This window comes from Schistocerca nitens, chromosome 10 (genome assembly GCF_023898315.1).
Source record: "Schistocerca nitens isolate TAMUIC-IGC-003100 chromosome 10, iqSchNite1.1, whole genome shotgun sequence".
Taxonomy (NCBI): Eukaryota; Metazoa; Arthropoda; class Insecta; order Orthoptera; family Acrididae; genus Schistocerca; species Schistocerca nitens.
The window spans coordinates 148,834,997-149,123,354 of NC_064623.1; the positions used below are offsets into that span (position 1 = coordinate 148,834,997).

Below are 288,358 nucleotides of genomic sequence, written 5' to 3' on the forward strand. Positions count from 1 at the left end.
AGTTCATGTTTCGCTTGTGCGTGTTCTGCATTCCAAGAGGAACTCTCGTTAGAGTGGTCGTCCAGTTAGCACAGTGACACAAGAGCGCAGCTTTAAGGAAAAGGTACCATCGCTCGATAATGCTATTACTCGCCGTATGGTAGCTTTTGGTCTTATGACTCACATATCTGCAGAACTTTGCGAAGTGGGCAAACAAGTCACTCAAATTGTTGCTCACAGCCGGTAGTAACGAGCAGTGGGCAACCAAACCTAGATTACCTCTTCGATACGAAAGTTGAGGCTAATGTTTCTGCGCAAATATTTTCTACTGGTGCTGGTTTCATCCAGCAAGTTTCTTTGGTTATTCAGCAAAGGTAATGGCCTGACAATGTCAATGTGGAGGAGCGCAAAACGTAAAGCTGTGCTGGAGCATTCACCGACTGCCACGTGCACTTCGCTACCTTGCCATCGCAAACATGTACGTGTGCAGTCATGGCAGTCTTTCTCTATCCAAGACCAGACAAATGTAGTGTTGGCAGAAGAGCCAACACTGTGTTTCTAGAGGAGGCCGAAATGCACGCTTTTAATTACACGCAGACTGGCGTGAGGTCTGGAACAGGACAATATCTTGAGAATTGCAAATAAAGTACGTAGATGATGTAATACTTAACTTTAATCCATAATCGGTGTACATCGCTCTTGTACAGATATAATCTCCATTTCACTAGACACTGGTAATGGCGCCTTGCTAGGTTGTAGCCAATGACTTAGCTGAAGGCTATGCTAACTATCGTCTCGGCAAATGAGAGCGTATTGGTCAGTGTAGCTTCGCTAGCAAAGTCTGCTGTACAACTGGGGCGAGTGCCAGGACGTCTCTCTAGACCTGCCGTGTGGTGGCGCTCGGTCTGCTATCACTAACAGTGGCGACACGCGGGTCCGACGTATACTAACGGACCGCGGCCGATTTAAAGGCTACCACCTAGCAAGTGTGGTGTCTGGCGGTGACACCACAACAAAATACTTCAACTCCAGGCGAAATGCAGTACAGACCCCAGGATGATACAAGTTGTGTAGGCTGTCCAAGGCTTGTGAAGGAAATTCAGGTAGCAGGAAAGGATAAGTTCTTCTCTGAGAGACATCTCAATAGAGTTTGAAATCTTCACCAGGGAAACTGACGAGCTCCAACTGTAACACGGGCGTAGCATTGTTTAGGAAACTCTGGAACTCCTGGGCATCTTCTTGTGCCTGCATGAGTTCTGTGAAATCGATATGAATTGACACACTGTTGACGCATGAGAGGTTATCAGCAGTCAGAATCAGTTCCAGCAATATGCTTCATGTCACTGCTAAATTAAGCTAAAAATTCTAGGTAGTTATACCGACAGGGTGAGCTGTTGTTGCTGTTCCTCCTGAAGGCATAATTTGGTGCTTTACGATCCGTGTAGATGGTGAATTCCCTTGGTTCTATCTGTGGCCGAAAGTACATGACTGATTCGTACATGGCAAGACGTTTGCAATCATAGGCTCTGCACTTCTGATGTGATAGTGGCACTTTGTGAGAACAGTAAGCAAGCTGCTGCCATGAGCCATCTCACGATTGTGATAACATCGCACCGTAGCTGTCTGACCTGTGTCCACCGCTAATTCTAAGGGTGCATCTTAACTTGGGGCGTAAGAGAAATAAATCATTCGTAATATTCTCTTTTATGGCGTTGATAGCTCAACACACTGCATTAGTCTACTGAACTGAAGCATTCGCTGTAACCTTTGGGCCAGCAAGCCCTGCAGTTAAAGGTTCCTGTAGCCCTGCTGAATACGGTTGATTGTGGCAATAGAAAAATAACATTCCTAGGAACCAGCGTAATTCTGTTACACTGTTTGGCACTAGTATCTTCAGGCTATTTACAATTTGTACAGAAACCAGATGGTAGTTATAAGAGTCGAGGGGCATGAAAGGGAAGCAGTGGTTGGGAAAGGAGTGAGACAGGGTTGTAGCCTCTCCCCGATGTTATTCAATCTGTATATTGAGCAAGCAGTAAAGGAAACAAAAGAAAAATTCGGAGTAGGTATTAAAATTCATGGAGAAGAAGCAAAAACTTTGAGGTTCGCCGATGACATTGTAATTCTGTCAGAGACAGCAAAGGACTTGGAAGAGCAGTTGAACGGAATGGACAGTGTCTTGAAAGGAGGATATAAGATGAACATCAACAAAAGCAAAACGAGGATAATGGAATGTAGTGTAATTAAATTGGGTGATGCTGAGGGGATTAGATTAGGAAATGAGACACTTAAAGTAGTAAAGGAGTTTTGCTATTTAGGGAGTAAAATAACTGATGATGGTCGAAGTAGAGAGGATATAACATGTAGACTGGCAATGGCAAGGAAATCGTTTCTGAAGAAGAGAAATTTGTTAACATCGAATATAGATTTAAGTGTCAGCAAGTCGTTTCTGAAAGTATTTGTATGGAGTGTAGCCATGTATGGAAGTGAAACATGGACGATAACCAGTTTGGACAAGAAGAGAATAGAAGCTTTCGAAATGTGGTGCTACAGAAGAATGCTGAAGATAAGGTGGGTAGATCACATAACTAATGAGGAGGTATTGAATAGGATTGGGGAGAAGAGAAGTTTGTGGCACAACTTGACTAGAAGAAGGGATCGGTTGGTAGGACATGTTTTGAGGCATCAAGGGATAACAAATTTAGCATTGGAGGGCAGTGTGGAGGGTAAAAATCGTAGAGGGAGACCAAGAGATCAATACACTAAGCAGATTCAGAAGGTTGTAGGTTGCAGTAGGTACTGGGAGATGAAGAAGCTTGCACAGGATAGAGTAGCATGGAGAGCTGCATCAAACCAGTCTCAGGACTGAAGACCACAACAACAACAACATCTTCAGAGTGGTTTCAACCTTTTCTGATAATGTTTGGGAGCCTATAGAAGATATCTGATGGCCAAGGAAATTAATCTCGAATTGCCTCAGCACACATTTAGCTGTGTTGAAGACCACACCATACTCCTCTAAACGTTTTAACACTTCAGTAAGACACTGTTGGTGTGGCTCCTCAATGGCCGAAAATATAAGAATACCATAGAGGTAAGCAAAACAAAATCACAGGCCTTGCAGGATTGAATCAGTAAATCATTGCCATTTTGTAAGCCAAAAGGCGTGTAATTACTCTCAGATAACCCAAATGGAACGATAATCGGTGTTTTGGGTTTGTCTTCCTCTGCTACGCGATTTGGGTATAGGCTTTGGCACAATTATAGTCCGTGAGACGAGTGATCGGTACTGACAGTTCCGGCGGGCAGACGGCGCTGTTGCCGAACGTGGCTCACAGCACGCGGCGCCCTGTCTGCTACACGCATTCTCTAGCAGCAGAAATAAAAGCGAGACAAAATACAAGTCGTATTGGTACGCGTGAATTTATTTAAAGTTGATGCTCGAAATATATTAACTCGAAAACTGATAAGAGCTATTTAGTACAAGTATCTAAGATGCTGAAACATAATAAAGTTATTTGTTAAACTTCACAACTGAAATGAAAACTATTTTCGCAAGTTGTTGAACATTAGCAGTTTTGGTTTCCATTGTTAAGTATTAGCATTATTAATTTGTTCTACTACAAGCTACAGAATAATTGGTCAGTGTATTAAGAGTTATAATCTGAAGAAAGTACTCACAATATGATGATCTGGTTGTAGATCGATAGCAAACTCCCTCCTTAAATTCCTGAATACGTTGTAGTTACTGTAATGGAAAAACACCACTCACATCACTGTCAGAATCTGATTTGACATTGTCTTCCTCAGCACTACTCGAACTATCACTGCTCTCTCCCAGATGTATAATTAAATTTTCGATGCATTCTTACACAACCCCTTCGGTTTTGGCCGCCTCTCTGATGGCACTTGCAGTGCTGTTTGCAATTTTAGCCCACGTCTCGCTTGTCACTTGAATTTTTTATTGTTTGCAGCAATGTAATTTTTTATCTGCGCCCACACTCCTTCAATTGCATTGAAGTGACAGTGGTATGGAGGAAGCCGAACGATTTCATGCCCGTGCCTTTTAGCAATCTCGTCAATTACGTATGTTGGAAATTGGGGTTTCTTTTGTGCCACAATTTCGAGCAGTTCCGCCTTCCTTAAATCTTCTCTGAAATCTACTTTTCGCCGTTTCAACCACTGAATGATATCGTCTTTTTTTGTTGCCAAGGTTGGTGCCTTATCGTGAACAACGGAATGATAAGGCGCATTGTCCATAACAATCACTGATGGACTTGTCAGATTCGTCATAAGCGATGTCTCGAAGCATTCTTGAAATACTACTGTTCATTTCTTCATGGTAATCTCCCGTCTTTTTTGACCGAAACATTTTCAAGCAGTTTGGCACAAAACCTTTCGATGTTCCTGCATGTAAGACTATAATACGCCCTCCTTTGCCAACAGGCACTGCCATTGTCCCCTCGGGTGTTTCATCATTCCAGCCTCTACGTAAAGAATGGCTGGCATTGACCCAAGTTTCATCTAACCACATTATACTTTCGAATTCCACACCCATGATCCTGCGCAGAAATCTGCACCGCCATGCAACTACATATGTCCTTTCCATTAATATTTTGCGTCCGTTAAACAGTGAATAGCTGAAGCCTATGTCTTTCAACACTGTACGCAATGAAAATTTGCTCCCTTTAAAAATATTGTCTTTCTGAAGCGACACCTGTAATTTAGATAGAGTGGGATGTTCCCTTCTCTTATAATAGCTGTATATATGACGACGAATAGCGTCTTTCTGAAAATCGTCCAAAGCTGTCACCTGTTTATTTCTCGGTCGCTTCTTTCCTGGTGTGTGCAGCTTTGTTGTGCCACTCTCGTCACAATCTACACTATACTGTTCTTTCCCTATCTTTACAACAGTGTTCTTACTTATTTTCAATGCTGCTGCAGTTCTCTTCACAACCTGAACAACAGGAATTAAGGGCCCACCTTTGTCCTTTTCTTTCTCAAAGTAATCCCTCACAGAGCACACGAATTCACGGGCCTGGGTGTGTAGCACACTTTTCTTCCTCCGTTTCACTTCTTGTGTTGGGCTGGTACTACCCGCCGCACTAGACATTGTTTACAACGAAACATAAACAAAGAAACACTAAAAACAACAAAAACGAAATAAACTGCGAATTCAACTTCAGACAAACGACGAACGACCGCACCGCCTGCACACGAGACACTGGTAAGTTTCATAAGCGCGCGCGACCGGGTTTCAGAGCGGCAACGTGGCCCTTGCTACCCGCTCAAAGTCAGGCCGTCATTGGCTGCCTGCCTGCGATCGCTAGGCAACGGAAAGACGCTACCGAGCTGTCAATACCAAAGACTCGTCTCCCAGACTATAAGTACACTGAATATATTTCCACCATGCAAGGCGTAATTATAGCCAAGTTCATGTCTAGCGCAGTTCCGGCGTTTAGCGCGCTAAAATCTCTACATGGACGCTACGCTCGACAATTCTTAGGTGTAAGGGAAACGGTCATGGGCCACTTGCCGGTCGGGTAATGCCTTCTTCGAGCATGGTGTTGGAATTCTGCTTTAGCAATAGTCAAGTGATCGGGTGCTGAACACCTAGGTCTGTGTGATACTGGTAGGCCATCAATAATTTTTGTATGCTGCACCGCATTGTGTAGCACTGTCGAGATAGAGAAGAGCCTAATTACACTCACTTGGTGCTGTGCACTGCTGTCCAGTCAGGCCGGTAACACTGGCAACGAGCTGAGCATTCGCCACCTCTGGCAGTAGGTGGTAATACGCATGTAAATCAGCACCTATTATTACTTCCAACACGTCGGCTACCATTAAGTCCCATCGAAGAGGCAACACAGTCCCAAATCCAATCCTTTTCGCTAGATTCCTTAAAACAGAACCAGTATCCACCAAATATTTTTAGCCTGAATTCTTGTCGCTGACAAACAGGCACTGCGATGCTGACAAGAAATCGGCTGCGCATACGACCGGCTACCGCTGCCATTTGTGAAGGAACACGGCGCAGTACAGCTTCGAGACTACTGATCTGTGTACTCAATGACTCAACCTTTGTCGCTAGAAAGTCGTTATCGACGTTGAAAGGTGGCTACACTGAGCCACAGCGCCAGAGATCGCGCTAGAGAGTATTGTTCCGCCGCCTCCACTGGCAGTGATTATTGAGATGTCGTAGTGGGCAGTGCCTGTCGAGGACTCGTAGTAGTCAGAGTGTGTTGAGATGTGCTAGTGGGCAGTGTTTGTCGAGATGTTGTTCCATGTTTTATGCAGTTGTTTGATGGGCTAGACAGCAGATGGTTCGAATGGAAATACTGTAATGATCAGAGTGCTTTTCGTCAATATATATGAAGGTAAAATATTCCGTGTTTTTTTTTCATTATTTCAGTGTCTTAAATAATGCGTCATTACAGGTTCAGTCAACAAAGCATCTGGCTTGTGTTCTTGGATTAGAGTGTAATTCTGGTTCTCTTGAGTAATTATGGTATTTTTATTTTCTTTAATTAATTCAGTATAAATGGTATTTAAAATTTCTTGTCTTGTTGAAGAAAAACCGTGCCAGATGCGTACGTTGAATCACACTTCCACACACAGAACAGTTATACTTGTGCTTGGGTTTCGTAGGTTTTATAGTTGCTGGGGACTTAATTAATTAATTGTGTTAACGGAATTTTCATTTCATTCTTTGTTGTTGTTCTATGCAGTCAGATTGCGTACAAAACTAGTCAGGGCCAACCGTTTACGAGACTACGTAATCGGACAAACAGCTACTAAAACAAAAAATTAAAATTATTTGCATTTTATTTTAATTAAGCCCCCATGCACGTGGCGACCGCTGCTTCGGATCGTCCCTTGGAAATCTTCTGATTGTAAAAATAGTAGACAGTAGTATTGTTGTAGTAATTTGTAGTTTAGTAATTGTAGTCTATTTTGCATGTGTAGATTTGGTAATTGTCATTCTTCTAAGGTATTTTTTCTCAGAATTTGATTTGTTGTCTTGTATACGCGTTTGACAATTTAGTGCAATTATTTCAATTGTTCGTTAATCGTGTTTGAGGGAAACATTTTGTGTGAATGGTATTGTTGGAGATAAAGTGTCATTGTGTGTAATTTTCATATAGTGACGAGTTTTGTATGTTTTGTAAATGATTACGCGGTCGATGAAAAAGGCAAAAATGATGGACAGTGAGAATGACGAAATTGTTGACATGGCGAACTCGCCAACACAGGACAACAGTATGATGAATAATGGAGTTGAAAACAATGTAATAAGTCGGGAAAATAGTCCGGAACCATTTCAAAATTTTTCTCGATCAGAAAATTTACAGAATACGAGATTAACGATAGAAGATTCTGAAATATTATCGAACACAGATAGCTTTACAGCTATGACAAAAGAAGTTGGTTTCGCGGGAAATGTTAGGGGCGAAAAGAATTTCGAACTGGCTATTATGGAGCAGTTGATGAGTGCTATATTAAATTTGGGAGCACGAATGGAAACACGGTTAGACTCACAAGGATCTGAATTAAAAACACAAATGCGAACAATGGAAACACGGTTAGACTCACAAATAGGAACAATTAAAACCGAGATGGGAACTTTGGGATCTGAATTAAAAACTGATATGGAAACAATGGAAACACGGTTTGGATCTGAATTAAAAACAGAGATGGGAATTTTGGAAACACGGTTAGATTCACGAATAGGGACATGTTTCAAAAATATGTAAGATGAATTAAAGAAAGAAATCAGAGAAGAAGTACAACCGATTTTGAATGCTCACAATAATAGATTAATTGCAGTAGAGATTAGGCAAAAGGAACAGGATAGAGAACAGGAAGAAAGAGATCGCGTGATAGTACAAAAATTTTCAGAGTTAAATTTACAACGTGCGCATGATAAGGAAGAAATATTTGAGAGAATCGAGGAATCCGTACCAAATGACAGATTAAATAACCTAACACAACAATATGAACAGTTAACTACCAAGTGTGTCAATACTGAAACCCGAGTCGCGACACTTACGGAAGACGTAAATAAACAGAAAGAAAAAATAGGTGACATCGGAAAGAGTTGAGGAGATTTCAGACTAATTGACAAATCTTAGTTTACATGGGGACAGAGATTCGGATGATACAGCTCCATTACCATTTGCAGAAACTGAAGAGTACCAGAACATAAATAAGCATGTTGAAAATCAGGGAAAATTTAATGAACGCGTGAAAAGGGAAGTTGAGGCATTACGGAAGCAAGTCAAACAAATTGAAGGCGAAATCGTAGGAAACGACAGCAAAAGAAATTTAGAATCACAGATACCAGGGGGGTTTGAAGAAAATAATTTGTTTCATTTACGGGATGCAACAAGAGAGCGCCAGGCGCGCGAACTTGACAATAATCAACATTGGGACTGGGACAGACGCGGTAGGTCTTTGTCGCCACGAGGCGAAAACTTTGACTATAAACACTTTTTGACTGTTCGTAAATTTAAGATCTTCCGCAATTCTAAGAATGACATACATCCATGTGCATGGTTAGATCAATTTATGTATGCACTCCCACCAAATTGGCCACTAAGTCACAAACTGGAATTTATGTGTGGATATTTAGAAAACGAACCGGCGACGCGGATGCGCGCACTCATTAGAGATTGTAATAATCTGAATGATTTTTATCATGTATTTCTATCGGCATATTGGTCCGAAAACACACAAGACAGAGTCAAACATAGTCTGATTATGCAGCGTAATTTTAAACAGTCTGAGTTCCGCACGCCGGCAGAATACTTTGAAGACATGATTCGAAAGAATCAGTTCCTGTCCAACCCTTATAGCCCGACTGAATTAATTCGCATTTGTTTAACTAAGCTGCCACAATCCATAAGACAAATTGCTTTAGCTGGTAGATGTAAAGACGACATTGAGACTTTTAAGACTTTGTTACAAGAACTTGAGTATGACAACGACGACGGGACTTCTTGTAACTTTTTCAGTAACAGTAATTACGATAGATTTTCAGAGAAAAGGGATAGTGATCGGAACGGGCGTTATATGGGTAATTTTGAGAATGACAGACGTAACAGACCGGACAATAGATACCAGCCTTATGACAATAACAGACGTTCTAACAGAAATTACACAGACAATTATAATAACGGTAATTCGTACCGGAATGATCAATCATACGGAAACAGTAATCGGTATCATCAAGACAGAAATTATCCATACAGTAATAGAAATTCTTACTACAGAAATAACCAGGGTAGTAGGTCTAACAGTAATTTCAGAAGTGACAGTCGAAATTATACAAGAAGTAGTTACGCAGACAGGAAAACAGAAATTTTAATAACAGACACAACCAAGAATTTGCATCTAACAGACAGGAAGGGCCTAATTGGCATCCTCCGCGTGACAGAAATTCAGAGAGACAAGTGGAAATAGTAGAAATTGATCCGCGAAATGACGGGAATAATCAAAGACGTGACGCAAACAATCGACCATGACTTGCAGCTTCGGCTTCTGGCAGCAATATAGACGGTTCAGAAAGTAATGACACTACAACTTTACACTACGTACGCCTGGAAGATATGAGAGACATTTTGCTAGGCGAAAAGGAAAATAATGTAGACGCATTTTTACATCCTGTTATTGAAGTATGTGTGGGTAAGAATAAGTTCACTGCAGTTTTAGATTCTGGGAGCCCATTGAACGTCATTAGTGAATCAGTTTTTCGTATATGTGAAAGAACTATTGCCTGTCCTGTGTTACCTATTTCTAAAACTACAATTCGCGGAGCGATTTCTAGAAAAAGCGTGGAAGTTAAACAACAGACCAACCTAAATTTCATTTGTCAAGGATACGAATTGTCTGCTAATTTTTTTATTGTTCCATTACTCAGTACACAGATTATATTAGGTATGGAGTTTCTTAACACACATAAGGCAATTTTGAACTTTAAGGAAGGAAGTGTGAATTTGACTGTTGCCGGAATGCCGAAATGTTTGAAATTTTTCGAGTGTTTAGCAAGATCTGAATCAGATACAAAATGTTTAAGGTTTCTTACTTCTGATGTTCTCGTTGAGCATTATGACGACAGTGTGTTTATTCATGACAATGACAATAGATACAGAGACGCGATGGAGGATATAATTAGTAGCGAAGAATTAATTAATGAAAAGGTTAAGAAAGCTGAAGTGCCAGATGACGTTGCAAGAGAAGAGCTGCACCACATTTTGACTTCACATGCTACAGTGTTTAGTCATCACACAGGAACTATACAAGGCTTACAATATTTATTTAAGGTAAAAGAACACACACCATTTCGAGGAAAAACGTACGCTATTCCTTTGGCTTACAGAGACAAGGTTAAGAATGAACTTCAATACATGTTAGATCAGGGCATTATTGAGCCAGCAGTCAGTCCCTATACCAGCCCATTACATGTCGTTCTTAAAAAGGATGGATCAATTCGTTTGGTTCTGGATTCCAGACAGATAAATAATATTATTATTCCTGAAACTGACCGTCCACAAAATTTAGATGAACTTCTTCAACATTTCCATGGAATTAAAGTTTTATCCACAATTGATATGCGCGCAAGTTTTTGGCAAATAGAACTCCACCCTGATTGTAGAAAATATACTGCGTTTTTAGCCTTTGGTAACTGTTACCAGTTTCGGAAATTACCGTTTGGACTTACTGTATCTTCTGCAGCATTTATTCGCAGTTTAAATGAAATTTTACCTGTTTATCTTCGCGACAATATTACTTCTTATGTTGACGACATTCTTATTGCTAAACGTTCTTGGAGTGAGCACAACAAAATTTTGGATTCATTATTACGTATTTTTGCAAGAACTTGGAAAAATCTGAATTTGGTCGTTCACAGGTGAAATTTCTCAGTCACAATATTTCTACAGAAGGTATTCTTCCTGATCCAGAAAAGCTAGACGCAATTCGTAATTATGCTGTTCCTACTACAAAACGTGATGTTCGTAGTTTCCTTGGTGTCTGTAATTTTCTTAGACGCTTTGTTAGATTGGACAATTTGGCCACACCTCGTTTATGTGAACTATCTGGAAAGAATTCTAATTGGTGTTGGGATGAGGAAGCTCAGTCAGAATTTGAACAACTTCGTGATGCTTTAGTTGCTGCTCCACTTCTTTCGCATCCGGATTTATCTAAAGACTTTTGTTTGGCGATGGACTCATCATACAAAGGCCTAGGTGCACATTTATTTCAAGAGATAGAAGAAAACGGCGTTGTAGTACAGAAGACTATTGCATTTGGAAGTCGTGTTCACTCTAAATCCGAAAAGAATTATTCGATTACGGAACTTGAAGCTTTGGCTGTTGTTTCGGCTTTCACAAAATTTCGCACATTTTTGTTCGGTAGACATACTAAGGTTTACACTGATCATCGAGCTTTGGAATTTCTTATGTCGACAAAATTAACTCATGGCAGATTGTCACGATGGGCGTTGTACCTACAGGAATTTGATTTTAGTATTGTTTACATACAGGGATCTTCAAATATTGTTGCTGATGCTTTATCACGTGCACCTATGGGTTTGAAACAAAGTGCTGAAGAGGACTGCAAGGAAAACCATTATTGTTTGATGTACATTCAAGATGTTGCGTTTGAGAATTTTATTTCGTCTTCGCTCCAGGACATCGCTAAGGAGCAAAACAAGGATCCAATCTGGAAGGACATTAAGGAGAAGTGGAGGAGAAAGGAAAGCGTAGCGATTAGACAGCATTATTTAGTTCGCAATGACATTCTTTTCAAACGAAAATCGGTCGACAACTCTGTTTGGTTAGTTTGTATTCCTGATGAGTGGGTCAATAAATTGATTTGGTACACACATTTTAGTTATGCGCACTTTGGTCCCAGAAAATGCTTTCATAAATTACGAGAAAATTGCTACTTCAGTAATATGGAAAAACGTATTCGATCTGTTCGTGCCAAATGCAAATTATGTCAACAGGCTAAGCCGCCAACTGTTTCTCACAGAGCACCGTTGTTTCCTATCATTCCAGCGAAATTAAAGGACATGGCTGCAGTCGATTTCTTCGGTCCAGTGGTTCGTTCTACTAATGGTTTTGCGTACATTTTCGTAGCAGTGGAATTGACATCAAAATATGTGTGTTTTACACCTTTACGCAAAGCAACAGCTCGTTCAGTATCTAATGCTTTCATCAAACATTTTCTTAAAGAAGTTGGTAATGTTGATAAGGTTATATCAGATAATGGATCACAGTTTCGCTCTAAAATTTGGCTTCGTACTCTACGGCGTCGTAAGATTAAACCAATTTTCATTTCACTTTTTCACCCTCAATCTAACGCTTCAGAGAGATGGATGAAGGAAATCAATAAATTGTGCCGTCTTTATTGTCATCAGAATCACAGAACTTGGGATCAGTATCTTCATATTTTTCAAAACATTCTGAATGAACTTCCAAATGACTTCTATTGATATTAAAAAATAAAGTACCAACAAATCGCATTTCTGAAATCGATCCTTTTCCGCCTTCACGGAAACTGCGGCATTCTGAAGTTGTCAACCTGGCTCTACGAAATATTGCGTCTGCGGCTGCAAGAAGAGAGAAATCAGCTAAACGTCCTGGTCGTTTAAAAATCTTGTCAGTTGGTCAGAAGGTGTTAATTAAGTCTCATCGTTTGTCTCATAAAGGGAAAGGCTTATGTCGCAATTTTTTTCTGCTTTATAACGGTCCATATAGAATTCGCAAAATTATTCATGATAACACTGTTGAAGTAGAAACTCTTAAATCTCGGCGCTCTAAGGGAATACATCACATATCTAACGTTAAAATTTTTGTGGAATGACATACTTTTGAGACATCAACAGTTGTACGTAAACACACGGAGAATGCAAGGGTACCGCGCCGTGTTCTGGCGGCGGCGCGTACTCAAAGCAACAGTGAAGTCTGCGCGCCGCACAAGGCTGTCGTTGACCGCAAACAATCACCTTCTACGTCATGCGCCTACAGCTGATCGAGCGCTCAGTGCGAATGCACTGACAGACGTAAACAAATACACAGTCTAATTTCTCGGATTAAATTCAGTATAAAGCTATGGTGACTTTATAAATTATGTTATTAACGTTCAGTATTTTTCAGGATACGGTTGTATAAAATATTTAAGACCCTCAGGTAAATTCTGTGCGTGTCCGACGTTAAGACGACTTGCTATGGAGAAAATTTCAGGAAGAATGTAATTTAAAAAAGTAATAAACTAAAAAAAAGGTAACTGGTAATTGAGTTTATTTTTCAGGTAACATAATTTCACCTAGGTACGTACTTTAGACGTAATTTGCTGCTCGCGATTACGTGATTCAGACTTTGTGCTAAATTTCATGTTCCATGAATTTACTTGTGAAGCGACGTGCTTGTGTACATTTACTGATTTTGACAATTATTGATTAATGAACAGTGTTGTTACTTATGCATATTATGCATCGCTTGGCTGCTATGCCTTTTCACTGATGTCATATTTTTTAATTATGTGCCTGCTGTGCTTATTTATTTAAATTGTAATTGTCAACTGATTAATTGTGCTGACTGTGGTTATGTATGTAAGTTATACTTTGTGATTTATCTGCTTGCGCCTTCGTGTTTACTTATTAAGATTACGTATGAACATTTATTTGCTTATGCTGATATGATGATAATGACCTGTTTATTATGTAAGATACATATTTGCTGCTTTGCGTATGGATTGCATATTAACACATTTCCTTTTGTCGTTATAAGTACTCTTTAATTTGGTGTATAGAAATGCTGATATACTGTGTGCGAACATGGAGTTTAGGCCACACTATGGTGTTAATTATAGATTGTTTGCTTGGCAGAGCCTCGTTATAGGGATTGTGCTGCATCCACTTGTTGACATTCTGTTCTCTACTGGTATATTGTCGCGCTATTGCATGTTTTGCTTACGCTCAGTGCCTTATATTTTTAAGATAAGAAAATGAACTGCTATAATTCTACGAACGACATTGGTACAAGAAACTGCATAGAAGTCACATGAGCTGGAGGTTTTATGGAAGCTGTATAAATTTATGCTAATAGGAAGGAAGCTAACGACATGACATACCAACACTAGGTTAGACCATTAACAGTTATTACACTGCACTCTTCGTGAGCAGTTGAAATAGGAAGTGACACTTGACACAAGAAATACTCCACATGTTTGCTTCTGTTTGCCATAATTATTGAAGTGGTGTACACACTGTGAAATATTATGATCATTAACACTCCGTAATCGTACTTAATTACTGAAAGTTCTTCGAACTAAAGGCTGTTAGAGGTCATGTATGCATTTCTTTTATTTAAGGATGGACAAGGAACCAAAATGTATCTTATAATTTATAATGAGTAGAAAATTTGGGTCAGATGGATTACATAGAGGTTGTGTGTGGACACTGTGTCTTCGGATTGTATGGGATGCTGAATTGAAGTTTGCACTAGAATTTTATCTGTACTTGTTCGAGGAGACTGACTAGAGGAAAGAGTTGTTATGGAAGTGAAATGATATTGGTGCTGAGGTTTATATGTATCGACGTATTGAAGAGGTATTATAGAGGTATTGAGATTATGTGAAGTTGATGATTATTGGAGTTTTCGTGGACAAGAGGTAAGGTAAATGATATTGATGATAAGGTTTATATGTATCGACGTATTGAAGAGGTATTATTGAAGTATTGAGATTATGTGATGCTGATGATTATTGGAGTTTTGGTGGATAAGAGGTAAAGTAAGTGAGGAGCATATTTTTTTTGGTTGGTCTATATGGAACAAGGAGGATGAAAATGGCAGACTAGAACACTCAAGTAGAAGGAAGATTGTCTACACACACACTTTGTTAAATCACTAAGCAGTATAAACTTTTTTTTGGAGAGAGGAAGCATTTGCATATCTTGGCTCACTGACAGTTGTTCAGCAACCGTACATTTTGATCTGGCTTGGCAAACATTGGTCTAGACATGATGACTATGACGTTGACTAACTATTATTGACTGTTATACATTGCTGCCAATACTACTTGATACACATGATGAACATAAAATTTTGACAGAATTGCATTTACACAGTTAACACTATTCAATTACACAGTAGCACTAATGTGGATGAAAGATGAGTGAGTGTGTTTTGTGTGTTTTCCTTTCCCTATCCCAAATTGGTACCAACCTATCTCCTAAATATTATTTTACTTGTTTGTTGTGGCTTGCACTGACATCCATAAACATTATAGGTTTACTGTTATTTGTGTATTGTAATAGTTAATATGACAATTACCTGATATCATTTGTGTGTTTATTATGTATGTTTAGTGTAAGAGCATTGATAATAATTTTGTTAATTGTGTGTGAACTCAAACTATTGTTCATGACTGAACTGTCTCATTAGTGATAGTGAATATTATGGACTGTTACTTGCACTTTTTCTACATGATTGGTGCCACTTGAAAATGTTTAATTTCTGCTAATGAACTCTGATGAACTGACTGATTAGTGATAGGGAATATTATGGACTGTGATTTGCACTTTTTCTACATGATTGGTGCCACTAGGACATATTTAATTTCTGCTGATGAACAGTGTGATTAGTGAAAGTGAATATTATGGACTGCGGTCAGCACCTGCTCAACATTACTGGGTGCCACTGATGGACTGCTTCAACTGAAATGATGTCACTTGTTGGTGTCTGCACCTGCTCAACATTGCTGGGTGCCACTGATGGAACTGCTTCTACTGGCATAATGTCACTTGTTGCTGTCTGCACCTGCTCAACATTGATGGGTGCCACTGATGGACTGTTTCTACTCAAAAGATGTCACCTGTTGATGTCTGCACCTGTTCAACATTGCTGGTGCCACTAATGGAAGTGCTTTTACTGAAATGGTGTTACTTGTTGGTGTCTGCACCTATTCAGCATTACTGGGTGCCACTGATGGACTGTTTCTACTGAAAAAATGTCACTTGTTGGTTTTTGCACCTGTTGACCATTGCTGGGTGCTACTGCTGGAACTGTCAACTACTTGTTTCTTGGGCTATGGAAAGCGTTTATGTGAATATTTGTATAAACTGATTTTTTGTGTATTACTGTTTGTGAAAAGTTATGAGACTCTTACCTGCACATATTCGTCATTGCTGACGCTATTGATTGAACTGTTTAACCACATAATACTTGTGTAAACTGTTATGTAAAGTCACATGTATGAAAGAATTTGTATTGCTTACTGTATTTTATATATTAGGTTATTGAAAGGTCAGTGCAAAGCCAAAATTTTATCTAGTTATATGATATTTACGCATCAATATTATCTTTTATTTTTGTCTGTATTTTTTTGACGAATTTGGTGGTATTTTCACCACCAATGCTGGCAAAAATACCATCAAATTCTAGCCCATGGAGGAAGGGCATATGAAAGGTGGCTACACTGAGCCACAGCGCCAGAGATCGCGCTAGAGAGTATTGTTCCGCCGCCTCCACTGGCAGTGATTATTGAGATGTCGTAGTGGGCAGTGCCTGTCGAGGACTCGTAGTAGTCAGAGTGTGTTGAGATGTGCTAGTGGGCAGTGTTTGTCAAGATGTTGTTCCATGTTTTATGCAGTTGTTTGATGGGCTAGACAGCAGATGGTTCGAATGGAAATACTGTAATGATCAGAGTGCTTTTCGTCAATATATATGAAGGTAAAATATTCCGTGTTTTTTTCATTATTTCAGTGTCTTAAATAATGCGTCATTACAGGTTCAGTCAACAAAGCATCTGGCTTGTGTTCTTGGATTAGAGTGTAATTCTGGTTCTCTTGAGTAATTATGGTATTTTTATTTTCTTTAATTAATTCAGTATAAATGGTATTTAAAATTTCTTGTCTTGTTGAAGAAAAACCGTGCCAGATGCGTACGTTGAATCACACTTCCACACACAGAACAGTTATACTTGTGCTTGGGTTTCGTAGGTTTTATAGTTGCTGGGGACTTAATTAATTAATTGTGTTAACGGAATTTTCATTTCATTCTTTGTTGTTGTTCTATGCAGTCAGATTGCGCACAAAACTAGTCAGGGCCAACCGTTTACGAGACTACGTAATCGGACAAACAGCTACTAAAACAAAAAATTAAAATTATTTTCATCCATAATAATTAAGCCCCCATGCAACGTGCACAGCTACTGCTGTCGTTGTTGCACTGCTGCACAGCTGTGCTACTGCGCTATAATAAATGGAGCAGGAGCGATGGCTTCTTCAAATCTATGCGCAATCTTTTCAAAGTCATCCAATGGCATCTCTCTTTTTGGATATTACTATGGCCTTGACTTGCGGTCCAGGCGGTTGCTCCAAATGGCGTGCAGCAAATTATCTGTAACAGTACCGGTATCCACCTCGCTCCTCAACGGCCAAAGTTTCTGTGACGGCTTGCAATCTCCAATATCCTCCTGCTTCAGGACTTGAAGAATTCTGTCCTCCTGCAACACTTTGAATTAATTCTGTCTTGAAGTCGTCGTAAGAATTTGCCGCCCATGTCGCAATTATGACGTTCTGTACTTCCTAGGCGCAGTGGTGATGTAAGTGATCCGCTATTAGAGTAAATTTTGTTAAATAGGCCGTGATAAAGCATAGTAAAACCTCACTTCAACTTATGCGAACCACAGTACAAGGTTATGCGGCCAGAATGGAGGTAAGCGCACGGCTAATCTTGATATAGCTGGCTCATGTGTCACCTTGTGATTTCTTGTCTAATTATGGTTGCGACATGGTTCGTGTCGGCTTACATATCACTTCAGTGTCACCACATGTCGGCTGCAGCTAGAACAGCGTGTATTTATTAAGCAGAGTGATAGTGCCTGAAGTATCACGATCGTGCTCCGTGAGAAGTAAGAACTTTATTTAACATAATAGACACATTCAACGCATAATAACTCCGAGTAATGAACCGTTCCTGATTGAATTATCTCGTAAGAGTGGCCATTATTTCAAGTCAATCTGCCGGACATACCCCAGAACAGGCGCGAGATCAAAGCTGTTCTGGCAGTCCCTGTCACCATGGAGCAGCTTTGCCGCAAGAACAAGGTGGTGCAATGCTTCAGGTGTCAGGGACTGGATCACATAACAGCCCATTGCCAGATGCCCATGCGCTGCAGAAAATGCACCGAACCTCACGGCAGCAGGACATGCACAATAAAACACATGGACCTGCAGATAAGGTGTGTGCTGTGTTGGAAGAACCACGTGGCAGGGTACCAAGGCTGTGAGGTCCACAAAAAACACACACAGAAGGCAAAGGGTGTGAAGGCCATTCCCTCCTCCCCCTGCCACACATATGAAAACAAGACACCACCACCCTGTCAAACCACAGAGAGAGAGAAAACAGGACAACACGTACAGACAAAACTTGGGTAAAACCAAGGCCTGACACACCAAGGGCAACATATGCGGAAGTGGTCTTCCAAGCAAAGAGCCACAGAAACGTCGAGAAACAGACGCAAGCCCAGTCACCACAACACCAGACCCACATGCAAGAACAACACCGGGAAAACACAACAATGACCAGGTCCACCAACACAGTGGAAACCCTATGGAACATCTCACTCAGTCCACCCCTTTAGATCAGTTGTTAGGCATTGTGGTCCAGACCATGAACCTCGTCATGGAAATGATGAAGGAATTCAGGGAGGCCCAGAAGCAGAACACTCAGATCCTCGTTGCCCTTCAGGCAGCAGTCCAGTAGTCGCTCCCCTCTGTGACTTCCTCAGTAGTTTCAAAACCCCATCATGGATAGAGGACCAAATATCAAAGGCCTGACAATGTGCATCTTTAACATAGACAGCATTGTTAATCAAGAGATCGAGTTCAGAAAACTCATGAAGGAGTTCTCCATCGACATATGCATGATGGGGGAAACCCACCTAAAACCGGGAATAAAAGCGACAGTTCCCAACTACGGTAGCTACCGTAAAAACAGGCCAATCCAAGGTGGAGGAGTGGCGATATACATCAAAAGAGGGATCCCCCACCAGCAGGTGTTCTTACCAGCTACCAATAAAATCGAAGCAGTGGCAGTGGACGTAACCACTGCCACCAGACCCCTAACAATTGTAGCCATCTACCGACCCCCACAAGACGAGATAGGTGAGACAAATCTGCTCTAGAGAAAATTGAAGGCAAACTCATAATAGGCGGTGGCTCAAATGCCAAACACCCCAATTGGAACTCGAGAGTAACCTCCAGAGTAGGCGCCAAACTGCAACAACTAGGGCGCAACCACCACTTCGTAACATGGGGTCTGGTTGAGCCCACACATTTTCCAAAAAATGGAGGTAGGCCAGATGTGTTAGACGTCGCCCTCACTAGGAGGATCTCGGGGTTTGTGGCCACAAGGACAATCAACAGAATGTCCTCTGACCACAATCCAGTGATTCTAGAGGTCGACGTGGGAGAATGGGTAGCACTCCCACAATACCAGACGTCTTACAAACGTACAAACTGGGAGCGATACCGAGAAACTGTCACCTCTGATATCGTTCACACTCCACCACCTACTGGCAAAACAGTAGAACAAGTGCTACAAGACCTAACAGGTACCATCTTGCAGGCAGTGGAAGATGCCACTCCCCCACAAAGGGACGGCCCACCCCCACAAGTACAACTCCCGAACATTTTCTAGCTCAAATCCGACACAAGAACAGAGTGGCAAAAGAGTGGAAGATCACCAGAAATCAGGCCACCAGGAGGCTGCTGAATCGTTTACAGAGAGAGCTGAAGGCAGCGCTCAATGAGCACAGAAACCAGCAATGGCAAAACCGCCTCACAGCCCTCAATGTAGACGATCTCACTCTATGGCAAGCAACCAAGCAATTCACCAAAAGATGCATTAGGACGCCGCCACTGCACGGCGAGCAGGATCAGGCCTGCAGCCATGCTGAAAAGGCCAACGCCCTCGGCGACACCTTTGAGAAGCAGTTTCAAGCAGCAGAACCCCAGGGTAATGAACACGAAGAGGTAGTCCATCATCAGCTGGCTGTCTTCCTCAATACTAAGGACGACCCAGAGGACGAACCCCCACTTTTCGCCCCCGAAGACGTGGCAAAAGTCATTAGGTCCCTCTCTTCAAAAAAGGTGCCAGGACACTACAGTGTCACCAACCAGCTAGTTAAAAACCTCCCGCTCTCGGCTATCGAACACCTCGCGAACGTTTTCAACGAGATTACTTGTATCCGTGAGTTCTCAGCATACTGGAAACAAACAGAAGTGGCCGCGATACACAAATCAGGGAAAGACCCTTTATTCCTGGAGCACTACAGGCCAATTAGCCTCTTGCCAACTCTCAACAACGACTATGAGCGCCTCCTGCTTGTTCCCATACGAGACCACATCACCAATCAGCGACTTCTGCCGGATTTCCAATTCAAATTCCGACAGAAGCACTCTGCCTCACAACAGATCATGAGACTGGTGGGCGCAGCCACAGAGGGTTTCAACCACAGAGGCTACTGCAGGATAGCGCTACTTGATGTAGCCAAAGCCCTCGACTCAGTATGGCATTAAGGGCTATTATACAAGTTATACAAACAGGGGTTCCCTGGGATAATAGTCAGGTTAATCCAAAGCTATCTCACGAATAGAACTTACTCTGTGAAGGTAGAAACAGCCACCTCCACCAAAAGGCGTATTCGTGCTGGGGTGCCACAGTGATCGGTCCTGGGGCCCGTTTTGTACAGTCTGTACTGTACGCCCCCTCCCCCTGGTGCACACCGCACAGTATCCTCATGACACAGCCTTTTACACTCGTAATGCGAATCTGGACCTGGTCATTCATAGGCTATAAAGGGTTTTAGATAACACAGAAACCTGGGCCCATCACTGCCGCATCACCATCAATCCTGAAAAGACACAGGCTATGCTGATCACCCGGAGACTCGGGAGACTTGGGCCCCCCTTAACGCCCCTTCCCCTTCCCCTGCACCTACATGGATCCCGACTCTACTGGCATAGATCCGCCAAGTATCTCGGCGTAACCTTGGACTCGAGACCAACATGGAAACCCCACATAGACGAGGTCCACAGGAAGTCTGTGCCAGAATGTCCATCCTATACCCAATCCTCAACACAACCAGCTCCCTTCCCTGCTCTGTAGGAGTAAATGTCTGTCATGCCCTTATACAGCCAGTAATGGAGGATGCGAGCCCTGTCTGGGGATACGCGGCGATGCAGGATCTGGACAAACTCCAGAGGCTGGAGAACCGTGCCCTCAGGAGGGCACTGCATCTACCCATGGGATCCCCACCGACGATCTGCACGCTGCTGTCGAGATACCCCTCCTGGAAGAAAGATTCCAAGATCTGGCAAGGACTTTCTACGAGAGCTCTTCCAGATCTGGAAATAACCTCATCCACTCCTTAGGTCGGTATGACATGTCCCGTGATAAGCACAAACGCCCTATGACGATCTTTGATGACTAAGTCGAAGAGAAAAATCCTAAAATCTCCAAGTCCTAATACCAATCCTTAATCCTTAAAATACCCAACATCTCGCCAACCTCAGGCAAGTACAAGAAACCACCAGAGCACCACCACAATACACAGACAGCCAAACATTCAAAGATAATCACACACACACACACATTGTGGAGTAAAAGCCAACAGGCTACAAACTCCTCCATATACTTCCCCAAGGAGGGGAAAGTAAAAGGTGTGTGTGTGTTGTAGAGAGAGAGAGAGAGAGAGAGTTGGGGAATAAAGGGTCGCCGCGACAGCAGTCTGACGTGTTTAACTTCAATATTCCTCGCTTGTATACTGCACAATAGCTCTGCAGTTATGTTCTGTTCACTATAATCTAACTCTCAAAAATCGGTTCTTTATTCTAGATCATCTTTCAGTTCCGAGGCTCAACTATAAGGATTTGCAAGGCCTAATGAAGTTTTGCCGTTCTGTTATTATGAAGGTCATCAGTCACCCACCCCACAGCTATAAATATGCGATGTATATACTATCGCTGTGTTATCACAATCATTAATTGGTATTGTCGTGGTTATTATGGAATTATTGAGTCTGTGTCGTTTCACTTACCTGTTTCTTTCCCCTCACAGAATAACGTTTGACTGCATGTTGCCAAATTACTTCATTCTGGAGATACAGTGGATGTCAATAACGCTGTTTCCAAATTCATTGTAACCAAGATGATTAATTTTGTGAAATAAAAATTATTGGATATACTTGTATATTGATGTAATCAGAGATCAACACAAAAATCGCTTTTTCTCGAGGTTCATAAAAAGACTTACATTGCTTTTTTCCCCTGACCCTCCAATGCAAATGCTGCTAAGCTCTCCCACCAATACGAAAAAAACAAATATCCTCAAGTGGAGTTCCTGTTTTGTATTCAGAACCAGATCAACTGTTTAGTTACAGTATGACAGTCCCTCATTCTCAAAACTGCAAATTGTAATCAATTTTACTCTTCTGTTTTAGAAATTTTTCTTTTGTTGATACAGCTTGGTTTTTCAACATTAACTAATACAAAGCAGCTTACAGTTGTTATCTCACCTCCAAAACAATATCACACATTTCAACAATAAACTTTTCATGTTCTCTACTTTGTATAAAACCGTGTTTGTACAGAAGCGCCAATCACTATATTTCATTTAACAGAGCGTTTATAAAGCTGTCAAGCTATCAATGATGATACACATTTTCGGAATATGCAGCTCATGCTTACAATGTCTATATAATCATTTCTAATCGCAGAGTAGTGAAATTTCTTTCTGAAGTGAATTCGCGCTGCAGTAATATCTTTGGTGAAGCTGCCCGTTGTTGGTGTTAGAAGTGTGTAGTCTTGTCAGCTGAGTGTATTTGTGTATTCGCCTTCATGTCGAGTGATGTTATTGTGGATTGATTGATTGGTTCAGAGCCTGACTCCAGTAAAGGATAAACTGCTATGGATTTGTAATTATTGTGCTTGGAATGGTATTTTTGTTTAGAAACATTGGTCTCCGATATGTGAATTATGTTTGAACAACTTGGAAGGTACCGTAGTATATATTACGTCGGCTATATGTATATGTATAAGGCATATTTTTTTTTTTTTTTTTTTTTTTTTCGGATCCTCTTTTGACTGTCAGAATTTTTACGTAAGAAAACTTCAGATTCTAAATTAAGTGAAATTCATACTTCGCTTGGAATATTGTGACATTGACAGTGTAATACATTTTTAGAACATAAGAAACTTCAAAATACTTGTAACTAATAATCAAAGTGACTTTTTGTGTATAATAGCAACTGTTATCACCCACTGAGTAATATAGTATGGAAAATCACTGTCATTTTATTTTATTTTTTTTATTTTTATTGATTTGTTCACTTGAGGATCTAGTATTTCATGTAACAGTTTATTTATAATTCCCGGCGTTTCGTGAATAAGTTAGTTTGACACAGTTTCCTGCTGTCTTCAGCCCTTTACATATACTTTCCATAAGTGATTAATATTTCGGATTTTGTATTTGTAATTTGGTAATGTTAAGGATGAATTCCCGGGTACCGTAAATTTGCCACACTGCAAGTAATAGTAGCCTAGCCTTGTGTTAGAATGATGTGAACACTTGGACTGTTGTGACGATTTAGGTTTGCGCTGAACTCCAGTCTGTAAAACAATATTTTAAGGTAATGTAAAAATAATGAGAGAGAAAATTACTCAGAATAATATGAGTAACCCCAAATGGACACTGAGAAATTGTGTGTTTGTAACTATAGGAATGCTGTTTCCTGTATCAAGTTACTGCCTGTTATACTGTCAACTAGTTTTCAAGTTTGCCATATTCCTATGGATCACCACTCATTGTGAACACATTTACTGTTAAGTGTTAACCATAGTATGTCTCACACGTAGTATTAGGTTACGAAAGTGACAAAAGGTGTGATATTGTTTTGGAGGTGAGATAACAACTGTAACGTGCCTTGAATTAGTTAATGTTGAAAAACCAAGCTGTATCAACGAAAGAAAAATTTCTAAAATAGAAGAGTAAAATTTTGATTACAATTTGCAGTTTTGAGAATGAGGGAATGTCATACTGTAACTTTGAAAAGATCAGGATTGGGGAATTCAGACAAACCATGTTGGACACAGAATCTCCATTAAACTAGACACACGTCTACGGATGAAAAGCATTATCTAAAATCTGAGGCAAATCTATGTTGAAAGTGTTACAAATCATAATTCCAAACCACTGAAGAAGAAGAAAAAGAGTCACGAACCACATTTTTTGTGTATTTGCTCTGTTATAAACAAACTTCAAGTAGTATCCGAGAAAAACTAAGTTGTAAAATGCAATTAAATATTATTAGACTTATTGCAAGGTTGACCTTGGCATGAAAAGCTGCAAATGTGTGAAGAGATCAGTTGACAGTTTTTCCACGATACAAAAGAAACACTAAATGGAAATCCTCATTCCAAAATCAAGGCTGCTTGTGTTTAGCTGAACTCCCCTTTCAAATTCAACCTATGATTGTAGTTATTGTGATCCTCAGTTGGAGGACTGGTTTGATGCAGCTCTCCATACTAGTTTGTTCTGTACAAGTCTTCCTCTCTGAATAACTACTGCTACCTTCATCCTTTTGAACTTAATTACGGTATTCATCTCTTGGTCTCCCTCTATAATTCCCCTCCCCCCACCCCCTCTCTTCCCTGTGCTTATCTCCAGTACTGACTTGGTCTCTCTCGATGTTTCAGAATATGTCTTACCAACCAATCCCTCCTTTTATTCAGGTTGTGAAACAAATATCTTTTCTCTCCCATTCTATTCAGTACCTCCTCATCAGTTATATGATCTACCCTTTGATCTTCAGTGTTTGAAAACCTTCTATGAACAGTTTATCATTCATGTTTCACATCCATACAAGGCTACACTCCAAACAAATCCCTTCACAAAAGGCTTCCCAAAATTTATATTTGACATTAACAAATTTCTCTTTTTCAAAAATACTTTTCTTGCTGTTGCCAGTCTGCATTTTATATCCTTTGTTCTGCCACCATCTTTTATATTGTTGCCCAAAATTGCAGATCAGTCCTATTTTGTCTATCATTTCTTGATCTTATTACCCCAGCTTTACTCGTTTTAATTTGACAACATTCTTTAGCCTTTGTTTTGCTTGCATAGGTATTCATATTATAACTTCTTTTCAATACATTCTTCATTCTGTTCAGGTGCTAGCCCAAGTCTCTTGCTGCCTCTGATGGTGAATTTTCATTCCAAATCTCTCCTTTATTTTCTTCATGTGTAGTATATCTTGAATAAAAGGACATTTTGATTGACATACTGAAATTTACCTTCTTGTCACTTATGTTGACCAGTGAAGGCAAATTCCAGAGTAATTTCCTTGAAAATGTCACAAATTTCATTTGCCAGCTGGAGCTAGGCTTCATCTACAGTTGTGAGTTTGTCCATGGAATTTCAGTTCGTACCTTTCCAGATTGCCTTGCCATTGTTGGAATATGTGCCATAGGAGGCATCATGTTGAAAAGTATGTGAAAGTTTTCACAAGCTTTGAGACTAGCATTTGTGAAAATGGGTCATTTATGTTTTAAAGATTAGAAACTTGAACATACCTGTAATCAGTGAATTTGAGCATTTCTTTCAGTAGTTAAAAAACATACTAAGTAATGTGCTTATTTCTGTAGTTATGGATATAGTAGACTTAAGTAATTTGCTTAAAAATCTTACTAAGTGTACAGTAGTACGGATAATTTATGCTCCTGACATTGATGGGTCAGTATTTCTTATAAATATGTATAATGTAAAAAGCACTAACAAATGTTTCATTGAAGAGACTGCCTAAAATTTAAGATTCTTGTACTAACTTTATGCAAAGTATATATAAAAAAAGTCAAGCCAAGCCTGTGGCACTCAGCCTGTGGACTGGCATTTGGCCAGAGAGTGTGCATAACATAGCATTTTGTATGTCACGGCACATGAGGAGGGGGGCAGAGGGGGGGTGAGTCCATCACTCCAGCTACCTCTTACCTTCCCTGGGAAAGAGTGGCAGTATTCATTTTGATAGCAGTCAAGGTGGACCATGGACCACCCTGGAAGGTCTAGAATTCATTCTCTCACCTGCTGAGCATTGAACCTGGTATCTCCATTGCCAGTATCAAGTACGGTACTCTATTTGCCAGACCACGGCCACCCATGTTATAGATACCATGAGAAAATATGAAAAATTTGTGGATAAAGATCATGGCAGGATTGCTAAAATCTGCATAATTCCACCGTGCTGTGTAGAGTGGGACAGCAACTCATTTTTAGATTGTTAGGCAAAAAGAGATGCCTAGATTTGCAACTAAAATGGATGTTTATTTAGTCAGTGACCGGTTTCTGGCTATGCCCATTCTTAAAGCAACCTATGTACGAAAGTCAAAATTACAATTTATCCAAACACATTGTTTAATGACTGCAAAGCATAAATGGATAGCATATCACAACCAATACATACCAATGTTTGTCAGGTAAAATGTCTATCACAATAGCAGTAAACAGAGTCCCTACAGATGCATATCATCCTAACTAATGTTTGTTAACAAATTACACTAGTCAAGTCAGAAGCTACTAGAAAACCTAGGGAAGATGGTGTCCTCTTCTAGCCATGGTCAAGTTGGAAGCTACTAGGAAACCTAGGGGAGATGGTGCCCTCTTTAGGCCATGATTCTTTTATTTCGGGAAAGGTTGTTTCCATAGCAATGCATAGTCTTCAAAAACAAGCAATTCACAATCGTGAAGAACAAGCAGCATACAAAACTATTACATAACATATGTGCCACATACATATATTTTGTATGTGTGCTTATGTACATCCACAAAATACGGTGTAATACTAAGCCCTAACTTACAGATCCACAGAGGGTAAGGCCTGCATGCCATAAGGCATGAAAATGTCAATATGTCATCAGGGAATTGTAATGCAGCGTTGCTATATTGTAGTCTACATAGTATTGCCATTCCGTAGCACAGTTGTGGCAAACTTGCCAAACATGAGCATAGATCGCAAACAAATGTTTAAACAAAGTTTAAAAAAAAACATGCCATTAAAAGACATGCACAAGCATAGTTATTTTTTACACTTTTGAATTAAAAATGGACCAGTCTGTATCATGCATAGAGAGAGATACAACAATAAGATTACCTGCATAATTAATTACATAAAATAAACAGTAATTATACAAACACTAGCATCCGAGTAGCCAATACAATTCCCAGGGTGTGATGAAAGGGTTTGAATGTGGCGGGCGAAACTCAGAAACGGAGGGGGAGGAAGGAGATGGGAAAAGGTGGCAAGGGGGAGTCTAAGTTGAGGATTCTAGCAAAGTAAGCTGCAATGTTTATTTCCAAATGAATAAACCACTGATAAATATACCATATAAAATATAAGCTATGCATTACCATAAATATTTTCCACATAAAAATATTTTTGGAAAAACTGTATGATGTGTCGGCAGCTGGGCCAACACCTTGTAGATCGAAGTGGCTGAAAGTGCACGCTAAACTAACGCAGACGGGCGTGAAGTACTGGAACATGAGACTTATTAATGAATAAGAAGAAAAGTACGGAGCTGGAATAATATACTTAACTTTATTCTCTTGTTGGAATACATCTCTTGAATAGTAGTAAGCTATAAGCACTGATACAAATGGCGCCTTGCTAGGTAGTAGCTATGGAATAAGCTGAAGGCTATTCTATCAGTCTCTCGGCAAATGAGAGGAAGACTTGGTAGGTCTGGTCGCAAGCTATGTCGTCCGTACAACTGGGGCGAGGTCTAGTCCGTGTCTTGTGACCTGCCATGTGGTGGCGCTAGGATTGCGATTACACAGTGGCGACACGCGGGTCCGACATGTACTACAGGACCGCGGCCGATTTAAGTTACCACCTAGCAAGTGTGGTGTCTAGCGGTGACACCACACTGTATACGTACCATGAAGTAAAACGATAAAACATAATGACTGGGAGTTACCTCTTTCAGGCACAAGTTGCTCTCAAGGCATATAGGACAAACATTCCAAACAGTATTGTGAATGCCCACAATGTTGAGTGAGTAAGCACACAAATGTTTCTGGAAGGCATAGTCTTACCAAAAGTAGACTTAGTAAGAGGCACCCACATTACACCGTTAGTGATTAAAAGTAAGTAATAAAATTATTGTTGTTGTTGTTGTGGTGGTCTTCAGTCCTGAGACTGGTTTGATGAAGCTCTCAATGCTACCCTATCCTGTGCAAGCTTCTTCATCTCCCAGTACTTACTGCAACCTACATCCAACTGAATCTGCTTAGTGTAATCATCTCTTGGTCTCCCTCTACGATTTTTACCCTCCACACTGCCCTCCAATGCTAAATTTGTTATCCCTTGATGCCTCAGAACATGTCCTACCAACCGGTCCCTTCTTCTTGTCAAGTTGTGCCACAAACTCCTCTTCTCCCCAATTCTATTCAATACCTCCTCATTAGTTATGTGATCTACCCATCTAATCTTCAGCATTCTTCTGTAGCACCACATTTCAAAAGCTTCTATTTTCTTCTTGTCCAAACTATTTATCGTCCATGTTTCACTTCCATTCATGGCTACACTCCATACAAATACTTTCAAAAACGACTTCCTGACACTTAAATCTATACTCGATGTTAACAAATTTCTCTTCTTCAGAAACGCTTTCCTTGTCATTGCCAGTCTACATTTTATATCCTCTCTACTTCGAACATCATCAGTTATTTTGCTCCCCAAATAGCAAAACTCCTTTACTGCTTTAAGTGTCTTATTTCCTAATCTAATTCCCTCAGCATCACCCGACTTAATTCCACTACATTCGATTGTCCTCGTTTTGCTTTTGTTGATGTTCCTCTTATATCTTCATTTCAAGACACTGTCCATTCCGTTCAACTGCTTTTCCAAGTCCTTTGCTGTCTCTGACAGAATTACAATGTCATCGGCAAACCTCAATGTTTTTATTTCTCCTCCATAGATTTTAATACCTACTCCAAATTTTTCTATTGTTTCCTTTACTGCTTGCTCAATATACAGATTGAATAACATCGGGGAGAGGCTACAACCCTGTCTCACTCCCTTCCCAACCACTGCTTCCCTTTCATGCCCCTCGACTCTTATAACTGCCGTCTGGTTTCTGTACAAATTGTAAATAGCCTTTCGCTCCCTGAATTTTACCCCTGCCACCTTTAGAATTTGAAAGACAGTATTCCAGCCAACATTGTCAAAAGCTTTTTCTAAGTCTACAAATTCTAGAAATGTGGGTTTGCCTTTCCTTGATCTTTCTTCTAAGATAAGTTGTAGAGTCAGTATTGCCTCACGTGTTCCAATATTTCTACGGAATCCAAACTGATCTTCCCCGAGGTCGGCTTCTACCAGTTTTTCCATTCGTCTGTAAAGAATCCGCGTTAGTATTTTACAGTTGTGACCTATTAAACTGATAGTTCGGTAATTTTCACACCTCTCAACACCTACTTTCTTTGGGATTGAAATTATTATATTCTTCTTGAAGTCTGAGGGTATTTCACCTGTCTCATATATCTTGCACAGAAGATGGTAGATTTTTGTCAGGACTGGCTTTCCCAAGGCTGTCAGTAGTTCTAATGGAATGTTGTCTACTCCCGGGGCCTTGTTTCAACTTAGGTCTTTCAGTGCTCTGTCAAACTCTTCACGCAGTATCATATCTCCCATTTCATCTTCATCTACATTCTCTTCCATTTCCATAATATTGTCCTCAAATACATCGCCCTTGTATAGACCCTCTATATACTCCTTCCACCTTTCTGCTTTCCCTTCTTTGCTTAGAACTGGGTTTCCATCCGAGCTCTTGATATTCATACAAGTGGTTCTCTTTTCTCCAAAGGGCTCTTTAATTTTCCTGTAGGCAGTATCTATCTTACCCCTAATTAGATAAGCCTCTATATCTTTACATTTGTCCTCTAGCCATCCCTGCTTAGCCATTTTGCACTTCCTGTCGATCTCATTTTTGAGACGTTTGTATTCCCTTCTGCCTGCTTCATTTACTGCATTTTTATATTTACTCCTTTCATATATTAAATTCAATATTTCTTCTGTTACCCAAGGATTTCTACCAGCCCTCGCCTTTTTACATACTTGATTCTCTGCTGCCTTCACTACTTCATCTCTCAGAGCTACCCATTCTTCTTCTACTGTATTTCTTTCCCCCATTCCTGTCAATTGTTCCCTTGTGCTCTCCCTGAAACTCTGTACAACCTCTGGTTTAATCAGTTTCTCCAGATCCCATCTCCTTAAATTTCCACCTTTTTGCAGTTTCTTCAGTTTTAATCTACAGTTCATAACCAATAGATTTTGGTCAGAGTCCACACCTGCCCCTGGAAATGTCTTACAATTTAAAACCTGGTTTCTAAATCTCTGTCTTACCATCATATAATCTATCTGATACCTTCTAGTATCTCCAGGATTCTTTCACGTATACAACCTTCTTTTATGATTCTTGAACCGAGTGTTAGCTATGATTAAGTTATGCTCTGTGCAAAATTCTACCAGACGACTTCCTTTTTCAGTTCATACCCCGAATCCATATTCACCTACTATGTTTCCATCTCTCCCTTTTCCTACTGTCGAATTCCAGTCACCAATGACTATTACATTTTCGTCTCCCTTCACTACCTGAATAATTTCTTTTATCTCATCATACATTTCATCAATTTCTTCAACATCTGCAGAGCTAGTTGGCATATAAACTTGTACTACTGTAGTAGGCCTGGGCTTCGTCTCTATCTTGGCCACAATAATGCGTTCACAATGCTGTTTGTAGTAGCTTACCCGCACTCCTATTTTTTTATTCATTATTAAACCTACTCCTGCATTACCCCTATTTGATTTTGTATTTATAACCCTGTATTCACCTGACCAGAAGTTTTGTTCCTCCTGCCACCGAACTTCACTAATTCCCACTATATCTAACTTTAACCTATCCATTTCCCTTTTTAAATTTTCTAAATTATAAATAAGGAAAGACATAGGGAGCAGATGGAGGGAGGCTAAAGTGCTAAAGACATCTAGGATGAAGATCATAGGTAAGTAAGGTGCAGTTAGTATTTAGACTATACAGGATATGTTGTTGTTGTTGTTGTTGTCTTCAGTCCTGAGACTGGTTTGATGAAGCTCTCCATGCTGCTCTATCCTGTGCAAGCTTCTTCATCTCCCAGTACTTACTGCAACCTACATCCTTCTGAATCTGCTTATTGTATTCATCTCTTTGTCTCCCTCTACGATTTTTACCCTCCACGCTGCCCTCCAGTACTAAATTGGTGATCCCTTGATGCCTCAGAACATGTCCTACCAACCGGTCCCTTCTTCTTGTCAAGTTGTGCCACAAACTCCTCTTCTCCCCAGTTCTGTTCAATACCTCCTCATTAGTTATGTGATCTATCCATCTAATCTTCAGCATTCTTCTGTAGCACCACATTTCGAAAGCTTCTATTCTCTTCTTGTCCAAACTATTTATCGTCCATGTTTCACTTCCATACATGGCTACACTCCATACAAATACTTTCAGAAACGACTTCCTGACACTTAAATCTATACTCAATGTTAACGAATTTCTCTTCTTCAGCAACGCTTTTCTTGCCATTGCCGGTCTACATTTTATATCCTCTCTACTTCGACCATCATCAGTTATTTTGCTGCCCAAATAGCAAAACTCCTTTACTACTTTAAGTGTCTCATTTCCTAATCTAATTTCCTCAGCATCACCCGACTTAATTCCACTACATTCCATTATTCTCGTTTTGCTTTTGTTGATGTTCATCTCATATCCTCCTTTCAAGACACTGTCCATTCCGTTCAACTGCTCTTCCAAGTCCTTTGCTGTCTCTGACAGAATTACAATGTCATTGGCGAACCTCAACATTTTTATTTCTTCTCCATGGACTTTAATACCTACTCCGAATTTTTCTATTGTTTCCTTTACTGCTTGCTCAATATACAGATTGAATAACGTCGGGGACAGGCTACAACCCTGTCTCGCTCCCTTCCCAACCACTGCTTCCCTTTCATGTCCCTCGACTCTTATAACTGCCATCTGGTTTCTGTATATATACAGGATATAAATGATCATAAATTACAATTCGAATACAATTGAATAAAATAGCCCACTGTAGCAACTGGTATACAACCTAATGTGGGAGGAAGGGCATTGTTGCATGGTGATGGGAAGGAGGCAGGCGTAGTCGGCGGGGAGTGAGGGCAGAGAGAAAGGATAAGAGAGATCCTAAAGAAAGGACGGGAGGGGAGAATGAGAAACAGGAAGGCTGGGGAAATTGGGTTGCAGTTGGGGGGAAGGGGGGTTCATAATGAGAAGCAAAAGTTTTGGGAAAGATGACATATTGAAAGTGGGAACACAGGGGGAATAGGGAGCCCATGGTGAGAGGGGGGTGGGAGACAGTCTAAATAATTGCAGAAAAATGGATTACAGCACTTTCATGAAGAGAGCAAAGAATCTGTTAAACTGAAAATCTATTTGTTCATTTAGAATTTTATCAGGTTCTTTTCTTTTGTTCTTAAAATTTCCAATTGTCACTGACAACCATCTGCATCCCCCTTGTTGCATAATGCTTGACTTCTAAAGTACTATCTGTATTATCGATGGAATGGGGCCCCTTTAGGAGATGTTAATTGAATGTGGCGTTATTGTTCGGGTTAAAATTCTCTTTATAACAGATGATAAAATTTCTACCTGTTTGGCCTGTGTAGTAGGTGATACACTCCCAAGGAACCAAATTCAAAATGAACTTGTAGACGTTTTGTTTAACAGATCCTTTGCTCTCTTTAGGAATGTGCTATAATCCATATTTCTGCAATTATACAGGGTGTACTTAAAGTCTGGAAACACTTTCAATTATTTACTGCACAATAACCAAACATTGTACAGGTATTATACATATGTAATTTTGAAGAGAAACCCTGAAAGCTTGTTTTCGTGTATACCGCCACAGCGTAGTTTGGTAATTTGCTGATAGTCAGTACTAGTTGCAAACATGCTGAGATCAGGTGCGGAGCGAGCTGTTTCACGAAATGGCCTTCCCGATCACCATCTCTCACTCCGTGTGCCTTTTTTCTGTGGGGACACATTAAAGATCTGGTGTATGTATTGCCTCTACCACGTGATGTAGCAGAGCTCCGAGAGAGAATATGGGAAACGACTGCCACAGTTGATGATGCCATGCTGGGAGGGGTATGGCAATAATTCGATTACTGTATTGACATATGCCGGGTCACTCGTGGTTTGCATATCGAATGTTTGTAAAAAAAGAAAGAAAAAAAACTCCCGGAGTTTCTCTTCAAATGCAATATGTGTGACATCTGTACGGTGTTTAGTTCTTGTGCAATAAATAATTGAAAGTGTTCCCAGACTTTATGTACACCCTGAATAGAATGTTTGTCTCACGTACATTCCCCCGAACCACCACCTGCTGCCAATCACCCTTTGCACCCAATTTCCCTTTCTACAACTTTTCCTTCTTGTAACCCCCCCCCCCCCCCCTCCCACACCCTGCCAGTTCCTCAGGCTTCCTACTTGTCCTTTGCTCACCTTTCCTTCCTCCCCATCTTAACTCCACATCTGCACTACAGCCCACTTCCTTAGAGCCCTTTGTTACCTTTGAAAACCTTCTGTGCATGTTGATTGTTGAATCAATTTTCAGTAAGAAGTCATCTTCTCTAAAATGAATTGGTTTTAGAAGTGTTTGAGGTGATGTAGTTTTCCAAGTGTCATTATGTTTTTAGCCTTGAGAATGGCTTATGCACGTTAGATTGTGTAGCAGTTGCTACTGTGTGCTATTTTATTCAGTTTGATGTATTCAGATTGTAATTTATGCTCATTTATATCCTGTTTAGTTTTGAATACTTATTGTACCCTAATAGGCTATATCTTCATCTTAGAAATCTTTTGCACTTTAGCCTCCCCTTTCTGCTCCCTATGTCTTTCCTTATTTATAATTTTGTTATTTACTTTAATCACTTAATTATACCTTCTTGAAAAGATTTGTGTTCTTACTCACACAGTGTTGCGGGTATTTACAATATAGCTTGAAATGTTTGTCCTGTATACAGTGAGAGCAGCCTATGCTTGGCAGTGTTAAATTCCAGCCACTATGTTCAGTCATTTTATTTTATGGTACACCGTTTTTCTAAAAATAATTTTATGTATAGGGTTAAACTTTCAAACTGTTGTAGAAATAACACCACTGGTCAGAATGATGCCAAATTGCAACAGAATATAACCGGAGATGGGGGAAAATGTATGACAGAAGAAAAATAAATAGTTACAAAATGCAGCTATAGATGGTGCTGGAAGCATCATAATTTAATAGTGGTTGACTAAAAAGACAAATGAATCGTACAACAACGTCTAAGGTGTACGTCTGACATTAAACAGATTGTATTACTCAGTGTGCATGGGTGTGTAGATGTGATACTGTTAGCTATGCAAGCCCATCTACCATGGCTAGGTCATCTCACATCAAATGGGAAAAAATCGGTTTTTGACTATCCTGAGGTAAAAAATCACATAAAAAGCATCACTCATGTTGGTTTTTAATTGTCCTTAGGCCAAAAATGGCATAAAAAGCTCAATCAAATTGGGAGTATTAAATTCCATGTGACTGGTGCAAAACATGTTCAATATGATGTCCACTGTTCACTGCAAAAAGTTGAAATCGAGAAACAGCATGTTCCACAGCTGATCGAAGTGTTTCTAGGGTCACATTCAGAATGTGTTGCACAATGTGTGCCTTCAATGCAGCTAAGTTTGCAATCGGAACACTGACCACAACATATTTCAAATAGCCCCACAGCCAGAAGTCAAAAGGATTAAGACAGGTGATCGGCACGGCCAGGCTATAGGGAAATGGTGGCTGATAATTCTAGCATTTCCGAAATGGCGCTACAGCAGCTGCTTAACTGGAGTTGCTATGTGCGGAGGTGTTCCATCTTGCATCAAAATTATCCCATCTATACATCCACACTGTTAGAGAGCTGGAATGATGTGGTTGTGCGAAATACACTCGTAGAGCTTAGCAGTGTCGGTACAGGTAACAGGACCAGAAGCACCTGTCTCTTCGAAAAACTATGGCCCAATGATAAATGATGCCGTAAACCTGCACCACACAGTGGCCTTTTCAGGATGAAGTGGTACTGGTTGACTTGCGTGTGGATTTTCTGTTGCCCATATTTGACAGTTCTGTGTATTGACATATCCTGTCAGATGGAAGTGGGCTTTGTCTGTCCACAAAATCTTCCACAGCCAAACATTGTCCACTTCCATGCAAGCAAGGAATCCTAAAGCAAAGGTCTCTCTTGCTGGCAGCTCAGCAGGAAGCAGCTTGTGCACATCGCTAATTTTGAATGGATAGCAAAGAAGGATGTTTCATAGGATTTTATGTACTGTGCTCACGGGTATGTCCAATGTTTAGGCAGTTCTCGGTGCACTACACATTTACACACTACCACTCGTCTCCTCCTGCATTGCTGTGGTGATTGCTTCCACTGACATCAAATCAATTCATTTCCTCCCTCTACCAGGTTACACACCAAAGGAACCCGTCTTTTCGAATTTCCGAATCATTTTCTCTAGACCCATGGCAGTCATCATACGAATGCCTTTTTTCAAACCCATCAGTGTCCAGAACTTCTGCAGAGTTATGTGTGCACAGTCATCATTCTTGTAATCCAGCTTTACACATACAGCATGATCATGCATTGAGACAGTTTCGGCAAACGTAGCAAATGCAAAAGGAGGAAAAGCCATGTACTCAGTGTGTTTATACCAACTTAAATGGGTCGTGCGCATGACAGGTGTTTTCATTTACATATTCTGACATATACAGCACCATCTATTGATCAATTTTCACTTTTTTTTTTTTTTTCTCTTGCCTTATGTTTTCCCCCTTCTCCGATAATATTCTGTTGCAATTTGACCTCATTCTGACCAGTGGTGTTATTTCTAAAAAGTTTAACTTTAATTATAATCACCCCATATAATTGTGTAAAATGTTTATTGTAACACATAGCTTACATTTTAGGCTCATCAGTAATTTGCACATTTGTAAATAAGCGTTACACCTTACTTCGGTAGAATATTCAATTTAGACTCCCTCTTGCCACCTTTTCCGGCTTTCCTGCCAACCCCCCCTCCCTCCCTCGGGCACATACCCTCTCCCCTCCACTCCCGAGCTTTTCTTGCCCTATTCTAACCCTTTCAGCTCATCCACTTCCTTTCCACCGCCTGCTTTCCTTTCCACCGCCTGCTTTCTTTTCCACCGCCTGCTTTCCTTTAAGTCCCCTTCCTCCTTCCTATCATGCTTCCTATCATGGGAATTGTATTGACTGCTCAGATGTTACTGTTTTAGATCATTACTTTTTATTTCATGTAATTACTTCTGCATGTGATCTTACTGTTGTATCTCTCTTTATGCATGACATATACAGGTACATTTTTAATCTAAAAGTGTAAAAAAATAACTAGGTTTGTAGATATCTTTTAATGGCATGTTTTTTTAAAATTTGTTTAAACATTTGTTTGCGGTTTGCGCTCATGTTTGGCATCTTTGCCACAACTGTGCTATGGAATGGCAGCGCTATGTAGGCTACAATGTAGCAATGCAGCGTTGTAATTCAATGAAGACATATTGACATTTTCATGCCTTATGCCTTGTAGATCTTACCCTCTTTGGATCTGTAAGTTAGGGCTTAGTATTACATCATATTTTGTGTGTGTAGATAAGCATGTTTACAAAGTGTATGTATGTACCACACACGTTATGTAATCTGTTTCATACACTGCTTGTTTTTTAAGACTGTGAATTGCTATGGAAACAATATTTCCCAAAATAAAATAATCACAGCCCAAAGAGCCCTCCCCCCCCCCCCCCCCCCCCTTAGGTTTCCTAGTAGCTTCCAATTTGACCAGTATAATTCATTAACAAATGTTACTTTGGACCATACGCATACGTATGCATTTCGTTTACTGCTATTTTGTCAGACATTTTGTAGGGCAAACATTGGTATGTGGTGTTGTGTTGTGCTGTCCATTTATGCTCTGCACTCATATTTAAAGCAAACATGTGTTTGGATAAATTGTAATTTTTACTTTTATACATAGGTTGGTTTGAGAATGGGCTTAGCCCAAAACTGGTCAGCTACTAAACAAACACCCATATTAGTTGCAACTCTGTCTCTTTTTTGCACCACAGTCACTAAAATTCCTTTATTGATTGATAGTTACACCTCATTGCGGAGGCCTTTTCAGATTAAAAATATAGAAAATAGCATATAAGAGGAGAACAATTGTGAAATTCATTTGATATTTAAACTTACATAATTTGATACATACCAGTAAAAATTATTACTTAATTCTGTGTCTGTCTGCCACCAGACATTACACATTGTCGTAATGTGTTGAGCTGAATCACTCTTGTTGTCATGTACACGCTGAAAAATGCATAGGTTGTGACAAAAATAAAGACGTGTCAAAGCATATTTGGATAAGTGGTATGTTTTTATTTTTGATCACGATCTAGAAAATTTTTCAATGTGTGCATGACAACAAGAACTATTCAGCTCAACAGATGGTGGTGGTGGTGGTGGTGGTGGTGGTGGTGGTGGTGAGTAATGCCTGGTGGCTGATACACACAGAATTAAGTAATAATTTTTATTGATATGTTTCATGTAATGGAAGTTTGAATATTAAATGTATTTTGCTATTGCTCATCTCTTATATGATATTCCATGTATTTGGGATCTGTCACTGAGCTGAAACTAGTACGGTAATCAATAAAGGAATTTTAGCAAACTTGACCTAAGTTTTTTTATCCACAAATTTTGACACCACAGATCACACTATTTGACAGTGGCAGATGACATAAAGTTATGTAAATAGTTTGTTACAAAATATAAAATGCAGCGGGTAAAATTCAAGAATTGTGGAACATGAAGAATTATTAAAGAACTGCATGAGTACTTCACTGAGAACTATTTAAGCAAATCATTTGAATTAAATCCACTGAACTGAAATGGATGGAGACAATAGCAATAACATCAGTGAAGATACAGTGAATGAAGTGGTGTCAGTGAAATCTATTCAGAACTACTGAACATACAATGTAGTGAAAATGTGAGTAATGAAATTTTTTCCAGAGTTCCTGCTTCTCATGAATCGTTAATTGCTGCTTGCTCCGGAAGTAGTGGAGAGATCCAGAGTGAAAATTTGTAAGACAGCAGTTTGTATGCTGCAACTGCGGTTGATGTATTTTAAGTATGTTGTGTTTTGTACTTATTGGTGACGCAGTTTTTTGTCTCCCAGGAATGTAAGGAGGTAATTGTCACAGAAATAGTGTAGTTAGTAGTATTGTTCTGAAATGTAAATAGCGGTACCAAGTGTTTATTTAATCTAGGCTAAAGTGTACTTAACAGTTGTTGTGTTGTGTGGTGATATTGGCAATTCACTGGCAGTGGTAGCAGGCAACCAGGTTATAGTGTACAGTAGTCAATGAGTAAGTCTGTATCTAATGACTGCTTTTGGCAGAAAATATGAATCAGTTAAGTTTGTTTTCAATATGGAGAGTGCCAAAATAACTTTTACTGGATTTTTAGGTTGGTTACTGGTTTTTGTATTTAGCTACTGAATGGAATAAAACTATGTGCTGACAGACTGACCAGTAGTAAGGACGAGCCATTTTTGGGTTGGAAAGTGGAAATTTGCTTGTCAGTTTGTGAAGCCAACGAATCTCAACATGAAAATAAGATTGCTGTAATATATGGATGTGTAGGGTAGCCCAAGATATATGTTCATCATTGCAGTAACTCCATATATGTTGTATTTTCAGTTTTGCAATGATGTGATTAAATTCTGATGTAATTGATCAAAATACTACCTAATTTTATTACGAACCATAGAGAATTATTATAAATGCACATTGTAATTTCATATTGACAACTGACTCACAATTTGTTGTATTCAGTTCCCACAACACATCACATCACACAAGTTGTTACTATCATTAGCATGGAAGACAACAGCCGTTGACACCATAAGCACTCTTTTACCCTTAATGTATCTACTGATGAACAATTTTTTAGTTTGTCCGGCTAGTACTGCTTTGATTTCTTGATATAGGAATTTCTGTTTATTACTGCAATCTTGATGTGAAAACTCTATTGCTGTAAAGAATTTGTTACTTCTTTGTAGTTTCCTGCAAGTCTTTTCTGTCTCCACCCTATTATTTCACTTGTTGCACTTGAGCTAATACTATAAAAAATTAGTAATAATATATGTAAATACGTAAGTGATCAAGAATATTACTTCCTGGAGCAGAATACAGTACTAATAATTGAAAAACTACCAATATGAGTTATTAATTAAACTATCATAAATATATTCTGGGAAATTGAAAGTAAGCTGCATGGTAGATTTTCAGACAGTATACACTTATTCTTTAGCTTTATGCTAAGTTATTGGTCATTAATATGGGCATGCTGTTAACAGCTAACATTTTATTGATTATATACTGCAGGTCTTAAACTGCCAATATGAGCCGGTATAGAGTCCAATATGGAACCTTAATACCGCAAGGGAATAAGAGGGGTATCTGTTCACGTGGCAGGATGTTCCGGTCTCGGTCCCCGGAGCAGCTGAAGACCAAGAAGACTGGGTCATGGTATCCATGTTCATCGAATTCCAAAGGCCTCGCAGCAGGTGATGTGGAAGTAAGTGTGACTGCTTTCAAATCATTCCTGGACATTACTGAGACTTCAGCACTGTTCCATATTTCTGTCTCTAGCAGATTGTTTACACATGCCCAAAACCTACCTACACATCTCTCCCTCCCCCCCCCCACCCCTTCCTCCCTCCCCCCCGCCCCTTCCTCCCTCCCCCTCTGTCTCCCTGCCCCTCTTCCTCTTCCTCTCTCTCTCTCTCTCTCTCTCTCTCTCTCTCTCTCTCTGTGTGTGTGTGTGTGTGTGTGTGTGTGTGTGTGTGTGTGTGTGTGTGTGTGTGTCCGTCCATGCATTTATATATGACAATAAGTAACAGTGACAGATATTATTTCAAAAACAAATGTGTGCAGTCCTTCGATAAAAAATTCTCCAAATTGGCCCTCACATCTATAATATTTTCAAACCTTCAACATACCGACTGTCTAAGTAAGGGCACATATTGCTGCATTGTCAATGACAAAAATATTGATGGTCCCAAAATATTCTCAGTAATTTTCAAGACATACTGTGCTTTTGAGGTTGAATATGATTTGACAATATTCACATTTCAGATGGTAACAGAGCTTCATGAACCAGGCACATTGTATTAGTGTGCACTGTTGGTTTTCATTTTGTCTTTATTCCTTGTTCTAGATGTAGGTGGTTCACTGCTCTACTTCTTAAAATGAGCGAAGAGATGATGCTTGAATTCATAGTGTGTCACTCAGAAACAAAGTCTTTGTGCAGTTAAGTCTTCAAAGGAATACATAGATAATTAAAAAAAAAAATGAAATTTCTGCTTATGTGGAATTAAAAGACATGCACACAAGACAATTTTATGTGCCTATGTGGGAGTAGCCATTATATTTATGATTGTAGGGTGGTCACTGAAGGATTCATTGTGTCATTTCTTTATTTATTTGAAAACATAATATTGTCTTGTTTAATTACATGGCAGTGTGGAGAAGTACTTACACTTCAAAAAGTACATCATATGCAATGATTAGTAAGATGTCTGTGAAATGCATGTCAGTTTCACCAGATAACTGAAGAATGTTTTAACGTAATTACGTGAATATATTTTCCCTGGGCATAAATGTTTGCTGCATTTTCCATAGCAATTTTCCTAATTGTGTTTGCTAATGTTACAGCACTAAACTTCGAGTATTTGATTGACTTACATGTTTGCTAGAAATCTCGAAATTGGCTCCTAATCTCTAGTCAAATGTGATTGCATCTCTCAGTATATTTTGCTTCATTGTTTAACATCTTATCAACAGTAATAATTCATCGCACAACGCACCACTCATCCGAAAATAGTTTATGAAATATTTTTATTTATTTATTCATACAGGGATTAACTCCCATTGATGGGATCATGTGCAATGAAAATATACACTGAGGGGGTAAAAGTCATAGTATAATGATATGCATATATGCAGATGGTGGTAGTATCGCATACACAAGGCATAAAAGGGAAGTGCATTGGCGGAGCTGTCATTTGTACTCAGTGATTCATGTAAAGAAGTTTCCGACATGATTACGGCCACACGGTGGGAATTAACAGACTTTGAACAAGGAATGGCAGTCGGAGCTAGACGCATGGGACACCCCATTTCAGAAATTGTTTGGGAATTCAATAGTCTGCAGTCCACAGTGTCAAGAGTGTGCCGAGAATACCAGATTTCAGGCGTTACCTCTCATCACTTACCACAGACATTTCAGTGGCCGACTGCTTTCACTTAACAAGCGAGAGCAGTGGCATTTGCGTAGAGTTGTCAGTGCTAACAGACCAGCAACATTGCATGAAGTAACTGCAGGAATCAATTTGGAATGTATGACAAACGTATCCACAAGGACAGTGCAGCAAAATGTGGCAGCAGATGACCGATACCACAGCACAGTGTTGCCTGCAGTGCGTGTCCTGGGCTGGTGACCATATCGGTTGGACCCTAGGTGGCTGGGAAATTGTGGCTTGGTCAGGTGAGTCTTGATTTCAGTTGGTAAGAGCTGATGGTAGGGTTTGAGTGTGGCGCAGAGCCCATGAAGTCAAGGACCCAAGTTGTTAACAATGCACGTTGCAAGCTGGTAGTGACTTCGTAATGGTGTGTGCCATATTTACTTATAATGGATCCAACTGAATTGATCACTGACTGGCAATGGTTGTATTGGGCTAATTGGAGACTATTTGCAGCCATTCGTGGACTTCGTGTTACCAAACCATACAGAATTTCTATAGGCGACAATGTACCATGACACTGTGCCACAATTGTTCGTGATTGGTTTGAAGAACATTCTGGGTAGTTCGAGCGAATGATTTGGCCACCAATTGAACATTTGTGGGAAATAATCAAGAGGTCAGCTTGCGTACAAAATCCTGCACCGGCAACACTTTCGCAATTATGGACAGCTATAGAGGCAGCAAGGGTCTATATTTCTGCTGGTGACTTCCTATGACTTGATGAGTCTGTGCCACATCGAATTTGTGCACTATAACGGGTATAAGATGATCTGGTACAATATTATGAGATATCCCATGTATACCTGGAAGAATCCTGGAGATACTAAAAGGTATCAGATAATTATATAATGGTAAGACAGAGATTTAGGAACCAGGTTTTAAATTGTAAGACATTTCCAGGGGCAGATGTGGATTCTGACCACAATCTATTGGTTATGAACTGCAGATTGAAACTGAAGGAACTGCAAAAAGGTGGGAATTTAAGGAGATGGGACCTGGATAAACTGAAAGAACCAGAGGTTGTAGAGAGTTTCAGGGAGAGCATAAGGGAACAATTGACAGGAATGGGGGAAAGCAATACAGTAGCAGAAGAATGGGTAGCTCTGAGGGATGAAGTAGTGAAGGCAGCAGAGGATCAAGTAGGTAAAAAGACGAGGGATAATAGAAATCCTTGGGTAACAGAAGAAATATTGAATTTAATTGATGAAAGGAGAAAATATAAAAATGCAGTAAATGAAGCAGGCAAAAAGGAATACAAACGTCTCAAAAATGAGATTGACAGGAAGTGCAAAATGGCTAAGCAGGGATGGCTAGAGGACAAATGTAAGGATGTAGAGGCTTGTCTCACCAGGGGTAAGATAGATACTGCCTACAGGAAAATTAAAGAGACCTTTGGAGAGAAGAGAACCACTTGTATGAATATCAAGAGCTCAGATAGCAACCCAGTTCTAAGCAAAGAAGGGAAAGAAGAAAGGTGGAAGGAGTATATAGAGGGTTTATACAAGGGCGATGTACTTGAGGACAATATTATGGAAATGGAAGAGGATGTAGATGAAGATGAAATGGGAGATAAGATACTGCGTGAAGAGTTTGACAGAGCACTGAAAGACCTGAGTCGAAACAAGGCCCCGGGAGTAGACAACATTCCATTAGAACTACTGATGGCCTTGGGAGAGCCAGTCATGACAAAACTCTACCATCTGGTGAGCAAGATGTATGAGACAGGCGAAATACCCACAGACTTCAAGAAGAATATAATAATTCCAATCCCAAAGAAAGCAGGTGTTGACAGATGTGAAAATAACCGAACTATCAGTTTAATAAGTCACAGCTGCAAAATACTAACGCGAAATCTTTACAGACGAATGGAAAAACCAGTAGAAGCGGACCTTGGGGAAGATCAGTTTGGCTTCCGTAGAAATGTTGGAACACGTGAGGCAATACTGACCTTACGACTTATCTTAGAAAAAAGATAAAGGAAAGGCAAACCTACATTTGTAGCATTTGTAGACTTAGAGAAAGCTTTTGACAACGTTAACTGGAATACTCTCTTTCAAATTCTGAAGGTGGCAGTGGTAAAATACAGGGAGCGAAAGACTATTTACAATTTGTACAGAAACCAGATGGCAGTTATAAGAGTCGAGGGGCATGAAAGGGAAGCAGTGGTTGGGAAAGGAGTGAGACAGGGTTGTAGCCTCTCCCCGATGTTATTCAATCTGTATATTGAGCAAGCAGTAAAGGAAACAAAAGAAAAATTCGGAGTAGGTATTAAAATCCATGGAGAAGAAGTAAAAACGTTGAGGTTCGCCGATGACATTGTAATTCTGTCAGAGACAGCAAAGGACTTGGAAAAGCAGTTGAACGGAATGGACAGTGTCTTGAAAGGAGGATATAAGATGAACATCAACAAAAGCAAAACGAGGATAATGGAATGTAGTCAAATTAAATCGGGTGATGCTGAGGGGATTAGATTAGGAAATGAGACGCTTAAATTAGTAAAGGAGTTTTGCCATTTAGGGAGTAAAATAACTGATGATGGTCGAAGTAGAGAGGATATAAAATGTAGACTGGCAATGGCAAGAAAATCGTTTCTGAAGAAGAGAAATTTGTTAACATCGAGTATAGATTTAAATGTCAGGAAGTCGTTTCTGAAAGTATTTGTATGGAGTGTAGCCATGTATGGAAGTGAAACATGGACGATAACCAGTTTGGACAAGAAGAGAATAGAAGCTTTTGAAATGTGGTGCTACAGAAGAATGCTGAAGATAAGGTGGGTAGATCACGTAACTAATGAGAAGGTATTGAATAGGATTGGGGAGAAGAGAAGTTTGTGGCACAACTTGACTAGAAGAAGGGATCGGTTGGTAGGACATGTTTTGAGGCATCAAGGGATCACAAATTTAGCATTGGAGGGCAGCGTGGAGGGTAAAAATCGTAGAGGGAGACCAAGGGATGAATACATTAAGCAGATTCAGAAGGATGTAGGTTGCAGTATGTACTGGGAGATGAAGAAGCTTGCACAGGATAGAGTAGCATGGAGAGCTGCATCAAACCAGTCTCAGGACTGAAGACCACAACAACAACAACATCCCATGACTTTTGTCAATTTACTGTACACACAAATAGTATATATCAGCATGTTTTTATGAGGATAGAACAAGTGATCAGCTAAGACCTTGCTGAAGGAACCATTTTGCCTGAAATATATAGGAGAACCACTGAAAATTTCAATCACTGTGGCCAGACAGACCAAACTCTGTCCTCATAATATGGGGTCATTGTCTGAAGAACTGCACTGTCTCATTCACTTGGTTCCTATTTTACAATGTTCTCCTAATTGTCCTCAGTTTGCACCAGATAACTTATAATATGAAACCAAGTTTTCACTGCAAATACTGTTGATGTCTGCTGTTGACACCTGTACCATGAACGTACTGCTATGCCACTTGCACTTACCCTAGTCAGTTCAAAAAACTGACTTCAGGCTGACAGACATGCAACTGTCTCCCATGCATGTCTCTATGTCTTTTCTTCAGTCTGAAAAATTGAGTCAGCATACCCCCCCCCCCCTCCCATGATTAGTGATGTGGTAAGCTCAGGAGAATGACTAGATATTACTATCATGCACTATAGATCTTGGAACATGATTTTCTTGTAAAAGCATTACATTGTGCTTTTGTATTGTGGTGACCATTACTGACCATTACTGCAAGTCCTCTAAGTAATTTGTAATTGTGTAATATGCATAAGTTGTGCAGTGTGTTTTTAGCTGCATTTTTAAACAGTTGTATTTTTCCATCTCCTTGGGCAATTTGTTATACAACTTTACTCCCTGATAGAAAATTCTATTTTTGAGTTGTTTACTTGTTTTTACATTGTAAATGTAAGCACAACTGGCTCATAATCCATGGTTATGTAAAGTACTGTAACTGAAATACTTGTGTTTCTCCCAACCTTTTGGGTCACTGGTTCTGATTTCAGTCACTAAATTAACATGTGACAAGTTGTTCCTTTTTTCTCAAACAGTGGAAACTCCAGGTAGGAATTTGAGCAAGCAAGTGCCCACACACACACACACACACACACACACACACACACACACACACACACACACACGTCCTCCAACTCCAGCATCTCGGACTGGAATGCAACTGGGAATGTAACTATCACATGAGAGGAAAGCTGCAATATGGAGGGGAAGGGGAAGGGATAGTAGTGTACTAGTGGGGAGAGAGACAAACACTGTCCAGTGGGGTGTGCAGGTACTACACTGCCAACAGGTGTAGCATCAGGAGGTTGTGGGGCTGGGAGGAGGGGAAAAAAGGAGAATAGCGGAGAAAGTCATTTGGCTGCGACGGCAGAGGGCTGCAAACAAAAAAGGTGGGGGATAATAATGGGGAGGAGATAACAGGACAGAGGGGGTGGAAACTGTTGGGTGGAGATTGTGGGAACAATGTGTTACCATAGGCTGAGGCTGGGATAATTATGGAAACGGAGAACATGTTGTAAGGCTAATTTACGTCTGTGCAGTTCAGAAAAGCAGCTGGTGGAGGGAAGGATCCAGGTGGCTCGGGTAGTGAAGCAGCAATTGACATCAAGTGTGTGATGTTCAGCTACATGTTGTGCCACAGGTTGTTTTATTGGTTTAAATAGCGTGTGGTTGCTGATTTTTGTCTGTTCATTTATTATATGTTTCTTCTCAATTGCGTGTGGTTGCTGATTTTTGTCTGTGTTCTCTATTATTGCTTTTTGAATTAGTAAGTTTTCTTGTTGGTGTAGGAGATGTTTCTGGTTGCTGAGTCTGACTGCTTTCATGACCTTTTCTATTGCGGTAGGGTGGTGGTTTTCTTGACGGAGGTGTCCTGCAAATTATGAATGGCTGGTGCCATATTTCCACGCTCTTTTTGTGTTGCTTATACCTTATCTTGAAAGTTCTGCTTGTGTGTCCTAGATATAGAGCAACACAGCTGTTACACTGGAGTTGGTAAATGTCAGATTTTTGGTAGATATCCATTTGTCTTCCCATTTTAGACATTTCTGTAAAGAGTTGTTGCTTTGGTATGATATTTTTATTTCTTGTTTCTTGAGGCTGTTCCCAGTTCTGTGTGTCAGTTTATTTCTGTATGCGAGTGTGTACCAGCTTGTCTGGTAAGTTTCTGTGTTGTTCTCTCATTCTGTAGTGGTGGCGATTTTGTGTGTGTGTGTGTGTGTGTGTGTGTGTGTGTGTGTGTGTGTGTGTGTGCGTGTGTGCGCGTGTGCGCGCGCGCATGTGTACATGTAGCAAGTGATGTCCATCTCTGGTTTTGTGCATTTGTTTCCTTTTTTTGTATTTTTCTTTTCTCAGTTTTGTTGGTATGTGCAATTCCTTATTATAGTTGTGTTTGTCAAGTGGTACTGTGTTTAATCTTTGCGTCATATATCTGAGGGCAGATTCTTTTTGGGCCTATGGGTGGTTAGATGATTTATGTAAGATTGTGTCTGTTGTGTTGTTTTTCCTGTAAATGCTAAATGAGTGTTGATTAATTTTCTTTGTGATGAATACATCTACTCTCTCTCTCATATATATATATATATATATATCTAAAAACAAAGATGATGTGACTTACCAAATGAAAGTGCTGGCAGGTCGACAGACACACAAAATTCAAGCTTTCGCAACAAACTGTTGCCTCATCAGGAAAGAGGGGAAGGAGAGGGAAAGACGAAAGGATGTGGGTTTTAAGGGAGAGGATAAGGAGTCATTCCAATCCCGGGAGCGGAAAGACTTACCTTAGCGGGAAAAAAGGACGGGTATACACTCGCACACACACACATATCCATCCACACATATACAGACACAAGCAGACATATTTAAAGACAAAAAGTTTGGGCAGAGATGTCAGTCGAGGCAGAAGTGCAGAGGCAAAGATGTTGTTGAATGACAGGTGAGGTATGAGTGGCGGCAACTTGAAATTAGCGGAGATTGAGGCCTGGTGGATAACGGGAAGAGAGGATATATTGAAGAGCAAGTTCCCATCTCCGGAGTTCGGATAGGTTGGTGTTAGTGGGAAGTATCCAGATAACCCGGACGGTGTAACACTGTGCCAAGATGTGCTGGCTGTGCACCAAGGCATGTTTAGCCACAGGGTGATCCTCATTACCAACAAACACTGTCTGCCTGTGTCCATTCATGCGAATGGACAGTTTGTTGCTGGTCATTCCCACATAGAATGCGTCACAGTGTAGGCAGGTCAGTTGGTAGATCACGTGGGTGCTTTCACACGTGGCTCTGCCTTTGATCGTGTACACCTTCCGGGTTACAGGACTGGAGTAGGTGGTGGTGGGAGGGTGCATGGGACAGGTTTTACACCGGGGGCGGTTACAAGGGTAGGAGCCAGAGGGTAGGGAAGGTGGTTTGGGGATTTCATAGAGATGAACTAAGAGGTTACGAAGGTTAGGTGGACGGCGGAAAGACACTATTGGTGGAGTGGGGAGGATTTCATGAAGGATGGATCTCATTTCAGGGCAGGATTTGAGGAAGTCGTATCCCTGCTGGAGAGCCACATTCAGAATCTGATCCAGTCCCGGAAAGTATCCTGTCACGAGTGGGGCACTTTTGTGGTTCTTCTGTGGGAGGTTCTGGGTTTGAGAGGATGAGGAAGTGGCTCTGGTTATTTGCTTCTGTACCAGGTCGGGAGGGTAGTTGCGGGATGCGAAAGCTGTTGTCAGGTTGTTGGTGTAATGCTTCAGGGATTCCGGACTGGAGCAGATTCGTTTGCCACGAAGACCTAGGCTGTAGGGAAGGGACCGTTTGATGTGGAATCGGTGGCAGCTGTCATAGTGGAGGTACTGTTGCTTGTTGGTGGGTTTGATGTGGACGGACGTGTGAAGCTGGCCATTGGACAGGTGGAGGTCAACATCAAGGAAAGTGGCATGGGATTTGGAGTAGGACCAGGTGAATCTGATGGAACCAAAGGAGTTGAGGTTGGAGAGGAAATTCTGGAGTTCTTCTTCACCGTGAGTCCAGATCATGAAGATGTCATCAATAAATCTGTACCAAACTTTGGGTTGGCAGGCCTGGGTAACCAAGAAGGCTTCCTCTAAGCGACCCATGAATAGGTTGGCGTACAAAGGGGCCATCCTGGTACCCATGGCTGTTCCCTTTAATTGTTGGTATGTCTGGTCTTCAAAAGTGAAGAAGTTGTGGGTCAGGATGAAGCTGGCTAAGGTAATGAGGAAAGAGGTTTTAGGTAGGGTGGCAGGTGATCAGCGTGAAAGGAAGTGCTCCATCGCAGCGAGGCCCTGGACGTGCGGGATATTTGTGTATAAGGAAGTGACATCAATGGTTACAAGGATGGTTTCTGGGGGTAACGGATTGGGTAAGGATTCCAGGCGTTCGAGAAAGTGGTTGGTGTCTTTGATGAAGGATGGGAGACTGCATGTAATGGGTTGAAGGTGTTGATCTACGTAGGCAGAGATACGTTCTGTGGGGGCTTGGTAACCAGCTACAATGGGGCGGCCGGGATGATTAGGTTTGTGAATTTTAGGAAGAAGGTAGAAGGTAGGGGTGCGGGGTGTCGGTGGGGTCAGGAGGTTGATGGAGTCAGGTGAAAGGTTTTGTAGGGGGCCTAAGGTTCTGAGGATTCCTTGAAGCTCCGCCTGGACATCAGGAATGGGATTACCTTGGCAAACTTTGTATGTGGTGTTGTCTGAAAGCTGACGCAGTCCCTCAGCCACATACTCCCGACGATCAAGTACCACGGTCGTGGAACCCTTGTCCGCCGGAAGAATGACGATGGACCGGTCAGCCTTCAGATCACGGATAGCCTGGGCTTCAGCAGTGGTGATGCTGGGAGTAGGATTAAGGTTTTTTAAGAAGGATTGAGAGGCAAGGCTGGAAGTCAGAAATTCCTGGAAGGTTTGGAGAGGGTGATTTTGAGGAAGAGGAGGTGGGCATGTTACACTTTCCACCTTCTAATACCATGTCACCCTCACAACACCCCCACAACGACCCCATTAAGTTTTATTTACATTCCCTCCGCAAACATGCCTTCACCGTAGCCAGATTACGCTCGCATATTTTATTTTCTCAGGCTTGTCTGACATTTGGCATAACCCCCAAAGGCCTCACACTTAAAGTTCCCATCTCTGGCTGCAACCCTTCTTTCCACCAGTCCCTATACCAGTTCCAAACTGAACAATCCATTGCCCTCACCCACCTAACCCTTCACCTACACATCAACTCAGCAAATGAACACACCCGTCAACTCCTATCCTTAATAAAAGACCTCAATCTTTCCTCTCCCACATCCACACCGGCTATTCAGAGCATCCTCCTACAGGCCAACCGCAAATTAGAACAGCATGCCACCCTTCACCTCAAAAAACTATCCAATCTCCTGGTTTCGCACCTCCGGAAAGGCAACTCACTCACCCTTCACAACGTTTCCAGCAAACCTCAACCACCTCTCATTGCACACAAACCCAGTCTCTCCCATCTACTCAATCTCCCACTTCCAGCTCCACTCCCTCCAAAACCTCAAAATTCCAATCGACACAATTTGGTACCACAACACCCTAATTCAGTAGTTAACCTTTCCTCCAAACCTCTCTCCCAATCCGAAACCTCTGTCCTATCCAAAGGCCTCACCTTCAGCCCCACTCCCAGATTCAACCAAACAGCCCTCGTCAAAGATTTACTGTCCTACACTCGTACTCTCTGCTGGAAGTATCACTTTGCCACGAAGAAAAATGATCCTAATCCTACCCCTAATGATCCAACTCCCCAAGACACAATCCAAATTGAACCCTGCCTGGAACAGTTCCGTCCTCCGTCACAGCGGGACCCACCTCCTCTTCCTCAAAATCACCCTCTCCAAACCTTCCAGGAATTTCTGACTTCCAGCCTTGCCTCTCAATCCTTCTTAAAAAGACCTTAATCCTACTCCCAGCATCACCACTGCTGAAGCCCAGGCTATCCGTGATCTGAAGGCTGACCGGTCCATCGTCATTCTTCCGGCGGACAAGGGTTCCACGACCGTGGTACTTGCTCGTCGGGAGTATGTGGCTGAGGGACTGCGTCAGCTTTCAGACAACACCACATACAAAGTTTGCCAAGGTAATCCCATTCCTGATGTCCAGGCGGAGCTTCAAGGAATCCTCAGAAATCATCCTGGCCGCCCCATTGTAGCTGGTTACCAAGCCCTCACAGAACGTATCTCTGCCTACGTAGATCAACACCTTCAACCCATTACATGCAGTCTCCCATCCTTCATCAAAGACACCAACCACTTTCTCGAACGCCTGGAATCCTTACCCAATCCGTTACCCCCAGAAACCATCCTTGTAACCATTGATGTCACTTCCTTATACACAAATATCCCGCACGTCCAGGGCCTCGCTGCGATGGAGCACTTCCTTTCACGCTGATCACCTGCCACCCTACCTAAAACCTCTTTCCTCATTACCTTAGCCAGCTTCATCCTGACCCACAACTTCTTCACTTTTGAAGACCAGACATACCAACAATTAAAGGGAACAGCCATGGGTACCAGGATGGCCCCTTTGTACGCCAACCTATTCATGGGTCGCTTAGAGGAAGCCTTCTTGGTTACCCAGGCCTGCCAACCCAAAGTTTGGTACAGATTTATTGATGACATCTTCATGATCTGGACTCACGGTGAAGAAGAACTCCAGAATTTCCTCTCCAACCTCAACTCCTTTGGTTCCATCAGATTCACCTGGTCCTACTCCAAATCCCATGCCACTTTCCTTGATGTTGACCTCCACCTGTCCAATGGCCAGCTTCACACGTCCGTCCACATCAAACCCACCAACAAGCAACAGTACCTCCACTATGACAGCTGCCACCGATTCCACATCAAACGGTCCCTTCCCTACAGCCTAGGTCTTCGTGGCAAACGAATCTGCTCCAGTCCGGAATCCCTGAAGCATTACACCAACAACCTGACAACAGCTTTCGCATCCCGCAACTACCCTCCCGACCTGGTACAGAAGCAAATAACCAGAGCCACTTCCTCATCCTCTCAAACCCAGAACCTCCCACAGAAGAACCACAAAAGTGCCCCACTCGTGACAGGATACTTTCCGGGACTGGATCAGATTCTGAATGTGGCTCTCCAGCAGGGATACGACTTCCTCAAATCCTGCCCTGAAATGAGATCCATCCTTCATGAAATCCTCCCCACTCCACCAATAGTGTCTTTCCGCCGTCCACCTAACCTTCGTAACCTCTTAGTTCATCTCTATGAAATCCCCAAACCACCTTCCCTACCCTCTGGCTCCTACCCTTGTAACCGCCCCCGGTGTAAAACCTGTCCCATGCACCCTCCCACCACCACCTACTCCAGTCCTGTAACCCGGAAGGTGTACACGATCAAAGGCAGAGCCACGTGTGAAAGCACCCACGTGATCTACCAACTGACCTGCCTACACTGTGACGCATTCTATGTGGGAATGACCAGCAACAAACTGTCCATTCGCATGAATGGACACAGGCAGACAGTGTTTGTTGGTAATGAGGATCACCCTGTGGCTAAACATGCCTTGGTGCACAGCCAGCACATCTTGGCACAGTGTTACACCGTCCGGGTTATCTGGATACTTCCCACTAACACCAACCTATCCGAACTCCGGAGATGGGAACTTGCTCTTCAATATATCCTCTCTTCCCGTTATCCACCAGGCCTCAATCTCCGCTAATTTCAAGTTGCCGCCACTCATACCTCACCTGTCATTCAACAACATCTTTGCCTCTGCACTTCTGCCTCGACTGACATCTCTGCCCAAACTTTTTGTCTTTAAATATGTCTGCTTGTGTCTGTATATGTGTGGATGGATATGTGTGTGTGTGCGAGTGTATACCCGTCCTTTTTTCCCGCTAAGGTAAGTCTTTCCGCTCCCGGGATTGGAATGACTCCTTATCCTCTCCCTTAAAACCCACATCCTTTCGTCTTTCCCTCTCCTTCCCCTCTTTCCTGATGAGGCGTGTGTGTGCGAGTGTATACCTGTCCTTTTCCCCCCTAAGGTAAGTCTTTCCGCTCCCGGGATTGGAATGACTCCTTACCCTCTCCCTTAAAACCCACATCCTTTCGTCTTTCCCTCTCCTTCCCTCTTTCCTGATGAGGCAACAGTTTGTTGCGAAAGCTTGAATTTTGTGTGTATATTTGTGTTTGTTTGTGTGTCTATCGACCTGCCAGCGCTTTTGTTTGGTAAGTCTCATCATCTTTCTTTTTAGATATATTTTTTCCACGTGGAATGTTTCCCTCTGTTATATATATCCCTCTCTCCCTCTCCCCCCCCCCCCAAATCTCCCCTGATCCCTCCTTCCCTCCCGCCCTTAAGCACCAGACTAACAGATCGATAGCAGGCTCCTCGAGCACTATCAAAACAAACAAAACACAAACACATCCCACAATAACAAAACAAAATGTGCAAACTGATGATAGGACAATGCACAGAAGTGTAAATGTGTGAACTGGAGTGAAAGTGTGTTTTGCAAAAGCAAATATTATCAGTCTTCTTTTTTATGAGCTAGCCACACTGTAGCAATAAATTCTGAGTGCCACGCAGCCCTTTTTCAAACATTTCTGAATTGTAAAGTAAATTACCGTTGTCACCTGTCGTTCCAGCAAGATGGGGTAACAACCCATACTGTGGGTCTTCATATGGCAGTCCTGAATGGAATGTTTCCAGGAATAGCCATTTCTCACGTAGTGCACATCAACTGGCTTGCTCATTCGGTCAACCTGATTATTTTTTGTGGTGTTATCTTAAACGAAGAAAGTTTATGAGCAACTGTCAACCAGTATCGATAAACTGAAAGGTTGAATTCATGAGTGCATTTGGGAGGTCCCAAATAAAATGTAGTAGTGCATTATGTTATCTCTTCCAGACAGAGTACATGAACGTGTTACTCAGAATGATGGATATTTATCATATGTTATTCTCAGGATAAAGTGATACTAATTCTCCATAAAAAAGAGAATGTATCTTTACCAAAAAATGTTTACACTTTCCCCTGATTGTTGTTTTATTTTCAAAACCATCAGATATTTTGGCACCCCCTCCCCAGCAGTCAACCAGCTCTGCGTACGTGTGCACACACACACACACACACAAAAGTTTTGCGTCACCCCAGTTCCCACAACCCCCGAAGATAGATGTTGACTATGGATACTCTATCACACACACAGTCCCTTTGACTGTTCAGAGATGTCAATAAACCCACGCAAAGATGTAAACAACCATGCATGAGCAGCGCCTATTATAAAGAGGTCTCAGACAGCCGATCGGTTCCAGTCATTCCACTGGGAAGGAGGTACACAGCTTGTGTTGTCTGTTGTTCAACCGTGCCTAGACAGTCAATACCGCAGTTCAATCGCGTGTGCATTGTTACTTTGTGCCAGGAAGGGCTCTCAACAAGGGAAGTGTCCAGGCATCTCGGAGTGATCTATGCTGAATCGCCGTTGAGGAGTGGGACAATCTGGACCAACAGTTCCTTGATGGATATCATGCCACGATGAATACAGGCATGCATCAATGCAAAGGACGTGCTACTGGGTGTTAGAGGTACCAGTGTGTACAGCAGTCTGGACCACCACCTCTGAAGGTCTCGCTGTATGGTGGTACAACATGTAATGTGTGGTTTTCGTGAGTAATACAAAGGGCTGAAATGATGTTTATGTTGATCTCTATTCCAATTTTCTGTACAGGTTGCAGAACTCTCTGAACCGAAATGATGCAAAACTTTTTTTGATGTGTGTATATCGTGTGGCACCACGGCCTGGTGCAAGTTGAGCAATTGGACACCACTTTGGTGAATTGTGTGTCCTTAAAACCAACGGTGTTCATTTTTCCCCAGACAGTCATCAATCCAAGTACTAGCCAAGCCCATAAACAAACACCAGTGTGCTCATTCAGCACTAAAGACTCATCAGACATGTTATAAATAGCTGCTCTCATCCAAATTCAAATGATTAAATTTTGTTAATAATAATTAGAAACTGGTGATCAGATTGATCCATTATAAGCTGTTTGTGGAATCCTGCGACTGTGTAAACAGGGGGTCAATTTATAAATAACTTTTCAGGTACCAGACACAATTTTGTGATATCTATATTTTACACGACCTGTTTTGGGAAATGATTCCCCTGTTTTATATATGTTTCTTCTCTGTGCACTATGCCATTTTTACATAATGTCTTCTTTTTATGTAATGTTTTATGATATATGAGGTTCTGCTTTGTTCTGTTGACTTTGCTGCAATATATAAACAAAGATGCAATTTTTAGTTGCTTATCGATCTTTATATGCAGTTAGTGGTGAAATTTGGGAGAACTTGTACCCACAGTTTTCTTATTTGTGGTAGTAAAAATTTGTAGACTGCCAAAGAACATTGTAAATTTAATAAAAGTTCATCCAATTACACGTTTTTTTCCATTATATCAATTGTAATATAAACAGTAAAGAAAATGACTGTGTTGAAAACAAAAAAAAAAAAAAAAAAACTGACAAACGGGACTTGATCCAGCGATTAGGGGGCTTGAAAGCTAACCACTCGGCTGCCCCCGCTTCATGGTAAAAATGACCACGCACAGGTATATATTTGATGACCGAAATTATCTTACGATTTTCTCAATGACGCTTGAGAAGTACACGCTACTGCTTACACATTTTGTTGTCCTCATGGAGTACTACAAGTGTACGAAGTTTACAGTAAATCCGCGTTCCAAACATCGTGACCTCCCCTTGTTAGATGCGCTTGACAGAGATAATGTTATAGGCCTTCCATGAAGTAAGACATATCTTTGTATAGAGGATATTTTATCTTAACAATCAACATTTGATTGTATCCATTACTTATTTCTGTGTGTTACTGTTGAAGCATCTGAAGAAACTCTGCGATTTACTTTCAAGTTTTTCATTTAATATTTTATCTTCGTATTTTCTGTAATGTGAATATATCTCCAGTTCTTCCAACATAAACAAGCATAAACAAGAGAATAATACCAAAATAAAACTTCAGTTGCAAAGAAAATGCATCATTTACAACAACAAAACACATTGCACACATCAGCATCTGCCGACAGCAAAAGACTATGCAATACTTCATAACAACAAACTGCTCTTGATGCGTCTTTCTCGTGGACCTCGTTTTGATGATGAGCGTGGTGTCACAACGTTTACATTTCGAACAGCTGGTGGAAAGATATTATGAATGGTGGTTTGAGAAGCGTGACTTTAAAAGTAAATTTCCTTTTAAGTGAGATGAATTATGTTATGTACGAGAATGTGCAGTGAATTTCTTAAATCACGGAGTGTTAGACTTTCATTCAAAATTTAACACTGCGGACCAGGCCCCAAAAAAAATTTTGAGCCCAAAAGACCAGCCGTTTATGCAGTTAATTAAAATTTTACTGTCACATTTGTGTCTCATATCTTAAAGGGTAAGACATATTAAAAAGACAAAGTTTAAAGATTAGATTGTCATATTTCTTTTAATTCTTTCGTACTGATAAATATTATAAATGAAAGCTTAGCTTTTCTTGTAGATATATTTATGCACATTAATTCAAGCCATTTACTTTTCTCATTTATGTGTTTGCACTGCTTACCAATGATGTTGATATTTGCTGACTGCATCACATGTCCTATCGCTCTGAATATCTGCTGTCATTGTCTGGCGAGATAGCTTGACATGAGCTGCAATTGGTTGACAAAAGCGCGTCACAATCTAAATCTCAGTGCTTCGGAAGCTGTCATGCTGTATTTGGTGGAATTTGTGTTTATACTTTCGTAATACGAAAATATGCACTGTAAATCTTATCGCGCGTCAAAGATCTTTACAAAACATGTTGTTTCTTGTTGGGTTTCGTTTCCTAAAGTGCCATTAATTTCAATGCCGATATATAAAAGCTTCACTATTCAAAGGTTTGATAAGCTTCACAGTGTCGAGGGAAAGCATATTGTCACTTGAAACGGGGAAAAATGTACTTTCATGCAGGAAAAAGTGAATTTTCACCAGGGAAAAAGCATATTTTTAACTAAGAAATCCTGGAATTTTTTTCCCCCCTTGTCCGCATATACTGTATACAGTGACCATTATAGTTATCTTTTTTAAACCATGAGTAAACCTTGAACCATCCTCTATTAAACTTGGCTTTAAATCTCAGCTTTCACTTCTTTTTCAGGACTGGCAATTCCCTATGTTACTGTCTGACAATGAGACCACTTGTAAAAATGATTCGTTAAGTGTAAAATGTACATTAACAACAACATGTGCTGGTTTACCAACTTTGCTTTCTTTGCGCTAAAGGCTGTATTTTTATTTCAGTTACATTTACAAGAATGCATCTTAATTTAAACTCTAGTATAATGAACAGACTATGTTATGTTATATTCATTTCTGATGTAATCAGGATTTTTACATATCCTGGTACAGTTAAATGGGTTGTCTTGTTATCATGAGGAAAATCAGAACAATTCTGCCTAAATCCAGATTGCTGGCAATTCTGCTCTTGTGTGTGACATTTTTAGTGATACGGTATGTTAGACAGGTCACAGAAAATTCCAGCAGCTGACATTTCTCGCCAGAATTTTTCTAGTCTGTGATTGTTGGTTTAATAAATAGTATTTTCTGGAGAAAGACCCCCGTAGGGCTTAAACTTTGTTGTAGTAGGTTATTCTTTTCTGAGATACACATATCTTCTCAAGCACTACAAAGGAAGTATTGAAACATGTTAGTGATTTTTTTTTTTTTTAAATTCTATTATTTGGAAATAATTTCATTAATGTGCAGTGCACAGTTCTCCATACTTTCATCATGGTTACCATTAATTGTTTCATGTTAGGTGTAGCGGCAAAACTATGTCTAACAATGTGACTGTGGGGGTTTGTTCTTATGACACAATGCTTCACATTCCACCTCCAGGTTTTCGTAAGAATTATGACGTTTTCCTTCTTCTTTGAGTCACTATTCTTCTGGCTGATTTGATGTGCTCCACAACTATTTCCTCTTGTCATGAAATGTGACAGCATTCATCTAATAGCAATTTGAATGCTAAATAGTAATAGTAGAGATAAGATTACTTTTCTCGTGTCAATCTTCTGACACATTTCCTTTTCTTTGTCAGTCTCATTGCTGAGTAGAACTTACTCCTAATGCCCTTAACCTTAATTATTACTTGAAGAATCCCAATATTTATCTTCCTCTACATTACTTGCCCCCCCCCCCCCCCCAAAAAAAAAAAAAAAAAAAAAAAAACAGCTTCCTGTATTATCGAGGAAGTTATTTCTTGTTGTCACTGTTGTCTTAACTAATGCCTTAGTGTCCTGTCCCTTCTTCTAACATATCTCTCCCACATATTTCCTTCTTGACTTATTCTGTGGAAAGTTGCCTCATTTTTTATCTTCCTACCAGATATCTACATCCAAAAATAGAGTGAGGGGAAAAGACTGCCTATACACTTCTGTGCAAGTCTTAATATCTCGTATCTCATCTTTGTGATCCTTACAAAAAATGTATATTGCCAGCAGTAGAATTGCAGTGCAGTCAGTGTCAAATGCTGGCTCTCAAAAATTTTCTCAATAGTTTTATGTGAAAAGAATGTGGTCTTCCCTCCAGAGGTCCCACAAGTTCATGAAGCATCTCAGTAATACTTGTTTGTGTGCTGATCAAACCTACCACTAAACAAATCTGGCAGCCCACTTCTGAATTTCTTCGATGCCTTCCTTTTCATCCGACCTGGTGGGGATCCCAAACATTCGAGTAGTACTCAATAATAGGTCCCACTTAATAGTGTAAAATACCAGGGCATTTATAATTGATATTTTTAATAATATATAATCACTGACTCAGTCACTCACTACTTTCCTCTTGTTCTTAGTCATAAAGGCAAGTGTAAACATTTATTAATCTTTAATATCAGAATTGTCTTCCCATTCCTTTATTTTAATTGGTAAATTATACATTGTAGCAGTAAAAAGTTTGAAAAGTACTTTTTTTTATAAATGCCCTGCTTTGGGCAAATTCCCAGGCAAATTTCCATTTATAAATGTCCTGCACATTGGGCATTCATCTGGTCCACATCGTTATTCCCATTACTGTTCTATAAGTACTCTCCTTTACAGATGTGAACCATACTTTCCTAAAATTCTCCCAATGAAACAAAATTGACCTACAACAACCCTTGTGTTCATTCCATTTCATATCCATCTGCAACATTACACATAGATATTCAATAAACCTGGCTGTGCCAAGCAGTACATACTGTAGCTGTATTTGAATATTAAGGGATTGTTTTTGCTGTTCTTCTTCACCAACTTACATTTTTCTACATTTAGAGCAAGCTGCCATTTATCAGACCAGCTATTTATTTTGTTTACCGAAGAGACCACGCCTATTCTTCATCACCAATTTCATCCAATTTTATGGTATATGCAAGGCTTCGCTGTAAATGAAAGTGACAGAAATGGGAGATCCAGACTGCAAAATGTTAAGGAAAAAAAATCATTTTTTTGGTGCACATCAGGCAAGGTATGAGCCACTTAAGCTACCATGGTTGCCAGGTAGCAGTTTGCATAACAGTGAAAGTACAGAATAGCAATCTGAAGATCATGGGATTGAGTCCATATTTGGACTTTTTTTTTTAATTTTAGATTTTTGCATATTTTCGCTGCAATACACTGAAATAATGCTCAGTGCATTGTATTTCTTATTTTCATAAGAAACATGAAAAGGTAAGGGAAAGGAAAAATTGGGCTAGCAAATAAATTTCCAAGAAAGGATTGTCATTTCATCATGCATGAGGATTCTACAAAAAAGATGTCCTGGAAAGACTATGAGGCATACATGACAAGTTCACATATAAAATTAGATCCTTTTATTATTCTATAGTTGATGATTTATGCATTCTGGGGCTGTACTCTTTGTAAAATGGGAAGCAGTCATCATCTCAGCATCTTCCACATGGTATGAATGACGCATTTCTGCAATTGCTTGGTTGTTTTAAAGTTTCTGTAGAAAACAAATTTGGTATACATTCCTCAAAGTTCCCTCTGATGGCGCAAATTATGTGTAACACTCTTCAGAGGTTAAAATGAAAGTAATGGAACGTAAAGTCATGTACGCTTTAATTATACTCCTGTCTTGGAAAGTTATTTGCAGTCACTGTGAGCACTGTAAATAAAATCCCTTCTTGGGATTTGCTGTCTCAAATTTTACTTTTTGTGTGTTTATGAAAATATTAATAAATAAAATAATTGAGCATTTTGGTTTATTTTCAGTGTAAGTAACATAAAAATTGAAATTAAAAAAAATTGACAACGCAGGGACCTGATCCCACGACCCTCAAATTACCATTCTGCTCCTCCAACTGCTGCCTGGAATCTGTGATAACATAAATGGCTGTTGTGTCGCCCGACCGATGCCAAAAATGCTATTTTTTCCCTAAATGCTTCACCATCTGGAGCTCCCATCACTTTAATTTTTGTCCAGTCCTTGCATATACCAGTAATTTGGATGAAATCTATCAGTAAGATCGTTGTTTACTATCATTTCTCTCTTGAAAACCAGTCTTACTATTAAAAACTTGTCTGGTTAAGTAAAAATCACTATTACATCAAAATGGGCAATAAAATATGGGTAGATGAAAAAATCTACTCACCATGCGGCAGCAGGAGAAAGTACAAAATTTATGGTATTAAACAAGTGTTCGGAGCCAGTGGCTCCTTCTCCTGTCAGAACGGTTGAAGGAAAAGGAAGAAGCATGAAGGGAAAGAACTGATGAGGTTTAGGAAATGGCGAAAGTTATAGAAAAATCATCCAGAAGAATGCTAACTTTTTATGAAACAGCCTACTTTTGTTTCATTTCTGCATACGTGACATCTTTGAACTTGTATGCCATTGTAATATGATACAAACTCTGTCCCTATAAATGTTGTGTCCTACTTGTGTTCCCAGAAAGTAATTTTGTGTTGTTAGTATTTGTGCACTTTTCTCATATTTTAGGTGGATAACTCTAACACTGTGCTGGAGAAGTTGTCGACACTGTACGCAGAGCACCTCATGAGCGATGTGACTCTCGTGGTGTCGGGAGTTGAGTATCCAGCTCACAGGCTCATACTGTGTGCATCCAGTGAAGTTTTCCAGGTACGTAGTTATTGCTGAAGGTCTAGCAACTGACAATTAACGGTCAATTTTTAAACATGTCACCAAACGAAAAACTGCATCAGAGTTAAAGGTGCTCTATGACAATTTTTCAGTTAATATACTAACTTGGTACTTCTTGCAATGGCTAATGGAGGTGGAGATAACTGCATCTACTCTCAACAAACCACTGCGAAATACGTGGCAAAAGCTAATTCCCGCTGTATCAGTTATTAGGGCTTCTTCCAGTTCCATTCATTATGGAGCACGGGAAGAATGATTTAAACTCCTGCATGCTGTAATTTGTCTGATCTTGTGTTTGTGATCGATAAGGGAATGATGCGTAGGGTTCATAGTACAGGGTGTTTCAAAAAGAACATATGTATTTTGAATGCAAATACTAGTGTGGCTTGATAAGTATGGTACAGTTCCAAGAAATAATGGAACATTTTTAGTGTGCCTCAATGTTTGGTAAGCCTGATTATTCCAAGGATCGTATCAAGGATTTCAATTATGTACAGTGCATTGTTGACAGCTGTCTGAATTTGCTATTGTGTTAACTGCAGTTGAAAACGTAGAAAACAGTGTTTTGTGGTGTTGTTAAACATTTTCATTTGAATCATAGGACTGCAACACAAATCAAAGCAGAATTGGATGAAGATCATAATTACTCTGCTTCATCATTGAAGACAGTTTACTTTCGGACTAATGAACTCAAACATGGGTGGACTTAAACTGTAGGCATCTTATGTGAGTGAGAATTGGCTGTGAAGAAGCTGTGTGTGAGGTGGGTCTCACGATTGCTCACAATTGGCCAAAAGCGTATCTGGTACATTTCATAATCACAATCAGCAAGACTTCTTGTGTTAATTTGTGACTGTTGATGAAACCTGGATCTATCATTATACACCAGAGTCAAAATGGCAGATAAAACAAATGGACAAAGGCTGGTGAAAGTGCACCGAAGAAGGCAAAGACCATTTTGTCAGCTGGTAATGTGAAGGGCACAGTTTTTTTGCAATTCCCAAGGAATAATCTTGATAGATTATTTGGACAAAGACAGAACCGTGATTGATCATTGTTAGATTGTTTGAAACTTGATTTGGCTGAGAAAGACCAATGTATGCACACAAAAACATTCTCTTTCCGCCTCACACATCAGTGATAACTATGGCAAAAGTGCACAAATTGGGCTTTGAATTGGTTCCTCATTCACCCTGTTCACCAAACTGGGACCCAATTTACTTCGTGTTCCCTAACTAGAAACTTTGGTTTACTGGGAAGAAATTTTCATCAAATGACCAAATGATAGTTGCAGTCAATGAGTATTTCACAGAACCTATTTTTCTGGTGGAATGAAAAAGCTGGAGAATTGGTGAACCAGGTGTATGTCTTGCAGAGGAGACTGTCGAAAAGTAGGGTGAGTTTTTTATGAAACATACGCTTTTCCTTGCTATTTTATATGAGTTATCAATCTGCCTTTGTATTTATTAAACTGTAAGATGTACAAGTATGAAACTTGGAACACATATTTACGAATCTCCCAAATTTAGGTTACAGATGTTCAGTATGTCCCCCACTAATATCACCACCTTGATTCTTGAACTCCTCCCATACTTGGGTTAGCACATCCATTGCCACTGACATTATATCAGTACAGATCTGGTTCTTCAACTCTTCTAGGATCAGTGGTAGTGTTGGCGCATAAACATTGCGCTTAATGAAACTCCACAGGAAGAAGTCATAGAGCACCAACAAATCTGATAACTGTTGAGGCTAGCCGAGAAGTGCTAAGTCACTGAGTGTTTGGTGACCAATCCAGCAGCTCAGTAGTGTTTCATTCACATGCCCTGTCTTGTTGAAAAACGAAGTTGTGCTCATTCAGCCCCAGAAACAACCAGTTTTGTAACACAGCAAGATACTGCTGACCATTAACCGTGTTTCTGTCAAAGAAGAATGAGCTTGAGATATTGCACAAAATGCATTGACTTTGGATGAAACTTGTACACGTTGAATGCCTGGATGTGGGTTTCTGTAGACTCGAAATTTGAACATTGTGTTTGTTTAATTTCCCACCAAGGTTCACAGTCACTTCATCACTGAACATGATGCGGTGTGAGAAAGTGTTATAATTGTCAGTAGCACTCAAGCTTGTCAGAAAATGCCACACATTTGTGTTTGTCGTTATGACCTAGAGCTTGTAACAGCTGTCACTTGGGAGGCTTCATAACCAACCGACATCTCAAAACGCACAAAGTTGTTGTTTTAGCCAGTTGTATCTCCCAGGTGGCACAAGAATTTGATTTTGTAGGACTACAGTGGAAAGTGGTTTGAATTAATGCAACATTTTTGTCATTAACACTAGGGCAGCCCAGACTCTTTCCTTTATGTACATATCTAGTGTCTAAAAACGGTCAATACCATCTGCAAATGTCCCATCCATTCGGAGGGTCAGTTTGGTTCTTCACCATGAAACTGCTTTGCGCTGTACTCTTGGAATTACTTCAAACTTGAGAAAGCACAACGATTTCTGATGAGGAGTAGCCGTTTTGGAACCTTTGACAGTAAACAACAGAAGACAACCGACATGTAGTGGCAATGAATAGAAACTTCACAGCATATTTGTTTCTCCAATAACTGAACCGTGGCACAACGATCGATAGTCTTTGACAATATAATAACTGTGTAATACATGTATTCTTTTTTAAAGGCTCTGTGTATTCCAAAAGTCCTCATTTAATTCTATTTCTTGGAACTTTGTAAGTAGACTTTCATGGGATAGTTTGCTTCTATCTTCAAGTGTCAAAAAGTTGAGTTTTTCCAGCTTCAGTGTGATGTTCTCCCATGGTTCAAGCAAATATATGATCATTCATGCTGTTCTTCTTTGTGTACTTTCAATACTCCCTGTTAGTCCTATTTGATACAGATCCCTTACATTTTAGCAGTATTTTAGGATGGCTCGCACCATTGTTTTTATAAACAATCTCCTTTGTAGTCTACTATTTGGCTTGTATGCTGCAACAGCTGTAGTTCTGACCCTTTTCTAATTGAAATTCATGTAGATGTGGTTAGCCACTAATGTATATAAAACTATGTTCCATCTGTTTTTGCTACAAACTGATGTGCAATGGCTTGTATATGATTTTAATTATTTTAATAAAGTTTTTGTTTACTTGAAATTCTCTTTTAGTGAATATTCACATTCAAACTTGACTCGTGGTCTGTTTGGAATTGATTCATTTTGAAATTGCATTCACACCTGATTACAAAATGGTAGTCTGTGGAAATGAATTCAATCTGAAAAGCAATTGGACTTCTTTTGTAAAATCCCACAGGTTCTGTTGTTTCTGTTGTTTTTTACTGGCATCCATCAAAATTAATTTACGTGACAAATCCACTGCAGCATGTCAAATGTAATTTCTTCGACTGTGATTAAAATTGGAGCCTGTCGGTGCACACTAGTCGCATGGGGAATGCTCAGATAATGGCCAGAGTGGGGAGAATATAGATTGTAGACTGCCAATAACAAGTAAAGCATTTCTTAAAAAGAGAAATTTATTAACATCAAAGATAAAATGTTGGGAAATATTTTCTGAAGGTATTTGTCTGAAGTGTAGCTTTATATGGAAGCGAAATGTGAGCGAAAAGCAGTTTAGACAAGAAGACACCAGAAAATTTTGACATATGGTGCCACAGAAGAATGCTGGAAATTACTTGGGTAGATCAAGCAAGTTTGTAGCATTTTTGTTTTGCCTGTTGGTATTCTGTTATGGGTTTTTATTTGTACCAGTCTCTGTTTGAGTTTATGTGTTGTCATTTGGAGATAGTGAGTGGAGCTGTGGATACTAGAAAATGAAATGCTAAGTGGAGAAAATTTAAAAAGGGAAATGGATAGGTTAAAGTTAGATATAGTGGGAATTAGTGAAGTTCGGTGGCAGGAGGAACAAGACTTTTGGTCAGGTGATTACAGGGTTATAAATACAAAATCAAACAGGGGTAATGCAGGAGTAGGTTTAATAATGAATAAAAAAATAGGAGTGCGGGTTAGCTACTACAAACAGCATAGTGAATGCATTATTGTGGCCAAGGTAGACACGAAGCCCACGCCTACTACAGTAGTACAAGTTTATATGCCAACTAGCTCTGCAGATGATGAAGAAATTGATGAAATGTATGACGAGATAAAAGAAATTATTCAGGTAGTGAAGGGAGACGAAAATTTAATAGTCATGGGTGACTGGAATTCGTCAGTAGGAAAAGGGAGAGAAGGAAACATAGTAAGTGAATATGGATTGGGGGGAAGAAATGAAAGAGGAAGCCGCCTTGTAGAATTTTGCACAGAGCATAACTTAATCACTGCTAACACTTGGTTCAAGAATCATGAAAGAAGGTTGTATACCTGGAAGAATCCTGGAGATACTAAAAGGTATCAGATAGATTATATACTTGTAAGACAGAGATTTAGGAACCAGGTTTTAAATTGTAAGACATTTCCAGGGGCAGATGTGGATTCTGACCACAATCTATTGTTTATGAACTGTAGATTGAAACTGAAGAAACTGCAAAAAGGTGGGAATTTAAGGAGATGGGACCTGGATAAACTGAAAGAACCAGAAGTTGTAGAGAGTTTCAGCGAGAGCATAAGGGAACAATTGACAGGAATGGGGGAAAGAAATACAGTAGAAGAAGAATGGGTAGCTCTGAGGGATGAAGTAGTGAAGGTAGCAGACGATCAAGTAGGTAAAAAGACGAGTGCTAATAGAAATCCTTGGGTAACAGAAGAAATATTGAGTTTAATTGATGAAAGGAGAAAATATAAAAATGCAGTAAATGAAGCAGGCAAAAAGGAATACAAACGTCTCAAAAATGAGATCGACAGGAAGTGCAACATGGCTAAGCGGGGATAGCTAGAGGACAAATGTAAGGATGTAGAGGCCTGTCTCACTAGGGGTAAGATAGATACTGCCTACAGGAAAATTAAAGAGACCTTTGGAGAGAAGAGAAGCACTTGTATGAATATCAAGAGCTCAGATGGCAACCCAGTTCTAAGCAAAGAAGGGAAGGCAGAAAGGTGGAAGGAGTATATAGAGGGTTTATACAAGGGCGATGTACTTGAGGACAATATTATGGAAATGGAAGAGGATGTAGATGAAGATGAAATGGGAGATAAGATACTGCGTGAAGAGTTTGACAGAGCACTGAAAGACCTGAGTCGAAACAAGGCCCCGGGAGTAGACAACATTCCATTAGAACTACCGATGGCCTTGGGAGAGCCAGTCATGACAAAACTCTACCATCTGGTGAGCAAGGTGTATGAGACAGGCGAAATACCCACACTCTTCAAGAAGAATATAATAATTCCAATCCCAAAGAAATCAGGTGTTGACAGATGTGAAAATTACCGAACTATCAGTTTAATAAGTCACAGCTGCAAAATACTAACGCGAATTCTTTACAGATGAATGGAAAAACTAGTAGAAGCCAACCTCGGGGAAGATCAGTTTGGATTCCGTAGAAATATTGGAACACGTGAGGCAATACTGACCCTACGACTTATCGTAGAAACTACATTAAGGAAAGGCAAACCTACGTTTCTAGCATTTGTAGACTTAGAGAAAGCTTTTGACAATGTTAACTGGAATACTCTCTTTCAAATTCTGTAGGTGGCAGTGGTAAAATACAGGGAGCGAAAGACTATTTACAATTTGTACAGAAACCAGATGGCAGTTATGAGTCGAGGGGCATGAAAGGGAAGCAGTGGTTGGGAAAGGAGTGAGACAGGGTTGTAGCGTGTCCCCGATGTTATTCAATCTGTATATTGAGCAAGCAGTAAAGGAAACAAAAGAAAAATTCGGAGTAGGTATTAAAATTCATGGAGAAGAAGTAAAAACGTTGAGGTTCGCCGATGACATTGTAATTCTGTCAGAGGCAGCAAAGGACTTGGAAGAGCAGTTGAATTGAATGGACAGTGTCTTGAAAGGAGGATATAAGATGAACATCAACAAAAGCAAAACAAGGATAATGGAATGTAGTCAAATTAAATCGGGTGATGCTGAGGGAATTAGATTAGGAAATGAGACACTTAAAGTAGTAAAGGAATTTTGCTATTTAGGGAGTAAAATAACTGATGATGGTCGAAGTAGAGAGGATATAAAATGTAGACTGGCAATGGCAAGGAAATTGTTTCTGAAGAAGAGAAATTTGTTAACGTCGAGTATAGATTTTAGTGTCAGGAAGTCGTTTCTGAAAATATTTGTATGGAGTGTAGCCATGTATGGAAGTGAAACATGGACGATAACTAGTTTGGACAAGAAGAGAATAGAAGCTTTCGAAATGTGGTGCTACAGAAGAATGCTGAAGATAAGGTGGGTAGATCACGTAACTAATGAGGAGGTATTGAATAGGATTGGGGAGAAGAGAAGTTTGTGGCACAACTTGACTAGAAGAAGGGATCGGTTGGTAGGACATGTTCTGAGGCATCAAGGGATCACAAATTTAGCATTGGAGGGCAGCGTGGAGGGTAAAAATCGTAGAGGGAGAGCAAGAGATGAATACACTAAGCAGATTCAGAAGGATATAGGTTGCAGTATGTACTGGGAGATGAAGAAGCTTGCACATGATAGAGTAGCATGGAGAGCTTTATCAAACCAGTCTCAGGACTGAAGACCACCACACACACACACACACACACACACACACACACACACACACACACACACACACAAAAGCGGAGAAATCAGAACATCTATATCCACCTGTTTGAGTCCAGTAGAGGGGTGACAGCAGCAGACGCAGCCAGAAACATTTGTCATGTATGACAATAATGCCATCGGACAGAACACAGCAAGCAAATGGTATTCTTGTTTTAAGATGGATTGTTTTGACATTAGCAGCTCTCCACATTCAGGAAGGCTTTTGGGGTTTGATGAAGATTGTTTAAACTGATTAATCCACAGTGATAGTCATTGTACCCAAGAACTGACAGATGTGATGAACTGTGATTATTCCACCATTGTGCGACGTTTGCATTCGTTGGGAAAGGTACAAAAAATGGGTGTATGTACTGTGTGTTCTAAGCCAAAATGACAGAAATCAGCAGATTGCTCGTGAACAACACTGGCTATTTCTGTCCTTTATTGTTACTTTTGATGAGAAATGATGTCTTTATGCTAACATAAGGAAAAGAAAGGACTGATGAGCCAAAATAAAGCAGCAACTCCCCATACAAAGATCTGCATGCATATACAAAAGATAATGTTATGCATCTGGTGGAACAGCAACAAATTGTCTTCCCAAGGTGTAACTGTCACTGCTGAAATTTATTAACAACTGAGATGTCTTGCAGAAGCTGTCCAAGAACAGCGAACAGCAAGACTGCGTGAGGCGATGCTACTCTGAGGTGATGCTACTCTACGATAATGCCCGCCCGCACTCTGCTAGGCTGACAAAGACTGTTACCGTATTTACTCGAATTTAAGCCGCACTCGAATCTAAGCCGCACCTGAAAAATGAGACTCTAAATTCAAGGGGAGAGAAAAGTTTTAGGCCGCACTTCCAAATCGAAACAAAGTTGGTCCATTGTAATATGAGACACAATTTAGGTTGAATGAATGACGATACAGCTGTAGTAGTTTGGTTCGAGTCGTAAGCTTAGCAGTTAAGCTTTACCAGGTAGCCGTTGTTATGCGTAAGGCGCTCAGTCCGTATTTATACGGGTAGCCTTCCTTTTTCACGTGCTTTGTCTGGTTTGAATTGATTGCTTATTTTTCTTTGATCTGACAAGTGCAGTACTCTTTGTTATATGTGTTTCCGTCACTCAGAGCTGAAAACGCATTACTGTACTGTGTCATGCATTGTTTGTCGCATTCTGAAAATGAGGGTTTACGGCCTGTCGCCGCTCACGGCATGGCTTGCTTTTGTGCACGCTATCGCCGCTTACAATTAAAAAAAACAAAGAGAGGAATCGTCTCATTAGCGAAACAATGGCAAGAGACTGCTATTCGTTGCTACGTACACTGCTGCTTTCTTTGATAATGATCAACAAAAACCAAATAATAGACTGCGTATGATAGAAGATGTTCTGAACGAGAATTTAGCGAAATTTTTTTCCGTTTGAAAATCTTTGCAGACGCCTCTTTAGTACATTACATTATGCATGGAAATTAGTCATCTTAGATTTAAAAATCTAATCAATTGCCGTGCTTCATTTCTGACTGTGTCACTATTAGGCATAAGAATAATACAAATATAAACATGACATGGTATGTATATTCTTCCGCGTCTGCTGTTTTCTCACTCTAGTTTCGTAGTTTATTAGGCGGACAGGATTTAAATGAGATAGCAGCAAACACGAAAGAATACATGGCAAAATGTTTATATTCGTATTATTCTTATGGTGAAGAGAATACTGCATGTGATTCACAATTCATAAAAGTTCTTATTAGCAACCATTTCTTCTCACATTTAGGAAAAAATTCAGAAAGCAGAGCTGGCCATATTGACAAATATCCCAAACAGTCTTGCCAGTCGGATTTTCGTAGTACATTGAAATGCTGCTACGTTCAAAGAGGAACAATACGGAATTTGTATTTACTTCGTTGGATAATGTATGAAAATGCAGTGGTCGAAACTCGGGGCGGAGAAAAAAAAGCTCGTCTTCCACCCTTTTTTTTATTTATTTACTGACGTAGAGGTTTTGGTGCTAGTATTTGTCTTTGTGCCTGCGTAGCGCTACATATATTCGACGACAGAAGTTAGTTGTTGCGGCACCTACCAACATTTTTCAGAACTTCAGCTTACTTTGCACTCGATTCTAAGCCGCAGGTGGTTTTTTGGATTACAAAAACCGGAAAAAAAGTGCGGCTTAGATTCGAGTAAATACGGTATACAGGGGTGGGTTGGGAAGTCATTGTGCACCCACCTTATTGACCTGATCTTGTGCCCTAATATTTTCACCTTTTCCGCTCTCTGTCAAATAACCTTTAAGGAACTTTTCCGGATGAAAATGCATGCCAAACATGGCTTGACGTGTTCTCCACACAAAACCACTGAGTTCTACAGTTGCAGAATTGAAGAATTACCCCAGCATTGGTGGACTGTTGTAAATAGTGAAGGAGAATATGGTACTGATGACTGAAATATCTGTTATGTTTGTTAAACTTATGGGAAAATTTATGTATGTTTGCAGGTAGGGATGTTCAGCCACCAAATAATTGTTAAAATTTTTGGTGAACCTACAGCTGTTCTTTATTTTGCACAATTCGCTTCACTACTAGTTTTGGTCAAATGACCACAATCAAACATAAGCTGGCATAAACGGCTGGAAAGAATACCTTTTAAGAGTAGTGTGCTCTTTTGAGCCACTCATAGTAGTAAAAAAAATTACAATAATAGTTGTGTGCAATAGTTTTCGTGAAGAAGCAAAGTCTTCATCAACAGCTGGTGACACGTCATTTGACCAAAACTAGTAGTGAAGCGAATTGTGCAAAATAAAGGACAGCTGAAGGTTCACCATGAATTTGAATAACTAAGGAAAAATGTTATGAACTTGTGCACCAGCCCAATAACTTTTGAAGTACTTAACCGAATTGGGGGGGAATAAATGTTTGGCACAAATTGACTAAAAAAAGGTCGTTTATAGGACACATCCTGAGGCATCCAGGAATTGTCAATCTGGTAACGGAAGGAAGTGTGGAAGGTAGAAATTGTAGAGGGAGGAAAACAATAAATTAGAGTAAGAAGATTCAAGTGCAAGTTGGTTGCAGTAGCTGTGCAGGGATGAAGAGGCTCTCACTAGATAGAATAGCATGGAAAGCTGCATCGAAGCAGTCATCGGACAGAAGACCACAACACCATCACCACCGACAACAACAACAACAACAACAACAACAATAATAACAGAGTCTGGCCACTGAGTTCATCATCAGCAGCAGCAGCATATTACCTTGTTGTCTTTAGTTAGTATTTAATTTACACTGTCTTTAATGATATTTGTGTATTAATGGCTCCCATTTGTTTTGCTTGATAAGGAGCGCATTCTTTCCACCCTCTTGTAATATCAACCGTGATGTTTGTGTCATTTACAGAGTAACTAACTTTTGGTTTGTAATACCTTGTGCCCAGGTGATGCTGATGAAACGGGAGTGGAGTGAGTCGAAGGAGCGTCGTGTCCGCTTGCAGGAGAGTCCGGCCTGTGCAGCAGTGTTCGCTAGCTTCATGCGTTACTTCTATACTGGCCAGATACGCATCAACCACAGTGTGGTTATGCCTATCCTCGCACTGGCTGACAAGTACAATGTCAAGGTACAGTTTCTTACATTTTCTGAATATTCATTTCTGCACAGTTGTAATAATTTTCGTTTGCGCTACGTGTGAACTAGAGATTGTGACCAGTGCTGTATTGTTAATTCCCTTTTGCACGAGGTACTTTTTCGTTTCAAACGACTGCTTGCAGCAAGTTAGTGTACTGCAGTGCCCCAAGCCTGTACAGAGACTGGGTTGTCAAGAGTTCCCGTTTGTCGAATTTCCTTGTATAGGTGCTAAAATCATGTGTCTACGCAGAGGTTGTAGTGGTACCCCCTTGTCAGTCTCCAACTGCGATTAATTAACTGCTCTTGGCTCATTGATTTCTTCAACTTACTGTGTCTGTATGACTAGTCGAAATAATTGAAGAAAATATGGTCTCCTTTATAAGTCGTCAGTGTTCTGACTGGTTTGACGCATCCCATTCTGAATTCCTGTCTTGTGCCGGCCTCTTCATCCCATAGTACCATTTGCAACCTACGCCCACAGTTATTTGCTCCATTTATCCCAATCTCTCTCTTCCTTTACAGTTTTTACCCTCTACAGCTCCCTCTAGTACCATAGAGATTATTTCCAGATGTCATAATAGGTGTCCTATCATACAGTCCCTTCTTCTTTCAGTATTTTCCATATATTACTTTCCTTGCGAATTCTGCGGAGAAACTCCTCATTCCTTACCTTCTCAGTCCACCTAAATTTCAACATTCTTCTGTAGCACCACATCTGAAATGCTTCAGTTCTCTTTTGTTCCACTTTTCTCACAGTCACTGTTTCACTACCGAACAATGCTCTGCTCCAGATGTACATTCTCAGAAATTTCTTCCTGAAATTAAGGTCTGTGATTAACTACACATCCAAAAAATAGCATTAGAAATTCAATATAAATAATATAATACGGCCAAGACTGTGTAACATGGTCCCTGACAGCTCACAGCACTTGCCAGTTTTCAACTGAGGATGCTAATGGCTGCAGGCGAAAACAGTAGCCGACAGTAGCCGTCTACGGATTATTACGATTCTTTCACTATAGCTTACCCCTACTTTTTTCAGAATTTCAAACTAAATGCACCGTACAGTCACCAGATTAATATTACTCAACGGATCCTAGTAAACTTGTCTTGGTCAGGAATGCCCTTTTTGCCTGTGCTAGTTTGCTTTTTGTGTCCCCCTTGTTCCATCCAGCATTTGTTATTTTGTTGCCTAGATTCCGTGACTTCATCGACTTTGTGATCATGCCCTGATGTTAAGTTTCTCACTGTTCTCAGTTCTGCTGCTTGTCATTACTTTCGCCTTTCTTTGATTTAATTCCAATCCATATTCCCTACCCATTGGACTGTTCATTCCATTCAGCAGATGATTGCAATGAGATCATTGATAACCTTTCACCCTGGATTTTAATCCCCCACTTGAATCTTTCTTTTTTTGTGTCATGGCTTTTTCAGTGTATAGATTAAACAGTAGTGACAAAATACTATATCCCTGTTTTACCCCCTTTTTAATCCGAGCACTCTGCTCTTGGTCTCAAACTCTTATTCTTCCCTCTTGTGTCTTGTACATATTATTACAATTCTTTCACTATAGCTTACCCCTACTTTTTTCAGAATTTCAAATTACTTGCACCATACAGTCACCAGATTAATATTACTCAACAGATCCTTTGAAAGATTAACCGTGCACCTCAATCGAAGTAAAAATGCTCTGGCTCGATGAGCGTTGGTTTGGCCTTCTGTGCAGGCTCTAACAGCAATTTTGTGACTGGATCGATTCCGTAGATGGTATAGCAACACATGATCTGTCATTTGGGTTGATCATGCAAAAGAACCAATGGACACAGGAATCGTGGTAAAAACTGCATATATTTTTAATACCTTTCAGTGCACAAGTCAGTGTTCCGCTGAATGGTGGAAAATGAGAGGAACTATTGAATTATATATATTATACAGGGGCTTAAGTCAACTGTCACTCATTTAAGGGACAATGACTGTATATGGCTATCTTTATTGACATTGTTATGGTTTATGAGGCAAATGTGATTCCTGTAGTTGAGTTAATACCTGAGGTGCAGTGAGCTGGCCACAACAGCTCCGCAGGCCTATCTCAGCCAGTAACATAATGAGATTTCGTAAAAGTGTTTTTGGCAATGCCTCAGTCGTGTTACAGCTCTGTAGACGGCTACTGTTTTCTCCTGCAGCCATTAGCATCCTCAGTTGAAAACTGGCAAGTGCTGTGAGCTGTCAGGGACCATATTACACAGTCTTGGCCACATTATATTATTATATTATTAATATTGAATTTCTAATGCTATTTTTTGGATGTGTAGTTAATCATTAAAAGCTGGGAACTATTGACTTAAAAAATATATGTAAAAGATAACTGAACTTACACACACCTTCTTAACAAAATTAACATTATTTTGATTGCATACATTTGAATATTTATATTTCACAATGCTAATGCATAACTGTCCAAAGATAGTCAGTGTTTGACAGTCCATTCATTCATCTCAGCTCTTGTTCTTTATAGGCCACTTCAGAATTTTTTCATAGAAAGAGAGATGTTCGGCAGCAGATGACGTTGGAGTTTTCCGAGGCCATGATTTTATTGGACCTAACTGGAATCTTTCCAGATGGGTCAGCTCGTTTTTCAGTCAGTGGATCATGTTGGATGCCCAGAACAAAAAAGTGTAATCAGACCACTGATCATTGTATAAGATGTTAACCAACACTTTCTTGTGTTATCGAAAACAAAGTATCACCACCTTCCCTTATCTTTCAATACCTCGAATTTAATCAGCAATTCTTATCTTTTAGCAGTACGCCTGCCACCGTGACTTGAAGTCGGTTATCTCATTAGCAGCAACCTCTCTAGCAAGAAATTGACCTTGTTTAGAACTTGTAAGAATGACTTCTGTGACACTAACGCGCAGTAAACAACCTGTCCTATTTACTTAGTTTCCTTTTTATAATGCCGAAATATCTATTACAGGGTAAAAAAATGTGTCCTCTCACTGGAAAGTAACACAGAATTTTGTTGTATCTCCCACAATCAGCTAGGTATAATGGAATTCTGCTTAGAGTATGATTCTTATTCTGAGCTGATCTGTTGTCTGGGATGGAAGGCCTCTCAGTGTAGCTGTCCACAATTGCAAAAATGCTGCTGATGCAGGATTTTGGGCATGAACTAACCTCTCGATTATGTCCTATAAATTTTCAATGGGATTCATGTTGAACCATCCAGGTGGCCAAATCGTACCCTCGAATTGCCCCTAATGTTCTTCAAACTAGTTGCAAATAATTATGGCATGGTGATATGGCGCATTGTCTTCCATAAAAATTCCATTGTACTTCGGTAATGTGAAGTCCATGAATGGCCGCAGATGGTCTTGAAGTAGCTAAATATAACCATTTTGAGACAATGATCAGTCCATATGGACCAGTGGACCCAGTCCATTCTATGTAAACACAGCCCATATCATTATGGAACCACCACAGTGCCTTCATGACAACTTGGGTCCGTGGCTTCGTGAGGTCTGGGCCATACTCGAACCCTGTCATCAGCTCTTACCAACTAAAATCGTGACACATCTGACTAGGCCACAGTTTTCCAGGCTTCTAGGGTCCAACCAGTTCAGTCACGAGTCTAGGAGAGGCACTACAGGCGATGTCGTGCTGTTAACAAAGGCACTCGCATCGGTCATCTGCTGCCATAGCCTATTAAGAACAGATTGTGCCACACTGTACCAGCGCCTACTTTTGTTGTATTTCCCACATTCATTTCTACAGTTATTTCATGCAGTGTGTTGTCTGTTAGCACTGACATCTGTACACAAATGCTGCTGCCCTAGGTTGTTAAAAGAAGGCAGTCAGTGGCTGCATTACCCATGGTGAAAGGTAATGCCTGAAACTCGGTTTTCTCGGCATATTCTTGACATTGTGGATCCCAGAATATAGAATTCCCTAATGATTTCCGAAATGGGATGTCCCATGTGTCTAGCTCCAACTACCATTCCGCTTCGGAGGTCTGTTTATTCCCATTGCGTGGCCATAATTATGCCAGAAACTTTTTCCCATGCATCAACTGAGTACAATGACAGCTTCTCCAACGCACTGCAGTTTTATATCTCGCATATGCAATATTACTGCCATCCGTATGTGTGCATATCACTATCCCATGAGTTAAGTCACGTCAGTGAATACTGTGCTTGGATCTGTCTTTATTTTGTCCATGCAAACCAAACTCAAAATCTCCAAATTATGGAAAATTTAAAAAATAAATGATTCAACCGTGACAGGGTTTTGCTATACGATGAGAATTTACCTGCATAATGTGACAGTTTTCTGCATTGACTGTGGCCTCAGAAGTGCACAAAACTGGCATTATGAGCAGAGACTGGTCCTACAGAGACAGCTGCACAACGCATCAGCTCTCCAATGCCGTCTGTCTAGAAGTGAGACCTTGTTTAACTGTTGGTCTTTCTGTGGCAAGTGGCCGTAAGAGATCCTCCTCAACTGACTCCTCCCATGTTGTCAACCCAGTTAGTGTTGTAGACATACTCCCTCACAGGAATGATAGAAGCATCTGTCCTTATTAATTTTTCCAGTAAGATCAATTTTGCACAAGGTCTGATCCTGGCAGTATCTCATCTTTGGAGATTTGGGGATAAAGCACTGGTCACACTTCCTTTCGCAGAAGGTGGCAGTTACACAAAATCCTGCCCCCCTCCCCCTGCCTCCTCTGAAACAGGACATAGAGCTGTGTGTACCATGCTGTTCCTCTACTGTCTCTCTCACTTTCATCTGCGAGTGTTTTGAAAAGTGTATCTATAAATGCATATCATTGGCTCAGTAGCCCATATTGTGTTGTGTGGTGATGAATCAAATTATTCTTTTCACTATAAGGTGTCTGCTGTGCAGTTTGACACCATTATTTGTGCCCAAAGACAATTCACATCGGATGCCAACAGAACATTGTGGAATGAAAAAAATAGTCACACTTAATAGGTGAAACATTGCTTGTATAGCCCAAAAACATTGCTTACGTAGCCTAGAATTGGTGAGAGAGATTACGAGGCACTGTCTGTGATAGGGAAAGGTCAGAATTTAGTAGTAGGATTTATTAATGATGAAAGCAAAATTCTTAACAGATGTTCTTGACAAAAGTTGTATAGTATATTTTCACACAACTGAGAACCAAATATGGAAATTGTCATCCAAACATTTAAAACACATCATTCGTTTGCTCAAGAATAGATATACATACAAACTCATCAGACATTTAGAAGGCTGTACATTGCACCTTTTTCTTTATTCTTTATATCATTGATTTCTATCTAAATACCAAATAGAATCAAAGAACTTTAGTAGACTGTTGAAACAACTATCATTAATAAAACTTTATGTATTTACGTTCTTATTTATGCACAGTGTAAGCTTTTTCCTTTGTACAGGTATTGTAAAACCTGTAGGAAAACTCTGATATGGAAAATATCAAGTCCTGATACAGTCTTTGCAATTTATCACAAAAACAAAGCATAAGTGTCAAGAGAGAATTTTTTGAGGTACAGTACAACCCCACTTTACATTTCAGGAATTAACATTTTCCTGTTGTTTACAACCTATTTTAATGCCCTGTGTCAAATTTCCTATGTTCATAACATTAATTTGCACCCATTTTTGCATTAATATACCTGTAATTTTCCCACAATTTATACTTTATGAAACAATGTTCACGGAGAAGGAACTGATGTAATTGAAAGAAAATTACGCTGACTTCAAAGTAGTATTTATAAATGTTCAAGTGAATAAAGAAATCACGATCTGTCACAACAGTTTTCAAACTGTCTATAGTGCATGTGTCGCTTTGTGATCATCATAATACCTTCGCAAGTTTTTTTGTTTAGTCACTAATACTGCTAGTTGACACTGCTGCTCTCCTTTGTGCTGCTTAAATGTTTATGATTTAAATAATGAAGCACTTGCACCAGTTGTGTATTTTTCCATGTTTAGCACAATGCATTTCAAGAATATATTCTCCTCCCCCCCCCCCCCCCCCCCCCCCCCGAACCATGGACCTTGCCATTGGTGGGGAGGCTTGTGTGCCTCAACAATACAGGTAGCCGTACCGTAGGTGCAACCACAACAGAGGGGTATCTGTTGAGAGGCCAGACAAACGTGTGGTTCCTGAAGAGGGGCAGCAGCCTTTTCAGTAGTTGCAGGGGCAACAGTCTGGATGATTGACTGATCTGGCCCTGTGACACTAACCAAAATGGCCTTGCTGTTGTGGTACTGCGAACGGCTGAAAGCAAGGGGAAACTAGAGCCGTAATTTTTCCTGAGGGCATGCAGCTTTACTGTATGATTAAATGATGATAGCGTCCTCTTGGGTAAACTATTCCGGAGGTAAAATAGTCCCCCATTCGGATCTCCGGGCGGGGACTACTCAAGAGGACCTCATTATCAGGAGAAAGAAAACTGGCGTTTTACAGATCGGAGCGTGGAATGTCAGATCCCTTAATTGGACAGGTAGGTTAGAAAATTTAAAAAGGGAAATGGATAGGTTAAAGTTAGATATAGTGGGAATTAGTGAAGTTCGGTGGCAGGAGGAACAAAACTTTTGGTCAGGTGAATACAGGGTTATAAATACAAAATCAAACAGGGGTAATGCAGGAGTAGGTTTAATAATGAATAAAAAAATGAGTGCGGGTAAGCTAATACAAACAGCATAGTGAATGCGTTATTGTGGCCAAGGTAGACACGAAGCCCACGCCTACTACAGTAGTACAAGTTTATATGCCAACTAGCTCTGCAGATGATATAGAAATTGATGAAATATATGATGAGATAAAAGAAATTATTCAGGTAGTGCGAGGAGACAAAAATTTAATAGTCATGGGTGACTGGAATTCGACAGTAGGAAAAGGAAGAGAAGGAAACATAGTAGGTGAATATGGATTGGGGCTGAGAAATGAAAGAGAAAGCCGCCTAGTAGAATTTTGCACAGAGCATAACTTAATCATAGCTAACACTTGGTTCAAGAATCATGAAAGAAGGTTGTATACATGGAAGAACCCTGGAGATACTAGAAGGTTTCAGATAGATTATATACTGGTAAGACAGAGATTTAGGAACCAGATTTTAAATTGTAAGACATTTCCAGGGGCAGATGTGGACTCTGACCACAATCTATTGGTTATGAATTGTAGATTAAAACTGAAGAAACTGCAAAAAGGTGGGAATTTAAGGAGATGGGACCTGGATAAACTGAAAGAACCAGAAGTTGTAGAGAGTTTCAGGGAGAGCATAAGGGAACAATTGACAGGAATGGTGGAAAGAAATACAGTAGAAGAAGAATGGGTAGCTTTGAGGAATGAAATAGTGAAGGCAGCAGAGGATCAAGTAGGTAAAAAGGCGAGGGCTAGTAGGAATCCTTGGGTAACAGAAGAAATACTGAATTTAATTGATGAAAGGAGAAAATACAAAAATGCAGTAAGTGTAGCCGGCAAAAAGGAATACAAACGTCTCAAAAATGAGATCAACAGGAAGTGCAAAATGGCTAAGCAGGGATGGCTAGAGGACAAATGTAAGGATGTAGAGGCTTTTCTCATGAGGGGCAAGATAGATACTGCCTGCAGGAAAATTAGAGAGCCCTTTGGAGAAAAGAGAACCACTTGTATGAATATCAAGAGCTCAGATGGAAACCCAGTTCTAAGCAAAGAAGGGAAGGCAGAAAGGTGGAAGGAGTATATAGAGGGTTTATACAAGGGCGATGTTCTTGAGGACAATATTATGGAAATGGAAGAGGAGGTAGATGAAGATGAAATGGGAGATATGATACTGTGTGAAGAGTTTGACAGAGCACTGGAAGACCTAAGTCGAAAGAAGGACTTGGGAGAGCCAGTCCTGACAAAACTCTACCATCTGGTGAGCAAGATGTATGAGACAGGTGAAATTCCCTCAGACTTCAAGAAGAATGTAATAATCCCAATCCCAAAGAAAGCAGGTGTTGATAGATGTGAAAATTACCGAACTATCAGTTTAATAAGTCACAGCTGCAAAATACTAACGCGAATTCTATACAGATGAATGGAAAAACTGGTAGGAGCCGACCTCGGGGAAGATCAGTTTGGATTCCATAGAAATATTGGAACACGTGAGACAATACTGACCCTACGACTTAGCTTAGAAGCTAGATTAAGGAAAGGCAAACCTACGTTTCTAGCATTTGTAGACTTAGAGAAAGCTTTTGACAATGTTGACATTCTGAATGTGGCAGGGGTAAAATACAGGGAGCGAAAGGCTATTTACAATTTGTACAGAAACCAGATGGCAGTTACTAGAGTTGAGGGGCATGAAAGGGAAGTAGTGGTTGGGAAGGGAGTGAGACAGGATTGTAGCCTGTCCCCGATGATATTCAATCTGTATATTGAGCAAGCAGTAAAGGAAACAAAAGAAAAGTTCGGAGTAGGTTTTGAAATCCAAGAAGAAGAAATAAAAACTTTGAGGTTCGGCGATGACATTATAATTCTGTCAGAGACAGCAAAGGACTTGGAAGAGCAGTTGAACGGAATGGACAGTGTCTTGAAAGGAGGATATAAGATGAACATCAACAAAATGAAAACGAAGATAATGGAATGTATTGGAATTAAGTCGGGTGATGCTGAGGTAATTAGATTAGGAAATGAGACACTTAAAGTAATTAAGGAGTTTTGCTATTTGGGGAGCAAAATAACTGATGATGGTCGAAGTAGAGAGGATATAAAATGTAGACTGGCAATGGCAAGGAAAGCGTTTCTGAAGAAGAGAAATTTGTTAACATTGAGTATTGATTTAAGTTTCAGGAAGCCGTTTCTGAAAGTATTTGTATGGAGTGTAGCCTTGTATGGAAGTGAAACATGGACGATAAATAGTTTAGACAAGAAGAGAATAGAAGCTTTTGAAATGTGGTGCTACAGAAGAATGCTGAAGATTAGATGGGTAGATCACATTAACTAATGAGGAGGTATTGAATAGAATTGGGGAGAAGAGGAGTTTGTGGCACAACTTGACTTGAAGAAGGGATCGGTTGGTAGGACTTGTTCTGAGGCATCAAGGGATCACCAGTTTAGTACTGGAGGGCAGCATGGAGGGTAAAAATTCGTAGAGGGAGACCAAGAGATGAATACACTAAGCAGATTCAGAATGATGTAGGCTGCAGAAGGTACTTGGAGGTGAAGAAGCTTGCACAGGATAGAGTAGCATGGAGAGCTGCATCAAACCAGTCTCAGGACTGAAGACCACAACAACAACAACAACAACAACATTCTCATTGTCAAGTGCAGGTGTTTACATAAGTACGTCTTGTGGTAATTAAGAAATAAACAGCGTATGTGTAATGGTTTGCCCCTGTGCAGTTTTCTGCATAATGGAGGTGGCACAGTACCTTATAACTACAAAACGATGACAACAGTGCAAGAGGCACAAAACAAAAAACATTTGAACATCACTCAAAATGCTTACGTAAATATTTGTGCCTGAGAATGAGATCACATTCTCGAAACACATTATGCTAAGCACGAAAAATTGCATCACTGATGCAGTTACACAAGCATTATCTAAGTAATTAATGAAAAAGTTGCAGCCTTTGTAAAAATGTCGATTATGATGAATGAAATGAAATCAAACATTTCTGCTTTCCAGTTCTAGTTAAATCAGCACCAAAATACAGTGCAAAATCCGGGTAATGTATATTATCTAATAAACAAGTCCCAGGCGAATGTTTTAATGCCTATTACTTACAAAGATCATTCGTAAAATAAGAAAATGCAAGGGGAGTCATATACACTACGTTTATTGCTTAAAAAGTAATTTCTTACATTTTACATTTCATTTTCCCGCATCTTGCATCCCCCCTTTTTTTAAGTCCCTTGAAAAGTGTAGAAGCAGAGTTTCAGTAGGTTGTAAAAGGTTAACATAAAAGAGTGACACATCAATTACTTCAGGGTGCGCACCACAGCCTCACTAAATTTGAAAGGGGATGTTATTCCACATGGCTGTATTTTAAATTACATCATTCCATCCTGCTGTTTTGGACAAAGCCTATTCTCAAGTGCATCTGTTGTAACAGATTTAGCTGCATTGTTCCCATCTTATCAGAGAATCACTTGCCATGTATCTTTGTGCGTAGTGTGGTCATCAGTGTACATCATCTTTTAATGCCTGGCTGTAAATCACACTTACATCATTTGCTTGATAAGTGTGATTTATAGTCTTGTATTACAAGGTTATGAACATTGACAACCATAGCATGCACAAATATGGATGGTGCTCAGTTTTTTGATGAGATGAGGACAATATATCCTCATCTGTCACCATAGAAGTACTTGACAATGGGCCGTGCTCGAAACTAGCAGTGCAGAATAAAGTAATTGAAAATGTAGCCTGATGTAATAATGACCTCCTTCAGAACTGACACATTTAAAAAAAAAAAAAGTTGAAATTGAAGTTTTAAGTGAAGTGTTCTCACAGACACCAAAATTCAGATGTCCTGTGTATAAAGGATAATAATGTATAACTCTAGGTCAGCACTTACGTGATAAAAGATCTCAAAAAATTGCCACTGATGATGTTTTATGGAGAAGGTGAAATGAAACACACATGGCATAAGAAGAAAAACCCTTTTAATTAGGTTCATTCATGGAACACATCTCCAAGAAACTGATGGTGATGGATTGAGAAGAAACCATAGTACGTAATCCATTTAAAATGAATGAGCATCATGGTGATGATTGGCTAACTTCCAATGTTATATGAAGGACACCCCCTCCCCCCAAATCAGTGTTTCTGTCGGTACTCTGCAATTTCAGCAAACTCAGTATTTCAGAGCTCTACACTTGTTACCGTTAGATGATCATTAACAAGATTTGGATAGCATCAGGTATGTTGCTGAAGATCGTACCACTGTTTGAGAGGTATGATAAGCCTTGTATGACTCTTTCTGTGGAACACATTACTACAGAGCTTGGGAAATAACTTGGGAATTGGGATATGTACACATGGATGTGTTTGGTACATTCCCCCTCTCTGGGTCTTGTCATACACAGCATAGTTCTCATCTAAATGCTTCTGGTAAGAAGTAGCCTGCAAGGCTATTTGGCAGAAGCTTTCATTCATCTGAAAGACAGACCTTCAGAATAAATATAATTACAGTTGAAACAGCTATTAGCAAAATTAAATACAGTAAAACCCCCGTTGTACACTTTCCAGTGGACTGACCCAAAAAGTGTATAATGCACAAAAGTATAAAGTACAGGAAGCAAAAGTCTTTCGTAAAATCACATTAAAAGATATTCGTGTTTTAATGTGGAACTTATTATTGATAATCATAAAATTATGGTGAATAAAACTTTTAACAAAATTTTGGTTAAAACACTAAAGTTTGCGGTATTTGTAAACAGAGAAGAGAGCAATAGGCATGAAATCTACAGTTTGTTACTGAAACGGTGCTGATGTGGATCAGAAACGTCCTAAGTGAGGAAGAGGGTGGAAATTGTCATGTTATGGAGCATCTTGATGGGGAATGTTTGTGTGACATCAGGTTGTACCTGCCTATATGGTTTAGTGGATTTCACACAGAAGTAATGATGATTCATGAAAGCCCATTGTAGAGACATCCTCAGGGGCTCAGCATTCATTTGCTGAGTCCGGACTTGGCAACCCTGGGGTTGCTGAGCTGGGGACTGGTAAGTGCTGCCAGTCTTCTGTTACCGTAAGCTCTGGGCTTGATCCAACAACCACTGTTTGGCGCGGCAGTGGAATGTTGTGTGTTGCAGGGAATGGGGATATTGGCTTGACTGCCCAGATCATGAGGATGGTAAAAACCTCTATTAAAAAAATTTCAATCTCAAGGTGTTGAGATGGAACAGTCATTAGTGGGCAACCTCTGGGGAACCGCCGCACATCAGTTGTAGAAGGGTTACTTAGGCACACACTATCTGAGTGGACCCTTGTTTCCCTAGCTGCTCATGGGACCGAAATGGAACCCTCGAAATCTTCTTCTTCTCATGCCAGTGGGAAGGGTGTACGGCCTGGGATTATTCACACCCAATCCTCTAAACGAATGAGGAAGGCTAGCCCTCCTGGTAACCTGCATCAGTTGAATTATAGTAACAGGGCTGAAGGAGTCATACATCAAAATGTGTTTTTGGTCATTAAGAGGAAACAAGGGACATTTGAAAATGTGTTCTCCTTTTAATCCATAAAGACTCGGAAGGACTTGCTGGAAGCCTGAAGTAAATTAAGCAGCTGTGTTCCCTACTGGTCGAGACTAACAGGGCAAAGCAGGTATAACTACTTACAAAGACCAAAAAATTGGATGAATATGATGTAACTGTTGAACTGCATAACTCCATTAACTCTAGCAAGGGTGTGGTCACAGGCCATGCCATTATGGGTATCAACATATCCAGACTTAAACAGGAATTGGTATTACAGGGGATAGTGGACATAGAGCAAAGGATGCATAGGAATAATGGAGAAGTTGAGAAGACCACCACCTTCATTGTGACCTTTAATTCTCCAATGTTACGTGACCACATCATGGCAGGTGTCTTAGTGTTAGGCCTTATGTACCTAACCCTATGGGGTGCTACAAATGCCAGCATTTTGGTCACACCATGTTGAGTAGCAGGGAAATGTAGAAAGGCGGCCCATGAAGCTGGGATTGACTGTCCGTCTCCAGCAGTCTGCGTTAACTGCTCTGGGAGCCACCCACCCTGGAGCTGAGACTGCCTTGTTTTTGCAGAGGAACAAAAAATTCAGGAACTATAAATTACCAGGTGGATCCCCTATGCTGAAGCCAAAAAGGAATATGAGGCAACAAAACCTCCTGTCCCCCCATTTCTTATACTGCCATGGTGCAGAAACTGTTCCTAAGGTTGACACCTCAATGCAGACATCATCCGGTGTACAACCATTCACCACCAGCATCTATACTTGCATGTGTACATGCCAAGGCAAAATGATTAAGGATAAAGCAGTCCAAGCAACCATCACAGGAAAGACCAGCAACAGTTATGTAGTAAGTGTCAAGAAGGCACAAAACAAGCAGAGTGCCTCAAGTGCCCTCTTTCCCCCTCATCCTGGAAGGGACAGGGTGCAGGGAAAGGTTCATGGCATTTGGGTCAAAAGCTGTCCTGACTGCCATCGGACATCATTCTTTCACGGCTGACTGATGGAGAGCACATCACGGAGTTAGATGCCTTGGATCCAGGCAGCCCCTCCACTCCCCCTCACTCTAAAAGTGCTTCACCTGTGCAGTGCAAAGATAGGGGTAAATTAAAACCACATCGATGAAATGGCTCCCGTCCTACAGTGGACCTTGCAGGTGTTCAGGATGCATATGGAGGAACTCCCTCTCTTATCACAGAGTAGACCACTGTGTCTGTGTTTCCAGGAGACTCATTTCCATCAATCGTACATCCCTGAGCTGTGAGGCTATGTAGTCCACAGAAAGGATGACTTGAGTGGAGAGAGAGCTAGAGGGGCATAGGCATTTTCGTCAGTACTGACTACCACTCCTCACCTTCCTTACTTACGATGACTTTACAAGCAGTTGCTGTATCAGTGCACGTTGACAATATGTTCCTTTTCTTGCCCCCACATGATGCACTTGATGAAGAGGCCGTAATTGACCTTATTACACAGATCCCCCACCCCTTCATCCTCTGTGGTGATTTTAATGCACACAATGTGCTTTGGGGTTCTGCAACTACCTGTCGCATGGGTAGAGCAGTTGAGAGGCTACTCGTGTGATCACGCACATACTTGGTAAATGCGGGACAGAGCACTCACCCCTGCACAGCGACTGGGTCGTTATCTGCCATTTATCTCTCGCTTTGCTCTTCAGCTCTTGTTCACACTGCTCAGAGGGAAGTGATCAATGACTTACTTGAAAGTGGTCACTTCCCGATCTGGATTCACCTGCCAGATGGGGTGGAACTCGAAAAGAAACTGCTGTAATGAGTGCTCGGTAGAGCTGACTGGACACTTTATAGCCAGTTGGCACAGTTTGAACATTGTGCGAATGTCAAGGCATGGGTGGATCGTACTACCAAAATGATCCACCACGCTGCTGCAGCATCCATTCCACAGTCCACGGGTCAACAGAAGAGGCAAACTGTCCCTTGGTGGGGTGCCGAATGCCACTCTGCAATCAGGACCAGCCATGTGACTGCGTTGGTTCAAGAGTCTTCCAAGGTTCAAGTGTTGTCCAACTGCAGAGAATCTTGCAGCCTTTCGGGTGGCAAGGGCAAAGTGTCGTCGAATTATTTGAGAGAGCAAGAAGAGGTCGTGGCAACAGTTCCTGAACACCATTAATTGTTCCACCAAAAGTTCCATTGTGTGGTAGACTATCAGGAGAATTTCTATGAGAGGAGGCAAGTGCTCCAAACCAATCCAAGAGACATTGCCCAAACTATGCCGGTCTATTTTGCCTCAGTTACTGCAACAGCCAGTCAGGGTCCAGGTTTCCAGTGCCATAGAGCAGTTGCTGAGAGGTGTAGTTTGGACTTCCGGTCCACCTCTGATGAAGATTACAACTGTCTATTTCCCATGTGGGAGCTGGATTCTGCAGTGTCTGTGGCTCATGACACATCCCCTGGTCACGGCAGGATCCATTACAGTATGCTGCGGCACGTCATAAGGTGAAACAAATATATCCTCCACGCAGTTTTTAATATCATTTGGGTGTCAGGTCACTTTCCCGGCTCGTGGCGTGAGGCAATAGCAGTTCGTCTTTTAAAACCTGGGAAAGACCATACATGCCCCAGTAGTTACCGTAGTGTTGACCCCACTAGCTGCATTGGGAAGACCTTGGAGCAGATGGTCAACTGCTGCCTTTTCTGGAGCTTAGGATCCAGGCAACTCCTTAGTCGCTTTCAGTGTGGGTTCAGGAGGTATCGCTCCACCTTTGATAATCTTCCCCCCCTGGAGATGGCTATATAACAGGCTCTCCTATGCTGGCATAACCTTCTAGGTATATTTTTTAACATCGTGAAGCCATACAATACTACTCGGACACATCTTATCCTGGAGCAGCTTCGCGAATGGGGTTTTCGTGGTTGTCTTCCCATTTTTATTGAGTCCTTCCTCTTGCCACGATATTTTAGATACCGAGTTGGTAACATCCTGTCTGATCTCTTTGAGAAGAACACTGTCCCACAAGGTAGCGTTTTAAGTGTGACTGTCTTTATCATAGCTATTAATAGCATTACGTCCATAGTGTAAAGTCCTGTCAAGTGTTCTTTGTTCGTGGATGACTTCTCCATGTTTTGCTCTTCTTCAACCCTCACGACGACATCATGTCAGTTGCAACTAACTCTTCGACATTTGGATGAATGGGTACTGAAGAGTGGTTTTAAGTTTTCCACCGAGAAGTCTGTGTGTGTTCTTTTTAGCCATTCTGGGCCTCATATTTGACTCTTAAGGTTATGCAGTTACCACATCTTATGCGTCTGATGAAACAATCACTTAACGCTTTAAGTATTTTAAAATGTCTTATCTACAGTACATGGGGAGCAGCCAGGACTTGTCTGCTCCAGTCTGACAGGGCATTTGTGCAATCTTAGCTCGATTATGGGTGCACAGTGTATGGGTCTGCAAGACCCTCTTATTTAAAGATGTTGTACGTGGTGTACCATGAAGGGATATGGTTGGCCACTGTGACAAGTTCCATACCAAGTCTCTGTGCAGAGGCGGGTGCACTGCCACTTCACGTCAGGCAACAGCTACGTATGGTGCGCCAGGGGTATATAACTGTCCACACTCCCGCATACCATTGCTCAGCCTCCATTGGAAAGGCATTTTTGTAACCGGCAATAGGCAATGTGGCCCTATGGGATTCGTGCACAGGATTACCTTGGCAACAGGCAATGCATATTGGATTGGTGCACAGGATTGCCTTCTGTAGATGGGTGTGGTTGGTCTTCATGTTTTACATCGCTGTGGGAGCAGATTTTCACCTTGGCTTCTCTGGAGTCCCAGACTTATTGTAGACTTGATGAATTTTAAGAAAGATTGTACATCAGATTTTACATTTCAGTCTGTTTTTTAACGTTTTAAATATGCATCACAGTTTCGCAGTAGTGTACACTGATGACTACAAACAAGGGCATTCTGTTGGCTGCTCTGTCCTGTTCTCTGACCATTTCATCAGGATTCGCCTTCCTGAGAAGGATGCCATTTTCTCAGCGGAGCTCCACACAATCCTGAAGCACTGGAGCAGATGCGTCGTATTTGGGACAAATGGTTTCTCATTTGCTCTGATTCCCTTACTGCCTTACAATCATTAGAGAACCTGTACCCAGCTGAGGAGTTGGTCCGGCTGATATGTGACCAACTGGACTTGCTCCAACGGCAGGATAGGCAGGTGTCTTGTGGAATGAGAATGGCTGGCGATGTCGGCCAATAAGCTGCGATTGGTGAAATCAACAACCCGCCCGTGGCGTTCCTCCTGCCAGTTGCTCAGGCAGGATGAAGTGACCATGACATGTCTTAGAATTGGGCACTGCCCTGTCACACATAGCTTTTTACTATGGCGAGAGGATCCCCCGTTTCGTGATGCTTGTGGTGTGCACATCTCTATCCGCCATATTTTAACGGAGTGAATTTTAGATCGTGATGCAAGGGTAGAAGCCAGTATTGGTGAGGATCTGCCCTTTATTTTAGCTGATGAGACAAGTGTGACTAAGGTTTTAAAGTTTTGTGATGTGTCTGGGCTCTGGCCTAAACTTTTAGGCTGAAGGTTTTAGTGTGTTGCAGAGTGGCTGGCCCTTTTTTTTTCCTTCAGCCAGCCATGTCCATATGCTATTTTGTTTTAGCTCCTTATACCACTTTCTTTCTGTGTCAGTGTTTTACTACTGACACAATACAGAGCTATTACAAATGATTGAAGCGATTTCATAAATTTACTGTAGCTCCATTCATTGACATATGGTCACGACACACTACAGATACGTAGAAAAACTCATAAAGTTTTATTCGGCTGAAGCCGCACTTCAGGTTTCTGCCACCAGAGCGCTCGAGAGCGCAGTGAGACAAAATGGCGACAGGAGCCGAGAAAGCGTATGTCGTGATTGAAATGCACTCACATCAGTCAGTCATAACAGTGCAACGACACTTCAGGACGAAGTTCAACAAAGATCCACCAACTGCTAACTCCATTCGGCGATGGTATGCGCAATTTAAAGCTTCCGGATGCCTCTGTAAGGGGAAATCAAGGGGGCGGCCTGCAGTGAGCGAAGAAACGGTTGAATGCGTGCGGGCAAGTTTCACGCGTAGCCCGCGGAAGTCGACGAATAAAGCAAGCAGGGAGCTAAACGTACCACAGCCGATGGTTTGGAAAATCTTACGGAAAAGGCTAAAGCAGCAGCCTTACCGTTTACAATTGCTACAAGCCCTGACACCCGATGACAAAGTGAAACGCTTTGAATTTTCGGCGTGGTTGCAACAGCTCATGGAAGAGGATGCGTTCAGTGCGAAACTTGTTTTCAGTGATGAAGCAACATTTTTTCTTAATGGTGAAGTGAACAAACACAATGTGCGAATCTGGGCGGTAGAGAATCCTCAAGCATTCGTGCAGCAAATTCGCAATTCACCAAAAGTTAACGTGTTTCGTGCAATCTCACGGTTTAAAGTTTACGGCCTCTTTTTCTTCTGCGAAAAAAACGTTACAGGACACGTGTATCTGGACATGCTGGAAAATTGGCTCATGCCACTACTGGAGACCGACTGCGCCGACTTCATCTTTCAACAGGATGGTGCTCCACCGCACTTCCATCATGATGTTCGGCATTTCTTAAACAGGAGATTGGAAAACCGATGGATCGGTCGTGGTGTAGATCACGATCAGCAATTCATGTCGTGGCCTCCACGCTCTCCCGACTTAACCCCATGCGATTTCTTTCTGTGGGGTTATGTGAAAGATTCAGTGTTTAAACCTCCTCTACCAAGAAACATGCCAGAACTGCGAGCTCGCATCAACGATGCTTTCGAACTCATTGATGGGGACGTGCTGCGCCGAGTGTGGGGGGAACTTGATTATCGGCTTGATGTCTGCCGAATCACTAAAGGGGCACATATCGAACATTTGTGAATGCCTAAAAAAACTTTTTGAGTTTTTGTATGTGTGTGCAAAGCATTGTGAAAATATCTCAAATAATAAAGTTATTGTAGAGCTGTGAAATCGCTTCAATCATTTGTAATAACCCTGTACTTTGTTCCGTGGTCCTGTGCGGGTATGCACATAGTTTTCCAACTTCTGTTACTTGTGTCGTACGTACTGTTTTATCTTCCTGTTTTGTGTATTTTATTGACACTCGTCTCAATCTGTTTTTGTACAGGCGCTAAAGACCTTACTGTCATGTGCCCACACAAATGTGTCCATGTCCATTATAGAGATGACCGTCTTCAAAAGCAGTGTTTATTTGTATAAATGAGAATGAAATTATCTTCGTACATCCATAGTTGAAATGGAGGACAGTGGGGTGTCAGCTGGTACAAATTTATTTTAAAAATGAAGAAATTCCTCCAGCTGTATTTGAGGTGTCGATTTTATTTTGGCAACTAGTTTCAACATTCTAACATCATCATCTTCAAGCCCATACACTTGTTGACGTCAGCTGCATGCAGTTGATGTCAACAGGTGTATGGACCTGAAGATGACGTTGTTACAATGTTGAAACTAGTTGCCAAAATAAAATCAACACCTTAAACACAGCCAGAGGAATTTCTTCATTTTTAATATAGTAATGAAATTAAGTTAAAGCTGTTGTAATACAACACAGTGCGCTGTAGGAAGGTTGCTATTAGGGTTACTGTTATCAGATCATGATTATCATTAAGTCAGGGACTCGACATACTTCCCGAGCCTTCCAAACACTGTGAGCCTATAATACAAGCAGCCATGACCCAACATATTGACAATGATAATGTCAAAGAAAACCTAAAATGTAGGAAATGTCGTAACACAGTACTGTTAATGACGGGAAAGCATTCCGTTGAAAGAATAGGACTTATGTTGGGACCGACAAAAATGACCGTAAAAAGTGGGAAAATGTAAAATGCGGGAACGTAAAAATGAGGTTTTACTGTATAAAAACGTGAACAAAGCCAAGGACATTAAAGAAAAAGTATTTTGTGCCCTCCATCGAAATAAAAGATGACTCAAAAATAAAAGGGATGAATTTCTCAAATCCGTACAGGAAAAAAAATTTTGGGAGATTTCTTGTGCAAATCAGAACACCACATGGAAATCAGTGAAATTGAACAGATGCTGTGTACATGCTGTGTACATGCTGATTTCCTACTTGTGTACACTGAATAAGAAGGTGGTTGTGGATTTAACAAATATGTTGAACAGCTTTATGGATGTTGTGCCACAATATTGTATCAGGAAACACACAGACTTGTAGTACTGGCAATTTATAGGCTTCTAACAGGAAGCTACATAAAACAACTAGAAACAGTTTTAGTAATGTATGTAGACTTTGCTGGAGGATCATAGTTTTTTGAGGCTTTAATGTTGATTTTCTGTCAGGTAGTAATGACTGAGGGCATGTGGAGTTGTTGATGTTCAACATGGATCATTTTCCACAGTTAAATACTTTCTTACAAGGATTAAAACACATATTGCAACAGCTATTGATAAATTGTTTTCAATCCCAACAACTTGCTGTGATTTAGCTGTAAAACCATGATGGCTAGAAGTTAATAATGAATTATACTTGCTACTTAGGTACAAATCGCAAAGGGCAAGGGTTATATTGCAGAGTCTTAAATGATGACTTGATCAAAGTGTTTACTCAGAAATTGCATTATGGATGCTGGGAGAAATTTATTGAACAGGCAGTGTTAATGGAAAATTAAAACCCTCTTAAACAAAAAAGGTCAAAACTGAACGGAAGCAAGGATGAGGTGTGGATAACTCCTGAGATTAAAGCATCTTGTACTGAGGTGAGAGAGCTCTGCCTAATACAGAGGACAAGCAGTAATCAAGATTTGAAACAAAATTACCACCAGCATTGTAAAATGCTCCAGTCTGTCATTACAGAAAGCAAAACTCTTGTACTGTGCTCAAAATATAAAACACTCCAAGAGTAGGCAAAAACTGTTTGGACCATTATTAAAACAAGAAATAAGCAAAAATAGTGACCCAAATGAAATTTGAGGTCTCAGAAAATAGCTCTGGGAGAAATGGTGACAGTTTCAAATTGTTGGCCACCAAATTCCGAAAGTATTTTCTGGCAGTGGCAGCAAGCATTACGTCCACCTATAAAGACAGACAGTGCATGCACCATCAGTGGACGTTAGGTTCAAAAATACAGCCCCTCAGGAGACTATAGAATTTCTCATGTCACTGAAAGGTACTAATTGTGCTGGCTCTGAAGATTTTTTTTTCTTTTTTTTCTGGCAGTATATTAAAATTAAGTGGTGGCTTGATAGGTTTATCATAAGCTATCTTCGTAATCAACCAGTAACCATGTTAAAGTGCCTGCTTGCAGGACAGGGAGGTGCGCTGGCCCCCAGCAACACTAGCTAGTGTACCAGCCAAACCAGATGTGGTTTTTACAGTTCTCACATCCCTCTAGATGAATACTGGGCTGGTAGCCATGTCCTGTCTCAGGTACACACTCCAAAAACATTTAAAAAACTTTCCCTCATTTGTACATGTAAAACACTAGGCAAAGATACATAGAGAACACTGATTCCGTCCTGGCGTGTGAATAGAAGACTGGACGACATTACCCATCTAGTCTCCTCAAACCTATAATCAGCAGCAGCAATGACCCTTGGCATATTTCATGGCAGACTTAAATATTCTGTAGTAGTGCCCATCTACAAAACCAGAGATAAGCAAACCACATCTAATTACAGAACTATTTCACTCCTTCCAGTCTTCTCAGAAGTATTTGAGAAAGTGGACTGCAATAGAATATTGGTTAATTTAATTGAGCACAAATTGTTGATGGCCTCCAAGTTTGGCTTTTTTAAATTATTCTATGTAGAGAAATCAATGCAAGACCAGGCAAACAAAGTGATAGCAGAGCTAAATGAGAAAGAGTTATCCTGTTGATATATTTTGTGACTTTGCTGTAGCCTTTCATCATGTGGAGTATAAAATTATACTTGAATGAGTAAAGTATTGTGGCATTATAGCATCCTTCTTGTATGGATTGAGTTTATACCTTCACAACAGAAAGAAGAGTGCCTCACCTCATTAACAGACACTGGCACAGGCATGAAATTAACCCCAGAATGTGGGGACAGTAGTATTTATTCATACAGGGTTCATCTTACAGTGATATTGGATTTATATTTTCTGCATGGCAAAAAGACTGTTGACTGTTATATATTTGAGCTTTCAGCGATAGCCTCCTTCAGAATGGAGACCCCCAGCACAGAATGGAGACCCCCAGCACGTGTGCACCACACACACACACACACACACACACACACACACTTGCAAAAGCAAGCACACTTCATGCACATCCACTCCGGCCAGAATGCAGCCGTGCATTGAACAGAGGCAGCAATCTGGAGAGGGGTGGGTAAGGGGGAGGGATAGCAGGGTATGTGTGGGGGAGAAGAATCAGTGCTACCTGGTGGAGTGTGCAGGGACTAGATAGTGGCAGGACAAGGCACCCAGGCACAGTGTGAGGAGGTTGAGGGAAAGAGGAGGGGAGGGGTGGTAAGCAGAAAAAGAGAAAAAGCAGAGGTGGGGAAAAGACAGGTGGATGCGTTGAATTGACAGAGTGCAGCACATAATGAGAGTGAGGTGAAATTGGGAAGAGGTGATCAGAAAGGGGGAAGCTGTTACTGAAGGTGTGGGGGGAGAGTAGGTTAGCATAGATTGAGGCCAGGATGATTTTGTGAGAATGTGTTATTAGGATAACTTTTATCTGCACAGTTTCTGGATCCCCACTCATCACTATTTACACCACTTCCAGTACACCGACATACTTCGTGTCTATGGTCTTGCCGCTATTGAGCACTACCTCTCCCAATGTCTTTCAGACTCTAAAACCCCTACATCATTCCTCATCTACCTTAGATGGCACCCTTGTATGTCAACATGTTGATGGGCCATGTAGAGGAAACCTTCCTTGCCTCCCAAAACCCCAAATTGCTGTTTCTTGTACAGGTTCATTGATGATATCTTTATGATCTGGACTCAGGGCCAAGACACTATCCTCATTCCTTCGCTACCTGGCCCCCCTCCACCGCATGTGTTACCTTCCTGGATGTTGACCACCTACTCTCTAATGGCCCCATCCACACCTCAGCCCACATTAAACCCACCAACCACCAACAGTACCTGCATCCATCCCTTCTACACCAAAAAAACCCTCTCATACAGCCTGGCCACCTGAAGATGGCATGTATGCAATGACAATAACTCCCTTGCCCATTACGGTGAATCTCTCACTGAGGCCTTCACAGACAGGCACTATCCCCCAGAAGGAACACATTCTTCGTTGCGCAATACCACCCCGGACTGGAATGACTCTACTACTTCCTTCATCAGGACTTCATCCATCGTCATACCCTGCAATGAGGGACGTCCTACTCAACATTCTTCCCATCCCTTCGTAAGTGCTGTTCCATCACCCACCCAGTCTCCACAACGTCCTAGTCTAGTCATGTACCACACTCAATCCGAACTGCTTCCCACAGGGATAATATCTCTGTGTCTGTGGAAAACCCAGGAGCAAGACCTGCCCAATCCATTCCCACAGCAAGTCCTGTTACAGGCGCACCTGCCCCATCAGGAGCTGTGCCACCTGTGAAAGCAGTCATGTCACATACCAGCTGTGCTGTAATCACTGCACAGTGTTTTATATTGTTATGACTACCAGACAACTGTCCACTAAAACTAATGGCCAACTGCCAAAGTGGATCATAACAGCTGAACATAACAACTTGATTTCAGTGGCTGCTTCACAACCCGGGCCATCTGGATCCTCCCCTCCACCACCAGCTTTTTTGGACTGTGCAAATGCGTGTTATCCTTACAACAAACAATGGAAAATCCATGATGGAATAATGACAATATTATGAAAAGGAAAGATTGCTACTCTCCATGTGGGGAGTGGAAAAGGAGGGAAGTAAAAAGATTGTGGGTGCGTTAGTGGAATAGAAGGCTGTTTAGTGCCGGAGTGGGAACAAGTACGGGGATAGGTGGGTGAAGGACGATGACTAATGAAGGCTGGGGCCAGAAGGGTTACGGGATCGAAGGATGTATTACAGCGAGAGTTCCCACTTGTGCACCTAAGAAAAGCTGGTGTTCGTAGAAAGGATTCAGATGGCACAGGCTGTGAAGCAGCCATTAAAATGAAAAATATGGTTTTGGGCAGCCTGCTCAGCAACTGGATGGTCCAGTTGTTTCTTGGTCACAGTTTTTTCAGTGGCCATTCGTGTGAACAAACAGTCGGTTGTTGTGCCTATTTAGGCTTCAGCACAGTTGTTGCAGTTTAGCTTGTGGATCGCTTTACTGGTTTCAGTGGTAGCCTTGCCTTTGATGGGATAGGTGATGCTTGTGACCGGACTGGAGTAGATATGTTGGGAGGATGTATTGGACAGATCTTGCAGCTTAAGTCTATCCCTGTAATAGATCTAGATGTGAGACCTGTACCATACTTCCTCCCATCACCACCTACTCCTGTCCGGTCACAAACATCACCTATCCCATCAAAGGCAGGGCTTCCTGTGAAACCAGTCAGATGATCTACAAACTAAGCTGCAACCAGTGTGCTGCATTTGCATTCTACATGGGCATAACAACCGACAAGCTGTCTGTCCGCATGAATGGGCACTGACAAACTGTGCCCAAGAAAGAGCTGGACCACTCAGTTGCTGAGCACACTGCCAAATACAACATTCTTCATTTTAATGACTGCTTCACACCGTGTGCCATCTGGATCATTGCTACCAATACCAGCTTTTCTGAATTGCACAGTTGGGGAACTCTCACTGCAATATATTGTACATTGCCGTAGCCCTCCTGGCCCCATCCTTGGTTAGTCACCCACCTATCCCCTTCCCTGTTCCATTCCTGCGATATGCAGCTTCCTATACAACCAACGCACCTACAATCTTCTTTTATTTTTCTCTTTTTCCACCCCTTCTTCCCTCCCACCTGCCCCCTGTCTAACCTCCTGGCTTCACCTAGCTGCCAGGCTGCCATATGCTCTCCCCACCTCATCCCTGTATGCTCCCACAAACAGCATTTTACCGTCCTCAGCTTCTACCCTGCTATCCCTCCCCCCTCCCAGGGTCCAGCTTACCCTTGCCACCCAGACTGCTTCTCCTGTCGTGCTGCTGCTTGCAGTCTGATTTCAACAGCCAGAGACAGTGGCTATGTGTGTATGACCTGCGTTTGCACGAATTTGTGGTCAAATTCACAAGAAGGCCTTCTGGCCAAAGACTAACTTGATTAGTAATCTGTTTGTTGTACCTGTTTGCAGGTCAGCATATCCACTACACAGTGAGTAGCAGCTTTTCATAGTATTGTCATTATTCCATCCTGGATTTTCCATTGTTTGTTGTAAGGATAACACACATTGGTGCATTTCAGGAAAGCTGGTGGTAGAGGGGAGGATCCAGATGGCCCGGGCTGTGAAGCACCCATTGAAATCAAGCATGTTATGCACAGCTGCATGTTGTGCTACAGAGTGGTGATTGATTATTTATCCTAGTGGACAGCTGGTTGGTAGGCATAACCGTATGAAAAACTGTGCAGTAATTGCAGCACTGCTGGTATATGTCATGGCTGCTTTCACATGTGGCCCAGCTTCTGACGGGATAGGTATGTCTGTGACAGGACTGGAATAGGAAATACTGTGTGTGGGTGGATTGGGAAGGTCTTGTGCCTGGGTTTTCCGTAGAGATATTATCCATGTGGCAAGCGGTTCATGTTGGGAGTGGCATATAGTTGGACTAGGATGTTGTGGGGGTTGGATGGGTGATGGAGCAGCACTTCAGAAGGGATGGGAAGCATCTTGAGTATGATGTCTCTCATTTGAGAGCATGATATTGTTCCAGTCTGGAGTGATGTTGGGCAACGAAAGAGGTGCTCCTTTGTAGCTGGTGCTTGGGGATGATGTGAGGATTGGAGGCTGTGAAGATGTAACAAGGAAATTCTGTTTGCTAAATAGATCTGGAAGATAATGCCTGTCTGTGAAGGTGTTTGTGAGACATTCAATGTAATGGGCAAGAGAGTTCTTGTCATTGCAGGTACATCATCTCCAGATGACCAGATTTTTTGGGAGGAATTTTTTGGTGTAGAAGGGATGACAGCTAGCTATGAAAATTCAGCCACTGTTGGTGGATTTAGTTTGGACACAGGTGTGGATGGAGTCATCAGAGAGGTGGCGGTCAACTTCCAGGGAGGGGGCACACTGGCTGGAGGAGGACCGAGTGAAGCGGATGGGAGGGAACATGTTGAGGTTGTGAAGGAATGAGGAAGGTGAACTGACAACTGTAAGCAGCAGATGTGCATTCAACCAGTCAGTTGTGAGCGGGCAGTGTTATGTAGTGGACATGTGGCCATAGGTATGTCAATATTGTTGTGTCGCAGCATCTCTGAATCATGTGTTAAAGACATGCTACAGAATGTTTTGATAAAGAGAAAAGTGTATGTAAAGTCTGACCATCATCAAAGGAGGACTTTTCTGACAGCTTCACGTGGTTACATGAACATTGGTGCACATTGTACTCAGGTGGGGGGAGACTATGTATAACATCTGAAGCTTAAAACCGCTATCTTAACTTTTTTGTCAGTGTTACTAGGGCAGCAAAAATTATGAGTCATAATCTATAATTTAAAAAAAAAATTATGACTGCCAACCACTTAGGCTATGGGTGATTGTTATGCAGTGTACAACATGTATAACAGTGCATAGAGGTTGCTAGCTTTTGAGCACCACTCTATTTCTAGTTTAGGTATAGTATCTCCCACATCCAAGCATACAGACAATTACAAATAGTCTTCACGGGTTTGCTGCCGGATGACATTGTCTAAATTTCACAATATTTCCTCGGAGCAACTGTCGAGACATCTTCAGGTGGTTCAACCTTGCCAGTGGCTAGGTGCGACTGACAGTATCCGCACGTCGATGCCCTGTATATAGAAGACGCTTGCAAAGAATGCGAAGACATGGAAATTGCTGATGCACTATGATTTGCAGATGGCATCATACGAAAATGCCCTGTGCCAAAAATCCTGGCGCAAATTCCACAATGTCTCTTCAGGGCAACTGTCCAGCATCTTCAAGTGGTTCAATGTGTCGCACCTAGCCACCAGCAATGTTGAACCACCTGAAGACAGATGCTCCAAGAAAATATTGTGGAATTTGCACATCATCATCCGACGGCAATCATGTGAAGACTATTTATAACAAATTTGCCAGGAAAGCTTGAAAAGTCACACACGGCAATTGGTCCACGAGTGTCACAACAACCCCAGCCAGATATCAGCTAGCTATAGCTTGGTGGTTGCCTTTCCTCGTGTTTGTTAGTTGCTTCCAAGTTGTAAAGTGAATGCTCTCCCCCTCCTCCCACCTCCTCCCACCTCCTCCCACCTGCTCCCACCTCCTCCCACCTCCTCCCACCTCACCTCACTTCACCTCTCACCTCTCTCTCACCTCATACCTCTCACCTCTCTCTCACCTCACACCTCTTCGTTGTGATTACATTATTGAGATGGTATTGTTTATAAGTAACTGTGTATGCCTGTTTCAGGATCTGGTTGGACTGTGCACCAGTTATATGTGCACTCACACAGCACTTGCCGCAACAAACAATCATCTTGTATCTTGGTTGCAGTATGCCCTGAATGTGGGTCACTATCGAGTTGCACAGGTACATTTGCTTTTTAGTCCATAATTATATTTGATTCTATCTTTTCTTCTGTTAATGTTTAGTCTGCATCTCTTCTAAGGGCAGCCTACGTTTCAAACTAGTTAATTACATCGGAAGGTGAATTCACTCGGGAAAACTGTGAAGTAGCAGGGAGTGAGAATGACTTGCCAGTACTTCCTTCCAGGAGACTAATTTCCAGTTCCCAATACCATCATCAGCCACATTAAAAGTAGAATACAAAACTATTTCCATCTCTGGATATTGTTATTTCCTTCTCGATGGCGAAAAGAGGGATGGTTTCAAGAAGGAGGGGCAGGTCACTCACGAGAGGTTTTTAAAACACTTGTACAGTGGCGTAAAGTAGGTTAGGGTCCCAGGTATCACACTCTTTTCCTATTGACCTTGGTGGGCCATCATTTGTGAGTAATGACAGAAGATTAGTTCTCATAGTCCACTAGATAGCAGAGTTTTTCAAAATGGTGTCACAGACGAGTATAAAATACTGAACCGATATGCTTAATGTTGTGGATTTGATTTCAGTTGGGGATAGTCTTCCCCGAAATGAGTGTGATAATTATTTAATTCAGTTGATTGTTTTTATCTACTTTTTTATATCCAGTTCCTTTAATCATTATATTAACTATTAATTGGATCTCATTTTTACTTCCTTTTACTCTTTTTTTCATTTGGAATTTTTGTCTATGTGATCTTAAGTTTGGTTTTTTATATACCATAGTAGTTTCAGCTTTGTTACTAGTGCACATCTGCACCAGTCAGGGTATCAGCTAATACAGTTGTTGACACACATTTGAGTGTGTAACCATTGTGGCATAAGTGGTATCAAAATTGCACAATGAAGACAACCTTTCAGTGGGCAGGGACTGTTAACAGTCTCCAGGCCAGTCACGAAAAGGATAGCACTTGAAATCCATGCAGCGTATTTCTAAGTGGAAATGACACTGCCTTATTTGGAACCAGGTAGGAAGATCTGGAAGAATTACTGAACACTGCTATTGAAGAGAGCTGTGTCTTGAGTCTATGTTTAAACATCAGTAAGGCAAAATTTGTGGTTGTCAGCAGAAACAAATATGAAATTGGGGTACTCTGTATTGATAGGTCTTAAGAGTTCCAGAATATATGGATTTTGGCTGTCAAATCAATGATAGTGGCTTATCTCTCAAGAAATTCACTGCAGAGTTGAATAGGCCTGCTCTTTCCAGAAAATTAAGAACATTCTGATTAGCTGTGAAATAAATATTAAAGTTCGCACTAGACTACTGTGTTGCTACATGGTCGGTATACTAATTGTGGAGTGGAGTCATGAACACTTTCTGCAGTGTAGGGTAAGAAACTGGAGGCAGTTGAAATGTGAGTGTAACAAAGGATACTGCGACAGATAGTCACAAATATAGCAATATTGCAGGGGATGAACAATTATTTAAAAATTCTCAATACAATTGAAAAAAGAAACATCAGATTTTTTGGTCATGTAATGCGCAAACAACAAATACAACCTATTGAAACAAATAACTGCCCCCTGCGGGTTTGGGGGCAAGAATAGGCCCGCAGTATTCCTGCCTGTCGTAAGAGGCGACTAAAAGGAGTCTCAAACATTTCGGCCTTATGTGATGGTCCCCTCTCGGGTTTGACCTCCATCTTTCTCAATTATTCCGAAGAGCGAGCCAATTGGGGAAGGGCGCCTTACATGGTGCACTGTATCCGTCGTGCGTTTAGACCTTTAGCCGGCTTTTTCGTCGTTGCACTGGTGTCCCGCTCGTTTTCCATCTCTTGGGCGAGGATACGTCCCTGGGTGCGATTCCCACGCTGCAATCTGCAGTGTTTCTTTTACCTGCGACGACGACCTTGGACAGTTTTGCACCTAAGATCCAGCACGGTAGCCAGCCCGTTGTGGTGGGGCCGCCATGTACCCTCTTGGTTGTAGCCCCCTGACAACACAGGGATCGCTCTACTGATGCCTGCGCCATTTAACTCCCCACGTATGCCAAGGAGTAGATGCCCATCTCCTTGGGGCATCAGGACTCCCGGCAATGGCTGTCCTGCCAGGTGGCTATTGCTGCGGCTGGGTGGCGCCCGTGGGGAGGGCCCTTGGTCGGAGTAGGTGGCATCAGGGCGGATGACACGCAATGAAGCGTGGTACATCATCTCTCGCTGGTGGGCCTCCACCAGCAGCCTCTAAGCAATCGAGGTCTAACCTCAACGGGAAGAAATTTGATCAGAGATCGTTTCCCTCCCTAGCTACTCCATGGGAGGAACGTCTTGCTAAGGAAGGCAGTGGAGAATATTCACCCCGGTACCTCGTGTGTACGCAGGTTGATGGAGAATCGTTTATGTCAACCAAGCCCCAGTTTTTTGTGGAGCATTTAGAGGACAAGTTCAGGGAGGTGGAGGGCTTGTCCAAACTGCGCTCTGGGTCGGTTCTCATCAAAACAGCATCCTCTGCCCAGTCACGGAGGTTGCTCAATTGTGACAAGTTGGGGGATGTTTCAGTTAGCATCACACCGCATAAGAGTCTCAACATGGTCCAGGGTATTATATTCCACAGGGATCTTCTTCTGCAGTCCGACGATGAATTACGCGCCAACCTCGAACGACGAGGTGTTCACTTCGTCCGGTGCGTCCATCGGGGTCCGAGGGATAATCAGGTAGCCACCGGTGCCTTCATCTTGGCCTTTGACGGTGATGTATTACCCGAAAAGGTTAAGGTGATGGTTTACCGTTGTGATGTGAAGCCATATATCCCTCCTCCGATGCGGTGTTTTAAATGCTGGAAGTTCGGGCACATGTCATCTCGCTGTACTTCCAGCATCACGTGTCGGGATTGTGGACGTCCTTCGCATCCTGATACTCCATGTGCCCCGCCTCCTATCTGTGTTAACTGCGGAGAACACCATTCCCCCTGCTCGCCGGACTGTAGGATCTTCCAGAAAGAAAGGAAGATAATGGAATATAAGACTCTGGACCGCCTGACCTACACGGAGGCAAGGCGGAAATATGAGCGGCTACATCCCGTGCCCATGACATCCACCTATGCCGCTGCTGCAACAGCGGTCCGATCCTCTCCCGTGTTGTCACATACTGTTGCCTCTCAGCTATGTCACAATGAACCGGCCCCCTTGGTTGTGGGGAGCACTTCCCCCTCTGTTGCTCCATCTACTCCAGGAGCAACACCACCCCAACCATTGGGGACATTCGTCCCCCCTTCCCAGCCGGAGAAGCGTGGGGCTTCTTCGGCTGCTCTAGCCAGGAAGGGGTCCCTTGGGGCCCTCCCTTCCCAGGCTTTGCCCAGTGTCAAAGCGGACACCCTCAAAGTTTTGAAACAACAACCGGTCGCTGGTCATAGGGCTTCACGGTCGTCGTCCGTCCCTGAGACTGACCCAGTGGGGCCCTCCCAGCCAGACCCTCCAAAGGCACAGCGTGTGAAGCAGTTGAAGAAAAAGGCTCCCAAGCATCCTGACATTGCGGTGGTACCTGTCCCACCGCAACCTTCAAACTTTGCATCTGAGGACGAGGTGGAGATCCTGGCGTCCGCTAAGGACCTCGATCTCGCCAGTCCCTCCGACGCCATGGAAAGCACTGGCACAGGTGCTCACTTGGAGGCAGCAGGTGACCCAGCGGCGTAATCTGCCTTCCCCGTCCCGTCACGCCTTTCCCAGCCATGGCCAATACCATCCTCCAGTGGAACTGCAGCGGTTTCTTCCACCATCTAGCTGAGCTCCGCCAACTTATCGCCTTCACCCTTTCTTCTGCATTGCTCTCCAGGAAACTTGGTTTCCAGCAATGCGAACCCCCGCCCTCCGTGGCTATCGGGGTTATTATAAGAACCGAGCAGCTTATGAAAGGGTGTCTGGTGGCGTCTGCATATATGTCCTTCACACTCTGCACAGCGAGTCTGTCCCTCTCCAGACGCCTTTAGAGGCTGTCGCTGTACGCGTGTGGACGCCACAGGCTGTTACCATCTGCAGTCTTTACATTCCACCGGATGGTGTTGTCTCGCAGCATGTCCTGGCTGCACTGGTCGCCCAATTGCCGCCACCTTTCTTGCTATTGGGCGACTTCAACGCCCATAACCCTCTGTGGGGTGGGTCAGTGGCAACAGGTCGAGGCGCCATCGTTGAGCATTTATTGTCGCAGCTCGATCTCTCGCTGTTAAATGATGGTGCCTTCACACACTTCAGTGTGGCTCATGGCACCTACTCCGCCATTGACCTTTCAGTCTGTAGCCATAGCCTCTTACCGTCTGTCCAATGGAGTGTGCATGACGACCTGTGTGGTAGTGACCACTTTCCGCTCTTTTTGTCACTACCACAGCGTCACTCTTCTGGGCACCCTAGCAGATGGGCTATGAATAAGGCTGACTGGGACTTGATCTCCTCCACTGCCGCTTTTGAGCCTCTCTCTACTGATGACATTGATGCGGTGGTTCAATCGGTCACCACCGGCATTGTTACTGCCGCCGAATCTGCCATTCCCCGTTCGTCTGGGTCCCCTCGGCGGAAGGCTGTGCCTTGGTGGTCGCCTGAGATCGCTGAAGCGATTAAAGATCGCCGGCAGGCGCTCCAGCGTCACAAGCGACATCCCTCCATAGACCACTTTATCGCCTTCAAACGGCTGCGTGCGCGGGCCCGCCTCCTTATCCGCCAAGGCAAGAAGGAGTGCTGGGAGCGGTATGTGTCCACCATTGGCCTCCATGTCACTCCATCGCAGGTCTGGGCCAAGATTCGACGCGTCTACGGCTATCGGACTCTTGCCAGGGTCCCTGCGCTCTCACTGAATGGAGCAGTTTGTACTGACTCCGACGTCATTGCAAATCGCTTAGCAGAGCATTTTGCTATTAGTTCCGCCTCTGCGAATTACCCCCAGGCCTTCCGCTCCATTAAAGAGCAGATGGAACGTCGGAGCCTTTCGTTTCGCACCAACCACCCAGAATCTTACAATGCTCCATTTAGTGAGTGGGAATTTCGCAGTGGCCTAGCTGCTTGCCCTGATACCGCTCCTGGGCCAGATGGCATCCACTGTCAGATGCTGAAACACCTTTCAGTGGACTGCCAGCGGCGCCTTCTCGCTCTTTACAACCGTCTTTGGGTCGAGGGGGAGTTTCCGTCGCAATGGCGGGAAGGCATTGTCATCCCCGTTTTGAAACCTGGAAAGACCCCTCTGGAGGTGGACAGCTACCGTCCCATTAGCCTCACCAACGTTCTTTGCAAGTTGCTTGAACGGATGGTAAGCCGGCACTTGAATTGGGTACTGGAGTCTCTGGGCCTTCTGGCTCCGCCTCAGGGTGGGTTCCGTAAAGGCCGCTCCGCCACCGACGATCTGGTGAGCCTGGAGTCGGCCATCCGTACTGCCTTTGCCCGCCGTCAGCACCTGGTCGCTGTCTTTTTCGACATGCGGAAAGCGTACGATACGACATGGCGTCATCACATCCTTTCTACACTTCATGGATGGGGTCTTCGTGGTCCTCTGCCGACTTTTATCCGCAATTTTCTGTCGTGTCGTACCTTCCGCGTGCAAGTCGCGGCCTCGTATAGTTCCTCCCACGTCCAGGAGAACGGTGTGCCACAGGGTTCTGTTTTAAGTGTCTGTCTGTTTTTAATAGCCATTAACGGGCTTGCTGCGGCCGTGGGAAATTCTGTCTCCACTTCCCTGTATGCTGACGACTTCTGCCTTTACTACAGCTCTACTGGCATTGCAGCTGTTGAACGTCAGCTACAGGGCGCTATCCGTAAGGCGCAGTCTTGGGCTGTAGCGCATGGGTTCCAGTTTTCGGCAGCCAAGACCTGCGTTATGCATTTCTGCCGGCGACGTACTGTCCACCCGGAGCCGCAGCTTTCTCTTAACGGCGAACTTCTTTCGGTGGTGGAATCACACAGGTTTTTGGGGGTGGTTTTCGATGCCCGGTTGACTTGGCTGCCTCATATCCGGCAGCTCAAACAGGCGTGTTGGCGGCATCTCAATGCACTGCGATGTTTGAGCCACACCCGCTGGGGCGCCGACCGCTCTACCCTGTTACGGCTCTACCAGGCGTTAATCCAGTCCCGTCTGGATTATGGGTGCCTGGCATATGGCTCAGCATCCCCGTCTGCGTTGCGGGTGCCGGACTCAATTCTCCACAGCGGGATACGCCTTGCCACTGGTGCTTTCCGCACCAGCCCTGTGGACAGCTTACTAGTGGAGGCAGGTGTCCCTCCACTGCAGTTCCGACGCCAACAATTACTGGCTGCTTATGCTGCCCATGTTTTTAGCTTGCCCGGGCATCCAAATTACCGTGTGCTGTTCCCGCAGTCGGTCGTCCATCTGCCAGAGCGTCGGCCCCGGTCGGGTTGTCCGATCGCCATGCGCGTTAAGGAGCTTCTCTCCAGGCTTGGATTTTTCCCTGTTCCACCTCCTTTCCGGGCCACTTTGCGTACACCCCCATGGTGTGTTCCTCGCCCTTACCTTCGGCTCGACTTGGCACAGGGCCCGAAGGACTCAGTCCCTCCAGAGGCCTTCCGCCGCCGCTTTTCTTCCATCCTGGCCACGTATCAGGGCTCTGGAATTGTTTACACTGACGGTTCGATGGTTGCTGGTCGTGTCGGTTATGCGCTCACTCTAGGGGAACAGTCCGAACAACGTTCCTTGGCGGCCGGCTGCAGCGTTTACACTGCTGAGCTGGTCGCCATCTTTCGAGCCCTAGAGTATATCCGCTCCTGCTCAGGTGAGTTCTTTGTTATCTGTAGCGACTCCCTGAGCAGTTTACGAGCTCTCGACCAGTGTTTCCCTCGTTCCCGTCTAGTGATGGCTATCCAGGAGTCCCTGTCTACTCTTGACCGTTGTGGCCGCTCTGTGGTCTTTGTTTGGACCACAGGCCATGTTGGGATCCCCGGGAATGAGAATGTTGACCGCCTGGCGAAAGAGGCCACCAGTCAACCACCTCTGGAGATTGGCCTCCCGGCGACTGATTTGTGGGCACTATTACGCCGCAAAATTTTCGCTTTATGGGACGCTGAATGGCGCAACCTGCCCGTACCGAACAAACTCCGTTGTATCAAGGCGTCGACGACTGTGTGGCGGTCGTCCATTCGGGTCTCCCGCCAGGAGTCTGTTGTCCTCTGCCGGCTGCGCATTGGGCACACTCGGCTGACACACGGCCACTTATTGCGCCGTGAGGACCCACCTCTGTGTCGCTGCGGCTCCGTTTTATCTGTGGTGCACATTTTATTGGAGTGTCCGCTTTTAGCTGTGCTCAGGCAGACGTTCGCACTGCCTGACACGCTCCCTGCCCTTTTACTAGATGACTCTGCCATGGTGGACTTAGTTTTGCGTTTTATTCGGGCAGGGGGTTTTTATAGTTTAATCTGAGTGTTTTTTTTTTTTTTTTTTAGCATTGATTCTGGCTTTTAGCCTCTGATTTTAAACTGAGTTTTTAATGTGTTCTTGGTGCTTGGCTTTTCCTCTTTTTTTCTCTATGGTCGGCCAACCACCGTCACACTCTGTGTGTTTTACTTTGTTTTGTCTGATCTCTGTCGGAGTCTTTCTCGTCCTGTGTCGTCTGACGTCTTTCCTGCTGTTTGTTTTTTTTATTCTCTTTGGGCGGTTTTAATTTTTTTTGGAAAAAGGGACCGATGACCATCGCAGTCTGGTCCCTTTAATCCCACAAACCAACCAAACAAATAACTTCGAGGAAATATTCGTGGCAGACATGGTCTGGAACATAGAAGTTATCCTGTCTAAAGAACTTAAGCCAGTGGTTTGGATTGAGCACATAATCACTGTCGATTGTGCTGCCGATCGCCAATGTCTTGGAGGACGAGGTACTTAAAGAGGAAGACAGTAATATTTAAAAATTTGAAAATAATGATCTATTGGTAAAAAAAGACGAAATAACGTATTTTATTGGCTGTGCAGTGGTGTCAAAAACTTAATAGTTGGACATTATATTGAAGATAATCAGTATACTGTCATTTAAAACATACGTTTTTTTTGCAATGTGAACATAATGAAAATAATAAAGATGAAGATTTTATAAATAAAATCCGAGCATGGTAAGTAATACTATTAACAGTTACAATAACAAGAAAAAAGTAAAAAATGATGAAAATGGAGAAATGAAATTGATGTATGAACATAAAAGTAATTAAAACCACATGGGCAGAGATTCTGGATGAAAAAAGAATAAAAGGAAGAAAAAGACGAGAGCAAATAAAAATCTAATACAGTGATGAAAATGGTGCAGCCAAGGTTTATAAATGGAAATAATGATGTTTAAAACAATTAATTGAATGAAAAGAGCCAAAACAGCCATTTCAGTAAGTACGTAAAAAAAAAAAATTAAAAAGAAAGTGGATGGCAGCCCATATCCTTCAGCATATCATCAAATAACTTAATCCTTACATAAAAATCTTGAATGCTTGGAGCTCCGCAGCTCTCACATATTTATTGAAAGACATCTTCTATAGAACATGAGCTTCAATTACCCACTTCTATAGCAGTGCATGCTTATCAGTTAATACGACAGGATCTGAAATAGGTCCTATAACGTAGTACACAGTTTTTCATGAATGTTACTGCTGTCAAGTTTTTGGCATTGACAGGTCTTGATACTGTTTGACATAACTGTTGTATAAAATAAACATAAAATTTGACAGCAATAACACCATGACAAACTGAATAGTATGTTATAAGATGTATTTCAGATCTTGTTGTGTTAACTGACAAGCATGTAATAGCTATAGAGGTGTATAATTGCAGCTCATGGTGTATGGAAGCTGTCTTTTAATATTAGTCCTTCGGCTACTGTGCCACTTCAAGTATTGGCATTAATTTCAGAGCGGTAGTGGGTCACGAGAAATTTGGTCTTGTCGATTACTCACAAACTAGGCCCCATGGGTCCATAACCTACACTATCATATAGGTAGTTTCAAAAAGTTGAAAAAGTCAGTCTCATCCCTGGAGCCCTCTCCTTCTTAGTGGATGAGGGAAGTTGGGGACTTAGATGGAGGGGCAGACAGAGACAGCTGAGAGTGCGTGAGATCAGACACAGGAAAGGTCCAAAGATGATGGGGCAAAGTGGGGAGAAAGATGGATTGAAGGGAAAAGAAAAGCATTTTTTCATGTTTTAATGTCTCTGTTGGCAGTACTGGATTTGCGCCATGAAGTAAGTATAGGCGAGCTATTTAATTCCTAATATGGGGTGATAATTTTGTGAGGGAATTCTGAGAGAAATTAAATTCACACTTCATAACTATTGAAACACACAGTTCGTCAACAGAAAGTAATATTACAATTTGCACTTGAAATTGCCTTGGAAACAATTGGCAAGGGAGTCACAAAATGAAAGGTGAAAAAGGTATTTAATTATTGTAATCCATTTTGTTAACTCTGACAATCTCATTAACCTCAGGAATCTTCATAATTGTCGTGTGTTCTCGGACTCCATCACGTTGCATTATTTTGAGCACGATCTAATGTAATATGTGCATCAGAATGTGTCACGTAATTCTGATTCGATTTTCGTGCAAAAAGAAAGATGGATTTTGTAATTCTGTAGAAAAAATGGATCCGTATTTGGACACATGTTTTTTGTAGGTCAGCATTAAATATTCAAGCTTCACTTCTTTTTTACTAATTTCATTGTAAAGCAGCACTTGCTAATTTTCTAGGGGCATCATATCGAGTTAGCAGTGCCCGTAGTGTGAAGAATGTACAGTTCTAAACGTAATGTTACCTTTGCTATCAAATTCTGTTTATACAAAACTCCAGAAATGATTAAACATCAAATCTCCAACATCGCTGGGGCTGGAAAGAGATCCTCCAAGAACAGGACCAACAATGGCTGAAGAGAATTGTTCAACATGACAGAAGTACAGCCCTTCCGGAAATTGCATTGCTGCAGATTTCAATGCTGAGCCATCAAGAAGTGTCAGCATGCGAACCATTCAATGAAACATCATCGAGATGAGCTTTCAGAGCTAAAGGCTCACTCATGTACCCTTGATGAATGCCCAACACACAGCTTTATGCCTCGCCTGGGCCCATCAACACCGACATTGGACAGTTGATGACTGGAAACATGTTGCCTGGTCGGACGAGTCATGTTTCAAATTGTATCGAGCGGATGGACATGTACTGGTATGGAGACAACCTCCTGAATCCATGGACCCTGCATGGCAGCAGTGGACTGTTCAAGCTAATGGAGGCTCTGTAATGGTGTGGGGCGTGAGCAGTATGAGTGGTATGGGACCAGAATACACTTCTGAGTTTAAACACTTCCGCTGGCCACCAAACTCCTCAGAAATGAACGTTATTGAGCATATCTGGGATACCTTACAACGTGCATTTCAGAAGAGAGATGCCCACCCCCTCATACTGTTAAGGATTTATGGATAGCCCTGCAGGATTCATGGTGTCAGTTCCCTCCATCACTACTTCAGACATTAGTCGAGTCCATGCCACATTGTGTTGCAACACTTCTGCACGCTCACAGGGCCCCTACAAGATATTAGGCAGGTGTACCAGTTTTTTTGGCTCTTCGGTGTATTTTCCCCTAGTTAAAGTGTTATTCTTCACATCAATGAATATCTTACACTATGCATTTTCTAAACGTACCTCTGTTCTTCCTCAGGGTTCAAGCTGTCTGCATGCCAAATTTCACTGTAATTGGTTCAGCAGATTAGTCATGAAAATGTAATAGGTAGTTACTTTCACATTAGTATGGATAAAACTTTCAACCACCAGTAGATCAGTACATAGTGATAAGTCTTCCCTGGTTCTGTTCTCGCTAATAGCACTTTTTGTAACTTGAGTTCTACATATATTGTCAAGCAAAATGTGAATTAACAAATAAGACACCTGGTATCAAAACCAGCCCCGTCACAAAATTTACAAATATGAGTTATCATTTTAGGGAAGAAATATATCATAAGAACATGCTTCAAAATTGGCCATGTCTTCGTGTTAAAGGGTGGTGAATTCTTGGTCATGCAGATGAGTGGATGGAAGGAACTGAATTCATAACTGTCCAGGTTAAAGGATGGGCAACAATCGTCAGGTCATAGCATTTGTGTTTCAGATCTTATGTCATTAGATTACTAGTAGGCAAAATAAGCCCTTACAGTGTATATTGTTTGAAGTCATATTTCATATGTACATTGGCAACACCAATATTCTGCACTAATTTCAATATTGCAGGCTTCTTACCATAACTGGTGCAAAAGTTATCCTATTTCCTGTGTACTTGTATGTTTTCATTATTGTGTAGTGTAACATGAAATGCCTGATATCATAATCTAAATGAGAGAAAATTGAAGACTTAAAACAACAACAGTGTCTATCATAACAATGATTCGATTAACATACTAGATTATTTGCAGATCATTTTTTTTTATTTTTATTTTTTATTTTTTTTTTAAAGATCTGAGTGAACAACAAACTTTTAGTGAGAGAAGTCCTAATTTTTCTCCTCAGTTTTCTTATGTTCTTCTTGATATGTTATCCAGTTTCTGTTGAAATGCCTTTTTTATTGCTATAAAGAAAAGTAATTGCAATGTCTCGATATTTTCATTTAATTGCTTTTTTTAGAAGATTTTGGAATTTAAAAAGTGTACAGTCTTATTAACAAAAATTATATAAAATTGCACCAAAAACAGCAAAATCAAAACTTAAATTAACAAAGAAATTGGTTGATTATGAAGCAGATTTCACAAAACAATGGAGTGTAAATATTAAGTCATTAAGGATGTAGCTACGAAAGAAAAATGTTTGTGATCATAGTTGTTTTGTCTGTAGAGGTTTTTCATACTATACGAGGTCTGTTCAAAAAATTCTGGAACTTTGTCCACAAAATTTTTCAGCACTTACCTTTTATTTATTGTGCATGTTCTCCTCCGAAATACTCTCCTTCACAATACATACACCGCTCCCAACACCATTACCACTTCCGAATGCAGTCTTGGTATGCCCCTTGCTGGATCACGGAAAGCACTGTCTGCGATTGTTCTTTTATCTCATCTCTTGTTGCTAATCTTCATCCTTTTAAAGGGGTTGTCAACTTTGGAAATTAAAGTAAGTCCTCAGGTGCCAGGTCTGGAAAGTAAGGAGGATGAGGCAGCACAGTGATTTCATTTTTTATGCAATAGTCGCGCATCAACAGGTTTGAAAATGTAGGTGCATTATTGTGATGCAAGAGCCATGAATTGTTTCGCTCACATTTCAAGCTGTTTCTTTCTCAGGATTTCACTACGTGATCCAACTGAAATTTTACATTCTTCTGCAATCTCTTTAACAGTCAGACTTTGATTGGCATGCACCATTTCATCTACATTCCTGACATGAGCGTCGTTGGTATATGTTGAACAGTGTGTTGAATGAGTGTCACGTTTAATGCCCATCCTACCATTTTAAACTGTGTGAACATTCGTAACACCTAGTAGGCTTAAGCACTTATCACCTTAGGTTTCCTGCATCATTTAATGTGTCTCTGTAAAAATTTTCTTGGGAGTAATGCAAAATTTAATGCAGATGTGTTGCACCTCTAACTCGAAATTCACAAACTGTGCGAGACAACATCATACTCAATACAGCACTAAACAGTAACTAACAGACGAAAAACAGTGAAACTTCCAACAGTTACACATTAAACACAGATGTGTGCACGGATGTCACACAACATTGGTGCAAAATTGTGAATGTTACAGAATTTTTTTAACAGACCTTGCATACCTTAAATAGTGAATCATAATTTTTTTTAATAAAAATGTCATTTTATTTTCAGTTATTAATCACAAAAAATTGCAAGTATTCATGATAAATTCAACTTTGGCAGAAAAAATAAATTAGAAAATAAAGATGTTCACATTTTGTTTGCAAAGAGGCCAATGCGAAAAGGCAAGATATTGAAAATTAAAATATTTCACAACATGCTCTTATTTTCAGTGCAGAAAAGTAATCATCCCTCCCTGCCCAAAATTCAAAAAGTGATATATTCCAAAATTGTATTTTGATTTGACTAATTGTTGAGTATGTTGGGGCAAGGGGTGGAGGAAAATTATGATTGAAAATTGGGTTGCAAATACTGAATGATTGAGAAATACTGTATTAGATGATATCAGCCATAATCAAGTATTTTTACTTACCATGGCTTCTCATGCCCAAACCCAACCCTATTATCCCTTTCATAATGATTGAACCCTGACTTTGATCTCACATTCTTATCATATTGCTTATGAACAATATGATATACCTTGCCGGAACCGTGGAAATGTCTACTTTTATCTAGTGTATGATATTACATCTAAGTTGAAAGGTGGGCGACATACGTGGTAATTTTGAAGAGAAACTGTGCTTTTTCTAGCAACTTCAAGAATTCATAAGAATCAGACCAAAATTAGGAGAAAAATTTCCTTTGCACAGTTTAAATACACAACCTTGTTCTATTTACAGGCTGGTTTTTGTTGTTTCTGATTACTCATTTCATTGTTATAATGTCAAATGCAAGATGCTGTGATTGAGCTTACTGTTGGAGCCGTTGCGATGGTACTCCTCGTGTTTGTTAGTTAAGAGTTTTTAAAGCAATTTTGTTAGTAGCTGTGATATGTGCGAGTCTGTGGTGGAATGTAGTTGTCACACCACCATTGCAATGCACAATAAGCGCCTGTTCATCAGCAAAGAATGGTAACTTTGTTGTCGCATTTTAATACAGCATACAGCATCAGTTTTTGTTGTGAGTGGAGCGAAATAATATGGGAAATGGCAAATAAATGTTTGATGTATAAGCAGCTCTCAATAAATGAGCATTTGTATAGCACTTTTCAACAGTAAATGGAAAAATCGATTATCTCAAATAAATTTTGCAGTTAAGAATGATGACTGAAATAAAACCTACCTTAATAGCTTTTGCTGTTGGCTGAGGTATCGCTGCTCCTATTTCAGTTGTCTGCTTGGATCAACAGTGGTTCTATTGCTATCTCAATACTGTGGGCTCTATGTGCGTAACTGTTGTCAAATTTGTATACATGACTCACTGAATTCCTCCAGAGACTTTGGGGAACACCTTCCAGAGCACAGCAACACAACTGTGAAGTATCATTTATTTTAAAATTCTTGTTCTCCTTTGTTATCTTGTTCTTAACAAATGCCCACATAAGTTCAGTGGTGTTCAAATTACAATGCACTACAGGCAGCCGCACAAGTTTAATTTCATCATCCACTGATCGCAGTATACTTTACGAAAGGTATTCGTGCACCCTGAATTTCGGTCGCACTTATTCCACTAGGCCAGCTTCAGTAAATTCCTCATATGATGGAGGTTGGAAGCTCTGCATTATTGCTTTCCAGCCACTCAATAATATAATTGTTTCTCCACTTTGTAGATGGATTTCATGATGTTGGATTCATCGTGTTACATGGAGCCTGATCTAAAACAGTTGCAGATCTGTTTCGTAATTTTTAGAGAACTCTCCTAAACCACTCTTTGTAGTGTCTGGCGTTCATTTCAGAATGATGATCTGTACCTCCTTTTTGCACAGTAAAACATAAACCAGCATTTTCCACGAACGCATTTTCATTCCCAGTGTGGCAGAATCAGACAATGTTTGAATTCCTCCTTTCCAGCCATTCCACTCTTTAACAATTCCTCTGTGATTACCTTATACATTTTCTGATGCATAAGGTACTTTTTGTTCTTGCACACCAACAAACCTTGAATGATTTGCATCATGCCAGAGCTCATCAGTGTAATAAATAATCCATCCAGTGTTGCGCAAATGTTTTATTTCCCCGCAAGCACTCATCTATTTTTCCTGCTACTTGGTTGTTTTCCATCAGCATAGGTTTTTTGTTGAACTTTTTGTGTCTGAAGTCCAATTTTCGAATAGCACGCCAAAGGATTGTTTCACTCAATCTGGAAAATCTTCCATGTCAGTCTCTTAACTTTTCCAGTACAGCTGCCACTGTTGGAAACTGCTTTTCCACATAGAATTCGAGGATTTTTCTTCTACGACTCCCTTGTAAACTCATCCAATACAGACTTCTGTCACCTGCCAGAACTCGTTTTGTTATACAAGACAAGAAGTTTGTCTGTATTCTCTCAGAATTCGCTTCACTGTACTTTCACTAATACCGAGACGTTCAGAAATTCTCTTCACTCGCTGTGATACAGAACTGCTCGCGTTCTTATTATAGACTTCTTACAAATTCGTAAATGATGCATGGTTTCACAGAAAAAATAAATAAATTAAAGATGCGATATTAGTAATCTTCTTAAATTTATAAGCATAAAAACATAACAGCTGTGTAAGGCAACAACAGAGCTTGCATTTACACATTTTGTCCTGTTAATATGTATCACCATTAGGCAAATTGCAACAATCTATGCCTCTCTTTGCTAGGACAAAACAACAATTGGAAAGCAACAGCACATCATCTGGAAGTTGAGTAGTGTGTGGTCGTATCTTTAAACTGTACAAAGAAAATTTTCTCCTAATTGCAGTCAGACTTCTATAACTCCTCAAATTTGACACTCACCAAGAAATAATAGAAAAAAGCACATTTTCTGTTAAATATTAAACATATGCCACCATCTTTTCAACTAAAATGTAATAGTCATACACCAAATAAAAGTATACATTTCCATTTTCCAGCAAGGTATAACACATCGATGTTCGTCATGCTCTGTGACCAGAACATGAGCTTGTGCATGAATGGATAATAGGGGTGGTATGCAGGGGTATATTGCCCACACAGTATTTTTATACAAATAATATATATAATAGTCATGTATATGGAAAATTTGGTTGAAATTGCTCCAGACATTCCTGAGGTATGCTTCTATGCCAGCCCCAACACCTTATAAGGCAAGCAGTTCTTACTCACAGTGTTCTTCTTTCCAGATAGTAGATAAGTGTACAAAGCTCAGTCGAAATTGATCCAATAGTTTAGGAGGAGCTATAGACCATACATTCATTTTTATAATATGCACTGTTCAAAAGAATTAGGGGAACACATGTATCAGCATCCAGTTTGTTAAATCTTTTCATACAGGCAACCGCCGGCCGGAGTGGCCAAGCAGTTCTAGGCGCTACAGTCTGGAACCACGCGACCGCTACAGTTGCAGGTTCGAATCCTTCCTGGGGCATGGATGTGTGTGATGTCCTTAGGTTAGTTAGGTTTAAGTAGTTCTAAGTTCTAGGGGACTGATGACCTTAGAAGTTAAGTCCCATAGTGCTCAGAGCCATACAGGCAATACCTCTGGTCATATTACATGGCTTTAGATCTTCACTTTAAATGTAGGCAAAAATTAAAATCGTTCACCATCTGTTGGCTGTGTTATGCGGTTACTGTGTTGTTACAGTGTCAGGTGACTTCTCAGAAGGAAGTGAATGCCTGTGTCCTAGTGTTTTCTTGTGAGGTACACAGGTGTAAGTTTTTACTTGTGGATGTTGTGTTTGACCAAGCTCATACATTGTAACATCTTAATGTAGTGCAAGTTGCAAGGCGGTCTGTTTGATCCAAAAAGGATGGACTTTTGGTTGTGTTGCTGCAGATGCCATTGCCTCTCCATGGGTCATCCATGGGTTGTGCCCACATTACAGAGAGACAGGTCAGTACACAAGGCAAGTTGGACAAGGTCGCCGACACATGACAATCCCACACGAAGACCGATATCTGGCCATCTCTGCTTTGTGGCATCGTCTGGTTATTGCCAGAGTGCTGCAAGATGATCTCAGAATGGCCACTGGAGCCACTGTTTCCAATCAGACTTTAATGAACAAGTTACGAGAAAGACTCCAGATATCGTGTTTGAGGAACCTGCTTGACATATCATCTTGCAGCTCTACTTCAGTTCTGCCATTCCAGTGTCAACTGGCAACTGCATCACTGACAAAACATGTTATTCACACAAGAGTCCAGATATCCTCTGATGGAAGGCAGTGGCCGTGTTTGTGTGCGGAGAACCACAGTAAGCCGTACCTGCCAAATGTTATTCAGGAAAGCAAAGATTTCCAGTGTTTTGTGATGTGGTGTGGAAGCATCAGTGATGACAGCCCTACAGATCTTGCCATTGTCCATGGTCACCCTATCACAGGCAGTACATCAAACAGGTCCTGTTGGACCGTGTGGTGGCTGCTGTCCCTGAATTCCTTTTAATGCCAGAGCCTGCGTGCCGAGCTTTGGCAGAGATGTCCTGCGAAGCGTGGACATTGAAGTAACGGAATGACCAACGGTGGGTCCGGACCTAAACCCCATCGTGCACATATGAAACATGCTTGACAGACATATTTGTGGAAGTCCTGCTCCAGCACACTGTCCATGAGCTCTCATGGGCTCTCATTGAAGAATGGGAATGGATACCACCAGGTGACCTTCATAGACACATACGGAACATGCTGTATAGATATCAGACAGTGATAAATGCTCACGGAGGGCATCCACATTATGGAAGCTCTGAGAGTCCAGTGAAAAACATGTAGGATGATGGGATGGAGGATTGCTTCCACTTTGTTTTTGAAACCTGTTGAACTGGACGTTTCAGTTCTTTCCATGTAAACAATCGAGGATGTGATCGTGTTCCATTGTGTCCCAGTATTTTCTGGTGAGGTAAGGTACACAGGTGGCAGTTGTCATTTGTGGACATTGTATTCAAGCACACGCAACGCGACATCTTAATGCAGTGCAAGTTGTGAGGCTGGCCTGTTTAATCCACAAAGGATGAAAATATAGAGGTATAATTTGGTAACATACCTTAATTATTGCTCAGTGGGATATAGCAGACAGCCAAAGCCATGTTCCCCTATTTCTTTAGAGTAGTGTATATGGACTATGATTCAGTACTCGTTCTTGAGCATGAGAATGATGGTGCGGAAATTTTCTACAGTTATGTCGTCATTCTACATTATGTCTGAGAACCACTGAAACAAGATTTTTTAATGATTCTCAAATTAGCATATGCTTTTCTTCTTTTTACAGATTTGTCAGAATTTTGTAAAGTGGAACATCGAACTTGTTGTTCGGTACTCTGACTTCGGCTCTTTTGAACCAGAAATCCTACAGCTTCTGCTGCAACAGAATGACATAGTAGCGCATGATGAAATGGCAGTATACAAGTAAGACTTTAAATTGATACAGTACCATGCTAAGTAGCTTAATGAATGGGAGTAGAAGTAGTGGAACTAGGCAGCCAGCAAGGCACAGATGTTGGGACTGTGGACAGAAATATTTTTATACATACCATGAATCAGAAGCTAGATTGCCCCCCCCCCCCCTCTCTCTCTCTCTCTCTCTCTCACACACACACACACACACACACACGCACACACACACACACGCACGCACGCACACGCTATGCAAGTTTCCAGGTCCAAGAGATCTACGTCCTTGAGGCCATTCTGTATGTACGTCGTTCATTTTCTTCTCTTCAGGGGATTGAAGCATTTGTCCAATCCAAGATTCATAGCCACAATTTTAAATATAGCACCTGGCTTTCCCTGTAAATCATAGACTTTTGTGCTCATTAGTTTTCCCTATTCTGTTGTGTGTTATCATGAATCCTGCCAAATGTCTTTCTCAAAATTTTCCTTTCAGAGATTTTTTGTTTCAGTTTTTCTGATTGTGGTAAATTCCAAGTCTCATGAACATATATTAGAAAAAGTGTGATAAGAGTTTTATGTTCGTGGATTTTTTAATTTCTTAAGATAAGTGTACATTTTATTGTACTCAGAAATGCATGATTCCACTTATTTTATTTTTCCCCATTATTTATTTGTTCTTTGATATTTTTGTATGTTGTTAAATTGTTTTCAGGGTAAGTAAACTGATCTTCTTATTTGCGGTACTAGGCTAGTTTTCTGTCACTCAATTGAGCATTTAGTTTTTCCACTCCCGCTCCAAGTAAGATATTGCATAATATTGTGTATTAATTCCTTGTTCATTTTCTCCTAACATTATTATATCATCCGCATATGCCAGTATGCTAAATCCTTGTGTTTATTATTTAATGCAAATGTCTTTTTTAATACAAAATGTTCTGGGAGTGTTGTGTTCTACATGTTATAAAGTAACTGTACCCGTGTTCCTCTGTTATTGAAGTCTCGTTTTCAGACACAGGCCAGCTGGTTTCTAATTATGCAAATGCAAATGCAACACACACAGACACACACACACACACACACACACACACACACACTCACTCACTCACTCACTCACTCACTCACTCAGAGTCTCTGGCAGCTGAAGCTAGGGGCTAGATAGATAAGGACAATGACTAACAAATATTGAGGCCAGGAGGGTTATGGGAATGTAGGACATATTGCAAGGAGAGTTCTCACATGTGCAGTTCAGAAAAGCTGGTGTTGGTGAGAAGGATCAAGAGGGCACAGTTTGTGAAGCAGTCATTAAAATGAAGAATGTCGTGTTAGGTGGCATGCTCACCAACGGAGTGGTCCAGCTGTTTCTTGGCCACAGTTTGTCAGTGGCTATTCATGTGGACAGACAGCCTGTTGGTTGTCATGCCTACGTAAAATGCAGCACAGTGGTTTGCAGCTTAGCTTATAGATCACTGGTTTCACACGTAGCCCTGTCTTCGATGGGATAGGTGATTTTTGTGACTGGAATATAGTAAGTGATGGTGGGAGGATGTATGGGACAGGTCTTGCATCTAGGTCTGTTATAGGAATATGAGCCATGATGCAAGGGGTTGGTAGTAGAAGTTAGGTAGGTACGGACAAGGATATTTATTACAGAGATAGACCTTGATGTAAGACATGTCCTATACATCCTCCCACCACCACCTACTCCAGTTTGGTCAAAAACATAATCTATCCCATCAAAAACAGGGCTACCTGTGAAACCAGTCATGTGATCTACAAGCTAAGCTGCAACCACTGTGCTGCATTCTACGTGAGCATGACAACCAAATGGCTGTCTCTCCGTGTCAATGGCCATCAACAAACTGTGGCCAAAAAACAGGTGAACCACCCTGTTGCTGAGTATGTCGCCCCTCACGACGTTCTTCATTTCAATGACAGCTTCACAACCTGTGGCTTCTCCTTCCCATCAACACCAGCTTTCCTGAATTGCACAGGTGGGAACTCTCCCTGCAATATATCCTGTGTTCCCCTAGCCTCAACCCATCGTAGTCATTGTCCTTACCCATCCAGCCCTTTCCCTGTTCCATTTCCAACACTACACAGCCCTCTATTCCACGAGCGCACCTTCAGACTTTTTACTTCTCTCCTTTTCCGCTAGCCCTCCTGCCCACCCTCTGTCTAAACTCCCAGCTATACCTAACTGCCCTACTGTCCCTCCACCTCATCTCTGTATACTCCAATAAGCAGCACTCTACTGCCCCCACCCCTGTCCTTCTATCCTTCCCCCTCCCTACACCAGCCTCCTCTTTAGGCCCATCACCTCGTTGACTCTCTCATCATGCACTGCTGCTCGCAGTCTGGCTGCACTGCCAGAGACCATGGTTATTTGGGGGGGGGGGGGGTTCTGTATGGTGTCTGCTTTTGATGAAGGCCTTGTTGGACGAAAGCTCATTTTCCAACATTCTTTTTGCTGTGCGCATCTGTGACTCAGTATCTTCACTGTATGGTGAGTAGCAACTATCCTTTCCATAAAACCACATTAATGTTTTATATTGTTGTTGTTTTGTTCCACTAAATAAGAGTGTAAGTGTGTAACATGCCTGTAGAGGAAAACAATAGAGGGTCATTTCAAAAAAGTTTAGCTCTTGATGTGAAGTACTTATGATCTTGCACTCATTCAAGTGAGGATCATCAAAACATGCACAAAATTTCTAATTTTTTGTCATTTTTGACAAACTATTACTTGGTTGTTAAGAATTTGTCTCCTTGTGACACTTTCTGCATTGATCCACTGCTAAGTGTAGCAGCCAGCTGAGAGATTGGAGGATTCTACGTTTAATAAGCTGATTGATATGATAACTCAAAGTTGAGAAATAATTTTCCATGTCAAATATTTTCCAAAGTTTGGCCATTAATTTTTCCTAACAAAAATCTTTATGAAGACCTCCCTTTGTAAGCATGTAAACTATTTTATGAGTAGCAAAATGACAAAGTCGTATACATTGCAGTTACTTCGTTTGGGAAATATCTCAAGATAAAGGAGATTCAGAAAAATTTTGCACCAGATTTTTATCTCCTTTGAAGTCCTTTCAAAAGAGAGGTCTTTAAATTTTAATGTTTAATGTCAAAATATTTCAGGCAGTTCTAAATTCAACTCATTGTATGGGTGAAAAATAAAATTGTGTTGCTCCATGGTGGGTTTATTCCTTTTGTCCTTGAACAGTTTGTTTTAAAATACGGTGATCTAATTGAATTGTCTGAATATTTTGGCATACTAGGCAATAAAAAATAATAATCAATGCTTTCTTTGAAAATTCAATGAGGAAAACATTTGTAAAATCATGTGTGTCATGTTTTATTTCATGTGAATTGTCTTCTGATTTACAACAACATACTTGATGTGATGAGAAACAGTAATGAATAAAACTTGTTATTATTTTACTTTTATCTGGTAGAAATGCTAGCAAAATGTCGTGAAGTTTGCACCTCATATTTTATGGTTGAAAAATGGAGTAATAACTTTTGAAACACGAAGAATTAGTGCAGACTATTTCACTTTTTGTGTAAAAAAACAGTCTTTTTCCACTCGCACAGCATAGGTTGTGGGTGCATTTTATGCACTTTTAGTTCTTCTATTGCAGTGCCTATATTGACGTGTTCATGGTGGCAACATATAAGCCACTTTGGACCAATGATCATATCCATTTTATCACTTGTCCAGACCTGATTTTGTATGCAGTTTGTATATTTTGTCCCTTTTTGAGGTGGCTAGCTCATTTTCTAACAGTGCCTCATGCTCTTCTGTTGTCTTTGTGTGGATGAGACAAAAGAGCTACTGACAGACATCCAAAATTTAGGAAGATCCATAATGCTCTATTTCACAACCTGCTTTTCACAGCATAGAAACCAGCAGTTGACAAACGAAATTCCTACATACTTCAGTAAACACTGGCGAAGCACCTTTCAAATCATATCCCTCTAACAGAGAATGAATCTGATCTTCTATTATACCTGCAATAACACAACTAATGTGCATCCAAGGTCTCCAATAAAAAAATGTACAAAAAGCTGCGATAGAGCAAATGTACCGCTTTGTCCGTTACAGTCTAAAGTTATGTAGGAAACACCTAATTTCCACTATCATGCTAGTACAAATTTAAAGCCAAACTGCTATGTGTCAACATGAGATTACTAATAATTGTCAGCAATACAACATTTGAAAGAGTATATAACCACAGTATTACACACCAAATCACTGAAATGTCACAGTTCAACATAATTTCAAGCTACTAGAGCTGGCAGTGGAAACACAGTTACGTTTGGCATGTGATATGTTGGTACTGAATGGCAGCTTAAATGAGAGAAGTGGGTAGTGTAGAAAATGCACAATTGTTGCAGGTCAGTTAGAAGCAAAACATTTGAAAGAGTATATAACCACAGTATTACACACCAAATCACTGAAATGTCACAGTTCAACATAATTTCAAGCTACTAGAGCTGGCAGTGGAAACACAGTTACGTTTGGCATGTGATATGTTGGTACTGAATGGCAGCTTAAATGAGAGAAGTGGGTAGTGTAGAAAATGCACAATTGTTGCAGGTCAGTTAGAAGCAATGGGAGAGACTCAGTCCAGTAGGGGGGCGGGGGGATCAAACCCACACAGTCATGTGTGTTTGAGTGGAAAGGGTTAGCCACGATGAAGTTTTGAAATGTGTCAACCCCATCTCCGAGGGTCCATGTCTGGTTGCCTGTCAAGTCCGGCTTAGGGTGGGTACCTCTCCCAGTCCTGCAGTGGGTGCTGAGGAACCCAGGCCTCTGCATGTATCTTATTGGTTCCACAGCCTGTCTGACTATACTGCAAAAACAAAACACTTATTTTACAACAGATCAAACTGGTTCTCCTCATTTTGGGCAACAGCAGCTGGAAAACTATGTGGATGATCCATCTAGGTAGTAGCAGATGCAGGAAGAGTTGCCAAAAGATTTACGCCTTGGAACAAAGGAGCTTCACAAGAAAAACATTAGCCAGTGTCTCTGGTTTTGCAGCCACTAATGTGTCATGTTCTGTGGAGATGTATTGCTTCAGTGTCTCGTTAATGCATTTCGTGGCAAATATATTTTCTAAGACTGTTGCATTGAGGAAAAGTGTTAATGAAATGAAATGAAACTTACATTTCTTTTAATGTTCTGATGAAACAAAGAACTTCAGGGAGCTAAGAACAAAACATGATATAAATTAAGGTTGTGGACCTGAAACTGTAGTGCATATTTTTGGCAAAATTCACATTGAATTTGTTTTTGTTTGTAAATGATTAGACATGCAAATTTAAAAGGTTGTTGCACTACGTGCCTGGAGACAGTCATAGAGCTTAGAAATGGATTATTATAAAAGATTATTGGGTGCTTTCTGACTGGAGTGTTTGCTTTTGCAAAAACCTCAGCAGTTTTTCCCAAAATGATCTTTACTTGCTTGCCCCTTTTTTTTTTTTAACAAATCATTGTTTCTGTAGAGAAGCAGCAGGATTTTCCTGCTTGTGAACAGAGTGCTTCTCTGATTTAAGGTAATTTGTGAGATTATTTTCCTTTTCCCACCCAAGTTGATGATTACAGAATCACAAAATATTGATTTGGACCTGTTGTTGCCAATTGATAGCCGTCTGATAAGTATGTGACAGTGATACAGATAGAACCAACATTGCTGGTGTGCAAGAAGAACTGAAACTAACTATGTTCACACATTAGAGGAAATTCTTTTGCATGGTCGAAATACATTGATAGGTTTTGTTTTCCAGTCGCAATAGTGTAGAGTGTGAATACCGTGAATTAGATGTCGAGCACAAGTGTAAAAACCCCAGAGGGGTGGTGAGTGGTGCCATGAAACAAGCCCTGCCCCGATCTCAGAGAGCAGCAAGCCTACACCTATGTCCTGTGTTTCTCTGGAAGCAGATCTGACACTCAATTGCAGGGATCGCCGATCCCTCCTGCTGTGTGAGGGTCATAATCTAACTTTGTGATGGACCAGGATTAGTCTCTTCACTAAATTCGAAAATAGGAAAACAATAAGCAACACTGGCAGTGTCGTAAATGAGGTAGTTCAGGACCAAACTTTACCAGTATTTGACACAACTACAATTCAAAAGATTGGCTGTCCTAAACGGCCACACAAATGCGTTTGCATTTTACCAACTTCTGAACTTTAGCTAGCTAACAAACATATGTGTTTCTTTGCCTTAAGATCCTGTTTCCCATGGCTGAGGCCTAAGTTGCATCACCCAATGTGTTTATTGTGGGGACCATTGAGCCACCCACAATTGATGTGGCACCAGAGCATCAAGCGGACCAATACGTTATAGCGTTTGTCCACTTCTTATTTTGCAAACATGTTCTTCCACACACTATCTTTCCAAATTGGGCTTCACCAGATGATTGGATGTATGTTCAACATTTGTATACAGAATATAAAGCTATTTCAAACTGGCGTCGGTGGTGGTGGTGGTGGTGGTGGTGGTGGTGGTCTGTCCGAAGACTGATTCAAAGCCGGTCTCCATGCTACTCTATCCTGAACAAGCCTCTTCACCAAATAACTTCTGCAATACACATCCTTCAGAATCTGCTCACTGTATTCATCTCTTTGTTTCCGCTCTACATTTCTACCCAGCACACATCCCTCCAGTACTAAATTGATGATCCCTTGATATCTCAGAATGTGTCCTATCAACTGATCCCATCTCCTAGTCAGGTTGTGCCGCAGGTTTCTTTTCTCCCCAATTCTATTCAGTACGACCTCTTTAGTTATGTGATCTACCTGTCTAATCTTCAGTATTATTTTGTAGCACCACCTTTCTAAAGCCTCTATTGTCCTCTTTTCTAAACTGTTTATCATCCATGTTTCACTTCATTACATGGCTACATTCCATACATATTCTTTCAGGAAGAACTTCCTAACACTTAAATCTATATTCGACATTCACAAATCTCTCTTCATCAGAAACCCTTTTCCTGCCCTAGCCAGTCTAGATTTTATGTCCCCACCATTTCAACTATCTTCAGTTATTTTACTGCCCAAATAGCAAAACTCATCTAGTACTTTTAGTATCTCATTTTGTGATCAAATTCCCTCAGCATCACCTTATTTAATGTGCCTACATTCCACTATCGTTGTTTCGCCTTTATTTATGTTCGTTGTATATCCTCCTTTCAAGTCACTGTCCGTTCTGTTCAACGGTTCTTCCAAGTCCTTTGCTGTCTCTGACAGAATTATGTATCATCAGCAAACCTCAAAGCCTTTATTTATCCTCTCTGAATTTTAATTCCTACTCCAAATTTTTTATTTGATTTCCTTTAATGCTTGCTGAATGTACAGATTGAATAATGTTGGGGTTAGGCTATGACCCTTACTCAGTCCCTTCTCAACCTTTGCCTCCTTTTTATGTCCATCGACTCTGAATAACTGCTGTCTGATTTCTGTACAAGTTTTAAATAACCTTTCGCTTCCTGTAATTTACTCTGATACCTCTGGTATTTCAAAGAGAGTATTCCAGTCAAGATTGTCAAAAGATTGCTCTAAGTGTACAAATGCTATAAACATATGTTTCCCTTTGCATGTTCCTAAATTTCTCCAGAGTCCAAACTGGTCTTTGCCGAGGTTGGCTTCTACCAGTTTTCTCATTCTTCTGTAAAGTATTTGTGTTAGTATTTTGCAACCAAGACTTGTTGAACTGATAGTTCAGTAATATTCACACTAGTCAGTACCTGCTTTCTTTGGAATTGGAATTATTACATTCTTCTTGAAGTCTGAAGATATTTCACCACTCTCATGCGCTGTGCAGCCCCAGGTGGAATAGTTTTGTCATGGCTGGTTCTCCCAGGGCTGTTAGTAGTTCTGACAGAATGTTGTCTGACCCCAGGACTCTTGTTTTGACTTAGGTCTATCATACTATCTGTAATAAGATAGTTCATGTGGGTACAGTTAGCTTAGCTGTGAACTAACATATATGAGGTAATTTCACATTTTTGCATTTTGAGGCACAATTCACATCTATATTTGTATTTATTGCAGTTGCGAATTTTTCAGGTTCATAGTTATAATCGATGCAACCATACAGTGAGCTTCGTTTTCAGATGATGTTTGAATCGAATCAGCTTGTTTTTCTTCACAATTTTATTCACACATTAAACATAAAAACCTCTCGAGGTTAATGGATACTCTTTTTCTTGCTCTTTCCATATCATTTGCGAGGTTTGCTTTGATGGTTACAGTGCCTTGTTTGTCTCAGGTGTGGCTATTGCCCTGGTTGCATCAGTCGTTCCTTCTGTTGGCCTCTCGGGTGATTTCTATCATCAGGGTAGCGATCTTGAGTTGTATCCTCGGCGTGGACTTCTGGTTCATGTGTGTTTCTAGCTGGCGCGCTGGTTGGTCCACAGTTTGTGGAGGGGATGCAATCCCAGTTTGTCAAGTTAATACACTGCTTTTGTGGGTGTAACAATTAGTAGAGTCCCCCCCTCCACCCGCTGCAGAAGCTGTAAAAATATTGAGAGTATCCGCTCCACTGAATATGCTGCAACTTCCTGAGCTCATCGTAGCGTAGCTAATGTTGGGTATGTCAAGAGATATTTTAAGTAATCAGGTTGACACGAAGTTTCGATTTTAGAATTACAGGTTTGTTGCTTCAACTGGTACATGCAGAAAAACTGTTACAAAACTGGCTCTCTCATGGCTTATTTGCCACAGCTTAGATATCGGTTCAATAATTAGAGGTAACATCATCCGACATTGCAGACTGAAAATTTGAAGATTACAATCTAAATCATGTTGGCATTCACAAACAGGATATTAAAAAATAATTTGTTGTTTTTATTTTGGAATGATAAGTATTATTTTGTTCTTCATTTCATAGGAAAACATTACAAAGACATTCACACAATCAATTTGTTTTACAAATGACCCTTATCGTGAAAGTTATTGGCAGGAAATATTCCTAACACATATAAGTTCTTTATATAAATGCAGATGAGAAGGTAGTTCATCCTTGTGTAACATATTCTAGAATTACAAAATGAGAATTGTTTATGATTTATATTTAAGTGTTGATTAGTAGCAGTCGAATCAGAACAGAGGTATTTTTGCACACGATAAAACTGAAATGAAGTAGTGACAAAATATGAAGCAGTATAATAAATTTAGTTTTAAAATGACCAGGTAAATGAAACAAGAATATTACAAAAACTGTATAGTTTGTAAATGTGGTAGCTTGGACTACACAATCTTGTTGTTGCATAGCTGAGGCAGTCCTCTCAGAAGTGCTTTGGCTGTCATCTTCATCTTCTGCAGCATTTTCTCCAGTGCTGGCCTGATGTGCTCGTCCAGTGAAGGTGAGAGAGCCTTATAGTTGGACCAGTTGTTCAGTCAGAGTTCTTGAAGGATGTCATTGTCGATACAGGTAATGCTGACTTCACCTTTCGCTGTGCCCTCTAGCAGCCCCCCACCCCACCCCCCACCCCCTCCTTGTATAAGATTTAGAATGGGAGAATCGGCTTGTCCGGAAGTGAGCTGCTCTCCCTGAGATCTCGTGGTCAGCAGTCATCTGCAGTTCTTCTTCTGCGTGACAGGAGGTGTCGATTGTGTCAGCAAAGTATTCCCTAGTGGCACTGCCCTGTTCGGCTTAAAAGTTTGCATGCTCAGTTGACTCTCCAGGCAGCCTCCCAAAGTGACAGTCTGCCTGTCGGACTCTTTTCTGCTTCCCGAAGTGTCTGCCCCTAACCACTCCGCGCGTAAGCAAAACTACAGTTTTGCAGTTGCTGTTAAGACAGCAACACGACAATTTGCTATATTCGAGTCTTCACTGGACAGTTGTTCTCAACTTAGCAGTAGCACACTTGGTGATATCAGTCTGCTCATTAAGGCTGCCTGAGCGGAACTGTGCCAGGGTTGCCACAAGTTCTGGAAATGAGGGAATATCAAACATGTCAGGGAAATAAGGGAAAAACATTGGAAAAAATCTTGTTTTCATCTCAGTAGATGAAATGGGTTTGTTTACTGAGATGTCGTGCTTTGTCACTGGCTGGGTGCAGCTGAGTACGTGTGTCACTTCCCTACTCCCTCATTCTTACTGCTTTCCCCTTCTTACCACTCCCCTTAGCTTGCAGTCAATGTTGCCACCACTTCCTGCCACTTTTTTTTTTCATCAGTCTACTGACTGGTTTGATGCGGCCTGCCACGAATTCCTTTCCCGTGCTAACCTCTTCATCTCAGAGTAACACTTGCAACCTACGTCCTCAATTATTTGCTTGACGTATTCCAATCTCTGTCTTCCTCTACAGTTTTTGCCCTCTACAGCTCCCTCTAGTACCATGGAAGTCATTCCCTCATGTCTTAGCAGATTTCCTATCATCCTGTCCCTTCTCCTTATCAGTGTTTTCCACATATTCCTTTCCTCTCCAATTCTGCATAGAACCTCCTCATTCCTTACCGTATCAGTCCACCTAATTTTCAACATTCGTCTATAGCACCACATCTCAAATGCTTCGATTCTCTTCAGTTCCGGTTTTCCCACAGTCCATGTTTCACTACCATACAATGCTGTACTCCAGACGTACATCCTCAGAAATTTCTTCCTCAAGTTAAGGCCGGTATTTGATATTAGTAGACTTCTCTTGGCCAGAAATGCCTTTTTTGCCATAGCGAGTCTGCTTTTGATGTCCTCCTTGCTCCGTCCGTCATTGGTTATTTTACTGCCTAAGTAGCAGAATTCCTTAACTTCATTGACTTCATGACCATCAATCCTGATGTTAAGTTTCTCGCTGTTCTCATTTCTACTACTTCTCATTACCTTCGTTTTTCTCCGATTTACTCTCAAACCATACTGTGTACTCATTAGACTGTTCATTCCGTTCCGCAGATCATTTAATTCTTCTTCACTTTCACTCAGGATAGCAATGTCATCAGCGAATCGTATCATTGATATCCTTTCACCTTGTATTTTAATTCCACTCCTAAACCTTTCTTTTATTTCCATCATTGCTTCTTCAATGTACAGATTGAAGAGTAGGGGCGAAAGGCTACAGCCTTGTCTTACACCCTTCTTAATACGAGCACTTCGTTCTTGATCGTCCACTCTTATTATTCCCTCTTGGTTGTTGTACATATTGTATATGACCCGTCTCTCCCTATAGCTTACCTCTACTTTTTTCAGAATCTCGAACAGCTCGCACCATTTAATATTGTCGAACGCTTTTTCCAGGTCGACAAATCCTATGAAAGTGTCTTGATTTTTCTTTAGCCTTGCTTCCATTATTAGCCGTAACGTCAGAATTGCCTCTCTCGTCCCTTTCTTTACTTTTCCTAAAGCCAAACTGATCGTCACCTAGCGCAGTCTCAATTTTCTTTTCCATTCTTCTGTATATTATTCTTGTAAGCAGCTCTGATGCATGAGCTGTTAAGCTGATTGTGCGATAATTCTCGCACTTGTCAGCTCTTGCCGTCTTCGGAAATGTGTGGATGATGCTTTTCTGAAAGTCAGATGGTATGTCACCAGACTCATATATTCTACACACCAACCCCTTCTGCCTTATTTGACCATAAGTCCTCCAAAGCTCTTTTAAATTCTGATTCTATTACTAGATCCCCTATCTCTTCTAAATCGACTCCTGTTTCTCCTTCTATCACATCAGACAAATCTTCACCCTCATAGAGGCTTTCAATGTATTCTTTCCACCTATCTGCTCTCTCCTCTGCATTTAACAGTGGAATTCCCGTTGCACTCTTAATGTTAGCACCGTTGCTTTTAATGTCACCAAAGGTTTCTTTTACTTTCCTGTATGCTGAGTCTGTCCTTCTGGCAATCATATCTTTTTCGATGTCTTCACATTTTTCCTGCAGCCATTTCGTCTTAGCTTCCCTGCACTTCCTATTTATTTCATTCCTCAGCGACTTGTATTTCTGTATTCCTGATTTTCCCGGAACATGTTTGTACTTCCTCCTTTCATCAATCAACTGAAGTATTTCTTCTGTTACCCATGGTTTCCTTGCAGCTACCTTCTTTGTACCTATGTTTTGCTTCCCAACTTCTGTGATGGCCCTTTTTAGAGATGTCCATTCCTCTTCAACTGTACTGCCTACTGCGCTATTCCTTATTGCTGTATCTATAGCGTTAGAGAACTTCAAATGTATCTCGGCATTCCTTAGTACTTCCGTATCCCATTTCTTTGCGTATTGATTCTTCCTGACTAATGTCTTGAACTTTAGCCTACTCTTCATCACTACTATATTGTGATCTGAGTCTATATCTGCTCCTGGGTACACCTTACAATCCAGTATCTGATTTCGGCATCTCTGTCTGACCATGATGTAATCTAATTGAAATCTTCCCGTATCTCGTGGCCTTTTCCAAGTATACCTCATCCTCTTGTGATTCTTGAACAGGGTATTCACTATTACTAGCTGAAACTTGTTGCAAAACTCAATTAGTCTTTCTCCTCTTTCATTCGTTGTCCCAAGCCCATATTCTCCTGTAACCTTTTCTTCTACTCCTTCCCCTACAACTGCATTCCAGTCGTCCATGACTATTAGATTTTCGTCTCCCTTTACATACTGCATTACCCTTTCAATATCCTCATACACTTTCTCTATCTGTTCATCTTCAGCTTGCGACGTCGGCATGTATACCTGAACTATCGTTGTCGGTGTTGGTCTGCTGTCGATTCTGATTAGAACAACCCGGTCACTGAACTGTTCACAGTAACACACCCTCTGCCCTACCTTCCTATTCATAACGAATCGTACACCTGTTATACCATTTTCTGCTGCTGTTGATATTACCCGATACTCATCTGACCAGAAATCCTTGTCTTCCTTCCACTTCACTTCACTGACCCCTACTATATCTAGATTGAGCCTTTGCATTTCCCTTTTCAGATTTTTCTGGTTTCCCTACCACGTTCAAGCTTCTGACATTCCACGCCCCGACTCGTAGAACGTTATCCTTTCGTTGATTATTCAATCTTTTTCTCATGGTAACCTCCCCCTTGGCAGTCCCCTCCCGGAGATCCGAATGGGGGACTATTCCGGAATTTTTTGCCAATGGAGAAATCATCATGACACTTCTTCAATTACAGGCCACATGTCCTGTGGATACACGTTACGTGTCTGTAATGCAGTGGTTTCCATTGCCTTCTGCATTCTCATGTCGTTGATCATTGCTGATTCTTCCGCCTTTAGGGGCAATTTCCCACCCCTAGGACAAGAGAGTGCCCTGAACCTCAATCCACTCTTCCACCCTCTTTGACAAGGCCGTTGGCAGAATGAGGCTGACTTCTTATGCCGGAAGTCTTCGGCCGCCAATGCAGATTATTTATCAAAATTTAGGCAGTGGCGGGGATCGAACCTGGGACCGAAGACGTTTTGATTATGAATCAAAGATGCTACCCCATAGACCACGGGGTCTAGGCCACTAGCCTAGCAGAAACCAACAAGAGTCAGGGAGGCAGGAGGAGCAGTTTGTTTGATTCTGATTCTCAGAGATTGTTGACGCAGGGGTCAGAGATGGCTGTCATGTACGCATGAGTTGTGAATGTGTGTGTGACCTTGTTTTCTGACAAAGGCTATGGCTGATAATTTAGTTGTGAGAGTGTCATCGTCTTTTCTACGTGCCCGTCTGGTGCTCAGCGATCATCTTTACGGTGAGTTGCTACATATCCTTGTTAGTATTGATTCTCAGAGTATTTGTGCAAGTTATCTGTTGCAGGGATTGATCAACTCAGTCCCATTTCATCAACATGGTGTGTGTGACACGTAAATAACTCTCCACATGAGTGAACTTGCATGATAGGCCAAAACCGCAGGCTATTTCTGTGTGTATCTCTAACAGATCGGGCCTGCCGATCTGAAGCCCATTATTTCCCACTAATGTGCAAGCCCTGCCCATCAGATCTAGTCTCACCAATCTGCCTCCAGTCCAGGTTTGTCTGTGTGTGGCGTGATGCAGTGGATTTTCATGGTTAATCCGAGGAGCCAGGACTGCGTTGCTCCTCAGCTGGCCAGAGGCTATGGGTGATGGATTTTAGGAATTGCGACTATATCACTGCAAGTACATTGTACAGTGCTGCATTTTATAGACATTTTATTTACTGTAGTACATTTTGGCACTTGGGAAATAATTTATATATTAAAAAGTATGGACTATAAGAAGAAGAATAATAATAAGAAGAAGAAAACTGTGGCAGTCACTGTGTACTCATATATTTCGCAAGAGAAAAATCACGCAATACCTGTAAAATAATAGAAATAACACATTGACTAATAGCAGACAATAATGAACGTAGTAGAACCAACATTTTATTTTTGGTCACCTACAGAGTTGGTTTACACAACTCTTTCCTGCCTTCTACACTGCGGCTGCAAGGAAATACATACTTTTGTCACAAATGTGTTTCATTTTCTTGAAATAAAATACCACGAGTGGTCTTAATGAAACACATATACCATTTGTCTTGCTTTCTTCATCTAAAAACAGTTCATTACAAAAGATGTTCATGTTAGTCCTTAAGATTTTTGCTCACACTGGGAAGAAATCAACCATGGGGCCTCAGCCTTTGCAGCATCTTTTCCCTTCCATGCTGCATGTCTATCATCTTGATATTCTTTTTCCCCTCCCTTGAAGAACATGTCTGGCGTGTTTTTGGGTGTGTTCCGCACTGTCTGTAGTTGACATAAGGACAGCCTCACCACTGTTTTATGTTCCTTTTTCCTTTCTTCGTTCACCTTCTCCTATCCTTCCTCCGCTTCGGTGTTTGAGGCTACTCTTTTTTCTTCTTCCTCCCTTGTGCATACCTGAAGGGCAGCCCACGCATCTGATGCGTAACAGGTGACTTTGTAATGTGTAATTCCCAGCCCCGGTTCAACCGGTAAGGTTCACATGTACCCCCTGGTACAGGACAGGTCCATAAAGGAATGGTTTCCAGAGCTGCTACCTTCCCAAACTGTTGACTGGCCCCTCTGTCAGGTTTTCGGGAGGCATGACCTCAAGTGTGAACAACCAACTAAGGCGGGTGCACCTTGTTGTGAAGGGGGCCCCCAGTTGGAAGGAGCATGCCATCGGAGACACTGGCAATCGTGGGATATTTTCTCACAATGAGCCAATCATCTTCACAATCCACGTCTACGAGACATAAATGGAATGATGCTAACGATACAAAGACCCTTCCCGCTGCACCACAGTTCCTCATGGTTTCGCATACTGGAGATGGTCAGTCCTTCGCAATGGTAAATCCATTTATTCTTCAGAAAGATGTTGATGCAATTGCTGGCCCTGTGAAATCCTGTTCTCGTTTATGAAATGACACTTCGTTTTTGGAGACTGCTTCTGATTTTCAAGCACAATTGCTTTCTACTTCGCTTCTCCACAGCTATCCTGTTTGTGTTGAGGTCCATAGAACTCTGAATTCTTCCCACGGTGTTATTTACACTAGGCTGCTCAGCAGTCTGACCGAGGCCAAAATGCAAATATACCTCTCTAATCAGGGTGTCATTGCCGTCCATCAAGTGATGAAAAAGGTAGATGCCTCTTTTTCTCACCTTTGATAGAGTGGTGCTTCTGTCCAAGATCAAAGAAGGCTACGAGGTTCTCACAGTCAGACTGTACATTCCGAAATCAATATGCTGCTACCGTTGTCATCGTTTCAATCACACTCGAATGTCTTGTCAACATCTGGCTAGATGTGTAACCTGTGGTAGGGATGCACACTAAGGCAATTGTCCGTCTCCTCGTCCCTGCTGTATCAACTGCAATGGCGACCATGCCACCTCCTCTCGAGACTGTCCCATATATTTGCAAACCACGCGTTTTACTGTGTGGCACTTATAGTACTGTTCTTGCTGTATCTTGCCCCAAGAAGTACGTGGCCACACAGACATGCGACCTCAGATTCAGCTCTGAGGTTGTGAAATCTCTCACTGTAATGTAACATCGGCGAAGTCACTAGCTAGACAACTGGCAGGCTGGAAAGGACAGAAGGAATACTCATGTGAGGACTTCCTACATCCCTCCAGCCAACCAGCACCTGAGTCTTCCTCTGCTAACCTGAAAGGCTCGAAGGTATCCAACAAAGGCAAACGATCTTCTCCTTCAACAACTCAAAGATCCTCTTCGATGGTGTCAGCACGTGATACCTTCGCCCGGACGGTCTCCTTGTCACCAGTGCACACCACCAACTGTATTTCTGCATTGTACTCTGCAGACCGACAGCAGAAGAAAGCTGACATTTCTGTGAACCTTGTGGAGTGAGATCCTCCTGCCTCTGTGCCCTGTAGGGGCAAGTCTTCACAGGCAGCCACTGAGGTGACACCCCTTCATTTTTTTCTCGTCATGACTCTCCTCCAGTGGAGTGTTCACGGCCTTCGATCCAACAAAGAGGATTTGCAGATGATTTTAGAATCACAGTGTCCACTTGTACTCTGCTTTCAGGAAACAAAATTGCATCCGCACAACCACTTTGAGCTTTTGCATTTCTACCTGGTCCGTTTCGATCTTCTGCCTGAGGTCAGCATCCAACTCGTCGGGGTGTCTTGTTACTCGTATGGTATGAAGTTCATAGTCAACCTGTCTCTCTGACTACCTGTCTTTGAGCTGTTGCAGTTCACTTTTTCCTTCCTCGCTTGACCTTTTTACTTTGCACCATTTACATCCCTCTGTCATTCGATGTAACCAGCGCCAGCTTCCTTCAGCTTATTGGGCAGCTACCTCATCCATTTCTTGTGCTCAGTGACTTTAATGCACACCATCCCATTTGAGGTTCTTCCAGAACCTGTCCAAGAGGTACCCTTTTGGCTGACCTTCTGAATAAACTTAACCTTTTCTGTCTTAACACAGGAGCAGCCCCATTCCTTTCAAACTCCTTGCACACCTATTCCCATTTGGACCTGTCCTTCTGCACTCTCCATCTTGCCCATCATCTTGAGTGATCCATTCTTTCTGACACCTACTCGAGAAACCATTTCTCTGTGCTATCCGTTTGCTGACTCCTACCCCACCGCTTTGCACACCCAAATGGCAGCTTACTAAGGCCGACGGGAGACTCAACTCCTCCCTGGCGACCTTCGATGAACACAATTTCCCCAGTTGTGATGACCATGTGGAATATCTTACAAACATTACCCGTACCGCTGCAGAATGTTCTTTTCCTCGCACTTCCTCTTTACCACGCCTTGTCCCGGTCTCTTGGTGTACTGAGGCGTGCCGCAATGCAATTGACACATGGAGATGTGCTCTCCATGTTTTTAACCGTCATTCTATGATGGCAAACTGCATACATTATAAACAGATGCATACAGAGTGTTGTCGTGTTCTTCAGGATAGCAAAAAACCTAGCTGGATTTCATTCACTAGTTCTTTTAATAGTTCCAGTTCTTTTAACAGTTCCACCCTCTCTTCCATCGTGTTGGCCAACATACAATGGGTCTCTGGGACCAAGATCCATTCCACAATTGCCGGCCTGACAGTAGCAGACGATGTCATCATGAACCCTATTGCTATCTCCAACACCTCGGGCTGACATTCTGTGGAAATTTCGAACTCCCCCTACTGTCACCCTGCCTTCCTCCATTGGAAACGAGCTTAGGAGGCTCGGGCGATACCCTCCTCTTCTCAGAATTGAGTGTGTTACAATGCCACCTTTACTGTGAGGGAGCTAGATAATGCTCTCACTTCATCCTGATCCTCCACCCCAGGACCGGACACTGTTCACATTCAGATGTTGCAGCACCTTTCTCTTTTTGGCAGACATTTCTGCTTAATATGCACAACCGCATCTGGACGGAGGGCAAGTTTCCCAGATGTTGTGGTAAAGCCACTGTCATATCCGTACCTAAGCACGGTAAGGACATACACCTTCCTTCTAATTACCACCCAATCTCTTTCACCAACTGTGTTTGCAGGGTGATGGAACATATGAATCATGCCCGGCTGGTGTGGTAGCTCAAGTCTCGCCGCTTACTAGTGTCACTCTCCCACCTGGCATCACCAGCTCCCTTTTTGTTGAGGATTTTGCCATTTATTGCAGTTCTTCACAGACCTGCCTCATTGAGTGGTGTCTTCAGTGATGTCGCGATCGTCTTTACTCGTGGACAATCGTTTTTCTGCTGACAAAACTGTTTGTATGAATCCCTGGCAGCGCAGTTGGTTCCTACCACCATCTTTACATCTTGGGGGCTCCTGCCCAAGAGGAAACTCCCTGGTCCTCCCACATGTCTTACCTGGCAGCCCGCTATACACTGTCGCTCAGTGTCCTACTTGTCCTTAATGGTACTTCCTGGGGTGCAGATCGAACCACCCTCCTCCATTTGTACCGGTCCCTAGTCCGTTCGAAACTAGACTATGGGTGCTTTGTTTATGCTTCTGCACGTCTGTCCCTCTTATGCCGTCTCAAACTATCCACCACCATGGCATCCGTTTCGCCACTGGCACCTTACACTAGCCCGTATGGGTGTCTGTATGCAAGGTTGCCAAACTACTGCTGTCCTACTGCTCAGTTTCTCCTCAGGAAATATGCATTCCGTTTGTCTGCCATTCGTAGCCACCCATCCTGTGCTTCCTTCTTTGATGACTCCTGTGATCACCAGTATGGGGTTTATCCATCTTCTCGTCACCTCGTGGAGTTCACTTTCGTCTCTTGCTCCAGCAGATTAACTCCATGCTCCCTGCAACCTTCCCGGTGGATGTGAACTCTTCACCACCTTGGCTTCGTGCGACAGCCTGTGTTCACTTGGCCTTCATTCGCTTCCTAATGGCACTACACGAGCCTTGCTCTATCACCTTCAGTTTCACAAACTTCACATGGAATTTCACTATCTTACCTTTGTGTACAGTGGTGGCTCTCAGACTGATTGTGGTGTTGGGTGTTCCTTCATTGCCGGCCGCTGGTGGCAGAGCGGTTCTAGGCGCTTCAGTCTGGAACCGCACGACCGCTATGGTTGCAGGTTCGAATCCAGCCTCGGGCATGGATGTGTGTGATGTCCTTACGTTAGTTAAGTTTAAGTAGTTCTAAGTTCTAGGGGACTGATGACCTGAAATGTTAAGTCCCATAGTGCTCAGAGCCATTTTGTTCCTTTGTTGTTGGTGCAGATGTTTTTCAGTATCGGCTTCCAGCACACTGCTCAGTATTTACAGCAGAGCTGTTCGCCCTGTATCAGGCCACGGAGTACATCCGGTGACACAGGCTTTTCAATTGTGTCATCTGCTCAGACTATCTCAGCGCTCTTCAAAGCCTCTGTGCACTGTACACCGTCCATCCCTTAGTGCAACGAGTCCAGGAAAGCTTTCACTTGCTCGCTCTTGATGGAGCCGCTGTGATGTTTATGTGGGTTTCTGGTCACGTCGGTCTGACAGGAAACGAGGGTGCTGCCAAGGCTGCTGTCCTTGTACCTCAGCCCACTATTTATTACATTCCCTCTGATGATCTCTATGTTGTCATCTGTCAGGAGGTGGTGTCACTATGGCATTGCCGCTGGTTCTCCATTCCAGGGAATAAGTTCCGGGTTATTAAGTCTGTCCCAGCAGCTTGGAAGACCACCTCTCAACCTTCCTGCTGCAAGGAAGTCATTTTAACTATGGTGCGTATTGGGCACTGCCTTGTTAGCCATCACCATTTGTTAAATGGCGCTCCCACACCACTTTATGCACATTGCACCAAGTTTTAACTGTCCACCATTTCCCGACGTAATGCCGCCATTTTTTTCTTTTACCGCTTGAGTTATTGGCATTTTACCTGTTATATCTCATATGCCAGTGGCCATGTAATTGTTAGTGCTTGACTTCATTTCTCTATTGCTTATTTTGTAGATCTTTCTCCACATCCCTGTTTCTAGCTGTCTTCTCTTCCATCATCGGGGATTGAGGCATATTCATTTTTAACTTCTGTCTTTGTCTTCATGTTTCACAGTTTTGACATGGGCGTTTATGACCCAAGTTGTTTCTGCACCCTAGAACAAAACAAAACGGAAGAGAAATACGGAAGTCCTTACAGTCTTTTGTCAACTTATGTCTTTATTTACCCTTGAGATCTCAAAATTTGTTGGGGAAAAATGCTACAACTTGTGTGAAAATCAGGGAAATGTCAGGGAATTTCATTTGAGGAAACTTGGGGCAACCCTGTGTGTGCAACTTTATTATCGTAATCTGTTTATGATAGTATTTGAACTTTTATGTAGAGGTAATTTTAGTATGCATGCCATTATTTGTAAAAGACTTTGATTTGTCTTTAGTGGCACTACTACCAATATTTTCTTTACAATAATAGATTTTGATTACATCATATTATTGGTCTTATTTTCAGATGAAAATACGCTTTTCCATACAACATGATGATTAAATTTTGTTCCAAAAATTGTCTATTATTAGGGCACAATGGCACCTGTGCTGTTCAGTGATACACGAAATGCAAAGCCTTTTCACTAAATACATAAGAAGAAAATTACCAAAAATGTTTTATATGTATTACAAATGGCCAGCTAATAGTATGTGGAAGAGATCTGACTTAATGGGTGGCGAGCACCAACCAGTAGTAAGTGAAACTAAAGTAGTAAGTTACTAAGAGGGAAGGAAATTGGCAGCTTTCAGTCTATAGTAGTGAATTAAAGGGGTACCTTTTTCATTTACTTCTGAAGTAAATTTATTTACTCCATTCCTGGTGGAGAGCACCATTGAAGAGTATGCTACAATTTTAGTAACTTAAGGAGAAAATAAGGCCAAAATTTACTCTTAGGTAGAAGTAGGAGTAAAGTAAGAGAGTGAGGTGTGATCTTTGAGTCCTGTGTTTGAACTGTCAAATTCTATGGATTACCTGGACTACAAACAAAGAATGTATGGAGATGGAGGAAGAAGTGAACGTCCCAAGAATAAGGGTTGTAATGGAGCGAAGGGACCCATTTGTGACGTATAGCGACAGTGATTTCAAAGAGCGGTTTTGAGTTTCATAAGGAATCTTTTGAATTGTTTGGTTGGTATGCTGGAGGCATTACTGCAGCATAATTTTGACTCAAGAAACAAGCTTTGTCTCCTAGGCTGCAACTTCTTTGTGGACTGCGAATCTTTCGCTCAGGTACTTATCAAATCATGGCAGGTTATCTCATTAATATCCATGTAATATCTCATTAATATCCATCTTACTACTGCTGGAAGAGCTTTTAACAGTGTGATAAACAGTTTAATTGCATTGAAACCACTGTGTGTGTCCATGCCACTGAGCCAAAAATGTCTATCAAAGAACAAAAGGGAATTCTATCGAACTGGTGAATTCCCAAATCTCATAGTGGTCATAGATGTGTACGTATACCCATACTTTGTGCTTCTGGGGCACAAGCAGAAATATACAGAAATTGCAAGAATTTCTTTTATCATCGGTGATGCCAATATGAAGCTTTTGAATGTGGTAAGCCGTTGACTGGGTTCCACGCATGATGAACGCATTTGGGACAATAGTTGAGTTGCTGCAGAATTTGAAAATGCACAATATGATGGGTTGCTTATTGGAGATGGTGGATATGCTCTCTCCAAACATCGTATGATGCCTCTGTTCTGAGCCCACACAGGTGCCGAATGGTGCTACAGTAGAGGATATATTGCTACCAGATGTGTAATAGAGCAAGCATTCGGTGTTTGGAAGAAATGTTTCCAAATTCTCACTAAAACAATGCAGTTTAAACCAAACAAGTGTGGGAATGCTATTGTGGCTGCTGCAGTTCTACAAAGCTTTGGAATATAGTTAGAAATGAGTTTCACCCTGATGCTGTGGAGATGACTCACCTCGAACAAAATGCGTTTCAGCCAGAAGCAGATGCTGCAGGCCAAGCTGTCAGAATGTCTATTATACTTAATTACTTCAATTAAAATTGTATCTAGTTTGCTAGTAAAATTAGAAGTTAATGTAAAGATGTTCCTTTCTTAAATGAATAAATAAGCCACCGCATTGTCACTATTGCAGTGAAAAGTGACTCATTTTATTTATATGTAATTTTATAGTTACATTCTTTTTTTCTTTCTTACTTTTTTGTTAGGGGATTAACATTCTCATTTTATTTCTTAATTTTGTATACAAAGTCATACAATGTTTCCATTATTCCTAAATAAAGACTTCTTTTATAATATTGCAAATTCAGATAAATATTAGAATATGGTATTAACAAAAATTAGTACCAATGCTGAAACGATAAACACAAACATGATTCCATACAATAAAATATAAACCATTTGAAAAAATATCATGGAAAGAAAAGATGTTTTATACATATAAATATTTTCTTATTCATTCACAAAAACCCAAATTTCTCGAGCACATTGGCTGAAGAACTGGAACCTGAAGTTTGCTCCGTTACGTTCTTGAACTTATTCATAATTTCCATTTTAAGGTTTTGTTCTTCTTCCATGATTTCTCTTTGTCTTTCTATTAATAACATTTTTGCATTGTATTCCTCTCGTTTTAAAAGCATTTTTAAGGAATGAAGCTTGTCTGCTTTTTTTTAACGACACTCTGTTCTTCACTACAACCGCATGTTCTCTGTCTCTTTTGCGAGATGCATCTTCTGATAAGCTCTGACCAGAGAATGCAGGCCAAGGTTCATGACTGTGGGATAAAGTTCCACCTACAGCAGTTTCATTGGTACCTTCAGAGCAGTTATCATCATTGAAATTGCTTGAAAGTCTCACATTATCTCCAGGTGTGTCATTGTCATTAACTCCAGCTATCCTCTCGAAAACGTGTGGGATCATATCAACAACCATTTGGCTTAGATCATCGATCTTCATCTCACCTACTCCACTGCCAGTTTGAAATTGTTCTTGATTACATGTAGCTTTCATTTTCTTTGTTTTTACTTTCAAGTCTTTCCAAATTACTTTAAGCTGTTCTTGTGATCTTTGTGTAAGAGCTTCTGCATTGTATTCGAGTATTTTTTCCCAAGCATCCTTTTTTTCCTTTTTAGCATTTTGACATCTTCCTTTTTAGATTCAATTGTAGTTATGTACTTTTTCATTATTTCAGCAAACCACTCTCTTTCATTTCCTGGTATGTTTTTTGAATGTTCCTTGGCTACCTCCATGTCGATGCTAACTCGTAACTCAAACTGGCGCTTAAATTAATACGTGTCACCAACCAACAATGGACATTGGTAGCTGTAGATAGTGGGGTTAACAATAGATTCATCCAGTAATATAATGTTTCTTTTTCATAATACACAGATCTTACCATCAATTAGTACAGTAGCATTTAGATTTTCCAATTTTAATAATTCAGTTTAATAATCCTTTCTAGCTTCTAAAATTGTAGCAATCAATATTTTCAAAGCAGGAACATAATGCATGTACCAGCAGTGTGCAGAAGTGGCTTACTTCTTTAGTAAAAAGATGTTAATACTTTAGTTACAACTAAAGAAGCAAATAGAAATTGAGCTCTCCAACAGTTTCTAAAAGTGTGTATTACTCCAGAAGTAATTTACTGAAGCAGTCCAGACCAAAGAAGTAAAGAGTTACTACAGAAGTAATTTATACTACTTTGGTGCTCGCCACCCAAAGGATCAAGTTCCACACTAAAATGGGATGGTGGATTGTGTTCTTCATCAAAATGAGTGTGATGCAATGTCCACTTTCATTACTACATTAAATCCTAATCTTGCTTTCTTCCTGAAGTGGAGGGAAAGCCCCTCTGCTTTCCAGATTTACAATTATTTTCAGGTTTTTCGTTTCCTTTTTTAGTGAAGTGGTAATATGAGAATGTGTTGCAGCTGTGTCGTTCGCTGGCTGGATCTACAGGAGCAACGCCTTGCCGGCGAAGAGTCAAAGAATGCGCATATGGAGCAGCTGGTGGTGGCCACAATGTCACACGTGCGCTTTCCTATGATGTCGCCTCGTCAGTTGGCAGAGCTCCTGCTGTCCCCCCTTACCAAGAAGCACAAGGAGTTCTTCATGGAGAGGATGGCAATTGGAATGGCTTTCCATTCAGGTTACTATTGTCATGGTCATGACTGTTACTACACTAATGGATGAAAGATCACAACCCTGAGCCACTATTCACACATGTATTTATGTACTAGCTGAGCATGTGTAGCCTGGGTATGTATTTGTTCCAATCTTCTATTAGTCCATGTCTTCCTCCCCCCCCCCCCTTTTCCATCACCTCCTCTATTACCCCACTGTCCATTTCTTCCCCCCCCCCTCTCCCCTCCTCCGTCTCTTCCTCTATTTCTTTCATTGTCCTGCCTCTGTTCCTCTCCTCTTCTTTCCTTTCTCTGTTGTCTGTTCTCCTTCACTGTCTTTCCATATGCTCCTTCACCCTCTTTCCATCTCTTGCCCGCTCTCTCTGTCTTTTCTCTTTTGTATCTCTGTCTATTTCTTGCCCCCACTTCTCTGTCCACCTTCTCCTCTTCCCTTTCTCTGCCCATTTCCTGCTTCCTCTCTCTGTCCATCTCCTCATCCCCCCTCGGTCTGTACATCAGCTTCTCCCCCTTCTCTGTCCACATTATCACCATCTCTCCAATAGCAAGTTGTTATTTCTTTTCCCCACAGTATATATTTTCAGTTAGTAAGAATGTGTGTACCAAGATTGGCAGAAATTGATAAATCGATCCAGGCATTTAGGAGGAACTTTTTACATGCGGTTTTGCCCGTATGCGCACTTTTCACCTATGTTTAACGTATTTCACATGTATCATTTATTGAATTTAACACTGGAGTTTTGTTGTTTTGCAGTTCAGTGTTTTCTTGCAGTTCAGTGTTTGAGACACCATATTTCCTGAACTGTGTGTCATACAGATGTTTTTGCAAATGCATTCAGTGGTATATGTTAATACTGTCTGCAAAATGTGTTGCAAATAACATTAGTAGTGAAAAAGTAATAAATTAAAACATCATGCCAAATATGGCAATTTTACTGCATGAACAGCAAAAACGTAGTAAGTGATAAACATATTCTTTCCATCATTTTGTGGGAGGTGTTGGCGAGAAAGTCTCATAAAAGTTTTGAAATTATGTGAAAAGTTTCTTCCAAGTCTCTAAGTGCTTTCATTCTCCAATATTGGATGACTGAAGTATTGGTGTTCGTGCATTGTCACCTTTATCATCCACACCCCTTTGATTGGGGGGGGGGGGGGGTTCTTTCCCTCACAGTGCTTCTTTCTAGACAGAAAGTGGTGTGTGCACCAAGGTTGGTAGAAACTGATCTGTGGTTTAGGAGGAAGTGTGGAACGTAACATATATACAGAGTGACAATTATTGAACTATACGGAAAAAAAAGTAAATTAGTTACAAACTGCAGTGTGTGCACACACTTGATTCAACATGTAAACATCACTACAGATATTCGGATTTAGGTTATGACTTGTTCGATATGCCTGCCATCATTACCAATGATGTGGCGCAGATGAATAGCGAAATTCTGCATGACCTGTTGAAGTGTCAGTACATTGATCCTGTCTATGACCTCCTGAATGGTTGTTTTCAGCTCAGCGATGGTTTTGGGGTTATTGCTGTACACCTTGTCTTTAATATAGCCCCATGAAAAGAGTGGCATGTGTTCAGATCTGGAGAATGTGGCTACCAATCAAGGACCATGCAGTGACGTCTGTATACATGAGTGCCAGAATGCAGTCCCCAAAGTGCTCCTCCAGGACATCATACATTCTCCTGCTTCAATGGGACAAGCTCCATCTTGCAAGAGCCACATCTTGTTGAAATAAGGGTCATTGCTGATAATGAGGATGAAATAATCTTCCAAATCCTTCATGTACAGTTAGTCACTGTGCCATCAAGGAATATTGCACCGATTATTCTGTGACTGGACATTCCACACCGCACAGTCACCGGTTGAGGGTTTAGAAACTTCTCGATCGCGAAATGCCGATTCTCAGTCCCTCAAATGCGACAATTTTTCTTATTGACTAACCTATCCAAATGAAAGTGGACTTTGTTGCTAAACCAAACCATACAGTGTATACCAACTCCTACCATGCCCCAAGGACAACCGTGCAGTTTGAACATCCTAAAGCAAACCATTTAGAAGTTATGATGATTTTATTTCGTGTAGTTCAATAAATGTCACCCTATACATACATACATACATACATACATACATACATCTTTATAATGTGTATGGATTATGCTGCTTTGTGCACTGTAAGCATCACATTACGTAGACAGATTGCTTTTGACAATTTCATTCTCTTGTAAATCCTTCATAGCCTCAGTGCAATCCTGCTCTCATCCATAGCAACGATCAGAGAGCTGTAAGTGGTACTGTGATGTGCCACAACCTTAGTGGATGCAGCTCTGATAATGATACCAGCCAGGGTAGTCAACGAACATCTCAGGGAGCTGATTGGTTTATATGAGAAATGTGTTATTGGGCATAGTCCTTGTGGGCTACATTATGATTGAGATGAATGACACATTGTTCAGTGTTCGTGTCAAAGGAAGATTCAATCAAGAAACCTAATAAATTATGAGACAGAGTTGCTAGCCAGGACTTTATTCCGGAGGCAAAATGCTTGGTGCTGCTGGTACACGTGTTTGAAAGTAAAATTGATGACACTATTGAAATTGTTACATGGCTCATACGCCTCCTTAAAATCCTTAAAAAGTTCGTATTTCAACTACTAAATTTGAAGGGTCCATAAAAACTCCTTATTTTTGTCTGTCTTCCAAAAATTACTATTGTTCACCGCCTCATTTTGTGGAATAATTTACGTATACCCATTTTATTTTATTACTTCTGAAAATGACAATTTGGTGCGTCAGGTCTACGTAATATGCAAGTAGCATGATGTCATTTTAAGCTACCATAGAAAAAAACTATACACACTATGTGATATCACTACAGATGTTGCACTACTTGTTAAGAAATTTTGAGTTAAAGGACTCCATCAGCGTGTACAAAGACTTCTATGCAAACGCAGCTCATCAGTTCTATTGCAGGTGAAGATTGTGCCGCATGCTATGAATGCTATGAATTTTGTTTTATCAGTAAGCTGGGTTGTAAGGTTTTGGTAATATACAGGGTTTCCCAGTTATCTTGACTACCCTAAATAACTGTCTAGATGCAAATTACAAAATGTTTCAAGCCAATGTTCTTTGGCCAGAATTTGAGAAGTGTTTGACAAGTATGGATGATTTTCAGGCAAATGCAAATCGACATCATATTTACAATTAGTATTTGAGAAAATAACATCCAACCCTCGATAAACTGAAGGCTTCCTGAGAAAAAGCAGAACTTCGTGGAGGCAACAAATTGTCAGTGGGAAATGTAGTGCATGGTTTAGGCTTCAGATAAATAAAAAAATTGACGGAAGAAAGCTCATAACGGAGAGAGATGATATTGCTGCATGGTGGTGCTGATTTTTGAAGACAGTATCAAAAGAAAACTTTGACTGTATTAAAACTTGCTGGCAGATTAAAACTGTGTGCCAGACCAAGACTCAAACTCGGGATCTTTGCCTTCCACAGGCAAGTGCTCTTCTGACTAATCTACCCAAGCACAACTCACAGCCCATGCCTACCAGTAGCTCGTCTCCTACCTTCTAAACTTTGCAGAAGTAACTTGCAAGACTAGCTCTCTTGGAAGAGAGGATATTGCGGAGACATGGCTTAGCCAGAATGTGGAGGATGTTTACAGAATGAAATATTCACTCTGCAGTGGAGTGTGAAGACAGGTTGTGAGTCATGCTTGGGTAGTTCAGTTGGTATAGCACTTGCCCATAAAAGGAAAAGGTCCCAAGTTTGATCTCCATCCAGTAGACAGTTTTAATCTGCCAGGAAGTTCCTTATCAGCGGACGCACCACTAGTGTGAAAATTTCGTTCCAGGAACATCCCCCAAGTTGTGGCTAAGCCACGTCTTTGCAGTGTACTTTCTTTCAGGAGTGCTACTCTTGCAAGTTTTGCTGGAAAACTTAATGTGATGTTTGGATGGTAGGAGACGTACTGGTGGAAGTAAAGCTGTAAGGATGGGTTGTGAGTCGAATTTTTGGGTAGCTCAGTCAATAGAGCATTTGCCCACAAAAGGCAAAGGTCCTGGGTTGCAAAGGTCCTGGGTTGCAAAGGTCCTGGGTTGCAAAGGTCCTGGGTTGCAAAGGTCCTGGGTTCAAATCTCAGTTCGGTACACAGTTGTAATCTGCCAGGAAGTTCAATATCAGTTCACACTCCGCTGCAGAGTGAAAATTTCATTCTTGTTTGACGATATTGGTTGGCTTGACGAAACATTGTTAAAGGCAAGCCATTCAACAAGTACAGGCTGGACACATGATTCAGTAACTGTCACCATGCCATAACCCTCTGGAAAGAGTAGTAGATTAACTCTTCTCCATTTATGTACATCTGCTGTATTCTTGAAAATCTGTATGTTGTTATTTAGATTTAAAAGAATAGAATTGCTGAGAAATGAGCAGTCACATTTCATTGGTGGTTTAAAAATTCACTTTGAAGAAACTTGAGCAAGCCTTCAGTGATAGTCATAGGCAATGCTTTGTATCATTCGACTGTCCTTGCTAATGTGCATACAGTAGTCTCTAGAAAATGTTATTGACCGGATACAGTGAAAAAACATTCCCGTACCATATGATTGTAGAAAGGGTGAATTACTGGATCTTGTGGCTCAGAATAAACCACCTTTATCTCTGTACATTGGTGATAAAATGGCAAAAGAAATATGACTGCAGGGTCCTCAGACTGCCACCATACCAATGCCACTTCAATTCCTTTGGAGCCATATGGGGCCAAGTTGCAGGTTGTGTGTCATAAAGAAAGAGTTATGTTAGCAGAAGTGAAAAGATTGGTAAAGGATGCTATAAACTGAACCTTGTCATGAGACTGGCATAATGTTGTAACACACACGGAGGGAGCAATAATGAAAGCATGGGAGAATGTGTAATGAAAATAACATTGAACAGTTTCTTGTTTCATTAAATTCTAAAAGCCGTTCTAGTGACTACGCAGACAAAATAGTGAAAGTGTTTCAGTTACAGATGGCGTGCAGCTGTTAGTGGAATAGTGTGTTACCTGCTTGCATGCACGAGTGAGTGAGTGAGGGAGTGAGCGCATGCACACAACTGTCGATTGCATGAGCTTGTCGCATGTTGTGTACGAGCCAGTAAGTCTGCTCCCAACCTCTGCCTTTTGTCAGTTACAAAGTAATTTTAAACAGATTATAGTTTTTCCCATGTTTTGTGTTATTTTTTGCAAATTTTGGCATTTTGATGCTTATTTTTCCAGCACTTTTTTCTAAGTGTTTTGTTCGAAATGGAAGTATACCTATCAGTCTAAATACCAAACGACGAACTCAGGGCACAGCCGCCTAGTTGTGGTTGCTGATCACCTGTCTGACAGTTTTATTTTCGGTATTTCATACAATTATTGACCAAATCTCAAAAGTTAAAATGTTGTCAAAGCCTACTCAGGCAGAGATATAATTTTGACATTAAGGGTTTAACACGTGAACTTTGGATGCGTCTTGAGGCAGCATAGCTCACAGCATGCAAATACCCAGTGTTTGAGAATGAGAGAACCTAACAATGTCTAACAAACTTGACACGTAATTTCAAAGATTATTGAAACTTTTTCTCAGACAGCTCCCACAAAATGAGAAAACAAATGTTTTTTGCTTACTACAGTGAAACCTGTATTTTACGTTTTCATGCAGTCCAGACTTAAAAAACACAAAATTGACGAAAATGCAGAATAGAGGAAAATATTAAAAAACCCCAAAATGTAAGCAAAAACACTGGAATTGGTTTACGTAATTAAAAATCACAATCTTCTCCAATACAGTGTATAAAATCTAAGTGAAGGAAATTAAATGTACAATACAATGTTTATACAATAATTTGTGGCAGTGAATATAATCAGTTCTTAAAAAATCACAGATGTGTAAGAGCAAGTAAAAACCAATCAAAAAATTGAAATTGGTATCTAGATACAAGGTCATCGAGCTATCTGAGATGCTATGACCACAGATTATATGTTAAAGACACGCAATTTTGAGAGATCAACCTTTGTCCTTACCCAGAAAAAAGAAAAAATTGATGAACATCTCAAATTAAGCCAAAAATATCACAGCAGCTCAGTAGTTAAACCATAAGCATAAATACAGACACCTGCTTAATGACAAACTTTGTCACCATTGCTGTTAGTGTTTAATGCTTTTCTTATGAGCTGCACTTCATATGCTCACCACCGTTAAAGTGTTATTTTGGGCTTGATGAGAGAAACAGAGACACGAAAAAATAAGTTTACTTCCCCAGTTGACATTACAAGCTTCACCGCTGGCAAACGTTACGATCTACAGTGTGTGGTGCAAAGTATATAGGTGAGTAGTGTATGTAGTTTTTGCAACTGTATCGTGTCAGATTTGAACACAAGTCCTTAAAATGTGATATCGCAAAACCGTTCTTCTATTTCCGTGTGACATCTCTGTTGTGTCAAATCATTTGCATGAAAAGTATATTTTCAGCTCTTCACAAAATGCTTTCACCCCTACCTGCATTCCCGTCATTAAAGGGCCAATTCACGTCTCCATGCATCCAGTAGACGAGCTCATTATGTGTGTGTTAGTGTGGTGTGGTGGCTATTGGGTGACTTACAAAGTCACCAGCCAATTAGAGTTCACTAGCTGAAAATGGGTAACAGTTCCTTGCTTATGACTGAGCATATTCTTCGAGACCTCAGCATTTGAATGTAAAACGTTGACAATTGACATTGTTGCTGAATACAGTACATCAGAAATACTCAGTCATGTCAATAGGAAGAAAACGGGACAAAGTCAAGTGAAACACCAAGTAAGAACTTCGAATCGAGGTAAACATTTCTAGGAAGAAATGTAAAATTGGAGCATTTTAGCATTATCTTATGGGTTTTTCACAGGGGCTATGAATTTATGATGTAGACTTGCAAAAAACATAAAACCTGAGAATATACACTCCTGGAAATTGAAATAAGAACACCGTGAATTCATTGTCCCAGGAAGGGGAAACTTTATTGACACATTCCTGGGGTCAGATACATCACATGATCACACTGACAGAACCACAGGCACATAGACACAGGCAACAGAGCATGCACAATGTCGGCACTAGTACAGTGTATATCCACCTTTCGCAGCAATGCAGGCTGCTATTCTCCCATGGAGACGATCGTAGAGATGCTGGATGTAGTCCTGTGGAACGGCTTGCCATGCCATCTCCACCTGGCGCCTCACTTGGACCAGCGTTCGTGCTGGACGTGCAGACCGCGTGAGACGACGATTCATCCAGTCCCAAACATGCTCAATGGGGGACATATCCGGAGATCTTGCTGGCCAGGGTAGTTGACTTACACCTTCTAGAGCACGTTGGGTGGCACGGGATACATGCGGACGTGCATTGTCCTGTTGGAACAGCAAGGTCCCTTGCCGGTCTAGGAATGGTAGAACGATGGGTTCGATGACGGTTTGGATGTACCGTGCACTATTCAGTGCCCCTCGACGATCACCAGTGGTGTACGGCCAGTGTAGGAGATCGCTCCCCACACCATGATGCCGGGTGTTGGCCGTGTGTGCCTCGGTCGTATGCAGTCCTGATTGTGGCGCTCACCTGCACGGCGCCAAACACGCATACGACCATCATTGGCACCAAGGCAGAAGCGACTCTCATCGCTGAAGACGACACGTCTCCATTCGTCCCTCCATTCACGCCTGTCGCGACACCACTGGAGGCGGGCTGCACGATGTTGGGGCGTGAGCGGAAGACGGCCTAACGGTGTGCGGGACCGTAGCCCAGCTTCATGGAGACGGTTGCGAATGGTCCTCGCCGATACCCCAGGAGCAACAGTGTCCCTAATTCGCTGGGAAGTGGCGGTGCGGTCCCCTACGGCACTGCGTAGGATCCTACGGTCTTGGCGTGCATCCGTGCGTCGCTGCGGTCCGGTCCCAGGTCGACGGGCACGTGCACCTTCCGCCGACCACTGGCGACAACATCGATGTACTGTGGAGACCTCACGCCCCACGTGTTGAGCAATTCGGCGGTACGTCCACCCGGCCTCCCGCATGCCCACTATACGCCCTCGCTCAAAGTCCGTCAACTGCACATACGGTTCACGTCCACGCTGTCGCGGCATGCTACCAGTGTTAAAGACTGCGATGGAGCTCCGTATGCCACGGCAAACTGGCTGACACTGACGGCGGCGGTGCACAAATGCTGCGCAGCTAGCGCCATTCGACGGCCAACACCGCGGTTCCTGGTGTGTCCGCTGTGCCGTGCGTGTGATCATTGCTTGTACAGCCCTCTCGCAGTGTCCGGAGCAAGTACGGTGGGTCTGACACACCGGTGTCAATGTGTTCTTTTTTCCATTTCCAGGAGTGTAAAATTGAAGTTCCACTGCAAATTTTTGCTGTTCGTGCGATTAAACTTCAGTATCGAGCATAATGTTTTGTTTCTTCTTTACTATTAACTCTATTTGCAACACATTTTGCAGGCAGTATATATATATATATATAACCGCCCCCGGTGCAAAACCTGTCCCATGCACCCTCCCACCACCACCTACTCCAGTCCTGTAACCCGGAAGGTGTACACGATCAAAGGCAGAGCCACGTGTGAAAGCACCCACGTGATTTACCAACTGACCTGCCTACACTGTGATGCATTCTATGTGGGAATGACCAGCAACAAACTGTCCATTCGCATGAATGGACACAGGCAGACAGTGTTTGTTGGTAACGAGGATCACCCTGTGGCTAAACATGCCTTGGTGCACAGCCAGCACATCTTGGCACAGTGTTACACCGTCCAGGTTATCTGGATACTTCCCACCAACACCAACCTATCCGAACTCCGGAGATGGGAACTTGCCCTTCAGTATATCCTCTCTTCTCGTTATCCGCCAGGCCTCAATCTCCGCTAATTTCCAGTTGCCGCCACTCATACCTCACCTGTCTCTCAACAACTTCTTTGCCTCTACTCTTCCACCTCGACTGACATCTCTGCCCGAACTCTTTGTCTTTAAATATGTCTGCTTGTGTCTGTATGTGTGGATGGATATGTGTGTGTGTGCGAGTGTATACCTGTCCTTTTTTCCCCCTAAGGTAAGTCTTTCCGCTCCCGGGATTGGAATGACTCCTTACCCTCCCCCTTAAAACCCACATCCTTTCGTCTTTCCCTCTCCTTCCCTCTTTCCTGATGAGGCAACAGTTTGTTGCGAAAGCTTGAATTTTGTGTGTATATTTGTGTTTGTTTGTGTGTCTATCGACCTGCCAGCGCTTTTGTTTGGTAAGTCTCATCATCTTTCTTTTTAGATATATATATATATATATATATATATATATATAGGGAAACATTCCACGTGGAAAAAATATATCTAAAAAGAAAGATGATGAGACTTACCAAACAAAAGCGCTGGCAGGTCGATAGACACACAAACAAACACAAATATACACACAAAATTCAAGCTTTCGCAACAAACTGTTGCCTCATCAGGAAAGAGGGAAGGAGAGGGAAAGACGAAAGGATGTGGGTTTTAAGGGAGAGGGTAAGGAGTCATTCCAGTCCCGGGAGCGGAAAGACTTACCTTAGGGGGAAAAAAGGACAGGTATACACTCGCACACACACACATATCCATCCACACATACAGACACAAGCAGACATATTTGGTCTTTAAATATGTCTGCTTGTGTCTGTATGTGTGGATGGATATGTGTGTGTGTGCGAGTGTATACCTGTCCTTTTTTCCCCCTAAGGTAAGTCTTTCCGCTCCCGGGATTGGAATGACTCCTTACCCTCTCCCTTAAAACCCACATCCTTTCGTCTTTCCCTCTCCTTCCCTCTTTCCTGATGAGGCAACAGTTTGTTGCGAAAGCTTGAATTTTGTGTGTATATTTGTGTTTGTTTGTGTGTCTATCGACCTGCCAGCGCTTTTGTTTGGTAAGTCTCATCATCTTTCTTTTTATATATATATATATATATATATATATATATATATATATATACACAAATTATCGAGATTTTACTCATCTTTGGTGTATATTAAAGAGAGCACGTAGCAACTTCCAACAAACTTTAAACATAATTTCAAACGTTTTACAAGTTTCTTTCTCTCTTACGCTTAATGTCAAATACTCATTTGTAAACCAGTCAGGAATTTGAAGCTGTTTTATACACAGAATTAGATTCTTCAAAGAATCGGTAGTTTACTTGTTAGATTATATTTATTGACAGTCAGATACAACAATGTGGTTTGCAGAGTATACATGTGTATGTGTAGCAGAATTTTCTCAAAGTTCTTGATAGGTTTATTTGTAGTTCAGTTTGTTCATATAGGATGTTCCGTAGTTGTTTGTCTGATATGGCTAATATTTCCGTTTATCGTATCCCCTTTCTCTGCCCCTTGAAGAATTGTACATAATGTTTCTCTGCCTAATGAGTGCAGAAGAGTTGCTTTCACTTTTATTACTTGTATTTTGTGTAGGTATCACTTCACAATTAGCACAGTTTGGAATTAATAAGCCAGACAAAGAGAATACAGTTTCAGTTTTTGGTGGAATTATATTTTCTAAGCAAATTGAAAAAGAAGAATTGGAGCTACGGTAACAACTCTGTGAATAATAGAGCTATTGATTTTGAGCTGGAGTGTGCACCCTCGCTCTTTCCTACCCACCCACCAGAAAACCACACACACACACACACACACACATGGCTAGCAAAGTTTTCCGTGCCTGTCGATGGCTCAGCATCTCTGCTATTCAGCGAGTTGTTACCACTACTACAAAAAATGTTTTTCTGTTCTTTCAGTACTTTCCATTACCAAATTAAAAAAGCTCTACATAAGCACAATATGCAAAACATTTCCGAGTTGACGAATGTACCTCATGCACCTCGTAGATGGTAGGTAGGTAGAATAACAATATTTGCATCAACTAAGCCTGTTACATGTACATCCTACAGGCCAGCAAGACAGAGTGCACGAAGTTATGAAGATGGAGGATGGCCGCATGCTTTTCACTCCTCGGTTGTACACTGCTGACACGTGGAGCACCCCGCTCTGTGTGGACAACTTCCACGCCTTGCCTCCATACCATGCGCGCACGCTGGTCTTCTCGTCGCGAGCATCGACTGCGGAGCATGCCGGTTCGCGTACGTCGGAATGGGTAGTGGATCTGTACCCGAAGGGAGTATGGTTCAAGAAATGTTACCTAATTGTCTGGCAAGGGACTGTGGAAGTACCTGAGCGGGTGCTCAGGACAATTCGTGTGTCGGTAAGTTTGATGACATTGCCGCTGTTACTGTTTCTTCATCTCGCATATTTGATGGCATCTGTTTGTGACCTACAACCGAGTTTTATTGGTAGGAAGTGCCATCCCCTTCAGTTGAATTATTTCACACATTTGGGGAACTTGGTTTTTGGGGAAAAGACAATGGTCTAAGGTGTAGTTTTGTGCCCAAATTTTCATCTTATGTTGAGGAGACATCTTCGGAGGTTATGGAAGGTATACTGTTTTTACCTGAGTATAAGACAAGTCAGAATTACAAGCTGTTTCACTAACATTAAGTACTTACCTAAAAGTCTACATTTTCATAAAACAAGGAGAAGTTAAATGAACAAAAAGAAATTCTTTACATTAATTTTTATCTTCACTACTTTCTTTTGCTTACTAAGTCTTTGATATCACTGTTTTTAATCATTACCATCGTCTTCCTAATAACACATTGAGAGATTTGTATCTTCTGAGTATGCTGCAATTTCTGAGATTGTGGTTACAGTGGAACCTGAGAACAAAGCTGGTTTTTTTTTTTGCCAAATACATATCTGAATTCACTTCTAAGCTGGTGTGAGAATGTTACATGCAGACATATCATCTGCCCGCCACACTCTCATTGGCTACACGGAACCAGCAGCTGATATACCTCCTCCCGTTCCCGTCATACTTCACAGTGAGCGTCAGCAACATTGCCACACGTAACACATAAGTGCACCACTGGCACTTATCTAGACTTTTACTGTCTCCTGCAGAAACCTGCACCATTGATGTGTATTTGTCCAATTTTGAAATTCCGTTCAAAGAGATTCAGGTGAACTGCAGTTTAAACATGGTAGATGTCCATAGAAAGTCAAAGTATGCAGTATAGATTCCCTCAGTTGGCAGCACGCTCTCCAGTCCCCTCCAGTACTCATCCGAGCTGGTGTCACTGGTCTTCGAAACACGAACTGCAATATTTTTTAGGGAGCAGGTCATATGTAACAGTACCAGCTAATACATAAATAAAAGTTCACAATCCCATTTGAGCTCAGTTCTCATACTTTAGCTTGTCCCAGTATATAGGTTCTTCCCTCTGTAATTTATTCTGACAATAACAATTACAGTCAGTTTAATACAGTTTATCTGTTTTTTTGACATGTAAATCGGGATTAATGTTCTTTCTTCCCACTTGGTAAATCATTGCTGTATCTCATAACCAAATAAAGTTGTGACTTGTGTCCAGAACCAAGGTAATGTTTTTTGAAGGACAACATTTTGGTTTCCATTGTTACCTGTACTTAAAAAGCCTCATATATGTTTGTATATGGTATCCATACATACATTGCAAACCTGTTCAAATACAGCAGGAGTTGGTAAGATGATAGAATTTAATATTATGTCCTCTAGTAAGGTCGATAATATATTGAGCGCTTCGGTGGAATGTGACGTACAGAGGCAAATGGGTTGTCATAATGATCAAAAATAAATTAGAAGTTACAGAAAAATTACAAAATTGTGGATCTACAGATCTCTCTAATTTTACGTACACAGTGTCTTCACGAGGAGGCAATATGTCGGTTCACGGTTATACGAATGTACGCTCTCAGAACTTTAATAGTAGACCTCCACAATAATGCAGAATGCCTCTCTGAGTGTCTACCAATGAAAGCTGACTTTGCATCTCCACGATGTTTTTGTCCTTATTCAGTTAATGTGTAATGAAATGTGCTGCTCTTTTGTAGATCTTCACTATTTTCTCTGTAAATCATATCTGTTAAAGGTCCCAGACTGATGAGTAATATCTGAGTATTGGTCAAACAAAGTTTTTGTAAGCTACCTCATTTGTGAGTGGACTACATTCCCAGAGGATTCTTTCAATGAATGTGTGTGGCCTCTGCCCCACCTGCAATTAGTTTTAAGTGGTCGTTCCACTTCACATCGAGGTATTATATATATATATATATATATATATATATATATATATATATATATATATATGGTTATAATAGAGGGAAACATTCCACGTAGGAATAATGTATCTAAAAACAAAGATGATGTGACTTACCAAATGAAAGTGCTGGCAGGTCGACAGGCACACAAACAAACACAAACATAACACACAAACTGTTGCCTCATCAGGAAAGAGGGAAGGTCTTTAAATATGTCTGCTTATGCCTGTATATGTGTGGATGGATATGTGTGTGTGTGCGCGTGTATACCCGTCCTTTTTTCCCCCCAAGGTAAGTCTTTCAGACACAAGCAGACATATTTATATATATATTTTTTTTTTCCCACGTGGAATATGTATATATATATATATAAACAAAGATGATGTGACTTACCAAACGAAAGCGCTGGCACGTCGATAGACACACAAACAAACACAAACATACACACAAAATTCAAGCTTTCGCAACAAACTGTTGCCTCATCAGGAAAGAGGGAAGGAGAGGGAAAGACGAAAGGATGTGGGTTTTAAGGGAGAGGGTAAGGAGTCATTCCAATCCTGGGAGCAGAAAGACTTACCTTAGGGGGAAAAAAGGACGGGTATACACTCGCCGCACACACACACATATCCATCCACACATATACAGACACAAGCAGACATATTTATATATGTTTCTCTCTCTCTCTCTCTCTCTCTCTCTCTCTCTCTCTCTCTCTCTCTCTATATATATATATATATATATATATATATATATATATATATATATATATAAGGAAACATTCCACGTGGGAAAAATATATCTAAAAACAAAGATGATGTGACTTACCGAACGAAAGCGCTGGCAGGTCGATAGATACACAAACACACACACAAAATTCAAGCTTTCGCAACAAACTGTTGCCTCATCAGGAAAGAGGGGAAGGAGAGGGAAAGACGAAAGGATGTGGGTTTTAAGGGAGAGGGTAAGGAGTCATTCCAATCCCGGGAGTGGAAAGACTTACCTTAGGGGGAAAAAAGGACAGGTATACACTCGCGCGCACACACACACACACACATATCCATCCACACATATTTGTTTGTGTATCTATCGACCTGCCAGCGCTTTCGTTCGGTAAGTCACATCATCTTTGTTTTTAGATATATTTTTCCCACGTGGAATGATTCCTTCTATTATATTGATATCAGTAATTTGAACCCAACAATTACGTTTGTTATTGTCACTGTTGCATTTCGAAATCTTTTCTGTTGTCTTATTTTCTCTTTTTGTTTTTGCCAGTAGTTTCACTTTGTATTCACCTTCCCCTTTTTACCGTAATCTGCTATACAATTTTATCCCGCATATATATACTTAATAATATGTAACCCACTTCCAAACCATAACAAAATTAAAATTTTACCGCTTTCAACACTACCGCCGCTATAAAATCCACCATTTCTAGTTCACAAACAGTTCCTTTCACCTTTTAAACAACCATTTCGGCTAGTTCTAATAACTTTCGCTTTATTTCCGTTTTTCCCACATCACTGATAATTTTTATCCGCTTCCCATAGGTTTTAACGTCATTATTTCTTCGTCAGACTATTGTTAGCCTCATTTTCATAATCTGCCACCACAAAACCACTCCTTTTAATATATTACACGCAGTTTTTTCGAAATTTTCCCGAATTTCTCCGTCCTTTAACGTGTTTTGGCAGCAACACAACCACCTAACCTTTGTGCACATCGTTATCTACCAACCCAAGTCCAACATAGCCCAGCTGTAACCAACACCTTCTCACCTTTTTTCACACCAGATCTCCAGTTACTTTCCAGTCCACCTTTATCTCTCTCCATATATTTTTATTTTCATTTTCATCTCAGCCTCATGTTACACTTTCCATCTTCTAATACCATGTCACCCTCACAACACCCACACAACGACCCCTTTGTGTTTGTATATGTGTGGATGGATATGTGTGTGTGTGCGAGTGTATACCTGTCCTTTTTTCCCCCTAAGGTAAGTCTTTCCGCTCCCGGGATTGGAATGACTCCTTACCCTCTCCCTTAAAACCCACATCCTTTCGTCTTTCCCTCTCCTTCGCCTCTTTCCTGATGAGGCAACAGTTTGTTGCGAAAGCTTGAATTTTGTGTGTGTGTTTGTGTTTGTTTGTGTATCTATCGACCTGCCAGCGCTTTCGTTCGGTAAGTCACATCATCTTTGTTTATATATATATATAAACTGCTTTCAGTGATAGTTCTGCAATCAGGTGACCATAAGATAGAGCGTCTCTCTGTCTTTTTAAGTGCAATATGTTACATTTGCTTATGTTGAGGGTCAACCAACTGCCAATTGCTTTACCAAGCATCAGTCGTCTGGAGGTCTTCCTGCATTTTGCTACAATTTTCTAGCCTTTGCAACTTCTCTGTATACAACAGCACCTTGTGTGAAAAGTCTCGTAGGACTCCCGATGTTATGCACTAGATCGTGTAGCTGGTCTAATATTCCAGACATTCGTATTTTGTTCGTTGGGCACCAGTGTGAAACTGTATAGAACATCTTCCACGATTTAAGGAACACCTGGGTGCCAATATCCACTGCTTTCTTGGTCTTGCGGAGGAACGAAGCGAGCTCGGTTTCACACGGTTGCTGTTTTCTGAACACGCATTGATTCCTACAGAGGAGATTATCGAGAAATGTCATAATGCACGAGCATAAAACCTGTCCCAAAATTCCTCTCTAGAGCAGTGTCAGAGATACAGGCCTATAGTGTTGTGTGTCCATTCAATGACAGTTCTTGAAAATAGGAATAACCTATGCTTCTTTCGAACCATTAGGAAATCTTCATTCCTCCAGCGACAGTTGGTAAACTGCTGCTAAAAGAGGGGCATCTTCTTTCCCTAGTTCAGTTGCTTTTCTATCCCACGGTCATTTATTTCGATGTCTGTCATTTTTATGTTCGTCTGTTAATTCAGAGAAGGAACTGCTGTATAATCTTCCTAAGCGAAACAGTTTTGGGAGAAGATGCATAGTATTTCAGCCTATCCCATGTCATCCTCCATTTCTGTGCCATTATGGTTACAAGGGTGTCTGGACAGATGGCTTTAATCCATTTACTAATTTAACACAAGACCAAAACATTTAGGGTTTTTGTCAAGTTGTAGGTAGAATTTTACTTACAAATTCTTTTAACACTTCACATACGGCTCTCCTTATGCTACCTTTTGTTTCGTTCAAGTTTTTGTCTGTGAGGCTTTGGCTATGTTTAAGTTAGAAGCAAAGCTCACCTTGCTTTCATAGCAGCATTGTATCACAGCTGTCGAATCATAGTGGGTCTTTCCTGTCTCCGTCCAAAGCTTATTGTATACATCTTAACTTTGTCCATTGATTCTCTGCATTGTCAATTCTAGAGTTGAATATTTCATGTTGACCACTCAGGTAATCTGAAATAGGTTTCCTGCTCCTTTTGCTTAGCAGAAATATCTACGGTTTTTGGTTATCTACGCACTATTGGGCCAGCATTTACCTGGATAAATGGGTCCTTGCTGTTGTTGATACCTCATTGTAAACTCCCTCAGTTATCCAAACTTCTTATTTGTATTTGCACAAAGGCCGATTCCTGACTTCTTACTGATGGCGAAGATCGCAACGTTCTGCCGACATGTATTATGGAACTTGTATAACAGAACATGTGGTGCTATTTTCTTTATTTGATACTGAGGCATGCAAATTATCTAATTTCAGTCCTCCTCCCCTTTTTGTGTTAAAATTTGTTTTATATGTTTGAATTTCTGTGGCACGTTTATAAATGGACCTTGATACAACCATAGTGTCAGCTAATTGAATTTCATGTTTCCTGGTGTCACTGCTGGATCTGCACTTGTTGATTTATCAGTGTTGCCCAGGTGGAAATTGAAGGTGAATGGGAAATGTTGTAGTAGCCAAAAAATTTTATATTTTCATTTTTTGCCTGTAAACCACTCAGTATGCCATGGCTAATAACTTGTGATAGGTTGAAAGTAATGGGTAAGCCTCTTTGTACTTCAAAATACCTCCACTAGAGTTAGCATTCTGTAAAGCCGGATTCATACACACAACTAAAATGACACCACAGCTAGTGGCTTCCTGCAGTGGCACCACAGCCGAACGTGTGAACATCCAGTGTTCAGTACCGTCACTCATGAGATCCAGCTTTTGCCAAGCTACAAAAAGTTCAGCACAGATGTATTATGTGATGTCACTAACTTTCCCCACCACTGAACAGCATCATTGAACTGCTCCCTGATGACTGTATTTTGAAACACCAACATTCTGATGTAGTTATCATGGAATAATTACTGCTGTACTCCATTTAATTTCAGTGTGTTTTCATTTTCTTACTGCGGAAAACATGAAACATTAGTCTGCAGGTACACTTCTGCAGCTTCTGAAACTGCAAGAGCAAGAACATATTACTGTTACAGTATTATGAAAAGGACAATTGCTGTGCACCTTACAGTTCTAGACATGCTGAGTTACAGATAGGCCCAACAAAAAGACCTGCTCACTTTCTGACAGTCTTTTTTGTTGTGCCTCTCTGCGACTCAGCATCTCCACTATATGGTGAGTAGCAACTATCCTTTTCATAATATTCCATCACGGCTTTTCGATTGTTTGATATTACTGTTAATATGTAGTGTGTGTGTGTGTGTGTGTGTGTGTGTGTGTGTGTGTGTGTGTGTGTGTTTTCACACACAGTATTTGCAAATGAATTACGTATCCCACAATTTTGAAAGATTTTTGGATGAATAAATAAATAAACTTAATATGCACTGCAACCAAATACGTGAATTGTATACATCTTGTAGTTTGAGATACCAAACACTTTATAAATTATGGATTATATGCAGCAAATAGCTCAAGTGTGATGTGACTCCTGTCAAAGTAAAAATTTGCCATAGCAGGCAGCAGTTTTGCCTTCAAGTATTATTTGTTTAATAAATGTATTTGTTGCCCCTACTTTATTCCTGCATGAAATCTAGTTTCAGATCCAACATTCGTGTTTCATTTTCCTTTTATTTAACTCTTGACACAATTCTGATGCCATAACCTGCATTACAACATTAATATCTGCTCATATGATTTCAGTTGACACCAATGTGCAATTAGCTAGAATTTGTTGCATCCTATATGAACTGTAGCTCACAGTGTTACTACAGAACGCCATGAGCTGTGGCATCAGTGTAGTTGCAGGTATCAACCCAGATTAAGTCCGTGCAAATAAAAGTCATGTGGTCTTTAGCAAAACCAGCTCTCTGCAACCGCTTTAGATATCTTCAGTGTCTTGAAAATTGTTACCCTTCAGGAGTTCTTCCATGTTCGTTCAGAAACAGATAATAGTTCAAGGGGGCTAGGTCTTGCAAGTAGGGAGGCTGGTTGATTACTTCGAAGTCCAGGGTTGTCAATTTGACAGCCACAACTTTGTACGAGTGTTGTTGCTGTGCAACAAAAGAAGCCCTTTGGTCGACTTTCCTCGGTATTTGTTCTCAATTGCCTCCTTCAGTTCTAGTACCAGGTTAGCATAATATTGTCAGGTTGTAGTAGATCCCTGAGATAAATAGTCCACCAAACAGAAAGCCATCTTTGTCCCAGAAAAAGAACGCTGTCACTTTTTAGCCAATTTCTAGGTGTAGAGCTCCTTTGACCTTGCCTTGATTTCACAGTCATAAATGTAAAGTCAAGTTTCATCCTCAATTACTGACTTTGCCAAACGGTTTCTGGATCAAAATGAGGCAAAATGGCTTTCAATGTATCAGTGTGTTCTTTCTGCTCATCACAGTTCAGACATTTAGGCACCCATTTTGCTGAAAGCTTGTGGCTGAAATTGTGTTGACAATGAAACCAACACGTTCCCAGGAGATGCCCAGTATCTGAGCTATCTTTTTGTCAAATATTAGTTGGTCCTAAAGACTCATCTCATGAACAACATCATGTGTTCCAGTGACGGTTGCAATTTGATGGTGACCACTGCCGGACTCGTCTTCAACAGTGAAACGGCCAGTTGTGAAGTGAGATATTTAAGTTTTCACAGTACTCTATGAAACACACTTCTCTCCCAGCGTTTGTGGACATTTCAGTGTGAATTCCATTTGCGGACTTTCCCTGGAGAAACAAAACGTTTGTGATGGCTGCAAGCCCAGTGAGAAGAAACTTGCTTGTGGCTTTGCCATGTCAACTATCACCTGCGACAGAGCAATTAGTACAAATAGTGAACACTTGTTATTTACAGTTACATATTGAGATTTCAAACTTACAAATGAACACCCATGCCCTTTCTCTTTCTTTTCGTCCCCCCTCCCCCCAACTATAAGAAAACAAAGCCAGGAACATTTCAGTACCGCCTTTGTGTCTCAGCATCTTACTATTCAGTGGTGCACTTGAAAATCAGCCCTTCCAATTCTATACAGATTTATCCACCAAGATGGATCAAAAATTTTGAAGGGAGAAGTATTTGCACCAAAGTTTTCTATAATCCTTCCTTTGTGGATTACCACTGCGAGGCTACCAACACAAACATACATGGAACAACTCTCTGGACTGACTCTATAGTAACACTAGGTTGGTTAACCCTTTTGCTGCTGCACATGTGCTGTCTGCATTTCGTGCTAAGGCTGGCTTTTGTTATTGCTGTACTGCTTGGCGAATGCTGGTGCCTCTGCTGGGAGATGGGGTTCTGACTAATATGAAATACTTATCCAATTTTTCGAAAACTATGAGGTGAAAAAATTTGGTTTTTGCACATCTTAGTCTGATACCTTCACTTGACAAAGAACTGTGGTGCATCAAATGAAGTAAACATTGCACGAACTTTGTAAAAATTCACAGAGGTAAAAATGCATTGCGTAAACTTTACGTATAGTTGATTTTAGCTCTTACATTGCAGTGAATGAAATGTAGGTAAGATATCAAAATTTTATTTAAAACAGAGAGCGGAAGGATATCTCATTTCGTTGCTCAAGTGATTGCATTTTATATCCAAAGGAAAGTGGTGCGCAACTTGCCCATTCACATCCTTGCGCATTGCAAATTGTGTGGTCAACAATCATCACATTTCACAAACAATTCAAGATATTGAAACAAGGTTTCTTGCAAATGAAAGCATGCAATGAGGCACACATGCTTTATGATAAATACTTGAAGCTTTTTTATTCGCCGAGATAAGGAAGTAACGCATTCACAGCAGTGAGGGGACACTGGTTCAGGACACATTCAGACGTCCATAGCATTGTAGGAAAATCCAAGCAGTCTCTTATACACGTCCACAACACTTGGGGAATGGCACAACAGAATGTGTATACATGCCCACAGCTGTGAAAGGATTAAGGGATAACCCCATTAGTTGGAAAGCCTTTGTATTCAACAGGTTCACATAAATTTACAAGTTGGACATATAATAGCATGGGTTGCTGTGGTTTCCTCAACAGTCCTGTTACTGGCCAAATTAATACCAAGAGTATATCACACTTGTTTCTTTGCCAGAAACCAAAAACTACAACCAGAACTGCAGGTCTTTACGGAGACACCCCAGTGACTGATAGATACTGAAAGGTTTTGGTTCCTACTGGAAACTACTGCAAGTCACTGCCCATGTTCTCCAGTTGAAAAGGAAGCTTATTGACAACGTGAATGTACAGTGGAAGAAATGGCAGCAAGTTATTATTATTTGATCAAGACTTTACAAGAACACTCCTATTTTCAAGAAATCAAATCCTTTAAGAAAAACATGTCTATACCAAAGAGATTGAAAATAGAGTTAGTTCTTTTTTAAGAATGGAAGAATGGTTCAAATGGCTCTAAGCACTATGGGACTTAACATCTGAGGTCATCAGTCCCCAAGACTTAGAACAACTTAAACCTAACTAACCTAAGGACATCACACACATCCATGCCCGAGGCAGAATTCGAACCTGCGACCATAGCAGCAGCACGGTTCCGGACTGAAGCGCCTAGAACTTCTCAGCCACAGTGACCGGCTGTTCTTTTTTAGATGGAGACATATTTCACCTAGATGGTCACCAGCTTAATGCCAAATTATCCATTGAAGAACATCATCCACTTACCCTTGATGATAACCACCATTTTGTGAGGCTTTTATACTCATTCCATTTACATCATCTTGGGGTTAGAATTGTGCTTTCAGAGTTTCATTCCGCCTGCTAAGTACACGACTGTCATGCCTTAAACAAAGTTATTCACTTCTTCCTCCCGTGTAAAGTAGTTCTTGGGGGTTGCCAGTCAAGAAATAGAAGCTCTAATGCCAACTAGTCAAGTAATGCTGCAACACACTGCCAAGTCACGGGTGTTGATTTTGCAGGGCCATTTTATGCCAAAGTAGAAAGTACCACAGCCAAATGGTACATTGTTTACAATGCTACAACAGATTGATTTTTGTTGGTACTAGAAAGATTTATAGATAGACACAGCATTTTACTCACCATCTACAGTGGAACTGTAGATGGCCATCTCTGCTGATAAGGTCGACCGGTATCTCGCACAACAAGGCAGAACATGGAAGTTTATAGTTCTGTGTGTGGTGCTTAGTGGGAGAGAATGGTTGGCTTAACCAAAAGATGTTTCCCAAAACTAATTGGGCACTGCAGTGTAGATAAGGAAGGGCTACAGACTGCACTCATGAAAACTGACGTCGCCCTCAACTCGAAACTGATCATCCAGAATGAAGAAGTGCTCTCCACAGCATCCTTCATTGTGGAGGATAGACTCAAGACATTGCCAGTGGGACCCAAGCCACCTGTTGTAACAGTCTTCACACAAGAATTCAGATTCAATCAGAAAAGAGAAGAAGATTTCTGGAAGTGCTGGAGCAAAGAATATCTCAAGTTCTTGCACAGTTTTCCCCAAGCAGAACACCAAAATGGAAGATCACTGATGGTCCAAGTCAGTGACCTTGTCCATCTGCAGGAAGTAGTTACCTTACAGCAAGAGTGCAGGAGCTGAAAGAAAGCAGAAATGAAGATCCCCATGCTGCCATCCTTGTCACTGCCAATGGAAGTCACCTCAACAGGCCAGCTGATCGTACCCCTCTAGGCAGACTGTGGTGAGAAGGGTATGGGGGTAACCAAACAGCATCTCTGATTTGTATTTCTGGGTGTGTACTTACAGGCATTATGTAACTACCATGATCAGTAAGAACTATGTAAATAAAACAGCTTCCACAGCAGCGATTACGATTGTTGAACATGATTATAAATTATTCTTCTTCACTAAAAAAGTCCTTGACTTAATTTTTAGTCTATTTTATATTCTTTGTGTTCATTGAGTTTGATATTTGTGAAATATTTGTTTGAAAACTAAGTTTCATATTTGTTGCATTTATTAGTAATTGTCACTTCTAACATCTTACAAAAGTTACAACTTCTAACTAACCCTTAACAACTTTGGGAACCACTACTACCACTCTTTGGCCCGATACTGGGCCTTACATAGATCCTTGAGAGTCAACACTTTTTACGATGTTATTGTAGTTACAATTCCTTATGATATTCAATGTGGAGAACTTTGTTCAATTTGATATAAAAGTGGTAACAAATTCAGCACCAAATCACAATATATTTTGAATAAATTGTACTGTAAAATGCAAAGCTTTCCAATGCCAAAGTTCATAAAATGATTAGTTTCAACAGTTATTGTTGAAATATATAAATTTCACTAAAGTGCATTAAATATTTTATTTCCCTACAATACTGGCAACTCCAGAGCTATAGTATTATTATTTTATATGAACGTCATTATTTCAAGTTACACTGAATACTAACAATATCTTAAATATTTACATTTTGATCATTCGATGATATCATTTTGTAAGGATTGGTCATAAATTCTGTGAAAGTATTTTGTACTGTAGATTGTATGTTGCTTCAAATGTCATAAAAGAATGATTATAAGTTGAAAAACAAAATGTGATCATAAATATACAAGTCAGGTAACAAATATTGTGGTGTATCATGTTGTTTAGTAAACAGATGTATTGTACAGCTCTGTAGAAGAATCTGTCTGTTAGTTTAAACTATGTTTTGCACTGTTTGCAGGTGACATGCCGTGACACATGTCCGACACGCGTTTTGGTTGGCGTGCTTGTGCGGGGCCAACAGGACGGGATTGAACATGTGACATCCGTCTCGCAGCGTTACCACCGCTTCTTGGATGAAGAGCGCGTTCTCAATTTTGACAACCTGTTGCCTTTTGACTCTCTCAACCCTGGTGCGACAGCTCATATTGGTACTCCTTGTCCAGCAACTAAGGTGTCATCTACCAGCTCGGCTCCAAACGCGGCTTCTGCCAGTGCAGCTGCTAATGCAGCTTCTACCAGCTCAGGTTCAAATGCGGCCTCTACCAGCTCTGCCACAAATTCTTCTTCTTCCAGGTCGGCCGCAAATTCTTCTTCCAGCAGGTCGGCCCCAAATGCTGGTTCTAGCAGGTCGGCCCCAAATGCTTCTTCCAGCAGGTCAACGGCAAATGCATCTTCTAGCAGGTCGGGCGCAAATTCAGCTCCTACCGGTTCAGCCGCAGGTGCGGCCTCCACCAGTGGGGCTAAAAGAGTGCCTTCTGGCCACGGAGTTACATACGTTTACCCCTGCAACCAGCGTATGGCCACATCACCGTACTTGATCGGCCCAGATCGCGACAATTTCAAGGTGCACATAAGTATTGCTCCTCTGTCGGACGTCAGTTGCCTTACTCCTCCACCCTTCCCAGGAGGCCGTGGATTTGCTTCATGGGCTTCTGACTCCTAGCCCGACCCGATACTCTATTGGATAAGGTCACCGTGGTGGGGCACCTTGGACCATGTGTTGGACTGTAACAGGTTAAACTGAGGGGTCTTATTATTTCTTATGAAAAAATGGGAAAGGGGGTTTGGGGGGGGGGGGGGGGACAGCAAATTGATATCCTCACATGTATGTGGCTTGAAATGAATGCCCCTTGCTAGACCTAATAATATTCTGGAAAAGATCACCTCGGTGGTGCACCTTGGCCCATGTGTTGCACTGTAACAAATTAAACTTAGGGATCTTATTTTTTCTTGTGGAGGAAAAAGGGTATGGGGTGGGAACACACACAATTATTATCTCTCACTGGTGTGTTGTTTGAAATGAATCCCTTCCAGAACAATAATAAAGACATTAAGTGTTACTGTGAACTCCTATTAAGCTTAGTGTTTGTGAATTACATACCAGAAGGGTCAAGAAGGGAAAGAGAGTACAAATATGTGATTGCTGCTGTGTGGAAACCTTGTAACTGCATGTGAGGGGATTATTGATTTAAGAAAGAAGGCACTGTTGTAGAGAATAGTGCATCACTAATTATAGTGTAGTCCAGGGCAGATGAAATACAAAAGTTTTGTGATTCTACAATGGTGTATTTTGACGGAATGCTACAGACATTTTGCAGTCGTGTGGGGTAAGAAATAATGGATTGATGTGGTATTGCTTGTGTGTATAAACACACAGTTTGCAGCTTCACTACTTGGTTACTTTCTGGTTTGTTATTTTAATGTTGTTTTTAACACAAACGCTGTTAAGTTGTGTAATTGTGTCTTACAGCAAATGTAGCACTCATTTTCCATGTGTTACATAAATCAAAAATCTGAGGAGTAGTTTTCATTGTTACAAAGTCAACACTATGCTTCTGGTAGCCATTGCTGCATTTTGTTGCACTTATCAAAGGTCAGGCAGAAAGTCGTGCACAATCAATCGTTCTTCTGTGAGATATAATCTGCTAGGACTGGAGAAATGAAGTTCTGTTCATGGCCTAGCACTGGTTCTTTTGTAATGTTGATACACTGCCATGTGGCCATCTTTCTCTTCAAGGCATTAATATGTGGTTGTAAAACTTGGTTGGCCATAATATGTGGTTGTAAAACTTGGTTGGCCATTACTTTTCTATGCATACAAAGTAATCTTCATAATCTCAAAACTATTTCCCATGCAAATAATTGTTCCATCATCCAGGTGGATAACAATCTCATGTAGCTTGCTTATTATTGTAGGGGAGATGTGACACCACTGCCCATCACTAATCAGCAGTCCACAGTCATTTGTGGCAAATGTTGACAGTTGGCGTGAATGTGTTGCTGCTGCCTTGCCAAAACCTCCAAACTCATCAAAATATTTTCCTTTGATTGACTGCATTACACACATGGACTGTCAACGGCATGCTGAGTAACCCCCAGATCTGTAGATAAATTCAGTCTCTGCACATCAGCAGGTGCCTCTTGAAACATCCACATTGTGTGGTGGCTTTCTCCAGCAGCAGAAAATAGATATCAGGCAAAGGTGTTTGGTTGGAATAACCAATGATTAGTAGTTGCAATATTTCTTTTTTTAGCGCTTCTCGTTACAGAAGTACATTGGATTGTGCGTTACTTTCACCTACCTTGGTGTATTTATTATTCTAGCTGTCTTACCTCAGTGATTGTAGTATTGAAAATGGCCATTTACTATTGATTTTGCAAAATATTGTCTTTGAACAGAAGGTAAAATAATTTCTGTAAATGAGTTTTATGTGCAATGTACATATTTTTCTGAGATAATTTCAGCAAAATATTATTTAGTTTAACAAATGTGAATGTCAAATGTAAAGGTATTATAAAAACTGTGTTAACTTGCTTGCAGCCATAATGTTATTTATTGTTCTTTAAAAAAAAATCGTGCCAAGGATTTGTGACAGTTCGTAACTGTTTTGACATGAAGATCGCAACCGGTAACTGTTCATTCTGCAAGTGGTGCAGAATGAGGCGAGCTGTTCGTTGACTCATGGACTCTCACAGTCTGCGGTGAAGTGTGACCCCATTCGTTTTGGTTATTTTCTGGGTGGCACATCCTGTTCAGAAACGTAATTATTGTTGTAAGTGTCAGCAGTGCTTTGTGAATTTCTCTGATCACATTGTTTCGTGTCATTTATCTATACAATTTAGCAACTGGCCAAAAGGTATATTTTTGGGCATGAAATTAATTTTAAATATATTGTGACCATTATGAGACTATTATCAGGAATTTCTTTTGGAAGCAGTTCACATAACAAGGATCAGTGTCTGTGTGACCCTGCCCATATCCTTCGAATTTGTTCTACATGTCTCACACCTGTTCTTCACACGATTTGGACCTTCAGTCTTGTTAGCACAGTTTTTGCTTTTTAAAATTATTATCAGGTGTTATAATCTTGTGCTTTGTGTTAAGAGTTTAACATGATTATATCTTGTATAACTGTTAGTTGTTTAGAGAAATGTCTCTTATCAAAGTTGGGCCTGCGTATGCAGAGTTGGCTGAAGGCTACACATCGTTCAGGTGTGCCCTTACACACAAAAATATGAGGCTACCATAAAAGTAACAAAATTTTGACATCAGCAGGATGTTCTCTCTCCAGAAAGAAGGGGGGGGGGGGGGGGGGGGAAAGAGTCCTGTGTGTTGTGTTATCGGTGTATGGTATTGTCCTCCACTTTCCTTCTATTTGCTACCAGTTTGTTTGAGGACAAATTAAACACTACACTAAGAAGTCTAAATTTAATTTTCATGAGTGACCATTATGAGACTATTATCAGGAATTTCTTTTGGAAAAGGACCAGTGTCTGTGTGGCCCTGCCCATATCCTTCGAATTTGTTCTAGATGTCTCACACCTGTTCTTCACAAGATTTGGACCTTCAGTCTTGTTAGCACAGTTTTTGCTGTTGGCTGTTTCTTAATTTAATTCTTAATTCCACTTGTAATAGGGTCTTCAACCCCGGCTACATTCCTCGTCACCTCACATACGATCTTGTCCTATTTAGTAGTTTGGTTCATAGTTCCTGTGAATCTCATTTGTGTCTGTAAGTGCTCCTGAAGTCCTTTTTTTCCCTAATAGGGTACATCCCTCTAAACCATTTTTAGCGGAAGTTGTAGTTGCTGGGGAACATTTGTACAGATATGTCAGTAATTGATCTACTTCTGAACAACTTACAGTCAGAATTGAGAAACTTATCCAACTGTGGTTCAGCTTTTCTATTGTAATGTTGATGGCTGAATATGTTGACCAGAGACGAATTCCTTTAGGAGTAACTTCTCCTTTTATTCTCAACCGTAGATTTGCAAGCAGCAATTCTCGTTCTCCATTTGTCCCAATCTTCTGCAAGTCTCTTCAGTTCAGAGTAAGTTATTAGTTTCAGATCTTGTTTTTATCTGCCTAGGTACTAAAGTTTTGGTCTGCTTGGCGCGTTCTTCTCAGGCATTTTTCCTTCAATTGATTTCACATTGAAGGGACAATTTATACGAGTCCAACAAACTGGTTCCTTGACAGTCCTCCACAACGACCTTCCTCCCCCTATTTTCATTGGTCATTCTCTCTGCCCGTGAAATTTTTAGCATTCATACCTGACACGATGCATCAAAAGCCTGCAGTCTTTTCCGTTAAAGTTCTCCTACTGTTGATGTCAGTGACCCACGCAGGGCTACACTCCAAACAAAAATTTTTGCAGATGATATCTTGATGTTCAGACCAACATTTTTCCGTGTTATTAGCTTCTCTTTCTTGTTGAATGCTGTTTTAGCCTGTGCTATTCTGCATTTAATCTCACTTCATAATCTACCATCTTATGCTGCTCTACTGTCATCATTATTTCTCTGCTCCAATTTCCTGGATGTGATGTACACATCCTGTCATTGTAGACCTCCTGTTCCATACATCTTCCCACTGGAAGCTTCTCTGATTTCACTGTGTGTATTCAGCATTTTCTGGGCATTCCACAGAGTCTTTTCCCTTTGACATTTATTCTGAAATATTTCCTGGCTGGTCTTTTATCATCAATTCTTGTAATGTGTCCACACCACTGCAGTCTGTGTTTCTTTAATTCTTAATTCCACTTGTAATAGGGTCTTCAACCCCGGCTACATTCCTCGTCACCTCACATACGATCTTGTCCTATTTAGTAGTTTGGTTCATAGTTCCTGTGAATCTCATTTGTGTCTGTAAGTGCTCCTGAAGTCCTTTTTTTCCCTAATAGGGTACATCCCTCTAAACCATAAGTGAGAATTGGCACAAAGTATGTGTGGCACATATGGTCCCGTACAAGGTTTCTGATTTACATTTCGTGGTTAATAGTGTTGTCCTTGGAAGCTGTGCTTCAAAATGGGAAAACTAATTCTGATTTCATCGCTTTCCAAATGTAAGTTCGAGCTTGTTACTTCCCTGTTTCTAAAGTCTTGGTATAGCTTATCTTCAGGCCATTCTGTCAGCTTTTTTTTACACCTCATCTTCTGTTTCGTCAGCAAATACTAGGGTATTGAATTTGTTGTCCATTTAATCTTGTCCGTTACTATTTGAACAAGAGCGGCAATAGGGCAGTTTGTTGCTGGACATCTCCTTGTCTCAGACCATGTACAACTGTGCACTGCCTGTCTGGACACGGCTGTAACAATTTTGGTTATGTTTTCAGTTAAGTACTTCGGCAACTTGAGTGCTTCCAGACTTTCTCAGATCTTGTTTTGAGGAACTCTATTGTAGATTTTTTCAATGTCCAAAAATGCAGTCAAAAAATTCATTCCATGTTCCCAATACTCTTGTCAACATCTGCACTGCAAAAATGAGATCTGTGGTGCTGTGATTCTTTCTGAACCCATATTGCTCCTCCTTGAGTAGTTACATCTATATTCTGAAGTCCTTTTTTTCCATCATCTTTTCTAATAGCTTTAGGGTATGTGACAGTAGTGTTATGTCCCCGAACAGTGGAGTGGTGAATCATTTTGTCCAGTCTTCTGGGATTCTGTTTTCTTTCCAGATTACTGAGAGCACTGTACATAGCCAATTTAAGCCTGTTACTCCAGTTGCCTTTATTATTTCCAAGCTTAGATCAACATAACCTGGATACTTACAAATATATATGTTTTTCAGTCCAGTTTCAACTTCAAGCCAAGTTAGGTGGTGTTCATGATTTTACATGTCTTTTACTGCAGGGTCAGTTGTGGATGGGTAGCCCCATCTCTGTTCAGCAACATATGAAAATATCTCTTTTTATTTCATCTCCCATTCCTTCCTGTGTTCTTATTAAGCTTCCATTGTCTTGTTTCCAGTGCAAAGATATTTACGTATTCACTTCCTTTATTCTACTATTTAGGTATTTAAACCTGGTAACTTGCTTCAGATTCTCTCCATCCAGGTGTAGTTTTGCTGCTATTGGCTCTATACTTGAGGGTGTTTTAAATGTTTTGACGATTTCAAATTTGACTAACACACAAGCTAATAGCAAAACGAAGTTGAACAATTTACACCAGATAGAACATTTGTCCAACTTTAATTATGAAATGCTACATCAGACAAATTACAGCCATGCACAAATATACAATATTCGAGGTGTTTCACCCAGGTTTTTGAACACGCATTTCAAAACTGCTGGAGGAATTCTGGAAACATTATCGTGAATTTGACCTCATAACTGTTGTAAGCTTGTTGGTTGTTGTGAATACAATGTTGCCTTCAAGTAACCCCATAGCTAAAAGCCTGGCACCAAGTTCAAACCGGTTTCCGAGGGCTGGTTGACTTTAGATTTAATGTACTGGCAGTTGCACAGAAATTTCTTACTAATTTCAATATTTTTCCACAAGCAGGAATTTGAGATGGCAGTTGAATCTTGAAATTCTTGTGAGAGGTATGTCGCATGACAGATTTGCTGCAGCAAAAATAGCACTCCACCACGAATGCACTCGACCATTACGATACGATTATTTACCTGTGCATGGAATGAAACTTGACACTACGCTCTACTTATAGAAGGCGCCACCATCATTGTATCTTGTTTTTTAGATTAGAAGTTTAACACCTGTTGTGTTATGGTTGTAAAGCTATTAGATTATTTCCCTGCTGTTGACATTCAACTTAATGGACATTAAACTTTCCATCGTTTTAGACCAGTCTATATCATCGGAAGCCTTTTCTGAATTATTAAACTGTGGAAATTGATGTGAACAAGGTCATTACTATGAGATATACAGTCAAACAGCTCCTAGCACAAAATCTGCAGAAAATATGTTGTGCACTGCGCTTTGCTGTGGATCGGCACTGTTCCTTCACAGAGTGGCTGTGTGTCTTCATCAGTGTGCCATATTCTACCTTTCAGGGTCAGATTGCGTTGGGAATTGCTCCAGAAATCTGTAATTGTGAAGCAGAATTTCACTGCCACAACAGCCCCATTAGATCATCTTCGGTAAAAAATTCCCAGTGAATGTAGTCTTTATTGTGCATATTTTCACAACTTCATAAAATTGGCTGCACTGGCAATGTGACATCTGTTTGCTCAAGATGTCCGGACCAAACTGAATAGAGACGGTGATAACTTTTGATTGTTGCTGTTACGTGCGCTTAAAGATATCACTGCAGGTTAACATCACAGTTGATAAGAGACAATCGCAGGCACCCTATTGAATGAATAATAATTCTCTACTACAGCAAGTTGGGTGTAGTTGTGTTGGTCTATGCATCCAGAGTTCTTGATTATGGCGATTCAAATTTCGTTTGTATTGATCTGCACATGCCTGAAGATGAAGTTACTGTCCTTTGAAATCAATAGCAAACAAATTAAAACAATAAACACAGCTGACTGCAAAAAATAAGAGTTAGAAAATAGCCTTTGTTCATTATAACAAAACGTTATTAATAGTAGTTCTCAGTAATGTGGCTTTAACCAAAGCCACTATCTCACATTTAAAAGTGCCAAAAATAGTAGTAATGATTAATTTAGGCTCAATGGAAGCCATCATCTTTTAATTAAAAATCTCATATATATATATATATATATATATATATATATATATATATATATATATATATATACAAAGATGATGTGACTTACCAAACGAAAGCGCTGGCAGGTCGATAGACACACAAACATACACACAAAATTCAAGCTTTCGCAACAAACTGTTGCCTCATCAGGAAAGAGGGAAGGAGAGGGAAAGACGAAAGGATGTGGGTTTTAAGGGAGAGGGTAAGGAGTCATTCCAATCCCGGGAGCGGAAAGACTTACCTTAGGGGGAAAAAAGGACGGGTATACACTCGCGCGCGCGCACACACACACACACACACACACACACACACACACACACACACACACACATATCCATCCACACATATACAGACACAAGCAGACATATTTAAAGACAAAGAGTCTTTGTCTTTAAATATGTCTGCTTGTGTCTGTATATGTGTGGATGGATATGTGTGTGTGTGTGTGTGTGTGTGTGTGTGTGTGTGTGTGTGTGTGTGCGCGCGCGCGCGTGCGTATACCCGTCCTTTTTTCCCCCTAAGGTAAGTCTTTCCGCTCCCGGGATTGGAATGACTCCTTGCCCTCTCCCTTAAAACCCACATCCTTTCGTCTTTCCCTCTCCTTCCTTCTTTCCTGATGAGGCAACAGTTTGTTGCGAAAGCTTGAATTTTGTGTGTATGTTTGTGTGTCTATCTATCTGCCAGCGCTTTCGTTTGGTAAGTCACATCATCTTTGTTTTTAGATATATTTTTCCCACGTGGAATGTTTCCCTCTATTATATATATACTTTTTTTCAAATGTTCCTACCACTTGAGATGGTAGCAGATATGAGATGCACTTTGTGAAACTGTAACAAAGGATAGATAGATGAACCGTGTCTAACATTTCAGTTTAATTCGGTGTCATATGGTGGTTTCCGATGTTGTTGCTTCAAGAGCTGCTGTGTAAGCAAGACAAATGTTTTCAGAGGTGCGACATAATGTGCACGAGCTGGATAATGAGCTTACATTTCTGAAGCTTTGTGACAGCTGCACTGCACTCATTCGTTGCTGTGAGCAATGGTGATTATCATTCCAACCTTCATTCTTTTATACAGGATGAGTTACTTTAAGTTCATAAATTGTTTAAGGTATTGAAACAAACTTTCCAGCAAATAATAGCACACACGGGGGCACGTAATATTGTTTTATGAGAGGGAATACCCTTAACTTTTGTGTCAACCAAGATATTGTAGCAAATATTTTCTTATATGAAATATTTCCACTTTAGGGTGTTACAGCATTATTTATTGCATTTGCAGTTTGAACACTAGGTCTTTTTCAAGTGCTGTGGAATGTTATAACCCTCTCTCTAATATAAAGCTGTGATATGATGTGTAAGACTAGCTGCATTTGGTGGTGCAAATTTGTCTGCTGTACCATTTACCACGTACACATTAGAAAGCTTTTGAAATAATGATATGAATACTTACGTTTAAATTCATGTAGTAGCCATGGTAAATGGGCCAAGGAAAGTTTTTGTGATCCATTTACCACACCTGCTACACGAGATTTAAACTGAAATATTTATATCATATTTCACCGGCTTTCTAATGTGTATACCATATTGAACAACAGTAAATTCACTCTGCCATGCAACTGTTTGTGCACAGCATGTCACAGCTTTACATTGTTGAGTGGGGTTGCAACATCCCAGAATAATTGAAAATGACCACCTGTTGAAATTGCAGTTGCAATAAATAATGTTTTAACAGAATAAAGTGAAACAATTTTATTTAAAAATTTCACAGAGCTTTCGAACCAGTCATCATCAAACTTCTAAATATTTCCTAATGAAACTATATACTTTTATATTGACTTTCAAAAGCTTTTGAATACAGTGACGTAACACTTGTTAATGTCGACTTTGAAACTTCGTAAAAGTATCAGAGAAATATGCCAAAATTGAAAGGTGATGTGGTAGGAATTGGCTATTGTAGTATAAACACTGCTGTGTGGGGCTCTTGTGCAAAACGTGTTATATCACTGTACTCCCAGCGACTCTACTTCTTCTTCTTCTTCTTCATGTTAATCCTGTCTAGTACATGCTGTGCTACATTCAAGACTTTGGAAATTTATTTTATTAAACATTGGAGTCGGATGGGCTCCCTGTCACCCCAGTCGTCAGTTATCTGAGGGAGAAAGGCTGCGTGCACCACCTCTCTCCGAAAAATGTACCTGTCTCCGATAAATGTGAGCTTTGCTATGTGTGTGGTGGGATTTTAACCATTTGCCTGTTGTACTTTTTGAGGTGGAAATTGGTTACCAGCCCAGCATTTGCCTAAATGAGCTTGGGAAACTGCCTAAAAACAAAACTGCCCAGTGCACCAGCCACGATTGTTAATCCATCACACACATTCAGTCTGGGTCTGGATCACTTTAGTGTCTCAGTAGCTACCACTGGTGCACATTATATTATATGTGCATGGTTTTCAAAAGCTTCTGAATACCATTAAAAGAAGTATGTAATTCAATTTTAAAAAAAAGAATTTGCTTCAGTGTCTCAGTTGTCACAGAGTATAAAACGTCCAAGAAGTTACATGCTCCTCCTGCATACTGACATTTGCCATAAACCTAGTTTCAGTATCTTGAGCCAGTTAATAAAGTATTATATCGTACAGTGCTCGCCCTGTATATTGCAGTGAATGTTTCATACGCAGTGAATGTTTCATACCTTCACTGTAAAAACTCATATAGAAACGGTTCTTGTTGGGTCTGAATTCTCAAGCATCCATCTCTTTACGTCATAGTATTACATTGATCTTCCACCACTCTTAGTGTATTATTTGTAATAAACATTATAATTTACAAAGTAAGGATACAATTTAATGTGGAGTTTAAGATCTGGTACAGGTAAAACCTCTTGAAGTACATATTATTTCACCTACATTTGGTTATGCAACATGTTGCCATCATTTGTGGATGGCTGTTTATTGACCCAAGATTAGAGTTCTACACATTGTTATCCATTTGTCACAAAACTGCACAAATCACTGACAATTACAGTTCATCTTCACATGTCTCTCATAGATTGTAGAGACCACCAGTACTCAAAACGTTGTCTGTCTTTTGTTGTCTTAGGATAATCTCTCTTTTTTGTTGGTGTCACCTAACTCAACAAATGCAATAAAGTTGATGGAAAGATTTAATTCGCAGTGTTTATGTTTCAGATAATTTATATCACCTGCAGATAGTCATTTTACTTGAAGGGACCGTGTTTGAATATTGACAAAACTCTGAGTTTGCGACTTCCAAATTGTAATGACATTCTTAAAATTGAATTGTTCAAAAGGTTTCAATACAACAAGAAGTGTTTAAAATTTATTCAGTTTCATGACGCTATATCGCTCCCATTCTTAGATAGGTGCTCCTCAAACATACTGGTGACATTTGTATGCAGGATTGTGTACAAGTGTCAGTCTCTTCAGTAGTGCCATATTTTGATTGTAACATTTTGTACAGAATGTGAGGTGTAGCTAAAGCTTTAAATGTGACCCATTAGAAGTAATTGTCCATATCTGTTTTAGATTAACAAAGGTCTTTTCTTAGGCAACAAGTACCATGTTTGTGTTTATATGTTGTAGTTTTACAATCTAGTCCATTACCAGCTAGCCATTCTTTTCTTATCAGTGTATCACTGACGGAAGCAGCAAATGTACCTGTTCACTACTCTTACCCACTGGTTGTGGGTTTCAGCTGATTTTGTAACTGAAGTCATCTGTTACTGTTCAGTGCAACTACAGTGTTAACTTGCTTTATGCCTTGTATAATGATGAACTGTTTTAACTTTACACCATATTGATAAAAAGCTTTTTTTTAGCATCACTTGCATGACTCTTCTGTTTCAGGTGCTAAATGTTTTATAGACGTGCACATTGTTTTGAGTTTAAATGAACTTTTTTTTATAATCACACATATGTATAATCAATAAGAAAATATTTTAATCCTGCCGTTGGCAGTAAATGTTTAATAAATGTTGTTTATGTGTATTGTTTGAGTTTTTTGTCACATTATGCTCCTATGCTTCCACGTTTCGCACTGATTCAATGCATTTTATACTGATACAGCAAGAAAGAGGAGCAGTGTTTCTTCATGAGCTATAAGGAGCAGTCATATGAAAACGAGACTGACAGGATAAAAGTAAACAACTTTTTATTAACAATGTCCAGTTACATCAATGTGACCACCCGTCAAAAATCCTGAATAACCACATTCTGCAGTGTGGGTTGCTGCAACACATACAGGAAGAGTGTCACTGAAGTTGTGGAAGGTACCGACAGGGATGTGGAGCGATGCTAACTCCAGTGCTGTGGCCAGCTGTGCTAAGTTTATCAGATGTAGACCCAAGCTGTGAACAGCCCAGATGAGGAGGTGGTCCCATAGATTCTCGATTGGGTTCCTACTGCTCCTCGAGCCAAGCACATACACTGAAAGCTGTGTGTCACACTGCATTGTCCGTCTGGTAGATGCCATCATGCTGAGAAAAAACAAGCTGCATGTAAGAGTGGTCCCCATGGATAGATGCGTACTTGTGTTGATTCATTGTGCCTTCCAGAATGCTGAGATAACCCGGGGAATGTCATGAAAACTTTTCCCAGACCATAACGCTCTCTTCCGTGTGCAGGACGTTTGCTTATATGAACAGTAGTCAGCATGGGTGCATGAACAAGATGCCTGTTGTGGAGGCCCAGACACAGTAACATTCTCTGAACAGTTATGGGGAGATACTGTTGGTAGCCCCTTGGTTCATCTGGCAGTTAGTTGCTCAACAGTTTTGCATTGCACGGTGTACTGGAACCGTGGTGGCACGTGAACAATTTAAAAACTTAGCTGTTTCAGAAATGCTTCCATCCATGGCCTGAAAGCCAATGATCGTGCCCTTTTGGGCATCAAATAAATCACTCCGTTTCCACATAACAACGACTGCGCTATTATCCTCGTCCCCGACATGTTTCGTATACCCTCCGCTGTAGTGCTACCACCTATCATCTGTGAGTAGTTACAGCATATTGTCATCAAACGTATGTATGGTCTCATTAATGTGACTGGAGTGTGTATTTCATAAGTAATCGCTATAATTGTTAATACATTTGTCCTGAGGGTACACAGTCAGTGTCTTCATAGACCCACGGTTGTACCCTGTGTGAGCTAACATCCCAAAGATGTTCGGGCTCACATGCGGTTTCCCTTCATTGAAATGTCTTGGCTCAAACTCGTCGAGGGGTTGAACCACACGTCGCATTACACGCCCTAAATTACACACTTGTGACCCTTTGGTTAAATTGTCTGGCTGATGGCAAGTTTGCGAAATACGAAGTTAATATAACATATAATAACAGTAATAATAATAATATCAGGAACTAAATTAACAACCTATTAATGATGTAGGCCACACAGTTTCGATTTAGTTAGAATAATGTTTATTCAGAAAGCAAACTAATAGCGAAAGTGGTCGTATTTAGAGTTACTGTTAGACTCGAGCACATATCCATTTGACACAGTTCGATCATTCACAATCTCATCGCGAAACACAAGTCTGATACTCCACCTTGTCATTTACACGAAAGGTTAGAGTTCACACCAGGCACACGGCTGCTCACCGCTCAGAGACTCAAGTCCCGCGATACCAAACAACGTGAAATTTTCTAAGTCGTTTCACTTTCTAGTTGCTTAAAGACCGACTGTCCATTTTGGTGTCTCCAGCCGAACTGTCCCTCTGCCCATCCCTGGCCGCATTTTCCTCGCACCGAATCCACTCAACTGACTTGGGCAGTTCCCTTTCCTGAAGCTGTTCATCTGATTGGCTACAGCTTATTCTACATTATGTTACATTTTAACACATTTAAATAATCAAAGCTTGACCACTTTCACATTCTAAATAAAGTAACAATAATATCCATTACATAATAAACGTTAAATTCTTTTACATAAAACCAGTACAATCTCCTTTTTAGCTTTGAAGGTCACAGCCATTAGCCTTGCACCCATGTGCTTTCTGATAAATAAAGAAAGAACAAAAATAACTATTATGCACTAACTTTACAACAAATATTCTATTACCTAATGATTCAACAAGGTGTCATGCTGCCATCGTTCAGTGTGTTTTGTGTGGGGGAAATAATGATCTGATGCTTAACTGAAAATACTGATAATTTAAATTTACTGTATCTTTTAAACAAACAAAATTAGGGAGTTCATATTCACAACGTTTGTCATTTTAATAACGCTCTTCTATATGAAATGTTGATTGTTAAGATAAACCAAAGTGTTTAGATTTTAGCATTCAGGTCTTTGTTACAAAACTTGTTAATTTCACTTTAACAGTAAATCCTAAACTATTATAGATATGGTCAATATTCAAGTTTTATTGCGACCACCATGAAAATTTATGGAGGATAGCAGATTAAAATTACTGTGGCTTCATTCCCTGAATTACTACAAAATTAGTTTCCATACATGTTCCCCTTTATGGTTGATCTTAGGTCCATCATATTTAACACTGCTACATCTCCCTGGCCACAAAAGCCTTCTACTGGGTTTCCCTATGACGTAGGTTCTCGTCTGTCTCACTCGCACACTACAGTGCTTAGGTCTCAATAGACAATAGACGCTTGTGAGTTTCCCCATCTCGTAGTGAATCTGCGCCCTTTGTGACACACGGTGCTGGACGACAGGGTTCGTTTAACAATTCCTGTAGGCTGACTCTCGCCCATATATTTAAATGAGAATGCAATGCTCATTAACTCACACCTGGCATGCATCTCTTTATCCAAAGCAAATGGACAGCCACAAACAACTTTCTTCAGGACTCCAAAAATATGGAGATCAGAAATGGATAGAGAATATGTAAGGACTCCCCAGCAAAACTTCGACAGAATAGTCAAAACAACCCACCTGTTGCCACAGTTGTTTCAAGAGTGTCAAATGTTTCTCTTATCTGTTTGATTACTTTTAGATGAATGATGACTTTTTCCGAGGGTTTTTATGTAGTATCTTTTAAACTGTAGCTCTCAAAATCTCCTAATAAAGAATAAATTATAAGACATACATAATTTACACAACTTTCATAGCGCATTGACATTTGTAATATTGTCTCTTTTGGAAAATTAATTACCTGACTGTTTAGCACATTTTGACACTAACATAATGACTCACATTTGTTTGGAATTAACTGAGTGGTTGGATTTCCACTTAGGTGCACAGAAATGTTTTTAAGGAAACATTGTTTGTAATATATTTTAAGAAAACTGAAGTGTGCTTTTCCTTTAGAGTCAGATACAACAGCTGATGCTCCATGTTAAGTAACTCAAAAGACTTTTTTTGCACATGCTGTGATATGCTTTTACAATGGTAGGTTCTTTTTGTAACCAGCCAACAAATTAAAGAATGATTTCAGTCTAACCAATGTCCATTGAAAACTGTCTTCATTGATGTCAGTTAAAAAAAGTATGTTTGGTTATGAGAATGTGATCTAATATGATGTTGAAAAGATCTACTAACACGTCCTACCATACCTCGGTTTAAAGCACATGAGCAAGCACATTTAAAATATTCACTGACCATTGCAAAATTTCACAACTCACCAGAATGTGCGAACCATTTATACAGTAACTTTACCTAACTCTTTTTAGTCTTACTCCAAGTATGGTAACTGGATTTATTTCTTGTGTTTGTCTTTACAAATGCAGTGGAGAAATTGTTATTGGCATCATATTACTGGCAGACAACATGGAAAACAAAAGAAGAGCGAAAGAGAAGTAGCAGCTAGTGCTAGACAGAATGCACATTCTTTCATACCCTTGTACTTTACTGAAACTGTATCCCCATTGGAAGTAGACATGGCACTGTTTACCAGCCAGTACATTACCAAATATATTCAGTAATGATTATTAACTTTTGTGTTGCATTTTCATTGCGCACTGTTCCTTGTTGTATACTTTCAAAAAGTTTTGTTTACTTTTCAAGAATGAAAGTCTGGGCAGTAAAAGAAGAGGAGCAAATCCCATGCACCCATTTACAGCTATTCAAAATCATTATTACAACTCATGTACAGGGTGTTTTCACAAAAATGGTGTGAGCTCTTTCAGAGACAGTTGAGAAGTGCAGATGTGCCACTTTCAGTTTGGGAACCCTGACCTGGAAACAACAGATTCAAAAGAGGAGCATGCGTCTGTTACCTTTACTCTGCAACAGAAACTGATGGCAGTTTTTCTGCATAGTTTCTCAAATCACTTAATGTTAGCGATTTTGAACTTGTTTATCTATGACGTTTTACTGTGTGGGCATATCTTTGCTGCTGCAATCCATTCAACTGTTGTCAAAAACAGATAAATGAACAATTTCTGAAATGGTAGGTGAAAGCTATATGCTGAACTGAGACATGAACCTGAAACGTTTGCCTTTAGCAGGCAGTTGCTCTGCCAACTGAGTTCTTGAGTGACTACTCACAGCTCATCCTCAAAGCTTTATTCCTGCAGCAGAGTGATAATTCATTCCTGAAAACATTCCCTTACGCTGTGGCTAAACTATATCTCCATAATACACTTTCTCCCAGGAATGCTAGTCCCACAAATCTATAGTTACCATCAGGATTAGCATGGAGTTCCCTGCTCTTTTTTACTGCTGTGTGAGGTTGCAAAAATGCTGTAGGTTTGAGAATTTTATGGCTAGCAATTCTCCCCCCCCCACCCCCTCCCCCTTCCTCCCTCCCTATAGAGCAAGGACTGATGTTCATCGGGAGGTGTGGTCACCGGTTCTGCCACAACTTGTCAAGTGTAAAGTGTGTGAATAATGTTAACCTGCAACAGGAATGGAAATTTTTGAAATTCTGTAATGACAGTAACAATGAACGGGTTTATTGTACACGATGTAGTGGAGAATTTTCTGCTGCACATAAACGAAAGGGCGATATTAAACAGCATATGAAAACAGCTAAACATATGACTGTTGCTAATACTACTGCTTCACTGAATGTAAGAGACTCTTTTAGGCGAGCATGGCAATAACAGTGATCTGGAGTCTACTGCTTTCCATATCACACTGCTAGACACAAACTCAGTTTCAGAACATCAGACTCCATATTTAAAATGGTTATGACCCAAAATTTTCATCTGATAAAACAAAAACTGTTAACGTTACTTCACAATTTATACTTGATAAAGTGTTACGTTCTTTGTAAAATGTTAATAGCTCAAACAGAAGTGAAGTTAAACTTTCAAATTTTGATAAAGTACCAGATGAAACTACTCAAATTTTGACTCCGTCTTCTGCAGTCTGTGAAGAAAATACACAGCAAAAAAACGTTTGGTGATATAAAGAGAAAAGAGACTGAAAATGTATTCAGGAAAGTTCAAAGTGATTTAGATAGATCTGTTTTATGTCTAGTTGTTCACAATTCACTACAAACAGCATGTGATTCTGTACCACTGGAAACTTAAAGCGTTCTGTGAATTTTGGTAACAGATTACAAAAAAGTTGTAGCAGCACAATGTTCCTTAGTTTGTTATGTACAATAAAAAGAATTTATACCGTTGTTAATGGCCTAAAACCGCACTTCTTATCATGTAACAAATTCCCAAATTTATTATTTGATTTTTTGAAAATTTTGACAATTTGAAGTTTTTTGAAATTTTTACATGTTACGCTACAATTATTTGATAATGTAGTTTTGAAATCTGAAGCTGATTCCACCTCAGCAACAGAAGCCCTTCAAATGCATTCTGAATTAATCTGTCAATTAAGAAAAGAAAAATCCACAAAAATGGACACTTAGTCTTAAACTAAAAAATGTAAGATAAAAAACTTTTAACAAAGAACTATATGTGTTTTATTGTAAAACACGATTCAAATCTGTGTTCCTCAACTCCTGTACAGAGGTCGTGGGTCCTGAATGAGCGTAATATTGGCGCTAAATCTACTGCTCATCTACCTTACATCTGAAAATCTTTCTTAGCAATACATGCACTCGCTTGATTTTCTAGGGCTCGGTTTCCTGTTTCTTTTTACTTAAGTTTTTCCCCCAACACAAAGTTGTCAGAAGCCATTGCTGAGATGGCCATCTTGGCTGCATTGAAGCCATTACAAAAAATACTGTAGACCCTTTAATAGCATGACAGAAATTTCAATAACTAAAGTAGGAATACGGAGTCAAAACATGGCACTTTCAACAGTTTCATTAAAAAGACGTAAGTCACTTTCCTTCTCCACAATAAATACACAAACTGACCACTTACCTTACATCAGGATAACTAAAATCCACAAGAAATAATATAACTCTGAGGAGCGACACAGCAAACAGGTTAGACTTAACAATGTGATTGGATCCTCTAGAGAAAAGAAGTTAAAGCATTTCCCACGTCAAGCCAGCATCTTATAGCCCCTAGAACCCCTTAATGGCTGCCTCACCCAGCTATTCCCTACTCCAGTCAGATGTGGCACGTAACCACATTTTCACTAACATCCCATTTGCCGACCCATTTTTAGTGTAGTATTTGTGCTTGTGTTATTGTATACTTCCAGCCACATCATTTTTTATTATTATGATACACACTATAAAAACATATAGAAAATGAAAACAGCACCTTAAACTGGGGAAACTTTCGCCCCCACTTATTCTGGTTTTTCAAGATAAAAGTTTATTATGTCCTTCATTTTCCCTTCCAAAAATGCAAAAAAATTCTGGCATAAAAGTGATGGTTTTGTCAGTATGTTTTGACACAGTGCATAAATATTGTTTGGAAAAATAACTTTTAAAAAAATGAAGCCAATGTTGCACCATTGTAGGCCAACTTGATCCTATTTGCAGTTTAATTTTTTTGAAAATATTTTTTCATTGGTTGGTCAATATTGTACATAATTTCTGACTAAATATTGCAGGTTCAGTAAGATAATGTAATGCAGAAAAAAGGCAGTTAAAATTACACACTGATAATGTTACTGATTGAAAATGTTACACATAGGAGTGTAACACAAACAGGGGAAGTATATTTATGAAATCAGAAAAGAATGACGTTAGTTCCAAAACAGAATAATATCCTCTGATCTAGGCACATTTATTCTCATTTTATATCTAAAAATCATTGATCATCTTTCTCTTCTGTTGGCCACTCTAAATTTCTTGGCTCCATTGTGTGTGACAAAGCCAATAATTTTGCCTGAGTAGAATTGTCAGTTATAACTCACTGCAATATAGTTACCATATTTCCTTTCAGATCTTCCTTCCATATGCAGAGATAACTAACTCCTCTTCCAGACTACACATTTATTAATTTTGTGTTTATTTGTACAACATGTGTAGCCTTTACTCTCTTACTAATTAATATTTCACCGACATTCTCAGTCCATACGGCACCAAGCAGCCTTTACAGAACTGCATTTGCAGCAAGAGTATAGATGCCACAATCTCCAACGCCTGAAAGCATGTTTCCTTATTTGCCTTGAAGGGATTCTGTCACTAGCTTCTTCAGCAAACTTGAAAAAACATCCTCAGGCAGTCTTAAATTTTTCTCCATCTGTAGTTTTGCGCAGTTCATATTGTATACTGTATGGAACAATATCATGAGTATTGGTGCAACTTTAACCGCAAAGTACGTCCTATATAACTTATATTGCAACACCAATTGTAATTTCGAAACACTGTAATAAAGTACGGTACAGAGAAATTAAGCTTTATTGAAGGGGTAAAGTTATTTTATGCTAAATAATATTAACAAACTGATACTTGAATTTGAAAGACGAACTAAAAATTAATAGAGAAGAGCGCAGCCTAACTGTTTTGTCACGACCAGAAAAGGGAATCCCTTGTAATAATGCTTCCAACGTGAAAGCGAACTGGAAACCAGTGTGACCAACTTAGACATACCGTATATAGTTTCAAAGAGTATAGACCACTTGGCTGTTAAGACCATAGATACTAGTAGACTGGCCTTGCCGTGCAGAAGCTATAGGGCTGGTGTGGCTCCAACATAAACCACGTGACTGTTGGCCAAACGTGGCGGGATTTCAAATCAGCGGTCTGCCATCCTAAGTCTGTATCGCATTTTACCCACATTTCTCAATTGACTGCCAAACGCATCCAACAAAAATTACTTTTTTATTTGCGAAAAATTATGTCAGAACTACATTTCACCTGGATTTGTTCACAGTACCATTTATAAAATCTAACAAATACATCAAACGCCCCTCTGGTGGGCAGCAGGACGAAATTACTATAAACTATCAATTAAAGTAAAATGTCGTTAAAATTCTTTTAAACAGTAAGAGTGGGCTCGTGTCAAAATTTTAAACATTGGATTCTCCGCGGTTTGAGCTCTAGTCACTTATAAAAGAAAATCGGAATTATGTCAACTATAGGTGCCAAAATTGTCGACTTTAGGAGCAGGTTCATTTTAGAGTATCAATTTCAGGTGCACTTCAAAGGTTCAGTTCCTACTATTTTTACAAAAGTTTAAACTATCAGTTTAAAAAAAATGATATTTTAGATGAAAGGTGAGACTTTGAAGTTTCAGAAAATAATTTTGGATCCTACATTTATTTAATAGTATTAGAAGGTAGAAAAAAATTCTCTTCATGTGTCGACTATACGTGCTTTTACCTTATTATAAATTCACTTGTATATACAAAAGGCAGCGTGTGTGCAGATGGCTTAAAGTTTTTCCGTTTCAGGGCCTGTATCGAAAGCTGCCTTCGATTTTCATCCTTAGGGAATCTGTGAGTAGGAACGAGAAACAGTTATACTTACTTCTGTAACCGAATTATCACAGATATTTTCCAAAATGTAATATGAGTCTGACTTTGCAGGCATCACTTTCAACACTTTAATTTACTTGATACTCTATTTCAAGTGTAACAAACATATAAAAGTCACTTCAGCAGATTTCAATAAACGCATCTGCACTATCATAGAAACACTTTCACGTGAAATGTAATGCCATTTCCCCCGACAAAACGCTGAGTACAGCCATAAGCGCAACACGAAACAACCATATTTTGCCAACATTCACGTGACTTCAGCCCAGAGATGTTGGGGCCACGAAAATGACGTCAGGGCCAGTCTATTATATTTATGGTCGAAGATGTATGTGCTTTCCAGCATAATCTCTGGAGGAAAATATTTTATCTTTTTCCTGTAAGTGAGCCAAAGACACTGCAAAGGATCAAAGTTCGCTCAGTTTACTGTACTTCTAATTTCTTTAAGGTATAGAAAAAAATCTGAAGGACTGATGTTTTAAAGAGGTGAAACAATAAAACCATGAAATTAGGACAGTTTGTTAAAAAGAAATGGAAATAAGTATCAAAATACTTTTTTTTCGGAAAATCGGACTGATCACCGTCGTACAATTAGCAACATACCAGCAAAATGGAAGCCATTAACAGCGAAACTGCCCTCTCAGAAACAACCCACCGAAACAGAAGCTGCAGACATTGACACCCAAGAAACTAGTTATTCTACGCAACGCACTTGTACCTATTCTATGAAATAATGAAAGAAGGAAATTATGGTAAAAGCAATAAATTAAAAACTTTACGAGGTCTGTTTAAAAAATTCTGGAACTGTCAACAAAATTTTTGTATACTTACCACAGTCTAACATAACAGTCGCAACACTCACTGCTGTAAAAGTTGTTGCCGTTTGACAGATGGAGCGACACTAGCGCTCGGAGCGGCAGGTAAGGTGAACGTCAGACGCGTCGTAAGCATAATGTTTGTTTGCATCCATTTCGTACGTAATTTCCGAATTATTCGAGTTAGTTTCTTGCCTCCAAGAGTTTGTGTAGTATCAGAAGGCATAAACGTTTCTAAAAATGATTCTAATATAAGCGCAAGTATGGACAAAAACCATGAATAGAGTGGCAAACTATAACACATTCGTGAAGAAACACTTGTGACATTGGACAGAATTACAGCTTACCACGTTGATATCAAAGGAATATAAACATACAGATTCACATGTAAGAAGCACAGACATGTACCTCTACATGCAAAAGCGATGGACAGCTCGTTTATCGTTCTGTAGGCGTGCTGTGTTTGTCATTGTCACTTGTTGCCACGACCTTCATCTTTATACACTCCTGGAAATGGAAAAAAGAACACATTGACACCGGTGTGTCAGACCCACCATACTTGCTCCGGACACTGCGAGAGGGCTGTACAAGCAATGATCACACGCACGGCACAGCGGACACACCAGGAACCGTGGTGTTGGCCGTCGAATGGCGCTAGCTGCGCAGCATTTGTGCACCGCCGCCGTCAGTGTCAGCCAGTTTGCCGTGGCATACGGAGCTCCATCGCAGTCTTTAACACTGGTAGCATGCCGCGACAGCGTGGACGTGAACCGTATGTGCAGTTGACGGACTTTGAGCGAGGGCGTATAGTGGGCATGCGGGAGGCCGGGTGGACGTACCGCCGAATTGCTCAACACGTGGGGTGTGAGATCTCCACAGTACATCAATGTTGTCGCCAGTGGTCGGCGGAAGGTGCACGTGCCCGTCGACCTGGGACCGGCCCGCAGCGACGCATGGATGCACGCCAAGACCGTAGGATCCTACGCAGTGCCGTAGGGGACCGCACCGCCACTTCCCAGCAAATTAGGGACACTGTTGCTCCTGGGGTATCGGCGAGGACCATTCGCAACCGTCTCCATGAAGCTGGGCTACGGTCCCGCACACCGTTAGGCCGTCTTCCGCTCACGCCCCAACATCGTGCAGCCCGCCTCCAGTGGTGTCGCGACAGGCGTGAATGGAGGGACGAATGGAGACGTGTCGTCTTCAGCGATGAGAGTCGCTTCTGCCTTGGTGCCAATGATGGTCGTATGCGTGTTTGGCGCCGTGCAGGTGAGCGCCACAATCAGGACTGCATACGACCGAGGCACACAGGGCCAACACCCGGCATCATGGTGTGGGGAGCGATCTCCTACACTGGCCGTACACCACTGGTGATCGTTGAGGGGACACTGAATAGTGCACGGTACATCCAAACCATCATCGAACCCATCGTTCTACCATTCCTAGACCGGCAAGGGAACTTGCTGTTCCAACAGGACAATGCACGTCCGCATGTATCCCGTGCCACCCAACGTGCTCTAGAAGGTGTAAGTCAACTACCCTGGCCAGCAAGATCTCCGGATCTGTCCCCCATTGAGCATGTTTGGGACTGGATGAAGCGTCGTCTCACGCGGTCTGCACGTCCAGCACGAACGCTGGTCCAACTGAGGCGCCAGGTGGAAATGGCATGGCAAGCCATTCCACAGGACTACATCCAGCATCTTTACGATCGTCTCCATGGGAGAATAGCAGCCTGCATTGCTGCGAAAGGTGGATATACACTGTACTAGTGCCGACATTGTGCATGCTCTGTTGCCTGTGTCTATGTGCCTGTGGTTCTGTCAGTGTGATCATGTGATGTATCTGACCCCAGGAATGTGTCAATAAAGTTTCCCCTTCCTGGGACAATAAATTCACGGTGTTCTTATTTCAATTTCCAGGAGTGTATTATTCTAAGTGGGACAAGCAACTGACAAACAGTGGGAGAAATATGCTGAAAACATTATAATGAACTGATTACATTACATTTCACGAAAAACCAAATATTTGAATAATTTTCAAACAATCTGTCTGTATTCACTTTCCTTGTCCCATAATAGTTTCGCTCGAAGTCTAGCGATCTGCAATTCTGACACTTCACATGCTTTTGTAAGACACGAACAGCTGCACTTAATCTAACCACTTCATCGTCAAAGCAGGTCTTGTGTTAATGATTCTCACGAATCTGGCACCAATACATAGAGAGTTGAACTGGCTGCTTCTGTGTCATAGGACTGTTTTACAGCTTTAGATTGACTGTCGTATATTTGTGGCAGTTTCTTCTTCATCGTCAGTTGATGTGGCTTATTTTGAATGTCAAACAGTGTGGGTCCTGCATTCCACACGAGTTTGTTATTGTCTGCGTACATGAACTGGTTTTGTTCAAAATGTAGCGAACAAAACCTAATATTATTATACAGGTAAACCGGGTCTTTGTTCATAAGGTCTTCTCGTCTGCTATTAATTAGCCATTTTTTTGCTCCTAAAACGGAACATTCATGATTTATACACATACATTTGCAAATGAATCCTGACGATACAGTTTAGTAACATGATGGTATATACCTCTCAGGATCCTTAGGAAACCTAAAAAAGACAGCTGTGGTGTCTTCTTCCTATTGCTGCTGCAATATATTGCGCTACAAACGCTCCCGATGGTAAAAACCATTGTATAAATCAAAATAAACAATCACTATTCGATTTCGCGATCGCGCCGAACTCACAGTTCAACCTACCGGCCGCTTGGAGCGCTGCTGGCGCTGAAGGCAACAAAATCGAGGCGAAGTGTCGCGACTGTTATATTAGACTGTGTACTTACCCTTTACTTATTGTGCATGGTCTCCTTTGAAATACTCTCCTCCACAACTGATACAACTCTCCTAACGCCATTTCCACATCCAGAAGCAGTCTTGGTACGGCTTATGCTAGATTGCGCGAAGCGTCGTCTGCGAATTTTCTCTTGTCTTTAGTTGTAACTCTTCGTTCTTTCAACGGCGTTTTCAACTTTGGAACAAAAAAAGTTAGCAGGTGCTAGGTTCGCAGAATACAGAGGAAGAAACAGCACAGTGATTTCGTTTTTTAGTCACGCACTAACAGGGATAAACATGCGGGTGCGTTATCGTAATGCAAGAGCCATGAATGTCTCGTCCTCATTTCAGACCGCTTTCTTCTCAGGATTTCATGACATGATCCAACTGAAGTGTTAAAATTCTTCTGCAGCCTCTTGGACAGTTAGTCTTGGATTGGCATGCACAATTTCGTTGATATCCCTGACATGAGCGTCGTCAGTAGACGTCGAAGCGCGTCCTGAACGTGGGCCATCAGTCCCGCTATTTTCCGGCTATTTTTAATCTGTGTGAACCATCCGTAACACCGAGTACGGCTGAAGCACTCATCATCGTAGGGTTTTTGCATCATTTAGTCCGTTCCTGTGAAAGTTTTCTCGAGTTTCACACAAAATTTAATGCAGACTCGTTGCCCCTGTAGCTCTGGCATCTCAACATTCCCGAATTGTGTGACACAATACAGCACTACTCAATACAGCACTGAACAACAACTAAAAAAGATACAACAATGAAACTTCAGGTAGTTACACATTAAAGACAGGCGTGTGCAGGAATTCCATCAACATTTCGCTCCAACACTCCGTTGGCACGAAATCACGAATGCTCCGGAATTTTTTCAACAGACCCTGTGCAGTAAATATAGAATGTTGCTGATCTTCTACCTGTGTAAACATAATGTCTTTATCTGCAGGTAGCCCTTGAAAACAGACAAATTAGCACGAAAAATAGAGTTGTTCAGCCTCAATTTTTACCCTTAAGCGCTGACTATTCGTAATGCCCAGATAGCAGTATGATCCCCGATTATATCATGATTTCCGAGCAGTTTCAAAAAATTAGAGTCGACAGGAGAATAGTGGTGACTTTTGTAGTATTCAACCACTTATCACGTTTCGACAAAAGCGATGAACAGAGGACGGACTAAGTTTTCTTTTATTTTCCTATTTAATTTCATATTTTGATTCCATGTATCTTGAAACTGAGACAGTCAATTTTTTTCCATTTTTGCTCGATTTATACGTTTATTACAGCAAATAGCGTTAATGGCTACAGGACAATGTAAAGATGTAGAAGCATATATCAGTAGGGGTAAGAGAGGTACTGCCTAAAGAAAAATTAGAGACCTTTGCAGAAAAGACACACACCTGTAATATGAATATCAAGAGCTCAGATGGAAAACCAGTCCTAAGGAAAGAAGGGAGAGCAGAAATATGGAAGGAGTATACAGAGGGTCTTTTTATGGGAGATGTACTTGAGGGAAATATTATGAAAAAGGAAGAGGATGTACATGAAGATGAGAAGGGAGACATGATACTGGGTGAAGAATTTGACGAAGCACTGAAAGACTTAAATAGTAACAAGGGCCCAGGAGTAGAGAACATTCCATTGCAGTTACTGATGGAGTCAGCTATGACATAACTCTTCTATCTGGTGAGTAAGATGTATGAATCAGGCGAAATACCCTCAGACTTCAAGAAGAATATAATTCCAATTCCAAAGAAAGCAGGTGCTGACAGATAAGAAAATTACCTAACTCAGACTTCAAGAAAAATATAATTCCAGTTCCAAAGAAAGCAGGTACTGACAGATATGAAAATTACCTATCAGTTTACTAAGTCACAGTTGCAAAATACTAAAACGAATCCTTTACGCAACAATGGAAAAACTTGTAGAAGCTGGCCTTGTGGACGATTAGTTTCGATTGCGGCGAAATGTAGGAACACGTGAGGCAATACTGACCCTACAACTTCTCAAAGAAGATAGGTTATGGAAAGACAAACCTACGTTTACAGCATTTGCAGACCTAAGGCAATACTGACCCTATAACTTCTCAAAGAAGATAGGTTATGGAAAGACAAACCTACGTTTACAGCATTTGCAGACCTAGAGAAAGCCTTTGACAATACTGGAATTTCACTTTCAAATTCTAAAGGTGGCAGAGGTAAAATGCAGGGAGTGAAAGGCTGTTTACAATTTTTAAAGAAACCAGGTGGGAGTCGACACCCACGAAAGGGAAGCAGTGGTTGGGAAGGGAGTGAGACATGTTTGTAGCCTATCGCCGATGTTATTCAGTCTATATATTGAGCAAGCAGTAAAGGAAACAAAGGAAAATTCAGAGTAGGAATTAAAGTCCACGGAGAAGAAATAAAAACTTTGTGGTTTGTAATTCTGTCAGAGACAGCAAAGGACCTGGAAGAGCAACTGAACGGAATGGACAGTGTCTTGAAAGGAGGAAATAAGATGAACACCAACAAAAGCAAAACGAGGATTATGGAATGTAGTCGAATTAAACCAGGTGATGCTGCCGGAATTATATTAGGAAATGTAACACTTACAGCAGTAGACGTGTTCAGCTATTTGGAAAGCAAAATAACTGATGACTGTTGAAGTAGGGAGGATGTAAAATGTAGACTGGCAATGACAAGAAAAGCGTTTCTGAAGAGAGAAATTTGTTAACATTGAGTATAGCTGTAAGTGTCAGGAAGTCGTTTCTGAAAGTATTTGTATGGAGTGTAGCCTTGTATGGAAGTGAAACATGGACCATTAGACAAGAAGAGAGTAAAAGCTTTTGAAATACGGTACCACAGAAGAATGCTGAAGATTTGGTGGGTAGATCATGTAACTAATGAGGAGGTGCTGATATAACTGGGGAGGAAAGAAATTTGTGGTACAACCGTATTATAAGAAGGGATCAGTTGGTAGGACATGTTTTGAGGCATCAAGGGATTACATTCTGGGACATTAATGGATCACCAATTTAGTACTGGAGGGAAGCATGGGTGATAAAAATCGTAGAGGGAGACCAAGAGACGAATACAGTAAGCGGATTCAGAAGAATGTAGGTTGTTTCAGCGGTAACTGTCACCCCTAGACTACTCGAGCCGTGCTGAGGCTCGTCATCCCTTGAGCCACAAGCCTTTGGTATCGGAAGACTTTACCGTCAATTCACAGGAAAGGCCGAGCTCCCTGAGTCACCTCGAGTAATAATCAGTCTTTGAGTTTCCACGGCCTGAGATCTGGCAGACTACAGACGATTTTCGTCAAACCACATGCCGTTGGAACATGGTCTTTTACAATAGACTGCTGAGAGTGACTGATGTAAGTCCGAGGTAGCAAGCCTCGCGGTTAGAGGAAAGAAAGAGTTAATGTTGACTTTATTTCGCATCGAGTAGTTTTGGACAGAAACGTTAAAAGAACCCTTACTGCTGTAGTAATACGAATAATAACTTTCTAATTTGTTATTAATGTTGCTGTAGGGCAAGTGTAACACTTAATTCATTCAGAAGCGAATGTTTCACACTCAGTGACACCTTTTTATAATTGTGGTATATAGTATACAAGTATTGGGACAAGGGTGGGTGTCACCTCACGTTGCATTGTTCACAAATTTATCCAAGATGGTGGCATAGAGGTTGTAACATCGCAGTGACATCTGTGGGAAGTTCTCATTTTGGCACGAAAATAGGTCAATTGCACTACCTCCACTAACCTAGCCCCTTCACCTCCCCCTCCTCTCCTCACCCCATCCCCTTCGCTCCCCTCCACCACCTGGAAATTGGTGGGAAAAGGACTGAATCTGTGCTGGGATGCTGGATAGGACGGATTAGACCATCAGCGAGAGCAGCACCGCTAGTTCCGTTCGCTTGTTACATATTTTTATGAGCTTCAAACTGGAGCGACTGCAGTAATGGATAGGAACTGTGATTGTTGTGTACAGATGCGAGCTGAGTTGGCGACCCTTTGCTCACAGCTCCAGCCTGCTTTGGCTTCTGTCACACAGCTTGAGGCTGCTGCCAAGGGGCGTCACTGTGTTGGATCGGACATGGGGATGCAAGAGACATCGAGCACGTCCCACATGTCTTCCGATCGCTCCACTGCTGTGGCCGCCCTGGCTACTGCCTGCACTGCGGTTGACCCCTCACCCTTGGTCGAGTGGGAGATCATTCCAAAGTCTGGCAGGCAGCGAAAAACTTTTTGAGGGGCTGATCGTAGGGCCTCCCCAGTTCGTTTGACGAACAGGTTTTGGGCGTTATCTGTGGCTGACGATGTCTCTGGGCCGGATGCAGTCTTCCATTATGTTCCAAAGGGAGCTTCTCGGCCCACAAGGTCGGGCATTCACAGAGGGTGGGTTTGCTGGTAGTTGGGAGCTCCAACGTTAGGCACGTAATGGGGTCCCTTAGGAACATGGCTGCCAAGGAGGGGAAGGAATCCAGTGTGCATTCCGGGGGGAGTCATTCCAGATGTGGAAAGGGTGCTTCCGGATGCCATGAAGAGTACCGGGTGCAGCCAACTGCGGGTGGTGGCTCATGTCGGTACCAATGACGCGAGTCGCTTTGGATCGGAGCAGATTCTGTCTGGTTTCGGGTGGCTAGCGGAAATGGTAAAGACTGCCAGTCTTGCTTCCGAGATTAAGGTGGAGCTCACCATCTGCAGCATCGTCGATAGAACCGACTGTGGTCCTTTGGTGCAGAGTCGAGTGGAGGGTCTGAATCAGAGGCTCAGGCGGTTCTGTGACCGTGTAGGCTGCAGATTCCTTGATTTGCGCCGTCGGGCTGTGGGTTTCCGGGTTCCGCTTCATAGGTCAGGAGTCAACTACACACAAGAGGCGGCTACACGGGTAGCGGGGGCTGTATGGAAGGGACTGGGCAGTTTCTAGGTAAGAGGGTCTCAGGGAACTACAGAAGGGACGTCCATCTAAAAGCGGGCAGGTAAAACACAGTAAGGTAGTTGTAGAAACGATTGGTATTGTAGTTGTAAATTGTCCTAGCTGTGTTGGGAAAGAACCAGAGCTCCAAGCCCTAATAGCAAGCGCTGAAGCTCAACTAGTTGTAAGTACAGAGAGCTGGCTAAAGCCGGAAGTAAGTTCAGCCGAAATTTTTTCAAACGATGTAACAGTGTTCAGAAAGGATACATTAAATACAGTTGGTGGTGGATTATTTATTGCTGTCAGAAGTTGTTTGCCTTGTAGCGAAATTGAAGTAGATAGTTCGTGTGAAATAGTATGGATAGAGGTTATACCTGACAAGCGGACTAAACTATTAATTGGATCGTTTTACCCACCCCCGACTCAGAAGATATAGTTGCTGAGCAGCTCAAAGAAAACTTGAGTCTCATTTCAAATAAGTACCCCGCTCATACAATTGTAGTCGGAGGTGACTTCAATCTACCCTCGATATGCTGGAAAAATTATACGTTTAAAGCCGGCGGCAGGCATAAAACGTCATCCGAAATTGTACTGAATGCTTTCTCAGAAAATTATTTTGAACAATTAGTTCATGAGCCCACTCGAAGCGTAAATGGTTGAGAAAGCGTACTTGACCTTTTAGCAACAAATAATCCTGGACAAATAGTGAGTATTGTCACAAATACAGGGATTAGCGACCAGAATTCAGTTGCTGCTAGGATGACTACCGTAACACCTACGACCATCAAAAAGAAACGCAAAATATATCTACTTAAAAAAGCTGATAAAAATGCTCTCAACGCCCTTTTAAGAGACAGTCTTCACTCTTTTCGATCTGATTATGTAAGTGTAGAAAAATTGTGGAATATTTTCAAAGAGATAGTATCGACAGCAATGGAGAGATATATACGACATAAATTAATAAGTGATGGTACTGATCCCCCATGATACACGAAACGGGTCAGATCGCTGTTGCAGAAGCAGCGAAAAAAGCATGCCAAATCCCCAATATTGGCAAAGTTTTACGGAAGTTCGAAATATGGCGCGTACTTCAATGCGAGATGCTTTTAATAATTTCCACAACGAAATTCTGTCCCGAAATCTGGCAGAAAACCCAAAGAGATTCTGGTCATACATAAAGCACACCAGTGGCAAGACGCAATGAGTACCTTCAGTGAGCGATAACAACGGTGAAGTCACTGATGACAGTGTCACTAAAGCAGAGTTATTAAACACGGTTTTCCGAAACTCCTCCACCAAAGAAGACGAAGTAAATATTCCTGAATTCCGATCAAGAACAACTGCCAAGATGAGAAACATAGAAGTAGATATCCTCAGAGTAACGAAGCAGCTTAAATCACTTAATAAAGGCAAGGCCTCCGGTCCAAATGTACATCAGTCAGGTTCCTCTCATTGTATGCTGATAAAATAGCTCCATATTTAGCAATTATATAAAACCACTCGCTCACAGAAAGATCCGTACCTAAAGACTGGAAAATTGCTCAAGCCATACCAATACCCAAAAAGGGATGTAGGAGTAATCCGCTGAATTACAGGCCTATATCTCTAACGTCGATTTGCAGTAGGGTTTTGGAACATACATATATTGTATTCGAACATTATGAAGTACCTCGAAGAAAACGATTTATTGGCACATAGTCAGCACGGTTTCAGAAAATATCGCTCTTGTGAAATACATCTAGCTCTTTAAACTCATGAAGTAATAAGTGCTATCGAAAGGGGATGTCAAATTGATTCCATATTTTTAGATTTCCAGAAGGCTTTCGACACCGTTCGTCACAAGCGTCTTCTAACCAAACTGCTTGCCTACAGAGTATCGCCTCATTTGTGCGAATAGATTCGTGATTTCCTGTCAGAAAGGTCACAGTTCGTAGTAATAGACGGAAAGTCATCGACTAAAACAAAAGTAATATGAGGCGTTCCCCATGGAAGTGTTATAGCCTCAGCCGGCCGCGGTGGTCGTGCGGTTCTAGGCGCTCCAGTCCGGAGCCGCGCTGCTGCTACGGTCGCATGTTCGAATCCTGCCTCGGGCATGGATGTGTGTGATGTCCTTAGGTTAGTTAGGTTTACGTAGTTCTAAGTTCTAGGGGACTGATGATCACAGCAGTTGAGTCCCATAGTGCTCAGAGCCATTTTTTTGTTACAGCCTCTATTGTTCCTGATCTATATTAACGACATAGGAGACAATCTGAGTAGTCGTCTTAGATTGTTTGCAGATGATGCTGTCATTTACCGTCTTGTAAAGTCATCAGATGATCAAAACGACTTGCAAAATGATTTAGATGAGATATCTGTATGGTGCGAAAAGTGGCAATTGACCCTGAATAAGGAAAAGTGTGAAGTTATTCACACGAGTACTAAAAGATATCAGCTAAATTTCGATTACGCGATAAGTCACACAAATCTGAAGGCTGTAAATTCAACTAAATACATAGGGATTACAATTACAAATAACTTTTTTTTAACCTTTTGGGACTTAACTGCTAAGGTCATCAGTCCCTAAGCTTACACACTACTTAACCTAAATTATCCTAAGGACAAACACACACACCCATGCCCGAGGGAGGATTCGAACCTCCGCCGGGACCAACCGCACAGTCCATGACTGCAACGCGTTAGACCGCTCGGCTAATCCCACGCGGCTACAAATAACTTTAATTGGAACGATCACATAGATAATATTGTGGATAGAGCAAACGAAAGACTGCTATTGATTGGCAGAACACTTAGAAGGTGCAACAGGTCTAATAAGGAGTCTGCTTACACCACGCTTGTTCGCCCTATTCTGGAGTATTGCTGTGCGGCGTGGGATCGGCATCAGGTAGGACTGACGGATGACATCGAAAAAGTACAAAGAAGGGTAGCTCGTTTTGTGTTATCGTGAAAAAGGGGAGATAGTGTCATAGACATGATATGTGAATTGGAGTGGCAATGATTAAAACAAAGGCGTTTTTTGTTGCGACGGGATCTTCTCATAAAATTTCAATCACCAGCTTTCTCCTCCGAGTGCGAAAACATTCTATTGGCACCCACCTACATAGCGAGAAATGGTCATCACGATAAAATAAGATAAATCAGGGCTCGCACAGAAAAATTTAAATGTTCGTTTTTCCCGCATACCTTTCGAGAGTGGAACGGTAGAGAGACAGCTTGAAGATGGGTCATTGAACCCTCTGCCAGGCACTTTATTGTGAATAGCAGAGTAATCACGTAGACGTAGATGTAAGTCTTTATTCTGTATGCATAGCTCCCCTCCCCTCCCCCATCTGGAAATTGGTGGGAGAAGAACTCCGTCTGTGCTGGGCTGTCAGACAGGATGGACCTAAGCATGCATTGTGTATTTAAACAGTTTGAGTTGTCATACCCAGTATCTCTATCTGGTGTGTTCACCATGAGGTTCGGAGTCCAACTGACATAGTTCGCAACACCACCACTGGAGGGCACAGTCGACCCTCTCCCCTCCCGTGATGTAATCCAGGATGGCGGTCTGGGAAAAAATGGCGGGTAAAGGACTCAGTATGTTTACCTGCTGGACTGGGAGGACGGACATAATTATTTACTGCGTTCAATGGATAAGATGTCTATGCTGGAGAAGGAGTTGTTGTTGTCATCATCAGTCCAGCGACTGGTTTGACACAGCTCTCCATGCTACTGTATCCTGTGCAAGCCTCTTCATCTTCGAGTAACTACTGCAACCTACATCCTTCTGAATCTACTTAATGTATTCATTTCTTGGTCTTCCTCTAAGATTTTTATCCTCCACGCTTCTCTCCAACACTAAATTGGTGATTCCTTGATGCCTAAGAACATGTCCTACCAACCGATCCCTTGTTCTAGTTTCGCGAAGCGCGAGAGGCAGGACGTTCACTTCGGAGCTCCCACTCTGCTGAAGGAGAGTCTTTGCGGCTGGTAGACGAGAACACGCAGTAGCCGCTGTTGCGGCCGCGTACTTACTGTCGCATTGGAAAGACCCATGGCCTTCCTCCTCTTTCCCATGCCCGGTGTTGTGACTTGGCAAGACAGCCAAGCCACTATGAGGTGAAGCCGAAAGGCACGCGTTTAAGCTCACGCAGGCTGGTGTGAGGTCTGGAACAGTTAAAGGAGTTGAGAGTAGTAAAATAAGTACGTAGCTTCTGGAATACTTAACATTAATCCATAATTGGTGAACATCAGTCTGACGGTACATGCATCACAAGATTAATAGCTAATGATAATGGCGCCTTGCTAAGTCGTAGCAAATGACGTAGCTGAAGGCTATGCTAACTATGGTCTCGGCAAATGAGAGCGTAATTTGTCAGTGAACCATCGTTAGCAAAGTCGGCTGTACAACTGGACGAGTGCTAGGAAATCTCTCTAGACCTGCCGTGTGGCGGCGCTCGGTGTGCAATCACTGACAGTGGCGACACGCGGGTCCGACGTATACTACCGGACCGCGGCCGATTTAAAGGCTACCACCTAGCAAGTGTGGTGTCTGGCGGTGACACCACACCCGGCACACAGATACCCTTTGTCACTGAACACGAACTGCTTCAGGAGTTATTACCTCTGCTGTTGCGTAATATTGTCACATACATAACTTGAAGATGTCTCAGGAACTAAATGTACCACTGCACAAGGAAAGAGAAAGATCTTTGCAAATGATGCAAGAATATTTAAACAATTACACATTTTATTCCGAGGAGCTCCACGACTGCCATACTTGAACACAGACTCTAAAAGAAAAGATCGAGGCGCGCTTGTGAAACATCCCAGACACATTTTGCGAGCTTTTGTGGGAAATACCCTAGTCTTTGAGCACAAGCTGCTTCAGGAGTTACTAAATCCAATTGAATATCTTCTAAATACACTTACAAAAAGATCACTGCACAGTAGTTTGTTTCAATTTTGCGATGTATACCACCACACTCGAACATGAACTCTAAAAAGATTGCGGCACACTTGTGAAACCTGCCTGAGACACTTCACCATGCTTTTGTGGGAAACATATCCCGAAACCGATATCAGCTGCAATATTTCACCTTACACTCCGAAACGATGATGTTTGGACGTCGAAATAAATATCTCTGTAACTCTAAACAGGACGCTCACCACTTTCGAGTCTTAGCTGCTTGTCTGAAGGCACCGACAAACAGAGAACAATTTCTGAATCCTACAGCTGCCATAGTGTTAATCACTTTTCTGAAATGGTAAGTGGGCTTACTTTATATTTACTGCCGCTGGAGTCAGAGACATTGGTTTCCTCAATTCTCAAAACATACACTGGTGTCTAAGGGAAAATCAGAACAAGTAAAAAAAAACAGAATTAGAAGCACTGTCCTACAGACGAGAAAAGCCTCTGGAATTTTCGGTGAGATTCCAGTGTACTACGGTGCTGGTCTGGAGGAGCTCTGAAGCCACAGTGACGGATGATGGACAGATCCTGCCAGAGGTGAATGGTCTTCTGCTTGGATGTGTCTCTGAACACGAAAAAAGAAGACATCACGTTCCTCTCAGAACTTTCCATAGATACCTTCCCACCGCCCGCAGGGCTCTAATTTTTGGCCCACAGAGCTCTTTCATATTTAAGAAAAATAAACTTTCATGTCACGTAAAACCCCCAAAGGCACATTCCATCAAGTGTCTTTCGTATCCTATCCAATTACAATAGGAATATTTCAGTTCATTCAACTACCGTTAGATTTTAGTCTATATTCCTATTCCAAAAACAAATTTCTTGTGTTGGATTTATTTTGAAAAGCCCCCACACCACCTCGAAGAAAATATAATTCGCCTTGGCAATATGCAACCAACAATCAGCTGCAGTATGTGCGAAATGAGATATGTTTGTTGTGCTGCACGAGTGAGACGAGTGCCAGACATAACGATTACATTCCATATTAAATTTTACTGCAAATTCACTACAGTATCAGCTGTAAAGTTATGGCCCTGTACATGTATATGTGGTGCACATTCGATCGTGATAGACCAATCATCACTTCAGGTAAGTAAAGCCATCTTGTTACTATTGATCTCTGATGTCTGTCTTTAATTTTAGTAGGATTGCATTTTTTTATATATTCAATTATTGTGAGTAGGTACACAAATCGACATTAGCAATGGTTTCTGCCTCAGTACCTTCTTTTAATTTTAATGGAACAAGATAAGCAAAGACTTAATTGTAAATATTTGTTTTTAGTGATGATGTTTAAGTATTCTACATTACAGAAATAGAAGAGGAAGCCTCCTAGTGTAACTTCATTCACCTGTATTTCTCTCTTATTTACGGCTACTAAGTATGTTATCGATTTGAAACGTAAAATAGTTTTAAAAGACAGTAATAACAAAAGAAGTTGAAATGGTGGTCGAAATTTTAAAGTAAGGTTGCAAGGTTAAGAGAAGCATGTGTAACTTTTTATGTTTATGATACATGACATTCAGAACCAAAATATCAATGCCCTAAAGCAGATGAATACTACAGTCAAAAATTCTCAAGAGAATAGAGAAGTACTAATCACATTGTTTAAACAAACAATGTATGCTTATGTTGGTCCTGTCTCGCAGCCCAGCACAGACTGAGTCCTCTTCCCACCAATTTCCATAGTGTTATATCCACAGATTAACACCCATGTGCAACAAAAATTTTTATTAGGTGGAGCAAAGCCCCCACATAATTTTACAAAAAAATAAACTTTCTTCAAAAACAAAAGGCTTCTTCTCCTACCAATATTTTATAACAAGCCAAAGAATATGCCACCTTATCGAATTGAAATCTTAGGAACTGAACTGAATTTAGTTCCTTTGTCAGGTTTTCTCTCTTCGCTTATACGGCAGATGCCGAGGAAGTAGATGGGTGCGGAGCCAAGGGTCGATGGCCAGTGTAGCGAAGACATGGCATCCGGACGTTCCAGCTGCTTCGAAGTATCTTCCAGGCGGCAGTCCACGGTGGGTCAAAAGATGCCTGTTTCCCTTTCTTCCGGCTATTTAACCCTGCGGCTCCAGTCTTCTTCCGCTGATTCCAGAGTGATGATTGGCGGTCGTTGGCGATCCCTGACTGGTGGATGGTGATATCATAACGTGAACATCCACGCTGGAAGAAGGCTCGTGCATGGGCGTAGTTCGCGGCTGATTGTATCTTTGGCTTGAACGCCTCTAGTGCCGGCTGGCGGAACACATCAGCACTAAGTTGCAGGTGCCACTTAACTCTGCCACAGTAGCTGACCAGTGCATTTGTGTGGCTGTGCGCGCCACAGCACAGAAGGTGGTGGGGAGGGGGTGAGGAGGGGAAGGGGGAGAGAGTTAATTTTATGGACTTAGTGCAATTGACCAATTTTCCCGCCAAAACTTGAAATTCCCGCCATGACGTCACTGTGTTGTTGCCACATATATGGCTGCCATTTGGATCCGCCATCTTGAATAAATCTGGCAACATTACAACGTGAGATGCCACCCTGTTGTCCCACAACCTATACATTCTACTACATGTGTGTTACACATATTTCAAGCATTTCTAATTCCGCAATTTTTGTAAGCTCGAATTATTAATACATATTTCGCGCCAGAAAACCAACTGTGATGTTCTACGCCCCCGGAGCGATTCAAAACCAATTCGTTGCCGTCAACGGCGAATTTCTCCCTGTGTTGTTAAATAAGGCTTCGCAGGTGGCGCGACTGCTGAGTGAATTCCCTGTAAATCACTTGCGATACGTTGCTGATCAGTGGCCAGCAACTTGGCCCCCTCATTGCCAAGCGACATGAGTTGCCTCGTGTCCTCGAGCACAACTGTGTGTTGATTTAATCTGAAGACGGTTGGTTGATTTAAAAAAGGGGGAAAGGGACCAAACTATGAGGTCATCGGTCCAATCTGAAGATAAACAAGCAGACTGTGAACATTAACTTTGTACGCGAAGTCGAAAAACACTCCATTTTATACAACTACATGCTCCATGCTACTGCAGGAGAGATTTGACAGAAAGCAGGTTGCGAAGTGGGAAAAGAGTTCCATATTGTGTCGTGTACTGTACAGCTATTGTTTAAAATAAAATCACTGGTTCGCCAATGGAAACAAATGTACAAAAAACTCTAAATCATACCGACAGCATTCTCTTGTGTGACCAGCAGCTGTTTAAGCGTGATCAGCGAGTTTTTAGAGGTTTATATATGTATTATTTTGCCTATATAGTGAATATGCCAGTATATCAGTGAATTGCTTTATTTTGTGATCATGTCTGTAGGCTGTGCACTGCATTATTTCGACAATTTACAATTAGTGAGTGTGTTTGCAGAGCGTTTTACATGCATTATTTTGATAATATACGAGTTGTTTACGTGTCTGTACATCAGCGTACTACATTAATTCGATAATTTACAAGTAGTTTTCCGGTCTGTAAGCTATTTTTTGTGACCCCAAGCACGTTGGGGCCAGTGTTTTGTATCAGTGTGATAAATAAACTATATGAAATCCATCCCTAAATAAATTGTTCCAGCTTCCCACTGAAAATAAAATACACTCTCTCCTCTCCAGCAGCCAGACACAGACTGAGTCCTTTTCCCACAATTTCTCCCCAGACCGCCATCTTGGATTACGTCATGGGAGGGCGGAGATGGAGGGACGATAGCGCCCTCTGGTGACGGTGCTGTGTACTAGGTCAGTAGGACTCTGGAGCTCATGGTGAAAACAATGGATGGAATACTGCCTGCAACGATTCAAATTGTTTAAATAAACAATGCATGCAAAATATCCAAAATATCCAGCATCCCACAGCCCAGGACAGGCCGAGTCCTTTTCCTGCCAATTCCAATGAAAAGGTGGTGGTTTAAGACTTAGGTTAGTGGAGGTAGCCCTATTGATCTATTTTTCTGCCTAACTTTTCCCATTTTCTTGGTGAGGGGACAGGAGGGATAGGGTGGGGGACGGGGAGGGGAGCAGAGAGGGTGAGGTTAGTGGAGGTAGCTTACTTGACCTATTTTCTCACCAAAGTTTGAACCTGCTTCCAGAATGTTATTGCGAAATCGCCACACCCATCGCCGCCATATTGGATAGACCATCTTGAATAAATTTGGCAGCAATGCAGAGTGGCACTGTGCTCTCTTTGCCCTTCTACTTACAAGGATTCTTTGACTGGGTTAAATATTTTGGTAGATTGGTAAAAATAGAGTAACTATAATATATACCCGTGGTCTAGGGGTAGCGTCTTTGATTCATAATCAAAACGTCTTCGGTCCTGGGTTCGATCCCCGCGAGTACCTAAATTTTGATAAATAATCATCATTGGCGGCCGAAGACTTCCGGCATAAGAAGTCTGCCTCATTCTGCCAACGGCCTTGTCAAAGAGGGCGGAGGAGCGGATAGAGTTTCAGGGCACTCTCTTGTCCTAGGGGTGGGAAATTGCCTCTAAAGACGGAAGAATCAGCAATGATCAACGACATGAGGTTGCAGAAGGCAATGGAAACCACTGCATCAAAGACACGTAACGTGTATCCACAGGACATGTGGCCTGTAATTGAAGAAGTCTCATGATGGTCTCTCCATTGGCAAAAGATTCCGGAATAGTCCCCCATTCGGATCTCCGGGAGGGGACTGCCAAGGGGGAGGTTACCATGAGAAAAAGATTGAATAATCAACGAAAGGATTTCTACGAGTCGGGGCGTGGAATGTCAGAAGCTTGAACGTGGTAGGGAAACTAGAAAATCTGAAAAGGGAAATGCAAAGGCTCAATCTAGATATAGTAGGGGTCAGTGAAGTGAAGTGGAAGGAAGACAAGGATTTCTGGTCAGATGAGTATCGGATAATATCAACAGCAGCAGAAAATGGTATAACAGGTGTAGGATTCGTTATGAATAGGAAGGTAGGGCGGGGTGTGTGTTACTGTGAACAGTTCAGTGACCGGGTTGTTCTAATCAGAATCGACAGCAGACCAACACCGACAACGATAGTTCAGGTATACATGCCGACGTCGCAAGCTGAAGATGAACAGATAGAGAAAGTGTATGAGGTTATTGAGAGGGTAATGCAGTATGTAAAGGGGGACGAAAATCTAATAGTCATGGGCGACTGGAATGCAGTTGTAGGGGAAAGAGTAGAAGAAAAGGTGACAGGAGAATATGGGCTTGGAACGAGGAATGAAAGAGGAGAAAGACTAATTGAGTTCTGTAACACGTTTCAGCTAGTAATACCGAATACCTGTTCAAGAATCACTAGAGGAGGAGGTATACTTGGAAAAGGCTGGGAGATACTGAAAGATTTCAATTAGATTACATCATGGTCAGACAGAGATTCCGAAATCAGATACTGGATTGTAAGAAGTACCCAGGAGCAGATATAGACTCAGATCACAATATAGTAGTGATGAAGAGTAGGCTGAAGTTCAAGACATTAGTCAGGAAGAATCAATATGCAAAGAAGTCGGATACGAAAGTACTAAGGAATGCCGAGATACATTTGAAGTTCTCTAACGCTATAGATACAGCAATAAGGAATAGTGCAGTAGGCAGTACAGTTGAAGAGGAATGGACATCTCTAAAAATGGCCATCACAGAAGTTGGGAAGGAAAACATAGGTACAAAGAAGGTAGCTGCGAAGAAACCTTGCGTAACAGAAGAAATACTTCAGTTGACTGATGAAAGGAGGAAGTATAAACATGTTCCGGGAAAATCAGGAATACAGAAATACAAGTCACTGAGAAATGAAATAAATAGGAAGTGCAGGGAAGCTAAGACGAAATGGCTGCAGGAAAAATGTGAAGACATCGAAAAAGATATGATTGCCGGAAGGACAGACTCAGCATACAGGAAAGTCAAAACAACCTTTAGTGACATTAAAAGCAACGGTGGTAACATTAAGAGTGCAACGGGAATTCCACTGTTAAATGCAGAGGAGAGAGCAGATCGGTGGAAAGAATACATTGAAAGCCTCTATGAGGGGGAAGATTTGTCTGATGTGATAGAAGAAGAAACAGGAGTCGATTTAGAAGAGATAGGGGATCCAGTATTAGAATCGGATTTTAAAAGAGCTTTGGAGGACTTCGGTCAAGTAAGGCAGAAGGGATAGATAACATTCGATCAGAATTTCTAAAATCATTGGGGGAAGTGGCAACAAAACGACTATTCACGTTGGTGTGTGGAATATATGAGTCTGGCGACATACCATCTGACTTTCGGAAAAGCATCATCCACACAATTCCGAAGACGGCAAGAGCTGACAAGTGCGAGAATTATCGCACAATCAGCTTAACAGCTCATGCATCGAAGCTGCTTACAAGAATAATATACAGAAGAATGGAAAAGAAAATTGAGAATGTGCTAGGTGACGATCAGTTTGGCTTTAGGAAAAGTAAAGGGACGAGAGAGGAAATTCTGACGTTACGGCTAATAATGGAAGCAAGGCTAAAGAAAAATCAAGACACTTTCATAGGATTTGTCGACCTGGAAAAAGCGTTCGACAATATAAAATGGTGCAAGCTGTTCGAGATTCCGAAAAAAGTTGGGGTAAGCTATAGGGAGAGTCGGGTCATATACAATATGTACAACAACCAAGATGGAATAATAAGAGTGGACGATCAAGAACGAAGTGCTCGTATTAAGAAGGGTGTAAGACAAGGCTGTAGCCTTTCGCCCCTACTCTTCAATCTGTACATTGAGGAAGCAATGATGGAAATAAAAGAAAGGTTCAGGAGTGGAATTAAAATACAAGGTGAAAGGATATCAATGATACGATTCGCTGATGACATTGCTATCCTGAGTGAAAGTGAAGAAGAATTAAATGATCTGCGGAACGGAATGAACAGTCTAATGAGTACACAGTATGGTTTGAGAGTAAATTGGAGAAAGACGAAAGTAATGAGAAGTAGTAGAAATGAAAACAGCGAGAAACTTAACATCACGATTGATGGTCACGAAGTCAATGAAGTTAAGGAATTCTGCTACCTAGGCAGTAAAATAACCAGTGACGGACGGTGTAGTGGACTGACAAGGCAGCCAGTCCACAGTGACGGTGACCGAAAAGCACGCGTACACACACGCCGACAGGCGTGAAGTCTGAAACAGGATACGTGATGAATGCTATAAAGAAAAGAACGGAGCTTCTCGTATACTTAACTTTAATTTCTTGTTGTACATTGCTCTTGATAATACAAGTGAGACTCTCTCCAGATATGGTTAATGGCGCCTTGCTAGGTCGTAGCCATGGAGTTAGCTGAAGGCTATTATAACTGTCTCTCGGCAAATGAGAGAAAGGCTTCGTATGTGTAGTCGCTAGCAATGTCGTCCGTACAACTGGGGCGAGTGCTCGTACGTCTCTCTAGACCTGCTGTGTGGTGGCGCTCGGTCTGCGATCACACAGTGGCCACACTCGGGTCCGACATGTACTAATGGACCGCGGCCGATTTAAAGCTACCACCTAGCAAGTGTGGTGTCTAGCGGTGACACCACAGACGGAGCAAGGAGGACATCAAAAGCAGACTCGCTATGGCAAAAAAGGCATTTCTGGCCAAGAGAAGTCTACTAATATCAAATACCGGCCTTAATTTGAGGAAGAAATTTCTGAGGATGTACGTCTGGAGTACAGCATTGTATGGTAGTGAAACATGGACTGTGGGAAAACCGGAACTGAAGAGAATCGAAGCATTTGAGATGTGGTGCTATAGACGAATGTTGAAAATTAGGTAGACTGATAAGGTAAGGAATGAGGAGGTTCTACGCAGAATCGGTGAGGAAAGGAATATGTGGAAAACACTGATAAGGAGAAGGGAAAGGATGATAGGACATCTGCTAAGACATGAGGGAATGACTTCCATGGTACTAGAGGGAGCTGTAGAGGGCAAAAACTAGAGGAAGACAGAGGTTGAAATACGTCAAGCAAATAATTAAGGACGTAGGTTACAAGTGCTACTCTGAGATGAAGAGGTTAGCACAGGAAAGGAATTTGTGGCGGGCCGCATCAAACCAGTCAGTAGACTGACGACAAAAAAAATAAATAAATAAATAAATAAATATATATATATATATATATATATATATATATATATATATATATATATATAAAATTATAATAATAATAAGCAAGATTTTATACAAAAGAAACAGCTGGAGAAAATTAAAGAAAATAAAATTCCTCATATGATAATGGAAATGACATGGACAGAGATTCGAAATGAAATTAAAAAATAATTACTTTTAAAACCAAATTACACAGATAAAAATAAAGACCACAACCATTTAGATAAAGATTATTATAAAAAAATCACGCCACTGATATTGAATCCACAGCCTGCAATTTACGAGTGCAGAGCATTCATCACATTTGTTACGCGAAACTTCTTCGTGTGTGTATAAAATTTCAAGCTCGCAACGTTCTTTTACACATGCGTTACTTGCAAGATGGGGTACATAGGGGTGTAATGGACAGTTACATAGATCTTTTTGAGATCTACAATTTAATATATAATTTACATTAGGGAACACAACAAATGAACTTTGCTGATGTAAATGAAGGATTTTGGAGAAAATTTGCCGTCTGTGCACTATTTCGCAAGAATTACATCAAAATTACCAAGTATTAAAAATGTATAATTCAAAGATATATACATAAAACACCCACATTCGCCAGTTTTGTGCTTTGTATTCACTCCACCAGTGACTTCAAACAGCGAAAATGGTGACTGCTTGTAAACTGTAAAATACATTGACAGAACAAAAAAATAGAATACCTGCAAAGATGATGTAGGTTTCGATCCGATAACGGCATATGCCACCTGAGGGAATGTAGATGTACTGATAATGGTTTCAATATTGTCCTCCAGCAGATGGTATGGTGGCATTGGCTAGCAGAGCTCCGTCTGTGTACCCTTTAACCTGCCAGTGGTTTGGCCTTATGCTAGTCATATACGGAAGTGTAGTACACCCCACTTTATATATTTTGACTATTGTAACATCATCATCATTCACCCCCATTATGGTTGGAGGAAGGCAATGGCAAGCCCCCTCTGCTAGAACCTTGCCTAGTCCGTGGTGCAGGTCTCCCACACCATCCCCTACGCTCCTAGGAGTATGGTACCTCATAATCATCATCATCATCAACAACATTGAAATTGGTGGTTTAGTCAATTGTAAGTTATTACTATAGGTTAATATTATTGCATATTATTAATATACATTGACAACAATAAAATGGTTCAAATGGCTCTGAGCACTATGGGACTTAACATCTCAGGTCATCAGTTCCCTAGAACTTAGAACTACTTAAACCTAACTTACCTAAGGACATCACACACATCCATGCCCGAGGCAGGATTCGAACCTGCGACCGTAGCTGTCATGCAGTTGCAGACTAGCCCCTAGAACCGCTCGGCCACTCCGGCCAGCTCAATAAAATGGAATTTTATTTATTAATTATTAGTCATGTGGAAACATTCACTGTGATATACATTGCTGATGTAAGTTTTATATCTCTGATGGATATTATTGTGGTCTTAGCTTCCAAGCGGTATAGATGTGTACCTTATACTGTGTAAATATTAATGCCATAAAACATTATCATTATTCCATACCATGCCGTATCTCAATTATGTTGCACAGCTCGAATGGTGCCGTCAGGAGATCACTTGGAAGATGGAATGGTGCGCCGTAGTCTGCAACGATGAAAGCAGTTTCTGAATGCACGCAAGTGATGGTCACTTCCGCTTATGACGTAGACCTGGTGAACGCAGTCTCACAGAGTGCATTTGTCCAAGACACATTGGCCCCACTTGGGTCTGGGTTGTGATGAGCTGCAACTCTCGTTAACCTTTGGTGTTTCTGGAGGGGATACTAACAAGCAGAATGTTGTTAGCCCATTCTTTTGTCGTCTTTGCTACAGGAAGGAGATGTGTTGTCACAACAGGATGATGCTCGTCCACGCACTGCCAGTGAAACTCAATGTGCTGTGCAGGACGTGCAGCAACTTCCCTGGCCAGCATGATCTCTGGACTTGTCTCCAATCGACCACATGCGGTATATGATGGAACAAGAAGTGACTCATGCGACTCATCAACCGACAACTCTAACAGAACTACTTGGACAAGTCGAGCAGGCGTGGCATAACACCTGAATAGGCGTCCACCATCTGTATGATCGACTGGATGCCAGAATCAGCGCCTTCCTTGCCGCCTGTGGAGCATACACCTTTATCTACTATGGGTGTTTCAGCATGGGTCGATAGCTGGTACCTGAAAACTGCTTGAGCTGTTAAAGTGTAAATATAATCATTTCATGTACTCCAAATGCACTGTTGCAAAAATTATTCTTGAGTGAAGTGGAAACCTCTAAAAGGGTATACTAATTTGTTATCCAGCAGTGTATAACAGATGTTATCGATGTGTTATGTACAGTACTTGTTTTTGGGTACATGCCAACACAGACATGGCTCTACTAGTACATCCCAAGGAATGAGTTACTACTATGTTCATGTGTAAAAGAAGATTAATTAATTAATTTTGAAAGGTTTACTTTTTGGTTCTTAAAAAAAATGCTGACGCTTTTTTTCGTAACTTTGTGTGCTTTCTTCTCATGCAGAGAACTTGATTAATATCTGTGCACGTTAAAATCTGCTTTATTTGCAAGGAAGTTGCTCAACGAATGTGGTAGAATTCCTTTTTTTAATTTATTTTCCCTTCTCTGCAGATCGAGGTAGCCACCTTGGGAAAAAGGCCTAGATGTATGGGCCGACACTACTCACTCGGAAGTGCAAAGTGTAAAGCAAAAGATGAAAAAGAAGGGAAAACCAAACTGTTACATGAAAAACACGAATGTAGAGTATTTTGATTTTCAGAATGATGTCGCTGAATCTAAAATAAACTGCAACAGAAAATATAGAAGTTGCACCTCATTGTACAGACGATGGCAGTAGGCCTGCAAAAAAATAATTATTAGGATCAGCAACTCTTACCGATGCTGCCAGATTTTCTGCAGGTGATACTGTGGTCGAACGGACAGCAAGCCCTCCTATTCAGCCACATTGTCTTCCAATCAAAGACAACTTAAACGCTCGGTATCCTCTCTCGCCCTTGAATCATCTTATTCAACCCAAAGAGAAGTGGATAGCATTTACATGCTTCTAATGTTATTACGTATTCTACAAGCCAGAAGCGAAACGAAAGTAAATTGTACTGCAACGACATTGGTGAATGGCCGAGTAACTTTGATTGAGATTATTGGGTTGCAAATGGAAATTGCGAAATTCAACATATAAACAGTAATTTTTTGACTTCAGAGAAAATATACGATAAAGAAAATAAACCACTATTCAGTCAAAAGTTATTTTTCATGTATAGACATAAAGTATCGAATAAAACTCATGTGAAAGATTGGTTGCGTTATTCAAAATCTAAAGGAAAACTTCTCTGATTTCTTTCCAAAGTTACGATTTCAGGCGGTTCGTCGCAGTATACGAAAGATGGATCAGACGTCTGGAAGAACGCGAATACTTTGTTGGAAAGTCATGAGGAAAGCATTTCACGCAGGAAAGCATTAATTTCGTTGTTAGTTCGCAAAAAACAAGGATGCTTGTGTCGATTCTCACTTTGTGAGTCAAATGGAGGCCGAACAAAAATATTGGCGGACACTCTTAGATCGAATTATTGCAGTTATAAGCTTCAGCAGAATGGGGTCTTTCGTTTTGGTGTACTGAATTGGTGGACCACCTTACAATGGAAAACATTTATATTTATTATAATTAATACCGAAATTTGATATTTTTCTTGCCTATAGTATATAGATTCTTACAAATTAAGAAAATGGACATAATTATATAATATTCGTCCAAAACATCATATTATTTGTGAAACTAAAAGATGTAATATTATTATGTTTCATTGGATTCCACTCTAGATATAATGCACGTAGGCTAACTGATCCTGATAGTGCATTATGTTCTGCCATTTGGACAAGTGGACAGATTTGTGAGGTTCTTGGACATAGAATGCCGCTTAGCAAGTCGCCTAAAGCTTACAAGATTTTTAAAACAAGACTGACCTGACATCAAAGTTAGTCGTGGGCAAAGCTATGACAATGCTGGCCAAATTAATGGGAAGTGCACCGACTTAGAAGCACAAATGAAGAAATTACAGAAAATACATTCCCTGATCTGTGCATTCATTATATTTGGGTTTCAAGTGCACTGCAGAATGCTGTACAGAAACTACTTTTTCTTCCACTTCTGCTTACCGATGAAGTCTTCGTTTAAAAACATTGAAAGAAACTAGTTCAAAAATTCAAAGTTTGAAAAGGTTATCGGACATTATGTGGTCAGCCTGAGTGGATACTACAAGGCACATGTATGTCGTTTTACCACTATCAAGCAAGTTTTGGAAGAGATATCTGATGATATGAATCAGAAGGCAGAGTGTTGTAATAAGGCTTATGGTGTAGTTTCGAAGATGGATAAGTTGGAAAAGGGAACACTGGAATACTTGCAAGTGACTATCGCTTCTCTGGAGTTGGCTGGTCAACACCATAACATGGGATACACTCTTTGTAAATCGTTAAATGGGTAGGTCCATGCAGTGCAGCCCATGTTATCAGATATTGAAGCAAAAGCCAAAGTGCTGACCAACTGTGAAGAATACAAGCAATAGACATCAGGACAACGCAAGTGAAAAAGAAGTCCATCCATCTACTACACTTGATGAAGTTGGATAAAATCTAACAGATGGACAATATTTTGAAACTAAGGTGTTTATTGTCATAATTGATAATACTGTCTACATTACCTAAACGTATCGAAACGAATATCAAGTGACTAGTGAATTTGGAACAACAAAGTTTCAGAGTTCGAAGTGCTCCTGATTAGCAGTGAAGCTTCCATAATACTAGATACAGAAAGTTGGTTGCACCCTGAAATTGATAGTAGTGAGAGTTTTGGAAAAATTTAATTGTATATCAAGAGGATAGGCTAATGGAAAATGGAGGTGGTGTATTTGTAGCAATAGACAAGTAACTCAAACTCACCTAGATGTGACACTAGACTCGCATTCGGGAGGACGACGGTTCAGTCCCGCGTCCGGCCATCCTGATTTAGGTTTTCCGTGATTTCCCTAAATCATTCCAGGCAAATGCCAGGATGGTTCCTCTGAAAGGGCATGGCCGACTTCCTTCCCTAATCCGATGAGACCGATGACCACGCTGTCTGGTCTCCTTCCCCAAACAACCAACCAACCAACCAAGATGTGAAACTGCATGTAAGACTGTTTGGGCAAGACTCTTTATCAGTGGTGGGCATAAAATGATAACTGGATCCTTCTTTCACCCACCAGATTCATTTCCCAATGTAACCAAAAATTTAGAGGAAACCTCTAGTTCACTTCTACGTAAGTTCCCCACTCATTCTGTAATCATAGGTGGAGACTTTAATTATCCAACGATCAATTGGAAAAATTACAGTTTTGTCAGTGGTGGGTGTGGTAAGACATCCTGTGAAACATTACTAAATGCCTTCTCTGAAAACTACCTAAACCAGATAGTTCAGAACTCCACTCACGATGGAAGTATATTGGATCTAAAGGCAAGAAATAGACCGGATCCCTTTGATGATGTCCACATTGGAACTATTATCAGTACCCATGAGTTGTGGTAACAATGATGACCAAAGTACAAAAAACAACTAAAACAAGCAGAAATACACTCCTGGAAATTGAAATAAGAACACCGTGAATTCATTGTCCCAGGAAGGGGAAACTTTATTGACACATTCCTGGGGTCAGATACATCACATGATCACACTGACAGAACCACAGGCACATAGACACAGGCAACAGAGCATGCACAATGTCGGCACTAGTACAGTGTATATCCACCTTTCGCAGCAATGCAGGCTGCTATTCTCCCATGGAGACGATCGTAGAGATGCTGGATGTAGTCCTGTGGAACGGCTTGCCATGCCATTTCCACCTGGCGCCTCAGTTGGACCAGCGTTCGTGCTGGACGTGCAGACCACGTGAGACGACGCTTCATCCAGTCCCAAACATGCTCAATGGGGGACAGATCCGGAGATCTTGCTGGCCAGGGTAGTTGACTTACACCTTCTAGAGCACGTTGGGTGGCACGGGATACATGCGGACGTGCATTGTCCTGTTGGAACAGCAAGTTCCCTTGCCGGTCTAGGAATGGTAGAACGATGGGTTCGATGACGGTTTGGATGTACCGTGCACTATTCAGTGTCCCCTCGACGATCACCAGTGGTGTACGGCCAGTGTAGGAGATCGCTCCCCACACCATGATGCCGGGTGTTTGCCCTGTGTGCCTCGGTCGTATGCAGTCCTGATTGTGGCGCTCACCTGCACGGCGCCAAACACGCATACGACCATCATTGGCACCAAGGCAGAAGCGACTCTCATCGCTGAAGACGACACGTCTCCATTCGTTCCTCCATTCACGCCTGTCGCGACACCACTGGAGGCGGGCTGCACGATGTTGGGGCGTGAGCGGAAGACGGCCTAACGGTGTGCGGGACCGTAGCCCAGCTTCATGGAGACGGTTGCGAATGGTCCTCGCCGATACCCCAGGAGCAACAGTGTCCCTAATTTGCTGGGAAGTGGCGGTGCGGTCCCCTACGGCACTGCGTAGGATCCTACGGTCTTGGCGTGCATCCGTGCGTCGCTGCGGTCCGGTCCCAGGTCGACGGGCACGTGCACCTTCCGCCGACCACTGGCGACAACATCGATGTACTGTGGAGACCTCACGCCCCACGTGTTGAGCAATTCGGCGGTACGTCCACCCGGCCTCCCGCATGCCCACTATACGCCCTCGCTCAAAGTCCGTCAACTGCACATACGGTTCACGTCCACGCTGTCGCGGCATGCTACCAGTGTTAAAGACTGCGATGGAGCTCCGTATGCCACGGCAAACTGGCTGACACTGACGGCGGCGGTGCACAAATGCTGCGCAGCTAGCGCCATTCGACGGCCAACACCGCGGTTCCTGGTGTGTCCGCTGTGCCGTACGTGTGATCATTGCTTGTACAGCCCTCTCGCAGTGTCCGGAGCAAGTATGGTGGGTCTGACACACCGGTGTCAATGTGTTCTTTTTTCCATTTCCAGGAGTGTATATAAAAGATGTTCAGTAAACTAGATAAAAAATCAGTAGTGTCATACCTTAGTGAGGAACTTGAAACTTTCAGCACAGGACAGAGACATGTAGAGGAACTATCGCTCAGATTTAAATCAACAGTTGACCATGCACCTGATCGCTATGTACCCACTACAACAGTTCTGAAGACTTCAGTGAATACTATAGCAAAATACTGTCAAGTGATCTTTCACTAAACCCAAAGAAATTCTGGTCATATGTAAAGGCTGTTAGTGGCACCAAAGTTAGTGTCCGGTCCCTAGAGAACTGAGGGTGGCAAACCAAAACTGTAACGCTTAACTCTGTTTTCAAATGTTCCTTTACAAAGGAAAACCCAGGAGAATTTCCCCAATTTAATCTTTGTACCCACTGAAATCAGGAGTAGTGACAGTGAAGTTGAAGAGCAACTGAAATTGTCAAAGTTTAACAAAGCTTCAGAGCCTGATAGAACACTATCAGATAGTATGCTGAATTTGCGGTTGAGTTAGCCCCTCTTCTAACTACAGTCTATCGCAGAGCTCTCGAACAGAAAACTGTGCCTAGTACTTCGAAGAAAACACAGGTCACGACCATCGACAAGAAGGGTAGTAGAAGTGATCCACAAAGCTACCGTCCAATGTCCTTGACATCGATTTGTTGTAGAATCGTAGATAATATTATGATCTCAATCATAATGAGGTACTTTGAACAGAATGGCCTCCATAATGCCAACCACCATGAATTCCAAAAAGATTGATCATGTGAATCTCAACTCGCACTTTTCTCACACGACTGCCTTAATTCAAGGCTTTCAGTACTGAAAGCCTTGAATTAAGGCAGTCAGGTAGATTGAGTATTAGAGGATTTCCGGAAAGTTTTTGACTCGGTACCATGACTACACTTGTTGTCAAATGTTTGGTGATATGGTTATCAAGTGAGATTTGTAACTGGATTGAGGACTTTTTGACAGAGGGGATACAACATGTTACACTATGTGATCAAAAGTATCCTGACACCTCGCTGAAGATGATTTACAAGTTCGTAGCGCCCTCCATCGGTAATGCTGGAATTCAATATGGTGTTGACCCCATCGTTAGCCTTGATGACAGCTTCCACTCTCGCAAGCATACGTTCAATCAGGTGCTGGAAGGTTTCTTGGGAAATGACAGCCCATTCTTCACTGTGTGTTGCACTGAGGAGAGGTATTGATGTCAGTCGGCGAGGCCTGGCACGAAGTCGGCTTTCCAAAACATCCCAGAAGTGTTCTATAGGATTCAGGTCAGGACTCTGTGCAGGCCAGTCCATTACAGGGATGTTACTGTCGTGTAACCACTCCGCCACAGGCCGTGCATTATAAACAGGTGCTCGATCGTGATGAAACATGCAATGGCCATCCCCGAATTGCTCTTCAACAGTGGGAAGCAAAAAGGTGCTTAAAACCTCAGTGTAGGTCTGTGCTGTGATAGTGCTACGCAAAACAACAATGGATGCAAGCCCTTTTCATAAGAAACACGACCATACCATAACACCACCGCATCCGAATTTTACTGTTGGCACTACACATGCTGGCAGATGACGTTTACTGGGCATTCGCCATACCCGCACCCTGCCATCGAATCGACACTTTGTGTGCCGTGATTCGTCACTCCATACAACGTTTTTCCACTGTTCAATCGGCCAATGTTTACGCTCCTTACACCAAGCGAGGTGTCGCTTGGCATTTACCGGTATGTTGTGTGGCTTATGAGCAGCCGCTCGACCATGAAATGCAAGTTTTCTCACCTCCCATCTAACTGTCATAGTACCTTCAGTGGATCCTGTGCAGTTTGGAATTCCTGTGTCATGTTCTGGATACATGTCTGCCTATTACACATTACGACCCTCTTCAACTGTCGGCGGACTCTGTAAGTCACGAGATGAGGTCGGCCTTTACGCATTTGTGCTGTACGTGTCCCTTCACGTTTCCACTTCACTATCACATCGAAAACAGTGGACTTAGGGATGCTTAGGAGTGTGGGAATCTCGCGTACAGCTGTATGACAGAAGTGACACCCAACCACCAGACCACGTTCGAAGTCTGTGAGTTGCGCGGAGCGCCCCACTCTGCTAACTCACGATGTCTAATGACTACTGAGGTCACTAATAGGGACTACTGGCAGTAGGTAGCAGCACAATGCACCTAATATGGAAAACGTATGTTTTAGGGGGTGTCTGGACACATTTGATCACATAGTGTATCTTAGATGAAGCATGATCGTTAGATATAAATGTAACTTCAGATTTACCCCAGGGAAGTGTGTTGGGACCCTTGCTGTTCATGTTGTATATTAATGACCTTCCAGACAGTATTAATAATAACTTCAGACTGTTTGTATGTGATACAGTTATCCATAAAGAAGCACTGTCTGAAAGAGGATGCAGAAATAATCAGTCAGATCTTGATACGATTTCAAAGAAGAACAAAGGTTGGTGACTTGCTTTAAGTGTGCAGAAATGTAAAATTGTGCACTTCACAAAACGAAAAAACGTAGTACCCTATGAGTATAACATCAATGAGCCACAGCTGGCATCGGCTAACTGATACAAATATCTGTGTGTATCACTTTGTAGGGATATGAAATGGAATGATCACATAGGCTCAATAGTGGGTAAAGCAGCTGGTAGAGTTCACTATATTGGTAGAATACTGGTAAACTACCACCAGTCTACAAAGGAGATTGATTATAAATCACTTGAGCGACCCACTCTTTACCAAATAAGGCTAACAGGAGATATTAATGTTACAGAGAAGGACAGCGCGAATGATGTTTGACCCATGGCGAAGTGTACGTATTCAGTCAGTGTTCCTTATGTTATTTCACTACTCTCTGTGAAAAATGGAAAGTTCTGTCGATATCATGAACCACAGGCGATCATACGAGAACACGTTCTAGCTATGAATGGCAATACTGCTCTGCATAAACAGTCGAATATAGGGTTGTTTCCAAGAACAGTTGCCTACGAAACGTGCGGTCTCCGAACCATATATATCGAATAATGAAACACATCGAGCGGACGGCTGTCGTGGCGGGAGATATGGAAAGTGTTTAAAGCATTGCCAAGAGGGAATCGTGTAACTTTTAGCGTTGTGAATAGGAATGAGTGAAGCCGCTGTAATCCCGAGTCACGATTCTCTTACCTGGCGAAACTTAATTCGTCGTTTGTGTAGCGCTCAATCTCTTTCAGATTTCTGTTGGGAATAGGGATCGCTGCCAAATTACGATTTCAAGAATTATATGAACTGTCATGGAGACAACTGTTGAAACTAAGCAAAAAAATGCTGATGCTGACTTCCCATTTCATTTAGACTGCGCGCGGTGTCTGAAAAAGGCATCGACAAGGAAAAATATACAGTTCGACAACAAGTGTAAGTTGACCATTGAAAAGAGCATTAGTTCAGTCACTCGTCGAGGAGGAGATTATACCCTACAAGCGACCGCTTCGGAAGCTGAGTTATCGACAAACACCTTTTGTAAACTAGTATGGATTTTATTGGGGAGTCGGCTAAGTGATAATCATGAATGACTGTTCATTTCGGTGGACAAAACAAGATGGTTGGAATAGACGAATCGCGAAGAGTCACTCGGAAATACGAGAAAGGACAACCACTAAAAAATGAAATTGTACACATATGGATCTTTGGAGCCACCGAAAGGGAATCCTGGAAACGCTTTATAGTTCGAGAGACAAAAATACTTAAGTGTCTCTCAGAAAACACTTCATCTTATCAGAGACCAAAGTGATATCAGATGCCTTTAAGTCCTACAACACCCTGAAGAAAGAAGGAATTTATAAGTCATTCTGTGGAATTTGTCTCTTCAGACGATCCATCTACCCATACACAGAATATGGAGTACTTGTGGAAATCTGTGAAATCATGGATTAAAAGTTAAGGCCGACAGGGACGAACTGTACCTCTTACAGTAATATTCGCTCAAACTAAGTTGATATTCGGCGTGATGGCTGATGGAAGCGGGCTGTAAATGGGAAATACCTTTACGATCGCTTGCATCAGACACCACGTCGAGTGTCAAATTAGTTAGCTCGTTTGGTACCTGTATTTCCACAATTCTCGGTTGCGTGGGAACGTTCAACCTTCACTGTACTATATATAGAACTGGGCTTATGTTTTGTAGGTGGTCTTGCTGGAGTGTATCCAGCTTACGGGAAACAAGGATTGCTTCCTGCGACGTATACAAACTGTGGAGTAGCCAATGGAGAAGACATGGTTGACGAGGCAACTAAGTGAAGTTGTTAGTTTCGTTTTTAATTAATTTTGCATTCGTTTTTAGTCGTCACCCTAGCCATCGCAATAAATAGTATCCACATTTATCGCCACGAGAGTGGGTGGTCGATATATATCGTTCGATGCACGCGTTACGTTACAGCCGCGTACTGGCGACGTGTGGCAGCACTGCTCTGCGTGAACAATTGAATATAGACTTCGACAGCGTTGTTTTCGTAATCACGTAGTGCCAACTGCGTAGTAAGGACGCAAGCATGTGGTGGTGTTTAGTGCGTGCATAGCACGTGGGATGCAGTATTATGTTCGTTTTTATAATGTTTGTAGTTATGTAATTGTAGTACCAATGTTGGATTGTTTGTTCGGTGTTAATTAGTCGTGTGCCATTAAGTGTAAACTTTTGTTCGCGTGAATTTCTATATTAGCTTGGGAGACATGTCACCTACTCAAGCTCAAAGTAAAACGGAAGAGCGACGAAAACACAAACTTCTCAAGAAAGTTCGAAAACAGGAAAAATTGTTGAAACTTGCGAAGAAATGTAACGAAGAGAAGAACGCGCCACCTGACAAAGACAAGCTAGCGGAAGATGATAAAATATCATTATCGTTGATTGAGTTGCCTACTGTTAGCATAGCTGTGCCAGGTACTATTTTGGAAAATGCTCAGAGTCAAGAACTGAGAACATATTTAGCCGGGCAGATAGCAAGAGCATCATGTATATACAGAATCGACGAGGTTAGTTACATTAAATTATGTCTTTGGTATTATTACCATGTTATGATACTTGGCCCATAGTGAAATCATGTTTGTACAAGAGAAGTTCCAGTATTGCTTGGTGCCAGATGTATCACTCTTTATGGCCTACCTATGCAGATATTACATGCATTATAGTAAGCATTCTACTTGATTTAGTTTTGTTTGTTTTCAGTGTTAGGCTATATAAAAAACAGTTGTTCATGTGTGTGTCATTCCTAATTCCGTCCTCAAAGAAAGAAGAACCTGAAGCAAACATTTATACAAGGAAGGTTTTGCTCCCCTGTAGGAGTCACCCCCTCTCCCCTACAAAAACATGTAACAATGTGGTGCATTAACAATAAAACTTGCAAATGATGTGTATCTGCAATCTGCCATTTGTGCGCAAACTTTAGGACCAATGTTAACTTCAAGGTGTCAAGTGACACGAAGTGCAAAATATAATTTTATCCTTTTAACTCTTAATTGCGGGGCTTCTTAGAAGGAACTTGCCTGGGTCGACCGAAGTGTCCGATCCCACCCATTGGATTTGACTTGTGATGAATATCAGACAGTTGGTAGTGTAGCCCATACAAAAGTAAGACTATGTGCAAAATTTTAGGAATGGTTTCATGAAATTCGTAATAATTGGGGCATATTGTCATCCAGACAAAACGACAATTGTATACAGTAACATTTCATGGTCTGCTCTGAGATGTGTTGTGTTGCAGATAAACTTGTCAGTATGAAGCACAGTAACATGAGAAAACAAATAGGCCCTAATGTAGCCCACATAAACTTCCTGCCATGAAATACAAATAATGGCATAATATGAACAAACTTAGTAATTATAGGACTATAATTAAAATATCAAAGGATTTTTTTAAATGAACATGAATGTAGTTTGTTAAAAGCTTTGAGGTTATTGGAATTTGTGGAAAACATTTCAACACACAGTTCTTTCAGATGTACGGATGGGACACTGTGTCCTCCATGTGACATTGTGCTTCAGTTACGGCTTTTAATTGCTTGTGTTATAATATCTTAGGCAACTATAGTTGTTTTCGAAAATCTTTTATTCTGTTTTTCAGCTCCAGGTCACACAAATGGTATTAAAACTATCAATCAGAAAACAAATGTGAGCAGTTCCATGCATAACAGAGTGACAATCAATTAAGATTTTTTTTTTTTTTCATTTAAAAATAAATATCAAGAAACATCCAGAATGAGATTTTCACTCTGCAGCGGAGTGTGCGCTGATATGAAACTTCCTGGCAGATTAAAACTGTGTGCCCGACCGAGACTCGAACTCGGGACCTTTGCCTTTCGCGGGCAAGCGCTCTACCATCTGAGCTACCGAAGCACGACTCACGCCCGGTACTCACAGCTTTACTTGTGCCAGTACCTCGTCTCCTACCTTCCAAACTGGCAGAAGTAAAGCTGTGAGTACCGGGCGTGAGTCGTGCTTCGGTAGCTCAACTGGTAGAGCACTTACCCGCGAAAGGCAAAGGTCCCGAGTTCGAGTCTCGGTCGGGCGCACAGTTTTAATCTGCCAGGAAGTTTCATGAAGAAACATAATAAGGACAAATGGTTTTATTGTACTGTCTAGAGTTAAGCAATGAAATATAATTTTCTTACCAAAACAGTTTATTTCTTTCATATAGTGAGAGTTGTGTATTTAAAATAAATATATAAAAATCTGCGGGTCGACAGAAGCGTCCGATCCCACGCGTTGGCTTTGACCCGTGACGTAAGGGTGTTGTCGTGTGTGACGTCATGACGGCGCGGAGTTTGGTTTGAGTGTGGCTGTCTCCAGTTCTGTTTTATTTTATTTACTTTTCTGATCTGTTCGTTCTGTCTCGTGAGATTTTTTTTTTAAATTTAAAAACACTTATTACTTATTTTAATTATCTGTTTCCTCCAATTTCTGTTTTAGTTCATTATATTTATCTTTCTGATCTGTTCGTTCTATCCCGTGAGATTTTTTTAAAAAAAAGAAAAAAACGCTAATCAGCTACTGAAGCATCTTTATCTTCTATGGGTTGCAGGGGTTACGACCCCTGGGGAGGTGGGTGGGTATTCATGCATGGCTGTCTTCACTTACACGTTGTAGCTACGCAAGGCGTCTAAATTTGTTTATATTTAGTTTGCCCCCCCCACCCAAAACACCCTATTTCCCGCGCTTGTCTCGTTAGTGTCATTAGGCTTCTTGTGGAAAGTGTGTGTGTGTTTGTTTTTGTTTCCGCCATATTTGTGACGTCATGGGTCAAAGCAGACAGGTGGGATCGGACGCTTCCGTATTTCCAAATCTGCTATCATAATTACGTAATTCAGATATGCATTTTGTTCTTATCTGTATGGAAAATAAATGCATTAAACATATATTTCACTATTGAAATTTTTTAAAAAAAGATCAATAATGAAATGACACCTCCTAGTAACTGGATGACATCACTTGAAAAATTACTAGTTTCATTCTGAATTGCTGTTATGTGGGAAAAGTGGTACTTGTTCCTCTGGTCTACAGTAGTTGAAGCCTGTTTCTCTACAGTTTGGTCTTTTTTCCACCCAGTCTTTCTCTTCCTTTGAGGGAAATGTCATCATCTTCAACATAAATCACCTGCTCTACAAAAAGTCTTGACTTTTTTTCTGGCATAGGCACGCAGAACAAAAGCCCCTTGGAGCAAGACACTATGATTAATCAGGTCTTACAGATTTGTTGTGACTAAAGTTGCTTTTTGAAATGGTGTGCAGACCTCTGGGGGGATAGTGAGTAATATTGGTACTCAATAATAAAAGAAGAAATAGGTGTAACAACACGGATAGTTTTCATCTGCTGTGTTGGGACTATTCACATCCATATTTGATCTAATTCCTCTTTATTCTCTGCAGTTTACTGGTCAGAGAGAAAAACGGTTATACTGTAACATCTTTCACTTGTAATTTTTTAAAGTCTTCAGCAGCAGATAGTATGTGTTTCCCAACTTTGCAGATATTGAAGACTGCAGACTTTACAGTTCCACCAATCCCATCCACGACACCTTTGCAGTGTGATGTGGTGGAGAACTGTTTGTTCCCTAGCATTCTCTGAAAAAATGTCAACTTGGCAATGAGGAAACACTGCTTAAATTGATGGGTGTACCATCACTATAGTATGTTTCTAACAGTGCAATACATAAAAATGCCTCTATCATTTTGGCCTAAGTCACAGCAAAGGTAGCCAACATTCTTTTGCACTAAATAGGAAATTAAACTTTTTTTTTTTTTTTTTTTGCTATATTGAGTTTATTTGTAATTTGGCATTTTCAGTGTTTCCTGCAGAAAGTAATTAGTTAGCTCAAGGTATGGGAAAAGAAAGATTGTTTTTCAAAATAAATAACCATGTTCTACATGTAGAATGAATCCATTAACTCATTTCATTGTAAATTTGTAGTAAAATATATCTAAAAACAAAGATGATGTGACTTATCGAACGAAAGCGCTGGCAGGTCGATAGACACACAAACAAACACACACACAAAATTCAAGCTATCGCAACAAACTGTTGCCTCATCAGGAAATAGGGAAAGAAGAAAGGATGTGGGTTTTAAGGGAGAGGGTAAGGAGTCATTCCAATCCCGGGAGCGGAAAGACTTACCTTAGGGGGAAAACAGGATGGGTATACACTCGCACACACACACACACACACACACACACACACACACACACACACACACACACACACACACACACACACACACACATATCCATCCACACATATACAGACACAAGCAGACATCTCACAAGCAGACATATCTAAATATGTCTGCTTGTGAGATGTCTGCTTGTGTCTGTATATGTGTGGATGGATATGTGTGTGTGTGCGAGTGTATACCCATCCTTTTTTCCCCCTAAGGTAAGTCTTTCCGCTCCCGGGATTGGAATGACTCCTTACCCTCTCCCTTAAAACCCACATCCTTTCTTCTTTCCCTCTTTCCTGATGAGGCAACAGTTTGTTGCGAAAGCTTGAATTTTGTGTGTGTGTTTGTGTTTGTTTGTGTGTCTATCGACCTGCCAGCGCTTTCGTTCGGTAAGTCACATCATCTTTGTTTTTAGATATATTTTTCCCACGTTGAATGTTTCCCTCTATTATATAAATTTGTAGTAAACATGATTATTAGCTCGCCTTTCTGCAGTCACTCCTCAAACAGGCTGTATAAATGTCATTCCATTACTCCATTTGATATTTTATTATTGCATGTATGTCAATCTGGTTCCATTATCAAATTATGTTAAAATGAACACATTTTGTTCCTGCTGTGAGACTTCTGTTTATCTCATAAATCTATATTGCATGTGTATTTTCAGCCTTCCCTAAAATTACTTCGGTGCTGAAAAACAACTTTTAGGTTTAAAAAAATCATGCTGGTGACCTTACTAATTAAATCAGTTCAGTAAAAACTATTGAAATGGACTGGTTTAAGATACTAGATGTATTTCAGAGATATTTACCTAATAACAAAGTTTTGTTAAGTTGCTTTAAGAAATTAATTTTTCATGGTAACTATAAGCTGAAATTTCGGACAGTTCCAGTGCTTATTAACATAAATATGGAACATCAAATTAAAAAAATAATAATAATGTTTCAGCTAATAGAACTAGTAATCAGATTTGTAATAAAGAGAATTTTTGTTGTTACGGTTTATGTCAGTATTCTCCTGGATGGAATAGATCACATGTTTACATTGCAAGTACCTCTTCACCCTGGTGAGTTACGTAGTAATATATTCAAATACATGTAGATGCGTAAAAAGTCAGTTTAAATTTTTAAATTTGATTTCCTAGTATTTTACTGTTGTCTTTGTCTTCCTTTTTAAACAGAGTTGTCGATGACTTGGTAAGAAGTCAAAATGGTTTGTGATACCGTTTGTGTGAGCCTAGTCTGAAGAATGCAATAAAATAATTTTATTTACAAGACTGCCGCTGTGTTCCCCCTTGGGCAAGTTTATACTTGTAGTTGTTTTCGGCTTGTTTACACTGGTCAGGGATGACACACAAGGCTGCTGACTTTCTTTAAGAGTGCATCCTGGAGTCAGATCAGGCAATGCAGGACCGTGATTAGAGTGGTGGCTTTCCGTTTAATAGGTAAATTGGTATGACATACTGAAAGCCTTGGGTGGAGCCGGCCGCTGGTGGCCGAGCGGTTCTGGGCGCTTCAGTCTGGAACCGCGCGACCGCTATGGTCGCAGGTTCGAATCCTGCCTCGGGCATGGATGTGTGATGTCCTTAGGTAAGTTAGGTTTAAGTAGTTCTAAGTTCTAGGGGACTGATGACCTGAGATGTTAAGTCCCATAGTGCTCAGAGCCATTTGAACCATTTTATTGTTGTCAATGTATATTAATAATATGCAATAATATTAACCTATAGTAATAACTTACTATTGACTAAACCACCAATTTCAATGTTGTTGATGATGATGATGATTATGATTATGAGGTACCATACTCCTAGGAGCGTAGGGGATGGTGTGGGAGACCTGCACCACGGACTAGGCAAGGTTCTAGCAGAGGGGGTTTGCCATTGCCTTCCTCCAACCAAAATGGGGGTGAATGATGATGATGTTACAATAGTCAAAATATATACACTTCCATATACGACTAGCATAAGGCCAAACCACTGGCAGGTTAAAGGGTACACAGACGGAGCTCTGATAGCCAACGCCACTATACCATCTGCTGGAGGACAATATTGAAACCATTATCAGTACATCTACTTTCCCTCAGGTGGCATATGCCGTTATCGGACCAAAACCTACGTCATCTTTGCAGGTGTTCTATTTTTTTGTTCTGTCAATGTATTTTACAGTTTACAAGCAGTCACCATTTTCGTTGTTTGAAGTCACTGGTGGAGCGAATACAAAGCACAAAACTGGCGAATGTGGGTGTTTTATGTATATATCTTTGAATTATACATTTTTAATACTTGGTAATTTTGATGTAATTCTTGCGAAATAGTGCACAGACGGCAAATTTTCTCCAAAATCCTTCATTTACATCAGCAAAGTTCATTTGTTGTGTTCCCTAATGTAAATTATATATTAAATTGTAGATCTCAAAAAGATCTATGTAACTGTCCATTACACCCCTATGTACCCCATCTTGCAAGTAACACTTGTGTAAAAGAACGTTGCGAGCTTGAAATTTTATACACACTCGAAGAAGTTTCGCGTAACAAATGTGATGAATGCTCTGCACTCGTAAATTGCAGGCTGTGGTTTCAATATCAGTGGCGTGTTTTTTTTATAATAATCTTAATCTAAATGGTTGTGGTCTTTATTTTTATCTGTGTAATTTGGTTTTAAACGTATTTATTTTTTAATTTCATTTCGAATCCCTGTCCATGTCATTTCCATTATCATATGAGGAATTTTATTTTTCTTTAATTTTCTCCAGCTGTTTTTTTTTTGTATAAAATATTGCTTATTATTATTATTATTTTTTTTTTTTTGTGTCATTGGTGTGCTGACTGGTTTGATGCGGCCCGCCACGAATTCCTTTCCTGTGCTAACCTCTTCATCTCAGAGTAGCACTTGCAACCTACGTCCTCAATTATTTGCTTGACGTATTCCAATCTCTGTCTTCCTCTACAGTTTTTGCCCTCTACCGCTCCCTCTAGTACCATGGAGGTCATTCCCTCAAGTCTTAGCAGATGTCCTATCATCCTGTCCCTTCTCCTTATCAGTGTTTTCCACATATTCCTTTCCTCTCCGATTCTGCGTAGCACCTCCTCATTCCTTACCTTATCAGTCCACCTAATTTTCAACATTCGTCTATAGCACCACATCTCAAATGCTTCGATTCTCTTCAGTTCCGGTTTTCCCACAGTCCATGTTTCACTACCATACAATGCTGTACTCCAGACGTACATCCTCAGAAATTTCTTCCTCAAATTAAGGCCGGTATTTGATATTAGTAGACTTCTCTTGGCCAGAAATGCCTTTTTTGCCATAGCGAGTCTGCTTTTGATGTCCTCCTTGCTCCGTCCGTCACTGGTTATTTTACTGCCTAGGTAGCAGAATTCCTTAACTTCATTGACTTCGTGACCATCAATCATGATGTTAAGTTTCTCGCTGTTCTCATTTCTACTACTTCTCATTACCTTCGTCTTTCTCCGATTTACTCTCAAACCATACTGTGTACTCATTAGACTGTTCATTCCGTTCCGCAGATCATTTAATTCTTCTTCACTTTCACTCAGGATAGCAATGTCATCAGCGAATCGTATCCTTGATATCCTTTCACCTTGTATTTTAATTCCACTCCTGAACCTTTCTTTTATTTCCATCATGGCTTCCTCAATGTACAGATTGAAGAGTAGGGGCGAAAGGCTACAGCCTTGTCTTACACCCTTCTTAATACGAGCACTTCGTTCTTGATCGTCCACTCTTATTATTCCCTCTTGGTTGTTGTACATATTGTATTTGACCCATCTCTCCCTATAGCTTACTCTTTTCAGAATCTCGAACAGCTTTCACCATTTAATATTGTCGAACGCTTTTTCCAGGTCGACAAATCCTATGAAAGTGTCTTGATTTTTCTTTAGCCTTGCTTCCATTATTAGCCGTAACATCAGAATTGCCTAACCCGAACAGAGGAAGCTAGGGTAAAATATAAGGAAAGCAAGAAAGCGGCAGAGACCATAGTAAGGGGGGAGAAGAAGAAGTGGATGGAAAAATGGACAAGAATGTTAGAAGAGGACAGTGAAGGGAACAAAAAGGTACTTTACACCATGGTAAGAAATAAGAGGAACGACAGAAGCGAGTGCCTGAGGATCATGGATAATAATGGAAGAGTTGTGGAGGAAATGCATGAGCTCAAAAAGATTTGGAAGGAGTACTTTGAAGATCTGTTGAATGCCGCCAAGCGGGTAACTAACAGCGATGGAGAGCCTAAGGCAGCAGACGATTATAATAGTGGGGAAATTGATGATCTAACTTGGATTGAAGTGGAAGAAGCCATAAAGAGGATGAAAGGGGGCAAGGCACCAGGTTGGGACGAAGTAACGGTGGATATGATACGAGCAGCAGGAGAAGTAGGAACCCAGTGGCTATACAGAGTGCTGAGGGTGGTGTGGAAGGAGAACAGAATTCCTGAGGATTGGAAGAAAGGAATTATAGTCCCGATCTTCAAGAAAGGGGATAAAAGGAGATGTGAGAACTACAGAGGAATCACCCTGCTATGCCACTGTGGAAAAATCTATGAAAAGATCCTGGAGAAGAGAATAAGAAGCAGTATTGAAAGTAGACTGCAAGAGGAGCAGTACGGTTTCAGACCGGGAAGATCAACAACGGACCTCATATTTGCAGTAAGGCAACTGCAGGAAAGGCACTATGAGTACGGGAAGGACTTAATCATGGCATTTTTAGATATTGAGAAGGCGTATGACAGTATCTGTAGGGACAAGCTCTGGGATGTGCTGAACGCAAAAGGGATAGATGAAGAGATAACACGAAAAGTCAGAAAAATGTATGAGGAAAGTGAGAGTTGTGTGAAAGTGGGGAGGGAACGTACTGCATGGTTCAAGCTGGAAAATGGGCTGCGACAGGGAAGTGCACTTTCGCCTTTATTGTTTATTATTGTTATGGATGAAATCCTACACCAAGTATCAGATGCAATTGGAGATCATAAAATGAAATCAGTGCTTTTTGCCGATGACCTGATGCTATGGGGAAATTGCGAGAAGGAGGTGCAAGAGCAGTTAAATGCATGGGAGGCAACGGCAGCACAATATGGAATGCATTTCTCTGCAAAGAAAAGTGAAATAATTGTCACAACAAGGAAGAAGAATAGGCCAAATGTGGATATAACTTGTGGAGGGGAAAAACTACAAGTGGTAGAGAACTTCAAGTACCTGGGAAGCATGATTGAAAGTAAGGGGGGAAACGCAATGGAAATAAATGAAAGGTGCAGAAAAGCAGGGCAGTTCTACAAATGCATTAGGGGGCTTATTTGGAGCAAGGAGGTGCCACAGAAATCCAAGGGAATTATATACCGAACCTACTTTGTCCCCATATTGACATACGGAAGTGAGACATGGGTAATGCACAAAAGCGACAAAAGTAGAATACAGGCTAGTGAAATGCAGTTCCAGAGGAGCAGGTTGAGTGTAACAAGACGAGACAGATTGCGAAATGTGTATGTGAGGGAAAGACTAAAGGAGGAACCAGTACAGGACAGGATAGAAAAATCAAGACTGCAGTGGTATGGACACATGAAGAGAATGGATGAGGGAAGAATTCCAAAGAGGATGTTTGATCTGCAACTGGAGGGGAAGAGGCCCAGAGGAAGACCAAGAGATAGATGGGTGAAGGGAATGAAGGAATGTGTGACAAGAAGAGGAGAGAACTGGATGAAGGTGGAAGAGGGGGAATGGTGGAAAGACAGAACACGATGGAGAGGCTTGTGTTCCCGACAGACCCAGCCAGTGGCTGGAAACTGTCCAAGATGATGATGATGATCAGAATTGCCTCTCTCGTCCCTTTACTTTTCCTAAAGCCAAACTGATCGTCACCTAGCACATTCTCAATTTTCTTTTCCATTCTTCTGTATGATGTCTTCACATTTTTCCTGCAGCCATTTCGTCTTAGCTTCCCTGCACTTCCTATTTATTTCATTCCTCAGTGACTTGTATTTCTGTATTCCTGATTTTCCCGGAACATGTTTGTACTTCCTCCTTTCATCAATCAACTGAAGTATTTCTTCTGTTACCCATGGTTTCTTCGCAGCTACCTTCTTTGTACCTATGTTTTCCTTCCCAACTTCTGTGATGGCCCTTTCTAGAGATGTCCATTCCTCTTCAACTGTACTGCCTATTGCGCTATTCCTTATTGCTGTATCTATAGCGTTAGAGAACTTCAAACGTATCTCGTCATTCCTTAGTACTTCCGTATCCCACTTCTTTGCGTATTGATTCTTCCTGACTAATGTCTTGAACTTCAGCCTACCCTTCATCACTACTATATTGTGATCTGAGTCTATATCTGCTCGTGGGTATGCCTTACAATCCAGTATCTGATTTCGGCATCTCTGTTTGACCATGATGTAATCTAATTGAAATCTTCCCGTATCTCCCGGCCTTTTCCAAGTATACCTCCTCCTCTTGAGATTCTTCAACTGGGTATTCGCTATTACTAGCTGAAACTTGTTACAGAACTCAATTAGTCTTTCTCCTCTTTCATTCCTCGTCCCAAGCCCTTATTGTCCTGTAACCTTTTCTTCTATTCCTTCCCCTGCAACTGCATTCCAGTCGCCCATGACTATTAGATTTTCGTCCCCCTTTACATACTGCATTACCCTTTCAATATCCTCGTACACTTTCCCTATCTGTTCATCTTCAGCTTGCGACGTTGGCATGTATACCTGAACTATCGTTGTCGGTGTTGGTCTGCTGTCGATTCTGATTAGAACAACCCGGTCACTGAACTGTTCACAGTAACACACCCTCTGCCCTACCTTCCTATTCCTAACGAATCCTACACCTGTTATACCATTTTCTGCTGCTGTTGATATTACCCAATACTCATTTGACCAGAAATCCTTGTCTTCCTTCCACTTCACTTCACTGACCCCTACTATATCTAGATTGAGCCTTTGCATTTCCCTTTTCAGATTTTCTAGTTTCCCTACCATGTCAAGCTTCTGACATTCCACGCCCCAACTCGTAGAACGTTATCCTTTCATTGATTATTCAATCTTTTTCTCATGGTAACCTCCCCCTTGGCAGTCCCCTCCCGGAGATCCGAATGGGGGACTATTCCGGAATCTTTTGCCAATGGAGAGATCATCATGACACTTCTTCAATTACAGGCCACATGTCCTGTGGATACACGTTACGTGTATCCTCATGTCGTTGATCATTGCTGATTCTTCCGCCTTTAGGGGCAATTTCCCACCCCTAGGACAAGAGAGTGCCCTGAACCTCTATCCGCTCCTCCGCCCTCTTTGACAAGGCCGTTGGCAGAATGAGGCAGACTTCTTATGCCAGAAGTCTTCGGCCGCCAATGATGATTATTTATCAAAATTTAGGCAATGGCGGGGATCGAACCTGGGACTGAAGACGTTTTGATTATGAATCAAAGACGCTACCCCTAGACCACGGGTACTATATATTGAGTGAAATTTGTAACTGGATTGGGATTTTTTTTTTATAGGAAGGGCGCAACAAGTTATCCTTGTTGGAGAGTCATCAGCAGATGAAGTACCTTCAGGTCTGGCCCCGGGAAGTGTGTTGGGATCCTTGCTGTTTATGTTGTATGTTCATTAGCAATTTTTTAGAAGGACTGCATTTTCCATTTGACTTTGGTTTTACGTCAATAAAATCTTATAATTTTAAAAGCCGTGACACTTCGAACAAAACACTTGAACTTTCAATTGCTGTGTTCGCCATCATCAGGAGTTACAATCTCTGACTGCCTTTTAGGGAAGCAGGAGTGGCAGTTTCAGATGTGGCACCAATTAACACATTGGCTACTTTTAAAAGCGTGTAGCAAAGGATATTTATTGATTTGAAGAATACATGGTGTACATAAAGTCCGGATACAGTTTCAGTTATTTATTGCACATGAACTAAACATTGTACAGATGTCATACATATTGCATTTTGAAGAGACACTCTAAAAGTTTTTTTACAAACATTCGATATGCGAACCATGAGTGACCCAGCAGACGTCAATACAATAATCGAATTCTTGCCATACCCATCTCAGCATGGCATCGTTGACTGTGGCAGTCGCTTCCTGTTTTCTCTCTCGGAGCTCTGCTACATCACTTGGTAGAGGCGAAGCATACACCAGATCTTTAATGGGTCCCCACAGAAAAAAGTTATACGAAGTGAGATCTGGTGATCGGGGCGCCCATTTCATGAAACAGCTGTCCCGTTCTGTAGCACAGCCGATCCATCAATCCGGAAGCTCCGTGTTCAGTACTCCTGAACTTCACAATGAAAATGGAGCCCCGTCCTGTTGAAAGATAAAGAAAGAGTCCAATTGCATTTGAGGCATTAGCCATTGCTGCAACATTTCGAAGTAGGAATATCCAGTGGCAGTGCTCTCGGCAGAGAAGAATGGCCCCTACAGTTTTTGCCGTGGCAAGGTACAACCTGTGGGGAATCGCGCTCAATTTCAGTGCATTCGTGTGGATGCCTTTTACCCCAGATTCGACAGTTATGACTGTTCACTTTGCCATTAGTGTGAAAAGTGGCTTTGTCACTAAAAATTAAGCGATTAACAACGCCATCCCCATTCAATTCTTGCAACTGCGAACAAAGCTCAAAATGCTTGCCTTTGTCGTTGTCATTGAGCTTCTTCACTAGCTCCAATTTGAATAGTTTTGTAGACAGCTTCTGTCAGAGGACATCCCACACTCTCATTGGAGCCATTTTGAGTTCACGGGATGCACTACACACCGATATCTTTGGACTCCTTATGAATGTGTCTCGTACGCACTCCACATTCACTTCACTCACACTGGGACATCCGCTTCTCTTTGCCACGCACAAGCAACCTGTTGTAACGAATTTGTTGTGCAAGTGGTAAATGGCCTTCCTTGTTGGTGGCTTCTTACCACATTTGGTTCTGAACATCCATTGAACAGCTGTAGAACACTTGTTTTTGTCGAACTCCAACAGACAGACAGCTCGCTGTACACTTGAACTCACCATGTTTGCGACTAGTGCTGACTATTGGCAAATTACCAAACTATGCTGTTGTGGTATACATGAGGAAAGAACTTCAGGTTTTCTCTTCAAAATGACACATATATGATATTTGTACAATGCTTGGTTCTTGTGCAATAACTAATTGAAAGTGTTCCCAGACTTTATGTACTCCCTGTATAATGCAAAATGTAGAACAATAATTACTCATAGAAAAAGCTAAATGTAAGTGACTTAATTACAGACCACTGATGTTGCTTTATCTCAATGAAGTCAAACACGTCTGGTGGAAAAATCATGCATTTTTTGTAGTTGTGACAACAGAATGTAAATACCTATAAGAATTGTAAAGCAGCTAGGGACAATATGGCAACACAAGTGAAGAAAAAACTATTTACTCTTTGACTGTTGAACTGTTGGCAATACATAAGCATCCAATTCCGCCTGTCTGCTTTGACCCATGAAGTCATCTATATGGTGGAAACTTCTACATCTACATACATACTCCGCAATCCACATACGGTGCGTGGCAGAGGGTATCTCGTACCACAACTAGCATCTTCTCTCCCAAACAGAATGAGGGAAAAATGACTGCCTATATGCGTCTGTATGAGCCCTAATCTCTCTTATCTTATCTTTGTGGTCTTTCCGCGAAAAATAAGTTGGCGGCAGTAAAATTATACTGCAGTCAGCCTTAAATTCTGGTTCTCTAAATTTCCTCAGTAGCGATTCACGAAAAGAACGCCTCCATTCCTCCAGAGACTCCCACCCGAGTTCTTGAAGCATTTCCGTAACACTCGCGTGATGATGATCAAACCTACCAGTAACAAATCTAGCAGCTCGCCTCTGAATTGCTTCTATGTCCTCCCTCAATCGGACCTGATAGGGATCCCAAACGCTTGAGCAGTACTCAAGAATAGCTCATATTAGTGTTTTATAAGTGGTCTCCTTTACAGATGAACCACATCTTCCCAAAATTCTACCAATGAACCGAAGACAACTATCCGCCTTCCGCACAACTGCCATTACGTGCTTGTCCCACCTCATATCGCTCTGCAATGTTACGCCCAAATATTTAATCGATGTGACTGTGTCAAACGCTACACTACTAGTGGAGTATTCAAACATTACGGTATTCTTTTTCCTATTCATCTGCATTAATTTACATTTATCTATATTTAGAGTTAGCTGCCATTTTTTACACCAATCACAAATCCTGTCCAAGTCATCTTGTATCCTCCTACAGTCACTCAACGACGACACCTTCCCGTACACTACAGCATCATCAGCAAACAGCCTTACATTGCTATCCACCCTATCCAAAAGATCATTTATGTAGATAGAAAACAACAACGGACCTACAACACTTCCCTGGGGCACTCCAGATGATACCCTCACCTCCGATGAACACTCACCATTGAGGACAACGTACTGGGTTCTATTCCTTAAGAAATCTTCAAGCCACTCACATACTTAGGAACAACCAATCCCATATGCTTGTACCTTAGTTAGGAGTCTGCAGTGGGGCACCGAGTCAAATGCTTTCTGGAAGTCAAGGAATATGGCATCCGTCTGATACCCTTCATCCATGGTTCACAAGATATCATGTGAAAAAAGGGCAAGTTGCATTTCGCCGCAGGAGCGATGCTTTCTAAAGCCGTGCTGATGCATGGACAGCAACTTCTCTGTCTCAAGGAAATTCATTATATTCGAACTGAGAATATGTTCCAGAATCCTGCAACAAGCCAATGTTAAGGATATTGGTCTGTAATTTTGAGGATCCGTCCTTCTACCCTTCTTATATACAGGCATCACCTGCGCTTTTTTCCAGTCGCTTGGGACTTTATGTTGGGCAAGAGATTCACGATAAATGCAAGCTAAGTAAGGAGCCAATGCAGTAGAGCACGCTCTGTAAAACCGAATTGGAATCCCATCGGGACCTGGCGATTTATTTATTTTCAACCCATTCAGCTGCTTCACAACCCCAGGGATGTCTATCAGTATGTCCTCCACGTGGGAATCTGTATGAGACTCAAACGGTGGTATGTTTGTAAGATCCTCCTGTGTGACAGATTTCTCAAATGCTAAATTTAAAATTTCAGCTTTCGTTTTGCTGTCTTCCGTTGACTGGCCAGACTGATCAGTGAGTGACTGGATGGAAGCCTTCGACCCACTTAACGATTTTACATAAGACCAGAATTTCCTTGGGTTTTCAGCAAGATCTTTTGCTAAGGTAAGACGGTGGTAGTGGTTGTATGCTTCGCCCATCACTCTTTTTGCAGCAGCATGAATCCCTACTAACTTTTGCCTGTCCTCATTCTCCCAATCTTTCTTGTACTGTGAGTGCAACGTTCTTTGCTTCCTGAGCATTCTCCGAATTGCGCTGTTAAACCACGGTGGGTCTTTTCCCTCCGTAACCCACTTTTTCGGCACATACTCCTCCAATGTGATTTACAATGTGTTTAAAATTTGCCCATAATTCTTCCACGTCCATCGTATCGGAACTAAATGAAGACGATTCATTTACTAAGTGGGATGCTAACAACTGCTTATCTGCTCTTTCTAGTAAGAATACTCTCCTAGCCTTCTTGACTGACTTTTTAACTTTTGTAAAACCATAGTAGTAATGACAACATCATGATGACTAATCCCTGTCTCAACACTGACACCGTCGATGAGGTCCGGTCTGTTCGTGGCTACCAGATCTAAAATATTTCCATTACACGTTGGCTGTCAATTTAGCTCCTCAAGACAGATTTCGGATGATGTGTTCAAAAGTAATTCACACAACGGCTTGTCTGTACCACCTGTAATGAATCCATAGACATCCCAGTCTATACTAGGTAGGTTGAAGTCGCCTCCGACTAATATAGCATGATCCGGGTACTTCTGCAATACAGAGTGTAGACTCCCTTTGAATGATTGTAGAACTGTCACGGTGGAACCAGGTGGCCGGTAATAACACCCAACAATTAACTTCATTTCTCCTAGCCCTGTTAAATGTGTCCAGATAACTTCACAATCCCACTCTACTTCGACCTCAGTAGACACAATATTTTTGTCAACTGCAATGAAGAAACCACCTCTTACGGTGTCTAATCTGTCTTTCTGATACACGTTCCAACCCTCACTAAATATTTCAGAACTTCCTATCTCACGGTTCATCCAGGTCTCAGTCCCGAGAATAATTTGCGCGCCACACGCTTCCTGGAGGGCAGTAAATTCAGGAATTTTATTCTGAACACTCTGAAAATTTACTGCTGATATCTTGATAGCTGAAGTGTCTTTACACTGAGCGCGTCCTGATTTCCCTGCCTGCACGTCGACTGGTGAGTGTTCATCCGGACACCTCGCACTACTGCCTAGCCTAAAAAAAACCCATGTACATACCACAAGTACTCTGCTACCCGAGTAATCACTTCCTTTGTGTAATGCACCCCTGACCTATCTAGGGGCGTCCTACAATTCCCCACCCAATAGTGCAAGTCTAGAAATCTGCAGGCCAAGACCGTCACAGAGTCGACGAAGCCTCTGGTTGAGACCCTCCACTCGGCTCCAAACCAAAGGACCCCGATCCACTCTGGGAACTTTCAGCGCCTCCATACACGTGCCAACAAATGCGAAAACAAATACAAATAACACAATAGCATCTCACTCCAAAAATAAAATGAAACTAATGGGACAACCACGGGGAACTAGGGGCTTAGGACAGGAACAAGCTAAATAACAATAAAATAAACACCGCTTGATTTGTAAACAGACAAAAAAAAAATTTACTGCATTCCACTACACCAACAAAAAGCACTGGACTCGGACACTTCCCTTGACCTATATAGCTCAACTGCAACTGTCAGTACCAAAAAACCAACCCCTACAATTACGAAAAATGTAACCAATACCGCAACACCTCAACAGTCCAAAAATCGGACATCACTACATAAAGTAAAACACAATCAATCTACCATAAACACACAAAACATTGCAACTCATTTAGAATAAACTGAAAACAAAAATTACTTACCATCAACAAATTCTGGCGATACATTCTAAATTGGCCACTTCAACCACACGCACGCAAGAATGCAACCAAAACATAAACAAGAAAAACTTCCAAACCATCCATAAACCAATCCCAAACCACCCATCTCATACCCCCCCCCCCCCAAAAAAAAAGCTGCCAATAAATAAAAAAAACAGAAAATAAACAAAAATCAATCACACCTTACAAATCAACAAAAACTGCAATAAAACAGGCCCTACACAACCTAATCATAAAGCAATCCACCCACAACCCATCCCCGTAAGTCCACAACCAATACCCACAAACCCTCACCCTCTCCCCCCCACCCATCCCCACCCCTCAATGCCCACACAAACCCAACCCTCTCAACTCACCACCCTCGCCCTATACATCTTACCCACAGCCCTGAACAAAACACGAAAACTACAATAATCCCCAGCGATGCTCTTGCGCCAGCAACACTCATCTAAATGAGATTGCAGGTTAGAAGAGTGCCTCTTCCTCCTTCCTATGGCTGATTTAACCCGACCCCCCACAAAGACCCCGTTATCAAACTAATGCCTGGCCCAGTTTCATAATTTTTGAACTCGAAGATTCTGGTCGACAACCCCTATACGACAAAAATGCGTCTAAAATAGCAGTACTCCCCTCCTCAATATATTCTTCAATCTACCCCACCAATTCCCTCTTAGTATGGCCCTCCAAAACCCTAAAAACCCAGTCAGCATACTCACCCCCAAAATAACAGCCCCATACACCCAAGACCAACGTGAAAGTACCCCTCCCAAACTTCCTCTTCCCAAACTAAGACTCATCGATTGCAACCACCATGCCTGGCCTACCCAACTCATCCCTACACTAAATGTACTCAGAACAAACTGCTCTACAAAAAGAAAATGAACGTAACATCGTTCTCTTGCTCACTCCAGCCTCATGCGCGCAAAAACTAATAGGGGACCTATAATAAAAATAACACGTCAGCAAAACAGTCTCCCTCATGGCCAACCTAGATTTCTTGAACCAGGTACCACGTGTAATGAACCGCCAGACTTTATCACACTGACACTGCCACATACATGCGTCCCTTGTCCGAGGCGCCATATCTCTCATTAGCCCTATATTTTCACCACAAATGCTACATCTGACAACTTCTGCAAAAAGACCAAATAACTGCAAGAACTTAATAACTGACATTGTCTCCTCCCCCAACTCGGCACACAACGAAGCACTAACACTTTTTAGGATCATATCCATACCTAACAACAGAAACCAAGCAATGAATTAAACTTCTTGCCGCACAACAAACACCAAACCAATAAACCTAACAAAAACACCAGACAAACAAAAATTGTTACTAACTCACTGAATTCACATGATGAACAGCTAACACTCCTAGCAACGTTGCACTGTCAACACTAAATCTCAAATGAACCCAATACAACATGTTACACTCAGTACATAAACATACACCACCAGCAGTCACCAGCAAACACATCTACGAACACAACCAACTCAGAAACTCCGTGTCGTAATGATATCCCACACAACACCATTACGTAACAGGTCAAAGCAAATGGGTGGAATTGGATGCTTCTATTTGATCCGAACTGTATCGTGTTTGTGAAAATACTTTTATTCATTAATATGTCCTTTGAAATACAATTCACACGTAATGAATATAGTGCTTATACAATCCATATACTTCCATACAAGCTTGTTGATTTTAGCCATTGAGTGTCAGGCTTAATGTGGTAGGAGTTTTGGGTTTGATTATGGTATGTAAGCATATCTTCTGGTAACGGGCACACATGTGAGGACAGATGACGTTGTTGCACATACAAATATTATAAAATTTGCACTGCAGTGCACTGAACAAGAAATTGCTTATTTTCTTTCTTCATTGAGTTAGTATGTTTGTTACTCCTTCATGCTGAAGAGGTTGGACAATTTGGATGAACTTTGGAATGTAGATACCCTCTGTTGTGGATTGGCAGGAGCCAACCCACGGGGTTTGGAGGAAGCCGAAAGGCACGCGTTTAAGCTCACGCAGGCTGGCGTTGAGGTCTGGAACAGGACAAGGTAGTTAGACTAGAAAAAAAAGGATGTAGCTGGGGGAATACTTAACTTTAATCCATTAATGTTGAACGTAGCTCTTGTCTGTATATTCTTTACAATGTCAATATTAACTGAACATGGCGCCTTGCTAGGTCGTAGCAAATGACGTAGCTGAAGGCTATGCTAACTATCGTCTCGGCAAATGAGAGCGTAATTTGTCAGTGAACCATCGCTAGCAAAGTCGGCTGTACAACTGGGGCGAGTGCTAGGAAGTGTCTCTAGACCTGCCGTGTGGCGGCGCTCGGTCTGCAATCACTGATAGTGGCGACACGCGGGTCCGACGTATACTAACGGACCGCGGCCGATTTAAAGGCTACCACCTAGCAAGTGTGGTGTCTGGCGGTGACGCCACACCCTCTACCCTGAATTAACACAAAGACTACCTTTTACTCTGAAGAAAATAACTATTCCTGTGGGATGGTCAACATGACTGCTGTTCCCATATGATGGGTAATGTCACTAAAACATCATCCAGAAAGTTAAATACAAATGAATGCATTAAGGTTAACACAGATATTAGTTTTTAAATGTTTTGACAAATGCAATAAGTATGTGCATAAACCAGGACAGTAGAAATATTCCTGTAGGATAAAATCATCACTAAACTCTGTAACAATGTAACATATGTGAGTGAAAATATTTCTCAGCATCTGGATTCACCAAGATTGTGCAGTGGCACTAGCTTATCCATCACAGACTTAGAAGGCATATCATGAAGGCACCATTGATCTCAGTGCTAGGCATGTCACAAACACTCGTGAAATTATTTACTCCTTTTCGTGGCACATTTTGTAATTTGCTACTTGGTTGCGTAGAACTTTTTTCCTTAAGTAATTGAGTTAGTTGTGAGCAGCATGTATTCTGTCAGATTCTTCCAGCAGTTCAAAATTTGATGCCTTTTTTTCTGATGTTGCGTGGTTTGCTAGGCCACAAGTGGCTCATGGCTCAATACCTCTAAGAGATAACTTTGTGATGGTGCATACACGAGAACAGTGAGTTTCGACATTAACATTCCTTTATACATAACTGTTTACTTGCAGGTAACATCACAGGGTACATCTAGTATACCCATAAATACTGCATGAGAATTCTTACTGTAAATGTGTTTGAATGCAACATAAGTTTGTATTATGGTGCACTGTTTCCATATGTGTTTCATGAAATTGCAAATTTTTAGAAAAGATATAACTTGTTGTGGCTAGTTCATAATGTCCCCATTCAAGTTGGATGACACACGATTGTTTGAGGAGGCTCAATACTATATCAAGTGCTGTTGCAGATCGAGAAATGTTTGAGCCCATTTGAATGTGGATACTGTTTGCCGGGCCTCACTCAAACAAGTACTACTGAAGTACCAGTGAGTTTACACTGTTGACGTCAGTTGGTATTGCATAACATTTGTATTTATAACTTGGCTGAATGCTCTTGTACCAAGAGGTGTGAATACTACTGAACAACCAGTTTCTTATAGACAAATTATTTACAGAAGAGTGGAAAAACTTGTAGAACCCAACCTCGGTGAACACTAGTTTGCATTCCAAAAAAGTGAAGGAACATGTGAGGCAATATTTGATGCTATGCCTTGTCTTAGAAGATAGGATGAAGAGTGTCGAAGCAACATTTACTGCATTTTTGGATTTGAGAAAGCTTCCAATAATGTTGATGGGACTATACTACTTGAAATTTTTAAGACAGAAATATAAATTACAGGGAGCAACTTGAACAGAAACAAGAATGCAATTATAAGAGTCTGAGGACATGAAAGTGAAGCAGTAGTTGGGAAAGGAGTGAGACAAGAGTGTAGCCTAACCCCAGTATTAATAAATCTCTACCATGAGCAAACAGTAAAGGAAAACAAGGAAAATCTTGGGAAGGAAATAAAACTTCATTGAGAAGAAATAAAAACATTTGGATTGTGATGCATAAAGAGACAGCCATAGTTGCAACTAAAATGGATGTTTATTTAGCTCTTGACTGGTTTCAAGCTATGCCCATTCACAAACCAACCAGCATTTGTCTAAAATGTCGATCCAAAATAGCAGTAAACAAAGTGCTTACGTATTTTGGATGGACTTTTTCGTGGCAAAAATTGGTTGGTTTGGGAATGGGCTTAGCCCGAAACCAGTTGCTAACTGACTAAGCATCCATTTTAGGTGCAGCTCTGGCTGTCCTTTTTTTTTTTTAAATCACAATCTAAAAATGAATTGCTATCCCACTATACGCAGCAAGCTGGAGCTGTGCAAAAACTTTGAGGTTTGCTGGTGACATTGTTATTCTGTACAAGAAGGCAAAGGACTTGGAAGAGTAATTGAAAAGAATTAATGTAGTTAGTTACTTTCATGTTTCATGAATCTTTTGCACAATAAATTTTAATGATGTGGAATCAGTAATTTTACATTCAGATCACAAATTAATTTATGAATGTGGCTACAAGCTGAGATTCCTTGGTGTCTTTTTAAAGCTTTTACACAGTACAGTGCTTGCAATTCTTCTATGAAATAGGGGGAGTTGTCAAGGAGAAACATTTTCAGTTTGTTTGCAGATTTTACTTTGCTGTTCGTCAGACATTTTATATCAGTGAGTAAGTTATCAAAACTTTTAATTACAGCATTGTGCACACACCTTTCTTACTACAAACAATCGTAATGTGGAGTAATGAATGTCATTTTTCCTTCTGCTATTATTTATGTGCATCATTGTTCCTTTTGAACTGAAGTGAATTATTTACAGCAAACTTCATGAGGTTTCATAATGCCTTGAAAAGTTAATATGAAATGAAAATCAGCAAAAGAAAAGCAAGGATAATGGAACATAGTTGAATTAAATTTGGCAATATTGAGGGAATTAGATTTGGAAATGGCACACCAAAAGTAGTAGAATACTTTTCTTGCTTGGGCAACAAAATAACTGATGATGGCCGAAGTAGAGAGAATGGAAAGTGCAGATTGGCTGTAGCATAAAAAACATTTATGAAAGTGAGTAATTTGTAAACATTTAACATAGACTTAAATATTAGGAAGTCTTTTCTGAAAGTATTTGTATGGAGGGTAGCATTGCATGGAAATGAAATGTGGACGATAAGCGTTTCAGATCAGAAGAGAATAGGAGCTTTTGAAATGCGGTGCAGCAGGAGGATGGTGAAGATTAGAAATATAGACTGAATAACTAATGAGGATGTACTGAATCAAAGTGAGGAGAAAATACTTTCAGGGCAAAAGTTTGCTAAAAGAAAGGCATCAGTAGGCAGTACACTTTCTGAGTCACCAAGTAATAGTCAATTTGGAGTAGAAGGAAGTGTGGGGAGTAAAAATTGTAGAGGGAGGCCAAGAGATGAGTATGGTAAGCAAATTCGTTGGGATGCAGGTTGCAGTGCTTACACAGATATGAAGAGGCCTACACAGGACAGACCAACTTGTAGAGCTGCATTGAACCAATGTTTCTACTGGAGACTACAACAGCATTTTTGTCGAAATAAAATGCACACACACACACACACACAGACAGAGCCACTCAAGCCAAGCATGCACACCGCACGTACACATGACCACTGTCGCCAGCCACCCAGGCCAGAATGTAGTGGTCCTGCGTACATGTGCACCTGCTTGAGTGAATGTGTGTGTGTGTTTTTTTCTTTCTTTTCTGGAGCAGGCTTTTTCTTCGGCCTGTCTGCAATTTAACATGTCATCTTTATGTTGAGTAGCAATCTAATCTTCTCACAGTTATTTCGATCCCAACATGGACTTCCTTTTATCTTTTTAGTAGCTTCTCATAAAGCTTCATGCAATATTTTGAAAATGTTGTTGTGTTTAGAAATTGTGTGGGAATCGTAAAAGGCATATACTTTTGCAGGACTGAAAATATTGCATGTATTGCTGTTTGTGTAAAATATACATTTTTTATTCTGAAGTACATTTTGTTCTTTACAGATTATTGTTTTTGATGATATTTGTGTCGGGGATGAAACAAAATGCGAAACTGTGCAAGAAGCGGATGGCATCAAGATGACCCGCCGGAGCTGCACGCAGTTGGCGAGGATCCTGCAGTACCTGGAGTGCCCCCAGTACCTCCGGAGGTTCTTCTTCCCGCTGCACAAAGACCTCGAGTACGCCGGGCTTGTGAACCCCCTCGATGCCCCTCACCACCTACGGAAGGATGAAGATTTTCCATTCAGGTCAGCGGCATTTAAAGAATAATTTTTAATGGTGTTTTTCAATGCAGCCTGCTGTCTCAGACACATTTATGTTCAAAGTGTTTCTTGAAGTTTTTGTGATTGATCGAATATTCCATCATCTTTTGGGTGTGAGTTGGGAATGTTATTAATTATTGGTCAGATATGTTGACTGACAACCTTGGGTTCATTCTTGAGGTGATTTGCATTTGACAGCAGCAATACACCCGCCTTCTGTAGCCCAATGAATTGGAAAAGGCCAAATCTTGTATTTCCTCTGGTCATTCCGTGGTTAATGGTAATGTTAAGACACTGGTCACAAACTCAGCCAACTGGGATTCTGTGGGCAAGGAAGCTGTGGAAATACAATCTACAATCTGCTCAACTGAGATGAGGGTTTCAAGCTTGACAAATTGTGGAAACCTCTCATTTCTCATCAGAACTCTCAAAGAAAATATTGTTCAAAGTGTTCATTGCCTCCCATTGCCACCCATAATAACGAACCACATGCTGTATTTCTTAAGCAATGTGGATTCACTGACTGTGCTTGCTTTTTTTTTTACTGTGAGATGTGTAAAGTTGTATGTTTGACTGACACTTGTGTTACCAACAGTATTAACTCTTACGTATGTGTGTTTGCTCCACAGTATTGTATAGAGTGATTTAAAAATGTTGCAAGTGACTCACGTGTAGAATGGCAATAAGACTGTCAACTGAAATATAGGAACAAGAATTAATAATATCCTGGATGCATGCCTGAAAGATAATGGAATATTGATGTACAAAATTGTTGATGTTTTTGTGGTCACTTGTTGACACATTACCTGTTTAGCTTCTGTCTCAGCATCTTTGGCTGATGTTTGTTTAACTATTTTCCTGATGTTTCGCCAGCAAGTTTTTAGGTTGCCACCAGCAGTGTAAGGTGAATCTTTGACAATGCTAGCCACTCGTGCTGGCAGCACATCAGGAAAACATGAGTGAACAGGCAGTAGTTAAACATTGACATAACTAATAAAAAAATTTATTTTTTATTTTGCTTATTTATTTATTTATTTTTAAGGAAAGCAAGAAAAACAAAATGTGTAACTGTTGAGCAGGAGAGAGAGAGAGAGAGAGAGAGATAACGAATGTATCTAGATTACCTTCCCATGGTGGTGACCTGTCTGGAAAACCTGAAGAATTGGCAGTTGTCATGGAAATTTAATTTATTGGAAAAGATGAGGAAATCTCTGGGAATTCTAGAGACTGTAGGTGGAGTTGAATTCCATATTGATGGGAATAAGTATAGGAGTCATTTGATTACAAATCATTCTGAGATTCCACTTCAGAAACAATTAATCATGGAGTCATGTAAGGAAAGGTGAAAAAAAGTGCTCTGCACCATTGAAAATTTTGTTATTTGATTGTTGCTGCCTCCAACACACTTGCTGACCTCAAGAATCTTCATAATTGTCCATAGGTTTTCAGAATGTAGGTCTGTTTCCCACTGCACAATTGGAAGCACAACAAAGTGTAACATATGTGTAAAATTTTGTCATGCATCTATAAATTCACCAGTCATAAAAAAGCAAAGGTTTATTTTGAATTTTACAAAAAATGTAAATCCAGATCTGTGTTTGAATTTGTGTATTTACATTAGCATTGAATATTCAGGCTTAAGACCATTTTTTGCTCATTTCAGTGCAGAGTAGTAGTTGGCCACCTTCCTCACAGTGTGCTTCAATTGGACGGTGAGCATATGTGAAGAGCATCTGATCTAAAATGCAATGCAGTATTGTCGAAGTCTGTTGATATGAAGTTCTAATGACGACTGGTCAATTTCATCTACATCTTGTTTTTAATTCTAGCACAACTTGGAATAAGTGATGTACATGGCAACTCAAAAGAGTGTTGGCTGTGAAATCTAGTGAAGTAAAACTTGCCCTCTCTCACAACAAAAATTGGTTCACAAAAATTGTAATTTCAACCTGAAAATGTTGGGGAGATGTCTTATCGAAAAAAATCGCTAGCCTCATTCCATGTGCATGTCAAGTATGTAATCTCTTCAGAAGGCGATATCAACGTTGGCATGTCACAAGATTCAGTGCTTGTATCAATCATCTATGCTGTTTTCTCAGGTGACCTAATAAAGGCAGACTGCATGCAGCTTGTGATGGTTGCAGATGGCACAACAGTCTTCAGACACACAGATGCCAGGTGCTTAGGCTGATGGCTTTGAGGTGCAGTGGATTGCATAACCACCTGGACTGTGAAGTGACAAAAGCCAAACCACTATCTGTGCCTGATATTAATAAAAAAAAAAAAACCCAGCCTTTCACAGGTGATGCACTTATTTGTAATGAAGTACTATCTGAAGAAAAACTACACACGCTTTCACCCAGATCTTAACATGTTATCAAAGTGATGCAAAGATTCACAACTCGTAAATATTAGTAATGTAAAACTGTTCATGTCAGACATTGTCGAAATGTTTCTTGTGACTACAATATCATTGTGTTACTATTGGAATCAGTCAACTCACACAAGTACTGGAGGGTAAAAATTTGTGTGAATGCGAGATGGAATGATCATGTAGCCTCACATATACATGGTTATGACAAATGATTGAAGCGATTTCACAGCTCTACAATAACTTTATTATTTGAGATATTTTCACAATGCTTTGCACACACATAAAAAAACTCAAAAAGTTTTTTAGGCATTCACACATGTTCGATATGTGCCCCTTTAGTGATTCGGCAGACATGAAGCCGATAATCAAGTTCCTCCCACACTTGGCGCAGCATGTCCCCATCAATGAGTTCGAAAGCATCGTCGATGCGAGCTCGCAGTTCTGGCACGTTTCTTGGTAGAGGAGGTTTAAACACTGAATCTTTCACATAACCCCACAGAAAGAAATCGCATGGGGTTAAGTTGGGAGAGCATGGAGGCCATGACATGAATTGCTGATCATTATCTCCACCACGACCGATCCATCGGTTCTCCAATCTCCTGTTTAAGAAATGCCGAACATCATGATGGAAGTGCGGTGAAGCACCATCCTGTTGAAAGATGAAGTCGGCGCTGTCGTCTCCAGTTGTGGCATGAGCCAATTTTCCAGCATGTCCAGATACACGTGTCCTGTAACGTTTTTTTCGCAGAAGAAAAAGGGGCCGTAAACTTTAAACCGTGAGATTGCACAAAACACGTTAACTTTTGGTGAATTGCGAATTTGCTGCACGAATGCGTGAGGATTCTCTACCGCCCAGATTCGCACATTGTGTCTGTTCACTTCACCATTAAGAAAAAATGTTGCTTCATCACTGAAAACAAGTTTCACACTGAATGCATCCTCTTCCATGAGCTGTTGCAACAGCGCCGAAAATTCAAAGCGTTTGACTTTGTCATCGGGTGTCAGGGCTTGTAGCAATTGTAAATGGTAAGGCTTCTGCTTTAGCCTTTTCCGTAAGATTTTCCAAACCGTCGGCTGTGGTACGTTTAGCTCCCTGCTTGCTTTATTCGTCGACTTCCACGGTCTACGCGTGAAACTTGCCTGCACACGTTCAACCGTATCTTCGCTCACTGCAGGCCGACCCGTTGATTTCCCCTTACAAGGCATCCAGAAGCTTTAAACTGCGCATACCATCGCCGAATGGAGTTAGCAGTTGGTGGATCTTTGTTGAACTTCGTCCTGAAGTGTCGTTGCACTGTTATGACTGATTGATGTGAGTGCATTTCAAGCACGACATACGCTTTCTCGGCTCCTGTCGCCATTTTGTCTCACTGCGCTCTCGAGCGCTCTGGCGGCAGAAACCTGAAGTGCGGCTTCAGCCGAACAAAACTTTGAGTTTTTCTACGTATCTGTAGTGTGTCGTGACCATATGTCAATGAATGGAGCTACAGTGAATTTATGAAATCGCTTCAATCATTTGTAATAGCCCTGTAGGTAAAGCAACTGGCAGATTAGGTTCCGTGGTAGAATACTGGTTAAATGCAGAGTACAGAGAAGTATGTGCTGTTCTAAAACTATTTTCATGAATAAAATTATGTCAACGATGTAATTGTTGTTACTATGACTGACATGCAGAAGTTCAAGTGATGTAAACACAGGGCTTCTGTAAATGATTTATTTATTTTTCAAAGTTATGCATTTTCCAAAGTATTTTTGTACAAATATTATTTATGCATGAGTAGAACCATAAACTCACCGAGTTTACATTGTGCCCAACAGTTGGTGTTAAAGAGAGCGGGGTCTTGACAAAATGACAGAATGAGAAAAGTGTTTTGATATGTTGAAATATGTAAGATGTTTATACATTACAACAGTGCAGCCTACATTGAGAAGGAATTGTGGAAAAGAACCGCTATGAAACAGAGAGCTGTGTGTTGATATCAACAATATAGGGACACTTGTTTATCATTGAACCAAGCGTGACAGGTGCAACTGTGACCTGAGTGTTTGTATGTAGTCAAAAAGAAAAAATAAATCAATGCTTGACACAAGCCACAAACTTGGAAACTGCAGCGAACTATGAGGAAGATTTTGCGGTGGCTGTTACATTTCAGACAGCACCATCTATGCTTGTACAACAGTTAAAAATGAAAGATTGTGGTCAGTACTTTCAATTTTGCATCGCAATGCAGAAAGCTTCTGAGGATCAACATGCCACCTCCAAGGTGATATTCGGCAAATCAACTGTCCATTTATCTGCAAAAGTTAATCGCCACAATGTGATTGTGTCGGGCACTGAACATCCTCGTGAAATTCTGGCATGTGAATGAGACTCGCCAGAGGTTAGTGTTTAGTGCACAGTGCACAGACAACGCTGTATGGGCTGTTTTTCTTCTGCCAGAAGACCATGATGAGTACCTCTTACATTTGTATGTCTCAGTTGTGATTGTGTCCAAAACTGACTGCTCATTCCCAGAATTTCAACTTCCAATAAGGTGAGACATCAATTTTAACACAGGATTTTGACATGCAAAAAGTGTAATCCTTGAGTAATTCAGTTGCTTCTTCATCTCTCTGCAGGGAAGGAGTGACGGTGAAGCGGCCAGGGAAACCTGGCAGGTGTGTGGTCAACGTCGGGCTGCAGCGAGACGTGATCGCCGACCGCGCACTCCTGCCTGGCCTCAGAGTTACCGTGCGCCTCCTGCCGCCGTCCCACAAGGAGGCGAAGCGGACGCGAGCTGCCATTGTATCCCCAGTGACACCGCGCGCTGAGACGGGCGTCTACTGGGGGTACACTGTCAGAGTGGCATCTTCCCTGAGTGCTGTGTTCACACAGTGCCCCTTTGAGGGTGGTTACGACCTCACCATTGGGACCTCTGACAAGGGTACACCAGCTTCTCAGCTGAAAAGGAAACAACTGTCTGGGTAAGCAGTTAGATACAAGAGCTGCCTTTTGAGAGCAGAACTGTGTGTCTCGAAGCGGAAAAATATATTTTAGAAGCAAATTGAGAACTTTTTGTTTTATTTGGTCTACTCTATTGCACGTGGAGTAGATGACTGCATTATACAATATATGTGAGGAAACTAATGAGACTGGCAACACGGTGAGTGATGTAGCAACACTTTGTTGTTCTGCTTATGCAGGCTAGTGTGTTCATCCCATCCAGATGCTCAGTCCAAGTTTCAGGTTCCTACAGCCAACACATGATTTTTGAGAGCTCCATCAGTGAAGTTGTTGTTGTTGTTGTTGTTGTTGTTGTGTGTTACAAAAATGGAACAGTGGAATTTATAGCAATGTTATGTCATCAAGTTTTGAGTCAAACTAGGGGAAACCGCGAGTGCGATCTTTGAAAAGTCAAAACAGGCCCATGGGGAACATTCCTTATCAAGTGCACTAGTTTTTCACTGGCATAAGCCATTTCTGGAAGGCTGAGAACACACTGAAGATGCAACTTGCTCAGGGAGACCTTGAACTTAAAAAACCAATGAAAACATTGAACAAGTGCATGCTCTTGAGAGATCAGACCGACGTTTAACAATAAGGAAGATGTTTGGCCTTGTAATCAAAGTTTTGCACTTGCGATAGGTTTGTGCTAAAAGGGTACTGAGAAACCTCACAACTGAGCAGAACAACAATCAAAGAAACGTGTGCATTGATCTTCTTGAGAGGATTGCCAAGAACCCCAAATGGTTCAGTTGTGTGATTGCAGGTGATGAATTCTGGATTTTTGAGTACAATCCTGAGACAAAGTAAGGAATGGCACACTGAGACGTCTTGACCGAAAAAAAAGCTCGAATAAGCAAATCAAAACGATGCCCATTTGCTTTTTGGGCAGTTGGGGTCTAGTGCATAAAGAATTTGTTCCTCCGAGACCAACTGTCCCCAAGTGTTTTACAAATTTGTCTTTGAAAGGCTCAGGAAAAGGATGAATTGAGTGAGATTGGGCATTACAGACAAGTGGATGCTGCACCATGTCACACAGTGACTTCAGTCACAGAATTTTTGACCTCAAAAGCATTTGTTTTGTTCCACAACCCCCTATTTACCTAATTTGAGTCATTGTGACTTTTTTCCTTTCCCGAAATTGAAAAATTTCTTAAAAGAACAGCATTTTGTGACTCTGGAGAACACTCAAAAGAATGTGACTGACCATGTTGAAGGCCTACCAGTGCTGCTACCAAGACTGGGAACGATGACTCTACACGTGTACAGCTGGTGAAGGGACTACTTTTAAGGGGACAATATTGTTGTTTGAAAAAAATAAGAAGTTTGTTGGATAAAAAATCAGTCTCATTACTTTTCTCACATGCCTTGTAAGCAACACACATTTCATATGTGTACTGCATAATGCCTACACCCTACCACCTCTCGGGAAGTAACCGATAATAGATAGATGCCTAGTGTCACCAGGAAGTGTCAGTGAATATTTTGATTCTAAAGTTGTTCCTTATGACTTCTGAGCAGTTGATGCAAAGACTCTGTAAAAGCCTAAATAAGTGGAAGCTACTGCTGTGTTTCACTTCTGAATCTCCCCCTGTTGGATGACGTGACAATGAAGCTGTGGACTCTATGGGTCTCCATCTTATAGGCAGTCAACCTCATTTCATCTTATAGATGGCCAGTGTCGTTGCCATTTTACTAACCAAGGTGGTGCAGTGGTTTGCACACTGGGCTCACATTCGGGAGGATGAAAGTTAAAATCCTTATTCAAACATCCTGATTCAGGTTTTCTGTCATTTCCCTAAATTGCTCCAGGCAAATTTCTGGGTGGTTCCTTTGGATGGGTACAGCTAATTTCCCTCCCCAGCCTTGAAGCAATCTGAGCTTATGCTCGATCTCTAATAACCCTGTTGTTGACGGAACATTAAATCCTAATCCTCTCTTCTTCATTCCTATTTTCCTTCTGGGATCCACCTGTATACCTCCTGTGGTCAGCTATTGTCGTACATTCATTCTAAATGCCACACCATAATATCTTCCATTATCTTGTCTTCTACTTCCATCATTTTTCTGATTGCTTCATTTCTGATGATGTGGTTAGTTAAATCCTAAGACTCCAACATTCTGTGTCTTCAGTAATCCATTTCCATGGATACTATCTAATTTTTCTGTGTTTCTCATTTTCCAAACTTCTGACCCACATTGCTATATCTTTTCTACTATTGTTTTACATGTAATCTTCTTAGTGAGTATAATTGTCAAATGACACATTTTCCCTTACTGGTCTTATTGGGTCAATCCGTATGAAGTGGTCCAGTGATGGTTGCTTGACCATGTTTAAATATTTTAATTTTTTTATATATGATTGCCCTATATTTTAGAAGTTCAAAACAGTTTTCTAAAATAATTTATCTTACACCTTTACTGGATGGCGGCCATTTTTATTTGTAGGCGTGTGACAATTTTTCAGTCTGTAGACATAATGAAAATTTTAATATCTCTGCACTGGGTTAAGTTACAACATTGCAGTTGACATGATCGTTTTTGGAAAAGTGTCCTCTACAACATAGTCTATTACACAAAATACCCTAAATTCAAAAATAACTAGTCAAAATAACCTCCAAAGTTTGGTATCCAAATTTTCAAAAATCCACTTTTTAGGCCGAGAAAAATTACAAACAAGGAGTGATTTATGAGAGTCTATTTTTCTCCTATAGTTAGATATCGTACACTACTAGCCTCTTGTAGAGCAAGAACACTTTCAGATGTTTCCTTAATTTTTTATGAATTTTTGAAATTTGAAAATTTTCATTTTTTGTAGAGTTTGGGGCTAGTTATCTCGGATGGGACTGAATGTAAAAATATGATTTTTTGCACAGTTTGTACATCTATATGATAGCAACAACTGTAAAAATTTCAACATAGATGTCTGACTGTGAACAAAGATATGAATTTTTGAAAATGCGGAGATAATTCACATTACTCTACAACTGATCTTATGGCTGTTGCCCATTTAAATGGTTTATTGTTTCATTGTAATAAAATTTAATTGTGACATATATTTAGTTAACACTATCACCCAATATTCATTTAGTTTACTTATTTTTAATAACGCAATATTAAACAATAGGAGCTTTCGCTTTTGTTCTATGGTAATAAAAATGCCCATTTACGTTTAGGTTTATTGTCAATAAAGAAGTACGTTATTGCTGGGTGTGGCATTGTAGAAGTACATTATTGCTGCGTGTGGGATTATTGTAGTCAGTCTGTTCTGAAACCTCTGTTAGAGTGGATGTGCATACTTCATTGAGAGTGTAGAATGTGTTATGTGCTTTGTTCTGTGTGTAATGTGTAATTAAATTTGAGAGATTAAATGGAGTGCAGTAACATGGGTGAACAGTGCTCTGTTGGACAGATAGCAAGTGAAGTGTGTCAGAAAACAGTTTATTGTTCAGTTTCAAAAAACTTGAAAAATGTCAATGACTTTGATGAAGTTAGACAAACTTTGTTTGAATTTCGAGTAAGTTCTTCTGTAACATCAGTGTGTGAGTATCATGAGAAGAAATATATTCTGAAGTACAACCACATTTTTGGAAGAAAGTGCTGTGATCCACTTAAAGTTCACAAGAAGGCTATTACTAAAGGTTTGAGGGAAATAAAACTTGAACATTTGTCCTTGTTATGTGAGAGTGAAACAGCTTCCCAAGTGAAACGCAATGTGATTCCTGGAAATACCCTGTGCCCAAATTGTTACTCAAAAATATTTGTTTGGAATCCAGAACCAGAATCATGTAACCTTGTTAATGACATTTATATTCCTAATGAGGAAGCTGTTAGCATATTGGATTTTGCTTGTTCTAAGTTAGACATATATCCGGCTTCGAAAATAATAAAATTAAGTAGCAGAAAAAGAAAAGTAGCTAGGCCTATTGAAAATACGGTACAACAAATTTCAGACAAAATTAGGAAAGACTTGGAATCATGCTTTATTAATAAAGATACCAACATTATTTCTAAAGAAGAAGAAAACCTACCACCAGCATCATCTGACACTGAATATTTGAGATTAATAGAGAAATTAAAAATTAAATGTTCAGTGACATCTAAAGAGGAAAAAGTTAAAATTTTAAGTTTGCTCCCTGACTTGTGGGCAAGAGAAAAAATAGTTCATGAATTCAACGCTTCTCATCGTTTGATTAAACTAGCCTGAAAATTAGTGAAAGAGCAAGGCATTCTTCCAACTTTAGGAAAGAAGAAAGGAGTAGGTATAAGTGAAGAAACAATTAAAAAGATCCAGCAGTTTTGTGATCATGAAAACAATAGAATGTACCCAGGTTGCAAAGATAGAAGAAGAGTTGTTATAAATGAAGCTAAAGTAACGCAGCAGAAACAACTAGTGCTGTCAAATTTAAATGAACTTCATCTTGTCACCTGATGCTCCAGGTGACAAGATGAAGTTTAGCTGGTCCGTCTCAACCTTTTAGGGTAATTCCCTTTACATTTATTTATGGTTGCAATCCAGAGGCGACGTCATCCTTGTCCATTTATGGTATGCACATGGGCATATTAGTAGCTATCTGTTATTTCTTTTGTTATTTCTTTTTAATTCTTCCTTGTGAAGAACATGCCATTTTCCCATGTCAAGTGTCCATAAAAAAAATTTCCAAGGTGTCTTCTCAGGTCAGGCATGTTTTATCATATCTATTTTAACAGTAGCCTTTGTAACTTACCAAACGAAAGCGTTGGCATGTTGATACACACACAAACAAACACAAACACACACACAAAATTCAAGCTTTTGCAACCAACGGTTGCTTCGTCAGGAAAGAGGGAAGGAGAGGGAAAGACGAAAGGATGTGGGTTTATAGCCTTTGATATAAGACGCAATGATTCTCTTTTGTAGCACATAATGAAATTGACCTCTGTCGGTCGATAGCGTATAAGGGCGATGAAAGGGCGTTGCACGTCCGTCCCAGTTACACGTAAAACACAATTTGGCCTATACTGGTCTATTGCTATTACATGGCGATGAAGTGGCGTTGTTCATCCACTCGTGCGTTATTTTTGGTAATAAGATACAAAATTAATCTTGATAATATTCTTCATTCAGTGCATGTCAGCAGTAAGAAGTATATCTACATCAACTGATTAAAACACCTACTCGACCATATGTGTACAGGTTATCCAAAATTATTGCATTTTAGCATTTACATACTACAGTTTCGCTGTTTTATGTCATATTAATTAATAACGATGGTTGCGTTATGCAGCATTCATTGTGAAAGGCTGATATATTTTAATAGTGTAAGTTGGAGTAGTGTGTTCGCACTCATATAAATCCATGCATAGTTTGTTACATTTTAGTCAAAACCTGGTGCAGAGGCTTTATATTTCAGGGTTTCAACCATTCTATAAGTTATTTGTTTCAACATATAACTACGTTGGTTTTTTTATCTTTGACAGTCTTGGTCTCAGTTAGACATGCTCAATGTTCCCCACCATGTTGATATGCAGTAGGTCATCTAGGTCTACTTAGTTTCACGTGAGCTCCCGAGGTCCATCGCACGGCGTCCATGGAGACGAGGTGCTCCCCGGAGCTTAAGTCAAGTCTTAATGGTGACTTAGTACCTATGTACTGCATTTTTAAAATGTGACTATTCCTATTCAGGCTGTTTTGTTTTATTTCTAGACCATGCCATCATAGACATATTACAGAATCAGATTTATCTTCTGAGGAAGGCTCAATTACTTGGGCTGAAACCTAGGTAAAGGTTGGTTTCATTACCGCAATCGAGGCTGATAGTTTCTTATATACTCTGAACTATGGCTAGATGTTTCCATGAGTGCATCTCACAAGAAACTCTGAGCAATTTTTTGCAATAAAATGTGAACATCAGTTGTTTTTTTGGCACTGATTTCTTTGACCCCATGGAGGCCACGTGTGCTCCATGCCCATCACTCGCCACCTTGTGCAGAAAATGACTGCACCCAGCAGATAGCAGCACCAGGCTGTGGTCCTCATCACTGATAGCACAGGGCTGGTATAACTCCGATCTGCACAAACCATCAAAACTTCCCAAATGTGGCGTGCTTCCCATGTACTAATACTTTAACCCATGAATATCTTTCAAAGGACAGTGGAAATTGAGGACATGGAACATCTCATTCTACAAATAACATGCTACACCTCCTAGTCAGCCGTTAAAAAAGCAGGCTGATAAGTTTGGAGCACTGTTTATGGTGTAGAACTGACACCACATGGTAATGTATCCCTCCACTGCAGACATTATATCGTGGCAGTGTGTGTACCAGGTGGTTATATGGAAATAACACAGGCTGCTTGATGAGGAGATGTGACAGAATGACAGAGGAGCCGTTGTATCTGGATTTGCCCTTGAATAGCGTTGCCCAATTTGTTGCTGTATCAAGGTGGAATAGCCAATATGTCTACAAGGAATGGTGTATCTCTCACCGCCATGTAATATGGTGTAAAACAGCCATAAAAGGATCCTAACTGATGTGGACTAGAGAGAAGTGCCACAGTTTGTAAACTATAATCACTTTCAAAGCTGACAGGAATTGCTGTTGTTTGTGAATGCAGGCCCATCTCAATTTGACCAGTCTCCGAGAAAACATTGTAAAAGAGAACTGTTGTTGTTGTGGTCTTCTGTCCAAAGATGGTTTGATGCAGCTCTCCATGCTGCTCTAGCCTGTGCTAGCCTCTTCATCTCTGAATAGCTACTGCAACTTACAACCTTCTGAAGTTGCCTTACTGTGTTTACCTCTTGATCTCCCTTTACAATTTGTATCCCCCACCCTTCCCTCCAGTACGAAGTTGGTGATTCCTTGATGTCTCAAAGTGTTTCATATCAGCCAATCACTTCTAGTCAGGTTGTGCCAAAAATTTATTTTTTCCCTAATTCTAGTCTGTACCTCCTTGTTAGTCATGTGATCTACCATCTTCCCTAATTCTAGTCTGTACCTCCTTGTTAGTCATGTGATCTACCATCTAAACTTCAGCAGTTTTCTGTAGCACCATATTTCAAAAGCCTCTTTCTCTTCTTGTCCAAACAGTTTATTGTCCATGTTTCAGTTCCATACATGGCAACACTCCAGACAAATAGCTTCAGAAAAACTTCCTAACACTTAAGTCCATATTCAGTATCAACAAATTTCTTTTCTTCAGAAAAGCTTTACTGGCCATTGCCAATTTCCATTTTATGTCATCTCTAATTTGGCCATCATCAGTTATTTTGCTGCCTAAATAACAAATCTCATTTACTATTTTCAGTGCCTCATTTCCTAATCTAATTCCCGCAGCCTAATCTGATTTAATTTGACTACATTCCATTTTGCTTTAGTTAATGTTCATCTTATATCCTCCTTTCAAGGCACTCCATTCCACTCAACAACTCTTCCAAGTCCTTTGCTTTCTTTAACAAAATTACAATGTCACTGGCAAACCACAAAGTTTGTATTTCTTCTCCCATAACATTAATTTCTACTCCAAAATATTTTTTGATTTCCTTTACTCCTTGCTTGGTGTACAGACTAAATAACATTGGGGAAAGGCTACAACCCTGTCTTACTCCGTTGTTAGCCACTGCGCTTCCCGTTCATGCCCCTCAACTCTTATAACTACTGTCTGGTTTCTATAAAAGTTGCAAAATAACCTGAGAGGACAGACGTGTTGAACACTCAGCTGTGCTGGATCATACAGCTGTGCCGCATACCTTAGCACAGACAGCGCGACAATGTCTCTCAGCACAGGAAAAAGAGCTGAGCTAAGAGTGGTGTGCCTGATGACAACATTGGACACAGGAGGGCTGCATATAGCCTTTTCAGAGTAAGCCCAGTTCTATATATAGCATATCAATGATCAATGGTCATGCCCTCTTGTGGAGGCACTGAGGTAAACAAACATTGTTCTGCATTTCGGCCCCCAAGGGCCAATCAGGACCGAGTGATTGCCATTTCATCTCCTGCCATTCACGTTATTTGTACACAGTACAGAGGAACGTGAGGTCAGCAAACCACTCTTCAAGCCATTGTCGGCTTTCTCGACCTCGAAGCCTCTACTGCTCGGTCAAGTAGCTCCTCAGTTGGCATCACGATGCTGAGTGCAGCACATTCCAGTCCTTCCAACGAGGGAAAATCCTGGCAGTACCGAAAAGAGAACCTGGCTCAGCAGCCAGATGTGCTGACCACTGAGCTATGGAGGTGGACGGGATGAAAGTTCCCAGATTGCATTTGTCACAGTCATATGGACCCAGCATTTGCTACAGTGTGGTGCTGTTGGCAGGTTGCATACACTTCAGGAAATCTGGAAAAAATGCAGGAATTTTATCCATCCGAGGAAAGACGGGGAATTTTTTAGAATTCCGAGAATTTTTCATTGTTTTACTTTTCAGTTAAATTTTTGTAATTTTGACTAATAAAAAGATACTCTAGCAAAGAATTTTACATTAGCGTGCTACTGCAGAATAATAGTGTTGCAATAAAACATAAACGAGAGAATAACGCCAGAATAAAACTACAGCTGCAAAGAAAATGCGCCACTTAAACAACGAAACACAGTGTTCACTCAACAGTCTGCTGACAGCAAAATGTGACAAAAGCCTTAAGACGAAGACTGTGCAATACTTTGTAACAACATACTGTTTTCAGTGAGCGTGACGTTACAGCTGTTTACATTTCTAACAGGTTGTGAGAAAATATTGCAAATGCTGGGTTGAGAAGTATTACTTTCTTTGAAAGTTTTCTGTTATGCAGCATGAATTATGTTATGTGTGAGAATATGCTATGAGTTTCTTAAATTGCAGAGCATTTGACTCTCTTTCAAAACATAACTCTTTGAGGATGAGCCACTTGGAAAAATTTTAGGCCCAGAAGACCAGCCGTTTATGCCATTATTTAAAATTGTGCTGACACATTTTTATTTGATATATCTGAAAGGGTAATGCACCAAAGAAGACCAGTATTATATGTGAAACCTTGGCTTTTCGTGTAGCTGTACTGTATGAATATTAATTTAAACCATTACCTTCTATTTGTGTGTTTGCATTTCTTAACAGCAACGTTGCTATTGGCTGACTGTATCACCTGTCCTGTGCTCTGAATATCTGCAGTCACTTGCTGATGAGATCACATGATGTGAGCCATGATTGGCTGACAGAAGAATATTGCACAGTGCATTCTCAATTTCAGTGTTTTGAAATCTACCATGCTATATTTGGTGGAATTCAGATTTACACTTTTGTAATATGAAAATATGCAGCATACATGTTGTCGTGGATCACAGATCTTCTCAGAAAGCACCTTGTTTGGATTATTTCCTAATTTGTCTGGAAGTTCTGTGCTGATGTACAAAAACTTTACCATTCAAAGGATTGATAAGTTTTACAGCTCATTGTCAATTAACACAGAAAAAGTGTATTTTCAACAGGGGAAAAGTGTTATTTTTATCCAGGAAGAATTCGTTCCCTTACTGCTCCCCCCCCCCTCCTCCCCCCTCCCCTGCATAACCATCCTATATTGGGCACACAACACAGACACCTCTCGTTCTCTTAGTCTAGATAGCAGGTCTCACTTTTCAGACTTGTTAAGGCAGGTGGCTGTGTCATATCTTCATGGTTTCTGTGACGTTATATTTCAGCAGGGTAACATGACACGGCACACTGTGTATGCTGTGCTGGCCTACCTTGAACAGAGGATGTTCCACCGTTGCCCTGGCCAGCATTCTGTACAGATCTGTCACCCACTGAAAACTTCTGGTCATGGATTGACGAGAGTTTTCTCACCACCACTTCCTCGCCGCTATGATCGGTAACCTTTGGCATAGTATTCAAGCAGCATAGAATGATGTAACCCGATATCTGTCATCCGAACTCAGTTCAGCTTGGTGCCTATCTGGGTTAGTGCTGTTGTTACTGTTAGAAGTAGCAGATCTGTCTACTAACTTTGGCATCCTTTATACCGCTAAATCACCTACAAATTTAACCATTTTATCCTCATGCTATTATATGTATTTACAGTAAATAAAATTTCATTGCAATTTTGACGACCATTAATGTATATAACAGTAATTTTCTCCCTTCCTTTTAATTGATCTTTTCTTTAGATGTTTTACTCTGATGAGTTATGTGCCTACTTTACAGGTACCGCCATGCACTTATAGTATTTGGTGGTCTCCAGGGGTTGGAGGCTGCTCTGGAAAATGACGAACAGTTGAATGTCGAGCAGCCCAGCCTCTTGTTTGACCACTATGTGAACACCTGCCCTTCCCAGGGAACCCGCACGTTACGCACAGAGGAGGCATTGCTGATCTCACTGGCAGTGCTGCAGAAGAAACTGAAAACAAAGGCAGTGCCTGTGCAGAGTCAAGCTGTTGCAGCGGAAGAGGAAACAAATGAGGAGGTGGTACACTTGCTATTTTAAACTCAAATGGAAATACGGAGCTAATTCTCACCTAAGGAATGAAAATCTAGACTGCAAGTAGAAAGTATTGAAAACATATTATTGTAAAATTTGATGAAGAGTATATTCCAATTATCCAGTCATCATAATGACTGACTCGTGTAGCTAATACAGTTTTCCATTTTCTTGAAATTTTGTTCAGTTTGGACATCCATGTCAGCGACAAAAGCTTATTGTGCACTTCGGAATGTAATATTTTCTCCTGGATGAGATTCATAAATTATGACACGCTGGTAGACCATAGTAATCTGCTGTTAAAATATATTAATTAAATGAGCAGTTTAAGTCAATGAGCATTGTCTGGCCACACTTGACCAGACAGCATACATTTGTAAAGGAGTGGCAGAAGTATCATTTGTGTCATCCAGTTGTGATTTGCAGAGTACCGTACAGTGCTCAGTTTGCTTATTTCTGACATTTGACAGCTGAAACAGCAATGCAACACGCATACTCACATTGCACTGTGCCCTATTACACGGGCCCATTGAGAATTTTCAAAAGTCATGTGAATGTAAAAAGTCTTCCCTAAAGCATTCACAAACTCATTACATATCATGAGGTCAGAGGAAGGCATACCTCGTCTACACCTACATACTTATTAGGCAAGCCGCCACACCCCAGTGTATCTTGTCTTAGCAGCCCTTAAACAACATACATGTTGCTGACAGCAGGACAGTTCTACAGTGAGTAATAAATGTCGTACATACATCAGCTGGTGTGACGACTGTTTTGTGTACAACGTACATTCATTTTGTCGTTCAAAAATTCAACTACCATCTAGAATAGATGGCCTGATTGTGGTGCGGTGTGTTGTATAACCGAAACCAGTAAATTGGAGGTGAACTTACAGCTTATTGCAAAAAAAGAAATCTTGCGATCAGGTCCTGAAAACCACGGGATAGTCAGCTGACCGCCATGTCATCCTCAGTCATTCATCCTCAGATGTGGTATGGAGGTGAAATGTTTCAGGTTGGCTTGGGCTGCATGGTGGTTTGTTATACTTGGCCTCATGCACCAAACTCTTAAAGAAGTTGCCACCTGACCACTCTGTGTATATACAATGAATGTTGTTTATTGTGTGCTCGGTCATTGTTAAGTATTATTAATCAGGGTCCAGCTAGTCTGTGCCCTGAATCAATGTGCCTCCTTCTTCCAACTTTGCTCAGACTTCGCCTCCTTACAGGCTGCTGATAAAGCTGCTGGGAATTAACTTCACATTCTCATTCACTCCACCACATAATTAAGAAGTGAGATTCAGTTCACCTTCCTATATTATCTTCAAAATTACAACTCAGTACATGATAAATTAGGGCAGCTACCAACTCGTATACTGCCTCTCTGGACTATTTACACAACTGATCTGATATTCAACTTGATAATTGACAGTTACAATACACTTACTATCTTTGACATGCCGTGTTTTTAGATTTCATGGAGTTCTTTCTTCTGCACCGCTCGGTCCATGGAACTCCTGTCTCCACCTCAGCAGGTAGGGTCACTTGACTGCTACCCATTTCCGTACAGTCACTGGATCATTAGCTCTGGTATCAGCACCTACAATTCAAAACACCTCCCAACAGGGGAGTGCTCACCACTTATCGACTATCGCCGTCATGAACATCTTTTCTCTGGCATATTTATTTAAGGATGTGATACCTCTTATTCAAGGAATGGGATGTATTACTACATATCCCTCCACTAAGAGAAAAATAGTGTGACAACACATTGAACTTTAATTATTATGTGAGTGTTACATAAATGGACACTAAAGCTTTGCTATGACGTTCAGAATTTTTTATCAGTGCAGTAAGTGTGGCTGTGTGTTTGGTTTTACCATTAACACATATTTCATTATACCTCACCACAAAAATCTCTCTTTCTTGGAGAAGGTAAATGTTATCTATAATTCTAGGACCAAACTTCAGAGTACTCTGAGATTATATGGTCTTTGGAAACAGGTAAATTACTTAACGTTAATAATTTTTATTTAATCAGTCTGGAGGTAATGCTCTCTTATACTTGAGCAAATAATAATACTCATAAATATTTCTTAACATTGGCCTTCCACTGATCAAGTACGCTTTCCTCTAACTTCTTACCATGGCTAACGTGATGTGCCTCTCTTGCCATAAAGTGGTTGGGGTTCTCTCTTTCTTGGGTGCACCCGAACCTGGTATAAGTCCCCTTCTCTGGGGCAGCTTACCCATCAACCCCGACAAAGTGGTTGGGGTCTTTCCTTCCTTGGGTCCACCTGAACCTGGTGTAAGTTTCCATCTCTGGAGTAACTTAGCCATAAACTCCCATAATATGCATCACATAGCTTCTTTACTATTATTTTGAGTACTTCAGCACGCCTCCCTAATGTTTTCCTTTTTCACATCTCTAAATCCCTCGCCAAACTCCTATAGCCTCCTGATTTTCTCCAGACAGTCCTCCTGCCCGATTGTTTTTCCTATTGCTGCTGTCCTCCAAAACCCTTTTCCTTCTGCATGTTAGCTTGTCACTCTTGGCTTATTATGACACTTGGCCCCTTTATTCCTTGAAAATGTGACAAGATTACACAGTAAGGCTATAGGTCTGAGGTCCTCAGTATATAATAACAAGATGCACGTTTAACAGGTGTTTGTTGCAAAAGTTTCCAGACAGATTTTTGCAGGCTAGCAGTAATTTGCTTCAAAATATTACTGGAGTTGTAACAGAAGGCTTGTGGTTAGGCTTATAATTAGGGATCTTGTCAGTTGGATCATGATGTTGTCATTATCAACTTCTGAACACTACTTTTTGTGAAAACACTGGAGTTTGGCAATCCTACGGGGCAGGGGGCTGCCTTTGCCCAGAGCAGCAGGTTTGTGTGGGTGGCAAAAGCTTAAATTTTAAAATGGTTCCAAAAGAGTGAGTTGAACAAGACAATAAAAGTTTGGTAAGAATTGTGAGAATAATTGGAAATACAAATCATTCATAATATCTAGTGTATTACTGGAAATTATGTAGATATTATGAACGAAACTGTGAAACAGATGACAAATGAAGCACAAGTTGGTCACCTTGGGTGCATCAAAATAGCAAAGCTTGCTAGTGACATATTGCCACCTCGATTTCTACCACACACCTACACAACACTTGAAATGTACCTATTTCAGCTTAAAAGCTCCCACAGAAGTGAAACATATTACAATAAAGAAAGAAAGATAAATGTCAGCATATGATGGCCACAGTAGCTGGAGTAGCAGTCATATGTGTATGGTTTTTTTTAAAAAAAAGGCTTTAGCTAAAAGCTTTTCTGTAACTGTCTTTTCATTGTGCCTGTCCCTGTCTGCAACTTAATGTGTTGTATCTATTGTCAGTAGCAATCTGTTCTTTTCATCATATTATAGATTGTTCCATTTGATACTTGTTATTTGCAGGTGTTTGTAAAAGTTAGTTGACTCACTGAGATTGTAGTCAGAGGATACTACATTTTTTGTTTTGTGAAGTGCATATTTTTCCATTTCTGGTTGTTTAAAGCAAGTTATCAATCTTTGTGCCCCTTTAAAAATTTATCAGAGTCTGACAATATTTGTGCTGCTTTTTTACATAATCATACTTTTGTTAGTAAAAATTGTCTTGGCACATAGTCAGTACTTTTTGGGTGCTAAACATACTGTGTGTTCTTTGATGTATGGGTTTCACTATACACGGTGTTACAAAAAGGTACGGCCAAACTTTCAGGAAACATTCCTCACACACAAAGAAAGAAAATATGTTATGTGGACATGTGTCCGGAAACGCTTATTTTCCATGTTAGAGCTCATTTGATTACGTCTCTTCAAATCACATTAATCATGGACTGGAAACACACAGCAACAGAATGTACCAGCGTGACTTCAGAAACTTTGTTCAAAATGTCCTCCGTTAGCGAGGATACATGCATCCACCCTCCGTCGCATGGAATCCCTGATGCGCTGATGCAGCCCTGGAGAATGGAGTATTGTATCACAGCCGTCCACAATACGAGCACGAAGAGTCTCTACATTTGGTACTGGGGTTGCGTAGACAGGAGCTTTCAAATGCCCCCATAAACGAAAGTCAAGAGGGTTGAGGTCAGGAGAGTGTGGAGGCCATGGAATTGGTCCGCCTCTACCAATCCATCGGTCACCGAATCTGTTGTTGAGAAGGGTATGAACACTTCGATTTAAATGTGCAGGAGCTCCATCGTGCATGAACCACATGTTCTGTTGTAGTTGTAAAGGCACATGTTCTAGCAGCACAGGTAGAGTATCTCGTATGAAATCATGATAACGTGCTCCATTGAGCGTAGGTGGAAGAACATGGGGCCCAATCAAGACATCACCAACAATGCCTGCCTAAACGTTCACAGAAAATCTGTGTTGATGGCGTGATTGCACAATTGCGTGCGGATTCTTGTCAGCCCACACATGTTGATTGTGAAAATTTACAATTTGATCACGTTGGAATGAAGCCTCATCCGTAAAGAGTACATTTGCACTGAAATGAGGATTGACACATTGTTGGATGAACCATTCGCAGAAGTGTACTCGTGGAGGCCAATGAGCTGCTGATAGTGCCTGCACACGCTGTACATGGTACGGAAACAACTGGTTCTCCCGTAGCACTCTCCATACAGTGACGTGGTCAACGTTACCTTGTACAGCAGCAACTTCTCTGACGCTGACATTAGGGTTATCGTCAACTGCACGAAGAATTGCCTCGTCCATTGCAGATGTCATCGTCGTTCTAGGTCTTCCCCAGTCGCGAGTCATAGGCTGGAATGTTCCGTGCTCCCTAAGACGCCGATCGATTGCTTTGAACGTCTTCCTGTCGGGACACCTTTGTTCTGGAAATCTGTCTCGATACAAACGTACCGCGCCACGGCTATTGCGCAGTGCTAATTCATACATCAAATGGGCATCTGCCAACTCCGCATTTGTAAACATTGCACTGACTGCAAAACCACGTTCGTGATGAACACTAACCTGTTGATGCTACGTACTGATGTGCTTGATGCTAGTACTGTAGAGCAATGAGTCGCATGTCAACACAAGCACCGAAGTCAACATTACCTTCCTTCAATTGGGCCAACTGGCGGTGAATCGAGGAAGTACAGTACATACTGACGAAACTAAAATGAGCTCTAACATGGAAATTAAGCATTTCTGGACACATGTCCACATAACATCTTTTCTTTATTTGTGTGTGAGGAATGTTTCCTGAAAGTTTGGCCGTACCTCTTTGTAATACCCTGTATAACGTGAGAAAAATTGATTTTGGAATCCATCCTGGTTGGCATGGAAGTCATTCTCCTCAAAATACACGTTACACCTCCTCCTCATCCATTGTGCATCTACCTTACACTGATTCAGTGCTGTGCCATTCAGAATCTTTTTCTTGTATTTGCTTCACATCTACAACACATATTTGATCTAAATTGTTAGTAATTTTCACCACAACAATCTAATTTAATTTATTTATTCTTCTGGTTCTACTATTTCATGTTGTGTAGTGGCCACGATGCTGATGACACACCAAATAAACAAAGAATTTATATTTCAGTGCACTTATGTTTAATCAGCTGCACTACGTCGTGAAAGATGAAATCAAGTACCAAGCTGTGTGGCTTGGAAACTAGCGCCCCCCGCCCTCGCCTCCCAACTAAGCCTGAAACATTGAATTCGTCACATACAATTAAGAATGAATGAGAGAGATGCTGCCTAATGATAGCGCACAGCATTAGAATGTGGCGGATTACCTTATTGGCAGCACGGAGGCACCGGTGGTCCAGATGTGAGGCACCGGTGGTCCGGATGTGATCATATTAGACTTGACATCATAATTCCAGGTGATCTGATTGTCACAACTAGCAGCAATGAGATCATTAATTCGACAATCTGTTATTGATCTTTTGGTGTCTGTAACACTCAGTTAAACTGTTTCAATATGGCACCTGAACAGTTGGAGCACAAGCTCTGAAGACTGTACCAACCACTGAAGACTCATCTCGACAGCAGAACAACTTGGGTCCCAGTGAGGCATAGCTCTAGGTGTAAAGGGTATTTAAAACATTAGTTTTCAAAGAAAACGGCCAACTAAGGGGTCATATGCTTCATTGACATTTGCCTGGTTTTTGGCAGGCTGCTCACAGTAAGTTATGTTAGGTTACCAGACATGGACTTCTTCTAATAGACAGAATTGCGTTCTGGCACCTTCTTGATGAATTTGTGCAGAAAGGACCATTCAGCTGTTGAAAACGGAAAAATCCATCTTCGTGAAAATTATTAACTTTTGAATTAATTGTAATTATGACCAGCAAGAATTGTGTACATTATATCTATACTGGGGCATCATTACTGGTATCCTTTAAACTCCCTTGCAACACACATGAAATCATAAACCACATTAAAATCAAAATTAATATGTTGTATAGAACTATCATTGCTATCTCAAAGGCTTGCTAACATCTCTCATAAACCAAATTCTGATATGATAATAGTTTGCCACCCATGAAGTACAATGTAATTGTGAGAGATACTTCATATTAGATTTTTTACACTGGAATCTGAGCATGGCCAACAGCTACAGCCTGTCATTTATGGAGTGTAGAAGACAAAAAAATTGCACCGAACAGCTAACTCACTTTGTGATACACGGCCCCAGTTTCAGGTTGCCAATCTGTTTCAAAGGGCAATAAAAATTTAATTTTCAGTATTTCATAAAATTATTGACCATATTTAAAAATTTAAAATGCTGTCATAACCTATTCATTATGAGGTATAATCTTGTGTTAAAGGTTTAACACAGTAAAACAAGTATTACAAATAGAAACTGTGTACACGTCTTGACATAGTGTAGCTAGAAGTGCACAAATTACCCAGACTAGATTAGTGATTCAAAGAAATTAAAAACATAACTTCAAACCTTTTCTGAACTTTTTCTTACTTACATGCTCATTGTGAGATATTTAATATGTTAACTCACTTGTAAAGTAATCAGATGTTTGAAATGAAAAACTTTGTGGCAGACTGCAAATCCAGAGGCTTGAAGTGTGACCCCTGACCAGTCCTAATAGCACTTCTTTCACCTGTGGCTGTGTATTGGAGTACATATTGAACTGTATCTCCCCTTGTGACTGATTCTGTCCCTTCAAAAGGTCAGAGGAAGGAAATGCCATAGGACCGTGCCCAGTAAAGCGCAGAGATATTCCAACCAACCTTGTGTTGAGGACAGATTTGCCTTACTTTAGTTAAATGATGAACTGACTTAGTTGAGCATTGGTTTTTGAATAAATAGTTCTAAACACAAATGTGTATGTGTGCTTATTTGGGAGTGAGTTGCAATTATGTGAAAGCATTTTCCTGGTCTGACAAGGAGAGGTCCCCCAGCAGTGGGTTTGACTTTTTGAAACCATCTATATGGAGATACTGGTTAATATCCCAGGTATCACACTCTGCAGCCATTCATTCGTTGGCGAGTAACTGACGAAAAAAGAGAATTAGAAATTTGGACGACATTCAATACCATTAAAAAGTAGCAACAATAGACTGGTTGCTTGGTGTAATGGACAGAGTACTTGCCTTCACATGCAAAAGGTTCTGGGTTCAAACTTTGCAAAGCGATTTAAACTTTTCTTTATTTTTTAAATATTTGTCAAAATGACTTTGACCATTACTTTTATTCAGTTCATCATCATCTTGGACAGTTTCCAGTCTCTTGCCGGGTCTGTATGGAACATAGGCCTCTCCATCGTCTCTTGTCTTGCCACCATCTCTCCGTCTTCACCTTGGTCCAGCCTTCTCCTTTCTTCTGAACACATTCCTCTACCCCTTTCAGTTATCTTTCTCTCGGTCCTCTTCTTGGCCTCTTTCTTTCCAGTTTCATCTCGTGTATCCTCCTGGGTATCCTCTTCTCCATTCTCTTAACATGTCCATACCATCTCAGCCTTGATTTCTCTATCTCCTCCTGTAATGGTTCCACCTTCATTAACTCTCTGATCCTCTCATTTCTTAACCTGTCCATCTTTGTCACTCTAATACTGTTTCTCAAGAATTTCATCTCACTAGCTTGTACTTAGCTTTTCTCTCTTCCTTTCATAACCCAGGTTTCTGATGCATATGTCAGGATCGGGACATAGTACGATTGGTATATAACCTTTTTACTGATTTGGGGTACATCTTTGCTCCATATCAGGCTTCTGACACTCTTCCGAAATGCTTCTGGCTTTTCTCCCCCGCTCATTTATTCCATCTTCCTGTATCAGGCTTCCCAGGTGCTTGAAACTCCCCACTCTCCTCAATTGTTCCCCACCAATTGTTATTCCCCGTTGTTCCTCTCTTCTTCTTTTTTGTTGTGATAATCATCTCACTCTTACTTATACTAAATTTCACCCCATATTCTTGTACTGTTCATTCCCATACGTCCAACTGCTCTTGTACTTTCTCCTCCTTATTCCCCCAAATCATCAGATCATCTGCAAACACCATAGTTTTCATCTTCCTTTCTCCAGTTACTTGCGCTACTGTACTCATTATATCATCCATCACTACAATGAAGAAAGTGCACTTCCATGCCTCAAGTCATTCCTCTGTTCAGTCCAAGCTGATCTCTCTCTTCCCACTTTCACACAGCTCTCACTACCATGGTATATATCCCTTATCCTCCAAATAATCTGTTTCGCTACTCCTCTATTCTCCAGGGCTTTCCACACTTTGCTTCTACGTACACTATCATATGCTTATTCAATGTCCAGGAAGGTCTTTAGCAGATCTATTCCATATTCATAGTGCTGTTCCTGCAGTTGTAGATTCACCATGGACCTTCTTGTTTTGAAGCCATGTTGCTCTTCTCTCATTCTTCCTTCTAATTTTGCCTGAATTCATGCTTCCAAAATTTTCTCAAAAATTTTTGCGCAGTGACTCATCAATATTATTCCCCGATTGGTCTTGCACTCTTTTCTAGTTATTCCCTTCTTCCATTCTTCTGGGATCATCTTCTATCTCCACACAATTTTCATTACTCGATATAGCCGTTGTATCCCTGCCTCTCCTGCTGCTCTCACCGCCTCTACACTTAGCTCATCCAGACCTGGTGACTTCCCTCCCTTCATCTTACCCAATGCCGCTTCCTCCCCATGTAAGGTCTTTTTCTATTTGCTGTTCCTTCTCTTTTTTTCTCTCGAATTTTTCCTCCTCATCCAGGTCTCCATTTGGGTTCAGGAGTTCTTCAAAATACTCCTTCCACATATTCTTGAGTTCCTCCTTGTTCTCTACATCTTGTCCACATTTTTTCACCATTCAAGCATAATCTGTTGCACCGTTCTTCCTCTTACTTCCCATATAACACCGTTTTTGAATCTTCACTATCCTCCTCCATCATTCTGGTCTTTCTTCTTTCCTCCACCACCACTCTTTTTGCTTCTTTCTTGGTTGGCTGATACTCTTCTCTTGTCTCTACTGTTATCTTCTGGAACCATACCCGAAAGGCTCTGTTCTTCTTTTGTACTATATCCTTTGTTTTATCATCCCATCAGTGTGTTTCTTTCCATCTCTTTTTGTTGCTTGTACTCCCACATATTGCTTCTGCCACACTCACTAATTTTCCCTTGAATCTACCCCATTCCTCTTCTACCATTTTGGGTCATCCTTTGGGATGCTTTTGTTTTGCTACTTGTAGGTGCTGTAGCATGCTTTCCTCCTCCTCCAACTTCCATACCCTTACATGCCTTTCCTGTTTTTCTGTCTGTTTATTATCCTTAGTCCCTCTCAGGTTTATTCATCTCACTATTGTACAGGAAGTACTCAACTATTGACTTTCTCTTTTAAGTCTTGACTGTACCAGGTAATCTTGTGGCTTTCTCTTTTCCTGAACCAAGAGTTTCATTTAAGTGGTTCAAATATAATTTTATATTTCTATTACATTGTCACATTATTTTGATGATTGTATCAACTTCTTCATTTGCCCACATTTTTCTTCCTATCATTATTTTTCCACTTGGAATTTTTGTGAATGTGAATTTAATTATATTTATCTGTTATAAGATTGAAAATGCTGTTCTATCAATTAAATGAACAAAGATGAAACAAATATACTGAGCATGTAATAGTGTCAAAAATGTATTTTTTATTACTAGATTTTTTTATTACTATGTGTATTTTTTATGGTAATCGTTATACAAACATTTAAAACATTGGCTAAATTCCTGTTGCACTATAGACAAAGTAATACAGATGAAGATTTAAATGACGGAAGAAATTAAATCGAAATTAATATGAAAAATTAATTAAAATCACACAAACAAATATCTCAAGTGGAAAAAGAATTACAGGAAGAAAAATGAGGGCAAATGAATAATTTGATATGATCATCAGATTGACATAACAAGGGAATATAAAATTACATTCAAATCATTTAATTGAACAAAATGAATGATCAAAATCATTTTGATAAACATTTAAAAATAAATTTAAGTCACCTGACGGACGAGGTTTGAACCCACAACCGTCTATATATGAAGGCATTACTCTGTCCATTACACCACACAACAAGTCTGTACACAACTAATTTTTTTAATGCTATTGAACACCAAGCAAAATTCCATTTTTTATTTTTTTATTTTTTATTTTTTTAATTGATTACTCACAAACGAGGGCCAATCTGGGTGAATGGTTGTAGGATGCAGGACTGGGATCTTAACCTACATCACCGTACATATGGTTTGAAAAAGTTGATACTACCGCTGGGGAACCTCTTCTTGTATGTATATATATTTATCGTAGTTAATTGTATTTATGAAGCAACATATTAGAGATCTGATATCTTCTGTTCTTACTTGTTGTAGTGACTGACAAATCTGTTTTAAAATATCAGTAATTGTTTCTGTTGCATGTTTGTCATATTTGAAAGTGCAAATGGTAACATATGGTTTTTGATTAACACAGATGCAGATCGAGCAGTGATTGCCGGTATTAGAAGAGGAAGCAGATGACAGGATTGGGAAAGGCAGAACCCTGGTCAGTCGTAAAATATAAAGTGCTATACAAACCGTAATATCTGTGATGTTAAGTGGAGGTTATCACTTTATTGTGTTTATTTACTGGATGATGGAGAGTTTTGTTGTGAGAGTGAAGAACTGATGCTGTAACTGATAGATTTTACCAAGAAAAAAATTACACAGTTTAATGTCTCCCCATGAACATGCCACATAGATAATATGGGTAGAGTGACTGAAAACTTGAGAAACAGTTTTTCTTGTGATGGCTCCAACAATGACAAAATTTGATGTGTTATTTTTATATGAAATAAATATTTATGAAACTTAATTGCAATTTTTCTCCTAGTCATTTCTTCCTTCTTTGACTAATATTGATTTTTTGTGCTCCTGTGTCATTTCTTCATAAAGGATGGCAAAACACATGGCACTTCGTATATGCATACTTTAAGTACACGCATTGCAAGATGGTTAATGGGAATAACTAACCTAATAGAAATCATCTGACTGTGGCTGGTATTGATGGCTTTTTGGTTACTGCCAATTGTAGCTACCAGGTGACATCATTTTTGCTGTTTGTACCATTGAGGTAAAGGAGACTTATGGAAATTTCATTGCACACCTTTTAGCAATTATTAAGTATGATCTCTACTTTCGTAGACATAATACACTACACAGCTTCTGCTGGTGTCATTGTTGCTTCTGCCAAGTGTGAATGACAAAGTGTAATTTGGTTTCTGCAAGAAGAAGGGAATAGTTCAGCAGAAATTCATCAGAGAATGAGCTGAGTGTACTCGCATTCAGACCCAGGCGATTTCAGTCTATGGAGCAGAATGAAGATACGAAGACACCCATCACTTTGGCCTTTTTGTCATATTGTGGTGCCATGTCGTCAAGAATCGGAAGAGTCTCGGGAGATATGGAATTAAGTGTGTTTTTTAACCATCTGCAAAACTGAGAAACCTGTTGGGTTTGGTTAAGGATGACCTTGGCCTGAGGAAATGTGGTGTGTACAAGATTCCTTGTCAGTGTGGGGCAGCGTATATAGGCCAGACACGTCGCACAGTACAAGAACGCTGTGATGAACATCAATGTCATACACGCCTCCATCAACCGGAAAAGTCAGCAGTTGCAGAACACTGCCTGAAAACAGGACATCGTATGATTTATGAAAAGATGGAAGTTTTATCCCCGGCATCATCTTTCTGGGACTGCGTCATTTAGGAAGCAATACATATCAGTACAGCCGATAATCTCATCAACAAGGATACGGGATTTCAGCTGAGCACAGCCTGGAACCCTGCATTGGCTGCTATTAAATCACGACGCGAAAATCAAGATTCTTCGGTAACAGGCCCGTCATAACACTGGCCTAGTACGGCCGTTGGTGAGTAACGTCTGGCCGCACTTGACAAACACAGCATGCAGCACACACCCAGGAGAGCCGCTGTACAATTTTTGGCAGAGCGTGTTTGAATATGGCAAATCACTGTGCATGCACGATTTCTGCGGCTGCGCATTCTTCACGCGTGTGTTCTAAAAACAGGGCATCGGTTTGCTGATTGTGCTGATACCGTCAGTTGTACCTAGCCATGAGCAAGGTTGAACCACCTGAAGATGTCGGACATTTGCTCCGAGGAAATATTGTTGAATTTGCACAATGTGATCCAGCGCCAAACCCGCGAAGACTATTTAAAAATTAAAAGTCAACTATAATGTACTGGCTCATTGCTAATAAAACACACCCCAATCTTATATTACAAGGTTCACTATCAAAGAGCAGAAGAGTCTTAACGTTGGGTTGAATAACTTATAAGGTTAAATGGGTTCAAATCTTTTTTGGGTGTTTGCTGGTCTGGTCTTAGTCTGAAGACTGGTTTGATGCAACTCTCCATGCCACTATATCCTGTGCGAGCCTCTGAATAGCTACTGCAACCTACATCTTTCCAAATCTGCTTACTATATTCACCTTTTGGTCTCCCTCCACGATTTTTATCCCCTGCACTTTCTTCAGATACTAAAATGGTGATCCCTTGATGTCTCAGAATGTGTCCTATCAACCAAGCCCTTCTTTTGGTCAAGCTGTGCCACAAATCTCTTGTCTCTCCCATTCTGGTCAATACTTCCTCATTAATTACATGATCGACCTAGCTAATCTTCAGCAGTCTTCTGTAGCATCACATTTTAAAAGCTTCTATTCTCTTTTTATCTAAACTGTTCATCGTCTCATGTTTCACTTCCATACATGGCTACACTCCAGACACTCATAAAAGACTTCTTAACACTTCAATGTATATTCAATGTTAGCAGATTTCTCTTCTTCAGAAATGCTTTCCTTACAATTGTCAGTCTAGATTTTATATCCTCTCTACTTTGGCCATCATTAGTTATTTTGCTGCCCAAATCTACTACTTTAAGTGTCTTGTTTCCTAATCTGATTCCCTTAACATTTTATATGACTACATTCCATTATCCTTGTTTTGCTTTTGTTGATGTTCATCATATGCCCTCATTTCAAAACACTGTCCATTCCGTTCAACTACTCTTCCAAGTCCTTTGCTGTCTCTAACAGAATTACAATGTCATTGGGAAACCTCACCATTTTTATTCCTACGCCAACTTTTTCTTTGGTTTCCTTTAATGCTTACTGAATGTACAGATTGAATAACATCGGGGATAGGCTGCAACCATGTCTCACTCCCTTCTCAACCATGGCTTCCCTTTCATGCCCCTTGACTCTTCTTACTACTGTCTGGTTTCTGTACAAGCAGTTAATTGCCTTTCATTCCTTCTATTTTACCCCTGCTACCTTCAGAATTTCAAAGAGAGTATTCCAGTGAGCATTGTTAAAAGCTTTCTCTACATTTACAAATGCTATAGATTTAGGTTTGTCTTTCCTTAACCTATCTTCTACAATAAGTCATAGGGTCAGTATTCACTCTCGTGTTCTCACATTTCTCTGGAATCCAAACTGGTCTTCCCCAAGGTCTGCTTCTACTAGTTTTTCCATTCTCCTGTAAAGAATTCGTCTTAGTACCTTGTAACCAAGAGTTATTAAACTGATAGTTCAGTAATATTCACACCCGTCACCAACTGCTTTCTTTGGAACTGGAGTTACCACATTCTTCTTGAAGTCTGAGGGTATTTCGCCTATGTCATATATCTTGCACACCAGATGAATGAGTTGTGTCATGGCTGGCTCTCCAAAGGCTACCAGTAGTTGGAATGTCATCTACTCCCAGAGCTTTGTTTCTGCTTCGATCTTTCAGAACTTCGTCAAATTCTTCTCACAGTATCATATCTCCCATCTCATCTTCATATACATCCACTTCCCTTTTTGTTATTTTGCTTTCAATTTCATTCCCTTGTATATATCCTTAGTATACTCCTTCCACCTTTCAGTGTTCTCTTCTTTGCTTAGGACAGGTTTACCATCTGACCACTTGATATTCATACAGCTGCTTCTCTTTTCTCCAAAGTCCTCTTTAATTTTCCTTTAGGCAGTATCTGTCTTACCCTTAGTGAAACAGGCTTCTAAATCCTTACAGTTGTCTCCAAATAATTCCTGTTTAACAATTTTGCACTGCCTGTCAATCTCATTTTTTAGACGTTTGTATTCCCTTTTGCTCGATTCTTTTTTAAATTTTCTCCTTTCACCAATGAAATTCTACATCTCTTGTGTTATCCAAGGATACCTACTAGGCCATGTCTTTTTACCTATTTGATCCTCCTCTGCCTTCACTATTTCATCTCTTAAAGTTATCCATTTGTCTTCTACTGTATTCCTTTCCCCTGTTCTAGTCAACCATTGCCTAATGCTCCCTCTGAAGCTCTGAACAACCTCTGGTTCTTTCAACTTATCCAGGTCCCTTCTCCTTAAGTTCCTACCTTTTTCCAATTTCTTCAGTTTTAATTTACAATTCATAACCAATAAATTGTGCTCAGAGTCCACATCTGCCCTTCGGAAAGTCTTAGAGTTTGAAATCTGATTCCTAATTCTCTATCTACCCATTATATAATCAATCTGAAAACTTCTGGTATCACCGGATCTCTTCCACATATACAGCCTTGTTTTATGATTCTTAAATCAAGTGTTAGCAATGATTAAATTATGCTCCGTGCAAAACTCTACCAGACAGCTTCCTCTTTTATTCCTTCCCCTCCAGGCCATATTCACCTACTATTTTTCCTTCTCTTCCTTTTCCTACTATCAAATTCCAGTCCCCCATGACTATTACATTTTTGGCTCCTTCAACTATCTGCATAATTTCTTTTACCTCATCATACATTTCTTCGATCTCTTCATCATCTGCAGAACTAGTTGGCACGTAAACTTGTACTATTGTGGTAGATGTGGGCTTCATATCTGTCTTGGCTACAATAATGCTGTTTATAGTAGCTTACTCGCATTCCTATTTTCTTTTTCATTACTAAGACCACTCCTGAATTCTCTTATTTCATTTTGTGCTTACAATCCCGTATTCACCTGACCAGAAATCCCATTCCTCCTGCCACCGGCCTTCACTAATCCCCACTACATGTAACTTCAACGTATTCATTTTCCTTTTTAAATTTTCTCGTCTACCTGCCTGATTAAGGGATTTAACATTCCACACACTGTTATGTAGAATGCCTGTTTTTCTTTTTCTCCTGATGACAACATCCTCCTGAGTAGTCTTTGCCCAGAGATCCAAAAGGGGTCTATGTTACCTCCTAAATATTTTACCCAAGTCGAAGCAAACATTATTTAACTATTTAGTAGAGCTGCTTGTCCTCGGAAAAAATTATGGCTGTAGTTTCCCCTTGCTTTCAGCTGTTCACAGTACTAGCACAGCAAAACCATTCTGGTTGATCTTACAAGGCCATATCAGTCAATCATAAAGACTGCTGCCCCTGCAAACTACTCTCCTGGAACCACACATTTGTCTGGCTCCTCAACAGATACCCCTCTGCTGTGTTTGCACCTATGGTACAGCTATCTGTATCGGTGAGGCTTGCAAGCCAAGGTCCATGGTCTTTTTTATGACGGCTATCTTTCTCCTACAACCTTGTATTTAGATTTACGACTTATCTAAAACAAAGTCAGCATTTATTCAGCACATCAAAGCATCACAAGTTCCTCTGTTCAGTCTAAAATTTTATTAAAGTATCTTTCATTTCATTAATATTCTCCAATTACCCTAAGTGACAAGAACGTTTTCTAAATCATTGTTTTAACAGTCAGGTATAGCACCCAATTTTACTTCTAAATCTAAATGGAATACACAGCTATTATGAGCTATAGTTTTGGTATCTTAACATTCATTCATGCATTAATTTCAGCTTGGCTTCTAATGTATGCGAACTCATAACTGAGTTTGTATTTATCCTTCGTAATATGGTTATATAGTCTTAGATGTTAACAACCTCCTCTATGATGTACTACAAACATTATCATTTATATGACGTTTATATACAAATATGTTAGAGTTGTGACAGTTGGACACACTGATCCAAGGATATTATAAATTAGAACATTGAAGTTAAAATCTTCTGGGTTATTAGACTGCATCATGTTTCTTCTAAAATGTTCGACATTTCGACCCCTCTGCTGGGATCTTCCTCAGGATCTTTTGGTGTCCACTACTGCTAGCAGTAGCAGTGGACACCAAAAGATCCTGAGGAAGATCCCAGCAGAGGGGTCGAAACGTCGAACATTTTAGAAGAAACATGATGCGGCCTAATAACCCAGAAGATTTTAACTTCAGTAACAACAGCCACAAAAGCCTGCAGCCTTACATAAATTAGAACATTGTTCTCTTAGTAAAACTTGAAAGCATGACACATCGTCATCCACAAATGAGACATTGTAAATACGCACAGAAAGATAGTACAAAATGACAATCGCTAGCCGCCTTCCAATGTAAATGTGGCTTTTAGTGTCAGGAGACGTTCGGCTTGCTATCAATGCAGCTCTTTTAATTTAAACAGTGAGACTGCATATTTAAGGGAACTGGGATCTGACACGAAAGAAAGGAATCCAGAAACAGTAAGGAATTGGCTGTAGCTTATAATAAGAGACTAACCCCGGCATCTGCCTAAATTGAAACTGGGAAACCAGAGGCGATGTATTCGAACCATGTCACCTCCTGAATCCAGGGATTGGTAGCTCAGCACCTCAAGGCGTAGAGTTACCCCTGGTCGGCAGAGAATGTGAAAAAACTGATAGTTGTAGACCGTAATTCTGGTGTTGCATCTTTTTCCTTTGATTGTGCATGTTTCATCTTTTGACAGTGCATCAACGCAAAGATTTTAAGATTTAATTCTGCAGGGAACTCGTGGCTTCAGTTATTATAGTGTTAAAAGAACATAAATAGATTTTGTACGAGAGAGGGGCAGCGAGGATACAACGTGCAGCCAGTTTGGACGAATTCAAGCAGCTTTTAGAAATGAATGACCTATAGAAAGTGTTGTCATAACGTACCCCTTCTGATCTCTACAAAGCCGTCCCTATCATTCTGTACTGGAACTGGTTTTCATAATTGAGTACTGCCCGAGTGACCTGATTTGGGCTAGTAATGACAGAATTTTCGGCAAATTTTTTAAAGAAGTGTAACTATTATCGTCTGGGCAAGAGTTTTGCTGATCAACGAAATTTTTGGGTGACGTGCAAATCCAGGTGTATTTTTATGCACTGGTTATAGTTTGATGTTATTTACGATGTTTACCGCTCCGCTGCCTTGTGAAATACAGAAATATTTCCACCTATAAGTTCTACCAGTCTCCAAATAATGGCCCCTGTGCTAACGTTAAACTGCTGCTGATGGGTCATTAGGCTATTATAGCAGTACCCACATATTTTTAGCTTATCATAACACTCATGGTGGGTTCCCGGGTTCGATTCCTGGCGGGGTCAGGGATTTTCTCTGCCTCGTGATGACTGGGTGTTGTGTGCTGTCCTTAGGTTAGTTAGGTTTAAGTAGTTCTAAGTTTTAGGGGACTGATGACTATAGATGTTAAGTCCCATAATGCTCAGAGCCATTTGAACCATAACGCTCATGGGCGAATCCAATTTTTTTTTTTCGTGTACAAACTTATCTGTAATAAGGAACTATCAGAACACCACAAAAATAAGAAATGGCTGCACTTACATTGAATTAAACCACAAGTAAGAACTGAACTGGTCAACAAAACAAAAACTGAACTCAAGTAAGGCTAACAACGTACAATGGTTGGTCTTGGCTAAAGTAGGGATAGGCATAAGCAATATAGCAATAGTTTAAATCTATTAAATCTGACGATCGACATGCTGCCTATCGATGTGCGTATCCCGTTTCCATCGTACGATTGGAAATCAAACTATAAAGCGCGATCAAAAAGTTCCAGTTCGAAGGCCGTACAGTCCAGAATCATTATGCCACTTAAACAAAATCGCCATGGGCATTGAGGCTCATCCCAGCGATGCGCCAGATTGCAGATACCAGTTTGGTAAAACACAGTGTCCTGCTACGCGAGGGGGTCCATAACTGCCTGCAGCACAGCATTGTCCGACAGGAATCGTCAATGCTTCAAGGCGTTTCTTGAGGAACTGATGTGTGATAATCGTATGGAGAGAGAGATCAGGACTCGATGGGTGCTCGAGTGTCTCCCACTTGAGTTGGCTTAACCTCTGTGTTACGACATTTGTGACAAGGGAAGTGCTTCATCATGAAGCAGTGGCGCATCATTCCATAATGATGGTTTTCGAGAGATATGCTGTCCCTTATACATTTTTCATTCTCCGATCAATGTCTACCATTACATACCTGCCTGTTAGCAGCCTAGAAAGCAATGACAGTACGTTGGTTGTACGTGGACGCAGTTGGTAATATCGTCGGCAAAGTTCACATTTTCGCATTTGCCACACGCACGTTGACAAGACACAAATGTCGGACTAAGCCCTTGCTGACACGTCGGTGCTTATATACCCACACCGGAGTTGCACTACATTGCATATACGCTGCAAACGGGAACTTTTACGTCTCCCCTTATATCTTGCAAAATGCATTACACGGTTACTAGGCTACGTGTAATTCCATTTAGGTGAGAGGAAGTGGAAGGGGGGGGGGGAGAGGGGGCTTGCCGGACCCTCTTTGGCCATGTCTTACAGCTGAGGTGGTCACTCTTTTCCAGTCAGATAACTTTGCAAAATGTTTGCTGTTTGTCCCTGAGACAATTCCAAACACATCCGTGGTCTTCAGAATAGATTAATAACCTTCACTGAATATACAGGGTGTTTCAAAAATGACCGGTATATTTGAAACGGCAATAAAAACTAAACGAGCAGCGATAGAAATACACCATTTGTTGCAATATGCTTGGGACAACAGTACATTTTCAGGCAGACAAACTTTCGAAATTACAGTAGTTACAATTTTCAACAACAGATGGCGCTGCGGTCTGGGAAACTCTATAGTACGATATTTTCCACATATCCACCATGCGTAGCAATAATATGGCGTAGTCTCTGAATGAAATTACCCGAAACCTTTGACAACGTGTCTGGCGGAATGGCTTCACATGCAGATGAGATGTACTGCTTCAGCTGTTCAATTGTTTCTGGATTCTGGTGGTACACCTGGTCTTTCAAGTGTGCCCACAGAAAGAAGTCACTGGGGTTCATGTCTGGCGAATAGGGAGGCCAATCCACGCCGCCTCCTGTATGTTTCGGATAGCCCAAAGCAATCACACGATCATCGAAATATTCATTCAGGAAATTAAAGACGTCGGCCGTGCGATGTGGCCGGGCACCATCTTGCATAAACCACGAGGTGTTCGCAGTGTCGTCTAAGGCAGTTTGTACCGCCACAAATTCACGAAGAATGTCCAGATAGCGTGATGCAGTAATCGTTTCGGATCTGAAAAATGGGCCAATGATTCCTTTGGAAGAAATGGCGGCCCAGACCAGTACTTTTTGAGGATGCAGGGACGATGGGACTGCAACATGGGGCTTTTCGGTTCCCCATATGCACCAGTTCTGTTTATTGACGAAGCCGTCCAGGTAAAAATAAGCTTCGTCAGTAAACCAAATGCTGCCCACATGCATATCGCCATCATCAATCCTGTGCACTATATCGTTAGCGAATGTCTCTCGTACAGCAATGGTAGCGGCGCTGAGGGGTTGCCGCGTTTGAATTTTGTATGGATAGAGGTGTAAACTCTGGCGCATGAGACGATACGTGGACGTTGGCGTCATTTGGACCGCAGCTGCAACACGGCGAACGGAAACCCGAGGCCGCTGTTGGATCACCTGCTGCACTAGCTGCGCGTTGCCCTCTGTGGTTGCCGTACGCGGTCGCCATACCGTTCCAGCACGTTCATCCGTCACGTTCCCAGTCCGTTGAAATATTTCAAACAGATCCTTTATTGTATCGCTTTTCGGTCCTTTGGTTACATTAAACCTCCGTTGAAAACTTCGTCTTCTTGCAACAACACTGTGTTCTAGGCGGTGGAATTCCAACACCAGAAAATCCTCTGTTCTAAGGAATAAACCATGTTGTCTGCAGCACACTTGCACGTTGTGAACAGCACACGCTTACAGCAGAAAGACGACGTACAGAATGGCGCACCCACAGACTGCATTGTCTTCTATATCTTTCACATCACTTGCAGCGCCATCTGTTGTTGAAAATTGTAACTACTGTAATTTCGAAAGTTTGTCCGCCTGAAAATGTACTGTTGTCCCAAGCATATTGCAACAAACGGTGTATTTCTATCGCTGCTCGTTTAGTTTTTATTACCGTTTCAAATATACCGGTCATTTTTGAAACACCCTGTATGTACAGCTACACTGAAGAGCCAAGGAAACTGGTACACCTGCCTAATATCGTGTAGGACCCCCACAAGAGAAGTGCCACAACACGACGTGACATGGGCTCAACTAATGTCTGAAGTAGTTCTGGAGGGAACTGACACCATGAATCCCGCAGGGCTTTCCATAAATCCAGAAGAGTATGAGGGGTTTGAGATCCCTTCTGAATAGCACATTGTAAGGCATCCTAGATATGCTCAATAACGTTCTTGTCTAGGGAGTTTGGTGTCCAGCTGAAGTGTTTACTCTCAGAAGAGTGTTCCTGGAGCCACTATATAGCAATTCTGGACGTGTGGGGATGTCGCATTGTCCTGTTAGAATTGCCTGTCGGAATGCACAATATACATGAATGGATGCAGGTGATCAGACAGGATGCTTACGTACGTGTCAGCTGTCAGAGTCGTATCTAGATGTATCAGGGGTCCATATCACTGCAACTACACACGCCACATCATTACAGAACCTCCACCAACTTGTACAGTCCCCTACTGACATGCAGGATCCATGGATTCATGAGGTTATCTCCATACCCATACACATCCATTGGCTCAGTACAATTTGAAACGATACTCGTCCGACCAGGCAACATGTTTCCAGTCATCAACAGTCCAATGTTGGTGTTGACGGGCACAGACAGCTTTGTGTCGCGCAGTCATCAAGGGTACACGAGCGGGCCTTTGGCTCCGAAAGCCCATATTGATGATGTTTCGTTGAATGGTTCGCACGCTGACAGTTGTTGATGGCCCAGCATTGAAATCTGTAGCAATTCGCGCAAGCGTTACGGTTTGTCACGTTGAACGATTCTCTTTCGTCGTTGTTGGTCCCATTCTTGCAGGTTCTTTTTCCGACCGTAGTGATGTCGGAGATTTTATATTCTTCCGGAATCCTGATATTTACAGTACGCTCGTGAAATAGTTGTGCGGAAAAATCCCCACTTTATCGCTATCTCGGAGACGCTGTGTCCCATCGCTCGTGCGCCGACTGTAAGACCACCGCCGACTGTAAGACCACCCTCAAACTCTTGATTATCTGCCATTGTAGTAACAGTAACCGATCTAACAACTGCTTCAGACAGTTGTCGTATGTAGGTGCTGCCGGCTGCAGCGCCGTATTCTGCCTGTTTACATATCTCTGTCTTTGAATAGGCATGCCTAAGCCAGTTCCTTTGGCGCATCACTGTATATATGCTGCTATTTCGACAGTTGTTACTCCACAATCAAGATGTTTCAGTACCAGTTTCCAAATGCACCCATTCGGACTGTCTTTACCATTTTGCGTAATGTACTGGTGCATCTTTTCGCAGATCTTCAATGGACAGAAATTCGTATACTGGGAGAATCTTTTACTGAACTAATTCACTGAGTGCCTACAGCTGCCTATATTTCGATAGGGCCCACAATTCCGTTGAACACGCAGTAGCTTCTAAAATACTATCGAAATCGAAAAATTCATTTTCCTGGCATAATCTGCTTACTTCAGGTACGCAAAATTATTTTTAAAAAATCAATTTTTCAACGTTTTCGACCAGAACTTGCCGGCAAGTACACATTATTATCTCTGAAACCGGCAAGTAAGGTGTGATGTTTCATCATGTCCTCTGAATACTCTTGCGTCATTTACCTTTGCTTCTACATTTCTATCGATTACACTATACACTATCTGATCAAAAGTATTACTACTGGTGGACATAAATACAGGATGTATCAAGAAGAATCATCCGGCATGCAATGTCTATATTTGTGAAACTAATAAACATATACGATGAATTTTGTTTTTTGATGAACGGGAAACTCAAAAAGTTTTTTTCATACCTTTTCATACCTTGAGATGCGCTGCATATGTCAATATCGTATTCAAATCGTTCCCACACTGCAGCGAGCACGTCTTAAAAGCTTCCACAGCTACTGTTGTGTGATGTCTCAGTTTATTCATTGTTGTGGGTAGTGGCGGCACATAAACAGTCTTTTATAAACCCCCGCAAGAAACAATCACGCACACGTCCGGCGACCTTGGAGGCCAGTATTGTAAAGCTGAATCATTTGGTCCAGTGCGACGGATCCATCGTTCAGTAATCCTTTGATTTAAAAATTCCCGCACTTCCAGATGCCAGTGTGACGATGCTCCATCCTGTTGGTAAATGAAGTCGTTCGTATCAGTCCCCAACAGTGGGAAAAGAAAGTTCTCAAGCATATCGAGATATGTGCTTCCTGTAACAGTGTGTTCTCGGCAAAGAAAAATGGACCCATACACCTTTTACGTGAAACTGCACAAAACACACTAAATTTTGGAGAGTCCCTCTCAGGCTGTACGACTTCATAAGACACCAACGGCTACTGCAAGAAGATACGAAATAGCTGGTTGAAAGATAATAAAATAAGTTTTAAACAGAATATGCGGAAAGCGGAACTTCTGGAATTAGTGAAACGGTACAAGCCACAGAAGACACATTATGTGATTTATACATTAGCAGAGAACCATGACCACAAAGTTATACGTCTTCCACCGTACCACTGCCATTACAACGCAATTGAACTCATCTGGGCTCAAATAAAAGCAGATGTTGCGGAGCAAAACAAAACGTTTACATTGCGAGACACACACAGGCTAGTACGAGGTGTGGCTAGAAAAAAACCGGACTAGTACTGGTGAAACAATAAAACGAATGCAATAAGGCTGAAAGTCGCGTGGCCTGTCACGTGACTCTCGCTCCGCCTACTGCTCGAGTTTCATCTGCATCCTGCACTCAGTCTGCCCGTGGCGTCTGTTTTAAGTAGTTGACGTTTTGTCTGTGCGTCGGAAAATGTTGAGTGTACAGAAAGAACAGTGTGTTAACATCAAATTTTGTTTCAAACTAGGAAAATCTGCAAGTGAAACGTTTGTAATGTTACAACAAGTGTACGGCGATGATTGTTTATCGCGAACACAAGTGTTTGAGTGGTTTAAACGATTTAAAGATGGCCGCGAAGACACCAGTGATGACACTCGCACTGGCAGACGATTGTCAGCAAAAACTGATGCAAACATTGAAAAAATCGGTAAACTTGTTCGGCAAGATCGCCGTTTAACAATCAGAGCAGTGTCTGAGTTAACAGGAGTTGACAAGGAAAGTGTCGAACAAGTTTACCGATTTTTTCAATGTTTGCATCAGTTTTTGCTGACAATCGTCTGCCAGTGCGAGTGTCATCACTGGTGTCTTCGCGGCCATCTTTAAATCGTTTAAACCACTCAAACACTTGTGTTCACGATAAACAATCATCGCCGAACACTTGTTGTAACATTACAAACGTTTCACTTGCAGATTTTGCTAGTTTGAAACAAAATTTGATGTTAACACGCTGTTCTTTCTGTACACTCAACATTTTCCGACGCACAGACAAAACGTCAACTACTTAAAACAGACGCCACGGGCAGACTGAGTGCAGGAGGCAGATGAAACTCGAGCAGTAGGCGGAGCGAGAGTCACGTGACAGGCCACGCGACTTTCAGCCTTATTGCATTCGTTTTATTGTTTCACCAGTACTTAGTCCGGTTTTTTTCTAGCCACACCTCGTAAATGAGGCTGTCACACGCATAACGTCATAAAATTGGAAGAACGCGTGAACCACGTGTGGAAAGAGATTACAAGGTCAAACACAGAAGAAGGTGTAAGAGAAGAATCCTTTCATAATATAGTAATTTCTTTATCAGATGATGAGGACACGTAAGACTATGTGGTCGTGAGTAGAGATGCCCAGTCATACGACGACGATCTTGGGGTTTTCGTTCTCCCGCACGAAAAATAGTGGTAACGTCCTTATCCGAAATTTTACACGTAGCATTTGTGCAATTTGCTTTACCTAGTTAATGTTGAAAATCCGATTGCGTGTAATTTTTATTCTGGTTGGAACCATAGGAACGGTAATTTTTTTAATGATGTTACCGCCGTTCGACGGTAATAATTTTTATTTTATTGTTACACGACCCAGAGTTCGGCCATAGGCCATTTTCAAGTACAGTAACTTATTTTTTGTCAAAAGATATCAGACTGGTATGAAATACAGCGAAATCTGAACCGCATAACAATAAAATAAAACTTCCTGGCAGATTAAAACTGTGTGCCCGACCGAGACTCGAACTCGGGACCTTTGCCTTTCGCGGGCAAGTGCTCTACCATCTGAGCTACTGAAGCACGACTCACGCCTGGTACTCACAGCTTTACTTCTGCCAGTATCTCGTCTCCTACCTTCCAAACTTTACAGAATCTCTTCTGCGAACCTTGCAGAACTAGCACTTCTGAAAGAAAGGATATAGCGGAGACATGGCTTAGCCATGGTAGGAGACGAGATACTGGCAGAAGTAAAGCTGTGAGTACCGGGCGTGAGTCGTGCTTCGGTAGCTCAGATGGTAGAGCACTTGCCCGCGAAAGGCAAAGGTCCCGAGTTGGAGTCTCGGTCGGGCACACAGTTTTAATCTGCCAGGAAGTTTCATATCAGCGCACACTCCGCTGCAGAGTGAAAATCTCATTCCGGAATAAAATAAAAATTGTTGTAGTCAAATGGCTACAACATCATTAAAGAAAATATTTATGTGTGTGTTTGTGTAAGGTGACAAACACTGGTAGTGCATGTGTGAAAACATATTCCATCAAGGAACACGTTGGTCAGCAGGATGCTGCCCCTACAGAAATGCTGTAGTGAATGACGCGGCATTGTTAGGTTCTGAGGGAGTCGAGTGTTGCTGCGGGCCGAAGGATGGGACAGGAAGGTCACCCCCCCCCCACCCCCCTCAACCCTCTGGCTTGCTGTCCGTGTCGAATACTGGCAACTGTGCTGCCAGCTGTCAGAGCTTTTCTCTCGACGTACGGGGTATAACGAAAACCATGTAAAACTAGAGAGTTTGCTCTTTCCAATAGTACCTTGTTCACGCACATATCTCAAATAACATAACAGTAATGATTTTTTAAAAAAATCGGATGGTTCTTTTTCATACTCCCTGATTTACCTGTTTCTCCCATCGCCTTTATAACAGCCCGAATTTCACTGGTGACACGTCCTGTGAGTTGTCTGAATTACTATGGAGGAATGGCAGTCCATTTCTGCTCAAGACCCGAAAAGAGAGAAACCATTGATGGTGAGCGCAGGGGGGTCTGAAGTCTATGTTTTAACTCATCCAAAGGTGTCCCTTTGGATTCAGCTCAGGATTCTGTGCAGTCCAGTCCACATCAGGAACGTTATTGTCTGTAAACCACTAACCGTCTGTCGCACTGATACAAACAGCATTCGTCTCCGAAGTATGTCTCCATTTTCCATAGCATCAGTACTGTATAATGTGTTCATATCCTTCCGTATTTTGTATTTTCTCAAGCGCTAGAACAGGATCACACCATAACCATGAAAAAATACCATACTGTGACACTCCTCCTTCATTGTTGGCACTACAAACGATGGCAGATAACATTCTCCAGGCATTCGCCACACCAAAATCCTTCTACCGGATTGCCACTTCAAGCATCGCTTAGCTGTGACAACGAAAAGTTTGGCTTACACCGAGGTGACAAAGGTCGTGGAATACCTCCTAATATCCCTCCTCTAGCCTGACATAGCGCAGCAACTCGACCTGGCATGGACTCAACAACTCTTTGGAAGTCCCCTGGAGAAATAATGAGCCATGCTTACTCTACGGCCATCTATAAATGCGAAAGTGTTCCTGGTGCAGGATTTTGTGCATGAACCAGCCTCTCGATTATGTCCCACAAATTTTCGACGGGATTCATGTCAGGTGATCTAGGTGACCAGATCAACTGCTCGAACTGTCCAGTATGTTCTTCAAACAGTTCTGATGCGGTGACATAGCGAATTGTCACCCGTAAAAATTCGGAACATGAAGTCAATGACTGGCTGATGGTCTTCAAGTACACAAACATAATCAGGACCTGTCCATTCTATGTCAACACAGACCACACCACTATGGAGCCAACACCAGCTTGTTGACAACTTGGGTTCACGGCTTCATCGGGTTGCGCCACATGCGACCGCTACCATCAGTTCTTACCGACTGAAATCGGGACTCATCTGACCAGGCCACATTTTTTCGGTTGTCTAGAGTCGACCCGAAATGGTCATGAGCCCAGCAGAGTCACTTCAGGCAGTGCCAAGCTACGAGGGCAGTTCAATAAGTAATGCAACACATTTTTTTTCTGAAACAGGGGTTGTTTTATTCAGCATTGAAATACACCAGGTTATTCCCCAATCTTTTAGCTACACAACACTATTTTTCAACGTAATCTCCATTTAATGCTACGGCCTTACGCCACCTTGAAATGAGGGCCTGTATGCCTGCACGGTACCATTTCACTGGTCGATGTCGGAGCCAACGTCGTACTGCATCAATAACTTCTTCATCATCCGCGTAGTGCGTCCCACGGATTGCGTCCTTAATTGGGCCAAACATATGGAAATCCGACGGTGCGAGATCGGGGCTGTAGGGTGCATGAGGAAGAACAGTCCACTGAAGTTTTGTGAGCTCCTCTCGGGTGCGAAGACTTGTGTGAGGTCTTGCGTTGTCATGAAGAAGGAGAAGTTCGTTCTGATTTTTGTGCCTACGAACACGCTGAAGTCGTTTCTTCAATTTCTGAAGAGTAGCACAATACACTTCAGAGTTGATCGTTTGACCATGGGGAAGGACATCGAACAGAATAACCCCTTCAGCGTCCCAGAAGACTTTAACCATGACTTTACCGGCTGAAGGTATGGCTTTCAACTTTTTCTTGGTAGGGGAGTGGGTGTGGCGCCACTCCATTGATTGCCGTTTTGTTTCAGGTTCGAAGTGATGAACCCATGTTTCATCGCCTGTAACAATCTTTGACAAGAAATTGTCACCCTCAGCCACATGACGAGCAAGCAATTCCGCACAGATGGTTCTCCTTTGCTCTTTATGGTGTTCGGTTAGACAACGAGGGACCCAGCGGGAACAAACCTTTGAACATCCCAACTGGTGAACAATTGTGACAGCACTACCAACAGAGATGTCAAGTTGAGCACTGAGTTGTTTGATGGTGATACGTCGATCATCTCGAACGAGTGTGTTCGCACGCTCCGCCATTGCAGGAGTCACAGCTGTGCACGGCCGGCCCGCACGCGGGAGATCAGACAGTCTTGCTTGACCTTGCGGCGATGATGACACACGCTTTGCCCAACGACTCACCGTGCTTTTGTCCACTGCCAGATCACCGTAGACATTCTGCAAGCGCCTATGAATATCTGAGATGCCCTGGTTTTCCGCCAAAAGAAACTCGATCACTGCCCGTTGTTTGCAACGCACATCCGTTACAGACGCCATTTTAACAGCTCCGTACAGCGCTGCCACCTGTCTGAAGTCAATGAAACTATACGAGACGAAGCGGGAATGTTTGAAAATATTCCACAAGAAATTTCCGGTTTTTTCAACCAAAATTGGCCGAGAAAAAAAATGTGTTGCATTACTTATTGAACTGCCCTCGTAATAGCAGAGGCGTCGGTCGTCTGCTGCCATAACCAATAACGCCAGATTTCGTCGCAGCGTCCTAAAGGATATGTACGTCGTACTTCCCACATTAATTTCTGCAGTCATTTCACGCAGTTTTGCTTGTCTGTTAGCACTGACAACTCTGCGCTAACGCTGCAGCTCTCGGTCATTAGATGAAGGCCGTTGGCCTCTGTGATGTGCGCGCTGAGAGGTAATGTCTAAAATCTGTTATTCTCGGTACACTTTTGACAGTGTGGATCTCGGAATATTGAATTACCTAACGATTTCCGTAATGGAATGTCCCATGAGTCTAGCTGCAACCATTGTTTCGCATTCAAAGTCTGTTAATTACAATCGTGTGGTCGTAATCATGTAGCAAAACCTTTTCACTTGAATCAACTGAGTACAGAGGGGCAGCTCCGCTACCGCAATGCCGTTTTATATCTTGTGTACACTATACAGCAGGCTATTCCAACCGAGCTCCAGGGAGCCGGAGCGCTCACTGCGGCAGCTCGGAGCCCGCGTGGAGGGGGAAAGCGAACTCACTGCCCCCTGGCCGCATGCAGCCGCAACTGAAGCAATAATCCGTGTTCAATGACAGCTATGACTAGCTGCGGGAGCCCTGGAGGATACCTTCCTATTCATTGAGAGGGATGGTCGTCTGCAGTGTCTTGTATGTCATAAAGTATTTAATTCTGCGAAGAGGTACAATATACAAACACATTATACACGTCTTCACGCAGCGCACTACGATCAGGTAGAAGACGTTGCACGCAGAGAACTGGTGGCCAGGCTTAAGAACGACATACCAGGAGACGTTAAGTTTAAAACGGTTTCGTAATACTGAGGGTATCAAAACATGCAACATAGTTCGTGATCTGTAATGCGTTTATAATTTTCAGGTGAATGAGAGCGGAGAAAACACTACTGAGTCTGCAATTCGAGCAAGCTACAGGGTGGCTCACATCATTGCGAGCGGCAAGCCGTTTTCGGTGGGACTACTCGTAAAATCGTGCACGGTAGTCGTTGCACTATGTTTGTTTCCAAGGGAGGTGCAAGCAATTGAAGGGGTTTGCCTGTCGAAGCAAACAATGTCTCGTCGAATCCTGGACGTGGCAGCGGATTTAGAGACACAGCTCAGGAAAAAGGCGGAGAGCTTTGTTGCATTTTCGCTAGTGTTTGACGAAAGCACCGACATATCGGACTGTGCTCAGCTTGCAGTTTTTGTGCGTGGTGTCGACATGGAGCAGCAAGTAACTGAAGAACTCTTGGGTGTGGTACCGCTCGATTACACCGCAACAGGACGTGACATTTTTGAAGCTGTTTGTGAATCAGTGGACAATATGAATTTGCCATGGGATAAGCTCCATTCTGTAGCGACAGACGGTGCACCACAAATTATCTGGTGTCACCAAGGTTATGCTTCTCGTTTGATAAATAAACTCAGGGACGAATTCGGGAAAGACATTTTGACTCTTCATTGTTTTATTCACCAAGAGGCACTGTGCGCTGAAACAGTAGTGCTAGGTGGCGTAATGAAAGATGTCGTGAAGTGTGTGAATTTTGTGCGGCGTCACAGTATGAATCATCGCCAATTCAAAGGATTCCTGAAACTTATGGAAGCGGAGTATGGGGATATACCTTACCACAGTACAGTTCGTTGGCTGAGTCGGGGAAAAGTTCTTGATGTTTTCTTTGCCATTCGTGAGGAAATAACCCTTTCTCTCGAAATGAAAGGGGAAGAAATGCGTTGTCTGAAAGATATAAAATGGATATCAGAGCTGGCGTTCCTAGCTGACATAACTATGCATCTGAATAATTTAAACCTATCATTGCAGGGCAAAGGGCAGCTAATCGTTGACATGCACGACCAGATCAAAGCGTTCATGCAAAAGTTACGTTTATTTGAGAGGCAAATGACTAATTGACATTTAACGTTCTTCAATCGTCTTGCTTCTTTAAAACTACCTGAAGGTACTACTTTCGGCGATTACCAAGCAAAGTTAAAGCAGCTTATCACGTCGTTTGAAACACGATTCCGAGACCTCACTAGTTTGGAAATGGAACTTAAAGTGTTCAGCACTCCATTTTCAGTTTCCCCCGATGACTTGTCACCGTCACTTCAATTGGAGATTATTGATTAGCAAAATTCAACTTTGTTGAAAGACAGGTGCTACAAAACGTTGGATTTGTCACGATGGTATCGTTCATTACAGCAAAAACATTTCCCAAGCTTCACAACAATGCTGCTCAGATCATGGGCATGTTTGGATCTACGTATTGTTGTGAGCAGCTTTTCTCAGCAATGAAAAGAGTAAAAAGTAAGGAACGATCGTTTCTTCAGGATGCAACAATGAAAGCCATCCTCCGCATTAACGCTGCGAACACTTTGACGCCTGATTTTTCGATCTTGTAATGAAAAGAAAAGTCAAGGCCCAATAAATTTAGTATGCAATTTCTTGTAAAACAGTTGTTTCTTATTTATTTCCTGGACATCGTATTTCCTGGTGTAGCATGCCACCGCGTCTTAGCAGCTAAGAGTATGAGGTTGTCGATCTTGTAAGACGCAGCTGGCACATCAAAACGCTTGCTCTGCCGCCTGCCTCAGCCAACCGTGGCACGTGCCGGCGTGCCCGCCCACTTGAATGGTCACAGCGAGCGACACGGCTCCCTGGAGCAGGGGGCGCTCCGCGGCTCTCAACGGAGCCGACGAGCTGGAACAGCCTGCTATACAGGGTGTCCACAATGAGACTCCAACATTTTAATATCCTATATCTTTCTCATTTCAGATGGTGGACCTGTAAATCTTGAAGGGGCGGACTGAGCAACTCAACAAGTTTGTGGTGTGCAAATTTGATACGCCAAGTGGCAGTAGTGGAGCTGCAATCAATTGTTTTAGCAAAATGGAGGATATGAAGGAGCGTGCACAAGTGCTCTGGTGGCATGCAGAGACAAAATCGGCGACCCAAGTGCAAAGAAACTTTCGTCGAGTTTACAACGAAGCGCCCCCGTCGTTCAAGACTATAAAGAAGTAGTGTGATCAGTTTTTGCCTACTGGGAATGTTGCGAAAGAGCACGGTGGTGGTAAGCCTGGGATCAGCGAACATCATGTGGAACAAGTGCGGCGGTCATTCGAACAAAGTCCACAGAAGTCAGTGCGACAGGCAGCACGAGAACTTCGTATGAAACGTTCAACAGTGCACAAAGTGCTTCATCAGCGTTTACGTTTGAACGCATGTAAAGTGCAGCTTGTGAAAGAAATCAAGCCTGATGATCGACCAAAGCGAGAAGAATTTGCATGTGTCTTGTTAGATCGCATTGCCGCGGACGAGACATTTTTATCACGCGTGATGTTTACTGACGAGACAACCTTTCACGTGTCATGGGCTGTCAATCGTCACAATGTGCGCATCTGGGGGTCCGAAAATCCACATGCACCGAGGGAACACATGCGCGACAGTCCGAAAGTTAATGTGTGGTGTGGTTTGATGATAAATCGCATTGTTGGGCCGTTTTTCTTTCAGGAGCCGACTGTGGATGGAGCCATCTACCTGGACATGTTGGAACAATTTGCCGTGTCACAGATAACAGGCCTGCAGCCAAATGTGATGTTTCAACAGGACGGTGCACAACACCATTGGAGCCTTGATGTCCGAAAATTTTTAAATTACACATTCCTGCAACGATGGATTGGCCATGGAGGTCCAATTCCTTGGCCGCCACGTTCGCCCGACATAACCCCCCTCGATTTTTTCTTGTGGGGTTATGTGAAAGACAGTAAAGGACCTGCAAGACTTGAAACAGCGCATAAGAATTGTCATCAACTCTGTCACAGAACAGATGCTCCGCAACACATGGCAGAAAATCGATTATAGACTTGATATTCTTCGCAC

At 41.2% G+C, this 288,358-nt stretch overlaps 2 protein-coding genes across 3 annotated transcripts; both read left to right on the plus strand.

The window, feature by feature from the left end:
- Positions 1-22,895: 22,895 nt before the first annotated feature.
- LOC126210053 (BTB/POZ domain-containing protein 17) lies at positions 22,896-163,998 on the plus strand. The gene is made up of 9 exons (XM_049939170.1): positions 22,896-23,046; positions 39,600-39,792; positions 60,531-60,671; positions 70,791-70,970; positions 97,741-97,860; positions 115,822-115,958; positions 139,709-139,926; positions 150,882-151,192; positions 163,186-163,998. The coding sequence occupies exons 2-9, from the start codon at positions 39,616-39,618 to the stop codon at positions 163,888-163,890; spliced, it is 1,989 nt and encodes a 662-aa protein (XP_049795127.1). The 5' UTR covers positions 22,896-23,046; positions 39,600-39,615; the 3' UTR covers positions 163,891-163,998.
- A 52,846-nt stretch (positions 163,999-216,844) lies between these two features.
- Positions 216,845-267,485, plus strand: LOC126210253 (putative methyltransferase C9orf114). Of its 2 annotated transcripts, none has more exons than XM_049939443.1 (5): positions 216,845-217,337; positions 240,087-240,331; positions 245,340-245,684; positions 255,858-256,119; positions 267,105-267,485. In XM_049939443.1, exons 1-5 carry the CDS (start codon positions 217,038-217,040, stop codon positions 267,120-267,122), a joined length of 1,170 nt encoding a protein of 389 aa, XP_049795400.1. In that variant the 5' UTR covers positions 216,845-217,037; the 3' UTR covers positions 267,123-267,485. The 2 variants fall into 2 exon arrangements, with proteins under 2 accessions (XP_049795400.1, XP_049795401.1); XM_049939444.1 differs by having other exon boundaries at positions 255,858-256,116.
- Positions 267,486-288,358: the final 20,873 nt, after the last annotated feature.

Bases quoted from the DNA above. Each gene is read 5' to 3' on its own strand.
- LOC126210253 (XM_049939443.1), top strand. From the start codon at position 217,038: ATGTCACCTACTCAAGCTCAAAGTAAAACGGAAGAGCGACGAAAACAC. The intron at 217,338-240,086 runs GTTAGTTACATT...TGTTCTTTACAG, and splicing joins GTATATACAGAATCGACGAG to ATTATTGTTTTTGATGATAT. The intron at 245,685-255,857 runs GTAAGCAGTTAG...CCTACTTTACAG, and splicing joins AAAAGGAAACAACTGTCTGG to GTACCGCCATGCACTTATAG.
- LOC126210053 (XM_049939170.1), top strand. From the start codon at position 39,616: ATGAGCCGGTATAGAGTCCAATATGGAACCTTAATACCGCAAGGGAAT. The intron at 39,793-60,530 runs GTAAGTGTGACT...CTCATATTTTAG, and splicing joins TCGCAGCAGGTGATGTGGAA to GTGGATAACTCTAACACTGT. The intron at 139,927-150,881 runs GTTACTATTGTC...TACATCCTACAG, and splicing joins TGGAATGGCTTTCCATTCAG to GCCAGCAAGACAGAGTGCAC.